Source organism: Bufo bufo, chromosome 6 (assembly GCF_905171765.1).
Source record: "Bufo bufo chromosome 6, aBufBuf1.1, whole genome shotgun sequence".
Classification (NCBI taxonomy): domain Eukaryota; kingdom Metazoa; phylum Chordata; class Amphibia; order Anura; family Bufonidae; genus Bufo; species Bufo bufo.
In genome coordinates, this window is record NC_053394.1 from 30,210,727 (window position 1) to 30,499,084 (window position 288,358).

At 46.0% G+C, this 288,358-nt stretch overlaps 4 protein-coding genes and 1 long non-coding RNA gene across 18 annotated transcripts in view; 1 reads left to right on the top strand and 4 right to left on the bottom strand.

Annotated features, from left to right (window-relative positions):
* Positions 1-1,643: 1,643 nt before the first annotated feature.
* Positions 1,644-58,887, bottom strand: ARMH3 (armadillo like helical domain containing 3). 2 transcript variants are annotated; one of them, XM_040435862.1, is made up of 26 exons: positions 58,759-58,887; positions 51,252-51,367; positions 37,521-37,577; positions 37,283-37,429; positions 35,778-35,885; positions 34,179-34,271; positions 33,570-33,644; positions 33,178-33,264; positions 28,960-29,016; positions 28,487-28,530; positions 27,600-27,660; positions 25,046-25,092; positions 24,869-24,944; positions 24,162-24,255; positions 23,970-24,071; positions 19,879-19,937; positions 18,662-18,727; positions 16,096-16,165; positions 15,882-15,942; positions 8,815-8,903; positions 8,357-8,439; positions 8,123-8,249; positions 4,692-4,767; positions 4,487-4,565; positions 2,695-2,811; positions 1,644-2,204 (listed from the first exon to the last, which is right to left on the bottom strand). In XM_040435862.1, exons 2-26 carry the CDS (start codon positions 51,351-51,353, stop codon positions 2,112-2,114), a joined length of 2,070 nt encoding a protein of 689 aa, XP_040291796.1. In that variant the 5' UTR covers positions 51,354-51,367; positions 58,759-58,887; the 3' UTR covers positions 1,644-2,111. The 2 variants fall into 2 exon arrangements, with proteins under 2 accessions (XP_040291796.1, XP_040291795.1); XM_040435861.1 differs by lacking the exon at positions 58,759-58,887 and adding an exon at positions 58,060-58,185.
* On the top strand, positions 58,459-63,018 carry HPS6 (HPS6 biogenesis of lysosomal organelles complex 2 subunit 3). 2 transcript variants are annotated; one of them, XM_040435859.1, is made up of 3 exons: positions 58,459-59,064; positions 59,709-61,617; positions 61,870-63,018. In XM_040435859.1, exons 1-2 carry the CDS (start codon positions 58,549-58,551, stop codon positions 61,554-61,556), a joined length of 2,364 nt encoding a protein of 787 aa, XP_040291793.1. In that variant the 5' UTR covers positions 58,459-58,548; the 3' UTR covers positions 61,557-61,617; positions 61,870-63,018. The 2 variants fall into 2 exon arrangements, with proteins under 2 accessions (XP_040291793.1, XP_040291794.1); XM_040435860.1 differs by having other exon boundaries at positions 59,709-61,614; positions 61,867-63,018.
* Positions 63,019-72,070: 9,052 nt separating this feature from the next.
* On the bottom strand, positions 72,071-164,414 carry LOC121004418 (prominin-1-A-like). The gene is made up of 25 exons (XM_040436622.1): positions 164,294-164,414; positions 123,318-123,899; positions 116,340-116,395; positions 112,983-113,188; positions 109,040-109,160; positions 107,975-108,038; positions 105,905-105,994; positions 99,189-99,382; positions 95,271-95,345; positions 92,059-92,122; positions 90,943-91,102; positions 89,689-89,841; positions 87,304-87,427; positions 86,945-87,018; positions 86,432-86,516; positions 85,449-85,595; positions 84,606-84,671; positions 81,920-82,012; positions 81,659-81,712; positions 81,258-81,338; positions 80,997-81,065; positions 80,720-80,809; positions 75,486-75,598; positions 74,284-74,307; positions 72,071-72,815 (listed from the first exon to the last, which is right to left on the bottom strand). Exons 2-25 carry the CDS (start codon positions 123,445-123,447, stop codon positions 72,764-72,766), a joined length of 2,385 nt encoding a protein of 794 aa, XP_040292556.1. The 5' UTR covers positions 123,448-123,899; positions 164,294-164,414; the 3' UTR covers positions 72,071-72,763.
* Positions 164,415-199,461: 35,047 nt separating this feature from the next.
* Positions 199,462-288,358, bottom strand: part of LDB1 (LIM domain binding 1) — a 145,468-nt gene continuing 56,571 nt past the window's right edge. Inside the window, exons 1-11 of one of the 12 annotated variants that reach the window (XM_040437834.1) lie at positions 264,532-264,746; positions 221,437-221,539; positions 217,693-217,737; positions 210,703-210,793; positions 210,503-210,605; positions 208,221-208,393; positions 206,820-206,942; positions 206,534-206,617; positions 205,875-205,998; positions 205,638-205,786; positions 199,462-199,878 (exon numbers count right to left, since the gene is read on the bottom strand). In XM_040437834.1, coding sequence (XP_040293768.1) covers positions 199,648-199,878; positions 205,638-205,786; positions 205,875-205,998; positions 206,534-206,617; positions 206,820-206,942; positions 208,221-208,393; positions 210,503-210,605; positions 210,703-210,793; positions 217,693-217,737; positions 221,437-221,539; positions 264,532-264,556 — 1,251 coding nt within the window. In that variant the 5' untranslated portion in view covers positions 264,557-264,746 and the 3' untranslated portion in view covers positions 199,462-199,647. Of the gene's footprint in view, positions 199,989-205,637; positions 205,787-205,874; positions 205,999-206,533; positions 206,618-206,819; positions 206,943-208,220; positions 208,394-210,502; positions 210,606-210,702; positions 210,794-217,692; positions 217,738-221,436; positions 221,540-246,445; positions 246,949-264,531; positions 264,748-288,358 lie in introns of those variants that run through there. The other 11 variants (XM_040437842.1, XM_040437837.1, XM_040437835.1 and 8 more) reach the window with 11 other exon arrangements.
* LOC121005231 lies at positions 223,385-233,136 on the bottom strand. Its single transcript, XR_005779893.1, has 3 exons — positions 233,063-233,136; positions 229,577-229,578; positions 223,385-223,461 (listed from the first exon to the last, which is right to left on the bottom strand). It is a non-coding gene; the product is annotated as an uncharacterized LOC121005231 (long non-coding RNA).

The following is a 288,358-nucleotide window of genomic DNA, read 5'->3' on the forward strand; positions in this document are numbered from 1 at the left end:
CAGTCGCAGTGTGTGGCTGGTGACTGAAGATCTATTCCTTCTTGCTGCCTTCAGGTAATAGGGATGATCCCTACACTAGATTGCACGGCGCCATGCTATGTTATTCCTAGCTCAGGACCGTAGGGGGCGGTGCATGACACTAAGTTTAGGTCTTTGGTGTTTTTTCTTTGTATCAAGCACCACCCTCCTCGGCTCTGCTGAACAGCACGATATAATCCAGCGTAGGGATCATCCCTATTACTTGCCCGAGGGCAGCAGGAAATGGCTGAAAGTATCTGATTGACATGCTGTATCATTTTCTCCTGGGTGCACTGATTTCATGCAGATTGGAGCTGCTACAACCTACCGGCCATCCACTGTAAAATGGCTAGGGCAGCGCTAAAGCCCGCCTATCAGTGCCGGTGATGTCACCGAACACACTGCCGGGCGGAAGCGTCCGCCCGGCAGTGTGTTATGATAAACAAAAGAGCCCGTGCCCTGCTCGATGTAGCGCAGGGCAAAGGAGCGCATCGGACTATGAGATGCTCCGATGCTAGCCTCAGGGAGTCCTCCTGGGTGTAAATAAGGGTATGTCCAGGTTCAGCTCTGAACCCAGACAACCCCTTTAATAGGGTACATGAAAATGGATTTTCTAAACTGGACAAATCCTTTAAAAAAAAACCTCAACCTGCCACCTTCTCACCTGCAACGTCCCCAGTTTCTAAAGATTTGGAGGGTCGATGTCCCTTGCCGTAGTGCAGTAAGAAGGAGTAAAGAGGCCGACCACCTCTCGTGTGAAGTGATGGCCTGACTCTGCTGCCCTGACAGTTTGACTGTAACATGCCAAATCCTTTTGTTTTCAAGGAAGATAAGCCAGAGATGTCGGGCAGGAGAGAGTAGACAATGGTCAAGCACAAATGTGTATGGAGGAGAAGATGAAGATCAAATAAGCATTCAGCCAGGTGCGTATCTACCACTATACCAGCCATAGCCGCAGCTACAGGGCCCACAATCTTCAGGGGCCCCACTTGGCACACAATCAATCAAAACAGTGGAGGACGTGCAGCATCACTTACTTTGTATGCAGCCAGTCCTCCAGACTCCTCTTCTTCCTAAGCTGCCTGGAACTGTCAGGTCAGACAGAGCTGCTTTCTAAAACTCCTTTAACCAATTTAGGCTTCATGCACACAGTAGTGCGCATTTTGGTATGCAATGTTAATGCTCCATGGAGGGGGGCCAATTCAAACGTTTGCAAGGAGGCCCAGGCTTTCCTAGTTACCCCCCTGCTTTCGGCCAACACATATCTAGAGAGTGTATAGCCGGCCTATGGACGCACAGTACTGTATTATTCTGGGATGACGTCTAAGAATTCAGCCTTAAAGGGGGGGACACAGTTTTGGGGCTTTTTAGCTGGAGGCAGCAGCTTGTTATGCTCATGCTCACCTGCTCCCTGCCGCTCTGTTCCGTCCCCCTTTAGCTGTTTTCCGGTCTCTGTCATGTAAATTCCAGATGGACGGGGTCACACATCGCTTGGAGAGTCATTGGCTGCAGTGGCACACGTGACCCAATCTGTCTGGAAGATTAAAGCATGGGGGGTGGAAGACCTCTTAAAGGAGGCAGGGCGCTGGAGCGACAGGAGCATGTATAATTTTCTTCAACAGGTACAACGGGCTGATGCCACCAACCTGGACAATCCCGTTAATATGTTAAACGAAACTTAAAATTCTTAGGTTGCTATGCATATTAGTTGTACAGAAACAACAGCAAAAAAAATATTTTTACCCTATGATTGGATCTTCACAGAATCACAGAAAATACAGATGTGTTAGAAGAACATTTTATTTCTCACTATACAAAAGGGAACAACCTTTCCCAATCTGCTGTGGAGTCCTCCGGCCTTTCCCTCTTTTGGGGGGGGTCAGCATTTATTGTAAAAAAAATCAAAAACAAACATGGGGGAAAAAAAGTTTTTCTTAGGGCGACTCCCCACCGTTCTTCACCTCCTCTTCAGGGCTGACACATTGCCCGTCCATAATAATCAGGTATTGTGTATAAAGGAGCGATGAACAGGTGTCGTCCCCTAGTGCATGGTGATGGGGACTAGTCCTGATGGCTGAACGTTACGGAGGGTCTCAGGAGATGGTGGAGAATTCTTTCAGAAGTGCCTCTTGGCTCAGGGTGCTGAAGGCAAGGTTTTTCCGTACATTGATACTAATGGATCGAGCCTGAAAAATTAAATGAAAGATCTGCGTAGGAAAAGCAGCAATGACTTCCAGCCATTTTGGACTCTTTCCTGTATAAGATATATTGGCATCTGGGCACTATTTTGTGACTGCAGGGTTCCCTCCACAGTGAGGGCCCTTGCAGACGAGTCCGCAGCGCAGCTCCCAGCACTGACGGGGTCACAAAGCATTATATCGATTTATGATGCTATGTAACCCTTACAGTTCTGGAATGTATTGGATAACACTGGCATAATGCTGTCCGTTATATACAATACATTCCAGAACTGTAAGGGTTACATAGCATCATAAATCAATATAATGCTATGTGACCCCCGGCAGAGACGGGAGTTCAGGCCGGGAGCTACGCTGCAGACTCGCAGCGTGACCAACGCTCGTCTGCAAGGGCCCTAAGGACCGGACCAAAAAGCATCTTGTATCTCAGATTCCTGTACTCTTACACATTAGGGACAAACCAGGCATCCTAACTCACCAGCTCCTTAAAGAAAGTGGCTTCCTTGTGCTGCTCAGAATATCGTTCGTACTGGTCAAGGCCATCTTGAAGTTTTAAAGTCAGAGTGTCATAGTTGGAGCGTACAACTTCTAATACCTGTCAATCACAGAGAGTTCAGAGAAAACAACATACATTATATAGTTATAATTAACCAACAGGAAAACCCCTCTGCAATTTTCCTGACATTATATTTTACAGTTTTCCTGGCATTCGATATATTCTACAGTTTTCCTAGCATTCAATATATTCTACAGTTTTCCTAGCATTCAATATATTCTACAGTTTTCCTGGAATTCGATATATTCTACAGTTTTCCTGACATATATACACTCACCTAAAGAATTATTAGTGCCACCATACTAATACGGTGTTGGACCCCCTTTTGCCTTCATTCTACGTGGCATTGATTCCACAAGGTGCTGATAGCATTCTTTAGAAATGTTGGCCCATATTGATAGGATAGCATCTTGCAGTTGATGGAGATTTGAGGGATGCACATCCAGGGCACGAAGCTCCCGTTCCACCACATCCCAAAGATGCTCTATTGGGTTGAGATCTGGTGACTGTGGGGCCATTTTAGTACAGTGAACTCATTGTCATGTTCAAGAAACCAATGTGAAATGATTGGAGCTTTGTGACATGGTGCATTATCCTGCTGGAAGTAGCCATCAGAGGATGGATACATGTTCTCATTCTGTTTACGCCAAATTCGGACTCTATCATTTGAATGTCTCAACAGAAATCGAGACTCATCAGACCAGGCAACATTTTTCCAGTCTTCAACAGTCTAATTTTGGTGAGCTCGTGCAAATTGTAGCCTCTTTTTCCTATTTGTAGTGGAGATGAGTGGTACCCGGTGGGGTCTTCTGCTGTTGTAGCCCATCCGCCTCAAGGTTGTGCGTGTTGTGGCTTCACAAATGCTTTGCTGCATACCTCGGTTGTAACGAGTGGTTATTTCAGTTAACGTTGCTCTTCTATCAGCTTGAATCAGTCGGCCCATTCTCCTCTGACCTCTAGCATCCACAAGGCATTTTCGCCCACAGGACTGCCGCATACTGGATGTTTTTCCCTTTTCACACCATTCTTTGTAAACCCTAGAAATGGTTGTGCGTGAAAATCCCAGTAACTGAGCAGATTGTGAAATACTCAGACCGGCCCGTCTGGCACCAACAACCATGCCACGCTCAAAATTTCTTAAATCACCTTTCTTTCCCATTCTGACATTCAGTTTGGAGTTCAGGAGATTGTCTTGACCAGGACCACACCCCTAAATGCATTGAAGCAACTGCCATGTGATTGGTTAACTAGATAATTGCATTAATGAGAAATAGAACAGGTGTTCCTAATAATTCTTTAGGTGAGTGTATGTAAAGAATAACTTTTACATGCAGAAAATGTAATACCCCTTTAGGGTTTTACACAACACATATCTATACCCCTGAGCAAGAACTCTAGTTTTCCTGGCATTCGATATATTCTACAGTTTTCCTGGCATTAGATATAGTCTACAGTTTTCCTGGCATTAGATATAGTCTACAGTTTTCCTGGCATTAGATATAGTCTACAGTTTTCCTGGCATTAGATATAGTCTACAGTTTTCCTGGCATTAGATATAGTCTACAGTTTTCCTGACCTATATATGCAAAGAATAACCTTTACATGCAGAAAGTGTAATAGGGTTTTAGGGTTTTACACAACACATATCTACACCCCTGAGCAAGAACTCTCGATTCGCTCCGCTTAAAGAATTATAAAAAAAAAAGCAGCCTACCTGTTCCTCTGATAATTGCGAGATGTGATTTACAGCGGCATAGGACTCTATTTTAGGGTTAAAGTGATTTATGATGGCCCTGGATAAAAAGTAGCACATAAATTAATATTAAACAGACATGACAATATTTTCAACTCTCAAAAAGTCAGCTATAGAATATCATCCATGGATCATTACATGAGCAAATGCTGGTTAGCTGCCCTACCTGACATTGACCAACGCATGGGTCACTTTGCTAGCTGGTTCCTTCCACTGCCCTGCATTGGTAGAAAGTCGAAGCACTGCAACAGTAAATACATACATACCTAAGTATCATTTATTTAATATTGATATATGCAAAAACATTTTTAATTTTTTTTTGTTGGATGGTACTTAATGGCTGTGGACACCTGTCCTGGGAAAAAAATTCTGCATGAGTTCTGTATGTGTTAGGCTACTTTCACATTAGCAATTTGCTGGATCCAGCAGGGTTCAGCAAAAACGCTTCCATTACTGATAATACAACCATCTGCATCCATTATGAACAGATCCGGTTGTATTATTTTTAAAATACCCAAGACGGATCCGTCATGAACTCCATTGAAAGTCAATGGGGGACGGATCAGTTTTCTATTGTCAGATTGTGTCAGATAAAATGGATCCATCCCCATTGTCTTACATTGTGGGTCATGATGGATCCGTCTTGCTCCGCATCCCAGGACAGAAAGAAAACTGCAGGATGCTGCGGTTTGCTCTCCGGTATGAGAACGGAACTGAATGCATTTTGGAGCCTTCCGTTCAGTTACGTTTTGTCCCCATTGACAATGAATGGGCACAAAACTGAAACTTTTTTTTCCGGTATTGAGACCCTATCACGGATCTCAATACCGGAAAATAGAAACGCTAGTGTGAAAGCAGCCTAAGTGGATACCACAGTAAAAAAGTTTCAGGCTTTACTCCATTTATTTTCAGCCCCCTGATATTCAGTTCAGAACCTGCTCCTAGTTTCAGACCTTTCTCACGGGGGTATGACCCTCCCAGTAATACATGCTGTAGGTGAGATCTGTGTGTCCGGGATGCTGCTTTCTTTACTAACTCTCATGTTTCAAAACTGCTTAAAGGGGTTATCCGAGACCTAAAACATTGCTTAGTTAGCGTTAATCTAGTCCCCCATACAACTTTTCAATTTACTAGCGTTTTCAATTTTGCCCTGTTCGCCCGCTCCGACTTGCGGTCACGTGATACTCCAGCCGGCTTCACTACACAACATCCGCTACGGAGGGTCGTCGGGACCCATAACTGGTTTGAGAAGATTGGGAGTGTTCAGCTTGAGAAGAGTGGGAGTAAACATAGGGAGGACGAAAGGGAGGGGCCGTCCGTAAGGGCGGACGTTGTTTCAGCGTTGATGACGTTCCGTCAACGTCAGCGCTGTGGATTATGGGACCCGACTACTCTCTGCATTGTATAGTGAAGCCGACTGTCGCATCCCGTGACTGCAATTCAGAGGGGACGAACAGGGCAAAATTGGAAATGCAAGTTGTCTGGGGGACTAGATTAAGGATAACTAAGCAATGTTATAGGTCTCAAATAACCCGTTTGATTCCTGGATGGATTTCTCCTTCTACTGCTCATGAGGGGGCTCCCTTGTACAGACACTGATGCTCTCTACACTTGTACACAGCCTATGTCCTTCTCCCCCTGCAGACTGCCTTCTGTGTGCGTTCTGCCCCATCTACAGCCTGTGTGATCTACCATCCCTGATAACTTGGCGGCCCCCCTCCACTCTGATATGCCTTGTACAACCTCATAGATAACAGCAGGGAGGGGATAACATTTAGAGTAGACGGGACGGGAGAGCAAAGAGAGCAGTCAGAGACAGCGGCAGAGCTCTGGTACATTGATGTCAGATTCAGCAGCACTGGCAGCTAGGTGAAGGATGTGTACACACTCTGCAGAAGCCCAATGGTAGGACATTGCTCTCCTCCTCCATTCACAGTGTCAGGTTCCTACATAGTCATCTCACTTCTGTCAGTCACTAAGGAGAGGGAGGGGCTGGAAGAGGAAGCAGGAGCAATGGTGCACCGAGTGACTTGGGCCCGCCCTCAGTGCACTTAACTGCTTAACTGCATTTGGAGTACTTTTCTCTTGCACAACATAGATAGACATAACAATAGATGCTCCAAAATTGTTAATACATTGGGAATGCAAGTAGTCACTAAAACAGACATGTCAGGAGAGGGGATAGGTGCTTTTTAAAAGTGATGCAAAAATGTCTAGGTGTCGCTCCGGCCTAACACAATGCCACGTACGGGTGCGGCCGGGCAATTAATGGCGATCCACAGCTGCCAGGCTCCATCGTGTATGGGCAGTCTTAAGGGCTGCTCATATCAAGTTTTTGGCCCACGTTTAAGATTGCTTTCACACTGGCCTTTTGTCTTTCCGTTTGTAAGATCCGTTCAGGGCTCTCACACGCGGTCCAAAACGGATCAGTTTTGCCCTAATGCATTCTGAATGGATAAGGATCCGCTCAGACTGCATCAGTTTGCCTCGTATCAGTCTCCATTCCGCTTTGGAGGCTGCTTACAGCATTTTGGTGTCCGTCTGACGAAACAGAGCCAAACGGGTCCGTCCTGACACACAATGTAAGTCAATAGGGATGGATCCGTTTTCTATGACACAATCTGGCACAACAGAAAACGGATCCGTCCTCCATTGACTTTCAATGGTGTTCAAGACGGATCCGTCTTGCTAATTTAAAGATAATACAAACGGATCCGTTCTGAACGGATGTAGACGTTTGTATTATCTGAACGGACCTGTCTGTGCAGATCAATGACGGATCCGCACCAAACGCGAGTGTGAGAGTAGCCTTGCACATACGGTTGTGGAAAAAAGGATACAAAAGCGTAGTACACTGCGCTCTAACCTGCTGCAGAGCCCAGCCCCCAAAAAAAAGCATGTTTTTTTTTTTTTTTTAACAAAGGAAGTCTATGGTGACGGATGGCACTGTATGGCATCACAGGATGTGACCCAGCCTTAGAAAACATTGTACACTGACACACTGTGCAGCTGCTGCTGCTGATGTTTTTAGCTCACAGGATTGTCCAGACTGGATACTTTCCCATCTGCTAGGAAGGTCTATAAGGGGATAGTCTGTCTCTAATATAAAACAGCAGAGAGGAAGAGATGGCCACACAGTATTAAAACAGGGTCCCCAACAATCCAGACTTTTCCCTTTTCCATTACAGGACTGGAGTCTCACGGTGCAAAGGACGACAACATCGCCCCAGTCACCGACAACTTGTAAGAGACTCCATTCTCATATTTAAAAGGTATGTACCAATTCACAGGCTCAGTGGGGGTCCAATCAATGCGATCCTCACCATTACAAGCCCATTCTTGGTCCCCAGTCGAGCATGCACCTGCCCCTCCATTCATTAACTATGGGATTTCCAGAAACAGCCCTGCTCACCGCTCGGCTATCTGTTGCCCATAGAGAATGAATGGAGAGGCCACACACATACCTGACTACCGGAGGAAACCGGACCCCTGTTCTCAGGATCAACGTGGTTCCCAGAGGCCGGACCCCCACCAATCAGAAGCTTATCCTCCTTTAATTCTTGGTTAGGACCATGTCACCTCAAGGTCAGTTCTTACCCATAGAGTAAAGGTTGTCAAATATCTGATGCATGCGAATGATTTCGTAGTACAACTCATCGTAGCTGCTGGGGGTCGGAAGGAAAGTGTCTCCATAGGTGATAAACATATTGAACAGATTCACCACCTGCAAAGGAGAGGAATCACAGCAATTAGCTTGTACAGTCAGATTACAATTACAGAGACATGGGGCGGATGTGAACGGCACAGCTCAGTGCACACACAGACGCTTACCATCAAAGTCAAAGTGAAAATATTGTGTTTAGCCAGGAGAACAGTCTCGTAAGACAAGAGAAACTTCAGCAAGTTTATCAGAGCTGCAAACAAAAGGAATGAGAATGTAAGAGAGCGACACGATTCATCAGCAAGACCCTGGGGGACTACAGGTACCAGGAATCTCTAAGAACCAAACTGCTGTCCAGTAGCAACAGCTTCACTCTACACGTATAAAGGGAAATTGTAGCAAGGTTTGAAATGTCTTATTCTCCTTAGACCCGGCAATATTCAGGCCTATGCTTTGAGGAGGACACAACTGGAGCCACACTTTCCTGTCCGGAGGATATACACCAATAGCATTCCTGACCCCACCAAAGAAAAGAGGGAGAATGCTTAACTGGGAGGTTCCAGAAAAGCACATGGGGGTCCACGCTCTCAGGTACTAGATTAGATGTAGCAGAGCTACTGCAACGCACCTGCCCACAGCTCCCTCCAGGTATAATGCAGCCGCACTCGGCACTTCTTCTGATAACACAGGAGCTTGTGGACAATCTGTATACAGCGTCTACGATGACAGGACAGAGCGCGTTATTAAGTGTACCTTACATATGTCTGTATATATATATATCAGTACAGATCACTGACGTCTGGTCAGCCACAGGAAAACTGCGTTACAGAGCGCCTTAATGAAAATCCGGAAAAGTCAACTTATGCCAGTATTTGTGCCATGTACTAAACGTCTACCATAAGCCGCTCAGGAACGTGTATAACTTTCTACAGGTTAGTATTGACATGTAGTGCAGCGAAGCACGCTAATCACCAGATACAGACTCCCGCCACGGCAGCAGGGCATGGGATCTTACGATTCATGGCAACACGGTAAGCGGACCTTTTGTCCAGAGCGGCTATTTAAATGAAATCTAAAAACGGTCAGTGTGACGGTGCCATCACCCCAATGGTTCATTCACACGACCATATCCATTTTTAAAGGATCTGCAAAAAGGAGACTTTTGTATTACTTACCAGTAAAGTCTCTTTCTCGCTCTTCCTTGGGGGACACAGGAAACCATGGGTATAGCTCTGCTCCCTAGGAGGCGTGACACTAAGCGAAAGCTGTAAGCCCCTCCTCCATCAGCTATACCCTTCAGCCTGGAGAAGAGACTGCCAGTTGCGTGTCCAAGTAGTGAAAGATAACCACCAACCGGAAAAAGAACTGTCGAGCCCCAACGGGGGCAACCAAGCCGGAACCACAACTGTAACCCAATGAAGGGCGGGTGCTGTGTCCCCCAAGGAAGAGCGAGAAAGAGACTTTACTGGTAAGTAATACAAAAGTCTCCTTTTCTCGCCCATATTCCTTGGGGGACACAGGAAACCATGGGACGTTCCAGAGCAGTCCCAGAAGGGAGGGACCAGAACAAACTCAACCAACGCCAGAGGCATCAATCAACTGCCGCCTGCAACACCAGACGGCCTAAAGCAGCGTCAGCCGACGCATGAGTATGCACCCTGTAGAACTTGGTGAAGGTGTGCAAGGAGGACCAAGTGGCCGCCTTGCAAATCTGCTCCGAAGAAGCCCGATTTCTCTGAGCCCAGGAAGCCCCGACCGCTCTAGTGGAGTGAGCGGTAACACCAAGGGGAGGAACCCTGCCCTTGGCGAGATAAGCCTCAGTAACAGCCATCTTGACAAAACGAGCGATAGCAACTTTGGATGCCGCCATCCCTCTGCGCGACCCTTCCGGGACCACAAAGAGCGAGTCAGTATGCCTGAAAGATCTGGTTACTTCCAGGTAAATCTTGAGCGCCCTGACAACGTCCAGGCGATGAAGCTTCCTCTCCCGCGGATGGGAAGGGGAAGGACACAAAGAGGGGAGAACGATGTCCTCGTTCAGATGAAAGGCGGAGACCACCTTAGGAAGGAAGGAAGGGACCGGACGAAGAACCACCTTGTCCTGGTGGAACACTAGGAAAGGTTCCAGACAGGAGAGTGCAGCCAATTCGGACACCCTCCGAAGAGAGGTGATGGCTACAAGGAAAATAACCTTGCAGGACAGAAGTCGCAAGGAAACCGTCCGCAGAGGCTCGAAAGGAGAAGCCTGGAGCGCTGAGAGAACCAGGTTCAGGTCCCAGGGCGGTACCGGAGGGCGATACGGGGGAACCGCGTGAGCCACGCCCTGAAGGAAGGTCTTGACAGGACCAAGGGGGGCCAGTGGGCGCTGAAACAAAATGGACAGCGCAGATACCTGACCCTTCAAAGAACTAAGGCCTAGACCTTGGGCCAGTCCGCTCTGCAGGAAGGACAAAACGGTGGGGAGAGAAAAGCGGAGCGGAGGAATCCCCAGATCGGTACAGAACCCCAAAAAAGTCCTCCAGGTCCTATAATAGATCCTAGAAGAGGACGGCTTACGGGCGCGGATCATGGTGCGGACGACATCCGCAGAAAAACCCCTACGTGTCAGGACGGTGGTCTCAACAACCACGCCGTCAAACGTAGGGACCCTAAACGCGGGTGGAAGATCGGTCCCTGAGAGAGAAGATCTTCCCTGGCGGGCAGTGGCCAGGGCGCGTCTGCCAGGAGCAGCATGAGGTCGGCATACCAAGACCGGCGGGGCCAGTCCGGAGCGACCAGAATCACCGAGACGCCTTCCGCCGCGATCTTCCGAAGGACCTTGGGCAGGAGAGGGATGGGAGGGAATATGTATGGGCGCGCGAAGCCTCGCCAAGGAAGAACGAGGGCGTCGGCTCCGCAAGCTCCCGGATCCCTGGCCCTGGACAGATAGGCGGGGACCTTGTGATTGAATTTTGAGGCCATGAGGTCCACGTCCGGAATGCCCCAACGAAGGCAAATGGCCTCGAATACCTCCGGGTGAAGAGACCACTCGCCGGGGTCGACGGTGGTGCGACTGAGGAAGTCCGCCGCCCAATTGTCCACCCCTGGAATAAAAATTGCAGATAGGGCCGGGACGTGGGCTTCCGCCCAACGGAGAATGCTGGTGACCTCCCGCATCGCTGCAGCGCTGCGAGTGCCCCCCTGGTGGTTTATGTACGCCACGGCCGTGGCGTTGTCTGATTGTACACGAACTGGATGACCCTTCAGCAGATGAGTCCAGTGTCGTAGAGACAGAAGGGCCGCTCTCAGTTCCAGGACATTGATCGAGAGTTTGGACTCCGATGGAGACCAAATGCCCTGGACGGATCGGGGAGGAAACACGCCTCCCCAGCCCGAGAGACTGGCATCGGTTGTAACCACCAACCAGTTGAGTGGCAGAAAGGACCTGCCCAGAAGAGGGGACTGTAACCACCAGCGGAGAGATGACCGCACCGGAGGCGACAGATGGAAGGGATGATCCAGAGACTGCGGCGATTTGTCCCAGGAGGAGAGGATCGCCCGTTGGAGAGGGCGGGAGTGAAACTGCGCAAATGGGATCGCCTCGAAGCAGGCAACCATCTGCCCCAATACCCGCATGCAGAAGCGGAAGGACGGTCGACGGTGGAGAAGGAGACCCCGAACCGCCCCACGGAGGATCAGACGTTTTTCCGAGGGAAGACGTACCTCCGCCGTTCCCGTGTCTAAAAGCATTCCCAGGAAGACGAGTTGTCTGGAGGGGGGAAGGGAGGACTTGGGGAAGTTGATGACCCAACCAAACCTCGCCAGAGTCTCTAGAGTGAGATCCACGCTGGCAACCGCTTGAGAAAGGGACGGAGCCTTGATGAGGATATCGTCCAAGTACGGTAGCAGAAAAACACCCCTGGAACGGAGTAAGGCTAAAACCGGGGCCAGGACCTTGGTGAACACCCGGGGGGCTGTTGCCAGTCCAAAGGGAAGGGCGACAAATTGGAAGTGGAGATCCCCCACGGCGAATCGAAGGAAGCGATGGTGACACTGGGCTACCGGAACATGGAGGTAGGCATCCTGTATATCGATGGAAGACATGAAATCTCCCTGCTCCAGGGAAGCCACCGCGGAGCGGAGGGACTCCATCCGAAACCGTCGAAGGAGGAGAAAACGGTTGAGCTTTTTGAGGTCCAAAATGGGCCGCACCGAACCTCCCTTCTTGGGAACTACAAAGAGGTTCGAGTAGAACCCTTGGAATCTTTCCTCTAGAGGAACGGGGGTAATCACCCCCCTGTCCAGTAAAGCTTGAACGGCCGCGGAGAACGCGGCCGCGTCTTTCGGGTCTCGCGTGGGGCGGGAGCGAAAGAACCGATCCGGAGGGAAGGATGCAAATTCGATTTTGTATCCGGAGGACACAATTTCGAGGGCCCAGGCGTCGGAGACGTGAGCCATCCAGACGTCCTTGAAAAGGAGGAGCCGGCCCCCCACCCGGGTGGGTGGGGGCGCGCCTTCAGGCAGAGGACTGTTTTGCTGCGGGTGTGCGGGCAGCCTGCGGCTTGCGCCAGGAGGGCTGCGCCCGAAAAAACGGCTTCCTACGCTTGTCCTGGGGAGGAGCCGAAGCGGCAGCTGTGGTGGGAGCCCCAGAGGCCCTGCGGGAGGACCGAAAACGAGACGCACCAGGGCGTCCGCGGGGGGCGCCCCTGGCTTGGGGTTGAGGAAGATGGGTGCTTTTACCACCCGTGGCCTCTGAAATAAGTTCGTCTAAGCGGACCCCGAAAAGGCGGGAACCCGCAAACGGTAGCCCCGCCAAGGAACGTTTGGAGGCAGCGTCCGCTTTCCAGACCTTCAGCCAGAGCTCCCTCCTGACGGCAACTGCCAGGGCGGAGGAGCGCGCAATAAGGGCTCCCGCATCAAGGGAGGCCTCACAGACAAAATTCCCGGCCCGAATAATAAGCTGGGCCAAGGAACGTAGGTCCTGGATGGGGATGTCCGAGTCCAACTCCTGTTCCAGCTGCGTACCCCAAGCAGAGATTGCTTTCCCTGCCCAAGCAGAGGCAAAAACCGGTCTGAGGGCAGAACCGGAGGCAGCAAAAATGCCCTTGGACAGGGTCTCCATGCGACGGTCCTCCGCTGACTGAAGAGAGGACCCGTCGGGAACAGGGATGGCCGTGTTCTTTGACAGCCGGGCCACAGGGGGGTCTACCTTGGGTGGGGAAGACCAGGTGGCCACGACATCGGCTGGAAAAGGATAGCAAATGTCCAGCTTCTTTGGGTTGACAAAACGGGCGTCCGGGCGAGCCCAAGCCTTAGACACCACGGAGGAGAAATCAGAGTGGATTGGAAAGACTTTTGAGGCCTGCCTGGGTCTGATAAAGGAGACGCTAGCTGCGTCCGAGCTAGGGGGGTCATCCTGCACCTTAAAGGTGTCACGTATATCAGAGATGAGTTGAGCCATCGCTGAGGCTAGCTTGGACGGCAGGGCCGAGTCCATTTCCAAATCTGAAGCCGCCAATTCACCTTCAGAGAGCGAATCCTTTGGAGAGGAGAGGCTCGTCTGGGTGCGCACGCGTGGCGGGGAGAGGGAGGCATCCGAGGAGGAGGCTCGCTCTACTCTAATACGCTTCTGAGAGTGCCTAGCTCGGGAGGGGTCACTAGGAGAGGATGAACCCGCTGCAGCGGCAGAAGCAGTGGACCCGGAGGGCGCGACAGTCAGAGTGGCGTCCTGCGGGGTAGGTGGCCTGTCTATTAGGCGGCCCACGACATGAGTGAGGCTTTCCACGGCCTGGGACAGGGATCTAGCCCAGTCAGGCGGGTCAGAGGAAGCAGGGAGCGACACAGCGGGCGACTGAGGCTGCGGTGGAGCTCGGCATGCAGTACAGTGCGGATCAGACTGCCCCCGGGGAAAGGGTTCCCTACAAGCGGTACAGGCATGGTACCATGGCTTGGCGGCTGCAGAAGGGTCTGACATGGTGGAAAGATGTTGCACTTTAAAGCAACAGTACTGTGGCACGGAGGGGGTTAAACAGTCCTACCAGACCCGATGATACAAGCGGCAGCTGTAAGGGGAACAGACTGAGGAGGCTGTGGAGGAGAGGCAGCAGCACGGAGCTGAAAGGCATCAGGATCGCACGGCAGAGAGATGAACCCGGAAGTAGCGGAGCGCAGCAGCACGGAGCTGAATGTGTAAGGAAGCTCCGCCCCCCCTCTGCCGCGCTGAAGCCGAAGCAGAGCCGCGCGCGCGCGGCAAAATGATTTTAACCCCCAAGGATGTTGAAGTGCCGGCCATGACATGGCGCCGTTCATGCCAGGAGAACGGCTCCCACCGCGCCTAGATGTAGCAGACGGCTTGCAAGTCTGCAGCCGTCCCCTGTAAGGCAGCGTTCTAGGACTTGCCCAGATAGACTGCCCTCCAACTATGCCCGGTAACGTCCCGATATGCGGGGGGGGGGGGGGGGGGGCGGGGGGGGGGGGGCGGGGGGGGGGTTTGCAGTGGCCATGTTGGTAGCAGCGGTGGGAGGGAGGAAGGGGAGGCTGGAGCAGCCACTCTCACCATACGCTGTCTTCGCCCTCAGTCCATCCAGCGGGGTCGCCCCTTCAGCTCCTGGCACCGCGGTGGCAGGAAGCCGGGGGAGGGACTTGGCGTGCGGGCGACCCTGAGCTGGCGGGACGCAGGGGAGCGAGGCTGCCCTGGTCCACCTTGTCTTCTGTGGGGGAGGCGGCAGTGCGGAATTACCGGCACTGGCGCAACTCAACCCCGGGAGAAACAGAGGGGTCTAATGCGCCTCTGTTGTCCCTGTAGGTAGAAAAAAACCGAGTTAAAAACAACAAATACGTAAAAAATAAAAATCATAGGATAACAACCCTGCATAAGCAGGGGGTGTCTTGCCTCCTTGGACACTAAGCAAAAACTGGCAGTCTCTTCTCCAGGCTGAAGGGTATAGCTGATGGAGGAGGGGCTTACAGCTTTCGCTTAGTGTCACGCCTCCTAGGGAGCAGAGCTATACCCATGGTTTCCTGTGTCCCCCAAGGAATATGGGCGAGAAACACGGATACCAGCCATGTGCCTTCCACATTTTGCAGAATGGAACATCTTTCTCCATGATAGAAATGCCTATTCTTGTCCGCAAATACAGGCAAGAATAGGACAAGTTCTATCTTTTTTGCATGGCCACGGAACAGACATACGGATGCGGACAGCACACGTTGTGCTGTCGGCATCTTTTGCGGTCCCTTTAAAATGAATGGGTCCACATTCAATCCGCAAAATTCCAGAACGGATGTGGACAGAAATATATATGGGCCCCCAAGTGTCAGTATTACAGTTTTCCAGGAAACAGCTCTGGGTTCACAGGACCCAATAATCAGGGTTACATTACTCTAGGACCCCAAATGTCAGGGTTACTATTTACAGGAACCCCAAATGTCAGGGTTATATTGTTCCAGTACCCAAGTGGCAGGGTTACATTGTACAGGGACACCAAATGTCGGGGTTACATTGTACAAAGACCCCAATGTCAGAGGTACATTTTACAGGGACCCCAAATGTCAGGGTTACGTTGCACAGAAACCCCAAATGTCAGTTTGTCATTATTCTGGACATAAAGCAAAATCTATACCAACAAGGTGTCTGCTATTCACAGACTTCATCCACTCCCGGCCTCCCTCGTAATAAAGCTCCTGTGCAAAATCCATTGTGAACGTGCAACTTACATATACAAGTCCATGGGAAACTCCTTCATCATGTGGGTGACTATGAATTCCACCATCAGATCTGTAAGAAAAGAAAGGAGAATGGGCAGAGTGTATGACCCCAAATACCCCCCTTACATACAGAAACGGCCTCTATTCTCCTTCATTGTGATTATTGTAAACTCCCACACGTTGAGGGTTTGGACAGCAGAAGTCTGGAAATGAAGGCGCTCACCTAACACCGCGCACACCAGCGGCCGGCAGGGTATGTTCTTGTCGGCTGCTTTTTTTCGGTGCCTCATAGGCTGCAGAGATGTGGAGAACAAGAATTAGGAAAGTAGAACCCAAAAAAAAAAAAAAGTCTGTGATGAGAAATGTGCAGTCAATGAAGCAGACACCACCTCTGGCTGAGAAAAACCTTATAAATCTACTTGAAAATTCAGCTTCAGCAACGTAGAATATACGTAGAGAAGCTGCTGGAAATTACCTTAAAGGCTACACTCAGTTTCCAATTTTTTTCTATTGTTTCAATGCATCTAAAGAAAATTACTACCGTACAAAGTTTTCAATAAAAACATCCTATGATTTTGTGTATACAGCTTCTATGCATACATTGTGTATCCATGGTTACAGACTACAAACAAACCCTGCGTAGTCTGATTCTGCAGTTATACTCCCCTTCCATCTGCCTCCTTCTTCGTTCTAACTTACATTAGGCAGTGTGACGTTAAATACTTTTGCGCTAATAAATACTAAAGTATTAAGGGAGTGATACCTTTATAGGAGAAAGGCTCCTTCTTCAGGGCAGATTACAAATGAAAGACTGAGAAATAGGAACAACACTTATAGGATGTTACAGCAAAACATGTACATGGAGGGGACGCATAATAAAGATAAGGCTGATCCACAAGTGGACGTGGTCAGCGGAAACCATGTAGATTAGGGATCGGGAGGAGAACTGAGGGAGGTGTGAATTTTGTCTAACTAGTAGGTCATAGACCAGGGGTGAGATTCCGTCCATCACTTAATGACTAGAATGTAGTCTAAATTTTAAATTCTCAAGTTTTTCTGTCTCTATCATTCTTAAAGTTCCCTTTGAGAATTAAAACCTTTAAGTCATTCATGGAGTGTCCTGGTCCAGAGAAATGGATTCCTACAGTTGTTTATCTTCAATCTGTGCAGGTTCATTCTGGATCGCAGTTTCTGTACAGTCTCCCCAATATAAATACCTCCATTGGGACGCCTAGTACGGAGTATCATGGACACCACATTGGAGGATTCACATGAGAAGGTGTCCGTGATCTTATAGGTCTGTTGGGTATACGGACTGTATTTGTGGATAAGACACGTTTTTGTGGTTGCACGGAAAAGTGCCTGTCTGTGATGGTGATGAGAGGGCACTCCTGCCAAGGAGATTCCTCAAGTTTGATGGTTGTTTAAATGCCAGAAGAGGTTAGAGAGAGTCTTTTGTCTGTGTTGAATATGGGGTGGAGGTCTGCTGCAATTTTCTTTAGGGTCCATTCACACATCTGTATGTGTTTTGGATCCACAAAACACAGACACCGGCATTGCGGACAAGAATAGGACATGTTCTATTTTTTTCGGGAACGGAATTGCGGACCCGGAAGTGCGGATCCGGACAGCACATAGTGTGGCCTCATAGAAATGAATGGGTCCGCAATTCCGTTCCACAAAATGTGGACAGAATTGCGGACATGTGAATGGACCCTATTTATCCCCAGCACTGTGACTGTGACGAGGGGACATCCTCTGCGTCTGGAGGAAAGAAGGTTTGTACACAAACATAGAAGAGGATTCTTTACGGTAAGAGCAGTGAGACTATGGAACTCTCTGCCTAAGGAGGTGGTGATGGTGAGTACAATAAAGGAATTCAAGAGGGGCCTGGATGTGTTTCTGGAGTGTAATAATATTACAGGCTATAGCTACTAGAGAGGGGTCGTTGATCCAGGGAGTTATTCTGATGTCTGATTGGAGTCCGGAAGGAATTTTTTATTCCCCTAAAGTGAGGAAAATTGGCTTCTACCTCACAGGGTTTTTTTTGCCTTCCTCTGGATCAACTTGCAGGATAACAGGCCGAACTGGATGGACAAATGTCTTTTTTCGGCCTTATATACTATGTTACTAAGGATGTTCATTTGGGGGTTGTACGTTGTGACCACTAAAGGCACCCTGTCGGTGACCTCCTTTTGTCTGTAATCCAAGAGGCTGTTTCTCGGAGTCCTCCTGGCTCTATGTATTTGTTCTTTATACCTTAGCGTCAGCAGATGTTTTCTGTCCTCATCGTCTGAACAGATATGGATGTATGGTAGGGCCTGACTGTGTTTTGGATGAAAGCTGTCCCATCTTAGATATGCTGGACGGCCTGTGGGTTCATGATAGATAGATGTTTGTATGGTATTGTTCCCTGAAAGCTTGCAATATTTTTTTTTCTGGTTAGCCTATAAAAGGTATCACTTAATACTTTTGTATTTATTACCGTAAAAGTATTCCACATCAGATTGTTTTTGCAGGCCGACACGGTGCTATGCAGTCCTTGCCACATTACATTAGGCAGGTAAGTAAGGAGGAAGAGGCAGATGTTTTGCCATAGACTGCAGGTCAGACTACGCAGGAGCTGTTTGTAGTCTGTTGACATGCAGACACATAGAAATACACAGGCGCTGAATACACAAAATGACAGGAGATTTTGAACAGAAATTACGACTTTAGTAAATGCAGAATGGAAGTACATTCGCTCATACAGCCGTTCTACATATTGCCCGTTTAGAGACCGCACTCACCATTCTGTGGAGGTTTACACGGAAGTTCATGTTGTCGTCATGTAGGAAGGCATTGGCGTACTGGTCCTGTGCAGACACAAACGTGCAGCCTCTCAGTGCATACAGCATTACAAAATGTATAATGAAGGGGACTGTCAGAAAGTCAAATAAGACCCTCAAATAGGACAGACCTATGAAAAAAACTAATATTTACGGTCTAAATTCTGTTCCCGACTTGATTACAGCCTCTGTTGGACCCCTGTATGAACTATGCCTTGTCCAAACACTGCTGTGGGATGTTATGGGACTATGGATGAAATCTTGCTGAGGTCAACAGAGTTGGGTCATCATAGACTAGGACGTTACGTCACTTTAGACACAATGGTACTGCCGACTAGTGCAGGGCTGACTAAGTACCAAAATAGTGCAACCAAAAACCATTGTATTATAAGAGGTTAAAGTCCATCTGTCAGCAGGTTTGTCCCTATGACACTGGGCGACCTGCTACATGTGCACTTGGCAGCTGAAGACATCTGTGTTGGTCCCATGTTTTATGCCAATATATGCCAATCAGCCTCTAGGAGCAACAGGGGCGTTACCATTACACCTAGAGGCTCTGCTGTCTCTGCAACTGCCACACCCTCTGCATTTTGATTGACAGGGGAAAGCAGAGAAAACATCATAGCACCTTGCCCTGTCAATCAAAGTGCAGAGGGCGTGGCAGTCGCAGGGAGAGCAAAGCCTCTAGGTGTAATGGCAACGCCCCTGTTGCTCCTAGAGGCTCATTTGCATATATTTAAAAAATCATTTCTCTCAGCAATGCGGGCACATATGAACAGGGGACCAGCACAGATGCCTTCAGCTGCCAAGGACACATGTAACAGGTCGCCCAGTGTCATAGGTACAAATCCGCTGACAGGTGCCCTTTAAAGCGGTATTCCGGTCGTTACAAGTTATCCTCTTATCCACAGGATGGGAGATAACATTTAGATCAGTGGGAAGCCTGTACCCCTTGACGCCCCAAAAATGAAGGCCAGGTGGGCAAACTAATGGTCTGTTCATTGGGCAAACTAATGGTCTGTTCATCTCTACAGGAGTTCCAGAGACAGCCGGAGTCGGACCCCCACCAATCTGATATTGATAAACTATACTTTAGATGGGTCATCAAAAGTTAATTCCTGGAAAACCCCTTTAATGTCAGCCAAATACAGTAAGTGACTCTCAGAAATGTGACTTACCTCAGCAATACAGGTGAGGATGATGAGACAGAGCTTCCCGCTATTAAGCCGATGCTCATCTACAAACACATAATAAATGAGAGTGTGTACAGGAACCCGTATACTGCTCTATGAGAGCGCGCTGTCTCTGTACACCGAAGCAGACGATACTGTGGGATCTCCTAATAGGAATCCCCTCTGTATACGTATCAACCGGTGCTCCGCAGTCCACCAATAATTCCATGCACTCTGCTATGTGTGCATGCACCTCCCATACAGATCCATGCGTATTTATCTGTAGATTAAGGCCTCATGCGCACAATTGTACGTATTTTGCAGTCCATAAATTGCGGATCTGCAAAATACGGATACCGTCTGTGTTGCATCCGCAGTTTTTGACGACCCATTGACTTCAATGGGTCAGTGGTCCGCGTTTTGTGGCCAAGTAAAGGGAATGTTCTTTTTTGCGGAATGGGCAAACAGATGCGGAAAGCACACCAATCATTTGTGTGCTTTCCACGTCCGTACTTCTGTTCCGCAAAAAGACAGAATATGTCCGCAAAATGTGGACCGCCGACCCATTGAAGTCAATGGGTCTGAGAGAGAAACGCGGATGGCACTCGGACCGCATCCGTATTCTCTGGATCTTCAATTTGTAGATTGCAAAACTGATATGGCCGTGTGCATGTGGCCTAACCCAAAGAAGAGAAAGAGAGTGGGATAACACATGACTGAAGGATCCAACTTCATAGGGTTTGTAGTCTGTTACCAATGAGACATACTGCTCTGCACTGGAGCTGTAAACACTATATATACAGTATATGTGCACAGCCCCTCCACCCACAGTATACAGTATATGCACAGCTCCTCCACCCACAGTATACAGTATATGCACCGCTCCTCCACCCACAGTATACAGTATATACAGTTGCAAGAAAAAGTATGTGAACCCTTTGGAATTATATGGATTTCTGCACAAATTGGTCATAAAATGTGATCTGATCTTCATCTAAGTCACAACAATAGACAATCACAGTCTGCTTAAACTAATAACACACAAATAATTAAATGTTACCATGTTTTTATTGAACACACCATGTAAACATTCACAGTGCAGGTGGAAAAAGTATGTGAACCCCTAGACTAATGACATCTCCAAGAGCTAATTGGTGTGAGGTGTCAGCCAACTGGAGTCCAATCAATGAGATGAGATTGGAGGTGTTGGTTACAGCTGCCCTGCCCTATAAAAAACAACACCAGTTCTGGGTTTGCTTTTCACAAGAAGCATTGCCTGATGTGAATGATGCCTCGCACAAAAGAGCTCTCAGAAGACCTACGATTAAGAATTGTTGACTTGCATAAAGCTGGAAAGGGTTATAAAAGTATCTCCAAAAGCCTTGCTGTTCATCAGTCCACGGTAAGACAAATTGTCTATAAATGGAGAAAGTTCAGCACTGCTGCTACTCTCCCTAGGAGTGGCCGTCCTGTAAAGATGACTGCAAGAGCACAGCGCAGACTGCTCAATGAGGTGAAGAAGAATCCTAGAGTGTCAGCTAAAGACTTACAAAAGTCTCTGGCATATGCTAACATCCCTGTTAGCGAATCTACGATACGTAAAACACTAAACAAGAATGGATTTCATGGGAGGGTACCACAGAGAAAGCCACTGCTGTCCAAAAAAAGCATTGCTGCACGTTTACAGTTTGCACAAGAGCACCTGGATGTTCCACAGCAGTACTGGCAAAATATTCTGTGGACAGATGAAACCAAAGTTGAGTTGTTTGGAAGAAACACACAACACTATGTGTGGAGAAAAAGAGGCACAGCACACCAACATCAAAACCTAATCCCAACTGTGAACTATGGTGGTGGGGGCATCATGGTTTGGGGCTGCTTTGCTGCGTCAGGGCCTGGACGGATTGCTATCATCGAAGGAAAAATGAATTCCCAAGTTTATCAAGACATTTTGCAGGAGAACTTAAGGCCATCTGTCCACCAGCTGAAGCTCAACAGAAGATGGGTGTTGCAACAGGAGAACGACCAAGAGCATAGAAGTAAATCAACAACAGAATGGCTTAAACAGAAGAAAATACGCCTTCTGGAGTGGCCCAGTCAGAGTCCTGACCTCAACCCGATTGAGATGCTGTGGCATGACCTCAAGAAAGCGATTCACACCAGACATCCCAAGAATATTACTGAACTGAAACAGTTCTGTAAAGAGGAATGGTCAAGAATTACTCCCGACCGTTGTGCACGTCTGATCTGCAACTACAGGAAACGTTTGGTTGAAGTTATTGCTGCCAAAGGAGGTTCAACCAGTTATTAAATCCAAGGGTTCACATACTTTTTCCACCTGCACTGTGAATGTTTACATGGTTTGTGTCACGACCGCTATCCCAGCAGCAGTCGTGTCGCACCAGACAGAGGGGAAGGGGGACCCTTATCTACGGATGGGAAATAGAATGGCCACCCCTGAGTAACCCTAAGCTGGCACCTGTCTGCCCTGATACCCTAGACGGGGTGTGAACCCGTGCGGCGAGCAGGATGCCTAAACCCTCAGTCGCCCTAACACTGGACTGGGGAAAGGCCGATGGGAGCACTAGTCACCATCACTCACGTCTAGGAAAACAACAGGGGAAGACAATAACAAACAAACAGCAGAGATAGACTTATCCAGTCACGAGCAGAGAAGGCGATCCCAAACACGACAGTCCACGCCGGACAAGAGCTTCACAGCAACACCATCAAACGATCTCCTTCCAAGGTCAGAGTAGCACTGGAAGTAAGGACTATATCTGGCAATGACTGCAAGTGAAACTGAAACTAATATAGTAGCTGGGAGTGGCAGACAGGACTCACCTGAGGAGGATGCCTACAAACTCACAGTCAGGACAAAAAGGTTCACAAGGCAAAACCCAGATGACATACCCTGAACCACGGAGCAAACTCACAAGCTATCGCGAGTAGCAAGTCGCTGCGACCTTCTCCTCCCAGACCTGTCTGGATCAGTCACAGTCGTGACAGTGTGTTCAATAAAAACATGGTAACATGTAATTCTTTGTGTGTTATTAGGTTAAGCAGACTGTGATTGTCTATTGTTGTGACTTAGATGAAGATCAGATCACATTTTATGACCAATTTGTGCAGAAATCCATATCATTCCAAAGGGTTCACATACTTTTTTCTTGCAACTGTATATATTTGTGTGTGTTGTTTTTTTGAGTTAAAAGTATTTGCAAAGTTGCTTTAGTTTTCTTTTAGCAGGCTGAAAACTGCTAAAAATCCTATACTGATGTGTACTGTTCTTGTTGTTTGGAACTGTATATGTACCGTATACTCATACAATGACTTTGATGTATTCTTGAAAATCTTTAATAAAAATGATTGGATTATTATTTTTTTTTAATCTTACACCAAGGATACTTTAGGTTACTTGAGTCCTAGTATAAAAGGAATATAAAGAAGAGCAAAAATATAGAGAACAAAGCAAGCGATCAGAACAGGAGATGGCACAACCGCTTGAAATAGGGGCTGCCAAATTCTCCTATGTTTAAAGGCTATGGGCACCTACCGGGGCATTTATTTATGATTGCATTTGACTCATTTTGGGCAAAAAAATTTTTGTTTTCAGTTGGTCTTCAGTCATTTCTGAGATACACTGGTTAAAAATCAGTCTGTTTGCAAGCTGTCATAACTTGTTTTCTTTGATTCCCATCATCTGACCTCTTATTTCTGAACTCATAAACACTCATTATAGATTAATATTCTAATCAAATGAATTAGAACATGACTTAAATAAGTGATTATGAGGTCAAGGGATCAGATTTAAGAGCTACACATGAGCCATCAGATGATGTGAATCAAAGAAATGCAAACAGAATGGTTTTTAAACCTTGTATCTCAGAAACAGCTGAACCTTTTTTTTAAAAAAAAGGGCAATTAAAAAAATTATTATTTTTTAGCCCAAAATTGAGTAAAATGCAATCATGAAAAAAATTGCCTTTAATGTTGGGGAAAAGCATGGATTGGACTGGATGCATTTTTCCCTTCTGATTATATTTTATCTCCTTTCTAGAGATCAGCGGCATCAGATGTAAACCCCCAGCACTTACCTTTTGTGTCTTGCATAACAATGGAGCTGTATTTCAGGAAGGTAATGAGCAGGTTACTCGTCTGTACGTCAGCATCGAGCGGCAGCTCCACCGGACTGATGACTGCGGAGACAATTACACCGTATTTTCATCCGCGCGGACTTACAATTATCATATGTAATAAGCAGGACGGGGTTTGAAAGTATACTCTACCATCTGAAGAAGGAGGTGTTGTACCCAGCGGGGTGGTGGGAGTAGTTGGGAGAGGGGTGGTTGGGACTGTCACTAACCCCATCTCAGGATGACTCTAAAAATCAAAAAGAGAAAATGGATAAAATAAATACCAAAAATATGACATTTCAATAGAACATGCTGCATATGTACTGGAGCAAGTGAACCACTAGGGGGCGCTGAGGAGTTTACTGCAGACAGATTTACTACTGCATTCAATGGGAGTGGTGTAAATCCACGTGTGCCCGCTGCTCTATGGGAAATGTGGGAACATAAGCCCCCGTTCTAGTGATTAGGGGGGGCCCCACCAACTGGACACTTATCCCCCGTACTGTGAGACAACCTCTTTTGCCAGCCACAGCCCTGCTGATCCCAGATGCAACCACTTCCCTCTGCTGCCAGCCATGTTGGATTCCCTATTTTAGGCACTCCCATTGAAATGAATGGCAGTGCGCTCTCCTTTACTATGGACGCTTCCGTCGAGAGATAGAACTGCATACACCAAATGGTAGGAGATTCTTAATAAAAACTATTCTCAAATGGCTGCAAAGTTGAACGTGCCCTTTAAATATTTTTGGGTGATACTGCCCCTTTAAAGGCTTGGACTGTAACACACTGCAAATACAAACCAGATGCCTCCCTGTTATCATGTTCCTTCTATTCCTATAAAGCACATGTAGTAAACCAACCTGTGCCAGGACAGTGATGAAGTTCCTATTGAGATGCACGGCTTCATAAAGTGCTAGTAAGATGGCTTCATTAGTTCTGATCAGGATAAAGCAGTTACAGAGAGGAAAATGAAACGGGTGACATGAGATCGGCTCCGCCGCTGGATGGCGATGTCATAGGAAGTAACATAAACTTACTGCACTGAGATTTTCTCATCTGCATCTGCAATGAACATACTGCCCACCTGTGGAAAGAGAGAGAACTGCAGCTGATCAGATATGTAACTGTATCATATGGAAATGACTGGGTTCGCTGCTTCTAAACACCGGTCAGCCCGATACAGTTATAGCGGCTCTCATCCCAGGAAAAGCCATTCAGTCTTTCACATTAATAAATTTGACGCATCTTCAGTGCATGCACCAGAACAGCAAATCTATGCCAGCTGTGAGCAGGCCTCGACTTGTGATATAATTAATGCCAGTTTCTGGCATATATTAAATTAAAGCCGCTCTGTCACCAAGATCAACCCTATTAAACGAGACGTACTGCCTGGTAGGGCTCATCATGCCGATTAAAACTACACCTTTCTTTTGTCTGTGTGCTAAACAGCTACACAGACATCTGCGTTTGTATTCATAAGCAAATGAGCAATGGAGCAGCACGGTGGCTCAGTGGTTAGCGCTGGTGGCTCAGTGGTTAGCGCTGGTGGCTCAGTGGTTAGCGCTGGTGGCTCAGTGGTTAGTGCTGGGGTCCTAGGATCGAATCCGACCAAGGACAACATCTGCTTGGAGTTTGTATGTTCTCCCCGTGTTTGTGTGGGTTTCCTCCGGTTTCCTCCCACACTCCAAAGACATACTGATAGGGAACATAGATTGTGAGCCCCATAGGGACAGTTGGATGCTAACATCTGTAAAGCGCTGCGGAATATAGTAGCGCTATATAAGTGCATAAAATAAATAAATAAATAAATAAACTGGAGCACCAGGAGGCGGGACCGAATCTTTTGAGCACTGCTATGTAATACCCCCTGTGCTCTCCCCCTCCCCTAGATTGACAGGGCTAACAATGCTGAGGTCTACATATCATATACTATGTACTGTAGCTTCACCACACTCATCAGAAAGCTAATCTACATATTACTGCTTCATCCACAAGAACAGTATATGATTAGAAAGACGCCAGTAATAAGTATTAGCTTCTAAGCATAGAAAAATATGAGTTTCTATGTGATAATGCTATAGCATGTCCCAGGAGAGACATAAACTTTTTTCTGTTATTTTTTCCTCTCTCTCACTTGACCCATAATAAAAGGCTACACTATAATAAATAAAAAACCTGGAAGTCTTTCCCAGGATTCAGACCTGGGATCTCTACATGCAAAACCATGCACTTACTACCAAGCTATAGCATTACCACATAGAGATGCATGTTTTTTCTATGCTTAGAAGCTATCACATATTACTGGTGTCTTTCTAATCATGTACTATGCTTGTGAATAAAGCAGTGATATGTAGATTAGCTTTCTGAGCAGATCTCAGTGTGGCGAAGCTATAGTACATAGTGTATATGATAGGTAGATGCTAGGACACAGCTTTGGTCTCAGTTCTGTCAATCAAGGGGAGGGGGAGTGTGCAGAGCACAGGGTGTTTCAAAGCAGTGCTCAAAGCATTCAGCCTGACCTCCTGGTGCTCCAGTTTCTCATTTGTATATGACTAAAAACACAGATATCTTTGCAGCTATTTATTGTACAGACAAAAGAAAAGTATAGTTTTAATCAGCATAATGAGCCCTACCAGGTAGTATCTGGTTTAATAGGGTTGATCCTGGTGACAGAGCGGCTTTAAATCTGCGGGGATCAGTGGGAGGCCATTTCCCCCCTTCTAAGCCCCACCCACTGTGAGAAGGAAAAAAAACACAAATGTCCCAAATTCTTTGTGCAAATAAAGGCCACGCACAAAATCTGCAACTTTCTGATAATTATCATGTTTTACTTTCGAGGGGCATAAATGTAACAAGACACAGCTGTGATGACTGTAAGGAGCCATGCACATGTCGTGTCTATCACATCACCAGCACAGAAGTAAACAATGATGGTTTACATTAAATGACTGCAAGCAGAGATCTTGAAAGTGAATAAAAATGGCCACAGGAAGCACAGTAGGCAGGAGGTGTAATTACACAAAGCACAAGATTTCTCTGCTGCAGGAAGCCTCCGTGTAAGGGCTCATGCACAAGAACATTTTTTTTTTTTTTGCTGCATCCGATCTGCATTTTTTGTGGGTTGGATGCGGACCCGTTCACTTCAATGGGGCCACAAAAGATGTGGGCAGCACACCGCGTGCTCTCCTAAACCGTAAGTCCGTTCCGCGGCCCTGAAAAAATACAGAACATGTCCTATTCTTGTCTCTTTTACGGACAAGGATAGGACTGTTCTATAGAGGGCAGGATGTTCCATTCCGCAAAATGCGGAACACGCACGGCTGGTATCCGTGTTTTGTGAATCCGCAGTTTGCAGACCGCAAAAAAACCAACGTTCGTGTGCATGAGCCCTAAGAGAAAGCTTTTGTCTACATGCTCGCCTTGTTATTAGACCAGGCTGAAGCGAGGTACCCCATACTGTCAGGCCTCCGGAGCAGAGCCATGGTCACCACAGTGCAGGACATGGCGGCACAGCTCCCGGCAGCTCTTCTCCTCAGTGATGCTTTGTAGCTGCTCCTGCCCAGTGCGGTGCATTTACATTATGTCACTCACCATACTTGTCAGGGCTGAGAAGAAGCCGGTCTGGTTCTCCTCCTCCTTGTCCCGGTATTGCCTGAGAGAAATCAAACAAAAGTGTATGACAATAAGATCGCTATACGACATGGAGCACACAACGGCTCAGTCAGGCCGGAATGACATGTCAAAGCCAGGAGTGGACTTATGCCATGATTGATTGCGGAGTTATGTCATGTACACATCAATCTCTGACAAAGCTACAACCGGCCCTGGACCTCACATGGATCCAGAGGTCTCCCCATTCATTGCTCCAGTTGTTCTGCTAGATTTATTTCAGTCTGGCAGCTCGGGGGGGGGGGGGGGGGGGGGTGCCCTTTCTCAGAGGGCGTTTCCTTGAACGCGCTGTAAAACGCTCAAGTGTGAACCCAGCCTAAGGGTCCATTCACACGTCCGTAGAATGGGTCTGGATCCGTTCCGCAACGTTGCGAAACGAATCCGGACCCATTCATTATCTATGGGGCCGGAAGAGATGCGGACAGACGATTTTCCGGTCCGTGGCTCCTGAAAAAAATAGAACATGTTCTATTCTTGTCCGCAATTGCTGTCCGGGTGTATTGCGGATCCGGACGTGTGAATGGACCCTAAATTGAAGATTTATACTGACTGCCTGTGATCTAATATGTGCAGAAGCTGCTCCAGTTTCCTCCTGCCTTCAGACTCTGACACTATTTCCTGTCAGCCATATTTCCTCCGTCACCAGAAAACTTCTTCCCCCTCTCCTCCCTCTTTCTGCTTGGCCTCAGGGACCCTTCCCTTCCCAATGCAGGAACACAACGGATTGTCCCATCAATGTGCACAGACGTCCTACACAGATAACAACACAATATGGGGCAATAAAAATTGGCGCACTTCTGCGTACATACGTGTTATATTCAAATAATGCCCGGGCGATCACCAGTCCCATCCCCTAGAACAAGAACACAAAAGGTATGACTACAATATAAGGGCCCTATTACACGGGCAGATAGAGCAGACGATTCCCTCCTGTCAATCGCCTGCTCGCTGGAGGAGGAGACCGCTGCCATTACGTGCAGTTATCTCCTCCTCGTTATAGGAATGAGCGATTGCTAATGCATCGCTCGTCTCTATACGGTCTCCTTGTTTGCCGGCAGCAGAGCGCCTATTACACGGCACAATCTGCCGCTGACAAACCAGGATTTTTTTAACATGTTAAAAGATCCTAATTACCGGCAGCCGTATTACACTGCCAGATGATCACTAACGAGTGCTACTGCGAACGCTCGTTAGCGATCATCTTAACAATAACCTGCCCGTGTAATAAGGCCTTAAGCCAGGAAGAGTAAATCCGATTTAAAAGAAGTGAACAATAACTCACGTTCAGAGTCCCCTCATCGTCCACGATGGACAACTTCACGATGTACGGGTTCACAGACTGGAGGGGACAGGAGCATTAAAACGGATTATTACAGAGCATGGCGACACTAGAGTCGGGATGAGCTGAACTAGAACTTAAATGGTACTCCCAGTCTGATAAAGGGATGGTATGTCATTAGGAAAGGACATCACTTCATGATCGATGGGTGTCCAACCTATTGAGAACGAAGGGACCAGCTCCCCTGCGCCTCTATACGGTTTTTCCTTGCACAGCAGCGCTCCTGCGACCCGCCTGTGCAGCAAAATACAGCTCAGACCTATTGACTTCTATGGGATCTCCACAATCGGTGTACCACAGACCACTCGGCTGTTTCCGTCACCCTGGGTCGTGGAATACGAGCGTTATTCCAATCTCATCTATGATTGGGTGAGATGGGAGTAACCCTTTAACCCCTTAAGGACCGGGCTCATTTTCACCTTAAGGACCAGGCCATTTTTTGGAAATCTGACCAGTGTCACTTTAAGTGCTAATAACTTTAAAACGCTTTGACTTATCCAGGCCATTCTGAGATTGTTTTTTCGTCACATATTGTACTTCATGACACTGGTAAAATGAAGTCAAAAAAATTATTTTTTTTGCACAAAAAAATACCTAATTTACCAAAAATTTGGAAAAATTTGCAAATTTCAAAGTTTCAGTTTCTCTACTTCTGTAATACATAGTAATACCCCAAAAAATTGTGATGACTTTACATTCCCCATATGTCTACTTCATGCTTGAATTGTTTTGGGAATGATATTTTATTTTTTGGGGATGTTATAAGGCTTAGAAGTTTAGAAGCAAATCTTGAAATTTTTCCGAAATTTACAAAAACTCAATTTTTAGGGACCAGTTCAGGTTTGAAGTCACTTTGCGAGGCTTACATAATAGAAACCACCCAAAAATGACCCCATCTAAGAAACTACACCCCTCAAGGTATTCAAAACTGATTTTGCATACATTGTTAACCCTTTAGGTGTTGCACAAGAGTTATTGGCAAATGGGGAGGAAATTTGAGAATTTGATTTTTTTGTCTAATTTTTCATTTTAACCCATTTTTTCCACTAACAAAGCAAGGGTTAACAGCCAAACAAGACAGTATCTTTATTGCCCTGACTCTGCTGTTTACAGAAACACCCAATATGTGGCCGTAAACTACTGTACGGCCTCACAGCGGGGCGTAGAGTGAAAGGTGCGCTGTTTGGTTTTTGGTAGGCTGATTTTTATGGACCGGTTTATTTACACCATGTCCCATTTGAAGCCCCCTGATGCACCCCTAGAGGAGAAACTCCCTAAAAGTGACCCCATCTAAGAAACTACACCCCTCAAGGTATTCAAAACTGATTTTACATACGTCGTTAACACTTTAGGTGTTGCACAAGAGTTATTGGCAAATGGAGATGAAATTTGAGAATTTCATTTTTTTGCCTAATTTTCAATTTTAACCCATTTTTTTCACTAACAAAGCAAGGGTTAACAGCCAAACATGACTGTATCTTTATTGCCCTGACTCTGCCATTTACAGAAACACCCAATATGTGGCCGTAAACTACTGTACGGTCACACAGCGGGGCGTAGAGTGAAAGGTGCGCCGACTGTTTTTTTGACACCATGTCCCATTTGAAGCCCCCCTGATGCACCCCTAGAGTAGAAACTCCATAAAAGTGACCCCATCTAAGAAACTACACCCCTCAAGGTATTCAAAACTGATTTTACAAACTTTGTTTACCCTTTAGGTGTTGCACAAGATTTAATGGAAAATAGAGACACAATTTCAAAATTTCACATTTTTGGCAGATTTTCCATTTTAATATTTTTTTTCCAGTTACAAAGCAAGGGTTAACAGCCAAACAAAACTCATTATTTATGGCCCTGATTCTGTAGTTTACAGAAACACCCCATATGTGGTCGTAAACCGCTGTACGGGCACACGGCAGGGCGCAGAAGGAAAGAAACGCCATACGGTTTTTGGAAGGCAGGTTTTGCTGGACTGTTTTTTTGACACCATGTCCCATTTGAAGCCCCCCCTGATGCACCCCTAGAGTAGAAACTCCAGAAAAGTGACCCCATTTTAGAAACTACGGGATAGGGTGGCAGTATTGTTGGTACTAGTTTAGGGTACATATGATTTTTGGTTGCTCTATATTACACTTTTTGTGCGGCAAGGTAACAAGAATTAGCTTTTTTGGCACCGTTTTTTTTTTTTTGTTATTTACAACATTCATCTGACAGGTTAGATCATGTGGTAATTTCATAGAGCAGGTTGTCACGGACGCGGCGATACCTAATATGTATTACATTTTTTTAATTTATGTAAGTTTTACCCAATGATTTCATTTTTAAAACAAAAAAAAGTTTTAGTGTCTCCATAGTCTAAGAGTCATAGTTTTTCAGTTTTTGGGCGATTATCTTAAGTAGGGTCTCATTTTTTGCGGGAGGAGATGACGGTTTGATTGGCACTATTTTGGGGTGCATATGACTTTTTGATCGCTTGCTATTACACTTTTTGTGATGTAAGATGACAAAAAATTGCTTTTTTTACACAGTTTTTTTTTTTTTTTTTTTACGGTGGTCACCTGAGAGGTTAGGTCATGTGATATTTTTATAGAGTCGGTCGATACGGACGCGGCAATACCTAATATGTATACTTTTTTTTTATTTATGTAAGTTTTACACAATGATTTCATTTTTGAAACAAAAAAAATTATGTTTTAGTGTCTCCATAGTCTAAGAGCCATAGTTTTTTCAGTTTTTGGGTGATTATCTTAAGTAGGGTCTCATTTTTTGCGGGATGAGATGACGGTTTGATTGCTACAATTTTGGCGTACATGCGACTTTTTTGATCACTTTTATTACCTTTTTTTGGGAAGTAAGGTGAGCAAAATTTCAATTTCATCATAGTTTTTTATTTTTTATTTTTATGGCGTTCACCGTTCGGGTAAAGTAACATGACCGTTTTATAGATCAGGTCGTTACGGACGCGGCGATACCAAACATGTGTAGGGAATGTTATTTTTTTAATTTTTAATCAGTGATAAATGTGTTTTTGGATTTTTACTTTTTTTTCACTTTTTTTTTTACCCAGATCCACTTGGTTCTTGAAGATCCAGTGGGTCTGATGTCTGTATAATACAGTACAGTACAATATATATTGTTCTGTACTGTATTTTACTTACACTGAACAGATCTATGCTTTCAGCACAGATCTGTTCAGCACCATGGACAGCAGGACGCCTGAGAGGCGTCCTGTTGCCATGGGAACCTTCCCCGTCTGCTCAGAACTTCGCAGACGGGGAAGGGTAAGGATGGGATCTGGCGGGGGGCTGTCTGGGAGCTCTCTCCCTCTCCATCGGGGGGCTGCAAAGGCACAGCAGCCCCCCGATCGGAGAGGGAGGGAGCTCCCTCTTACTGTTAACTTTTTCCATACAGCGGTCCGTACGGACCGCTGTATGGAAAGGGTTAAACGGCTGACATCGCATCACCGATGTCAGCCGTTTATACCAGGGTGCCAGCAATGTGCTGGCACCCTGGTATACCCACTCTACACCAACGATTATTCAATGGGAGGCGGGCGGGGGATCGCGATCCCGCCTGCCGCACCGCCCGCCTCCCGCACCGCCCCCACCGCCCGCAACACCCCCCCTGCACCTCCCACCGGGCTAAAATCATTCAGAGGTGCAGGGGGGGGTGATAAAAATATATTTTCGGCACACTAAAGTTTCTGATCGCCGCGGTCAGGGACCGCAGCGATCAGAAACAGCAGAAAGCGCAACAAACCGCAGGTCTGAATTGACCTGCGGTTTGTTGCGATCGCGGACATGGGGGGGTCACGGGACCCCCCCGCGCATTTAGCCGAGGTGCCTGCTCAATGATTTGAGCAGGCACCTTGTTCCGATCACAGCCGGCCGGGCGGCAGTGATCGGAACAACACATGACGTACCGGTACGTCATGTGTCCTTAAGGACTCGGGAAACATGCCGTACCCATACGTCATGTGTCCTTAAGGGGTTAAACAGGGCCTAGAGAGTCTAAATACAGGAGACTGATCCCTTTTGTGGACTTGGCCTAATACCAAGTAGCGTAATGCGTTGGTTCTGTATAGATACAAATAAAGCACAATTACAACCACTTTAGTATTAGAAAAGATACGCTACTCTCTAAAGTCGTAAGAACACTCACTTCATATTTTCTGTAGTTCACTAGAAGTGCCAGCAAGACCACAGCATCGTGGCCGTGTTCCCTGCGGCTGGGAGGATGGGACAAAATCTGAAAAACAAGGAGAGCAAACATCATAAAATAAAAAAGCACAACAATAATAATAATACACATAAAAAACTGGACGGCTTACAATAGATTTGATCAGTATCAGAGGCAAACCCGCTGATGCCGCTTATCTCCCAAATGCAACCTGTCTGAGTCTAGTTCCTCCTAACCCCTGGTCACATATAAGTGTGAGGATCCATACCTACAGGTTATTACAAGGTGTGCAGCCATGCTCGCCACAATCTATGAAAAAATGGTCACAGATGGAGGACAAATAGGCAAACAATGAAGGGAAAAGGGAACAATACCTGTAAAATGGCTTCAAATATGCTATTGATCATGACATATTCCAAAATGGTGTTCTGGCTGATGTTATCCGTCACCTGAAACAAAAGGGAACAAATCAAAACCATAAATCAGCTGAGAGGATTGTTCAGGAGAGCAGAGAGAGGGGCTTCAGAGCGAGCTGTCCGAGAGCTGGTCCGATGGATGTCACTCAGCCTGCGGTGTCCGTGATAACATGTGGGCGACAGACAGAGCAAAACGGTGAAAATGCGCATGCGCAACCACCCTATGGGGCCATCGAAAATGCAATGGCTCAGCTATTTCCGTCGAGCCCATAGAAGTGAATGGGAGCGGTGGCCGGTCATTGTCAGTGCGCTCCCATTCACTTCTATGGGGAGAGCGCTTGGTGGTGGCCGGTCCGGAGTCCTCCAGCCACCACTCTGTGGGGCTCCGTTCCCGATATAGGTGCGGGTCCCAGCGGTGGGACCCGCACCTATTAGACAATGGGGGCCTATACTGGCGATATGCCCCCATTGTCTGAGATGAGACAACCCCTTGAAGTGTATAGCAATATCTGTCTGGAGACAACTTCTTGACTGGCAGCAGTAGTTTGCATCCATCAATGTACTCACGGTGACTAAGCAGAGGAGCAGCTTCAGGCAGAGACTCTTCAGGCTTTCCGAGCCCTCCCCACACAGCAGAATATCCAGGCTCTCCATCAGATTCTGCAGGAAAACATCAGTCACACATTATCATCAGACCATCATTAAAGTGCAGGAAGTCAGGAAACATGTCATTTTTCTACAGTGCAAAAAATAAATAAAAAAAGAACTACGATATAGTAAGTTTTCTATTTGATATAACTGGACTCATACTTCAGACAGAAACTCGTCTGTGGGTATAATATTATGGCAGGTGGTATATATAATTATCAGCAGTCACAGACTACCACCCCTAAAACATAGCCTTTATCATATATCATTAAAATAAAAAACTAATAACCCTAGTGAGAACATAAAGAAAACAATGAAAGAAAATATTGATTTAAATGTATAACAGTATCATCCGATCTTTACCTCGTGGACATGCAAGTAGCCGATTGGTTCATTTTCATTTCGAATAGTTCCCCGTCATTGGGAGAATATACCATATTAGTGATCTGCTATTGACATCTGCTAGATTTACTCTTTTGAGACTTACCATTTCCAGTTTTGTTCTATAAACTGGAAATATCCTACTGGTTTACTTTCTGTGTTTTCAGATCTAAGTCTTGACCTGATCCAACGGGTCCCCTGATGAGCCCAACTATGTATGGGTGAAACGCGTCGGGTTGGCATGTTTTTGCTATAATATCAATTTTACAGCTATCTATAATCAGGATCGGTTTACGGTAGTGATATACAAACTTTGACTCTTATTTATTTCATCAATTATTTTCTGTGTATTTATTTTATTTATTCTTTTGAGAGTATATGGAGCTACTAATCGTGGTAGTGACATTTTTTCAGTTCGTATATACTAGCTGTTAGCTTTTCCCCTATTCAGGGCCATCCTAGGGCGCTCAGGAGGTTCCTGATACAGGATCGCCCCTATCGGGGCGGCCATTCCGTTCTTAGGCAGGGCATTATAGAGATGGGGCCAGTTTGAGGGTCAGAGCCCATAGGATATTATATTTGCCCCGCACCTGCCTATCCGTGTCCCTAAGTGCAGAGGATTGACTCATTTAAATCAATATTTTCTTTATGTTATCACTAGGGTTATTTGTTTTTATTTTAATGATATAAACCTTAATAAAGGCTATGTTTTAGGGGTGGTAGTCTGTGACTGCTATTTGATATAATTACAGTGTAAATCCTTTAATCCAGCATTCAGTAATCTGAAGAATTCTGATAGTCCGGCATGTTTCCAACACAAAACTACATTACAATGTGGAAGTTTACAAGACCAGAAGCAGAAGACAAATAGAGCGGCAGCTTTTGAGTTACCAGGGTCGTACAGGAGTAAAAAAATAAAATTAAAATAAAAAGGAGAAAAAAAAAAAGCAAAAGCAAAAAAAAAGTACTGTTTATGCCAAACCATCACCACCCCATTCACCCAAGATATATAGTTAATAAAAAATAAAAAAAGAGAAAAAATAAAGGTGAAAAAAAAAATGTTTTTTTGCTACTAGAAAAAAGGTCCTATGTGTGAAATAAGAAATTATGCCATAAACTGTTATTTTCCCTTCTCACCTTCATACGAAGTTCTGCCTTGTCAAAGCCCATCAGCATGTTAATAATATCGAAGCCGGACGTCGGCTTGTTCTTCTGATGAACTCCACGAATGAGGGCGCATAGCGTCTACAGAGATAATGGAAACAAAGTCTGTGAATCCTGCATCCTCTGCACACTCCTAGAGAAAGCCTGTGAGTCCTGCATCATCCACCCCTCATAGAGAAAGCCTGTGAGTCCTGCATCCTCCACCTCCTCATAGAGAAAGCCTGTGAGTCCTGCATCCTCCACCTCCTCATAGAGAAAGTCTGTGAGTCCTGCATCCACCACCCCCCATAGAGAAAGGCTGAGTCCTGCATCATCCACCCCTCATAGAGAAAGCCTGTGAGTCCTGCATCCTCCACCCCTCATAGAGAAAGCCTGCGAGTCCTGCATCCTCCACCTCCTCATAGAGAAAGCCTGTGAGTCCTGCATCATCCACCTCCTCATAGAGAAAGCCTGTGAGTCCTGCATCATCCACCCCTCATAGAGAAAGCCTGTGAGTCCTGCATCCTCCACCTCCTCATAGAGAAAGCCTGCGAGTCCTGCATCCTCCACCTCCTCATAGAGAAAGCCTGTGAGTCCTGCATCCTCCACCTCCTCATAGAGAAAGCCTGCGAGTCCTGCATCCTCCACCTCCTCATAGAGAAAGCCTGCGAGTCCTGCATCCTCCACCTCCTCATAGAGAAAGCCTGTGAGTCCTGCATCCTCCACCTCCTCATAGAGAAAGCCTGTGAGTCTTGCATCCACCACCTCCTCATAGAGAAAGCCTGTGAGTCCTGCATCCTCCACCTCCTCATAGAGAAAGCCTGTGAGTCCTGCATCCTCCACCTCCTCATAGAGAAAGCCTGAGTCCTGCATCCTCCACCTCCTCATAGAGAAAGTCTGTGAGTCCTGCATCCACCACCCCCCATAGAGAAAGCCTGTGAGTCCTGCATCATCCACCCCTCATAGAGAAAGCCTGTGAGTCCTGCATCCTCCACCTCCTCATAGAGAAAGCCTGTGAGTCCTGCATCCTCCACCTCCTCATAGAGAAAGCCTGTGAGTCCTGCATCCACCACCCCCCATAGAGAAAAGCTGTAAGTTCTGCATCCTCCACCCTTCATAAAGCCTGTGAGTTCTGCATCCTCCACCCTTCATAAAGCCTGTGAGTCCTGCATCCTCCACCCTTCATAAAGCCTGTGAGTCCTGCATCCTCCACCCTTCATAAAGCCTGTGAGTCCTGCATCCTCCACCCTTCATAAAGCCTGTGAGTCCTGCATCCTCCACCCTTCATAAAGCCTGTGAGTCCTGCATCCTCCACCCTTTATAAAGCCTGTGAGTCCTGCATCCTCCACCCTTCATAAAGCCTGTGAGTCCTGCATCCTCTACCACTCATAGAAAGTCTGTGAGTCCTGCATCCTCTACCACTCATAGAAAGCCTGTGAGTCCTGGATCCTCCACCCCTCACAGAGTAAGCTTGCTTTGTAGCACCATGGCTGTATTACCTGTAATGAGTTGACCACTCGGATCTGGTGCTCTGCCTTCAGGGCCTGGATGCAGTGCTGGAACAGGCGATTAATGTTATCCTTTATCTTCATTAACTCCTCTCCATCTAGCGATTCTAACTTGGCCTCCAGATATTCCAGATTGACCTGGTCAGTGCAAAGGTACAAAGGGCTAATGATGCTAAAAGTTTAAGGCAAGCATTTTACAGTTACAGACAGTGACACTATATACCATTACCTTCATAAGAAAAAGCTCATCCCAAAATCGGGGGTTGGATTTGGTCGGATCCTCTTTCTGTAAAACAGGCAATAAACAAAACTGTTCAACGTATCCTAATGGTGACGGTACACGATGGCTGCCTCTTTACAGTCCAGATCTTTATTCAATATTCTGCTTGCAGCTATTGGAAACAGTCAGCAAGGTTGTCGACAAAGGCCCCCTAACAGCAAAGCTAATGTACGTTTTTTTCCGTGCAGAAAGACAGCAGCGTAACACAGCACTGGCAAAGTAGGTTAGACAAATCTCATGTACACTTTGCTTTTTTATTCCATACCATGTGGATTTTGAAATCTGCAGCATGTCAATTGTTTGTGCAATGCAAGAGGTGAGATCTGCCGAAAAAACGCATAAAATCTGCACCAAAACCTGCAAGTAACACATATTTTAAGTAACTCGGATTTTGGTGTTTGTTTGTTTTTTGCAAATGCACAGAGAACCGCACAGAAATCTGTGCCGATTTTCTGTTGGCAAACCTGTTCCCTAACTCTGTCCATACACATTAACGGGGTTTTCTCATCTCAGACAATGGGAGCATATCGCTAGGATATGCCCCCATTGTTTGATAGGTGCGGGTCCCATCTCTGGGACCCACACTTATCTCTAAAACGAGGTCTAAAATTAAGCCAGTAAAGTGGCATTTTTCGGAATCCCCATAGAAAGGGCTAACATGACAGGCAATGGGGGCTGTTGGGGGCCAATATGAGAGGCAATGCGGGCTACTGAAGACTGATATGAGGCAATGGGGATGTCACGCTCGTGTGTGGGAAGAAAACACCACACCGAGCATAGGAGGGAAAGGGGATACTGGAAAAAGGCATGGAAACTAGGGAAGGAAGATGACACCTTCTAGAGAAAACCCAAACTCCAGTCCTGACAGACTTCTAGTATGAACAGGCCCCAAAGGTAGGCAAGGTCCTACACCGGATACCTAGAATCCTATCTCACCCTCTAGGACCCTGGAACTAATGTCAGGACTCAGTCTACCTGTTCCTCCAAAGGGAAGGACGAACAGGAGTCTCCCTCAGGCTGAATGACAAACAACAGGGAGGCAACACACATTATATATATATATATATACACTGCTCAAAAAAATAAAGGGAACACAAAAATAACACATCCTAGATCTGAGTTAATTAAATATTCTTCTGAAATACTTTGTTCTTTACATAGTTGAATGTGCTGACAACAAAATCACACAAAAATTAAAAAATGGAAATCAAATTTTTCAACCCATGGAGGTCTGGATTTGGAGTCACACTCAAAATTAAAGTGGAAACACACACTACAGGCTGATCCAACTTTGATGTAATGTCCTTAAAACAAGTCAAAATGAGGCTCAGTAGTGTGTGTGGCCTCCACGTGCCTGTATGACCTCCCTACAATGCCTGTGCATGCTCCTGATGAGGTGGCGGACGGTCTCCTGAGGGATCTCCTCCCAGACCTGGACTAAAGCATCTGCCAACTCCTGGACAGTCTTTGGTGCAACGTGACGTTGGTGGATAGAGCGAGACATGATGTCCCAGATGTGCTCAATTGGATTCAGGTCTGGGGAACGGGCGGGCCAGTCCATAGCATCAATGCTTTCGTCTTGCAGGAACTGCTGACACACTCCAGCCACATGAGGTCTAGCATTGTCTTGCATTTGGAGGAACCCAAGGCCAACCGCACCAGCATATGGTCTCACAAGGGGTCTGAGGATCTCATCTCGGTACCTAATGGCAGTCAGGCTACTTCTGGCGAGCACATGGAGGGCTGTGCGGACCTCCAAAGAAATGCCACCCCACACCATTACTGACCCAATGCCAAACCGGTCATGCTGGAGGATGTTGCAGGCAGCAGAACGTTCTCCACGGCGTCTCCAGACTCTGTCACGTCTGTCACATGTGCTCAGTGTGAACCTGCTTTCATCTGTGAAGAGCACAGGGCGCCAGTGGCGAGTTTGCCAATCTTGGTGTTCTCTGGCAAATGCCAAACGTCCTGCACGGTGTTGGGCTGTAAGCACAACCCCCACCTGTGGACGTCGGGCCCTCATATCACCCTCATGGAGTCTGTTTATGACCGTTTGAGCAGACACATGCACATTTCTGGCCTGCTGGAGGTCATTTTGCAGGGCTCTGCCAGTGCTCCTCCTGTTCCTCCTTGCACAAAGGCGGAGGTAGTGGCCCTGCTGCTGGGTTGTTGCCCTCCTACGGCCTCCTCCACGTCTCCTGATGTACTGGCCTGTCTCCTGGTAGCGCCTCCATGCTCTGGACACTACGCTGACAGACACAGCAAACCTTCTTGCCACAGCTCGCATTGATGTGCCATCCTGGATAAGCTGCACTACCTGAGCCACTTGTGTGGGTTGTAGACTCCGTCTCATGCTACCACTAGAGTGAAAGCACCGCCAGCATTCAAAAGTGACCAAAACATCAGCCAGGAAGCATAGGAACTGAGAAATAATCTGTGGTCACCACCTGCAGAACCACTCCTTTATTGGGGGTGTCTTGCTAATTGCCTATAATTTCCACCTGTTGTCTATCCCATTTGCACAACAGCATGTGAAATTGATGTGGAAAATATAGGGAGACTGAGCACTCACCACCTGGACCAAATAGAGACTTGAAACAGATGATATATAACAATAATATAAATTTATTAGCCCTATTTATAATCTAAACAAGTTAAAAATCTATAGTAAAACAATAAAGTGAAAATACTAGACGAATAATAAAACAATCATGTGTGTTGAAATGTAAAAGGACACAAAGTACATCAATATATCTAATATATAAATAATTGCAAAAAACCTAATTGCAAAAAATCTAAAATGTTGCAAGGGCAATTATTATCGGTCATGAAAAATAAAATTTTGTAAAAACAATCGATAAATTAATCGGTGATAGATTCAATGAGAAATTCGCCAGATAAAATATTCGATAATTTAAGCAGATAAATTATATTCGGATAGAGTCAGTTCAATTATTCAGGATCAGTTCGATCATATAGACCGGATCAGCATAGAGAATTGCACCTGTTTAATATAGTTCAATTGCCGTCTGATGTGAGTATACCGTGGCGTCCCACGTGGCTCACAATATCAGATTTGGCGGTACTTGGTTCCAGTCGCTTGTTTGGAGTGGTTCGGGCAATCGTATGGCCCCCAAAAATAAGCAGTCTCCTTATGATATTCACCAATGTTACAAGTCTGGACCTGGTTTGAAGTTAGCAAGGTGTTCCCTCCACATTGGAAAACGTAATTTCGACAAAGTTAAAGTCCAATTATCGGAGTGTTGGGGTCTCGTAGATATTCATCAGTTGATGTCCGAGGTTTACAGTAACCAAACGCGTTTCGGGGTCCTTTCCTGGCCCCTTCCTCACTGAACTCAGCCGAGAACCAAACATAAGCTAACCACAAGTCCAACAGAAGCCATAAACCGCACAGCATAGTGGGAGAAACAACAATAAATAGAGAAGGTTAAATGGCCACAATAGCCACACCTGGGGAAAGAAGGTGTGACAAGCACCAGAAACAACACAGACGCAATTTGATCCAAAAGGAAAACATGTCAGATTACACCACGTGTTGCCAGTCTCACGGATCTCCTGCCACCTGAGTAACGTCCGGTAACGTCCATCGCGGTAACGTCCATATGTCTCGGTACGTCTGTGACAGTACCCCCCTCCTTCTACAGGTCACCTCCAGGTACCCAGGACCAACCTTATCCGGATGAGACCCGTGAAAGGCTTTCACCAAACGACTGGCATTCACGTCAGATGCCGCTACCCACATCCTCTCCTCTGGTCCATAACCCTTCCAGTGAACAAGATACTGGAGAGATCTACAGAGAAATCGAGGGTCAATAATCTTGGCAAACTGGAATTCCAAACTGCTGTCCACCATGACAGTGTTTATCGACAGTGGGGCAGGGGTGAACCTGATTGATGCTCAGTTCGTCCGTTTGCACAGGTTGTCTCCAAGTGCATTAGAGAAAAACAATTCAATTTTTTGTGATCTATGAACATGGTGATCGGATGAATCGCCCCTTCCAACCAATGACGCCACTCCTCAAAAGCCAACTTAATGGCCAGCAGCTCTCGGTTACCCCCATCGTAATTTCTCTCTGTGGCAGAGTTTTTTAGAGAAAAATGCACCTGGGCGCCATTTACCAGGCAACGGGCCCTGCGTCCACTTCCACAATTAAAGGTTGTGATACATCCGCCTGCACCAATATGGGGGCAGAAGAGGGGCGTACCTGAAAGATTTGAGAAAATCTGGGATATTTGGCTGAGTGCAAACTCGGTCACTGTGTAATGGGGCTGGAGAGGTTTTTTTTTTGTTTTTGTTTTTAGATGACCAGGTCACTGCCAGTATGAATGTGTGTGTGGATGGTGACAGGTCCTAATGGAACAATTCGGCTTCATGACAATGATGCTGTTTTATGACTGATGTGAATTACATTATAATCTTTGCATTTGTAGACATGTTCGTTTATATGTAATCCTATCATTTTGCCTGTCAATTGAATGTGATGTTCAAGGTTGTACCTTGTTGAGGGGGTTGTTCCCCTATTTAATTTTTTTAATTTTTTTTTATGGAAATTGAAAAATAAAGCCTTTTAAAAAAAATATATAGGGGCAGAAGAGAAGCATTCCTTTAACGGCAGAAAAGGCTCACAACGCCGAATCAGACCACACTGAGACATCAGTCCCTTTCTTACTGATGTCAGTTAAGGGTTTCACCACTGTAGTTCTGAATACATTTTCGGTAATAGTTGGTGAACCCCAAAAACCACATAAGAGCCTTCAGATTTTCAGGTCAATCCCAGTCCAATACAGCACGGACTTTCTCTGGATCCATTCTAAAACCTGAAGATGACAGCAGGTAGCCTAAGAATTGCACCTTGTGTACAGCAAAAACACACAATTTTGCGAACAATTTATTATCTCTTAGGATCTGTAACACCATTCTAACGTGATCCTGATGTGTCTCCATGTCTGGAGAATAAATTAGTATGTCATCCAAATACACGACAACAAACCTCCCCACAAGGTGATGAAAAATGTCATTCACAAAATGCTGGAAAACCGCAGGAGCATTGGTCATCCCCAAAGGCAAGACCAGGTTCTCAAAGCGACCCTCTGGGGTATTAAAACCAGTCTTCCATTCATCCCCTTCCTTGATCCTGACCAGATTATATGCCCCCCTTAAGTCCAACTTGGAGAACACCTTGGCACCAACAATCTGGTTAAACAAATCGTGAATCAAAGGAAGAGAAGTGGGTAAGTACAGTATGGACAGTAATCCGATTGAGCTCACGGAAATCCAGACATGGCCGAAGACCTGCGTCCTTTTTTTTAACAAAGAAAAACCCTGCTGCCACTGGAGACTCGGAAGGTCTTATGTGTCCTTTAGCCAAATTCTCGGTAATATTCTCTCTCATGGCCATTCTTTGCGGTCCAGAAAGGTTATACAACCTAGATTTGGGCAACTTAGCTCTGGGAATAAGGTTGATAGGACAATCATATTCCCGATGCGGAGGTAAATCCTGGCATCCACTATCAGAAAATACATCGGCGAAATCAGATATAAAAGAGGGTAATGTCTTCGTGGTTAAAGTAGAAAAAGCTGTATTCAGACAATTGTCAACGCAATAATCACCCCAATCCAGAATCTGCCTAGTTGGCCAATCGATGGTTGGATTGTGCCTGCTTAACCACGGTAAACCCAGAACCAACGGAGCAGGGAGACCCCCCAACAAAAAACACGAGATGAATTCCTGATGAAGGTCACCCACTCTTAATCTGATATCATGCACCATCTGAGATAAACACTTCTGAGTTAGAGGGGCAGAATCAATAGCAAAAAGGGAAATGTTTTTCTCTAATGCACTTGGAGACAACCCGTGCATACGGACGAACTGAGCATCAATCAGGTTCACCCCTGCCCCACTGTCGATAAACACCTCAATCCCCACAGTCTTGGACTCTAGCGCCACCTCAGCAGTCAGGAGAAATAGCGTACTACCAGACAAAGACAAATGCACGTTCTCTGACTCTCCTCTCACCCCTCCAAGAGTCAGATGGGAATTAAACGTCCCCTTTTTTTTTTCTTTTTGAGGCTGAATGCATGGACATACATCGATAAAATGTCCTTTCTGTCCGCAGAAAAAACACACTCCTTTCCTACGACCAGAATGCCTAAAATCAGATCCAGGAGTAGCTCCCCCTAACTGCATGGGTTCGTCTCCAGACATAAACCCAGGAGTATCTTCACCCAAAGTGAAGATTCATTTTGTGAGTGTGGACGTAGCCTAAAATACAATTTGCACGCCTCCCTAAACAAAAGGAAATTATCACTTCCCCCAGAGAATCTGTTCGGGAGGGCAACTTTAGGCTCGAGACAGGCCTGGTAACCACCACCACCACTAGGACCAGCAGCCTGTGGTCTAAGGATCTCCGAGACAATCGTGCGGAGGTGAGCTACCTCCAAAGATGGCGCCTGCAGCTGTCCGGCCAGTGCAGCGATAGGATCCATGGCTGTACTGAAACAAGCATAAAAACTACGGTTTTGGAGGTTTATAATGTCACGCTCGTGTGTGGGAGGAAAACACAGAGAATAGGAGGGAGAGGGGTGAGGGAATAAGGCCTGGAAACTAGGGAAGGAAGATGGACACCTCCTAGAGAAAACCCTAACTCCAGTCCTGACAGACTACTAGTATGAACAGGCCCCAAAGGTAATAAGCTCACATTACATAATAACCCAGGGCTTGACAAATTTCCTTGGAATCTAGGAGCCAGCTAAAAAAGTTAGGAGCCAGGCGGAGCCGCGTCATAAAATCTATATTGCGATATAATTTTAAGCATGTATATCGCAATATATCGTTTTCTATATTTGGTGGGGGGGGGGGGGGGTGTTTAAACTTTTTTTTTTTTTTTTCTTTTACTTTTTATTTAATAACTATTTGCCTCCTTAAGGGCTGGAACCCTTGTCATATTCACCCTAATAGAGCTCTATTAGGGTGAATAGGACTTTACACTCTCCCTGCTGCCCTGTGCTTTGTGCACACAACAGCAGGGAGCTGACCATGGCAGCCAGCCTCTCATGTGCCCCCCAGCCTCTGATCAGCCCCCCCCCCCAGCCTCTGATCAGCCCCCCCAGCCTCTGATCAGCCCCTCCAGCCTCTGATCAGCCCCTCCAGCCTCTTATCAGCCCCTCCAGCCTCTTATCAGCCCCTCCAGCCTCTTATCAGCCCCTCCAGCCTCTTATCAGCCCCTCCAGCCTCTTATCAGCCCCCCCAGCCTCTTATCAGCCCCTCCAGCCTCTTATCAGCCCCTCCAGCCTCTGATCAGCCCCCCCAGCCTCTGATCAGCCCCCCCAGCCTCTGATCAGCCCCTCCAGCCTCTGATCAGCCCCTCCAGCCTCTGATCAGCCCCTCCAGCCTCTTATCAGCCCCTCCAGCCTCTTATCAGCCCCTCCAGCCTCTGATCAGCCCCCCCAGCCTCTTATCAGCCCCTCCAGCCTCTTATCAGCCCCTCCAGCCTCTGATCAGCCCCCCCAGCCTCTGATCAGCCCCTCCAGCCTCTGATCAGCCCCTCCAGCCTCTGATCAGCCCCTCCAGCCTCTGATCAGCCCCCCTCCAGCCTCTGATCAGCCCCCCCCAGCCTCTGATCAGCCCCTCCAGCCTCTGATCAGCCCCTCCAGCCTCTGATCAGCCCCTCCAGCCTCTGATCAGCCCCCCCAGCCTCTGATCAGCCCCCCCAGCCTCTGATCAGCCCCCCCAGCCTCTGATCAGCCCCCCTCCAGCCTCCCTCTTATCAGCCCCTCCAGCCTCCCTCTTATCAGCCCCTCCAGCCTCCCTCTTATCAGCCCCTCCAGCCTCCCTCTTATCAGCCCCTCCAGCCTCCCTCTTATCAGCCCCTCCAGCCTCCCTCTTATCAGCCCCTCCAGCCTCCCTCTTATCAGCCCCTCCAGCCTCCCTCTTATCAGCCCCTCCAGCCTCCCTCTTATCAGCCCCTCCAGCCTCCCTCTTATCAGCCCCTCCAGCCTCCCTCTTATCAGCCCCTCCAGCCTCCCTCTTATCAGCCCCTCCAGCCTCCCTCTTATCAGCCCCTCCAGCCTCCCTCTTATCAGCCCCTCCAGCCTCCCTCTTATCAGCCCCTCCAGCCTCCCTCTTATCAGCCCCTCCAGCCTCCCTCTTATCAGCCCCTCCAGCCTCCCTCTCATCAGCCCCTCCAGCCTCCCTCTTATCAGCCCCTCCCCCCCCTCTTATCAGCCCCCTCTGGTAACAAACCCACCCTGCCTCCCTCCCCAGTATTAATCATTGGTGGCAGTGGCCACAGGGTCCCCCTCCTCCTCCTCCCCCCATCATTGGTGGCACTGGCAGTGGGCAGTTCCGATCGGAGTCCCAGCAGTGTAATGCTGGGGCTCCGATCGGTTACCATGGCAGCCAGGAGTCACGCTACTGAAGTCCTGGCTGCGATGGTATGTTAGTGAGTAGCATTATACTCACGTGCGCCGTGATCGCCGGGCGCTCCTTCTTCTCATAGGTCTGTGCGGCGCATTGCTAATGCTATAAGCATTAGCAATGCGCCGCACAGACAGAAGAAAGAGCGCCCGGTGGCCACGGCGCACGTGAGTATAATGCTGCTCACTAACATACCATCGCAGCCAGGACTTCAGTAGCGTGACTCCTGGCTGCCATGGTAACCGATCGGAGCCCCAGCATTACACTGCTGGGACTCCGATCGGAACTGCCCACTGCCACCAATGCAGAGAGTCGAGACTGAAGAACCCGGCACCCGACCTCTGACAGGACGCTGTGATCCGCGCGAATAACCCCTCAACTGAGGGGTTAATCGCGCGGATCACAGCGTGCAGTCATAGGGGCCAGGATATGGCCGGCACATTCATTGGTGGCGCAGTGGCCACAGTCCCTCCCCTCCTCCTCCTACCCTGTTCTTAGTGGCCAGCGGCAGCCGCGCACAGTGGGGAGGGAGGGACTCCTCTCCTCCACTGTGCCGCTCAGGAAACCATGGTGCGCGCCGAGAGCGCATCTTTGAAAACGGGCTGACAAATACCCAAGCGCCAGGACCAAATTCCTGGTCGCCATGGCGACCTGGCGCCCGGGATTTGTCGAGCCCTGTAATAACCCCTTAAAATATAACTTTTAATACTACATTATAAAAGATAGAAATAACCCCCACAGAATGTATTGTTCTTCAGTAAAATATATATGCCCACCAACAAAAATAGTGTGACTAGATATACTATAGTGGATACATAGGCCAATTTATAAACGGATAATAATATAACAAAGGCCTCATGCACACGACAGTTGTTTTTTGCGTCCGCAAATTGTGCGTTCGCTAAAAAAAAGGGATGCGGCATCCGTTTTATTTGGAGGATCCGTTTTTTTCCCACAGATCCCTTGTAATAAATGCCTATCCTTGTCCGCAAATGTGAAAAAAGTAGGACATGCACTATTTTTTTTTGCTGACGGGAAACACGGACAACGGACGCGGAACACAAACGGATGAACTATCAGCATTTTTTTGCTGACGCATTGAAATTAATGGGTCCCCATCCTATCCGCAAAAAAAGGAATGGAGGCCGAGAAAAACAACTGTCGTGTGCATGAGGCCAAAACAAAGACAGGTGCACACTGCGGTCTTACTAACCCTCGTACTGGTGTACAATTGAGAGATTAGCCAACATATCCTGCTGGGAGGACATGTCTGAGCCCGAGCACCGCGCTAGTCTCGCAAACTACTGATCTTCCCCCGACATCTTATGTTCCATCTTGGGTGCACTACACTTCATGACCTCCACCATCCGCAAGCCCCGGGGGCCATCACATCTCCTGCCAATGCTGAGATTTAATAAGAGCGCTCGCTGGTCCAGTAAACAAGACGGTAATTATCAGCAGGACGACGTACAGGACAACAGCTCTCATCATTGTAGCTGCACAGGTCAGTGCTCAGGTCGGCAGAACAATGCCGCTACTGAAGAGCGAAACAATCCGTCAAACTCAACATTACTAGTTATAATGAAGGAAACCATGGTAACACCAAGATCTTAACCGTTTAGTCACCATGGATACCTTTGAAAAATATGAATTTGCATATATACATAAATCAATTCAGAGGAGGCTAAATAATGGCAGCGGGGGGAGGGGGGGGTCTATCAGCAACTCAGTATCAGCCTCAGACTGGTCCTTAAAGGGGTCGTCTCTCACTTCATCAAATGGCATTTATCACGTAGAGAAAGTTAATACAAGACACTTACTAATGTATTGTGATTGACCATATTGCCTCCTTTGCTGGCTGGATCCATTTTTCCATCACATTATACGCTGCTCGTTTCCATGGTTATGACCACCCTGCAATCCATCAGTGGTGGCCGTGCTTGCACACTATAGAAAAAAGCACCGGCCTCTCTGGTGGCCGAGACCGTGGGAGTGCACATAGGCCAGTGCTTTTTCCTATAGTGTGCAAGCACGGCGACCACTGGTGGATTGCAGGGTGGTCGTAACCATGGAAACGAGCAGTGTATAATGTGATGGAAAAATGAATCCAGCCAGCAAAGGAAGCAATATGGACAATAACAATACATTAGTAAGTGCTTTGTATTAACTTTCTTAAATGCCACTTGCTGAAGTGAGACAACCCCTGACGCAGCGGGTTTTTATTTTTCCACTCCCGGCATTCCCAGAGCCGTAAGTTTTTTATTTCTCCCTTCACATAGCTGTATCAGGGTTTGTTGCACTTTCTAATGGCAGCATTTAACAGTGCATACAAGGTAGTGGGAAGCTCGATTGCATACAATACATTGCATTATTTACATACAATAGATTGCATTATTTGCATACAATACATACAATAGATTGCATTATTTGCATACAATACAGTGGGAAGCTTGAAAAAAATTCCAAATGGGGCGAAATTGAGGAGAAAAAAAAAAGCAATTCCTTGGGTTTTGTTTTCACTGCATCCCCTATGCGGTAAGCCTGACCTGTTACCTCTATTCTAGAGGTCAGTACAATCACAGCACTACCACATTTATATCGCTTTTCTCGTATTTTAATGGCCAGTCCTGACCTCACAGTCCTGACCTCAGTATCTGAGGAAAGGGATTTAGGAGTAATTATTTCAGAAGACTTAAAGGTGGGAAGACAATGTAATAGAGCAGCACGAAATGCCAGCAGAATGCTTGGATGTATAGGGAGAGGTATAAGCAGTAGAAAGAGTGAAGTGCTTATGCCGCTGTACAGAACACTGGTGAGACCTCACTTGGAGTATTGTGCGCAGTACTGGAGGCCATATCTCCAGAAGGATATAGATACTCTAGAGAGAGTTCAGAGAAGAGCTACTAAACTAGTACATGGATTGCAGGATAAAACTTACCAGGAAAGGTTAAAGGACCTTAATATGTATAGCTTGGAAGAAAGACGAGACAGAGGGGATATGAGAGAAACTGCTAAATACATAAAGGGAATCAACAAGGCAAAAGAGGAAAGAATATTTAAAAGAAGAAAAACTGCTACAAGAGGACATCGTTTTAAATTAGAGGGGCAAAGTTTTAAAAGTAATATCAGGAAGTATTACTTTACTGAGAGAGTAGTGGATGCATGGAATAGCCTTCCTGCAGAAGTGGTAGCTGCAAATACAGTGAAGGAGTTTAAGCATGCATGGGATAGGCATAAGGCCATCCTTCATATAAGATAGGGCCGGGGGCTATCCATAGTATTCAGTATATTGGGCAGACTAGATGGGCCAAATGGTTCTTATCTGCCGACACATTCTATGTTTCTATGTTAATACTGATAAAAAATAAAAACTTTGGAAAAAGTTGTTTCTTTCGATCGCCCTATTCTGACTCCCGTAACTTTTTATATTTACATCTACGGAGACGTGTGAGGGCTCCCTTTTTGCTGGATAATCTTATATTTTAAATAGTGCAGGCGTCTTGGGATGCAGCCGTACGAATGATTTTTATTTTATTTCTTTATTGCAGGAAGTTCTGGCGAGAATCGCTCCGGATGTCTACACGCTCATTCTCCCTGGCTAAGAGCGGGGAGCTCTGATTGGATGCGTTCACAGCCAGGGAGAATACAAGTCTCCGCCTAGTATAACCGAGTCGCCTCATTATAATATAAGGCGCCAAAATATACAGGGCCAAAAGCGGGGGCGAACGGGGGGTTCTTTAGAAAAAAAAATTAAAAAAAGTGCCATGGCCTCAGTGGGGGCCGCACTATAAGGTAGGATACTAATTAGACTAGAGCTAGCCTGATGAAAGGCCCTCTTTAATACAGTAATGAATGGAAAATTCACTATATTCCTATAACTGGAGGCCTCCAAAAGAATATGCCTGTGATAGGCCTGGCAGCCTTGTACAGGCACTGGCCTATCACAACCAATGAACAGCTTCCCCGATATCAGCGCGGGGGAAGCCGTTCTGGCACTGGGAGCACAGCAATCCCAAATGTCTGAGATCAGCGCCAATTAGGGTGCCTGCTGTGTAAAACTATGGCGCTTTAAAGAGACAACATGTGCCGTACGTGTATGGTGCATGTCATCATGGGGCTCTCCTGATGACCTCTACTATACATGATCTCTGGTGCATGGGCAGCCGGGCCGAGATCTGACACAACTATTAAGAGGAGTGTGCCTCTAAACAACCGTGCGCATATCACTCCAACACAGCACAGATCAAGACAGGCGACACGCTGGTCTTAAAGGGGTTATCCAATTTTCCATCCCCCCCACTCCCCCCCCACATGTGCCGGGCCCCTCACAGGTAATATACCTACTAAATATACTCCCGCGCTGCTTCTGGTCCCCACACCGCCGCTGCTGCTTCTCCCATGAAAACATCCGGTGTCGGGGGGAAGCAGCCAATGGCAGGACGGGGACGAGCCTCCCTAGTGTCACCCGCTATGCTAGGGAGGCTTGGCCCCGTCTGCCATTGGCTGCTCCCCTCTACACCGGATGTTTTCATGGGAGAAGCAGCAGCAGCGCTGCGGGGAGCGGGGTAAGTATATTACCGGTGAGGGGCCCGGCACATGGGGGGGGGGGGGGGGGGGAATTAAGAAATTGGATAACCCCTTTAGTAAGTCTTCACCTTTACCAGGTGCCCAGCTGCCATGGAAACCTACTGGCACCCCCACAATCACATGGCAGGGTGCCAGTGGGCTGACAGAGGGAGGTCCCTACCTCCTTACATGCTGGGCTTACTGCTGATGGAGGCCTCCTTTATAAGCTCAGGATGAAGCGTCACGCTGATCCTGGACATTGCGGCGGGACGTCAACTGTATGCCCCTGCTGCTGGGGACGTTTGCAAGGCTTCGGTGCCCGTGGAGCCCACTTGACAACGCCAGGGGTAAGACCGTTTGCAAAAAGGAGTTTAAGCGTCCGTCTCACAGAGACAACCTCCGTCCAAATGTCCTATTAGAGATCACGGATATAATAGAAGGGACCCTCAGGACCGGAGCGGACACCAGCTAACAAGCCGGGGCTCTTGCTTTGGTGGCCCCCGACAGTGTATTACAATGCCACGTATTCATTTGAATGGCCCCCTATACCACATTTCTCCTGTAGCGGCCCCTGTAAAGGAAATGAATAGCCGAGGGCCACTTCCCTGCCAGTGGCAGCTATGGGAGACAAGATAAAAAGAAATATACATATATATATATATAAGGGAAGACGTACCGCAAAGATCTCATCGTACATCAACACCACCTTCTCTTTTAAGGGCTTCTTGGAGGCGGAGGACTTTCGGAGGAGCCCCGCTTTCTTCTCTACTTGCGCCATGGTTTCAGCATAATCTGGTGAAGGAGATCGAAATTAATCTAAAAGAAAAACTTTGACTAAACCTAAAACCGGGAGACCTGACATTTGAATCTTTCGCTTTGCTCCTAGAACGGGCAGATGTCTCACCCATACGGGAGAGGTCCATGGGCCGGTCTATACGGCTAGAGTTAATATACGTGATTACTGCCACATCACGGGGAATCACTGCATGACCCCGGCTCTGATCAGCGAGGCGGCTTCTCTGGGCTCAGGCAGGATTAATGTCCTGTCATTTCTGTCATTAACCCTTCACTTAGTCTGAAAAGGAGCCAAGACAGACCTGTTCACAGCAGGCTGTAAAATGAGAGGCTTCTGTAGTGACGTCCCTGTGGTGCTGACATCTAGTGGTGAATGTGAAAAATAATTCAGGCACAATTTCAAGGGGTTGTCCCCCAAAAAATATTCTACAGTTTTCAAACCAACACCTGGATCTGAATTATTTTGTAACTGCATGTAATTAAAAAGTTGGTACAGTCTGTATTAGTTTTTTTTCTTATTTCTTTGTCCGGCTCACTAATATGGCCGCACGTGCTCAGTTTCAACTTCAACTTCCTTGTGAGCTGTGATAGGGAGAGAGCTCCAGGAACAAGGACACGCCCCCTGAGCTGCAGGGACACGCCCCCCTGAGCTTCAGGAACAGGGGCACGCCCCCCTGAGCTGCAGGAACAGGGGCACGCCCCCCTGAGCTGCAGGAACAGGGGCACGCCCCCCTGAGCTTCAAACTTGACATAAATCTAGCAGAACAATTAGAGAAATGATTATGGAGATCTCTGGATCCATGTGAGGTCCAGGACTGGTTCTAGCTTTATTAGAAAGAGATTGTCATGTTCTATATGATGTCTGAAACCCCTTTACGAATTCTGCCCTCGTTTCTAACAACCTCATTCAGACCTTCAGGTCGGCGTGCGGGGGCGCTCTACCACATAGGGCTTTTCTAGCTGAACGTATCAGTTCAGTAATATGTCAGGGTGGGGAAGGGGCTGCCGTACGGTTCTCAGAGACGGCACCACAAAAGATAAGCTTAGATACATGGGCTCAGCCACCAGCATCACACACAGTGGGGCTTAGATACATGAGCTCAGCAGATAGTATCACACACAGAGGGGGCTTAGATACATGGGCTCAGGCACCAGCATCACACACAGTGGAGCTTAGATACATGGGCTCGGGCACCAGCATCACACACAGTGGGGCTTAGATACATGGGCTCAGCAGATAGTATCACACACAGAGGGGGCTTAGATACATGGGCTCAGGCACCAGCATCACACACAGTGGAGCTTAGATACATGGGCTCAGCCACCAGCATCACACACAGTGGGGCTTAGATACATGGGCTCAGCAGATAGTATCACACACAGAGGGGGCTTAGATACATGGGCTCAGGCACCAGCATCACACACAGTGGAGCTTAGATACATGGGCTCGGGCACCAGCATCACACACAGTGGAGCTTAGATACATGGGCTCAGGCACCAGCATCACACACAGAGGGGGCTTAGATACATGGGCTCGGGCACCAGCATCACACACAGTGGAGCTTAGATACATGGGCTCAGCCACCAGCATCACACACAGTGGGGCTTAGATACATGGGCTCAGCCACCAGCATCACACACAGTGGGGCTTAGATACATGGGCTCAGCAACCAGCATCACACACAGTGGGGCTTAGATACATGGGCTCAGGCACCAGCATCACACACAGAGGGGGCTTAGATACATGGGCTCAGGCACCAGCATCACACACAGTGGAGCTTAGATACATGGGCTCGGGCACCAGCATCACACACAGAGGGGCTTAGATACATGGGCTCGGGCACCAGCATCACACACAGTGGGGCTTAGATACATGGGCTCAGCCACCAGCATCACACACAGTGGGGCTTAGATACATGGGCTCAGGCACCAGCATCACACACAGTGGAGCTTAGATACATGGGCTCGGGCACCAGCATCACACACAGTGGGGCTTAGATACATGGGCTCAGCCACCAGCATCACACACAGTGGGGCTTAGATACATGGGCTCAGGCACCAGCATCACACACAGAGGGGGCTTAGATACATGGGCTCAGCCACCAGCATCACACACAGTGGGGCTTAGATACATGGGCTCAGCCACCAGCATCACACACAGTGGGGCTTAGATACATGGGCTCAGCCACCAGCATCACACACAGTGGGGCTTAGATACATGGGCTCAGGCACCAGCATCACACACAGAGGGGGCTTAGATACATGGGCTCAGGCACCAGCATCACACACAGTGGAGCTTAGATACATGGGCTCAGCCACCAGCATCACACACAGTGGAGCTTAGATACATGGGCTCGGGCACCAGCATCACACACAGTGGGGCTTAGATACATGGGCTCAGCCACCAGCATCACACACAGTGGAGCTTAGATACATGGGCTCAGCCACCAGCATCACACACAGTGGAGCTTAGACACATGGGCTCGGGCACCAGCATCACACACAGTGGGGCTTAGATACATGGGCTCGGGCACCAGCATCACACACAGAGGGGCTTAGATACATGGGCTCAGCCACCAGCATCACACACAGTGGGGCTTAGATACATGGGCTCAGCCACCAGCATCACACACAGTGGGGCTTAGATACATGGGCTCAGGCACCAGCATCACACACAGAGGGGGCTTAGATACATGGGCTCAGGCACCAGCATCACACACAGTGGAGCTTAGATACATGGGCTCGGGCACCAGCATCACACACAGTGGGGCTTAGATACATGGGCTCAGCCACCAGCATCACACACAGTGGGGCTTAGATACATGGGCTCAGGCACCAGCATCACACACAGAGGGGGCTTAGATACATGGGCTCAGCCACCAGCATCACACACAGTGGGGCTTAGATACATGGGCTCAGCCACCAGCATCACACACAGTGGGGCTTAGATACATGGGCTCAGCCACCAGCATCACACACAGTGGGGCTTAGATACATGGGCTCAGGCACCAGCATCACACACAGAGGGGGCTTAGATACATGGGCTCAGGCACCAGCATCACACACAGTGGAGCTTAGATACATGGGCTCGGGCACCAGCATCACACACAGTGGAGCTTAGATACATGGGCTCAGCCACCAGCATCACACACAGTGGAGCTTAGATACATGGGCTCGGGCACCAGCATCACACACAGTGGAGCTTAGATACATGGGCTCAGCCACCAGCATCACACACAGTGGAGCTTAGATACATGGGCTCAGCCACCAGCATCACACACAGAGGGGGCTTAGATACATGGGCTCGAGCACCAGCATCACACACAGTGGAGCTTAGATACATGGGCTCAGCCACCAGCATCACACACAGTGGAGCTTAGATACATGGGCTCAGCCACCAGCATCACACACAGTGGGGCTTAGATACATGAGCTCGGGCACAAGCATCACACACAGAGGGGCTTAGATACATGGGCTCGGGCACAAGCATCACACACAGAGGGGCTTAGATACATGGGCTCGGGCACAAGCATCACACACAGAGGGGCTTAGATACATGGGCTCAGCTACCAGCATCACACACAGAGGGGCTTAGATACATGGGCTCAGCTACCAGCATCACACACAGTGGGGCTTAGATACATGGGCTCAGCTACCAGCATCACACACAGTGGGGCTTAGATACATGGGCTCAGCAACCAGCATCATTTCACACAGAGGGGCTTAGATACATGGGCTCGGGCACCAGCATCACACACAGTGGGGCTTAGATACATGGGCTCAGCCACCAGCATCACACACAGAGGGGCTTAGATACCTGGGCTCAGCAGACACTATTACACATGGCAGACGCTTAGCAAACAGTATCACACAATAGACTTGGATACTCTCGTTCAGCAGACAGTATCACACTTTACAGGCTTAGATACAGAGGCTTAGCAAACAGCGTCAAACATTACAGGCTTGGATACGAAGCTTTGGCTCATTAGCCAATATTGAACCTGATAGGCTCGGCTGCGCAATCTCAGCAGGCTGCAGCACGCATGATAGGCTTAGATACGCTGGCTCAGCAGACAGTATCGCACAGTCATTTCCAGCTAAACCCCCCGTTTTTGGCAGGACCAGCCGACAATCTAATGGGTATGGGGAGCTGTTGAGTCTCCCTCGCCAAATGTCTGGAGAAAGAAGAATCCGATCACTCCTATTAAACTTGCATGCTCGGTTGAGTGAAGTATGCATGTGCACAGAGGAGTGGGGAGAGACAGCTGACGGATGAAGAACCAAGGTGGCCGTACCCAGTAATGTCAGCAGGATGGTGGACCCCCGAATGTGTATGGGGTTGTCCCGACTCCTGGCAGATGCTGGAGAAAGAGAAGGGTCAGACATGTTCCATCCTTTGTACTGAAGGGAGATAAGACACCGCCTTAGTCCCATCTCCCTACGGAGAAAACATGCATGCTTGGCTGTGAGTAGCCCGGAGGAGCAATTGTCAGCCAAACAAGGGTGACAGCTATCAAAAGTGTACGCCCAGTTTTAGATACGGCATCTCCGCAGGACAGTATCCCACATGATGGGCTTAGATACACCGGCTCAGCGGCACATGGAGATTACAGGCTGCAATACTTTTGCTCGCCAGAAATGCCCTTATATCTTTTGGGAGCTGCCGCTCCCTGATAACACGAGATCCACATTTTGGAAGAATAACCTGATGACACAATTCTGGGTTTTCGACAACAAAGGGTGATCTGTGCGGAGATTGAATTACACATAACGAGATCAGATAATCCCATTACAGAAATGTAATCAAGGAGGAAGCCGTCCATGGGAGCGTGACCAAGAAAAGTCCCCGGAGGTGCTCTGCATGTGACATCAGATGGCGGATAACGGAGAACAGGCAATCGTATTCACCAGTACCAACAATGCACTTAAAGGGCATCTGTCAGCAGTTTTGTACCTATGACACCGGCTGACCTGTTACATGTGCGCTCGGGAGCTGAAGGCATCTGTGTTGGCCCCATGTTCCTATGTGTCCACATTGCTGAGAAAAAGGATGTTTTAATATATGCAAATGAGCCTCTAGGAGCAACGGGGGTGTTACCATTACACCTAGAGGCTCTGCTCTCTCTGCAACTGCCGCGCCCTCTGCACTTTGACTTTAGGAGAAGTCACTGCTTGGTCCCGTCAATCAAAGTGCAGAGGGCGCAGCAGTTGCAGAGAGAGCAGAGCCTCTAAGAGTCCGTTATCAGCGACTGACAGCACCGTGTGTACCAATAGCTCTTCACAGGTGAAAAAAGCAAAGCTAAATATGTAGAAATTACATATTCTTGGGTTTTGCAAGGCAAATTATTGTTATTTATTGACAACATATAAAAAATCCATTTTGGGGTTGGGGGGGGGGTCTGATGCCATTTGTTGCACTGCATAAATCATTTCAATTGCCGCCGTGTGCAGCGTGGACAGCAGGTAGACGGGCCTGGAGTGACTCCATAAGGTCCTGGTAAGTTGTCATGGGTATCTGGAGCCAGGCTGACTGCAGAGCATCCCACAGCTGCTGGAGGGGATCCACGGCCATTGAGGTGGTCCCACAGATACTCAGTTGGGTTCAAGTCTGGGGGAATTCTTGAAGTCTTGGTCATGGCTCTTCCAACCAATGTGGGACAATTCTAGGCGTGTGACATGTCGCATCGTCTTACTGGAAGATCCCATCCGCCCCAGGGAAGACAATCAGCATGTAGGGGGTGTACGTGATCTGCAAGGATCGGCTGAGAGAGACTTCCACTAGAACCTTCCCCGGACAATAGGGCTAGGTCTACAGGACGACATGTGTCACGTGACACAAAGTGCACAACTACACTGCGACATTTTGTCGCACCAATGTCGCGCAATTTTTTTTAGAATAGTCTATGGTGTTGCACTGCTCCATTCGAGATGGATTTTTCTGTGACTGTCGCACCATGTCGCATTGCGACGCCATAGACCATTATAAAAATTGGCGCGACAAATGTGGTCGTGTAGACCTACCCTAAAGCTGCCCCCACAGCTTGTGTCCTTCCAGCAATGGCTGCAGGGTGTTCCCTCTCTGATGTTTCTCTCCTGACACGCCATCCGTTCAATGAAAGGGCATCATAGTGTTTGGGGACCAGATAAGGGGGCGTCATTGAGGTACTGGGCCCCATCTCATGTGAATGAGGCCGATCTGCAATACCGAGCACAGCCACTAGACAATGGACAGCGCTGTTCTTGATAAGCTGTCACCTCACTCCCAGACAACCCCTTTAATAACGGCGGTGTATCCAACGCCTGCGGGGATAGATTAAGACCACCGCGTGGACTGTCAGCGCTGATACAAAGTAACCAACCCTCAGCTGTGAGAAGTATTACGTCTGGATGAGTTTTCTGCCTCAGAATGTGGTCAGTCACTGACAGCAAGCAGACATCTTGAAAATGGTAACCAATAGAAGCACAGAGCCTATGGGAACGTTGCAGGACTTTTCATTATACGGACATAACGTGGAGGTGATTCTCCAGGGATGCGCTGCTGGGACTTGTGGTTCTCCCAGCCCTTCCCTTCTCAGCATGGCTTCCTGTGCCCACATGCGGCCTGCACCTGCCAGTACACGGCTCCTGCCCCTACCCCCAGCCCCTCCACAGGGTACAGAGCACATCCAGGGGGCTCACACACTACTCACCAGCCACACATAACCCCCCTCACTGGCGGCGGCCCCGCAGCAGATCCAACCGGGCATCAGCCAGGATGCAGGACTGGAACCCAGCAAGTCAAGGAAGAGGGGTGATCCGCGTCACTGCGCCTCTACTTCAAACGTCTGTTTACACGCTGTTCCCCCTGTTTACGATTCTTAATGGTACATTCCAAAAACCCAAGCCCCTCCTCCCTGCTGTCATCCTGCAGCCGCTCCCCTGAAGTGACGAAGACAAATATTTTTTTAAGCCACGCCTCCCAATAGATAAAACCACACGCGTCATTGGTCAGTTTTCTCCCCCCCAGACTGTCACGTGCTTCGAAGGCGATTGGCCCGAGCCGGGCAATCAGCTTAAGCTCCTCCCACCTTCCCTACAGGTGACTCGGAAGTCAGGAGGAGGAGGGGGTCGGTCTTGTGATGAGGAGAGGGCGCTGACCGGAGCAGTCATGTTGCCGGGATAAGCGGCCGGCGAGCGGGATGACGCATTTCAGGCCTCCGCAGCTGGTTTCGGATTACAGTGACTTCGGGCGGCAGCAGGTCCTGCGGGATGCGCTCCACTCCGGGCCCGGTGACTGCCGGCTCTTCAGCAGCCCGGACCGGCGCCACCTCTTCATCTGGCTGCTGCGGCAGAGGAGGCTGCTGTCCTTCCCGCGGCTCACGGCTGACGTCGCGCTCCCGGGGGCTTACCTGGAGCAGAGCTGGCGGGACTCCCCTCAGCTGTGCGGGCTCCTCTTCCCGCGCTACCCGCAGGACTGGCTGCTGTGCCTGGTCTGGGAGAACGGGCGGGCGGACGTGTGGAGCCCTCCCCGGGGACCCTCCGCCAAGAGCTGGCTTCTGCTGCAGTCGCTGGAGCTGTGTAACAGTCCCCGGGCCCGGGTGGTGTCGGTGTGCGGCGGGGGCGCGGAGCTGGTGTGGTGCGAGCAGAGGGCCCCCTCCAGCCCCTACATGTACTGCATCTGCCGGCGGCCACTGCGCCTGTGCGGCGGACAGCAGGTAAGTGTGAAGCGTCTCTATGGCAACCGACTACAGGGCTAGGCAGGTCTGCAGTCGCAGCATGGTGGATCCCTGGTGTAGACCGATCCTTCAGCTGTCTCTTGGGCTCTGTGCACACTTGGGGAGTTACCTTGTAGAGATGCGGAGATTTCGGGTATCCTGTCCACCAGGTCTCAGCTGTACGCCCCCGCACCTTTTAAAGGGGTTCTTCGGGCTTTTACTATTGATGACCTAGCCTCAGGATTGGTCATCAATATCTGATCGGCGGGAGTGCAGGCCGTCGGACCCCCGCCAATCTGATATCCTGAGGATTGGTCATCAATATCTGATCGGTGGGATGTCGGACCCCCGCTAATCTGATATCCTGAGGATTGGTCATCAATATCTGATCGGTGGGATGTCGGACCTCCGCCAATCTGATATCCTGAGGATTGGTCATCAATATTTGATCGGCGGGACGTCGGACCCCCGCTAATCATATCCTGAGGATTGGTCTTCAATAGTAAATGCCTGGAGAACCCCTTTAAGCAGACCCATGTTTGGCAGTAGCAACTTGTGATGTGATTTAGTTTTTGCGTTTTGCTCCGGTCGGTCTCCTCGTGTGAATTTTGACCAGTTTTCTCTTCTCCTTTCGCTCCGGACAGCAGGTGACCCTGGGCAGCATGAAGATCGTCCTCCATCACAGCCCTTTGTACTCCATGCTCTCCTCCCCTCATCACATCTTCATGATCCCAGATGCTGGCTCTCATCCCCTTCTCATATACTCCCTCCTGGAAAACAAGATGACCATGACCACCCCAACCACCGGGCTCCTCCACAGCAAAGCTCTGACCGAGGGCGACTTTAAGAAGATGGTTCAGGAATACACCGGCTTCCTTTCTTCTCAGATGCCCACAGCAATTCTGCAATCGGAGGTTACCGAGGATGGTCATCTGCTTCTTATGACTACTTCTGGTCAGATATATCTGGTCTATCAGAACGGGGGCGTCAGGCATATCTTTGATATTGAGATAGTGGCTGAAGCTCAGATCAAGATTCAGATGTTTGAGAAGATCTTGGCTTGTGCTGTAGATACATCCGTGTTCCTCATAGATATCAACACCGGGAGGCTTCTGGCCACGCAGCTCCTCCAGGCTGAAGAACTGTTTTTCGCAAGAGTATCGGATACAGAGGAGGTCCAGGTTCTCACGAGGAATGGCGTCTATAGAATTAGCTCTTCTATCAGTACCGAAGATGAGGGGAAGTCTGAGCCTTCCTTGCTGGACATGGTTTATGAAGAGGCCTGTAAGTACTATCAAAGAAGAAGCCTTAGCAGCGCGAAGCTGACTGTGCCTGAGATCAAGAAAGGTGGGATGTTCCAAGCCCCCATCACCTTGTCCGCCATCCTCAACAACTACCAGAAAAATGGCAAATCCAAGGACCAAACGCAGTACGCAGATCTGCTGAGCAACATAAACAATGAGCTCCAGAGCTTCGTAAGTCTGGAACTCCTCAAGACCTGCATCCTCAGCGCATCCGAAGAAGATATTGAGAAGTGCTGTGAGGAGCTAGTGGATCATGAGGTCACAAGACTCCTTCAGATGGACATAGACCGGGACTGTCTAATATATATTAACTCCTTGTTCAGCACGTTCCCCAAGGCGGCCTGGATGTCTGTAAGAAATAACTTTCAGTTTCTTCAGAATGGAGACGGGAAACTCGTCATCAGAGCCACCGCCGAGCTGTGGAAGAAAGTGTTGAGCCCGCTCCCGGTGGGCTCTAAGGACAGTCCCCATAATGGGGTGTATCCGCTGTTTGAGGTCCTCTGTCAGTCGCTATGCACCTTTAAACCCATGTGGCTTCCTACTTTTGTCCAGCATGCCCAGGACTGCTCGGGGCTCTCCTGGAACTTTTCCACCAAAGATAACTTTGAAGGTGCCCCCCTTTATAAAAGGGCTTTATCTGTCCTGGGGAAGCGGAAGGAAAACACTACTGTGGACCTGGAGGTGGAGATCCTGCTGTGCAGCGGGAGGCCGCAGGCCATCATACAAGCCATACATAAACTGATCTATCAACAGCACTGGGCAAGGGTCATCGAAGAGACACGGAAGTTCTCGCAGCTCAGTCCCCTCATCACTAAGAACATCTTCATCACCCTCTTAATAGAATTCGTCAAGCACAGACATTTGGACTCCTACGTCAACCAGCTGTGCGAGATCTGCCCTGAGGATATGACCGCCACTGAGATCTTGCGGATTGTCCTCCAGAACATGCCCAAAAGCGAGGCTGAGCCGCCGCCGTTCTCCTGCAGTGGAGGGGCACATCTTACTGTAGGGTTACTCAAACCCCTCCTAAATAAGGTATTGCAGAACCAGGTCAGGAACGAAAAGTTCCCGGTGCAAACCTTTCCTCCGACCACTCCGCAGCGGACAAACAAATCTGTCTCTCACAGCCCCGTCCTGAATGGGGACGACCTGTCGCCCACCGACTTCTACTCCACTAAGGCTTTATAAATTATTGCAGTATTCATGTAGGAATGGTGGGGGGGTCTTATTAACTAAGCACTTTCTGCCGCACACCTCGAGGACTTGTCTGTACCAGTGGTGTTGAACTAAAACTGACAGCCTGTGGCCGTCAGAGCATGCTGAGAGTTGTAGTTTTGCCACAGATTGGAGCACACTGGTCTATCGCATGATGTTTCTCTCATCAGGGCGGTTAAACCCATGTCTTATTGTCCGGATTATCGATGTGGCACCTGGAAACTGAACTGAATTTGGATCACTCTCCTTTATAGTGTTGCATGTTCTGTCCAGTACCGCTGCACCGGGCCCATGTCATACAGACCCAAACATGCGTCAGTATTCGTGCTAGCTGGCACTCCTCTCCAGCACCAGGGGTCCTGTCACATTGCCTCTAGTTCCCTGTGGACTAGAAGTGTGATGTTGCATGCACTGCTGCAGCCAGGCCTCGGCTGTCAAGTGCCATGGAGGCCAGGGAATAGTTGCAGCAGTGTATCACCTAACCACGGATGGGATGTCACTCCTCCTGTATGCAGCGTGGACGGGACCTTTGGCTGTGGAATGGAGTGTCGATGTGGCTATTTTTTTTATGCTTAACACTTTCAGAGCCATCATGAAAATTTTTGGGATCAGAGAACTACTTGGGAAAGAACTACTTTATTTTTTATTTTTAAATAAACTGCCTGTAGCCACCACTAGGGGGAGCTTAAGAGCATTCAGTAGATCGGCTGTATGCTGCTCCCTCTAGTGGTGTCTATTGGCGACCATTTTATCATTTAAGTATATCGGAAAAGCTGAGCTCCGACTGTTGTAAAGATGTATTGCTGAACGTTGTTCCTCTGGTACTGCTCCAAAAATGTAGGCAGAGAACCTCTAGATCAGTATTAAAGGGGTATTCCAGTTAGGGAAAGTTATCCCCTATCCTGTGGATGTTAGATCAGTGGGGGCCCTGTTGAGCCCCCCTGAAATGGACTGAGTAGCTGATTGAAAATGCCGTCTGCCGCTCCATTCATTTTTATGGGAGCGCTGGAGATGGCAGAGTACAGCCTTCACCTATCTCCTGCACTCGCATAGAAACCAATGGAGCAGCGGCAAGCATATGCGACCGTCCATTCCATCCATTTCATGGGGGTCCGCGCGTTACAGGGATGCCGTTCTCGTGATGGGAGCTGTAGGATCCCCACCGATCTAATAGTTATCCCCTATCCTGTAAGTAAGGGATAACTTTCTCTAATCGGAATAGCCTTTTAAGTTACCGTATTTTTCGCCCCATAAGACGCACTTTTTTTTTTTTTTTGTACTGGAGTTTCATAGTGAGTACTAGGTGGATTACCGCAGAGATTTCTACACTTTTTTACATATGGCATGCATACACTTTACATATGAATACTGCTGTGTGCGGGGCCCGGTGTAATAGAGTACAGTGACTGCACCGGGCCCCACCGCGATTCCAGCAGTTGCCGGCCTCCAGCCCCTGTATTGGGGGTCACTACACAGGAACCATGTTTTGGGGAGGGATCTGTGGATGACAAATATATAGCATCTTATGCTATATATGTGTCATCCACAGATCGACCACCCCCATAACAGTGTCATCCACAGATCAACCCCCCATAACAGTGTCATCCACAGACCACCATTAGTTCAATACCCACCAAAAGCACACCTTTTGGTTAAAAAAAATAATAATTTATCTTCCGCCTCAAACCTGGGTGCATCTTATCAGGTGCGTTTCATAAGGCGAAAAATACGGTACTTTATTGCATTTTTTTTATTTAAAGCGGTTTCTGTAAATCAAGCTTAATCTTCGTAATATAACAGTTCTATGTCTTCCTAATCTACTTTCTCTCTCAATTCCCCTCCATTTTCAGGATCTTTGCTTGCTGTAAGTGAATGTTAATACTCCTGAGGCTGAATTTTTGCTGACCTAATACTCCTCACAGCTTAAGGTGTGTTGCAGCATAAACCTCATGGTTTCAGGGGAGTTCACATCCCCGTTAGTTATGCGTCAGAAGAACAGAAATAAAACCGGATCCGGTGCATCAGCTAGGTGCACTCGCCATCCGTTTGAGCTGTTATTTGCCTGCAGTACTTGTTTCCATCCTGTGTTTGTTTTTTTTATGTTCTTCTGACTGATCAGAAGAATGGAAAAATAACGGTGATGTGAGCTCTCCCTTACAGAGGATTGTCCAGACAGCGTATCATTGCAGCAAGCCTTCCCCTGTGTTAGGTCTGCACAGATTTTCAAGAATGTTTCCACTCACTGATGGCAAGCAGAGCTCTTGAGATGATTGAATTGAAACACAAAATATATTCGAGAGTTGAAGGATCTTTTTTTATTATATAAGGATTGAGTCTTTCTTTACAGAGAACCAGTAAGCCCCAGTTCACTCCCAGCTGGTTCGCAGCCACTTGTTCGACACTTACCTGAGGTCTGAAATATCCGCAATACATAAGACTGCGCCAAACGACATAGATTCCTATAGACGTAATGAAGCCTTCCACTTTTATTAAAGGTGTTGTCTGGCGGGATAAAGTTTTCAGAGTAGGGCCAGAGTGTGTTAAAATAAAATTGGTCACCTATAACCAAACCCCCCACCCAACTTCTTCCCCGGCTCGACACACAGGAAATGGCAGTAAAAGCTGCTCGGCCAATCACTGGCCCGCCTCAACCAGTGACTGGATAACACCGGGCCCCTTACAGGTAATATACTTGCCCTGCTCCCCGCACCGCCGCGGCTTTTCCCTGTACATGGATGCAGCCAATGGCAGACGGGGATGAGCCTTCCTAGCACAGCGGGTGACGCTCGGGAGGCTCGTCCCTTCCTGCCATTGGCTGCTCCCCCCCCCCCCGACACTGGATGTTTTAATCTGTGTACAGGGAGAAGCGGGGACCAGGAGCGGCACAGGAAGCGGGCCAAGTATATTCCCATGGAGGGGCCCGGCACAGTTGTAGATACTGGATAACCCCTTTAAGCTTTACTCCGCCAGACCATCCCTTTAAGGTGCGACAGGAGGACTTTTGGTTGTATAGTTGGCAGCACCCAGTATAGCGGCAGATATCGGCTGTGGTCTAGATGCACCTTTTTAACATTGCAGTGTTTTATGGTATTAAGAGAAATAAATTCTTTTATTGTACGTCATGAAGCTGGTGTTTGTCCGTGCAGCCTGCCCATTCTAGACTAGTGACTACAACACCCAGCATGAGCAGGAAGGAGTCGTTTTTGCAGTTGCTGGTGAGCTACGGTGTGGAGACTGTTGCAGTAATAATCCGGGAGCCTGATATTCAGTGCAGATGGTTTATTGCGAGGGCCAACGTGACAAAGAACTGGTTAGGAGGCCTCCCGGGCACACGGTGCTTAGTCATAGGCTGGGCAGCTGCTTATCGCTGACGTCATGTATGGAGAGCAGCTCTGCAGTACAAACCGCTGCTCCAGTAACTATGTGAACAGGAGGGTGTTTTATAATGCAGGCAGAGGAGCGCCCGCTCACGACCTGGGCTTAGTACTGGTGCATTTCTGCCTTTGCTCAGGTTCTGTATGCAGTGATTTTCTAGGCGGTATTAGCACGGATTGGCGGCACGTTAGGATGCACTTAGCAGAGAGGTAATGTGACCTTCAGCAAGGAGATGATAATGGTTATGGATCTGGTTTTCCAGGAAACGTGACCTGAAATCAATGGATGAGAGAGGAGCGGCTCTGCCTATTGGCGGATGATGAAGCATGGCTCCGGTACTATGTCTGTATAGCGGTCACAGCCCCCGCTGCGGCTATCTCCTGTCTTCTCACATAACAAACATGTCACACTACCCTATAACATTCCTCCATAAATTCTTCACAGCACTGCTACATCACAGATGGCACGTCACTGACCTGGAGCTTCTGCAACCGACTCCAGTACCAACCCCCCATGAAATAAGGATCCGGGAAGCTGAGATATGAGGAGCTGTTTGATGGGGTTCTTGCACTGTGGGGACATGGAGGGTATACTGAGATCAGACTGCCTGGTACCCCCCCCCCCCCCCCCCCCCCCCACACACACACATCACAGGCAGCACAATGACGGGATGCCACCACTCCACGTATCTCGGCTTCCTTTTCAATGTAATCCCACACGGCTGCTAAGGACAGATCTAGACCTGTGTAATGCAAGGGCTTAAAAGTGGATTTAGACGTCCAGATATTTGGACAGATGATCGGGAACGAACGTTCCTGACAATCTGCCGGTCGAAATGTGCTGCAGATCCCCCAATCATCGGGTGATCTGCGGCACATTTAGGCTACTTTCACGCTTGCGTAGTTAATTCCGGTATTGCGATGATGTTGTTGATTTTGCACATCAGGAGGCATCTGTTCTGTTAGGATGCGGTTGTGTGACATCAAAATGGATCCATCACTTAATACATTGAAAGTCAATGGGTGACCTCAAAACGGATCCGTCGCCATTGACCTATTGTTTTCAGTGACGGAGATATATATATATATATATACAATTTTTTTTTTTTTTTTTTTTTTTTTTTTCCCTGTTTTTATGACTGGGCACAAAACAGAATGCTGCCGGGACGGAAGACGTCCTGAACAGATCTCTTTACATTCAGAATGTATGAGGACTAAACTGAATATTTTTTTCCGGTATAGAGATCCTCTGCCCGACCTCAATACCGGAAGACAACACAAGTGTGACCGTAGCCTCAGACCGGCAGATTGTCAGGAACGTTTGCATTAGCGACCACTCTTCATACTGTGGAGGTGATCGCTGCATGTACATGCAGCAGTCTCCTCCGCTGAACAAGCAGCCGACTGTCGGGGAGGAACGCTTCCATCTCCTGACAATCTGCTGCTCCTCGGCAGGTGTAAATGCGCCTTTATTGTACGTGTTCTAACGCGTCAGATTCCTTTGGGCTATTAGACCCTTCTGACACCCCCCCTCCCTAAAGGGCGTAAAAAGAAAGCACATCTAGGTTTCGGTCTTGCATGATTTTCGGAGCCACTGACTAGCTGAGAGAGACCCCGTTACCCCACAGAACCAGGATTAGCCCCTAGTTTCGCACACTGGGGGGGACGGACTATTTAATGTTTGCAGAGTAGAACTCTATTAGGGTGTCACACGGATGTCTTTGTTTTAATAGGTGACGTGTTCCCTTTAAAGGGCTTTTCCCATTATACCAGCTCCCTTCAGGCTGGCGACGTTCTCAGTAGCGGCCTGATATTTCTGTGTGTATATCACATGATCGGAGCGAGGGCCGTCTTCACTGTGTCCTGTGATGTGATTGGGCCTCTAGCGTCATGTGGGGGGGGGGGGGGGGGGGGACCATTAGATTCTCTTGACTGAAAACAAACGGAAACAAACAACGTTCGTGTGCATGTATGTGTTTTGTTTTTTGCGGATAGGATGCGGACCCATTCATTTCACACCATGTGCTGTCCGCATCAGTATGTCCGTTCTGTAGCCCCGAGGAAAAAAAAATATAACATGTCCTATTCTTGTCCGTTTTAGGCATTGTTACAATGGATCCGCCCAAAAAAAAACGTATGGCATACTGATGTAATCTGTTTTTTTTTTTGCGGATCCGCAATTTGCAGACTGCAAAACACACATGGTCATGTGCATGTGGCCTTAACTGGTGACTTGTCGGATATAATTGGGTATTAGCATAAAAACATTCTTAAAATTCCTAGAGCTGCGGGACAAGAGGGGATGTGTGCGGACAGACCGCACCTCAGGGTCTGCATAGTGATCCGTCTTCCATGGGAGGCGTATAATGTGCGAGCGGGAACTCCGTGCAGGGATACCAGCGTATGTGTACCATTACGCCCTAAGGCTACCTGCACACTGTGTGGAAAAACCTCAATGCGAGGCCTCATGCACACGAATGTATTTTCTTCCCGTGTCCATTCCATTATTTTTGCAGACCGTATGCGGAACCATTTCAATGGGCCCGCAAAAAAAATGGAAGTTACTACGTGTGCATTCCATTTCCGTGTTTCCGTTCCGCAAAAAAAAAAAGAAAATGTCTTATTGTCTGCATTACGGACAAGGATAGGACTGTTCTATTAGGGGCCAGCTGTTCCGTTCCGCAAAATACAGAATGCACGTAGACGTCATCCGTATTTTTTGCGGACTGCAAAATACATCCGGTCGTGTGCATCAGCCCTAAGGAGCACAAAACGCAGATCCGCAAAAATATGGATGACGTCTGTGTGACATCTGTATTGCATTTATTTATTTTTTTGTGCGGATCTATTTTACCTGCCTATCTTTATCCGCAAAACGGACAGAACAAGTCCTATTCTTATCTTTTTTGAGGGACTACAGAACGGATGCGGACAGCACACTGTCCTGTCTGCATTTATTGCGGACCCATTGAAACTAATGGCATGGCTTCCTATCCGCAAAAAAAAAAAGACAGCCATGGTAACAAAATACGTCTGTGTGCCTGAGCCCTAATACACTGAGATTAGACAGATGTACACACCTTTTTGTTCCATGTGGAAATTGACCCGCATTGCAAATTTAGAAATCTGCAGCAGGTCAACTCTTTGTATGGATTTCGCCCTTTTAAATGCAGGGGTGAAATCTGCGCCAAAAACCACAAATTACACATGCGCTTTTTGGTGCAGAAACGTATGGACAGCTGACGCCGTGTGCTGGTAGCCTAAAGGAGTACAGCGTTGATTACCTATCCTCAGGATAGTTCATCAATATCAGATCGGTGGGGGCCTCCACCAATTGGCTGCTTGAAGAGGCCCCAGCACCCCGGTCAGCGCCACAGGCTCCTCAGCTTACGAAGCACAGCGCCGTCCATTGTATAGTGGCTGTGCTTGGTATTGCACCTCATAGGCCATGTGACGGAAGAGATCGCAGCGCTTACTGGAGAGTCGCAGTCTCTTCAGACAGCTGATCAGTGGTGGTGCCGGAAGTCGGTCAGCCTCTGAGCAGGTAGCAATGGACGCCCCATGTACAACCTGTGTATAGGAGGCTCAGGCCCTTTCTCCCAGAACCAGCGCCACCCCCGACTGTGTGTTGTATCTGGTATTGCAGCTCAGAAGACTCTGAAAACATTCTGGTTATGTAAGTATTAAAGCGCAGCTCCATCCAAAAACTAAACGGTGAGCAATGACCGCACTGACCAGGAAGCTGAGAGATGGGGTGCTGTTTGGCACGTTGTGGAGCTGCTTTTGCTGTCCTTTTGACATGGAAGGAGGGGCAGACAAAATTAAAGTCTATAGGCAGCTGTATAGGGGACTAAACTGGAAGGGGGCACTACTCAGTCCTTTCTTCCTGCTTTTTAACAATAATGGGGGCTGTGGTGGTTTCATTCACACCTATAGACCACCCTGCCAGGAATGGCATATAAGGGGGGGGGGGGGGGGGTTACAGATATTACATTGAGCCCCCGTTTGTGATGACTCCAGTCCTTCCTCTGTGGCAGATGGATGATGGGGGTTAAGCAGGCACTTTGTAGTCATGATGCCGTCCGGTACAAGGTTTAGGAAAGCACCTACAACTCCAAACCTGCAAGTGGTCAAAGAGCAAATCCAGCCTGACGTGAAGGATCCCTCCCCGTTCTGTTCCATGTGTCTTCTCCACGGGAGACACCATTTTAGATGGGCTTTCTGCAGCCCCCTGCATGGATGTGAGACCAGACCGGAGCGTCCCTTATGGCCAAATGTTAGGACTCGACTGGAGGGTCACGTACTCTAATTTATGGCTAATCATTGGGACAAGCAGTAACTTCATGATGCTGGGGGTCCGGGTCCTGGGATCCTACAGCTAAAGGGGTTGAGACCCCTTTGGATATGTCTCTGTACATCACCACTCTTGACCAGCATTATGGCTGGGTAGAGGTCAGGAGGACACGCTCACATGGGCCCCTAGGAGACTATAGACCTGCTCATACACCAATATGAACCTTATAGGACAGGGGTCAGCAACCTTCGGCACTCCAGCTGTTCTGAAACTACAACTCCCAGAATGCTCCATTCACTTCTATAGGAGTTGCAAGAGCAGTTGAGCCTGTGAATGCTGGGAATTGTATTTTCACAGCAGCTGGAGGGCCGGGGGGTGCTGACCCCTCTGTTATAGGGTTTTGACATGAAATCGTACCCTTAAAGGGGTATTCCCATATTACAGTGTACTGTGGTAGGTCTGCTGTAATATCCTGATCAGTGGGGGTGCCTTCAGCTTTCCTCCTAGTGATCTGCCACCACATGCAGGGAGGACCCGAGAAGTGTCTTAGTTTGCAGGGATTTCTGATCCGAGGATGAGGATCACATGAGACATCGTGGACGGGGGCTGCCTCACATAATCGGCCTTTTATTACTACAAGACAGTAAGACTCTGACAGCAAAGTGCCCCTGGCGCCATCGTCTATTGGTTGCATTCTTCCAGTAATGCACAAACCTTTAGAATTAGGGCTCGGATATTTCCAAAAATGAACCTTGTGACATAACCTGCAGCAAAAACACTCATGTCACAATGATTAAAGGCAGGTTTGTTGCAGGAATCGTCCCATGAGGCTTGCAGAAATCCGTGCACTTGCTGAGGAAATCTCCCCTTCACATGCATGGAATGGATGTTCGGGCACGGAAATTTCTGCAATGAATCTGCCGCCCGTGAACGTCCCCTTCACACATGGCGGAAAAATCTTACATAGGGGTGCAGGGCGTCATTCCCTGCCCTGCATTCTGCAGCATAATTGCCAGAATTATATTGCGGTGCGGCTTTTCTGAAGCAGAATGTTTCCATTTGTTTTAATAGGGGATGTAATCCGCACGGAAATCCACATCGAAATTCTCTGCATGCTATACCGTGCGTAAAAGTGCACGTCTGCATTTTCTCTGCCACTTGTGAAGGCGCCCTAACATACGTTATTTAGATACTTAGGAGGAGATTTACCATCTCCTAGTGACAGGCTTTGCTCAGTGCTCATTGTAAATGATGGCCGACATAGATCTTCAGTTTGCCGGAGGAGGCATGTAATTAAGTCAGGGCCTGACCCTTCTCGTAAATACCTCCTCAAGGGCACAGGGCCCACCAAGACCAGCGTAGTACACGCCAATCTTGATTTATCAAGGCCTTAATGTCCCAGTCTCTTCTTACTACACAATGGCTGCCTGGAGTTTTAGGCCACCTGCACACACGGAGTACGTGTGGTTTTTCCACGTGGATTACCTTGTGGAAAAAACGCAGCGTATCACAGTACCAGCAAAGTGTATGAGATTATGCAAATCTCATGTACACTTTGCCCATATTGTGGCCCGCAAACAGCGGGTCCGTAATATGCAGGCACTGGCCATGTGCACCTCACATCACGGACCCGTTCACTTGAATGGGTCTGCAATCTGGAACTGAGGGGTTTTTCTCTGTAACTCCCCACCGAAAAAAATAGTTCTATTTTTTTTGTAGTGCGGATGACCACACAGATGATGTCCATGCATTGGGGACCACAAATTGAAAACAAGATACTTCCAGGAGAGCAATGTAATTAGGAACTGCCCTCCATTAGGGCTGCAGGATGGGACCGTATTAGTAAGATGATAATATCCCCTTAAAAGAGACTATCGTCCAGCATAATTAAAAGGGAACCTGCTGACGGCAGGATAAAATAGTGACCGAAACGCCGATTTCAGCGATGTGTCACACATGAGCTAAAAGTAAGTGGTTGCCGAGAACCAGCATCATAATCATTGCAGCCCAGGCCTCGAGAAGAGTCAAATCTACCTGAGAAGAGTCCTGGTTATTACAATCTCCTGCTCTCTCACCATCTGCTGATGATTGGCAGTTCTCCTAGAGAGAAAGGGAGAAAACTAGGTAGAAGACTGTCAGGAAGTCATCAGCAGGAGATCAGGAAGTCATGAATAACCAGGACTCTTCTCAGGTGGCCGTGACTCTTTTCAAGGCCTGGGCTGCAACGATTATGATGCTGGTTCTCGGCGACCACTTACTTTTAGCTGATGTGTGACACAGCGCTGACATCAGCATTTCTGTCACTACTTTATACTGCTCTCAGCACGGTCAGCAAAAAGTTGATGACAGGTTCCCTTTAAACAAAAAAATAGGCAGCGGTGTGTTAAAAATATATATATAAAAAAAAAACACCTTTCCAAACACCCTCCACTGCAGCTCCCAGAGTTCCCTGCTGGAACTGGAGTAATGGGGAGCGTTTTTGGTGATGAGACTGCTGCAGCTACTGTCACGTGTGCAAGAACGGGGTCGGCAGTAACATGGCATTCTTGCATGCATGACCAATGAAGCCACTTAAAAAGAGGTGTTTTAAAAGGTGAGGGAAATTTATTAATTTTTTTACACTGCTGCCAGCCATTTACTTTTTAATTGCGCTAAACAACCCCTTTAACTAATACTACTTAAAAGGAAAATTCTGGTTTTGTCTAGTGCGGAGTATGAAGGGACGGAGCAGAGAACACCAGAGACTTCCTGTGTCATGCTCCGCCCACTTTCTCCCTGCATTAGTTATAACACAGTGAATCCGTTTTGCCCGGACTGGGCCTTTTAAAGGGTTTATTTTTTTTCATAAAGACAACACATTTTTATAAGAAATCCTGACGAAGCGATCAACTGACCAGCACTTCTCATCTGACTGTCTGTCTACTGCGCCATTAGATCTGCTTGCTGGCCATTCGTTAAAAGGGACGTGTTGGGCCTGCCAGAGTAGGGCGATAGGGTATGGAAGCTGGGATGTTCCTGCCACCTGTACAGACATTATACACCATGCATCAAGAAGGGGCACACACTGTTTTTGCGCAAAAGGTGGGCTTTATCTGAACCACTTTTGCAAACGACTAAAAAAAAAAATCACATAAATCGTCTAAGAAAAAAAATGATAAAAATAGAAAACAAATCTATTTTACATTTCGGTATAAAAATTCCGATCCACAGGTCACGTTGAGAAGCCGAGGTGCCGTCAGCAGAGTATACGTTCACTGGCGCCTCGAACAGCACTGCCCTGTATTCTGTACATCTATACAGAGGAACCCTCCACCCCACAACCAAATCAGAAGTCTCCAGCAGACCCTGAACCGTCTGCAGGGTCATCTCTCCCACAATGCAATTCTTCACAGTCCAGGTATCAAAGTAATAGGATTGGAAAATAAATAAATATGTCCTAAGGGTCTCCGGGAGGACGCCAAACAACATGGGGGTCAGACGCCATTAGTGTCGTGTTCATTGCCAATGGCTCCTCATGATTTTACAGTGACGCGAGGGATTAGGAACTGCTGGGATGTGGACGTCCTGAGGGGAAAAATACATATTGGTAATTAAAGAGTCACTGAACTTTAACATTGCATACAGCACTGGCAAAAAGAAGACACCCCTTGCTTCTGAGAGAAATGCATCTAGTCGTGCAGCTGAAACAGGAAATAATATGCCCTGAAAGAGACTTTAGGGAAGCCCAAACAACATCAGTTCACAGTAATGATTGTACAAAGGAGAACACCCATTATGCAAACGTATTTTGAAAACTCAGGTATGCTTTACGTTTCTGGGCTAGCCTTCGGTCTCCTGCACATGACTGTGCTTGGTCTGGGAAACAACGCTCGTGTGTCAACCGCGGCTCTCATAGTGATTTATGATGCAGTCACAGTTTGGGTCAGGGGAGCCGCCGTTGGTCCAGGATTCCCATACTAAGCACAGTTGTATGCATGACCCCTTAAAGGAACACTTCAGACAACAACTTGCTATGCATAGTGCAGGGGGTGGAGCATGACACAGGTGTTTGATTTTAAAGCTCCACCCGCTTAGACCCAGCACTTTTCCTGCATCTGGCCCATAAAACATTAGATTTGTATTGTGTTCTAATCCTACACGGGCATTCAGACAGTTTCTGTGTTTTGGGGATCAATGGGTATAGGGTACCCCTTTAAAAAAAAATTGATGTGTTATTTTATGTAGGTTACATGAGTAAAACATAAAGTGCTGTCAAAAATCAGTCCAGAGCTCATGTCCTGGGATATAGTAAGTACCGGCCGGGCATACGGCCAGGGTAAGCCGGCGGCTTGATACATCTAATAATATTACAGAACAGCAGGGGATTTCAGACTGAATGGAGGGGGCCGGCCGTGGAATTTCCCATGTGGCTTCTATCCACTTCTGTTATAGGTCATCCTGCCCCCTTGTGGTGGTAATGAGTGTCAGCAGATGGGAATATGTACAATACCGTATGCTGATGGTGTGTTATACGGTGTAAGAGTGCATCCATGCGGGATGAAAAAAGCTGCCAGATTCCGTGGCGAATCTGCAGCAAAATAGTGTCCTGAATTCTCCTCCTGCTAAATTGAAAGGGGGGCAGGGCAATCCACAGCAGAAATTGACATGCTGTTAATTCTAAAACTGCACCGCAAGTCAATATCCGCTGCAGCGTGCATGTGATATGTTCCCCACATGGGATATGCTGCAGGATTACTGTTCACCAGTCTGCACAGAAAATGCATCCCTATGACTTCCCAAGGGGCTGCGGCTGCCAATGGCCTTATGCAAGGCGGCACCCGAGACTGATCACTGGGTGTCCTACTGCCTAAACCCACAGTGATCGGCTATAAATTGCAAAAGAATCCGACCGCAAGTGTTCAGTTCTCCTGCAGCGCCCCCCACAGGATAAATGACCATAAATGAGACAGGACAAGCAGTGTCAATGTGAACAAGCTCCAACAATGGTATGAACCTTTTATACGGCAGTATATGATATGTACGTAGCACTTACATCTCCATGTGATCACTGGGGCTGCTGTGGGAAAAAAGACAAAGATAGGGATTAAAACCACAATAATCAGCCGTACCCCATCATCGGACTCCCCCATCACCATGATTGTTCATCTCGTGCTTACATGCATGTTATTTCAGTAGGGGAGTAATTGCCTGGTACCTTGGGAATCACAAGGGTTAATGGCTAATACATTATACCCTTGGTGGTTCCCCCGGAGATATCGAGGACTGGACCTCGTTCACATACGTAGACAAATACAGCAGAATACAAATGTCTATTATATAGGACATTGTTCAGGAGCAAAAGGGATCATAGGTCAATTTGTGATCATTTTATACATACAGCCCTGGGGGGGGTACTATATCTCCTTATGGGGAGAGCCTAATCGGCTTGAGGAGACTTATAGGCCATACACGCTCCTCTGGATTTCTGGGAAGAAGGTATGCAAATGAGCGCTTAGTAAGCTTTACCTCTACCACCACCTGATGTAAAGTAATCTTATAAATCAGTCTTGAGACATGACTTAGCTAATAACTAAGCCAGCACCTCATCTGCAGACAGCTGATGAGGGGCAGCAATCACCCAGCTCTCTGCAGATGAGGTGCTGGCTTAGTTATTAGCCAAGTCATGTCTCAAGGCCTGTTTAAAAGGTCAAACACCAACTTATAGGTTAGCTACCTTACATATGTATCGCTTCTTCCATGTATACAGCCCCATTACAGACCTGTGAGTCTCCATGGTTACAGACTACAAACCTACTGTAGTCTGATTCTATAATCGCTTATTACTCGGTTCCCTCTTCTTGCCCCGGCATACAGACAGTAGAATATAGGGCAGGTATAAAAGGGTGACACATGCCATAGGGCATGTAACCATGGAGACACATAGGTTTGCATAAAAGCTGCATACAGAAAACGGTAATACATTTTTTGTCAAGTCCATTTTAAAGCTCCTTTTATCGGAGCAATAAAAATGGTTGCAAAACTGTACACACCCTGTACGTTCATGCCACCAATACAAGAATCTGGATTCTTATCAAGACGTAAAAGGGGCGTTTTATGAGGAGCTGTTGAAGAGCAAGGGGCCCATATACCGCTCTTAGGGGCCCTCTGATATCTGTGTCCTCCCTTGTGTCTACAGGTTAAAGAATTGAAAAACCTCACAATCCCAGAACCTGGACGTACGGCGCCAACACTTACTCAAAAGTGTCCGAGTATTTCATCCTCCTGTAATATTTCGCCAGTTTCACTGACAGGATGATGCTGGGGATGAAGAAGAGCGTGCACCAGCCCAGGCTGAACCAGAAGGCGTTCTGGGGGGAGAACAGAGAGATTGATGATCACCGCAGACAGCAACAAAGTCCAACAACCCAAACACTTAGCAGTGAAAGGGTTAAATTGTTATCCCCCATCTTCTAGTGATGGTATATAGCTAGGTGGGGACTTGACCTCTGGGCCTGACCATTCCTGAGAGTAAACCGAGCACATGGAGCACTGACCCCTGTACACGGGCACTATACTGCAGCACACGGAGCACTGACCCCTGTACACGGGCACTATACTGCAGCACACGGAGCACTGACCCCTGTACACGGGCACTATACTGCAGCACATGGAGCACTGACCCCTGTACACAGGCACTATACTGCAGCACATGGAGCACTGACCCCTGTACACGGGCACTATACTGCAGCACACGGAGCACTGACCCCTGTACACGGGCACTATACTGCAGCACATGGAGCACTGACCCCTGTACACGGGCACTATACTGCAGCACACGGAGCACTGACCCCTGTACACGGGCACTATACTGCAGCATATGGAGCACTGACCCCTGTACGCGGGCACTATACTGCAGCACACGGAGCACTGACCCCTGTACACGGGCACTATACTGCAGCACATGGAGCACTGACCCCTGTACACGGGCACTATACTGCAGCACATGGAGCACTGACCCCTGTACACGGGCACTATACTGCAGCACATGGAGCACTGACCCCTGTACACGGGCACTATACTGCAGCACACGGAGCACTGACCCCTGTACACGGGCACTATACTGCAGCACACGGAGCACTGACCCCTGTACACGGGCACTATACTGCAGCATATGGAGCACTGACCCCTGTACGCGGGCACTATACTGCAGCACACGGAGCACTGACCCCTGTACACGGGCACTATACTGCAGCACTGACCCCTGTACACGGGCACTATACTGCAGCACATGGAGCACTGACCCCTGTACGCGGGCACTATACTGCAGCACATGGAGCACTGACCCCTGTACACGGGCACTATACTGCAGCACACGGAGCACTGACCCCTGTACACGGGCACTATACTGCAGCACATGGAGCACTGACCCCTGTACACGGGCACTATACTGCAGCACACGGAGCACTGACCCCTGTACACGGGCACTATACTGCAGCACACGGAGCACTGACCCCTGTACACGGGCACTATACTGCAGCACATGGAGCACTGACCCCTGTACACGGGCACTATACTGCAGCACACGGAGCACTGACCCCTGTACGCGGGCACTATACTGCAGCACATGGAGCACTGACCCCTGTACACGGGCACTATACTGCAGCACACGGAGCACTGACCCCTGTACACGGGCACTATACTGCAACACACGGAGCACTGACCCCTGTACACGGGCACTATACTGCAGCACACGGAGGACTGAGCCCTGTACGCGGGCACTATACTGCAGCACTGACCCCTGTACACGGGCACTATACTGCAGCACACGGAGCACTGACCCCTGTACACGGGCACTATACTGCAGCACATGGAGCACTGACCCCTGTACACGGGCACTATACTGCAGCACACGGAGCACTGACCCCTGTACACGGGCACTATACTGCAGCACATGGAGCACTGACCCCTGTATACGGGCACTATACTGCAGCACATGGAGCACTGACCCCCTGTACACGGGCACTATACTGGAGCACTGACCCCTGTACACGGGCACTATACTGCAGCACTGACCCCTGTACACGGGCACTATACTGCAGCACATGGAGCACTGACCCCTGTACGCGGGCACTATACTGCAGCACTGACCCCTGTACACGGGCACTATACTGCAGCACATGGAGGACTGACCCCTGTACGCGGGCACTATACTGCAGCACTGACCCCTGTACACGGGCACTATACTGCAGCACATGGAGCACTGACCCCTGTACACGGGCACTATACTGCAGCACATGGAGCACTGACCCCTGTACACGGGCACTATACTGGAGCACTGACCCCTGTACACGGGCACTATACTGCAGCACTGACCCCTGTACACGGGCACTATACTGCAGCACATGGAGCACTGACCCCTGTACACGGGCACTATACTGCAGCACATGGAGCACTGACCCCTGTACACGGGCACTATACTGCAGCACATGGAGCACTGACCCCTGTACACGGGCACTATACTGCAGCACATGGAGCACTGACCCCTGTACGCGGGCACTATACTGCAGCACTGACCCCTGTACACGGGCACTATACTGCAGCACATGGAGCACTGACCCCTGTACACGGGCACTATACTGCAGCACATGGAGCATTGACCCCTGTACACGGGCACTATACTGCAGCACATGTAGCACTGACCCCTGTACAGGGCACTATACTGCAGCACTGACCCCTGTGCACGGGCACTATACTGCAGCACACGGAGCACTGACCCCTGTACACGGGCACTATACTGCAGCACATGGAGCACTGACCCCTGTACACGGGCACTATACTGCAGCACACGGAGCACTGACCCCTGTACACGGGCACTATACTGCAGCACACGGAGCACTGACCCCTGTACACGGGCACTATACTGCAGCACACGGAGCACTGACCCCTGTACACGGGCACTATACTGCAGCATATGGAGCACTGACCCCTGTACGCGGGCACTATACTGCAGCACATGGAGCACTGACCCCCTGTACACGGGCACTATACTGGAGCACTGACCCCTGTACACGGGCACTATACTGCAGCACATGGAGCACTGACCCCTGTACACGGGCACTATACTGCAGCACACGGAGCACTGACCCCTGTACACGGGCACTATACTGCAGCACACGGAGCACTGACCCCTGTACACGGGCACTATACTGCAGCACATGGAGCACTGACCCCTGTACACGGGCACTATACTGCAGCACACGGAGCACTGACCTCTGTACACGGGCACTATAATGGAGCACTGACCCCTGTACACGGGCACTATACTGCAGCACACGGAGCACTGACCTCTGTACACGGGCACTATAATGGAGCACTGACCCCTGTACACGGGCACTATACTGCAGCACATGGAGCACTGACCCCTGTACACGGGCACTATACTGCAGCACACGGAGCACTGACCCCTGTACACGGGCACTATACTGCAGCACACGGGCACTATACTGCAGCATATGGAGCACTGACCCCTGTACACGGGCACTATACTGCAGCACACGGAGCACTGACCCCTGTACACGGGCACTATACTGCAGCACATGGAGCACTGACCCCTGTACACGGGCACTATACTGCAGCACACGGAGCACTGACCCCTGTACACGGGCACTATACTGCAGCACACGGAGCACTGACCCCTGTACACGGGCACTATACTGCAGCACACGGAGCACTGACCCCTGTACACGGGCACTATACTGCAGCACATGGAGCACTGACCCCTGTACACGGGCACTATACTGCAGCACACGGAGCACTGACCCCTGTACACGGGCACTATACTGCAGCACTGCCAATCCCAAGTATTAGGCTAGGGCTAGTGACATGTGTCGCGCGTAATTCATGTTGCGCAACATATTTTATAATGCTAGTCTATGGTGTCGCACTGTCGTCTCACAGTCGCAGCATGTCGCAGTGCGACCCCATCGACTAGCATTATAAAATATGTTGCGTGACATTACTGCAACAAATGTCTTCGTGTAGCCCTAGCCTAAAACCCCTTAGAAGCCACAGTGAATAGCGACTGCGGCATCTAAGTGGTTTAGAGGCAGGGGGCCAGGTCTGTCAGCTATCAGCACCTTGGGTGCTGATGTCTGTATACAGCAGCCGGGGGACCAATGAAGGACCCCAGGTCTGCCTCCCCCCGTATAGGCCCTATTAGGCATGGCCTAATAGAGTGCCTCTCAGCATGGTATTGACAGCATAGTACACTGCACTACATATGTAGTACAGTGTACTATGTGAGCGATCAGAGGATCACAAGACAAAGTGACTAAAAAAAAAAAACACACATTTTCGATGGAAAAAATAAAATCCCATCCACATATTTGGAATTATTTATGAAATTTATCCCACACGGTAAACGCTAAAAAAAAATTGCCAGAATTACATTTTTTTTGTGCACCAAAAAAATTTAATAAAAGCGATCAAAGAGGGTTATGAACCCCAAAATGATACCAGTGAAAACTAAAATCAAGCCCTCACACAGCAAAGAAAAATAAAAAAAAGTGATGGGTCTTGGAATGCAAAAACTTTTTTTTTTTTTTTAAGAAGGGATTTTATTGTGTAAAAGTATTAAAACTTTAAAAAATGCTGTAATCATATTAACCCAGAGAGTAAAGTTATGTTATTTATGCCGAAAAATGAACGCCACAAAACGTACAATGTGAACCAGCAATTACGGTATTGCGGTTTTGTTTTTTTATTCCTCCCCAGACAGAGTTAATAAAAGTCAATGATTACATGAACCCCAAAATGGTGCTGTTAAAAACTACAATTTGTCCCTCAAAAACAAGCCCTCATACGGCTACACCGATGGAAAAATAAAAAAGTTAGAGCTCTTGGAAGGCAATGAAGAAAAAAAAGAAAAAAATTGCTTGGTCCCTAAGGTCAATCGGACTTCCACTTTAAGGAGTTGGTTATTGGATGAAGACAACCCCCTTATAAGCATAAGTTGAGGATCTGGCCTCCCAAGCCCCAAAAGTGGTCAGTAAATACCCACTTCTGGGCGGGGTTTATGTAGGCCCCACCCATTTCCAAGTCGGGACGAGCTAAATTTGCCAGGATCATCTCGGAATATTTAGGAAAACGACGGCGAATTCTCCACTTGTCGGTGAGGGCTCATACACACGGCCTTTCCGTGCATTGGGGACCGTAATTTGTGGTCCCCAATGCACGGGCAACATCCGGGCGGTTTCCGCAGACGAATCCAGACCCATTCAACTTGCCTTTTTTTCTCCGTGCCTTGCGGTGCGGAGAGAAACCCCACGGAAGCACTCCGTAGTGCTTCTGTGGGGTTCCGTTCCACACCAGCACCCTCCATACAGTGCGGATCCGCCGTTTTCGGGCCGCCGTGTGCAGGAGCTCCAAGTCTGCACCAATCGGAGCAATTCTCCTTGTGGAAGGTTCCTTTATTATATCCGTATTCTTACCAGGGTGTCCACAACGTACTGACACGCGATGACCTCGGCAGAATCCAGAGCAGCGGCGAGGGGTCTGCACCGAGCTAAATCCTGGGTCAGCTAATAAAAGGGAGCACAAGAGAATACCGTATATCAGGTGCACTCCGGCACTGGAGAATTATACAAGAAATTGATGAATTTGCAGATTTTTTTTTTTTCTATTATTTTATTCATTTTTAGATTTGTTATAAACTTTGGAAATCATTCGAATGAGGCGAAACAAAGGAATAAAAGACTCAGCGCTCACCATCTTCCGTGTCCAATCGATGTACGACCCAAAATATCCGATTATTGTATCTAGATATTTTCTGGTCTCCTAAATGTACAGAGAAGAAAATATTAGAATGTAAGGCGGTATGGTTCCAGGGGGTGGGGGGGGGGCATGGTAGTCATCCCAGTATAGCCTTATTATGGCTCTTACAATGAGAGTGCTGCTGCTAATGACTACATATTGGGAATTGCACCTTCAAACTAATCGGACCACATATATTATACCATTTGAACTTACATTCTTTACAATGCCAACCACTTGGGTGTCCACGAAGGTCTGAGCGTCTTCAGTGCTTTTAAGGGTTGCATTTAAAGATGTCTGCATTCAAAGACAAAAAAAAACCACATGGGTAACGTATTCCATATTACGCGGTGGGAAGGCTAGGTTCCTGCAGTACCACATTTCACCACTACTGGAGGCAACCTTTTTCCATAGGCACCAATGCAACAGCGCCCCCAATTTATCTCTTTATGGAAGATTATCAACCACAACAACAACAAAAAGCAACACTTTCACATTGGATTTCTTGTAATATGTAATCTAGGTGATGGAGCCGGAAGGGGTTAATAAATCCAACTATTACATTTCTACCATTAGTATCCAGACGTTATCCCGTTAGATCCGCAGCTAGAACTCACCGGTAACTGTTTTCCTTTGGTTTGCAGGCTGACGATACTTGTACTGAGGCTTTTCTGGAAGGTAGAAATTCCAGGTTTAGGAAATGCAGTATGGAAGATAAAACAGTCACTCGGGTCTGAGCGTACACCGTCACGGCAGTATGTCGCCATATATAATATTCTTTACACAAGAGAAGCAGAATGATATATATATTCTATATGATGAATACAGATACATGCAGAATATATAGTGCAGCTCTGTATATAGGGAGATGTACTAACAATTTGTGGGACCATGACGCTGTCGATTGAATTTTGGAGAGTCCGGAGAGCGTTGACCTCATTCCTCAGTTCAGTCTGAAAGGCCGGACTTTTCTGTTGAGGAAAAATCCAGACAATTACTAAAACTACTACACCCAGCAGAGCTAAGGCCGTGCTGCGGTAATGATAGGAAGCTCAAAGGTGACAACAACTATAGCCTGGCAGTAATTAATGTACCGGAGTACTGTCAGAGGCGAGTACGGTCATCAGGTTACAGGGAATGTACCAGAGTACTGTCAGCAGGTCATAGGGGATGTACCGGAGTACTGTCAGAGGATCATAGGTGAGTACTGTCAGCAGGTTACAGGGAATGTACCAGAGTACTGTCAGCAGGTCATAGGGGATGTACCGGAGTACTGTCAGAGGATCATAGGTGAGTACTGTCAGCAGGTTACAGGGAATGTACCGGAGTACTATCAGAGGATCATAGGTGAGTACTGTCAGCAGGTCATGGGGGATGTACCAGAGTACTGTCAGCAGGTCATGGGGGATGTACCGGAGTACTGTCAGAGGATCATAGGTGAGTACTGACAGCAGGTTACAGGGAATGTACTGGAGTACTGTCAGAGGATCATAGGTGAATACCGTCATAAGGTTACAGGGAAAGTACCAGAGTACTGTCAGAGGATCATAGGTGAGTACTGTCAGCAGGTTACAGGGAATGTACCGGAGTACTGTCAGCAGGTCATGGGGGATGTACCGGAGTACTGTCAGCAGGTCATGGGGGGATGTACGAGTGTACTGTCAGCAGGTCATGGGGGATGTACCGGAATACAGTTAGCAGGTCATGGGGGATGTACCAGAGTACTGTTAGCAGGTCATGGGGGATGTACCAGAGTACTGTCAGCCGTCATGGAGGATGTACCGGAGTACTGTCAGCAGGTCATGGGGGATGTACCGGAGTACTGTCAGCAGGTTACAGGGAATGTACCGGAGTACTGTCAGGGGATCAGAGGTGAGTACTGTCAGCAGGTTACAGGGAATGTACCAGAGTACTGTCAGAGGATCATAGGTGAGTACTGTCAGCAGGTTACAGGGAATGTACCAGAGTACTGTCAGCAGGTCATAGGGGATGTACCGGAGTACTGTCAGAGGATCATAGGTGAGTACTGTCATCAGGTTACAGGGAATGTACCGGAGTACTGTCAGAGGATCATAGGTGAGTACTGTCAGCAGGTTACAGGGAATGTACTGGAGTACTGTCAGAGGATCATAGGTGAGTACCGTCATAAGGTTACAGGGAAAGTACCAGAGTACTGTCAGAGGATCATAGGTGAGTACTGTCAGCAGGTTACAGGGAATGTACCGGAGTACTGTCAGCAGGTCATGGGGGATGTACCGGAGTACTGTCAGCAGGTCATGGGGGATGTACCAGAGTACTGTTAGCAGGTCATGGGGGATGTACCAGAGTACTGTCAGCCGTCATGGAGGATGTACCGGAGTACTGTCAGCAGGTCATGGGGGATGTACCGGAGTACTGTCAGCAGGTTACAGGGAATGTACCGGAGTACTGTCAGGGGATCAGAGGTGAGTACTGTCAGCAGGTTACAGGGAATGTACCAGAGTACTGTCAGAGGATCATAGGTGAGTACTGTCAGCAGGTCATGGGGGATGTACCGGAGTACTGTCAGAGGATCATAGGTGAGTACTGTCAGCAGGTCATGGGGGATGTACCAGAGTACTGTCAGCAGGTCATGGGGGATGTACCGGAGTACTGTCAGAGGATCATAGGTGAGTACTGTCAGCCGGTCATGGAGGATGTACCAGAGTACTGTCAGCAGGTTACAGGGAATGTATCGGAGTACTGTCAGGGGATCAGGGGTGAGTACTGTCAGCAGGTTACAGGGAATGTACCAGAGTACTGTCAGCAGGTCATGGGGGATGTACCGGAGTACTGTCAGCAGGTTACAGGGAATGTATTGGAGAACTGTCAGCAGGTCATGGGGGATATACTGGAGTACCATCATGGGATCATGGGTGAAGTACTGGAGTACTAGCAGCAGGTAATGGGTGATATACTGGAGAACTGTCAGCAGGTCATGGGGGATGTACCGGAAAACTGTCAGCAGGTCATTGCGGATTTACCGGAGTACTAGCACCAGGTCATGGGGGATATACTGGAGTATCATCAGGGGATCATGGGTGAAGTACTAAAGTACTATCAGCAGGTAATGGGTGATATACTGGAGTACTGTCAGAGGGAGATGCAACAGATGAATGAAGTCACCTCCCGCTCCAGCATACTCAGACTTTCAGCTATGGAGTGTAATGAAGGAACGAAGGGAGCAAAGAAATGTGAAAAATATGTGGAAACCAGAGAGGTTTATATTGCATCTGGTTTTCCTAGACTGGAGGCTAATGGCGGTTCTCCTGGATTAGACTCATATAGAACCAGACAGCCCATGGATAGGTTTAGTACATTGCCTCGGTTCTGAGCCTAGCATTGTTCTGGTCTTATAGTTTTAGAAGAATATACTTTGGGGTTATAGGTATTTTATACGACACCTAAAGGGGTTGTCTCCCTCTCATGCCCATTGGATGGGCTATTGCAGCTCATCCCCATTGACCTGAATGCTGCAGTACCAGTCACGGCCAGAGGAGGGCAGTGGCACTGTCGGGAACTTCCCCTGCCGGATTCGTAACTCACCCCCGCTAGAGTTTCCAACTCTGCTGCAAATAAATTCAGATTCGTTTTGGTGATGTTCTTGGTCGACTGAAATAAAAAGAACACGTTAATCATTTATGGCACGTAATGACGACGCTGTACCCAACAAGAAGCCAGTCTGTACGGTGCCCACCGCAGCCAGACTGGGGGGTATAACTAACTCAGTATTACTATGGCACTGTACAGTGGGTATGCCAGGGGGGCTGGATCCCTTTAAGTGCCACAGTGCCAAAAGGCATATACCAGTACTTGTATTCCCCATGAAATAATTCTGCAGGATCTTTTTCTATAACTCTTCCTTGTGTCGGCCTCTTTTATTCCTCCTAGGAATGTATTAATAAATTGACAACTGGCTGTTATCCGTTGGGGAGGGGGGTTCTCTAAGCCGTCTGAGACTGACCAATCAGTGTTGACATTGTCAAACTGAAGGGAAGGGGAATGGTATCACCCAGGGGTGCACCACCAATGAGGTGAGGCGATCGCCTCGGGCAGCACCAGGTAGGGGCAAGAGGGGGGCAGCGGAAGGGCCATGGGCTGAAGGGAAGGGCTTAGGTTAAATAAATTGGCATTGGGGAGTGGTGGCGCCCTCTCAGTTTTCGGCTCAGGCAGCAGAAAGGCTAGGTGCACCCCTGGTATCACCCAGTTGTCAATTTATTCCTCAACCTTCAGGAGGAATAACAGAGGAACAGCAGAGTTATAAGAAAAGATGGTTCAGAAGTGTCATCTCATGTTGAAGCCAAGTATTGACTAAACCAGACGGGTCAGGAGAGGGGACCGTTCAGCGGCCATTCATGATGGTGGGTCCAGGCCGAGGGGTTTCCGTACCTGCTGGTTGAAGTCAGAGAAGTTTAAATTGTCTATTCCGGATGTGGCCACACTCGTGACTTTGTTTTTCTGACTTGCGCTCAGGAACGTGATGTTGGCGATATTGATATTGGTGTTCTGCAGTGTGGAGTTCACATCCCCTGTGTACTGGAGAGAAGGAGGAGAAGGACCACGTCAGTCATGTGCAGGTAAGAGGGTCCGCAGGGACCGAACACCACTTCAGGTCAGCTAGTAGACCCAAAACGCAGCTTAAAAGGGGTATTCCAGAATTTTACTATCAATGACCTATCCTCAGGATAGCCCGCCAATATATGAATGGGGAGGGGTCCATTGAGTAGTGAACTGAACTGGTTCCTGCATTCACTTCAAAGAGAGCAGCACTGCAGTAACCAGCTCCGTCCACTACACAATGGATGGCGCTGTGTCCTGCAGAACAGCTGATCGGCATGGGTGCGGGTTGTCAGACCCCCACAGATCTGATACTGATAGACCATCAATATCAAAATCCTGGAGTAAACCTATAATGAACAAAGGGAGTAATACGGCTCAGTGCACATTATGCCAGAACCTAGTGTTTAGTGCACACTGCCGGCAGTCTGCACGCCTGGAGTAAAACCTAGTCCAGGTCCTGACTTTACACCTGTTTTCCGGCGCAAAAGTAAGTAAATTTGTCAGGGCGGCATAAAATCACCCCTGCATTTAAAAAAAATACATAAAAATTGCGAGTTTTGCCATTTTTTAATGCTAAATGGCCCCCAATGTCCCTATGATAACGCTGAAGAAGACCAGGGCAGGTAAAACAGAGGGGTCCCAGCAGCAGGACAACTTGAGACCAGCTTCTTTGGTAAAAACAACTTGGACTATCAAATTCAGACGTTCCCGTAAACGCTGCATCGGGTCTACGCCCAGCCGTCTCACCAGTAGCGTGTGTGGCGCTCTGCTGATTTGGAAGGGGTATATGAGCGGCCTGGCACCGTACTCACCTGGCTGATGTCCAGATAGCTGTCCAGACTGTACATGGAGCTCAGATTCAGTGTGCTCCACAGGCCATCATTGTTCTGACAGTCACTGCAAGACAAGAACAGAGGAAAAGCAGGGTGGTGAGACTGTCCGTACAGGATCAGGGTGCACTAGCTGGCGTAGATTTCAGTTTGGGGTGCATGGGCAGCCTGTAATGTGCCCAAATGATTAACTTCGCTGGCGCAGCATCTGACACACGCGTAAAAGGCTCCCACTGTTTCCAAATCTAAGCTTATTAAATGATGAACCTGTAGCCACCACTAGGGGGAGCTCAATGCATACACATTGATACCAGCAAGTACATAGCTGGCTGTATAAATCTATTTGCAGAGAGCTCCCCTAGTGGTTACTGCAGAGAAAAACAGCATGATTTGAACCAGAACAAAAATTTTAGACCTAAAAAGGAATAATGATGAATAATATTAATAACGGCAAAGTGGAGAGAAGCAGTGTGAATGTCCCTGTGGTCTACATACCGATACACAGTGGTCAGTTTCAGGTCATTGAGGTTGATATTCAGCAAATTGCTTAAATTGAAGTTGTCAGCAACCTGGAAATAAAGAGAAGTATGAGAGCTCGAACAAATGTGAGCAAAAACGGATGCGAACTTGACAGATGAGGGTGGCCCAAGGGCAAATCATAGTGGGGAATAATGTAATGGCACAAGAGCAATACACCATGACGTGAATATTAGACGACATCTCATGATGACGTAAGGGTGGTCCTCATGCTAGATGGGAGTCCGCTCACCCAAGTATCGGAAAAGGCTGAGCAACTTTACAAGAACTTTGTTCAATGAGTGAGCTCAGCCCTGGCGGCAGAACGTAGAAGTCACCTTGTACAGCTGCTGACTGCTCCATGGTTTACAGACGGACGTGTAGACGTTTCCTCCAACGACAAACAGCACGGCCGTCACCAACATGAGAAGCCAAGCAAAAAGAAAGCTGAATCCAGTCCCTCTGCAAGGAGACCAGAGTCAATGCACATACTGAACAGCTAAAATCTGTCCTATACTGCCACCTAGTGGCGGCTGCAGGGAGCTGCTCCCCAAATGATTCAAAGGATTATTTATGTCTAGTAAGGGTCAACTTGGTGGTAATATTGCAAAGGAAAGGGGGGTTCTCAAGGATTTACCTATTGATGACCTATCCTCATATAGATTGGTGGCGGTCTGACTCCTGGGAACCCTGTCAGTCAGCTGTAGGAAGAGGCTGTGGAGCTCCTTGAGCCTCTTCCTAGGCCAAGTGATGTCACAGTCATCGATCACATGGCCTAGACAAGTAAATAGGGCTGAGCTGCAATACCAAACACAACCACTTATACAATGGATGGCGCTGTGCTTGGTAAGCTGTTGAGGATAGGTTATCAATAGGTAAATCCTGGAGAACCCCTAGATGGCTTTCCTGAATTACCAGATTCATCAAATGTTCATTATCCTACATTTTAATATAGGTTTTGCAGAAGATTCTTGTTCGGACACCCCAGCAGAGATTATGAAAGTCTAGTGACCCTTTTTCGGACCGAAAAATCCAATGGTGCTGACTTTTCTGCGATTGTCATGTCACTAGGATTTGGACCTGGGCTACAGTCGGGACATCACTTCTGCTGTGGATGGAACCAAACTATTCCCCCTCCTGCTGATTCCACCTCCTCTACGCATGCACAAGGAAGAGAAATAGTTGTGTCCCCAGTCTGTAATAGTGACTAGTGATGGCCTTGTGGTTCGCCCGTCGGTCGGTTCGCGGCGAACTTTGAGCGTTCGCGATCTGCCGAATATGCGAATATATGGCCATGTTCGTGCGCGCCATATTGTTTTGCATTACGCCGAACTTTGACCCATGACACATCCATCAGGTGGGACAGGACAGCCAATTGAGACGTTTCAGCACATGGACACCCCCCCCCACCTTCCTTATAACAGAACCCGATCTGGCCTCCATTTTACATTCTGTGTTTTGCCAGTGTCGGGAGAGGTTGCTGTGTGGAGCAGGGACAGGCGGTTAGGGACACCAAACACTAGCTAATAGGGCCACAAAAGTCCTTTTAAGGACTAGTATAGGTGTGCTATCGATAGGTGTGACTTATTGAGGAGTGTGATATACTTATAATATACTTTCTAACATAGAAAGTATATTATAGTGCATTTGTATTGTGCAGCAGTTGTGTGCGGTTCTGCTGCGATACCGCAGCTATACAGAGGGGCAAACGCTATTGGAATAACTAATTGCAACTGGTGTAATATAACCATTCCCCCCCCCCAAAAAAAAACTGATTGAGGGCTCTGATATACTTATAATATACCTTCAAACATAGAAAGTATATTATAGTGCATTTGTATTGTGCAGCAGTTGTGTGCGGTTCTGCTGCGATACTGCAGCTATACAGGAGGGACAAACGCTCCAGCCACAGAATCACAAATTCTTTTCTGTCAGGAGAATGCCTAATTTTTGGGGCCCGTACTCCCGTGGCCTAAAATAAAAAATTTCTAGGCTCCAGCCTAGACGCATTAAAAATGGTCCCTGATTAAAATACATATGTCCCCCTCTGGTATGTCACTGTTCATGTTGTGTATGTCACTGTCCAAGTGTTTGCTGGCTGCAAATATGACCTGAAGGTTTTTCAGGCTCGCCGGCTAGTAAAGTGAATGGGGCCCACCGCGAACGCACAGTTCGCGAACATTTGATAGCGAATGCGCGTTCGCGAATCGTCCCGCTCGATGTTCGTCCATCACTAATAGTGACACTGCCCAGGAGGGGGACCTGGTAAGGACATAACTTTGGCAGTGGCAGGATTTTCACAAGAAGCCGATCCATACATCTTCTAAACGATAAGTATATTACAAACTTATTTGTACAGGCAAGTAATTATGGTGGGTTTGGTGGGTTTGAAGGACCCCATAATAAAGCTATATACAGTAAGCTCCTCAGCTCCCCCTAGTGGTGGCTGCAGGCAGATAGATTTTCTCATTTAGCTCTTTGGCTTTGCAGGTGATTCGGAGCTTTGTATCATAAAAAAAACTCCAACCACTATAAATATATATTAAGAAATTAATCAGTACAGGACGCCAGCCCTAAAATGGGGATAAAAGGTGGAGATTCATTTGAAGACTGTGGATGTACACGTAACGAGTGGACAGACTAGATGGTCCTTCACGTCTCCTCTATCCTCACTATTGACTAGGTAAAGACGGCTGGTTCTTGGGATCGCCACGTTTACTTACGCCATAAAGAAGTCTCCCCCTGAATTTGATGCACAGCTCCGTTCTGTGGGATCCAATTTTTCTTTGTGGCCGCAGGGTCCGAACAGCAAACCGAGCAGGTTACATACAACTACCAGGAGAATGATGCAGGAGAGACAGATCCCAACTATCCACCTGCAGAGGACATAAGCAGTGTACGGGTTACGTGCAGAGATTTCTTATAGATCATCGCAGTTGCAGGTCTGACTTGGAGAACATTACTGCTACCACATAATACTGTCCCCAGTAAATGATGGGAGTATTACTAACATGCACATATCCAGCTGAGCTGGAATCCTCCTCTTCTTCCAAGTTCAGTTCTGCTACTTTTTACGTGGTGCAGTGGGACAGCTATGGGGTGGCGGTAGCAACTGGTGCCTGGTGGGCTTATAACCCCCAACCACGACATCATGGCTGTCCCAGGCCACAATGCATCGACAGATGATGCCGGGGAGAAAAAGGACTGAGCATTTTGAATCTATCAGGCTTCCATCAGAGGTGCTTGGCAGCCACTTACTACCTTAAAGTCTATGTGCACCTTTGGGGGAATTTTTTCAGTTGGTCTAAAAAAATGTTGAACCCCTTTCTCTGTACAGCCTTGAGATTCTCTAGTAGCAGGCTCTGTATTTTTACTGCTTCCTGTCAGGCAGCTCAGCTGACTGCTCCTTATCTCTGATCTCCTAAACACTCGTTATAGCTCAGTTCTTATCCTACTGATTAGAACGTGGCTTAAATAGGTGCTTATGAGATAAGGTTTATTAGATGACCGCCACAAAGTGAAAGTGAAAGTGAAAGTATGATTCACACAGCTAGTCAGTTAACCCTTTGTGACAAAAAGGCTGAATATTTTTCAATAAAGACCAATTGAACCAATCATTTTGAGCCCAAAATGAGTAAAATGCAATCATAAAAAAATAATAATTTCCCCAAAAGGTGTATATAGCCTTTAATGCTAAGCTGAGGATTCATGTGTATGGGCGGGAGGGGGTGACCGCTATTGAAGGTGTATGGACACCTTCAGATTTTAGATAGGAACTCTTGTTAGGACCAGGACGTGCCAACGTTTGAAGCCTAGCCCGTTCCATCCAGGAACATCCCCTCAAACACCCAGGATTGGCAAACTATTTTACATAACGCCCCCCCCCCCCCCCACCCCCCTTACCCCTTTTGGGGACTGGTTTGCATAATTTTCCTGGACTTTTGGCAGTTATGCTGAATGACAGGTCCACGTCTTACCTGTAATACTCGTATTTCACCGCGTCCGACTTGTAATTATTCACATTGCTAGTTACTTTATCGAAAAAATCGTTTACTGTATTCAGTTTATCCACAATGGAGAGGTTTCTGCGGACATCCTGGATTTTATTTTGTATGTTGACCAGCTGATCTTGCACCTCTGCAAAATAAAACACATGATACATTATAGCATTGCAGTCTATTGTCCTGTTATAACCCATTTCAGGCTGAGAACCTTAATGTGATTGGTTTAGTAGCTCCAGATTAGATTTAGGACATAGTTACCTACACTCCTGCATTGCCGACCAGGAAATTATTCTGCAAGGACTTCTTGCAGCTTCCACTAGGAGGAGCCAACTGCGTATAATACTGCTCCTGACATCCGTGGGAGTTGCATGAATATTTATTCAGTGAGCTCCCTCTAGTGGTGGATGCAGACAACCAGAATTGTGAAGAGCAGCAGCATCATCCTGCACCTCATTATTTCAACTGGTCAAATAAACTTTGATATCAGATGGCAGGCATGTTAATCTGGGTGCTAAGACCCCCACCCAGACAATTATAAGATGCATAAAGCCTCTGCTGCACACATAGTAATAACTAAGTCCATCAAGTTCAACCAAGGGATGAGTGGGCACCTCCTCTAATTAATAGGAGCTTTGCAGATGAGGCTTTAGGTGGCTACCCAACAGCAGAAGGAAATTCTAGTCCGCTCTGTAATTCTGGCTACCACCACTAGATGGAGCTATCTGCATAAATTTATGGATTGAACTCAATAATAAAACAGTATATCGCCAGCGCCCTCTAGTGGTGGCTGCGGACAGCTAGATTTTATCATTTTGATGCAGAGGGATTTTATCAAGTCTATGCAGGAGATTTAGAACTGTGCATCAGAAAAACAAACATAACCCTTATAAAGATATTATTAAATTAAAAAGCTTTTACAGCATTTAAAGATATTATTAAATTAAAAATAATTTACAATAAAGCTTTACAATGTGCAGGTCAAATGGAAGCTAAATTTAAAAACAAAAAAACACTATAGATTAAACAATAAGATTTATGCTGTTCTAGACAAAATGGGCATTTACAGAATTGGGAGGGTGATTGTCTTACTTTGTACAGATCCCTTGGTCTGATTGGCTACGGACTGGGGGATGTCATAAAGTGTCTGACGAGCCTGGAGTCAAAGAACAGCAATTAATGTTACAAAGGCACAAAAGATACAATCCATACTTACAACATATTACAAGGCTGGCTAGGACTCTGCGCAAGAAACAAAATATTATCAAAAAAATAATGTGAATACTTTTTAGGGTAAATGCACACACGTTCAGGATTCATGTGCGGAGAATCCGCACTGAAATCCGCAGGTGTTCGCAGGCAAATCTGTGCGGTCAATCCGAATCAATTGGTGCCGATTTTACTAAGTGAATGAAGAAAATCCGGTCAAAATCCGCCCCCGGAAAAAATGTGCATCGTGCACATTGAGAATTTCAAATTCTCATAGCATACAATGTACATGACCTACGGTGCAGATTTTTTGCACGCAATCCTGATCGTGTGCCTTTAGCTTTAAGGTAAGAATCCTCTGGCCCCGGGGTGACTACCTTTGCAGCCATTTGATCTTTAAGATCTGTGGAAAGTGCATTTGTGTAACATCTGCCAGTCCATGCATGTTGAGAACTGTATCTGATGTAAAGAACTGTTCTATCGCAAAAATACCTCATCTTTGTCCCCTTCTATGTTGCACGCGACCCTGCCTGCACCTCACAATTCATCACCGTCAAGTGCACCCCGAACCACCATCAGATCAGGCAGGAGAACCCCAAGATCCGGGTCTTCCCCGAAGGGAAGAAAAGGTGCTCCCTTCCTATCACTCGCACAGCCAACCATGAGTAACTACTACCCCCATGATTGCTATAACCACTCCTATCCTCACCACCCTCCACCTGGGTTGTTGCATCTTGAACTTTCCCTATGATTTTTTTTTTATCATCAATTCCGAATGTTTTTCTTGGCATGGAACCACCAGGAACTGAATAGAAGTAAATCGATAAGACTCCTGGAACCCGTTCAAGACAGGAAGGCTCTGCCCAAAATCCGGCACTACGTACGATACATTCAGCTAAAGTAAAAGTAAACCTAGAGATCAAACATTAGATAAGGAAGTCAAACAGCCTTGTAAGAATCTTATGGAGAACACAGGGGTTCACTTCTTCCTGATCTTTTCCATATTTTGATGGCTTTGCTAAGCGGGCAGGTTAGAGCGCTTCTCCAGGGCAGTGGGGGAGGGCTCCTGCTCTAGTAAGTCGCCTCACAGACACAATCAGGTCAGATCTGAGTAGTAAATGGTATTGGTATATTTGTTTTTTACAGTAAAGTTGGAATAATATATTCAAAACATAGGAAAGGGCCAACAACAACATCAAGCAGACTTTTGTTTTGCACATTACGCCAATTTTTATCTTTTTGTACCACAGAGTGATGGTTCTACCCTGTGCTATTCAACATAGGCATTAACTCCATACCACGGTCAATAGTGACTGCGGCATCTAAGCGTTAGGCAAAGGTAGGGGCTCACTACGTCCCCCAATCTGAGCCCCCGCCGCAAAAACACAGGATGTTATGACAGACTGGAGCCTTGTGAAAGCTCCACAGCCTGTCATAGCAAGCTGCCTGCTAAGCCCTGCCAATAAAATATCTCATAGACTGCAATATTATAGTAGACAATCACATGTATAAGTTCCCTAATGGAACTGAAAATGACAGTAAATTAACATAAGTTTTTTTAAGAAATGTATAAAAACACAAAAATATAAAAAAAAAATAGAAATAATCCCCTTTCCTATTTTTAAATATAAAAATAAACAAACAATAAATAAACAAACAAACGTGCACCATCCAAAATGTCCAAACTATTAAGATATAGAAATTTTATGCCGTAGCAGAAAAAAAATAAACATTTTTGTTTGGCCTGTCCCCCCCCAAAAAAAAACATTTTATAAGGATTGGTCAAATAAAGTTGCATTAACCCCCAAAAGGTGTTACTAAAAACTACAGCTCACCCTGCAAAAAGAAGCCCTCACACAGCCTTAGGGCTCAAGCACACGACCGTCGTTTGGGTCCGAATCCAAGCTGCATTTTTCGCCGCTCAGACGCAGACCCATTCACTCGCTCCGTTAAAATAAAAAATACAACATGTCCTATTCGTGTCCGTATCATGGACAAGAATAGGCATTTTTTATCATGGGCCGCCCGTTCCATTCCGCAAATTGCAGAACGCACACGGCCGACATCCGTGTTTTGCAGATCCGCAATTTGCGGGGCCACAAAACACGGTGGGGTCATGTGTATAAGCCCTTATACTGTAGATGGAAAGAATATGATCAAATTATTATATATTTTTTTCCAACTGCTTTTATTTTTTTTAAGGGTACTTTCACACTTGCGTTGTTGGATTCCGGCAGGCAGTTCCGTCGCAAACGGATACCATTTGCATTGCAATACCGGATCCGTTTCTCCGGTTGTCATCTGGAAAAACCGATCTGTTATTTATCTTTTTCACATTTTTGAAGGCTTGCGCATGCGCAGATCGCAAAACCGGATCCGTTTTTTCGGAACACACTTGGGCATTAATGCATTTCAATAGAAAATATTGCTGGATCAGGCATTCCGGCAAGTGTTCCGGAATTCTGGACGGAGAAAATACCGCAGCATGCTGCAGTATTTTCTCCGTCCAAAAACCAGACAGTGACTGAACTGAAGACATCCTGATGCATCCTGAACGGATTCCTCTCCATTCAGAATGCATGGGGATAAAACTGATCAGTTATTTTCCGGTATTGAGCCCCTAGGACGGAACTCAGCGCCGGAAAAGAAAAACCTGAGTGTGAAAGTAGCCTAAGTAGTAAAACATGATATGGTAAAGTAAATGGTGCCAGTAAAAAGTACATGTCCCGCAAAAATATAAGCTCTGATATGGTTATGTGAACAGAAAATATACTTACCTGGCTCCCCGTACCGCCGCCGCTACTTTCCGGTGTTGGCGGGGGAGCGGCAATGGCAGGAGGTGACGGGGACGAGCCTCCCTAGCATTGAGGGTGATGCTAGAGAAGCTTGTCCCCATCACCACGTGCCATTGGCTGGATGTTTTCATCTGCGCACGGGGAGAAGCGGCGGCGGCGGCGGTGCGGGGACCAGGAGTGGCACAGGGAGCAGGGACCCAGGTAAGGGTAAGTAGAATCAGTGTGAGGGGCCCGGCATGTGGGGGAGCTTTTTATACTCTCTGATAACCCCTTTAAGGGGTTAAGCAACGTCAAACTTACGCTCTGGATATTGTCTTCTACTCCTGAGTTCAAGAAATCATCAATGGTTTTCAGCTGGTCGGTAAAGTCTGGTATCTGTAAATACACAATCAAACGGAGTTAGCAATCAGTAGGGGGCGCCCTAACCTAGCACTATAAGTCTCATTTACCGTCTGATTTAGCTCCTGCTTTTGAGGCATTTGTGCTTATTTTGAGTTTTAAGACAAATTCTGAAGTTTTCTAATTTTGGCACCTATTTTCCGCCCTACTGAGGGGCGCCCTTTTTTGTCGTAAAAAAACAAATTTAATTTCTACTCCACTCCAGGGCCGGCGTACTTTTCTGTCTGTTTTGAGTGGCCAGTTGCACCACAATTTGCCTACTTTTTATGGAGATATGCGCCAAAATTCAGCTCACTTGCGCCACATTTTCACGCGTATACTATTTAAACCAGTTTAGTGAATTTTGAATCTGTCTTAGGGCCCACGCCCCTGAACGTGTGTGTGGCCCGTGCAGGCTGCAAACAGCGGGTCCGCAATATACGGGCACATGACTGTGTGCGTTCTGTTTCACGGATGTGGGCCCATTCACTTGAACGCAAGATATGGAGCGGAAGCCCACGGAAGCACCACAGAGAGCGTGGGATTTCTCGCCGTGCCTCCCGGACGGATCCCGGACCCATGTTTGTGGTCCTCAGCATGGGCACGGGGCGCACATGTTTGGGCAAGAAAACAACCAGCAGATGTCAGGCTTAAACCAAAAAAGACAAAGAAGATTTAGGAGAGGATCATAAATGAGGCGCGATTAGAAAATGTGCCCCAATGTGGGAGAATGGGGCTTCTAAAAGCAGACAGACCCTCTGCAGACAAATCATTGGGACACATTTGCTATAGTGTCTGCGCCAGTTTATCGTCTTATACAGTCTTATTTTTTTAGTTGCATTCATTACTGAAATTGCGCCTGTTTCAGAGGCTTTTGCGTCTCATTCGACTATTTAGATTTTTTAGACTAATTGACTAACCGACTTTTGCTACTTTTTTCTCACCTATTTATGTAGGCGCGCCTTTTTTGTGCCTGAATCTGTCACAAAAACAGTCTAAGGGCTCGTTTACACGACCGTGCCGTTTTTTGCGGTCCGCAAATTGCGGATGCCGCCCCCGTGTGCCTTCCGCAATTTGCGGAACGGAACAGGAGGCCCATCATAGAAATGCCTATTCTTGTCCGCAAAACGGACAAGAATAGGACAGGACTCGTCATTTTTGCGGGGCCACGGAACGGATCAACGGATGCGGACAACACACAGAGTGCTGTCCACATCTTTTGCGGACCCATAGAGATGAATGGTTTCGTAAACGGCCCATATACGGAACGCAAAATACGTTCGTGTGAACGAGCCCTAAGGCCTCTTGCACACAAATGTTTTTTTCTTCCGTTTACGTTCCGTTTTTTGCATTCCATATACGGAACCATTTATTTCAATGGATCCGCAAAAAAAACAGAAGGTACTCCGTATGCTTTCTGTTTCCGTATATCTGTTCCGTTCAAAGATAGAACATGTCCTATTATTGTCCGCATAACGGACAAGGATAGTACTGTTCTATCAGGATGCAGCTGTTCTGTTCCGCAAAAAATGGAATGCACACGGATGTCATCCGTATTTTTTGCGGATCCGTTTTTTGCGGATCGCAAAATACTGAAAAAGCCATACGGTCGTGTGCAAGAGGCCTATTCCACCCCAGGATTTGCGTACTTTTCTTCGTCTGTTTTGGGTAGTGATGTACGACTCGCATTAAAAGTCGCACTTCCCTAGAGAAATTGGACTCTGCAAAGATATGACTTTTTTTCCTGCACAAGTAAATTGGACCAGACTACGCGAATATGAACCCGTCATACTGAAAAACAACCACCAGAGGTCAGACTAATAGCATTACACCTAGTCTCATTCACACGTCGGTGATTCACGGACTGCCACGTTCCTGTTCATTTTAATGTTTGTATTCACTCATCAGTATTTTAGCACGGATGAATGCTTCGTGCTCATGGATCCATCACACCCATTATAGGCCTCATGCGCACGACCGTTGTTTTGGTCCGCATACGAGCCGCACTATTTGAGGCTTGGATGCGGACCCATTCCCATCAATGTGCTGTCCGCATCCGTTGCTCCGTTCCGTGGTCCGCAAAAAAAATATAACCTGTCCTATTCTTATCCATTTTGCGGACAAGAATAGGCAGTTATATTAATGGCTGTCCGCGCTGTTCCGCAAATTATGGAACGCACACAGACGCAATCTCTGTTTTGCGGATCCGCAATTTGCAGACCGCAAAACACACAACGGTGGCGTGCATGAGGCCATAGTCTGTAGGTCCGTGAAAAACACGGACGCAACGTGCATGCAATCCATGTTTCGTCCGTGTTTCACAGACCATTAAGAGGAGATTCTATGAAAATTTGTCGCTGAAACACGGATGGCACACAGACGGCAAAAAAAAATGACACGGACCAAACACAGATCCTTCACGGAGGAATCCCTGACCACCCTATCATGGATTTCATCACGGACAAGGACGTGTGAACGAGGCTTAATTCGCCAATGGCTGTGCGACTTTTAATAAATGCTCTGCAAAAAAAAGACAGATGAATGAAATCCAAAATGGCCAAAATCAGGCGCGTTTGATAAACGTGCCCACTGGCGTTTTTGGCCGTTTGCAGCCTTACAACCTGAGTCCTGACCAATGCAAGACAAGAAGGGTTATTACCATCCTATGAGACTCTCCTGTGGGGCCCCTGCCCGATCCCAAGAACAAAGGGGTTCAGGTGAATGGGACTGAATGGCAGGTCCTTGCAGTGTGTGGACAGGAACTGAGGACTGAGCCTGCATACGTCGTCAGTAGTAAGAGGATAGGAAAACACTGACATACACTTCTGGCCTGACATCTGCTGCAGGTTCAGCTGTTCGGTTTTCAATAGGAGGCAGTGCTGTAGTTAGCGGGCTGGAGGTCTGAAGCCGCGACCACCCCAAGAAGGGACAGGCATGGTGTCCAGACGGACGCGGGTGTCCGCTTGTGGTTTAGCTCTATGCAATGGAACTAAGCTGTGAGCAGGTCCGCAGCATAACAAAGTGAACAACAGAGGAAGAAACCTCCACGGACTATGCAGCTGATTGAAACTACCCATAAAGGCTGCAGCAGAAAGGACACACACCCAGAGAAAGGACACACACCCAGAGAAAGGACACAACCCTTGAGTTGTGATAGGGAAACCACTGCAATAGAAAAAACACACCCCTTTTGCTGTGGCAGGGAGAGAGCTGCAGATGAAGGGACATGATCCCTGAGCTGTGATAGGGAGAAATCTTCAGCAGAAAGGGCACATCCCCTGAACTGTGATAGGGAGAGAGCTGCAGCAGAAAGGGCACATCCCCTGAACTGTGATAGGGAGAGAGCTGCAGCAGAAAGGGCACATCCCCTGAACTGTGATAGGGAGAGAGCTGCAGCAGAAAGGGCACCCATCCTGAACTGTGATAGGCAGAGAGCTGCAGCAGAAAGGGCACATCCCCTGAACTGTGATAGGCAGAGAGCTGCAGCAGAAAGGGCACACCCCCAGAGAAAGGACACACCCCTTGAGTTGTGATAGGGAAACAGCTGCAATAGAAAAAAACACATCCCTTTTGCTGTGGCAGGGAGAGAGCTGCAGATGAAGGGACATGATCCCTGAGCTGTGATAGGGAGAAATCTTCAGCAGAAAGGGCACATCCCTGAGCTGTGACAGGGAGACAGCCGCAGCACTCGTGGAATTTTCTGCCACAAAATCTGCCACGTGTGAAGGCGCCCTGACAGGACGATTTGAGGATTTGCATTTCTTGGCCACCGTGTTTTATCTCAGTGAGAAGTGATTAAGTCTGTTACATAGGAAGAGGATGTGGTGAAACGTCACTTACACTCTGGAAGTTGGCGTCTATGTTCAGGTCGCTGACTGGCGGGGCAGGGGTACAGGCAGCGCCGCACGAAATCAGCGTCTGATTAATCCGATCTCTGATCGCGGTGAGATTCTGGACCAGCTGCCGCTGAGCGTCTTGTAGGGCGTTGAAGGAATCATTCACAGATCTCATGGCTTTTGCAGTGGAATTTAGGTCTGTAGGAAAAGAAGAAGGGAAATCAATGTCCAACCCTCAAAAAGTTAATAAAAATAATAATGCCACATAGCTCGCTAATTAAAAAAAAAAATATTTTTTATTAGGATTTAATATATTGGCTTGTGTTTGCCCCACTTTCCCCATTCACTCATTGCAGGTGTGAAAGCCAATTTAAAGGGGTAATCTGGCATATCCTACTAGTGCAGGGATCAGCAACCTCCGGCGCTGCTCTCAAACTACAACTCCCAATGTGCACTCTTGCTCAGCCGTTCCCGGAACTCCAGTAGAAGTGAAAGGAGCATGCTAGGAGTTGTAGTTTCACAACAGCTGGAGTGCCGAAGAGCATACCCTCCCTTTGAACAATAGATGGCACGAGTTCAAGAATGATTATTGGTCATATAGCAGCAAGGTCTCTTGGCAGGAGGAGCGACGCTGTATAAGGCCCCTTTCACACAAGCGAGTTTTCCGCACGGGTGCGATGTGAACCCATTGCGCCCGCACTGAATCCTGACCCATTTAATTCAATGGGTCTGTGTACATGAGCGTTGGTTTTCACGCATCACTTGTGCGTTGCGTGAAAATCGCAGCATGTTCTATATTCTGAGATTTTTAAGTAACGCAGGACCCACACAGAAGTGAATGGGGCTGCGTGAAAATCGCATCTACAAGCAGATGCGGATGCGATACGTTTTTCACGGATGGTTGCTAAAAGATGTTGTTAGTAAACCTTCAGTCTTTTATCACGCACGTGCAAAACGCATTAAGGCTACATGCACACGACTGTTGTGTGTTTTGCAGTCCGCAAATCGCAGATCCGCAAAACACGGATGGCGTCCGTGTGCGTTCCGCAATTTGCGGAACGGCACGGACAGCCTTTAATATAACTGCCTATTCTTGTCCACAAAGCGCGGACAAGAATGGGACAGGTTATAATTTTTTTACGGATGCGGACAGCACACGGAGTGCTGTCTGCATCTTTTGCGGCCCCATTGAAGTGAATAGGTCCACATCTGAGCCGCCAAAAGTGCGGCTCGGGAGCGGACCAAAATAAGGGCCGTGTGCATGAGGCCTAAATCGCATTGCACCCGCGAGTCTTGCCATTCCCTCCCCACTCCAGTACACCACATTCCCTTAGCCCAAGGTAATCCAGTCCAGGTTTAGTTGCTGGCCTTATTACTGGGGGGGAATAAATACAGGGTTGAGAGGCTCATTCAGTGCCAGAGCCTGAAAGTTGCATGGCCGTGTAAAGGCTGATGTCCCGTGCATAGCTAAGGAAAACCGTTGTTTAGTTAGCAGGTGCTTTAATTTTTCAACTTTGATTTTGCCACTATGGTGTTTTTGGAAGACTATAAACCTTGTTTTGGACTTTTAAACTGTCAACGCCTGCAAAGCCAGTCATTGCCAACCGTGCCCACACGTGCAGATCCCAACAGGTGGCATCAAGTAGGACCTGGAAAGGTCTGAGCTTTGTGGGGGGGGTTTGGTATTCCAAATTCTGGTTGGAAACTAAGCGGTCCATTCATGGTTCTTGCACAAGGGCCCATCCCTAGCTAATTGAGTTATGTGTCTCTTTCATAGGAGTATGCAAATGAGCTCTCCTCCAGAAGGAAGACAATGCGCAGTCCGTAACGCGTGGTCTGGTAACTATATTCACGTCGTCACGGAACATAAACCCCGATCCTACTTATCAAACTGCTGTTTAACTTGATCAAACAAGCAGATTTGCCGTTGTATAAAATGATGGAGACCAGCACTACAACGCCGCGTCAGATCTGTTTCCAGCCTACGCTCCAGGAACGAGAACGCCTCTATTACACATGACTGCCTAGGTTTTTCCCAGTATTTACTTCCTGATAACAGATCCTTCACTTAACCCCTTCATACGATGGCCGTACCTCCAGCAACAACCTGTATACTGGTTCCATTCACTTCCACCTTAATCTCCAGCAGAGATTTTTTCAAACCGGCTTCTTTTGACCTACTACCTATTGTCCACTCCACAGCATTCGATTATAATTTCAGGGGGTTAAGGTGGACATAAGCAATGGATGTTGGGTAAACCCTGCTGATTTCAGCAGGACCGGCCAATCTTTAACATTTGCATGACAGCAGACGTTGGGGGAAAGAAGCATTGCACTGTTGGATTTCAACATGCCCAATAGCATTTAAAAGATGTCTGGTTTCGGCTTTTTCCCCTCTCTCTATTGAGGGCACCTGCAGGTGCGTGGGGACTGGGGGCAATAGATGTCAGCTGTACGGGCATTTACAGTAAAGGTGACAAGAACTGTGATATTGAAAAGCTGTTGAAACTATCCATAGGATGCTTGTTCGTCTGACAACCAACTCCACCATGAATACATGCATGCCTAGCCAGGCGTGCATGTGTTTTTCAATGGGAATAGGGAAATAAGCCATTGCCAGGCAGTTATGATGGTTCCTTATCTCCTGGGGGAACAAAGCATTGTATATGTTGAAATCCAGAATGCCTGATATCGCCTTTCCCAACATCTTCCACTTTGGAGAGAGTTGACAGTCTACCATACACATCAATCCCATCTAGATCGGCGGGTTCAATGAAATGATATTTATTTGTAGGACAAGCTTAAGCTGACCATCAGAGTTTAATCAAATTTGTTAGACAACTAAAGGCCCATTAACACTGACAGGCAATTGGGGCAATTATCGGGAAGGAGCATTCCTTGCAACTCTGGTTCCCGATAATTGCCCGGTGATCACCTAATGAACTAGCAAAAGCATCATTGATGCTGACACCTAAGTGATCATCTCTGGGCAGAAGATCGTCCTTTGCAAACAGGGATCTGCCGCCTAGAAACAATGAATTTGCATAGGAACAAGTGATCGCAGGCGTGATCATTCATTCCCATACAGAGGAAATGAATGCTGCGTGTGAATACAGCTCTCACCTCCACTCACGATCAGGCAATTATTGGGAATGAATGTTTAAGAACAGCTGCAATGTGTCGGACTTAGTCTGATCTGATATTGATCACGCATCCTAACCAGGATTAGGTGATCAATATCTAGAGTCCAGACAACCCCTTTAAGAAGGGTAGAGGAAGTTTTCACTTGGCCAGTTCAGCAGGGTTGTCTTACCTCAATGTACTTTCAGTAGAAACTCTTTTGTCCAGATAAGATCAAAGGATCAAACCAGGATCAGGCAGCCGTATTACCGTAATCTCAGCTAATGATATATATGCACCATGGGGCACAGTGTCTTTGATAAGAGTGTTTGCTCACGGATTAATTTACAGTAGATCAATATTAGTATTATATGGAGACTAATCAATAAAAACGGACTTGGAAAAAGAATCCATGAGCCTTCCAAAATATAACCAGCCAGAACCGGACCATGTGACTGAGCGTAGATTAGGGCCCTTCTACCTGGATCAATACTATACCGCATAAACATGGTGCCATTCACCGAGCAAACGCGGCACCAAAAGTCATTGTTTGACGGCAGCACATCGTCCTGTGTAAACCAGGAATGTGCTGCTGACAACGTGCAAAGTGAATGGGGGATAAATGATCGTAGTAGCGATCATTCATCCTCCACTCAAATTGAATTGGGCTATGTGAAAGGCAATTTAGTCAAGCAGCACAGATCAACACCAGTTCAGGGCTTAAAGGTGGTTGTACAAGCAATATATATTGATGACCTATACTCGGGATAGGTCATCAATATCTGATTGACGGGGGTCCGACACCCGGCATCCCTGCCGATCAGCTGTTTGAAGAGGAGGCAGTGCTCCATGCCAGTGCTGCTTCCTCTTCATTACACTGCGCGTCATCTCCGCTGTAGTGGTGGCGCAGTGTAATTACAAGTACTCGCTCCATACAAGTGAATTACACAACGAGGATAGGTCATCAATATATATGGCCTGTGCAACCCCTTTAAATTGCCCCATAAAATGACCTTAAAAGGCTGTGTCTATCTTTTAATGACTTCAATGCATTTTAATGAAAAATGAATCAACTTTAAAAATTGTGTGGATTAAAAATCTGCTTCTCTTTTGTTTATACAGCTATTATTGAAAACAACCTGTGTGTCTCCATGGTAACAGACTACAAACAAAACCTGTGTAGTCTGATCCTACAGTCATCCGTTTCCTACTTCTGGCTAACCCACCAATTGTCTTCTGGTATTACTGTTTGGCTTGATAGGTGGTAGTCACAGGACGGGAGCTACGAGAGGATGGCTACAGTAAATAGACCATTGGGCTTTGTACACAACTGCAGAAAGAAACTAGATTATAGTCTAGAGGCCCCCCATACACATTAGTGTATTGTCAGCCAAACCCACCGAGAACGACGGCTTAGTTGACGTCAGGGTACAGAAGGATCAGGCGAAGTGAATGATCGCCTGATCCTTTTGTTCTCCTGGGAGATAACACGAAATAACCCTCAATTTGCGTAATCTAAACGCTTCCGTAATATGAAGATTAAGGCAGCATGAATGAATCACTCGGATCTGGGGTCATGAGAGACTTCAGTAACAAAATTTCAATAGGTCCAGCGCCTTAGAATTTAAAATAAAATATAACTTTTATTTACATAATAAATAAAAAACTCCATGGAGTTTTTTTATTTATGTAAATAAAAGTTACGTTTTATTTTAAATTCCAGGGCGCTTGACCTATTGAAAATTTGTTAGTGAAGACTCCTGGGAGATAAGCCACCACCAAAGGTGTCTGGCATCAGCTTTCTCCCATCCTCCCATTGAAATCACATACATGTTAGGCCAAGCCAAACTTGCATGTGTATGACCTAGCTAGGAGGGAGTTGGGAGAGATATCCATCAGGGGTTGTCCCACAAAAAATATTCTGCAGTTTTTAAACCAGCACCCAGATCTGAAAACTTTTATAATTGCATGCAATTAAAAATTTGCTATAGCAACTGAGTTATTCAATAAAATGTAACTGTATAGCGCCACCTGCTGTTTGTTCTTTTTGTTATTTCTCTGTCCACATCGCTGAGGTGGCCGCACATGCTCAGTTCCATCCTTCAACTGCCTACTGAGCTGTGATAGGGAGAGAGCGGCAGCAGAAAAGACACGCCCCCTGAGCTGCAGCAGATGGGACACATCCCCTCAACCGCCAGCTTGATGTGAATCTAGCAGAACAATTGGAGTGATGAATGAGGAGATCTCTGGATCCATGTGAGGTACAGGTACCAGCCCTGGTTCCGGGTTTGTTAAAAAGAGATTGTCGTGTACTATATGATGTCTGATTTTCATTTTTTATATTAATCATTGGATAACCCCTTTAAAGGAGGCAGCCAAGCGTAAGGAGGTCCTGAAGATCTTGTATGTTCCTTGTCAGATTGGACAACTGCCACTCAGTTCTTGGAAGAAGAGGCAATATCTGACCTCGCATGGTGGGGTGGTTGACCACACAAGACCAAATCTTCAGTGCAAAGCCTGGATTTACATTATAGTGGAAGCAGGAAACGCGAGTCTAACCTCTCCCTGAAATAGAAAGGATTTAATTCTGCATTCTATAAAAACGCCACTATTTTTACTCTGTGTCATATAACCGCCACATAGAGACGATAGTTTTTTTTTTAGGACTTCAGGTTTGTGTCCACCATCGGCGTGGCATTTTATGACTTTTAATATAAATCTATGGTACTTAAATACTCTCAGGGTTAAACATCGGAGATAGGGATTAGGCTGGTCATAAAAGTGAGTTGTTTTTTTTTAGACAAAATGTCAAAAGACATGTGCACAATTCTAGATTTCTGCTCCTGCTGCAACCTCCCTACGCGGTGCAGCAATGTACACGGTCAAACAATGGACCATCCGCTCCAGGGCGGCAACGGAAAGTTGGTTCATCAGCAGTTACAGGGTTAATTGGGGGACTTATTGCTTCATATAGTTCACAGCTCTGCTGCCAAGTTAAACTTAGTAAGGAAGAAGGAAGTAAAAAAATAAAAAATACGAAATCTTAATGGATAACCTACGGTAATGGCACCCGGGCTAGGGTGAGCCTAGGGTCAAATACTGGTTTTTAGATCCACATGATGATCTCATTACGGTTTTGTAACTTTTATTAATATAAAGGAGGATGAAATTTGATGAACTGTATGAGAGTGTCAAACTGTGCAGGGACACACAGCCAACTGGTAACACCTTCATTGCCAACTGCCCTTCATTCAGCACTTTTAGCAGGAATAACAGAGGAATGGTTCAACATAGAGACACAAAAAAAAACGTCGGCGTATCCACCACCTGTCTAAATCTACGCCAGCAAGGGAGATTTAGACCATTTTCTACGCCTAAAATAGGCGTAAAAAATGATAAATGGCCGACCCACACCATGTCCCCTTTTTATATAACTGGCGTGAGCAGGGAAAATTCCCATATTGCTATGCAAAAAACCTTTGCGCCGCAATCTGCGACAGATATATGCCAAAAAAATGGCGTGCATCTGTAAATGACCCTCTAACTGTATACGTCACATTGTGTACATAAGATTTGTCCGCTAAACGCTTGAATTGTTACCATTTATCGTTGTTTGAATCGTATCCAGCGTTTTATTTGCCTCCATCTCGATACTTCTTTTAATCATTCCTCCAAGAACCGGTCCGATCTCTGTACAACACCCAATGCAAAGAGAAGGTCAAATTATAACTTGCAGCAAGATAAGTCATTTTCTTTTTTGGGGCAGGACTTTCTAGATCAGGAAAGCTCGACCTGCGGCCCTCAAGATGTTGTAAAACTACAACTCCCACCATGCCCTGCTGTTGGCTGATAGCTGTAGGCTATGCTGGGAGTTGTAGTTTTGCAACAGCTGGAGGGCCACAGGTTGGGCATCCCTGTTCTAGATCATCAGTATATAGAAGTATTCACACACACACACACCGAATTTGTTATATTCAATTCCAGGGGGAGGAGTGAAGCTGGAGAAGCACAGCCTAATAGAAACAATGTTGCAGTTCAAAGCTGCCATAGACTTGTATTGTGCCTCAATACAAGTCAATGGGAATGACTAAGCAGTTTCCAGATGTAAACAACCATCTGGCAGGGCTAAACCAAATGTTCATTGTGTCTTCTTTTCTGCAAAACTTAGCTCTGCATAGTCCCTTATGGTAAGGGCTCATGCAGTTTTTTGGTCTGCATCTGATCCACATTTTTGGCTGGTCGGATGTGGACCCATTCACTTTGATGGGGCCGCAAAAGATGCAGACAGAACACGAGTATGTCCACAAAAAAATAGAACATGTCCTATTTTTGTCCGTTTTACGGACAAGGATAGGACAGTTCTATAGAGAGCACGGAACACGCACGGCCGGTATCTGTGTTTTAAGGGTCCGCAAAAGCGGATACGGTCATGTGCATGAGGCCTAACTGTGAAAAATTAAGGGCTTCTCAGTGAACAGGCTGGAAAGTCCCAAAGTCTTTCAGAATTAGCTGGCTGTGCATTAACCCTTTCCACAGTGCAGTGCGAATACAGTGCAAGTGAACAACACAATATAGTACAATAAATATATAAAATGCAGCTCCACAATATAAAACAGTATAAGTGTAAGCAACGGCATAAATCACAGCGCAAGTTAACCCTTCAAAGTTCAGTAAAGTAGTGAGTTGATGGCTTTGCGCATAGCAGCAATAGGCGCCAATGTCCACAAACATCCAGACTCTAAAAGTACCCTCGCTCCAGGGCACCACATTTATTCACCCGTCCGTTAGAGTATGCATAATGTGAAATTGTACTGCTTTTACGAAACCTCATCCCTTCTGGAAGACCTTGGATGGGATCAGCTGCAATACCAGATACAGCCCATGGACAAGGGTGGCGCTGTTTTAATAAGGAGGAGACCTTTTTTTGTAAACTTGGATACCCTTTTAAAGGGCGGTTCCAGCTGTTTAAAAAGGATTTAACTTGGGCTGCAAATCATTATAAATCACCTTACCGATCGCCGGCCGCTGCCATTGTGACAGTGCTCGGGTCACATCCCGACACAGCAGGAAATGGCTGACAATTCCCGAGCAGGAGGTGGCTTGCAGCTTCGACCCAGGCATTGTCAATGGCAGTGGAGTGAGGCGAGTAGAAGCTATATATATATATATATTTTTTTTTTTTTAATCATTTGCAGCCCGTGGAAAATCTTTTTTATATGTTTTGAAAATCCTTTTAAGATTTTCCTATACCACATCTAAGAATGTGCCTAACATGTTAGATTTCCAGGAGTTCGATATTGATGGACATCAGTATCTGGATTGGTGGGGGTCCAACTCCCGGCTGATCTGCTGTTTGAAGAAGTTGTGGTGCTGTGACTTCCTTCCGGTCCAATGACGCCCCGTTCATCGGTCACATGGCCTAGGGTGAATGGGCCTGTCCTGCAATACCAAGCACAGCCACTATACAATATACGGCGCTGTGCTTGGTAACCTGTGAGGAGGCTGCAGCACTCATGGGAGCACTGCAGCCTCCTTCAAACAGATGATCGGCGGTGGTGCTGGGAGTCGGCCCCCACCAATAAGATATTGATGACCCATCCTGAGGCTAGGCCATCAATATTAAACCCTTTTAAGACCCAGGGACCAAGCTGATTCTGCCCATGGACTTACCGATAATGCTGCTGTTGGCCCAAGCAACGGGGATCCTACTTGCATTGAAAATAATGTTAACGTCCTGAAAAACAAAAAGCATTCTTAGTCACCCCTAATAATACTGGAGTTTATACTGCAACAGTTTTCTTACTTCAGCAAATGGCATTTATCATGTAGAGAAAGTTAATACAAGGCACTTACTAATGTATTGTGATTCTCCATATTGCCTCCTTTGCTGTCTGGATTCATTTTTCCATCACATTATACACTGCTGGTTTCCAGGGATTATGACCACCCTGCAATGCATCAGCGGTGGCCGTGCTTGCAAACTGTAGGAAAACGCACCAACCTATGTGAGCTCCCATGTTCCCGGCCACCAGAGAAGCTGACGCTTTTTCCTATAGTGTGCAGGCACGACCACCACTGCTGGATTTTAGGGTGGTCGTAATCCCTGGAAACGAGCAGTGTATAATGTGATGGAAAAGTGAATCCAGTCAGCAAAGGCGGCAATATGGTCAATCACAATACATTAGTAGGTGCCTTGTATTGACTTCCTCTACATGATAAATGCCATTTGCTGAAGCGAGAGGCAACCCCTTTAACCTTATAGTATGGCAGTATTCATGCCGGACCTCCACGCTATACTAAGGCCTCCTCACTGCGGCTGTGCCAGTCCCCTGTTTTGGTGATCGGTGGGGTACAGGGTGGTTATACGGTGCCAGAGTCCACCAGTGGTTCCTGTGGTTGTGTAGCATACATTTATAGGTGGACGGTCCCTCCTTCCCCTTATTACACGCTGCTGTTTGCTTTCTATCTGTAGTATCAGGTCTTTGTCTCATGTCCCCCGTAAATCTTTACAGCCTATTCCGCCATTCTTCTGGTAATTGGTCATAAACCCATGTTCCCGGGGAGCCGGGAAATCCTCCCATTGACTCAGCAGATGGTAGAGTTCAATAAAGGACGCTCTCCGGAAAAGTGATTTGATTCACTAGGCAAACACCGCCTAGTTAGTTGGCTACCAGGATATGCTGGGAGTTGTAGTGCTTGCTCCGCCTTACAATGGCTGGGCGGTGGGTACTGTACCTGGGGCACTGAATGGACATAGGTCTTCAGGTTGTCCACCGTATTATTGAAGGACGTGAAACTTCTGTCGACCGCGTTGTTCATTTTGCTGTTGCTATAAAACGCGCAGATGTCACCGGCCCTGAGGAGGAGATAAGCGGCGCAAAAATAAATAAAAAAACGCCATCAATTCAGATCACACAGCTCTTACCAGTTGTGGGGGTTCATACGCTTAAAAGGGGTAAACACAAAAAAATAGGTTATTTCATGTGTAACGAAGAGGTATACAATGTTCCAATATACTTTTTGGATCAATTCCTGAATGATTTCAAGACCTCTACTTGAGGTCATTGAATGGAAACCCTAATTGGATATAAATCTGTCATGAGATGGACACACAGGAGAAGAGTTTGTTACAGTTAAAGGGGACTTATGAAGGGGACCCCTGCTCATATCTCTATTAGGATATATGGGGTCCGCTGCCCTGGGGCCCCTCCGGGATCCGGTCTGTTCATGCGCTGACTTCTATTACAAGGACAGCAATTCATCTGAATGGCCACCATGTAATACTATAGTTCAGTGGGCGCTGTCAGGCCTGACTGACTATGGCTTCCCATGGCACAAAATCAGGTGGTTATCACTGTTCAGACCTCGTGCTTGCTAAGGATAATTCATGGAGGCCAGGTCCGAGGGCTGTTTGCGCCAAAGTTTGGGAACCGAATGGTGCACCTAAATCTAATTTCTCAGTACAGTCAATGCAAATTCAGGCTGTCCCAGGGTGAGCCATGTGTAGGCCCTCTCCATGAGTGGGCAGTCTAACACTGTGAGGGCATGCTCAGGTGGGATCTATTTGTCCTAAATTTACAAACTGCACAGAGGGTATGTATGGGATTAGAGGACTGGTATGGTTAGATTTGGGGAGGTACCTATTCTACATGCATTAGGTGCAAGTCATTCGAAACGTGGCCAACCATGTAATATCTAGAAGGACCTGATCAGGGGCGTAGCTAAAGGCTCACGGGCCCTGGTGCAAGAGTTCAGCTTGGGCCCCCATTCCCTTAGTGCTTGTTGGCAAGGGGCAGGGGAGCAGATAGCCTTCCTGCTGCCAGAGGCAAACATTGAAAGGGCACCCCCTCATGCCAAATTCTTGACCTCCAGCCAGAGGTGTAAATTGACCAGCATGCACTTTCTATAATGCCAGTGTCTTATGTGGCACAAGGGTTTTTGGGCCCCCCTTAGGCTCCTGGGCCCGGTAGCGACTGCTACCTCTGCACCCCCTATAGCTACGTCCCTGGACCTGATCTGTTAGCAGCTGTCTGCTCTGGTTTATAGAGAGGGTCCTGATCCCTCTTGGAGCTTCTGACTGGCCAAGTGACCATTAACTGGGTTCACTCGACTTTCTACTATAATTGGATCTTCCTGGCTCTTCAGGATATAGAAGAGAATAACCCAGATACTGCCACCTAGACCTCTAGCTCAAAATATGGTCCTGAAGCCACCATAGAAGCATTGGCGGATCCCCCCCCCCCTCCCGAGAATCCGACAATATCGTTTTGCCGATTCCCCTGCCCCAACGCTGGCCGCGCCCGTCCCGTCCCGCACTGTGCCGCGGGTGCCGGCTAAATTCACTGTACATAGGGGGATGGAGCTGGAGAGGAAGCAGAGGACCCAGCCAGGACAGGAGAGGGAGTGGTCCCGTCTGGGCGGCAGAGGAATGAAGACGAGCCTGCCTGAAGCTACTGCGTGCCGGCCTGCGCGCCTGCTAAGTGAGGTGAGGGTGGCGCGGCGTCATGGTGGCCAACTGCTGCTCCCTTAAATGTAAAGTACAAGAACTGTCTCTGCCCTGAGTGAGACGTTGCAGGAATATTGTAGGGAAGGAAGATCATCCCAATAAATAACCTTCCACAAATGAGGCCTGGCTTCAGAGCAGACATTGTGACAAGATGATACGGAGGTTGTCTGATTGCCAGCAATTTTCCCTCTAAGCCTTTGTAGCCAGAGAACAGAGCAGTTAGATAATAATATCTGGTGCTTCAATAATAAGCTCTAAAGTAGCCAGATACAAAGGGCTACAGAAGATCCAGGCAAAGTGCATTAAACAGCGTACAGGTCTAACCAAGTGAAGCTTATTGTCTGCATCCCTGGTGGAGTAAGGCAGTCACGGGGTTAATATATATTAACTAGAGGAATGGTCAAAAATCTGGCAACTAAAATGTAATGTTGATAAGTGGAAGATAATGCACCTGGGGCGTAAAAACCCAAGAGCAGAATATACAATCAGTGATACAGTCCTAACCTCAGTATCTGAGGAAAGGGATTTAGGGGTCATTATTTCAGAAGACTTAAATGTAGACAGACAATGTCATAGAGCAGCAGGAAATGCTAGCAGAATGCTTGGGTGTATAGGGAGAGGCATTACCAGTAGAAGAGGGAGGTGCTCATGCCGCTCTACAGAGCACTAGTGAGACCTCATGTGGAGTATTGTGTGCAGTACTGGAGACCATATCTCCAGAAGGATATTGATACTTTGGTGAGAGTTCAGAGAAGAGCTACTAAACTGGTACATGGATTGCAGGATAAAACTTACCAGGAAAGATTAAAGGACCTTAACATGTATAGCTTGGAAGAAAGACGAGACAGAGGGGATATGAGAGAAACGTTTAAATACATAAAGGGAATCAACAAGGTAAAAGAGGAGAGAATATTTAAAAGAAGAAAAACTGCTACAAGAGGACATAGTTTTAAATTAGAGGGGCAAAGGGTTAAAAGTAATATCAGGAAGTATTACTTTACTGAGAGAGTAGTGGATGAATGGAATAGCCTTCCTGCAGAAGTGGTAGCTGCAAATACAGTGAAGGAGTTTAAGCATGCATGGGATAGGCATAAGGCTATCCTTCATATAAGATAGGGCCGGGGGCTATCCATAGTATTCAGTATATTGGGCAGACTAGATGGGCCAAATGGTTCTTATCTGCCGACACATTCTATGTTTCTATGTAATATGTGAGAGGACGTCCCTGACCAGAGTGAATCAGCAGGACCTTCATGTGAGCAGCTACAACATCTGGGCTGGCAGAACGGTGCCAGAAAACCAGCAATAGTCCTTCAAAATCCGTGACTCCAGGTGCCCGGCTGAGACCCTATAAGTTATATACAGTGCGCACTACGCAAATAAAGCATGTACCCTGCACCCCTCCTCAGCTCAGTTATTTTACCCCTGTATAATGTCCCCTGATACCCCCTCCATTATATTACTCCCTGTATAATGTACCCCGATACCCTCAGTTATATAACTGAGGGATATCAGGGGACATTATACAGGGGTAATATAACTTATATTACCACTGCATAATGTCCCCTGCTTCTCCTCAGTTATATTACCCCTGTATAATGTCCCCTGATACCCCTCCTCAGTTATATTACCCCTGTATAATGTCCCCTGATACCCCTCCTCAGTTATATTACCCCTGTATAATGTCCCCTGATACCCCTCCTCAGTTATATTACCCCTGTATAATGTCCCCTGATACCCCTCCTCAGTTATATTACCCCTGTATAATGTCCCCTGATACCCCTCCTCAGTTATATTACCCCCTGTATAATGTCCCCTGATACCCCTCCTCAGTTATATTACCCCTGTATAATGTCCCCTGATATTCCTTAGTTATAGACAGAGCATTTCTTCTGCTCACACAGGGTAAATAAAATAGTCTGTTCTATAAGCACCACATTATTTTCTGTCCGCCGCCACAAAACAATCTGGAAGTGCCCCCCCCCCCTTCCCCCCGAGACCAGGCTCTGGATCCGCCACTGCATAGAGGCCTTACCCCCAGTCATCCTTACATGCAACAGGACCTGAGAAAAGCGTAATTTTGTAAAATATACTATGGCCACCCGAGGGGATCTGCCTACAAAATGTCTGTCTCCAAAGTGTGTAAGTATAAAGAATGGTGTCTATACTCACAGAATGATGAGAGTGATAATGAACAGGAAGAAGTACAGAAACCTCCTCTTGCAGTTGATGTTCTTTGTCTGTTTCTGGTACATTTTTCCACCACAATTTCCACAGCAGCGACAGCAACAGAAAAAAAGGCCCACCAGCGTCATCACTATGATGAAGAGGAGGCCGATGGCTAGAGCCACGAGGTAGCCCATCTCATACGTCAGCACCTAAAGACAAGTACTATATTAATACTTATACACAGTGGCAGGCTAACACGTGAAAATAACAGGCTGCTACTAATAAAAGAGGACAAATATTTTTTACAAAATATATACTTATCTCAGACACATAGACTACAATGGACGAGTGGAGAAGGTTGGGAGGACCCATGGTCGGTGGGCCCAGTCTCTCCTTCCCATGGTGACCCAAAGTCCACCTTCCTTCGTAGGCAATGGGAACCAACCAAGGTGCATCACTTTGCAATCAATCTGAACCCAACCCATGTGGTGTCATAGACCAGGTTCCTGGAGGGCACTGTGAGGCCTGGTGTTCTTAATGGAAGCCTCCAAGTGCTTCAACATTATCATAACACAAGACACAACTAAAACTGGATTTATGAAAGAAAATATTCTTATAGTGATAACAAGGGGATGACGGAGGAAAGACTAAAGACTAGGATATTTAAGGCCAGAGTCTAACTGATGCTCCACTCGGCCAACACCATGCTTGGTCTACATGGCCCATAAGACAATCATTCTGGTCAACAAATAGGTCATTGTGTTCACAAGGATGGTGGCATCATCTGGCCAAATCTGCTTGTGGGCATTGAAGCTTATCTGTACAGTCACGTTTCGTACTACCAGCAAAGTCAAGTACTTTGAACACAGAAGGAATAAGCGTCAAGTATTACAGCGATGAGGAGGACCATGGCTAGACGCTGGTTTATTTACACAGTGACTTCTGAAGAAAACACGCTCTTATCAGACAATACAAGTGACGTCGTGTTATGGACTGAACCCTGATGAGGGTGAAATAGTCACACAGCCAATGCAAATATGAAAAAGTCTACACCCATGAGCATAGGGACCACTGAGACAAAGACTGGAAGCCGGTCAATGAAAGCACGTCACAAGCAAAATAAATGACAGCTCCCATTGTGCTGGTTATCCTGGCCTCTGGGAACACTGCTCAAAGCATTTACTGCTCTGCGAGTCCTCTGGAGATTCTACGTATGGGCGGGATGAATTAAAACTGGTGCCAATGCAGTGACCCATCTGATTTAGTGCTAAAAGAGTTAATGTCCTGTTTTATGCTTTGTATGTTAGTACTATGTACATAGGTGGCATAGCTTAGATATTGTGCCCTACTCAGAAGGAAGAAGGCTTGTCCTTCCAACTCAGATGGAGGAGCTGTGTACTCTGATTGCATCATCCAGTGATTCCGCACCTCAACTCCACCATCAGCAAGGGCACCTCAACCATCTTCAGGCAAGAGAGCCCCAAAGCCAGAGTGTGCCACGAAAGGAGTGAAAGGTACGTCCTTCCCCATATCTGCAGGTAGCGTTAGAAATGTGAGTATTACTATTCCCATATAGCTGCAGTGAGAAGGTGTTTGTGCAGTGGCCGGGTATAAGGTGGCATTGAGGTGTGACCACATCCTACAGCTCTGCGGAGGGGGATGGTAAAGCATGGTGCACCCCTTTTGGAAATAAGTCCAGAGAGTCAGGGTCTGCAGTAAACCAGTGTGCTTCTTTACTGGAGGAACTCAAGTGCAAAACAATATGTGGCAATGCACTGAGCTGTCTTCTCCAGTCTTCCCCCTGGCAGAAGAAGGTTCTGTGCTGAGGAAAGGCCTGAGCTAGCTGCCCCTCTCTCTCCTAGAAGGCTGGTTCCCTGGCCAAAGGGCTGGTGGATCATGAGCTCTGGCTCAGTCATGGGGCAGGGTATCCCCATCTCACTGTCTTCTTCTGGTCACTCCTGCAGTCTGGCAGAGTCTCTCCTACTAAACCCTGGTCCCTATCTGCAGCCAACTAGCAGCTCTGACTGATCTAGTTTTATACAGTTCCCAACTAATCCAGAACCTTCTAGTGGGAGGGGTGAAGCTACAGAAGCACAGCCTAATAGAAACCATGTTGCAGGTCACAGCTGCCATAGACTTGTATTGTGACTCAATACAAGTCAATGGGAATGACTAAGCAGTTTCCAGACGTAAACAACAGTTTAACAGAGCCAAACCAGTCAAAAGTTTATTGTTTTCTTTTTTTTGTCCCTCCAAAACTTTGCTCTGCATAGTCCCTTATGGTAACTGTGGAAAATTACTAGCTTCTCAGTGCACAGACTGGAAATTCCCAAAGTCTCTTAGTGTGAACTGGCTGTGTATTAACCCTTGTCAACATTCAGTGTAAATACAGTGCAAACGGACAGGACATACCATATATAAAATACAATTCTTCAGTATAAACAGTATAACTGCAAACAACGGCATAAATCACTGTGCAAGTTAACCCTTCAAAGGGCAATAAAGTAGGGAGCTCATGGCTTAGGGGAAAATGTCCACAAACATCCAAACTCCAAAGTACCCTTGCTCCAGGGCAGTACATTTGTATTAGGTGAGCTCTATACAAACTGTATGAGAGATGAACAGCAGAATGTATACTGTAGGATGATAAATATTAGAAAGAATGAGGGGTAATAGAGAAAAAATATTAAATTAGTAGTTAAATTCCTTCAATTGTTTTTCTAATTCCCAATTACACATGTGAGGAAACTGAAGCCGAAGTGCATTTCCCAGAATGCACCATGTGCTTCGTAGCCCTCTTGCACCTGATAGAGGTGACGGCCATTGTTTGAGGGGCAGGGGAAACCAGCACTTCCGGTGACCAACAATGGATCCCCGGGCAGAAGATGCAGATTTCCTCTTCCCTGTGGGTCAGGGTATTGTGTGGACTGCTCGCTGCGGGAAGCCATGGTGCAGCTGGACATTCTGCTGCAGTGTCCAGGGAAAGGAAGCTGCTCCGAGACCACAACTAATCTGCAAGTGACACTAGAAATGTCTAAGATCTCCAGGCTTCCACCTTCTTGAGATGTACTTGGCTTAGCGTATGTGGTGGATTGCACTTTATAATCATTCATTTCGTCCGTGCTGTAATAATACAATATTGCACTGACGAGCATGTGGCGGGCCTAAACATTCTACCTATAAAGCAGTGCTGCAGTTTAAACCATAGAAGTTTGAAGTCATGCATCTCATTTAATAGGCCAGGGCTCGGAGGTGAATTTTCATCGTGTCCACGTTGATCACAACCCTGCGTTTAAATTCTTACGATGATTGTGCTGCCTCGCGACTACCACGGGTCATTAAGAAAAGAGGAGCACTTACCTGATTAGGAGTGATACTATTAAAACTCTGCTTTTTAAGCGCCTGTTCAAGAAAGTCTGGAAGAAAAGAAAAAAAAAAGACAATCATTTAAGGTTTACAGTGAATTCCATTGATCCATCACTGACATAGACTATGTCTCTGTTCACATCTGCATCGTGTCTCCCACTTGTAACGGAAGCCACGTATCACTGCCGGATCGGTCATAAAACAGATATAAACCAGCGCTCATCTTTAGAAACCAATAGGTATTCAAATTACAGTGAGCAGGGCTGCAATGGACATTTAATCAGTTCACCCTTGTGCACTCAAAGTACTAGGTATTAGATCTGCAACTTGTTGATCAAGGTAGATCTTCACTTGAACCTTTTAGATGAAAACACCGCACACAACATTTTGTGGTTCTTTGTTATTTTCCGACACTTTTTGATGTCCTCCTTTTGTAGCCACTGTTTCCTGTACATTTGGTATCTTACAGGAAGTAGAGGATAGATGGAAAGCAGCATCAGTAGTCTGTAAACATCTGCTTATGGTTTGGCAGTGGGCCCTTTTACCTACTGGGCACCTAGACATTGGAACCATACAGGCACGGGCATATACAGATGCCAAAGGAGCAAAGGTCCAGACTCCTTTGGAGGTATGGTGGCTAGAAATTCATGAAGGTGTCTTATTTTCCCACAAGAAGGGGCGTTGTAAGTGCTATTTCAGTGCATCACACAGCCGATGTTTGCCTTGCAGTTTGTACATTTACATGTGACTTACGCCACCTCTGTGTAGCTGCATTGTTGTAGTGTTTGCTTTCAGCGATACAGCGAGGACTCTTTTATAACCGAAACCCAAGGAACACGTCAGCCATGGAACTGCAGAAAAGGCTTATCAGGGTATCTTATCAAAAAACGGTCACCCAGCAAACAGTCATTTGTCACATTACAGAGACAGTGTGTACGCCACCTTTATATGAAGCTTTGTAATATGATACTAGAGGACATTGGCCCCTTCCTCGCCTTCCAGCAACTGGAGTTCTACAGGACTTCAGTAAATGCTCTAAAACCTCCTCAGTCACCAAATAATCCATAAATAGTAGACAAGAGGGAGGGAGGAGGGGGATGCAGCTGCAGATTGTCTGCCTCCATTACTGAAAAGGAAAAGGCTAGGGGGGCGTTGCACAGGAGAGACATCTGATTGGCTCAGAGTGCAAACAAACCTCTGACATCACACCAGGAAAACCACACCTACTCTTCAGGGAAAGAGAAAAAAAAAATAAAAGTGTGCATTCACAGAACCTAAAATATACAGATTCTTGCAAATACACATCTACAGTTGGAGGGATCGTTTCTTTTGTTTTGTGGAGGGTGCCATTATAGGGCATCTGTCAGCAGATTTGTTCCTATGGCACTTTCTGACCCATTATATGTGCACTTGGCAGCTGAAGGCATCTGTGTTGGTTCCATTTTCATATGTGCCCGCATTGCTGGGAAAAAATGAGGTTTTGTGATATGCAAATGAGCCTCTAAGAGCAACGGGGGCGTGGCCATTACACCAAAAGGCTCTGCTCTCTTTGCAACTGCTGCGCCCTCTGCACTTTGACAGGACCAGGCAGTGAAAACATCATCACGCTTGGCCCTGACTTCAGAGTGCAGAGGGCGCGGCAGTTGCAGAGAGAGCTGAGCCTCTAGGTGTAATGACAACGCCCCCGTTGCTCCTAGAGGCTCATTTGCATATAATCAAACTTCATTTTTCTCGGCAATGCGGGCACATAGGAACATGGGACCAACACAGATGCCTTCAGCTGCCAAGCGCACATGTAACAGGTCAGCCAGTGTCATGGGTACAAAACTGCTGTCAGATGCCCTTTAAAGGGGTACTCCGGATGGCACTGTGATTGGTATCATAGGGAAATGATCAGTATATCAGGGAGGTTATGAGCAAAAATGCAAGTCATATTTGAATTCAGAAGCTACGTATGGACTATTTGCCTAAACTGGCAGCAGTTGTCACTTGTGTTGCAGTAATATCTCTTAAAAGGGGTGTCCCAGCCTTAAACCCCCCTTTTTTAATTAAGCCCAGGACATTGTTGTAGAAAAACAAACAAAAAAACAATGCAGTAGTCCTTCGCTGCTCCATTCCGTGACCCTTCCACACGAACGCTGCTGCAGCCATTCACTGGTCTCAGTGGTGATATGTCTCCAAGCAACAAGTCACTGCTGGCTTACATGCCTCAATGTGCACGCTGGGGACTGAAAGGATCGTGTAATGAACCTGCAGAGAGCAGCTAAGTGCATTTTTTAATGGTTCTTGTCTAATTATAAGGGATTAAAGCTGGAAAAGCTCTGTAAGGGAAGATTACATTATTTTCACCTTCCAGCAGCATGAAGTCCCATTCCCTGCATGCTTTCTAGAAATGTTCAGAAACCTCCTCGCCCCCTCAAAAAAAAAAGATCCATAGAGTGTAAAACAGTACTAGACAGGGAGGAGGGGGATGCAGCTGCAGTATCCGGACAGAGGAGGAGTATTGTGGGCGAGGCTCCACCCCAGGAAGAAGCTGTGCACAGTTATAGAAAGAAAGATTTTTCATTTTCAGAAAATGTATATATATTTATACAGTCACATAAGGACAGACTAGGATTTTGTTCTGTGCAATCATGAAACAATAGCGGAGGCGCCTATAAGATGCCCCCAAAGGGTTAAAGGGGATCTAGCACCTCTCCTCGCATGCATGCTTTAATAAATACTTGAATTTTTTATAAAAGTAACAAGTGTGCACGTGCACCCTCTTCATTCACTGATATGGGACTAGGCTTATTTTCGGAACCTCCCATAGTGGTAAATGGAGGATGCAGTGCATGCACGACTTGCTCTCCCTTCACTTTGGAGGGCTCGTTCTGGAGATAGGAGCGGGTTCCAGAGGTGGGACCTGCTCCTATCAGACATGTATGGCGTATCCTAGCGATATGCCATAAATGTCCCAGATGTGAATACCCCTTTAAAGAAGAGAACAGCATGAAAAATATTTCTAGTCATTTACATATGTGTGCACCAAAGATGGTGGGTGACACCAGGGCTAGCTTTATGGTGGTCTATGGTGGTGAAAGGGGTCAATTTCCATTTTGTCTAAAAGCTGGGTAATTTCCCATTCCCCGGTGGTCTAGGGCAATCAAGGGGTCAATGATTGTTCCTGGGGGCCCATTAGAGGAAACGTGGGTCCTAGGCAATGGTACAGTTTGCCACCTCCCAAAACTAGAGTCTCCACAAGATCTAGCAATCATTCGAGTCACTTACAAAAGAGGAGACAGGAGGGAGCGAGGGTACGGTGCAAAAACGTAGAACATGTGGCTGAGGATGGAACAAATGGGGAAACTTGAGCCCTGATCAAGCACCGATTAACAATATATAAGTCGATAAGTTACTACATTGTCCAGTGCAGGCTAAACGATCATTACCACGATCATTCATCTCCCATTCGGTTTGCATATTATTGGCAGCATTATTGTGGGCCCCAAAAACAAGGATTTTATCTGGGTGTTCGGAGGCACCATTGCACGGGCCAATTGTCTGGAATGAGTGTTTTTTGTTCCCGATCATTGATTCTTGTTTAAAGGGCCCCTTGTACATCATGTCCAGTACATAGAGAGTTATGTGACTCAGAGTAGTAATCATGGGGGTCAGGTTTTTTTTCCTCTAAATTTCAATGAATAAAACCTATAGCCAGCCTTTTCCTGCACTGCAAACGACGGGCATTAGGGTTAGTGTCCCTTTTAGTAAAACCTGGCTGCGTCTACGCGGTTTTAATTTGTTCCAAATAAATCTCCTTTTTATGTCAGGCTCGTCATATTTGCATGCCAAACAAGAACACCAAGAAGATATGAAAATGTGGAATGGAAATTGGACACAAATGTGAAGAGTTCTGCAGCCGTGCCAAAGTAGTAACCAAATATTTCCAAGCTGCAGAAGTGGCCCTGAGGCTGGATAAGAGTAAGCCGGGGTGGAGTAACAGGGCGGTCACAGGGTCGTACACCGGTGTCCACTTCTGTCCTAGGGGCATCTTGACCAGAGAAGACAATGGAAGTGAAGAGACGGTGACACGTGAGAATTATGCATCTAGAAACTGATACCAGGGGGTTAACCGTGGTCACAAGGGCAGTCACCCTGCAGGGCCACGACTGGAGCAAACAGTCTAAAAATACCATTCTATGCAGTCCTCTTAAAGGGGTTGTCCTATTACGGCAATATACCCTATGCACAGGATAGGGCATAAGTATCTGACCAGCACGGTCCAACCATTGATGCAGCCTACTGATCACGGAAATGGGGGCCAGTGTTCCCCCATTTGAATGGAGTTTGGACTTGCATGCACGCGCATGCGCAGCTTTCTCTGCTCACTTTAATAGCGCTTCCGAGTTGGTGCAAATAGCTATATATTTTGGAAGTGCTATTGAAGTGAATGGAGATGCACATCCGCCTCTGCATTCCCGCCTCCGATGGGGGAACATTATGGGGATGGGACGAGCCCCAGATGTGAGAAGCGCACCTCATGGACGTTTATGGCATATCCCATGGATATGCCATAAATGGCTCAGATGAGAACACCCTTTAAACTTAATTATGAGACTCCACTGGTTAAAACTAATAGAAAATCCAGACCACCTAAATAAATATGGACCCCAGACTATACTCTCCCCTGTTTATAGACCCTGGGCCAGCCGACAACCTACTCCTTTACTTCCCTCAGACCAAGCACTCAGCTAGTCACCTCTCCTCGTTCTTGTACCTGCCTCCAGTTCAGGTGCCCCCCTCCGACATCGTCCTGACACCTCTTGGCACCAGGACGTGGGAAGTGCAGGAATGTGGGGGGAGAACCTGTAAGGCATCTGGGAGATCTATAGCCTGTTGTAGAAGCCCAGAAGTTCTTCCCTTTTTCTCGAAGGGCTTTACCAACATTTGGCTCATTTTTAGTCAATTTATAAAACAAACGTGGCAAAAATGAATAATCCGCCGCACCTTACTCTCCGTTTTCTAGTTTGGCAAGGGGACGAGGCTTAACGTTTGGCAAAATTTTGCCGCAAAGTAAGAGAGCCGATAGGTGGTGTAGAAAACTCCCTACAGACATAATACTGAGTTTGCTACATATATTATATATATATATATATATATTGGCCCTGAATGGCCAAGTGGGATATGTATATGTGTATATATATATATATATATATATATATATATATATATGCATATTGGGAAATATTCCCTAGATTCAATTCCTTATCAACTCTTCATCCCACTAGTGTTGATGGCCCGTAGGCCGTGGCTTGCACATCTGTTACAAGGCCAGCAGCCATGTTGGGGGTAATTGATTTAAGGCTGCATAGATAGTCGAGCTGTCTGGCTAGAAACCAAACGGAGCAGGTAGTTCGCACAGAGATGTTAACGAGGATGGGCCCAGTTTCTGGTCACCTCAGGACAGGAGATTGCAGACTATCTGCCACCTTTTGTCAGACCCCAAACAAGACATGCTAAACCTGTTTTTATAGCTTGGGTTATCCACACCTCTGCCCCATGGCCAAAACACCTCCGCCCCTACTTATGATGGATAAATAGTCCAGCATTGGGGAATAGTGGGGGCTCTCTTTCTTGGGACTGGACGACCAACACATGGAAGAGTGGCCTGCAGTTAAGGCCCTGCAGCCCCAATGAAGAGAGGATCATCCCCTACAACGAGAGATGAGCAGTTGGCTGAGTATCACATTATTCCCTGCAGCAGTAACCCCTTTTTTCCCTAACCCTTGTTTCCCTGCCATAGACCGCAGCCCCACGTGCCCCTGGAGATGGCTGAGTAACCCTTTACCCCCCTAGACCCTATAAACCCGTGCAGACCCCAGCCTATACCCCCTGCACTGCATTGCCCTGATCCTTGCAGTGCCAACTCTCTGTTAACCCTTCACTGCTCCCTGTACTCCTTGCAGCAGTAGCCCCTTTACTGCTGCACTGCTGATTGTGTTTAACCCCTTGATTCTCATAGGGACAGTGTGGGTGGGTTGCTGCTATGTGTAAGTGTAATGTATAGCTGGTTTGTGGGGTGGAATAGGAATGGTGTATTGTGTAGTGTAGTGAGGTGTAATATTATATTGCTGTGTTGTAGTGTGTTTATTATATTTACAGTGTGCGACTATAAGTATATACATTTGATATGTCCTTAGATATAAATGTATATAATTATAGCAATAAGTAGACTGTATAGCTTGTAATTGTTTTAATAAATTCCTTTTATTATTCATAGTGCAGCTCGGGGTCATTTATTGTCGTAGTGTTCGCCGCCGTAGTATATCGTAGTAGCAGTAGTGAGTCGCATATAGTTTAGGCCTCGTGCACACGACCGTTGTTTCATTCCGTGTCCGTTGTGCCGTTTTTCGTGATTTTCTGCGGACCCATTGACTCTCAATGGGTCCGTTGAAAACTCGGCTAATGCACTGTTTGCCATCCGCGTCCGTGATTCGTGGTTCCAGTCCGTCAAAAAAATATAACCTGTCCTATTATTTTCGCGGAAAACGGTTCGCGGACCCATTCAAGTCAATGGGACCGCTAAAAAACACGGAGGCACACAAGATTGTCATCCGCGTCCGTGTCCGTTTTTCTTTTCCTATTATTTGCATGGCAAACCTGTCTTAGATTTTTTTTTACTTTCCTTCATGTCTGGTGATCCTCCAAAAATAAAGGAAGACACACGGAAACAAAACGGAAACGGATCACGGAACAACGGAACCCCATTTTGCGGAACGGAACACAACAACGGTCGTGTGCATGAGGCCTAAGGGAAAGTGTAAGTGCAACAGAGTTAGTTTCATTTAAAGTATCACTAGACAACTCACGCCTATTTATGAATATTAATTATTGAGATTACCCAAAATATCAATAATTAATATCCCCTTTAACAACCCTATAGGAAATGTTCTGGCATTGCCAATACTGAATAAATATCAGTCTACGTACCAGGGGGGAAGGTGTTTCTCTGAACCAGATCCAGGTAGGAATGGACCATGCTGCTAAAGACTTTCATGGGCCCATCTTCGGGGAGAGCTCCTGGACCGTACTTTGGGTTAGTCAGGTTCCCGTATTCCATTTTCGTATCTCTTGGAAGCAGAGGTAGGTACACTGAGGTAGGTAGAAGTAACAAAAATCTTCTTTTTTAAACGGAAATAGATCCTGCAATAATCGTACAGAGCCTGTTCTCCAGAAACTTGAAGTCAACAAACCAGTTTTTTGGGGTTTAGACACAGTTTTGGTCGGAGATCACACAAAGTCTCACAATTGTAAACCTGTTGTGGCTGAACAAATCCCTGAGCAAACAAATCCTTAGTCCTTCAGGCTGAAGACCATCTCACGTGAAAAATCTAAGTTTCCAATGAATATGGATCCATAACAAAGAAAATAAAGCTGTAAACTTCAGAAGAACTTTTTGAAAATTTTCTAAAGGACTTGTGGAGATGATATCAAGCGAGAGTTCTACAACTTGCAAGAAGCTTTCGGTTCCTCGAGCAGGTGGGGTCTCCTTCCACAGAGCACTAAGATTTCCTGTAAAATATAAAACATAAAAACTAGTAAAATAAAAAACAATAAAAGCCAAGTGTCTCTTTCACTGGTTTCTCCAGGTCTCTGCAGGAGCAGAAGACGCTCAAACCTCTAGTATCTGCAAAATGCAAGGACTGAGAATTTAACAGATAAAATAAAGTTGATCGCCTCCACCCCCTACTCCCGCATTCCACACTCACAGCCAGAGGACTTCACACAGGGTCTGGTAGGACAATTAGCAAAACAACAACATCATCCAATTTGCATAAGGCTGTGTTCACACATAGGTTTTTAGTGGCATTTTCTGTGCACTTTTGTAGTTTTAGTAGTGTTTTTTGTCACCTTTTTTTGTGGTAAACACACCAGATGTTAGCTTAAGGTCTATGGAAATAAAAAATGCAGGACAGGACATGCAAACGTCTTCTTGCTCCTGGAATTTTTGTTAATTTTGTGGCTGACTTTTTGAAACAAAAAAAAAAAAAAAAACTCAGCATGTCGAATCTTTTTACGGTTTTCTTCTTCTCAGTAGTAAAACAAAAAGTAGTTCAAATAGTTTAGAAAAATGCAGCTAAAACTAAGAACATCATAAAATAACACACATGTGGCTGAGCCATATACAGAGCTCATAGGGCCCCATAGCAAGCTTAGTAGGGGCCCTCCTGCACCACCAGCTTCCCAATACGAATGCGTCAAACACTTCCCGGCAGAATGCAAACCGCATCCCGCAACAATCTTTTTTTTATTAAAGGGGTTGCCTGAGATTATGGTATTGATGACCTCAGGATAGGTGATCAGCTTCAGATCAGTGGTGGTCTGGTCTGACTCTTGTAACCCCTGCAGATCCACTGTTTGAAGAGGCGGTGAGGCTCACCAGGCCAGGGATCAGCAAAATTCGGCCCTCCAGCGGCTGGGAAACTATAGCTCGTGCACACTTACTTGTCTGTTCTTGTAACTCCCATAGAAATGAAAGGAGAATTCTGGGAGTTGTAGTTTCAGGTTCAGAACCTCTGAAGGTTGCTGATCCCTGGAGTAGGTGCAGCTCAGTCACATTTAAATGAAAGGGGCTGAGAGGCAATACCAAGCACAGCCTCTGTCAGATGGATGGCGCTGTGCTTGCTAAGCTGCCTCCTCAAACAGCTGATCAGTGGACCCCCACCGATCTGATGTTGATGTCCTATCCTAAGGAAAGGATAATCAATACCAGAATCTCAGAAAGACCCTTTAAGGCGCCATGCACGCGACTGTAGCAGGTCCTTCCCTGTGCTGCGGACCCCAAACAGTAGGTCTGCAATATACAAGCACCGGACGTGTGCGCACCGTATCACAGACGCGGACCCATTCACTTTCATGGGTCCGCAATCCGGAAGATACGGTGCAGAACTGAGGCTCGGATTGGAAACCCATGGAGGCACTACGGAGTGCTTTCATGGGTTTTCTGTTGGTGCCTTCGCACCGTAAAAAAATTGTGCATGCACTACTTTTTTGTGGTGCGGACCGTCGGATGTGGATCGTGGACCCCATTCAAGTGAATGGGTCCGCAGATGGCAGGCACACGGCGGGAGCGCAATTTGCAGTCCGCAGCACAGGCACAGCCGGCACACAGTTGTGGGCATGAGGTCTAAAGCAGGAGAAATTTTTGTTTAAAAAAATTGTAATAAGAAAAAAGTCGCCTTCCACTTCTATGCCGGAAAAAGTGGAACAGGTGCTTCATAATTATGGCATTCATTCTGACAACCATATTTGTGAAAGTATTTACATCAGACAACTGTTATACATACACAGATGAATCTCCTGCTTGACTTCACATTTTACAAAGCTGTCTGCCTGCAGCCACCACTAGTGGGAGCTTAGTGCATAGCCCACCAGGGTTGACTTTGAGCAAGTCCTGAGGGCATTATCCTGGCGGTCTCCTGGTTTTCACACTTTTACCCGTACACAGGGATCTGGCCTTCGCTGCAGGGGAACCACCAGGACCACCAAGGTCAGAGACAGTGGTTTAAAGCAACAGGGAATCAGGCAATACCCATAGTCAGGAAGTAGGCAGAAGTCAGGGCAGGCAGAGTACGTGAGAATCAAAAAAAACAGTCCAGAGATCAGGACAAGGCAGCACAGGATCAGTACAGTGAACAGGCATGGGTCAGGTCAGGCGGCAGGAAACAAGCAGAAGACAATTAGATGATGGCACTTTTGCAGAGTCAAGTAAGCAAAATAAATCTATGGCTCAGGTCGGGGGTGGAACAAACAGCCGAGCAGATATAGAAAGGCTGATGAGCTCATTAATCAACCAGCTGAACGCAGAGCAAAAATGGGAATTAACCCTTGCAGCGCTGCAGAGAAAGATTCGATGAATAATCTCTAATAGACCTACAGAAAAATATCCAGCAGCCAGGACATACTGTAGGTGAGTGATGTGGTGCTCGTGCCTGCCCCGGATAGAGATGGTGGTGGCAACAGAGCGTTGCCACGACTTTTACACTGAGCTCCCCCTAGTGGTTGCTGCATGAAAAGGCAGTGTTTTCACATTGGGACGAGAAGTAGTAGTTCAGTGCCGCGCCCTTCCTCCCCCTTGGGGCCCCATAGCAGATGCATTTTCTTCCTCCATTGAAGGTACACCACTGGCATGCGGTATGAGAAAAATTTAGTTAATTAAAAAAATACCTATGTGTAGGGACTGTGATGAAGACTATTGACAGTACGGCTAGTTTCACACCAGCAGGTTGCTCCGGTAGAGTAACAGCCTGCTGGAGTTCATTGCATCCGGTGTAGCCAGATGCTACATTTCCCCACCGGAGCCCATGTACTATAATGGGACCCGGACTGTTTCTGGCATTAGTGCCGGGATTTGGCCAGACAAAAACTGCTACTTGCAGCCGTATTTGTCCAGCCGAATCTTGGCACTATTGCCGGAAGCAGGCAGGTTTCCCCGCCGGGCCCCATTATATTGGGATGGGGGCCTGGGGGTGCTCCAGCAGTTTTCAGAGTTTATCGCATGCTGAATGCGATAAAATCCGACAGGCTGTTCCTCTACAGCAACAGTTTAGTGCTAGAAATCACTTTTTAAGATGGGAATTCCCCTTTAAGAGCCTGCGGTTATGCAGATAAACAAGAGAACGGCTCTGACAGCTTTCTGGAACACATCTGATGGATGAAACCTGTAGGTACAAGGTACGACTGTGTCCAACAACAACAATCCTGCTATCTAAATATAGGGAGGATGACAGGTACTGAAATAGAGCTCGAGATGCAGAGATACTTAAAGGCTATGGACACCTTCAGGGCAATTTTTTTTATTATAGCATTTTACTCATTTTAAGTAAAAAAAAATATTTTTTCCGTTGGTCCTTATTAAAAATATTCAGCTGCTTCTAAGAGAGTCTGTTTGCCAGCTGTGACTGTTTTCTTTGAATCCCCTCATCTGACAGCTCATGTGTAGCTCTTAGATCTCCTGACATCATAAACTCTCTTTATAACTCAATTAAAATATCAAAATGATAAGAATACGGTTTAAATAAGTATTTATGTGGTTGTCTGGTGTAAATATCTTGAGAAATATGGTGGAGTCATTTATTAAGAATGGTGTTTTAGATGCCAGTCTTAATATACCCCTGCACTGGTGGTTTTGTAGAGGTGCCGGCCTCTGCATAACTTTGGCGTATCCAGGGCCGCTCTAAATGCAATGTTTTACATCTCTTATGGAATAGAATGGACACTTGCTTGTCACTTACAAAATGGTGTCTGTCCGAGAGACAACCCCCAGTATGCATTCTATGATTGAAACTATTTGCAGCAAAAACTTGAAACTGTCAGGAATTCCTCTGAGTCTATCATACATATTTGTTTGAAGGATATGGTGGCTCACCCTGTCAGTAACTATGAAATGGGTGCTGCAAAGCCTGAAAGACTCACCCAGTCACAAAAAGTGTATAAAAAGTATTGATTAAGGCTGAGCACTCGCCACCTGGGCTATAGAAGACAAAATTTGCTAAAAAATCGCCTGGGTAGTTTATTAATTAAAAAAGGCACAAAATGTATACCATTGGATGATGCATAAAAAATAAACAATAATGAACAGCCTTCCCTTCAGGCTGTATGTCATGGAACGTCAAGGTCACCCTACTGGAAGTCTTACCCAAACTCATGGTGGACGCAGTAGACCGCTGGGCTACTACTCTAAGTGCCTTGACCCTGTAGCCAGAGCTGCCCCTTCCTGTGTCAGAGCTGTCCATGCTGCCAGCTCTTTTCTGGACGTCACATCTGACGTTGTGCTTCGGCGCCCCCTCACTATTTTGGCTCCGTATGACATCTAGTGAGCATGAAGTGCTGTGTGCAAGACAATTGCGCCCAGACCAGTCAGCACAGGAGGCTGAACTCATTGCCCTCACTGAAGCCTGCCTCATGGCAAAAGATTCCACCGCTAATCTCTACACGGATTCCAGATATGCCTTTGGAGTGGTTCATGACTTTGGACTAATATGGAAGGCACGGGATTACATCACAGCCGCAGGAACCCCGATCAAAAATGCCTCAGCAGTAGCGGCTCTAATGGCAGCAGTACTCCTGCCCACTCAAGTGGCAGTGATCAAGGTAAAGGCCCATACACGAACTGACACTTCTGAGGCCAGAGGAAATGCCCTAGCTGATCAAACCGCAAAGAGAGCAGCAATGGAAGAGGAAGGAGCCCAGACAGAACAGATCCTGACAGTACAAGAAGATCTGGAGCAAGAGGAAGTCACATGGGACCTACTGAAACAAATGCAGAAACAGGCCACTCCCAGGGAAAAGGAAACCTGGTTAAGGGAGTCACCCCCCGAAGAAGAATCCGGACTCTGGACACAGGGAAAGAGTATGCCTACCCAGAACTCCTCTATCCCTTAATAGCCTCAGTGGCTCATGGACCCACCCACCAATCCAAAACCATCATGAAAGAGCTAATTGCTAAAATATGGGTGGCCCCAGGGATCACCCCCATCCTGGTGAGACATACTCAAGCGTGCCTCATCTGCGCAGAGTGTAATCCAGGTAGAACCGAGCCCACGCCCCGGAAATGTCTCCCAAAGGCCTTATATCCCTTTCAGAGGATACAAATCGATCACATCCAGATGCCAATGTGCCAAGGGTTTCAATATGTGCTGGTAGTGATAGACTTGTTCTCTGGGTGGCCGAAATCAGACAGCAACTGCTACTGATAAAAAAACTGATGCAGGAGCTTGTCTGTAGGTTCGGAGTACCTGAGGTCATTGAGAGTGATCAGGGCCCAGCATTCACTGCCAGATTAACCCAATAAGTCTGGGAAATGGTAGGATCGCACCTGGCGTATCACACCCCCTACGGGCCCCAAAGCAGCGGCAAAGTTGAAAGATTGAACGGGGTGTTAAAGTCAAAAATGTTGAAGATGACCAGGGAGACAGGGCTCAATTGGGTTCAGTGCTTGACTATAGCACTCTTTTCAGTTAGGCACACACCAAGGCCTCCACACAAACTTACACCATACGAGATCCTATTTGGGACAGGGCCAAGAATGGGACAGTATTTCTCGCAACAGTTGCAAATGCATTATGAATCTGTTGCCAAATATGTGATAGCTCTGAGTAAACAATTGTCTAACATACATGCAAAAGTTTTCTCTTCCATTCCAGATCCCAACTCCCTAGAAGGAAGCCACACTCTGAAACCCGGAGAGTGGGTGGTGGTCAAAAAGCATATCAGAAGCACCCTCGAACCACGATACGAGGGACCTTACCAGGTGCTGCTGACCACCCCAACTTCTGTAAAACTCGAGGGGAGACCTAACTGGATCCACGCATCACACTGCAAAATAATACAAGTGCCAGCTCCAGATATCGATGGAACCACTGCTGAATCTGCATGATGCCTGTTGTAACAGTTATCGCTCTGCTACTTTTTGTCTACACCTACACGGTCACATATACACAGAATCTTCCAAAAAGACAGGAGGACAAGTGGCCATCATCCAACAAAAAGAGAAGGATGGCTACATATTGACCACTTTCTGGTTTAATTCCTCCAGCACTCACGTGGCTACCTTCAAATTCGATTACTGCAGTCTAGTATTGTGCCCAATGCCAGCATGGCAATGTAGCATGTACCAAACGGGAAGCCATAGATCCACATACATCTGTGTCACTGATGGGGTGCAGTTGGGTGGAACACGGGTGACCCATGGGGATACAGACCTCAGAGTGCCCGAGACAAAAAAGACAAAATGGGTAAATCCTTGCTTACCCGCATGACACTGTTTAAGAGTGGAAGATGCCACCCAAGTGGACAGACAGGCTCCAACATACCACTTACCCTCACAATAGAAAACCCCAGCCCCAATGATGCAGGGACATACCTTATAGGCACCTGGATGGGGGTAACTGCTGGGGACATGGGCATGTTCCACCTGAAAGACCTACATAATCTCACAAAGATAGAGAAGGCTCCGTCCAAACCCTACACTACCTCCCTTAGGCAGATGACAGCCATAGCAGCCCCCACCCTTGAAGATACTATGGCCGCCGGGACAGGATTTTCTGACACCAACCTGTGGTTAGAATGGATAAAATACAATGCTGACACACACAATAAGACAAACTGTTACATATGCGGAGGGATTCCTGGGCAACTTCACAGAGGCGTAATGCTCATCCTACAGCAACCTGTCCACTGAAACACAGAATCAGAGGGTATCTTTGGTGGACATCTATTAGATCTGTGGAGACGGAAAAATAAGAACTAGATTAGAAGCCAACTGGTCCGGTGAATGCGCCCCTAGCAAAAGCCATAATGCCCCTTCACATACTAGAAGATGACCCCACAGTTAAAGGGTATACTCAAAAAACCTATTTAGGGAGGTCAAAAAGGGAGGCCTCCCCACAGGGAAGCTTTGACCCACATGTGTATATAGACGCAATAGGAGTCCCAAGGGGGGTCCCCAACGAGTTTAAGGCCAGAGATCAGGTGGCAGCTGGATTTGAATTCCTACTCCCAATTGTGACAATCAAAAAGAACGTCGACTGGACAAACGACATATATTATAATCAGCAAAGATTTGTAAAGTACACCCGCGATGCCCTAAAAGGAATTGCAGAACAGTTAGAGGCTACTTCTGCTGTGGCCTTTCAGAACAGGATGGCCCTAGATATGATCCTAGCTGAGACTGGGGGAGTTTGGGGAAACTTGCTGCACCTACATCCCAAATAACACTGGCCTCAAAGGGAAGGTAACTGAAGCAATAAACAAGCTTACTAACCTCTCAGTGGAATTAAAACGCAACTCAGGGATAACAGACCCATGGGATGAGTACTTTGGATGGTTCAAAAATTGGAAATCCTTCCTCACCCAGATAGGTATGGTGATAGTCTTGATTTTTAGTATTAATGTCAGTAGTGTTAGGTTGCATTGTACCCTGTGTCCGAAAAAAATACGTGAAAAAATTGTGACCTCAACAACTAAACAGCCCATCATGCTGCTATATGGTGAAGAAGAAATGGAAACCAAAAGAATTCAACACAAGTTCCCCCACCAATTACGATGTCGTACCGAGATAGTACCCTGGGATTCATCTTTCCGATTAACCGGGAGTCTACCGGTTAATAAGTTATAAGTCCGATTAACCGGGAGTCTACCCAAAAGGGGTAGGTTGTCGCCACTGTGGGTGAAGAGGATTGTGAATGGTATTCCCAGGGGTTCACTAGGTAGGGAAAGTTCTACAATCAAGAATCCAAGGGAGGACTGTTATGGAATAGAATGGACACTTGCTTGTCACTTACTAAATGGTGTCTGTCTGAGAGACAACCCCCAATATGCATTCTATGATTGAAACTATTTGCAGCAAAGACGTGAAACTGTCAGGAATTCCTCCGAGTCTATCATACATATGCCTTAAACTTATTTCCAGTTTACATTCCTTCTTGCTAAAAGACCAATCATGTGAGCCCACTCCTCCCACTAATATGGAGGGTCTATAATGTGAAGCCCCCACCTAATAAATTAGAGTTATGCTTTGACCTTATCTAGTGTCAGTGTTATTTCTCTCGCCGTGCATGCACGTATCTATCTATCTAATTTGGAGCAGTGTATCAACCTACCTGACCATTGATCAGAACCAGAACACATTTACACAATTTTCTACCCCTAAAACGGATGTAGAAGATGGTAAATCAGACGGGCCTTCCCTGCCCACACCATACCCACTTTTTTAGACCTGACGTGAGCAGGGAAAGGTCGCAGATTGTGGTGTACCACCATAAGCCCGAGTGCCGACCAAATCTACTTGTTAGCCAAAGCATGGTGCGTAAAGGGGTTTCCCATTACTTATGTAGATATTATTGGCCATCAATAACCCGATGCTGTTTCGGGCAACCACTGGCGCCCGTGACTAATGTATAGTTTCCAAACGCTGGCGTGGTGCAGCTCTCCTCCCATTCACTTGAACAGCAGCTGGCATGACCACTATACAGAACCTTCTGCTTCCAGCTCCATCCGCGGTCAGGTTTCCGTCATCGATGGCTGCCCAAAACAGCTGATCGGTGGAGGTGCAGGGTATTGGACCCCCACAGATTTTATATTGGTGGCCTATCCTGTGGATAGACCAGTAATATTTATGTACTGGACACCCCCTTTAACAATCTTAGTGACCTATTGCAGGAGGTTCCTGCTGCAGACAGTTATCTTACAGCCAGAAGGGGAACATGGCTGATATTCCCACCATTGTGGCAAAATGAAATACTTCCCTTCCGCAGGGTAAATGGTTGCTCTGATGTGTGGCCTCCCGTGGATAATAGCTAATCATATAGTTTCCCAAAAGGGGGACATATGCAACCAGAACAAGGTTCATATTTGTAGAACCCCACAGGAGAAATGTATAGCCGGCACTCAGCCATTAGCTTTGGACTGTCTTCATGAGAAAATACTTTTATGAGGAATGTATGTGCGTGTAAGTCCTTGAGATGTCCTCCCTTATCAAGCTGGGTCATTGCTTAGATTTTTCTGGTAAATACCGGGAAGGCTCCTGCAAGGCTTCTCGATGCCGGCTAGTCAGGAGACACTGGTTAGGTTTGACAGAAGACGAGGCTAGTCATGTATGTTATATATACACATACACACACACACACACACACACACACACTATTCCTTCTGACAAGCAATGGAGAAAGTAGAGTAAAGGCCCCTTTAGACTTGCCAGATGATTGTCGGGAAGGACGGGTTCCTTACTGCCAATCGTCTGCTCATCATATAAGGAGACCGCTGTATTAACATGGAACGATCTCCTCCACAGTAAGGGTAGGAGCAATCACTATTGCCATTACTCGTCCCCATACAGGATCGTTGCTTGCCAGCAGTCCTGTTTAGATGGCAAATGATGACTTAAGTGCCCACACCGACTATCCTACTACCCAATGAGCGAGCAAAACGCTTGTTTGTCGGGTAATTCGTGGTACCTTTACACAAGCAGATTATTGCTAACTAGCATTCGTATGAGCACTAGTTGACTAATCTGCCCAACCACCAGGCAGTGTAAAGGGGCCTTAATTTTCCATTACACGGACAGAACACCAATTACAAGTGAGAAGAGTGTGATGCTGGAAGAAGAAAGGACTTGTGATGACATCATCGTCATGTGACCAGTAACATGTTATAACACCCCACAGTATACCGCATACTGTGGGGTGTTATACTGTATATTGCATACTGTACGGTACTGCATATTGTGGGGGTGTTATACTATATACCATATACTGTGGGGTGTTATACTGTATACTGAAGGGTACTGCATACTGTGGGGTGTTATACTATATACTTCATACTGTACGGTACTGCATATAATTGGGGGTTTTATATTATATACTGTATACTGTGGGTGTTTACTGTATAGTTATACTGTAAACTGTGGGGTGTTATACTGTATACTGCATACTGTAGGGTACTGCATACTGTGGGGTGTTATACTATATACTGCATACTGTACGGTACTGCATATAATGGGGGTGCTATATTATATACTGTATGCTGTGGGGTGTTATACTGTACACTGCATACTGTACTGTACTGCATATTGTGGGGGTGTTCTACTGTATACTGTGGGGTGTTATACTGCATACTGTACGGTACTGCATATTATGGGGGTGTTATACTGTATACTGCAGAGTGTTGTAAAATATATACGATGAGGGACTGGGGGTGTTATACTATAATATATATACACATATACATATATACATACACACACACACACAGTACAGACCAAAAGTTTGGACACACCTTCTCATTCAAAGAGTTTTCTTTATTTTTATGACTATGAAGGCATCAAAAACTATGAATTAACACATGTGGAATTATATACATAACAAACAAGTGTGAAACAACTGAAAATATGTCATATTCTAGGTTCTTCAAAGTAGCCACCTTTTGCTTTGATTACTGCTTTGCACACTCTTGGCATTCTCTTGATGAGCTTCAAGAGGCAGTCCCCTGAAATAGTCTTCCAACAGTCTTGAAGGAGTTCCCAGAGATGCTTAGAACTTGTTGGCCCTTTTGCCTTCACTCTGCGGTCCAGCTCACCCCAAAGTTTTCCCAATTTTTCGGCTGACTGACTGACCTTCTTCATTTCTTAAAGTTATATTGGCCACTCGTTTTTCTTTACTTAGCTGCTTTTTTCTTGCCATAATACAAATTCTAACAGTCTAATCAGTAGGACTATCAGCTGTGTATCCACCTGACTTCTCCTCAACGCAACTGATGGTCCCAACCCCATTTATAAGGCAAGAAATCCCACTTATTAAACCTGACAGGGCACACCTGTGAAGTGAAAACCATTTCAGGGGTCTACCTCTTGAAGCTCATCAAGAGAATGCCAAGAGTGTGCAAAGCAGTAATCCAAGCAAAAGGTGGCTACTTTGAAGAACCTAGAATATGACATATTTTCAGTTGTTTCACACTTGTTTGTTATGTATATAACTCCACATGTGTTAATTCATAGTTTTGATGCCTTCATAGTCATGAAAATAAAGAAAACTCTTTGAATGAGAAGGTGTGTCCAAACTTTTGGTCTGTACAGTATATATATAGTATAGTTTTCTTTAATATTTACCAGAAAAAAATAAAAATGAGGTGGAAGCGAAAGGTCTATGATACACTTAATCCACCGCTGTCACCCAGTCCCATCAAAACCAGCAGGTTCAGCTGACATTGATCTAATACATGGGGACATCTTTTGAGTTTCTTATGTAAATTCCAGAGAAGTTTTAACACATTCAAAATTCACAGTAAACAAAAGAGAGAAGCTTGTTTCCTGCTCTGAAGGACATGTCACCTTTGGATATGTAAACCAACCTCCCTATGACAACCTGGCACCTCCAGCACCTGTCAGGGACAACAGACCTGGTATAATGCACCCAAATCAGGATGATTATATGTTCTCTCTTACCGGACGGCTTTTACCCACTTGCTGACGGGATTGTGACTCAGGTTCCCGTATCACTTTCACTCGCTCAATCAGAAATAATCCGCCGAGCAGTATAGGGGTGTGCGTTCTGTTTTCCTTGTATTTAGCGTTACCAGGATCTAGTCTTAAAGGGGTCTGTCACCAGGAAATTCACCGATAAACCAGGCACAATGCCTCGTAGGATTAGCTCAACTTAGGTTACTTTCACACTGGAGTTTTGGCTTTCCATTTGTGAGATCTGTTTCAGGGCTCGCACAAGCGGTCCAAAACGGATCAGTTTGCATTTTAATGCATTCTGAATGGAAAAGGATCCGCTCAGAATGCATCAGTTTGCCTCCGTTCAGTCTCCATTCCGCTCTGGAGGCGGACACCAAAACGGTGCCTGCCTGACGAAGCGGAGCCAAACGGATCCGTCCTGGCACACAATGTAAGTCAATGGGGACGGATCCGTTTTCTCTGACACAATCTGGCACAATAGAAAACGGATCCGTCCCCGTGTTCAAGACGGATCCGTCCTGGCTATAGAAGACATAATACAACCGGATCCATTCATGACGGATGCATGCGGCTGTATTATTGTAACGGAAGTGTTTTTGCACATCCATGATGTATCCGCAAAAAACGCTAGTGTGAAAGTAGCCTTAAGGGTCCATTCACATGTCCACAAGTGTTTTGCGGCCCGCAAATTGCGGACCTACAAAAGACGGACACGGGCCCTGTGCATTCCGCATTTTGCAGATCGCACATGGCCAGCACTATAACAGAAATGCCTTTTCTTGTCCGTGCCTGCGGACAAGAATAGGACATGCTCTATTTTTTTGCGAGGCCGTAGAACGGAAGTGCGGATGCGGACAGCACAAATTGCGAAACGGATGCGGACCCATTATGCAGACATGTGAATGGACCCTAATGCAATGAGACCTTTCACATTGCTTCATTCTGGTGAAAAAACTTTTTTAATCATATGCAAATGAGCAGTTAAGTGCACTGAGGGCGGACCCAAGCCACTCTGTGCACCTTTGCTCCTCCTGCTTCCTCTGCACAATCCCTCAGCCATCTTTATATTTCATGTAGGGTAAGTTGCGAATTACCAGTCAAGGCCACTGACCAAATGATCTCTCAACAGAACATATTTCAGAGCAGCTTAGGTGAGGGCCCCAAGACTTGAGAGGCACGAAGACACCTTTGGTAGGCCTAAATAGGGGGGAGTGGAAGGGGTTACATTTTTAGAAGTAAAATGGTGGGCTCTGAGTCCCAAGGTTGTGGGAGGCCTTAGGTTAGGGGGGGAATGTGAGGTTTCCCTTACCTGATATGTACAACACAGGTGGGTCCTAAGAAGGTAGGAGGGGAGGTGAGCAGCGTCCTACCCGCCTATAATATTTTCTCTCCTTTTTTTTCAGGCAGGAGCTGTCATGGTAGCTAGCGTTAGGACTGAGAGGGCCAGGTATGGTGGGACCTCCTGGTTGTACATGGATATGGTGAATTACTGGGAATGTATCCTTACTAGGCTGAGATCTCAATGGGATGTTAAGAGGTTGTCTCACAAAAATATCCTACCTTTTTCAAATCAGCATCTGAATCTCAATACTTTTGTAATTTAATATAATTATTATTATTCAATAAAATGTAACTATATAGCCCCACCTGCTTTCTTTCTTATTTCTCTGTCCACCTCTCTGAGGTGGTCGCACATGCTCAGTTCTATCCTTCAACGGCCACTTGTCATATCTGAAAGGACAGACCTCCTGAGCTGCAGCAGAAAGGACAGACCTCCTGAGCTGCAGCAGAAAGGACATACCTCCTGAGCTGCAGCAGAAAGGACATACCTCCTGAGCTGCAGCAGAAAGGACATACCTCCTGAGCTGCAGCAGAAAGGACATACCTCCTGAGCTGCAGCAGAAAGGACATACCTCCTGAGCTGCAGCAGAAAGGACATACCTCCTGAGCTGCAGCAGAAAGGACATACCTCCTGAGCTGCAGCAGAAAGGACAGACCTCCTGAGCTGCAGCAGAAAGGACACACCTCCTGAGCTGCAGCAGAAAGGACACACCTCCTGAGCTGCAGCAGAAAGGACACACCTCCTGAGCTGCAGCAGAAAGGACACACCTCCTGAGCTGCAGCAAAAAGGACACACCTCCTGAGCTGCAGCAGAAAGGACACACCTCCTGAGCCGCAGCAGAAAGGACACACCTCCTGAGCCGCAGCAGAAAGGACACACCTCCTGAGCCGCAGCAGAAAGGACATACCTCCTGAGCTGCAGCAGAAAGGACATACCTCCTACAGCAGAAAGGACACACTCTCTGTATAAGGATAGGACACACCCACTGAGCTACCAGCCTGAAGGGAATCTAGCAGAACAATTGGAGCAGTGAATGTGGAGATCTCTGGACCCATGTGAGGTACAGGGCTGGTTCTAGCTTTGTTAGAAAGAGTTTGTCATGTTCTATATGATGTCTGATTCTCATTTTATAACCCCTTTAATTTTGGGAAGCATTTCGTAGGAGGTGCCATTGAATTGGGAGATGATGATGTTGTAAGTTCATTGATGAAGGACCTTCACAGACCACTTCTTACTGATAATGCGTTTGCTTATACTGTGTGAGTGTATACGGTTGTTTATACTGTTCTTTTATACATACCGGTAGATGTTGAGTATATTGTGAATTTATAGATTTGCTAATAAAGAGGCAGCTGTGACCATTTATACCCAAGTCACATGCTTTCTCCCATTACCGAGGAAGTTTGGGCCATGGTGTGAATATGGTCATTGGGCTGGAGTTGTCATACATTCCCAAGTAATTTCTAATTTCATCCGACTACCGGCCACAAAACTTCCCCCAATTTGCATTTTTCCATAGTCTTTGATAGGGCACAGCCCTGCCATCTTTCCGCTCAGTATTAAATGACATTGTGACAGCACGCTGCGGGTATCAGAAACATATGAATGGAAAATGTAAAGTGCAGCTGAAGGTGGGAAAACCCCCGATCATAAGATCACCACAAGATAAAATGCAAAAACGACCTTGCTTAAACTGGTGCCACGTGAAAAAGAGTTGCAAAAAATAGATTCTCCACTTCTTCAGAACAGAGAAAGAGATATGTGGTAACTGAACTATGGTGAGATTCCCAGGGGCAGGTGGAGACATAGTAAAAATAAAAGTTAGAGGGCTATTCCCACAATGGACATCCTATCGACAGGACGAGGTGTTAGCGACATAGTCCAGTATTCAGAGTTGGTGCCTATTGTTTAGTGGACGTCCACTACGATCAGGAGTAGTGAAAGTTGGAGGCTATCGATGGGGGCGTTATCAAAATGGGTCTTTTTGAAGTCAGTTTTGCTTTAGACTGCTTTGCAGGCCTGCAATGGTGGAGGGGGGGGGGGGAGAGCTTAGGATCTCCATTCTAGTGACTGTTGGGGTCTTCAGAGATCAGTGATCTTTAATCTATCCTGTGGATTGGTCAATGTCTATTGTCAAAAAAAACATTTAAATCCCACTTCTTGTTGGTTTATGTAATTGCCCCACCATCTTCAGCCAGGGAGCGTTTGATGGTTGTTTGTCCTTTGTGTGAAATTTGTTTCCCCATTCCTTTGATTTGTAGGGGTGTCTGTAGAAGGAGCCTTTAGGAGGTTCACATTGCCCATTGGGCAAGATGGTCAAGGCCAAACTGGGTTCAGTTTTTGCCCCAAACCAATATCAGCTATTTGCGAGCTACATACTTTCCAACATTATTGTAGGGCAATTCGGGGAATTTAACCCCTATGTCAGGAATGCCCCAAGTATGACTGGGACTACCCACTTCTGGGCAGAGCTCACAGAAACGTTGTTTTCGTTGTTGGACAGCCCGTATTTGCAGAGATTGTCCTTGAAAATTAAGGACAGTCCTTGCAAATTCTGGACTGTTGGCAACTATAGGAAGGATCATAGCTACAGGGAGTGCAGAATTATTAGGCAAATGAGTATTTTGACCACATCATCCTCTTTATGCATGTTGTCTTACTCCAAGCTGTATAGGCTCGAAAGCCTACTACCAATTAAGCATATTAGGTGATGTGCATCTCTGTAATGAGAAGGGGTGTGGTCTAATGACATCAACACCCTATATCAGGTGTGCATAATTATTAGGCAACTTCCTTTCCTTTGGCAAAATGGGTCAAAAGAAGGACTTGACAGGCTCAGAAAAGTCAAAAATAGTGAGATATCTTGCAGAGGGATGCAGCACTCTTAAAATTGCAAAGCTTCTGAAGCGTGATCATCGAACAATCAAGCGTTTCATTCAAAATAGTCAACAGGGTCGCAAGAAGCGTGTGGAAAAACTAAGGCGCAAAATAACTGCCCATGAACTGAGAAAAGTCAAGCGTGCAGCTGCCAAGTTGCCACTTGCCACCAGTTTGGCCATATTTCAGAGCTGCAACATCACTGGAGTGCCCAAAAGCACAAGGTGTGCAATACTCAGAGACATGGCCAAGGTAAGAAAGGCTGAAAGACGACCACCACTGAACAAGACACACAAGCTGAAACGTCAAGACTGGGCCAAGAAATATCTCAAGACTGATTTTTCTAAGGTTTTATGGACTGATGAAATGAGAGTGAGTCTTGATGGGCCAGATGGATGGGCCCGTGGCTGGATTGGTAAAGGGCAGAGAGCTCCAGTCCGACTCAGACGCCAGCAAGGTGGAGGTGGAGTACTGGTTTGGGCTGGTATCATCAAAGATGAGCTTGTGGGGCCTTTTCGGGTTGAGGATGGAGTCAAGCTCAACTCCCAGTCCTACTGCCAGTTCTTCAAGCAGTGATGCAGGAAGAAGTCTGCATCCTTCAAGAAAAACATGATTTTCATGCAGGACAATGCTCCATCACACGAGTCCAAGTACTTCACAGCGTGGCTGGCAAGAAAGGGTATAAAAGAAGAAAATCTAATGACATGGCCTCCTTGTTCACCTGATCTGAACCCCATTGAGAACCTGTGGTCCATCATCAAATGTGAGATTTACAAGGAGGGAAAACAGTACACCTCTCTGAACAGTGTCTGGGAGGCTGTGGTTGCTGCTGCACGCAATGTTGATGGTGAACAGATCAAAACACTGACAGAATCCATGGATGGCAGGCTTTTGAGTGTCCTTGCAAAGAAAGGTGGCTATATTGGTCACGGATTTGTTTTTGTTTTGTTTTTGAATGTCAGAAATGTATATTTGTGAATGTTGAGATGTTATATTGGTTTCACTGGTAAAAATAAATAATTGAAATGGGTATATATTTGTTTTTTGTTAAGTTGCCTAATAATTATGCACAGTAATAGTCACCTGCACACACAGATATCCCCCTAAAATAGCTAAAACTAAAAACAAACTAAAAACTACTTCCAAAAATATTCAGCTTTGATATTAATGAGTTTTTTGGGTTCATTGAGAACATGGTTGTTGTTCAATAATAAAATTAAACCTCAAAAATACAACTTGCCTAATAATTCTGCACTCCCTGTATACTCCATAGACCTATTGAAGAGGCTGGAAGGTGATAAATATCTGATAGCCAGAATGGGAGGAATATCAGCCATGTTTGCAGCAGGAGCTGTAGCTGACCAGCTAAGACCTGTCCTATGTTGCTAATATAGTTTTTATGTTTATACAGCTAAACCTGCCAATAACCTTAATACAGTTCCTATGTTTGTGTGTTAAAGACAAAAGCAGAGTTATTTACTGTGACTTACTGTTTGGATGTCACATAACTGTTATATATATTGTGTTCATAGGAGCAGAAAAGATAGTATGCCTTTAATATTCATTATATGGATGTGAGGTAAGCTCAATGACACAGCAGAAACAACAGAAAGCATAGAGTTAAACTGTTGTTGCTGGGCAGGAGTCTAGACCAATCACAGCCAGCCTCACACACAGCTTGTGTGGGAAATTCCCCTAGCAGGAGCTGCTGGAATCATTACACCAGAGGAGAGAAGCTGGACAGACATTCACTCCACTAAGAGCTGTGTTTTATTGAAGCAGAGAGGCCAAAATAGGTATTAAAAACAGTTATACAATGTTCCTACAGTTAATAGAGTGATTAGAACTGTATACTGAGCCAGTTATGTGTGTGTTTACTTACAGTTCCACCAATTGCAAACTACAAATACCATACAAACAATTGCAACCATTCAAATTCCATATTGCATACAACCATACCAGATCATACTCAACCAATCTGCAAATAGTTACTGCTAACTGCATATTGCAAATTGAAACCAAATTCAGCAAGTGAACTATTAGTTAGACCTCAGATATACCTCTCAGAGAGATCATAAAGTGCTTAAATAACTTAAAGTGAGAGTACAGATACTCAAGAGAAAAATATATCCACCATTTTATGTTGAATGACAAGATTGAACAGTTGAACCACCATCTTATGCATACCGCCATCTTGTGATATCTTTTCAACACGTGTTTTGTACATGGACTATCTGCAGCGGAGGCGGCAGTATTATATATGAAGAAAAGTTGAAGTTAATAAAGAAGTTATTTCAAGCATTTGATGTGCTCTTTAAACCTACTGTTTCCATAGAACAGCGCTAGAGGAATTACAGAGTAATAGACAGTCTGGTTAGACTAAAAAGTCAGAGATATCAAAATTCTTATAATGCTGCGCCTGCCACAGGAGCCTCCTCCCCCTGCCCAATCTGCATTAGGTCATAAAGATTGGTAAAGGGCTTCTGTCGCCAGTTTCATAGCATTAGAACAGGCTGACCTTAGACCTATGTGCTGGTCAGCAGAATTGATCTGTCTTGGTCCCATCCCTATATGTGGCTGCATTTTGATGAAAAAAAAGAAGCTTTCGTACAGGCAAATGAGCCTCTAGGAGCAACAGGGGCATTGCCGTTACTCCTAGAAGCTCTGTTCTCCCTGCTTCTGCCGCACCTCCTGCACTTTGATTGACAGGACCAGACGTTGTGAATGTCATCACACATGGCCCTGACTTGTCATAAAGTCTTGAGCTGCTACGTGCGGTTCAGTAACAGATGCAGGCGTGGTACAGGGAAGAGGTTCGCCGGCAGTTTTCTCCTGTACTGCGCCTGTGTTGGTTACTGAACCGCATGGAGTGAGACTTTATGAGAAGTCAAGGCCAGGCCAAGGAGAACAGATCCTCTAGGAGAAGGCAACGATCGCCTTTGCTCCTAGAGGCTCATTGTCATATTTTAAAACTTATTTTTTCACCGAAATCAGCCTATATATCGGGATGGGACCAAGACAGATCAATTCTGCTGACCAGAGCACAGGTCTAAGGTTAGCCTGTTCTAATGTATGAAAGCTCTTTAAAGGATGTTTCCGGTATTTAGATATTGATGGTCTATCATCAGGCTAGATTACCAATAACAAATCTGTGGGTGTCCGATACCCCGCACCCCCACGCATCAGCTGTTTTGGACAGCAACCAATGACGGAAACCACGCGGAGGATGGAGCTGGAAGCAGAAGATTCTGCCTACTGTGTAGTGGCCGGGGGAGCTGGGCTGCTCTACGTCAGCATCGGAAACTACACATTGGTCAGAGGCTTCTCCCAACTGAATAGTTTCCAGCGCCAATGGTTGCCCGAAACGGCGTCTGTTATTGATTACCTATCCTAAGGACAGGCCAATAATATCTACGTAAGTAATGGAAAACCCCTTTAAGCCCCATGCTATGCTTAAGCCCAACACCACCACGGTCATTCGCCAGCAGATTATTTTCCTTTGTGTGCCAAGTGCACTTAGTTATTCTACCCTATAAACAATGCTTCTAGGGGAGAATAGTTCTACAATATGACACTTCATGGAACACACCAACATTTTTTGACAGATTTGTACAGAATTTGACAGAAGAAGAAGATCTCACAACCCACTGTGTGAAATGCAGATATACAGTCAGGCCTCACAAATATGGCCCTTTTCCTAAGCACCGTATTTCTCAATGTAGTTACACCAGACAACTGGCATACATATATTGATCTACCATTCCCGTACAACCTCAAAGTCATTGCTTGCCCTCACAAAGTACAGTATATCAAAAATTTGGCCGCCTGCAGCCACCACTAGGGGGAGCTCAGCGCATAGAAATGTATACAGTTACTATTGAACTCAACAGAAGCTGTAAGAATCTCTATGCACTGAGCTCCCCCCTAGTGGTGGCTGCTGGAAAATGCATTTTGATGTCATGAAGCAGAAGGAGTTTAGCTCTGGGCTGTGGACAGTGGTAACTATTACGAGATCGGTCAAGATCAGGAATACAGAATAGTTTTATCATTGATCTTTTTCTTCACTCCCAATGTCTGACACAGTGCACCTGGAGTGTTCCTTCAAAGGCTATAGACACTTTCAGGGGCATTTTTTTTAAATCTTTATTTTTTTTCAATTGGTCTTTCTGTTCAGCTGTTTCTGAGTTACAAGGGTTAAAAATCTGTCTGTTTGCACGTTGTCACAGATTGTTTCCTTTGAAAAGTGTCATCTGTATAGCTCTCATCGCTGATCTCGTGTCCTCATAAATACTTTTTTTAAGCCATATTCTTATCAGTTTGATAAGAATTGAGCTATATCGAGAGTTTATGAGGTCAGAAGATCCAAAATAAGATGACAGGATTCAAATAAAACAGACTGAGACAACTTGCAAACAGACTGAGGTTTAACCCTTGTATCTCAGAAATAGCTGAGCATTTTTAATAAGGACCAATTGAAAAAAAAAAAAGATTTTTAGCCCAAAATGAGTATAATGCAATTATAAAAAAATTGCCCTGAAGGTGTCTGCTGCTCAGGCGCTGTTATTTCAGTACCTGTCATCCTCCCTATGTTTAGACTTATTGTTATTGTTGGACACAGTCTGCGCAGTACCTCGTACCTACAGGTTTAATCCATCAGATGTGTTTCGGTAAGCTGTCAGCTTGGCACAGAGCTATTCTCTTGTTCATCTGCATAACCGCAGGCTAAATTCTTAGGCCCCTTTTACACGAGCGAGTTTTCCGCGCGGGTGCAATGCGTTTCAATGGGTCTGTGTACATGAGCGTTTCTTTTTCACGCATCAGTTCTGCGCTGCGTGAAAATCGCAGCATGTTCTATATTCTGCGTTTTTCACGCAGCCCTGGCCCCATAGAAGTGAATGGGGCTTCAGTGAAAAACGCATCGCATCCTGAAGCAAGTGCGGGTGCGAAGCGTTTTTCACTGATGGTTGCTAAGAGATGTTGTTTGTAAACCTTCCGTTTTTTTATCACGTGTGTGAAAAACGCATCAAAACGCATTGCATCCACGCAGAAAAAACTGAACAACTGAATGCAATCGCAGACAAAACTGACTGAACTTGCTAGCAAAATAGTGCGAGTTTCACTGAACGCACCCTGAACGCATTCCGGAGCCAATCTGTCACGCTCGTGTGAAAGAGGCTTAAGGAGCCAGGGCTGCGTGAAAAACGCAGAATATAGAACATGCTGCGATTCTCACGCAACACAGAACTGATGCGTGAAAAAAACCGCTCATGTACACAGACCCATTGAAATGAATGGGTCAGGATTCAGTGCGGGTGTTATGCGTTCATGTCATGCATTGCACCTGCGCGGAAAACTCGCTCGTGTGAAAGGGGCCTTAAAGGGGTTTTCCCGTCGTATAAAGTGATGTCATGTTTCTATGACATCACTTTAGGATTTGTGAGGGACCTTTGGGGCCACCACTAATTATGAAAATGAAGGGGTGGCAGAAACTCTGAGGTGAGACAACCCCTTTAATAGACCAAAGTAAGTTTAACATTATACTCAAGACTTGTTGCCTTGTGATCTAGTCAAAAGCCAATGCAAAACTGAGACTTAGAGAGAACGTGCGCTGAGGTTGGAGGAACAAGGGGGCACATCTACAGGCGGCTTTCTATCCTTCTTCCTACAGAGAAGGGACTGAGGGACTGAACTCCTACTTCTCTTCCCAATGTGCAAACACTTCATTCAGGGGGTCATCACAGGTCCTTCAGCTCTTGCACTGTAGTAGAGTCTGCTACAGTGCAAAAGCTGAGGGACCTGTGATGAGGTCACCGTTATGTGATTGGTGCAGGATGGGGCGGAGCTCAGCACTGAAGAGAAGTGTAAGGACCTGTGATGAGGTCACCGTTATGCGATTGGTGCAGGATGGGGCGGAGCTCAGCAGTGAAGAGGAGAAGTGTAAGGACCTGTGATGATGTCATCCTTATGCGATTGCTGTAGGATGGGGTAGAGCTCAGCACTGAAGAGAAGTGTAAGGACCTGTGATGATGTCGCCGCCTTGTCATCAGTTCAGGAGGGTGCGAAGTTCAGCAGTGGAGAAGTGGCGAGCCTGAGAAAACTTGGAAGCAATAGTCCTCTCCTCTTATACTCCCTCACTGAAATTTCCTCTTGTACCAAACTTTGTGGCTATTCTGCTAATTGCTGCTGTAGATAGGGTTCCCAACCCCGTAGTCATCAAGAGCATAAATCACAGCAATGGTTTCTTTCAAGGGTGTTTATTTTTCAATGGGTATGCGGCAGAAGATTTTTATATTGTGCAAACGTTTTCGGCCGTATCTGGCCTTCGTCAGGCACTATGAAGATCACAATAAGGTAATTTCAGTAACATTTCATTTCCAGTCAATTTACATCATTGATTATAGGAACATCTTCATAATATACATATGTATGTCAAAAGGAAAAAGAAAAACAGTAAAATAAATAAATAAAAGTTTTGCCGTCCTTAGATTATACAGTTACTGGTCATGTAAATCACAATGGTGTAGGATCTCTGTTTTTCGGTTAAGGGAATTATATCACCGTTTATGTATTTTATATACACCTGGTCAAATTATCAGGGCATTATTATTGCTGATATTCTAGTTCAATATCTTTGTACACATTTCTACATTCAGGTACATCATCTGTCATTTCTCATTTTTCATTCTGATCCTCTACTAATCTGATCACTACATATTGCATCTCTCAATCTGATAGTAGTGTTCTAATGCATGTTGCATAAACCACAACACTTAAACCATGATCCTGATAGTAATATTATTTCGCATGATGTATAAAACATAACATAAAAAAACAAGAAAACACATAGGTAAACTTATAAGCAGGGTTATCCTTTAGCTAATCGCTACTTACCTGTGCCGCTGGAGGTAAACAGGGGAAGATGCTGTTATATGAGGAGCCTATGGCCGCCGAAATGTGCATATAGACGCATGTAGATGTGGTCAGGCTATGCTCTTTTATAAGAGCCTTGTGGTCGTCATAATAGGCTGAATCTATGCCAATTCGCGCTCAAATATCTGGTGGAACGCACCGATTGTATCCCGGTGCGTTCCACCGACCGGAAGTGATGTCAAAGGAAGGAGCGCACAGCTGGTATAGCCGTGCGTTCCACTAGCCGGAAGTGACGTGGATGGGTGAAGCGCATCGTTGGTGTCACGGTGCGCTTCAGAGGCCGGAAGAAGGTGTAGCAGTTGCGTTCCACCAGGTTCAGGATGGTATTACGTCACAGTGGGAATGACCAGCGAATTGGTTATAGATATATGCCTATAAGATAATATATATAAAAGAGAATATCTAAATGGCTCTATAGATACATGGCTAAAGTTATAACACAGTGTAATTACTCTATAGATATAAAAGAAAAAAGGATACCCCCTGCGGCACTGGGTGTAGTGTAGTATTCATGGAACCTGAGGAATTAAGGAAAGAATAAATTAGAATGAATTAGAATAAAAATGGAATGTTATAGGGTATCATCAATTATTTAGGTCCTTATGGTAATGTGACATCCTTATATCCTGGTAGAGGAGACTCTCCAGTATAATATTGTCAGTAGATTGAGGTATGTTCCTGATCCAATGGTCCGGAGCGGAGACACACAAAAAAAAGGGGGGAATAAAGGATCCATGTAATTGTTGTCCAAATATAGAAGTACATTAAGTGAAGGATTGTATCTCGTATTCCCTATTAAGTCCTTTTGGCGTCATGGTCTGTAGGGTATGGATCCAAAATGCCTCCCTATGTTTCAGCGTCTTGGATCGATCGCCGCCTCTTCTTGATATTGGAATATGTTCGATTATTTGGAATTTTAATTGGGAAATACTGTGCTGTGCCTCATTGAAGTGATATGGAAGTGGTAACAGTAGATTTTGGCGGCGTATTGTGGATTTGTGTTGGCAAATCCTATCCCTTATAGTTTGTGTTGTTTCCCCTACGTACATAAGACCGCAGGGACATCTGATGGTGTATACAACGAAATCGGTCTCACATGTGAAGTAACCTTGGATTTTAAAAGGTTTACCTGTATGGGGATGGGATATAGATGGTCCTCTTTGTACATTTGTGCACTGTGCACAATGTAGACATGGGAAAGTGCCTGTTTTTCGTGTATGTAGAAGTATTTGTTTTTGTGGGAGTCTTGATGGTCCTATATCTGCCCTAACAAGGAGGTCTCTGAGGTTTTTAGGCCTTTGATTACAGGGAAGTATCGGGTTCTTGAATTCATCTACTTCGGGGTACGCTTTATGTAGGAGGGGCCAATGAGATTTGATTATATTTACTACCTTCCTAGTGCTGGGGTGAAATTTATGAACAAAGGGGATACGTTTGCCTAGTGGGGCACGTTTGTCTTTGGGATCTGGTATTTTAAGTAATTTTTGTGGGTAGCCTCTTTCCCGGAATCTCTTTTTCATTTCTGATTCACGTTCGTTTCTTGTGGTGGGGTCTGTCACTATGGATTGTACCCGTCTAAGTTGGGAGCCTGGAAGTGCTTTCATGGTGGTGGAAGGATGTACCTAAGAGACTGTGATGATTACAGGAACAATAACGTGTATAACTGGACAGAGAGAAACCAACCGACAAGGAGATCCTCATCAATTGATTCCCAGCGATCCACATCTAGTGGAGAACACCGTCAACACCAAAACCGTAACCAACGCAGAACCAGAGGCATCAACCAAGGACATCGAGGCGGGGAGGCTACTGGCCATCAGACGTCTACTATGACAACTCGTTCCCAGGTAGATATATCCAGCACAACAACACACTCACTTGTGATTAACATCTCCTCAGAATCATTAAGCCCAGCTGAAATGGAACTATTGCAGAAAGGGCTATCCTTTTGTCCTTCATACCATTTGGACACCTTTCAGCTGGACTTAGACTTACAACGATTCTTTAGAAACATCCGCTTGAGAGCACATTTTTCTAAAGAGACCCTCAGAACCACACAAGCAACACCATCCAAAATATCAATCACTGAGTTAGGCCTACGTAATAAAAGTACTTTCTCTCCACCCAAAACACATCCAGCCATTGAAACGTTCATAGAACTAATCCAACGAGACATCGAGCGATTCAGACAGGAGACACGTAGAGGCAAATATAAATACAAGAACAACCTTACCAACACTGAAAGACAGGCACTCCAAACATTAAAAGAATACAAACACCTTATATTGAAACCAGCCGACAAAGGAGGGGCACTAGTAGTAATGGACAAGTCCAAATATATAGCCGAGATTCAAAGACAACTACAGGACACATCAGTCTACAAAGAACTCAAAAGCAACCCCTCCCTATCTATCACCAAAACCATACAGGAAACCCTCCTACATTACCAAACTCATAACATCATAGACACCAAAACCGCTGACTTCCTTATGAAGTCACATCCAATCACGCCAGTATTCTATATTCTGCCCAAAATTCATAAAAATCTGACCAACCCTCCAGGACGCCCCATAGTAGCCTCTACAGACTCACTACTATCACCATTGGCTATATTTGTAGAAAAAATCTTAACCCCACTAGTTAAACAGACCAGATCCTTTCTACTAGACACTGGGTCCTTCCTCAAAATCATTCAGAATTTCAAACCACCCTCTACAGAAATCTTTCTGGTCACATGGGACGTCACGAGCCTTTATACATCCATCGAACATCAAAAAGGGATCACAGCAGTACACAAGTTACTACACCAGCATAAACAAGACAACGAGATCATTTCCCTCTGCATCGACTTACTCAGAATCATCCTACAGAACAATTTTTTCCTATTCCAAGACACATTTTATATGCAGACACAAGGGACAGCGATGGGGTCCAATGTGGCCCCTCCCTACGCCAATTGCTATATGTCAGACGTCGAGGAAACATACATTTACAATAACTCCCTTTTCTTACAATATAGTCGCCTATGGAAACGATACATAGACGACATATTTTGCATCTGGCAGGGCCCCCTCGAAACACTCACTCAGTTTCATGAATACATCAGCAACATCTACCCGGAATTAGACTTCACCATACATTATGACAAGAAATCAATTAGTTTTCTGGACACCATGGTACATGTAGATTCCTTGGGATACCTCACCACTGATCTGTTCCGCAAATCAACTGACCGTAACAACCTATTACATTTTACTAGCTTCCATCCTTCCACCACCATGAAAGCACTTCCAGGCTCCCAACTTAGACGGGTACAATCCATAGTGACAGACCCCACCACAAGAAACGAACGTGAATCAGAAATGAAAAAGAGATTCCGGGAAAGAGGCTACCCACAAAAATTACTTAAAATACCAGATCCCAAAGACAAACGTGCCCCACTAGGCAAACGTATCCCCTTTGTTCATAAATTTCACCCCAGCACTAGGAAGGTAGTAAATATAATCAAATCTCATTGGCCCCTCCTACATAAAGCGTACCCCGAAGTAGATGAATTCAAGAACCCGATACTTCCCTGTAATCAAAGGCCTAAAAACCTCAGAGACCTCCTTGTTAGGGCAGATATAGGACCATCAAGACTCCCACAAAAACAAATACTTCTACATACACGAAAAACAGGCACTTTCCCATGTCTACATTGTGCACAGTGCACAAATGTACAAAGAGGACCATCTATATCCCATCCCCATACAGGTAAACCTTTTAAAATCCAAGGTTACTTCACATGTGAGACCGATTTCGTTGTATACACCATCAGATGTCCCTGCGGTCTTATGTACGTAGGGGAAACAACACAAACTATAAGGGATAGGATTTGCCAACACAAATCCACAATACGCCGCCAAAATCTACTGTTACCACTTCCATATCACTTCAATGAGGCACAGCACAGTATTTCCCAATTAAAATTCCAAATAATCGAACATATTCCAATATCAAGAAGAGGCGGCGATCGATCCAAGACGCTGAAACATAGGGAGGCATTTTGGATCCATACCCTACAGACCATGACGCCAAAAGGACTTAATAGGGAATACGAGATACAATCCTTCACTTAATGTACTTCTATATTTGGACAACAATTACATGGATCCTTTATTCCCCCCTTTTTTTTGTGTGTCTCCGCTCCGGACCATTGGATCAGGAACATACCTCAATCTACTGACAATATTATACTGGAGAGTCTCCTCTACCAGGATATAAGGATGTCACATTACCATAAGGACCTAAATAATTGATGATACCCTATAACATTCCATTTTTATTCTAATTCATTCTAATTTATTCTTTCCTTAATTCCTCAGGTTCCATGAATACTACACTACACCCAGTGCCGCAGGGGGTATCCTTTTTTCTTTTATATCTATAGAGTAATTACACTGTGTTATAACTTTAGCCATGTATCTATAGAGCCATTTAGATATTCTCTTTTATATATATTATCTTATAGGCATATATCTATAACCAATTCGCTGGTCATTCCCACTGTGACGTAATACCATCCTGAACCTGGTGGAACGCAACTGCTACACCTTCTTCCGGCCTCTGAAGCGCACCGTGACACCAACGATGCGCTTCACCCATCCACGTCACTTCCGGCTAGTGGAACGCACGGCTATACCAGCTGTGCGCTCCTTCCTTTGACATCACTTCCGGTCGGTGGAACGCACCGGGATACAATCGGTGCGTTCCACCAGATATTTGAGCGCGAATTGGCATAGATTCAGCCTATTATGACGACCACAAGGCTCTTATAAAAGAGCATAGCCTGACCACATCTACATGCGTCTATATGCACATTTCGGCGGCCATAGGCTCCTCATATAACAGCATCTTCCCCTGTTTACCTCCAGCGGCACAGGTAAGTAGCGATTAGCTAAAGGATAACCCTGCTTATAAGTTTACCTATGTGTTTTCTTGTTTTTTTATGTTATGTTTTATACATCATGCGAAATAATATTACTATCAGGATCATGGTTTAAGTGTTGTGGTTTATGCAACATGCATTAGAACACTACTATCAGATTGAGAGATGCAATATGTAGTGATCAGATTAGTAGAGGATCAGAATGAAAAATGAGAAATGACAGATGATGTACCTGAATGTAGAAATGTGTACAAAGATATTGAACTAGAATATCAGCAATAATAATGCCCTGATAATTTGACCAGGTGTATATAAAATACATAAACGGTGATATAATTCCCTTAACCGAAAAACAGAGATCCTACACCATTGTGATTTACATGACCAGTAACTGTATAATCTAAGGACGGCAAAACTTTTATTTATTTATTTTACTGTTTTTCTTTTTCCTTTTGACATACATATGTATATTATGAAGATGTTCCTATAATCAATGATGTAAATTGACTGGAAATGAAATGTTACTGAAATTACCTTATTGTGATCTTCATAGTGCCTGACGAAGGCCAGATACGGCCGAAAACGTTTGCACAATATAAAAATCTTCTGCCGCATACCCATTGAAAAATAAACACCCTTGAAAGAAACCATTGCTGTGATTTATGCTCTTGATGAAATTTCCTCTGATATCCCTTAATAACGGGTGGACATGCTGGCAGTTGTAGTCCTATCATCTTATACTCCCTCTGTGAATTGCAAACTGCAAATTCTGGACTGTTGGCAACTAAGGGAAGGATGAGAGCTCTACTCTATGGACCTATTGAAGAGGCTGGTAGGTGATAAATGTCTCATAGCTTGGGGACACACCATTGGGACCCTCAGAAGTCACTAAGGTGGGGCTGTTTTAGCTGTTTTAGTTGGATGCATGCATGACCATCATTGCCTTCAAGCTTTTCCACACAGACAGTGAGGAGCAACAGGTTCTTCAGGACCCCCATTCCAGGGATTGACGGGGATCCCAGTGCTGTGGCCCACTGCTATCAATTGAGGATAGGTGATCAAATGTTCCCCAGAGTGGCATTACCACTTCTCCACCCCGCTACTGTCTCCTATGGGCTAATATAGTATAATCTTATGCATTTATTTCAGGTCCTGTACACTGTGCATATTTATTTCTTGTAACTGTTCTTGTTCATGTAATTTACCTGTTTCACCAGAAGGTGGCAGCAAGCATGGCAGAGCTACATTTATAGAGAATGGAACCCTTCTTTCCATTCTAACTCTCCCTCTAAGGAGGGGAGGGGACTAGTAAGTTGGAGTTAGTTGCAGTTTACCCCCTGCTAAGGGAGGGTGTGCAGCAGGTGCATGTCCCTGCTGGACGTGCCTTACCTAAGCCAGCCAGAGCACCTTAAGCTCTGCTGCATGTGGAGGCCACAGCTTGGAGCCTCTGAAGCCAGGAGGAAAAGTTCCCTGGATTAAGCCAGAGTCAGACTACAAAGAGAGAAGTTGCAGCAGACAGCTAAAGCGAAGTTATTCAGTCAGCCTGTCAGCACAGCAGAGCCAGAGAGCAACTGATGTAGCAGAGTTGAGTTTGTTTGCCTGCCAGAGTTAATGCTAAAGCCTGCTGGGAACAAGACATAGCCTGAAACTGTTGGAGAAACGTTTATTCAAGTAAAGCTGTTATTGAACTTCATCACAAGGTCTGGACTCAATCATTTCTTCATCCCCTACTACCCCTTATTCTGATTTCGGAAGGCAACGCAGCGTATCCAGGTAGGAGCACCATGACACATGCACAAGTACACTTAAAGGGACATTGTAGGCCACCCTACACCTGGATACCGCCAACACCATTTCTTTGAGGGACTCTGTCCCATTGTTGCTCCATTGCAAATGGTGTCACAAAAACATTTACTTTAAAGACCCCTTGCTGTACCCCGCCTGACGACTGCATATGTGTGAACCCAACTGAATCACTTCACGTTTCCAGACCCTAAATACCCTTGTATGTCTTACATGTGTTGGCTTATAGTCACATATCTGTGGTTCTACGGTAATGTTCTGCCATTTTAACTCAGGAGAGCGACCAAACTGGTTCCACAGATCACTCATGGCGTCTATGAAACGATGGCCTCCTACAAGCTACAAAGTCCATCCACGGCTCTGCTTATGTACATTAGGGTAAGGCCTCTTTCACACGACCGTATGGCTTTTTCAGTGTTTTGCGGTCTGTTTTAAACGGATCCGTTGTTCCGTTTTTTGTTTCCGTTGTGTTTCCTTTTCTGTTCCGTTTTTCCGTATGGCATATACAGTATACAGTAATTTCATAGAAAAAATTGGGCTGGGCATAACATTTTCAATAGATGGTTCCGCAAAAAACGGAACGGATACGGAAGACATACGGATGCATTTCCATATGCATTCCGTTTTTTTGCGGACCCATAGACTTTAATGGAGCCACGGAACGTGATTTGCGGCCAAATATAGGACATGTTCTATCTTTCAACGGAACGGAAAAACTGAAATACGGAAACGGAATGCATACGGAGTACATTCAGTTTTTTTTGCGGAACCATTGAAATGAATGGTTCCGTATACGGACCGTATACGGAACGCAAAAAAAAAACGGTCGTGTGAAAGAGGCCTTAGTATAAACAGAACTTTTCTGGAATTTCTAGTTTGCGCTGACAAAGGATGAGAAAATTCCAGGAAATTAGAGTAAAATTGTCAAATACAACATGTGGCTATCTAATATATAAAGCTGAGTGTATGTATGTGTGCATGTCCGCTGAAGGAATCTGCACCATTGCATTTACAATCACGAAATTTGGCACACAGGTACATCAGGTGTCCAGGAACGTTTTAGGTCTCAGCTCTCTAGCACGTACCGTTCCTGAGATATTCCCAAAAAAATGCAAATATGGCACATCACATGACCTACATTAGCCAATAGAAGCCTGCAGGTCTTTCTCTTCACATCCCAACTGCCATACGCATGGTCACATGTCACTTATCAGCCAATAGAAGCTCGCAGGCCCTTAGTCTCCACATACACACAGTTTTACACCAGGTTTCCATAACAACCCAGCCATTTTTCTTCACTGCTGTAGGTCAGCTTTAAAGGGGCAGGGCGCTGTGGATGACACTGTTAAGGGAGCGGAGTGCTGTGGAGGTCACAGTTAATGGCCATTCAGGCCACCATCAAAAGACGGACTTAACAACCCCTCCCCCAGGTCCCGCTAAGTCACGCTCCTCCCACTCCGCAGCTGACAGGGATTGAAAAAATGAAGGTAAAAATCAAGTTCTGTCAGCTGCAGGGGTGGGAGGGAGGGAGGGAGGGTGACTTTCTCCCTGCAGCTCACACTTAGACAGCACAGTGCTGCTATCTGAGAGTGAGCTGTTTAAAAGGACATCCCTGTGTCCGTCCAGGCCCTGCGCCGGACGGAGGACAGGGAGTCTGAAAGCTGAACTGTCTGGCCTAAAACCAGACCTCTGACCACCCTAGGGGCAGGCTGCTATGGAGGTCACAGTTAAGGGGACGGTCCTCTATGGAGGTCAGTGTTAAGGGGCAAATTGCTGTAGAGGCCACTGTTAAGGGGGAGAGTGCTGTGGATGTTACTGTTAAGTGGCCAGGCCGCTGTGGAGGTCACACTATTTAAGGGGCAGCAGGGTACTGTGAGGTCACTTTTAAGGGATCGGGGTACAGTGGAGGTCACTGTTAAGGGAGCGGGGTACAGTGGAGGTCACTGTTAAGGGAGCGGGGTACAGTGGAGGTCACTGTTAAGGGAGCGGGGTACTGTGGCAGTCACTGTTAAAGGGGTAGTCTCTGTGGAGGTCTCAGTTAAGGGGGCCTCGAATGGTGGTCAGTGTTAAGGGGCGGGTGATGTAGAGGTCACTGTTAATGGGGCAGCCCCTGTGGAGATCACTGTCAAGGGGGTGGGGTGCTGTGGAGTTCACTGTTAAAGGGGCAGGCTGCTGTAAAGTTCAAAGTTAAGGGGGTGGGCTTCTGTGGAGGTCCCATTTTAAGGGACGGGGCACTGTGGGGGGTCAATGTTAAGAGGTAGGGGGCTGTGGGGGTCACTGTTAAGGGGGATACTGTCGATATCTTTTAATGACACACAGAAACATTAAATGAAATAGATGAAATATACCCGTGTGAAGCCGGGTCCTTGTGCTAGTATAGGATAAATAACAGAAAAAAACTGTCCCAGCAATTGTCTATGAGTTTTGCATAATCTAACAATTTAATACGACATTGGCATTCCATAGAACTCAATGGAAGATATTTTTATTGGTAGAAAATACTTTCTAGATATGAAAGCTGCAGGGGTGTACATATCATACAAGCAAGCCCTGGTTATTCCAGAACCTCTTGTAGAACTCTCCTCTCATGAGAAACTTCACTGTTGGCAAAGACAGGGTGAGAATTGGCCATAGGGTCATGGAGGGGGGAGAACAAAGATTGGGCCCAATGTAAAGTGAACGGCAAAAAATCCATCAATACAGTTATATGTGGACGCCGGAGTATTTGTGGGCTTTCAGAGGCTTTCTGCCATTAAAGGGGGTAGAACGGGCCATGAATGTCAGATTGGGGAAGGTCTCACCTCTGGCTCCTGCACCTGTGTTAAGAAGTGGGGTCCCTGGACCCCTGTCCTGGGACGAAGAGGATTACTACAACTGGATATATGATGGCTATCCTCCGTGTAGTTCTAGATTTAGGGCTCATGCACATGGATATTCTATGGCTCTGTTCTGTACAGGGAGATAACAGGGCTGACAGGAGGAGCAGCCGGAGGGTTAACTAAACCCAGCTAATAAAACCACACCTTTCAGGTACAGCCATAAAATACAACCCTGAAAACGAGGCGGCAAATGACACAAAGTAATTACAGGAAACATGCTAAGATAAGATAAAAGATATGAGGTATGAGATAGATAGAGAGATAGAGAGATATGAGACAGATAGCTTGTATGTTCTCCCCGTGTTTGTGGGGGTTTCCTCCGGGTTCTCCGGTTTCCTCCCACCCTCCATACTGATAGAGACCTTAGATTTTGAGCCCCATTGGGGACAGCTTGATGCTAATGTCTGATAAGCGCTGAGGAATATGTCAAGAATAAAATAGATATTAGATAAAGATCTTTACACGTTTTATTCGGTAGATATACACTGCTCAAAACAATAAAGGGAACACTTAAACAACACAATGTAACTCCAAGTCAATCACACTTCTGTGAAATCAAACTGTCCACTTAGGAAGCAACACTGAGTGACAATCAATTTCACATGCTGTTGTGCAAATGGGATAGACAACAGGTGGAAATTATAGGCAATTAGCAAGACACCCCCAATAAAGGAGTGGTTCTGCAGGTGGTGACAACAGAACACTTCTCAGTTCCTATGCTTCCTGGCTGATGTTTTGGTCACTTTTGAATGCTGGCGGTGCTTTCACTCTAGTGGTAGCATGAGACGGAGTCTACAACCCACACAAGTGGCTCAGGTAGTGCAGCTTATCCAGGATGGCACATCAATGCGAGCTGTGGCAAGAAGGTTTGCTGTGTCTGTCAGCGTAGTGTCCAGAGCATGGAGGCGCTACCAGGAGACAGGCCAGTACATCAGGAGACGTGGAGGAGGCCGTAGGAGGGCAACAACCCAGCAGCAGGACCGCTACCTCCGCCTTTGTGCAAGGAGGAACAGGAGGAGCACTGCCAGAGCCCTGCAAAATGACCTCCAGCATGCCACAAATGTGCATGTGTCTGCTCAAATGGTCAGAAACAGACTCCATGAGGGTGATATGAGGGCCCGACGTCCACAGGTGGGGGTTGTGCTTACAGCCCAACACCGTGCAGGACGTTTGGCATTTGCCAGAGAACACCAAGATTGGCAAATTCGCCACTGGCGCCCTGTGCTCTTCACAGATGAAAGCAGGTTCACACTGAGCACATGTGACAGATGTGACAGAGTCTGGAGACGCCGTGGAGAACGTTCTGCTGCCTGCAACATCCTCCAGCATGACCAGTTTGGCATTGGGTCAGTAATGGTGTGGGGTGGCATTTCTTTGGAGGGCCGCACAGCCCTCCATGTCCTCGCCAGAGGTAGCCTGACTGCCATTAGGTACCGAGATGAGATCCTCAGACCCCTTGTGAGACCATATGCTGGTGCGGTTGGCCCTTGGTTCCTCCTAATGCAAGACAATGCTAGACCTCATGTGGCTGGAGTGTGTCAGCAGTTCCTGCAAGACGAAGGCATTGATGCTATGGACTGGCCCGCCCGTTCCCCAGACCTGAATCCAATTGAGCACATCTGGGACATCATGTCTCGCTCTATCCACCAACGTCACGTTGCACCACAGACTGTCCAGGAGTTGGCAGATGCTTAAGTCCAGGTCTGGGAGGAGATCCCTCAGGAGACCGTCCGCCACCTCATCAGGAGCATGCACAGGCGTTGTAGGGAGGTCATACAGGCACGTGGAGGCCACACACACTACTGAGCCTCATTTTGACGTGTTTTAAGGACATTACATCAAAGTTGGATCAGCCTGTAGTGTGTTTTTCCACTTTAATTTTTGTGTGATTTTGTTGTCAGCACATTCAACTATGTAAAGAACAAAGTATTTCAGAAGAATATTTAATTAATTCAGATCTAGGATGTGTTATTTTTGTGTTCCCTTTATTTTTTGGAGCAGTGTATTAGTCTGGATAGTGAAGGATCACTGAATGTTACGGCCAAAACGAGCCAACAAGACATTCTGTAGTAACATTTACAAATTTCCACTAACAGATGACAGCAAACAGGATGTGTACATTTTGCTTTCACTACAATACGCCCCCCCTCCCCCCCTTCTCCTGAAGCCGCGGTCAAACCCTGTTATTTTCTATACATCCGAGCTGTGGGGCTCTGACATCACCTCACAGAAACATCAGCCAACAGTTGTCAGAAAAATGGTCTAAACGTTGTCAGGAGACCATAGACTATATGGGGGTATATATATATATATATTTATATTCAGTGCATTTCAGTTTCAGAAAACAGAGCTTTCCTGTATGAATTCATCAGGATTCTCTTAAGATCTCCGATTGCTGTCATTCAGTGGAAACTTTTATTATTTACTTCTAGGGGATGGTGGTGTGACGCACACACTGGGGAGTGTCTGTAATAAGACATATACCGGCCTGTGGTTATTTCTGAAGCTGGGGGGCAGTTATGGCCCCGCTGCTCACAGTAGTAGTGAATCGCACACAGATATTATATCTCTGTCCAAAAATATTCAGCTAAATTATCCAGAGAGAAGGGAGCTCGGGAACCCTGGTGCTTGGATTGTCCCTACTCATTGGCTTCCTCCTAAATTACCCTAGAGAAAGCTTTTAGGAAACTGTGAGGCCACAAAGGACAGGAACCGACGGGCAATAAATTCATAGTCATAAACCCCCCCCCTCCCCCTCCACCCAGGCAATGCAGTTGTCAGGAATTATTCCTCTGACAGTAGGAGTAATATTAGGGTCGCAGCACTCTCAATATAGCAGCAACAATGTGTCTCCACCTCATCCATTCACCTTCCCACCATTCTGTGTCCGTTATACAAGTAGGTTATTCAGCAATAATAGCTAAATTAGAGTGCAAGCTCCTATGGCAAAGGGTCTAATGTATCTAAAGGCCTTTTCACATGTATCAATTTTCAATAATGTATCACCAACTTGAAATATTGCTACAAGACGGCTCCTCACGGCAAGCGCGCCATCCACCCGAGCGAGAGCGCGGCTGCTCTCTCTTCATTATGGTGTTCATAATGTCACTGTATGTACTGTCACTGCATGTACTGTCACTGTATATACTGTCACTGTATATACTGTCACTGTATATACTGTCACTGCATGTACTGTCACTGTATATGTCACTGTATATACTGTCACTGTATGTACTGTCACTGTATGTACTGTCACTGCATGTACTGTCACTATGTAATGTCACTGTATATAATGTCACTGTATATGTCACTGTATATAATGTCACTGTATATACTGTCACTGTATATGTCACTGTATATAATGTCACTGTATGTACTGTCACTGTATGTACTGTCACTGCATGTACTGTCACTGCATATACTGTCACTGTATGTAATGTCACTGTATGTACTGTCACTATGTAATGTCACTGTATATAATGTCACTGCATGTACTGTCACTGTATATAATGTCACTGTATATACTGTCACTGTATATACTGTCACTGCATGTACTGTCACTGCATGTACTGTCACTGTATATGTCACTGTATATACTGTCACTGCATGTACTGTCACTGTATATAATGTCACTGTATATACTGTCACTGCATGTACTGTCACTGCATGTAATGTCACTGTATGTACTGTCACTGTATATAATGTCACTGTATATACTGTCACTGCATGTACTGTCACTGTATGTAATGTCACTGTATGTACTGTCACTGTATGTACTGTCACTGTATGTACTGTCACTGTATGTACTGTCACTGCATGTAATGTCACTGCATGTAATGTCACTGTATGTAATGTCACTGTATATACTGTCACTATGTAATGTCACTGTATATAATGTCACTGTATATAATGTCACTGTATATACTGTCACTGTATGTACTGTCACTGTATGTACTGTCACTGTATGTACTGTCACTGCATGTAATGTCACTGCATGTAATGTCACTGTATGTAATGTCACTGTATATACTGTCACTATGTAATGTCACTGTATATAATGTCACTGTATATACTGTCACTATGTAATGTCACTGTATATACTGTCACTGTATATACTGTCACTGTATATACTGTCACTGTATATACTGTCACTGTATGTCACGTCACTGTATGTCACGTCACTGTATGTCACGTCACTGTATATACTGCCACTGTATATAATGTCACTGTATATACTGTCACTGTATGTCACGTCACTGTATGTCACGTCACTGTATGTCACGTCACTGTATGTCACGTCACTGTATGTCACGTCACTGTATGTCACGTCACTGTATGTCACGTCACTGTATATACTGCCACTGTATATAATGTCACTGTATATACTGTCACTGTATATACTGTCACTGTATATACTGTCACTGTATATACTGTCACTGTATATACTGTCACTGTATGTCACGTCACTGTATATACTGCCACTGTATGTCACGTCACTGTATGTTACGTCACTGTATATACTGTCACTGTATGTCACGTCACTGTATGTCACGTCACTGTATGTCACGTCACTGTATGTCACGTCACTGTATGTCACGTCACTGTATGTCACATCACTGTATGTCACGTCACTGTATGTCACATCACTGTTAATAATGTCACTGTTAATAATGTCACTATATACACACTACTGTTGAGGGGGCCCTGACAATAAAATCTTTTAGTCTTCCTCCTGGGTGGGCCCCTTCCGAGTTTGGTCCCCAAAGCAGCTGCTCCCCTTATAGCTACGCCCCTGTATCTGACATTGGTGGCACAACTAGCCATAGACATTACATTAATATTGGCCGATTTCAGTGGGACAAGCCAACCATGTAATGAGTATGGAGGCCTCATGACTCTTCCCAAAAGGACATGTCAGAGAACAGAAGGATCAGGCTGTTTGATTTAAGCATGCCCAATCCTTTTGCTTTCAGTGAAGATAATGGTGGTATTACATGGGGTAAGGAGCGTTCCTTCCTGACAACTGGCTGCTCGTTCAGTGGAGGTGAAGCTCTGTATTTACATGCAGCGATCACCTCCACAGTATTAGGAGGAGGGATCGCTGCTTCTATCGCTCGTCCCCATACAGCTGCATTGTTTTTGGGCAGCAGATCGCTGCTTAGACCACACAATCTGCTGCCTAGAAATGATAACTTACTCGTTCGCAGGAACTTGCATCCCCAATAATTTGCCTGACTGTTGGGCCATGTAAACCCACCATAAGCCACTGCCAGAAGAGTCTTATTCCCCTATCGCTACTGCGAACACATGCATGCTTGGCTAAGCAAAGCATGCATGTGTGTAAACATGTATGACCCCTTCTTCATGATGTCCTAGGCAGACACCAACTCTGCCCACCCGTTGTCCCACCCTCGATGTAAACATTGAAGGGATTTTTCAAGATCCTACGGGCCCTGCAAAACCCACCTTACTACACATGACATATCTGCAGAAGAAAGTGTGTAATATAGTTAATGTCCGGAAGTTTCATGGATCGTCCACTCAGGAACCCGGTCACATGGCGCTTCTCCTCCGAAAATTCTACATCCGTCAATGTACTTTACCGGGTTTCCAGCCTGGGCTATGGACAGGGCGTCAATTCTGCTGTGGACAAGGACAGGACTATGCCTCTCCCTGGCGCATGTGCAGATGAAGTGGATTCAGGGGTTTGCGCATGCACCAGAGAAAGGAATAGTTTTGAGCCCATCCAACAGAAGTGACGTCCCGTCCATAGCTCGTGCTGGAAACCTGGCAAAGGACAGGACGTCGGCTGAAGTCGGATTTTCAGAAGAGGATTGTCATGTGACAAAGCCGATCCACGCAACTTTGGGACATTAAGTATATTACAAACTTTCTCCTGCAGGTCAGGTATAGATAAGTAAGATGGGTTTGCAGGATCCACTCGGTCACAAAAAACTCCTTTAAAAAGATACGGCGGCACGCAGCGGAATTTCCGCAGCAGGTTTTACTGCATTTCAAGATTTGCTGTGGGTTTCGCAATCTGTATCGCAAAGGGAGAAATCAGCGGTGGAAATCTGCAGCATGAATTGACATACTGTGGACTTAATATCCACCCTGCGGAGTCACTTTACACTGTGGAATTTTTTGCATGGAGATGTTTTGTTTTGTTTTTTTGCCATTTTTCAACTGTGATAAAGATCTATAAGAGAAAAATACCAAAAAGAAAAGACACAACTCAAGCATGCTGCATTTTGAAAAAAAATACCTGGCTAAAACCGTGAAAAGACCCAAACGCCAGGGGGAACATTTTTTTTATTTTTAGTGCATTTTAAAATAAAGCAACATCTGGATATAAAAAATATAAAAAAATGTAAAAAAAGTTGTGAAAAGTGCAGCAAAAAGTTGTAACAAAGTAAAAACAACAAAAAGTCCAAAAAAATAAAAAAACACCCAGAGGCTGGTGTCTTTTTTGTTTTTTGTGTTTTTTTGTTACTGCATTATTTTACTGCTATATTCTGCAGCTTCTTTTTTTACTCAAAATAATGTCGGCTGTAGATGTAACACCTATCAGAAATATCAAACACAATAAAAAAAAACAGGCGTTTTACAGTTTTCTCACCCCTAAGCTTTTGGAAATCAGAGCATGCTCTGCGTCTGGCTTTTTTCCTCATTTGTCCCATGGACCTTCATTTATTTTTATTATTTTTAATTGTTTGCCCTGCTAGAAAACTGGCAATTTGTGTTGCATTTTTAGTGAATTTTTTTAACAATGATTTTTTATTTTTTTTTGTACTGCTCTACAGAGGAAGTGACATTATGGGGTGGGGGGTTATATACCTATATATATAGAAAAGCAACACATGCATCTTGCTCAAACACACTGTTTGGCCAAAAATGGCACAAAAACACCAAATAAATGCTGCATAAGGCCTCTTTCACACTACCAGTTTTTCACTGATCTGTTGTTCCGTTTTTTGGTTTCCGTTGTGTTTCCGTTCGGCATTTACAGTATACAGTAATTACATAGAAAAAATTGGGCTGGGCATAACATTTTCAATAGATGGTTCCGCAAAAACGGAACAGATGCGGAAGACATACAGATGCATTTCCATATGTGTTCAGTTTTTTTTGCGGATCCATTGACCTGAATGGAGCCACGGAACGTGATTTGCGGGCAATAATAGGACATGTTCTATCTTTCAACGGAACGGAGAAAATGGAAATACAGAAACGGAATGCATACGGAGTACATTCAGTTTTTTTTGCGGAACTATTGAAATGAATGGTTCCGTATACGGAATGTAAAAAACGGCCAGTAAACGGGGGGGTAAAAACGGTCATGTGCAGGAGGCCTAAGGCTCCATTCACACGTCCGTGGTGTGTTGCGGATCCGCAACACACCCGCCCGGCACCCTTATAGAAATGCCTATTCTTGTCCGCAGCTGCGGACAAGAATAGGACATGTTCTATCTTTTGCGGAGCTGCGGACCCGAAGATCGGGGCCGCACTCCGCAAATGCGGATGCTGACAGCACACTGTGTGCTGTCCGCATCCATTCCTTCCCCATAGAAAATGAATGGGTCCGCACCCGTTCGGCAAAATTGCGGAACGGGTGCGGACCCATTTGCGGATGTGTGAATGTAGCTTAAGTCAGGCGTTTTTGGGGAAAAAAATGCCATGACAAAAACCTAGTGGGCAGCCCCCGTAAACTGCAATTATCTCAGATCTCTCACTATGACAGACTCATCAATGGATGCATGAAATCCAGCCAGAAAAGAAGGTCTGTGGTTATGAATCAAAATTTAAGAAAAAAAGTTTGCACGTCACATTTGAAACTACAAAAATATTTGTCTCAGCCGCCAAAATGTCTCACAATACAGAAGGGCTGGGACAAATGAAAAATAAACAAAAAATGTAAATATTGACTTAAATTAAAGCAGATTTTTAGGCTAAATTGTTACTATTCCTGTCATTTCTAGGAAAGGAATTCACTCTCCAGCCACTAGAGGAGAAGGAGCAGCTCAGATCTCACATCCCCAAGCTACAGAAAGTCCAAGGAGTTGAGCGGAGCCTCCCTGGGTATTGTGTTCAGATTTTAAGAGGGAAATTAAGGCACAAAAGGCGACAAATAAAATGCAAGAGCAGAGGGAGAACAATGGGAGAGGAGATGGGAGCTGAGCACTAGGTACTTACCCTGCTGCCTGCAGGAACATGGGTGACAGCGTGTGTGTGACGGCTGCTGCGCCCTGGGCAGAGGTAAACAGGCACCGTGTGAGTCAGCCACCGCACAGGTCTGCTGAGGAGGAAGCCTCGCAGCTCCTCTCATTAGCAGTGCCCTGGTGAAGGCTCCCCCCCTCCATACTGTGCAGGAGGCAGGACCTTTTTTTTCCTGATTTTAAGGGATGTGACTGTGAACTGAGCCTTAGGGAGATGTAAAAGTTTGGCCAAGACTGCCCCTTCCCCTGCAGTTAATCAGCGCTGGCACGTTTGCAGCTTGGACGGTTTCCTTGGCCTTTTGTTTTCACCCTGGCGTTTCACATAGGATTCTCTAGCAAATGCTGCGGCATAGCAAATAATGGAGGGAGCCCAGGGGCGGACTGGGAACTTAAAGTGGCACTGGGAAAAAATACTAAAAGTGGCCCCATTTTGTAATCGGTTCCAAATTCATGGAAAGCAGGGCCAGCAATACCATATTGTGGCAGATTATACTGCCCCAACAGAGCCAAATACTGCCAGCAGCACAAGATACATCCCCAAAAACTTCCACTGGCGGCTGTGAGGAGGGCCCTGGCAGCCCCTTGGGCAGCAGCCAACTAGGAAATTTCCCTGTAAGGTCTATGGCCAATCCGCCCCTGAGAGCACCACTTATAAAAAGAACCCCGCCGCTGGTGGCAACTGCCACTTCATATGTACGGAGCAGATTTCCAGTTGCGAACAAGTGGCATCATGGTGCAGTCCCCTCTCCTGACACGTCTGTTCTAGTAACTACTTGCATCCCCCATGTAATAACCATTCTGGACCATCTATTCCTATGACTCTGTGTTGTGCCGTTCCTCTATTATTCCTGCTAGATATGAATGAATTGCCAGCAGTTTGCTATGATGGTCCAGCAGGGTGTAACCAGTTGGGTCTGACATTATCCAATCTGTGCTCCTAGGGTCAGACTGTGCACGGAGACCCCCGCCCGATTGGTAATACCCAGTTGGACCAGAGTGGCTAGCACTGGAAAGCTGAAGTGCACTGACGGGCTAGGCTCTACCCCTTGGTGCAACAAAGCCCTCATTTGCATAAACAATAAAAGTCTTTTTTTTCTCTTGGGAATACTACAGCCCGATTTGTACAAGACAGGTATCATTTTAATCAACAGGATCCACCTTGTTTATGCCTGGTTTAATTGGGTTGATCCTGCTGACAGGTGCTCTTTAAAGGCATCCCTTTTAAATTAAGCAACTTGCCTGTCATTCACTTTTCCTGATTAAATTTGCTGTGCAGCCCGGGTCTAAGGTAGGTAGCCTGCAAGCGGCGGGGGCAATATCAAGGTTGCAAAGTCTAGAACAGTAGACATGGCATTCATGTAGGAAGATGTATTTGAAACTTACCTTCCATTGCTGATTAGAGGAGGGGGAGATATTTTCTCACCGTTGGACGTGGTGGCCTTTCACTAGGATGGTCCATCATGTCAGGATTTTTACATTCCAGGGCTTAATGGCCTGTACGGTGGATTACGTATTACTGTTAATAATAAACCATTGGTCTCGATGGAGAAGTTTACAAGTTTGCTTCGCTTTACAGTCATAGAGCTCAAAAAAGGGTTGTACAGGAATAGAAAAATGCCTTCTTCCATATTCTGAACCACACGTAACCACAAAGTATGTGTGGTATTGCAACTCAGCACCCGTTCACAGCAATCCTGTACAACCCCTTTAAATGACAGCATTCTGGCTAGCTGTGACCACCACTAGAGGGAGCTAATTGCATATAGGTTTAGTCCCCTAGTGTAATGCAGGCAGCCAGAACTGTATTATTCCATAGCCTCAATAGCTTGTGTAGCTAAGGGGGCACATAATCTGACATAACTATTGTGAGGGGGAACATACCTGGCATATCTACTGTGATGGGGCACATACCTGGCATATCTACTGTGATGGGGCACATACCTGGCATAACTAATGTGAGGGGGCACATATCTGGCATAACTAATGTGAGGGGGCACATATCTGGGCATATCTACTGTGAGGGGGCATATATCTGGGCATATCTACTGTGAGGGGGAACATATCTGAGCATAACTGCTGTGAGGGGGCACATATCTGGCATAACTAATGTGAGGGGGCACATATCTGGCATAACTAATGTGAGGGGGCACATATCTTGGCATAACCACTGTGAGGGGGCACAGATCTTGACATAACTACTGTGAGGGGGCACATATCTGGGCATAACTACTGTGAGGGGGGAACATATCTTGTATAACTACAGTGAGGCGGCACAAAAGTGGGCATAACTACTGTGACAGGAACAAAGGTGGGCATAACTGCTGTGAGGGGCCACAAGGAGGACATAACTATTGTGAAGGGGCCACAAGGTGGGCTTAATTTCTGTGAGGGGCCACAATGTGGGCATTAGTACTGTGTGTTAGCACTTAGGGGAAATGTCCTAGATTACCCTGCTATACATTGGCATGGCTCAGTCTTCCAGGACCAGCACAGCGCCCCCTGCTGGTGATTTCACAGGGGCAGTCACCATCCCTTCCTTATGTGATTATTCTTTTTCTCCATCACCGCAGGGACCTTGTTCTGGATCCAGTGGACATCACGCCAACGCCAGCGACACCCTGGATGAGATAGGACCAGATTGTATTACTTAGGACTGGGTGAGTGTAGCCATGCATTGGGCTTAGTGTAAAAAAAAATTGCCACCTCTTTGTATAAATTGGGGGGGGGGGGGGGGGGGGGGGGGGGGGCTCCAATCCAAAGTTTGCACTGGGGCCCATAACCCTCTAGTTACGCCACTGGCCACTACCACCGCCGTCCTCTACTCTGCTCCTCTTGCGGCAGATGACTATTACTATCTAGATTACATTCAGCGCTATCACACAGGAGAACAGAGCACCACATATTTTTACATCCAGTAATGTCTCCTCAGATACAGGTGTTCTCTTTCCTCATTTTCACTTTTCGGACCAGGCTGCTCCCGCTATCGCCGGATGTTTTCATCCACTTGACTAGGAGATGCAGCAGCCACGCAGGGATCCAGAGCAACGCCGGTATCGGGGATGAGGTAAGTATAATGTATACGAGGGGCCCGGGCATTGAGGGGTAATTATGGGGGTTGGATTTTTGGGCAGTATATTGCTCTACACTGTGTTATTTGGTTCTGCCGGGATGGTATTCTGCACGGTAGTATTGTTGACCCTGCCTACTAGTGTTGCACCGCCTTCTGTTAATTTGGACCTGCCTACAAAATGGGGCCACTTTTAGTTTTTTTTCCAGGGCCACTTTAAGTTCCCAGTTCGCCCCTGCCCCTTAAAGTGCCCACAGTAGTAATGAAACCCAACATAGAACCCACAATAGTAATAAAATACCCTTATAATGTGCGCAGTAAAAAAAAAAAGCACTCTTATAGTGCCCCCAGTAGTACCAATGTCCCGATATAGTGCTCCTCCAGTTGAATATGGACCAGCAACCAGCAATAAAAACATACATTGCTGGCTGCTAGTGCAGACCTGTGCACCCCCTCAACCTGTGGCGTATACCTCTTGTGTTAATCTCAATATTCCTGGTGGTCTTGGGTAGTGAAGAGGTTAGTGTCAGAACCCCTGGTGGTGGAGGTCAGTGAAGGGATTAATGTCAGTATCTTTAGTGGTGTAGGGCAGTGAAGGTGTTAAAGGGGTTTTCCTGGAGTTTTATATTGATAGTCTATCTTCAGGCGGGGTTCCGACTCCAGTTCCACTATGTGCATCCTTGCCCCTCCTGCTTCCTCTGTCAGCCCCTCCCTCTCCTTCCTGATTGACAGGACAAGGCTAGATGACTATTGGTTCTATCTTCTGTTCTGGGCTGTCCATGCAGCTCTTCCTTATTTCCTGTGATGGACTCATGTCCATGGGCGGGGCAGTAATAGGGGAGTGTCTATGTAACTAGCTGGGTGGGAGGAGCTATAAACTAGCTGGGGGTTATTAGGGGCGGGGCTGGAGCTGTGGCAGGGGAAGGAGAAGTGCATCATGGGTTTGGTTGGATGTAGCAACAGGAAGTACTACATACAGGATGGAAACAGACCAGAGGGATTGGTTTACAAGGTGAAAAACGGGCCAGGAGCGTCCAAACTGAAAAAGAAAAGCATGGGGAAGATGTACACGAGGCAAGCAGCTACGTGAGCAGATCTTTTAAAAACCATAGTAATCCCAGAAACCCCTTTAAGACGGGATTCAGACAGCCGTATTAAAAGTCGTCCATTTGTTGCGGCCACAACAACACAGTGAGATCCGGAGGTCCGCGTAGGACATGTATCTGTCGACCACCAGGGACAGTTGTCTACAATGGTCTCCAGGTCTGTGTTCTACGAGACACGGAACAAAGTAGTGCATGCCCTAATGGTCCATACGGAAAAATGGAAGTGTGAATGGCACCATTATCTTCTATGGGTGGCACATGGTTAAAAATACAACAATCTGAATTAGGCCTAAGGTGTGTATCAACGAAGAGTGTCAGATCTAGACAAGATCTTTCCTCAGGTTAGAACAAAATAACCTGCATAGTCATAATGAGGTATTTAAACAGAAAAAGAATCGCCAAAAGGATCAGTCAAAGTGCACATGTTCCATGTAGGTTTCCATAAAACTGCTGGAGCTCCTACACTATATATTCTGAGAAATGCCCGTTTATACTGTTCGTCTGTTTTCATAAACTCTCTAAATTAAAGAGGAACTAAAGACTAATTCCTAAAACAAAATAAAGAACAACTAACAAAACGTTACATAATATCCCTATGTGCCTTTGTTATCTGTTCTTGTTTCATCAAATATCACAATAGCAGACCATGAAGAATACAATGGAGAAGCAGTGCGATGTTCTCTCAGGCTGCAGCCATGACTTCTCCCCCTTCTCTCCCCCCTTCTGATGCTAGTGCATGTGGATATTTGTCTACAACAGGGAGTGTGGCCATGTTGGCTGGAAGGAATCTCCTAGGTCTTCTGCGCCAATGTCTTTTGCGCCAGTCACATCGAGAGCTGCAGTCAAAATTCTGCTATTAAATAATTTCTCAGGTTCCAATCGCATCCCAACATGCTGCTACTACATCATTTCTTATACTCCAGTTATATGCAGAGTTGTAATCAAAATCCTACTGTTACATCATGTCTTTTGCTGTAGTCACAGCCAGAGCTGAGGCACAGCACTGCTGTTGCATCATATCTTATACTCCAGTCACATCCATAGCTACAATCAAAATCCTGGTGTTACATCATGTCTTTTGCTACAGTCACATCCAGAGCTGAGGCACAACACCGCTGATGCATCATGTCTTATACTCCAGTCACATCCACAGCTGCAGGCACCATTCTGCTGTTACATCATGTCTTATGCTCCAGTCACATCCAGAGCTGCAGGCACCATTCTGCTGTTACATCATGTTTTATGCTCCAGTCACACACAGAGCTGCAGGCACCATTCTGCTGTTACATCATGTTTTATGCTCCAGTCACACACAGAGCTGCAGGCACCATTCTAATGTTGAGTCTGTTGAATACTAAATCTACCAAGATAAATCCCCCTCCTCACTCCTAAATAGTGCCCTAGCTAGGCAGATTTGCCTTTCAGTGTCCTGGGAAATCTGGGTAGCACAGTATGTGCAGCTGAAATAGAGATCTGCTGAATACTAAAGCAAACTAGATAAATCCATCTACTCACTACCCAGTTGGTCTACTCTATATCTTGCTACCCATCTTTCCTGGGACTCTGAAATGCAAATCTAGCACGTTATGGCACAATATGGTAGTGAGTGAGAGATTTCTCTAGGTAGTTACAGTATTAATCAGATCTCTATTACAGCTCTATATGGTTTGCTACCAAGCTGGAATGGAGGCCACAGCTTGGAGCCTCTGAAGCCAGGAGGAGAAAGTTTTCCCTGGACAAATCTAGAGTCAGTCTACAGAGAGAAATTGCAGCATACAGCTAAAGCAAAGTTATTCAGTCAGCCTGTCAGCACAGCAGAGCCAGAGAGCAACTGATGTAGAAGGGTTGAGTGCGTTTGCCTGCCAGAGTTAATGCTAAAGCCTGCTGGGAACCAAGACAAAGCCTAAAAATGTTGGAGAAACGTTTATTCAAGTAAAGCTGTTATTGAACTTCATCACAAGGTCTGGACTCAATTTCTTTCTTCAAATCCCTCAATTGTTCACCCTATTTGCTCTGCTTCCGACGACAACGCCTGGGATCCAGCGTATCCAGGTAGGAGCACCGTGACACGTGCACCAACATTAAGGGACATTTAGGCCACCCTACACCACTCTGGCATTCCTACACCTGGGTACCATCTACCACACTAAAAAGATGCCCTGTGCCCTTGTTGCTTAACTGCAACTGGCGTCACGAAAAACATTTACTTAAAGGCCATTGTGGTGCGTCACACATTTACGGCAGATGTCGGCAAGGGGGTTACACATCTTATGGCCTAATGCTGGGGTGAGGAATGAGGTATTTGATGGTTTCCTGGGCCAGTACACATCAGTTTATGGCATTTCAGAAATTTCATCAGAAAGCGTCCAACAGATTTAACCTCTTTAGTAATGCAAACCTCCCACTCCCGTCTCGCATGCATTCTCTGGAAAGCGCACCCCAGACCATCCACGGCACGTCTAAGAAATGATATTTTTTGGCAGACATCACATTCCATACATCTCCTGTCCTCCTATCACCATTAATCCTCAGAACTCGGCCCCTCATCCTGCGGTGTCCCCAACGGTACATATACAGGCTGGCGGCCGGCTCACGCAGTTCTATGTGCACTCCTTTATTTAGTATAAAATATGGCACTTTTACCTCTTGTGTGTCCCCCCTATAGCCTTAGATTGTAAGCTCTTGTGAGCAGGGACTTCATGCCTCTTGTTTGAATTGTAATGTAGTTTGGGCAGGTTATCAAAGCTGAATGTTCCCGCAAACGCTCGTTCCTGACAATCTGCCCGTCTAAAGGTGCAGCCAATCAACTGATGAACGAGCGAAACACTCATTCATCGGGTGAAACCGTTGTTTGTGCAGGCAGCTAAATTATCGTTTCTGGGCAGCAGATCGTGCGGTTTAAACAGCAATCTGCCGCCCAGAAACAATGATTCTGTATGGGGACGAGCGATCGCAATAGCGACTGCTCGTCCTCATACTGTGGAGATGATCGCTGCATGTAACTGCAGTGCTCCATCCCCAGTGAACGAGCAGCTGACACTTCCTGAACGCTTCCTTCCCGACAATCGGCTTCTCCTCGTCCTGTCTAAACCCACCTTAAGTGTTTATATACTTCCTCTTTGGGGTCTGCAACCCCCCCCCCCCCCGGGTGTACCAGGTGTTTTCTCCATTGCTTCCAGTCTCTCTGATAAAATAATGGGATCTCAATACCACAGGGTCCCAAAGGTCCTGTAGGGGGCAACCCCATTTAGAGGCGACTTTGGAGCTGCTCTCTTACCACTAAGGCTAGGTCTACACGACGACATTTGTCGCGCGACAACCCACACTGCAACATTTGTCGCGCAACATTTTGTAATAATTTTGTATAATGGCAGTCTATGGTGTCGCACTGCAACATGCGACATGCTGCGACTGCGACGTGACAGTCGCGTCGCAGTCGAAACATGTCGCATGTTGCAGTGCGACACCATAGACTGCCACTATAAAAAATTTGCGCAACATTGGTGCAAAAAAATGACGCGCGACAACTGTCGTCGTGTAGACCTAGCTAAGGGTCTTTTTCTTATGGCACAAATCACAAATAACCCATTATATCTTATTAATGAGAGTTATAAATTGATTCTAATTAATTAATTTGATCTGTGCCCATGTTGTGTATGGATTGTCCAGCGGTACAATATAGCTGTTAATCAAAAAATCGCACATGCTCTAAAGATAGTGAGATGCCTCTGCTGACTCTGTCCCAGTATACAAAGCAAAGCTGACATGTGAGCTGCAGAAAACAGGAAATAGCCTCCAATCTGCTCTATTGGCCATATAATTTTTTTAGATTTTTTTTTAGGCTAGGGCTACACGACATGTGTCACGCGACTTATTGTCGCTGAAAAGTCACGCAACAATTTTTATAATGATAGTCGAAGTTGGATTTGTGTGTGACTGTCGCGTCACAGTCACAGCATGTCGCATGTCACAGTGCAACACCATTGACCATCATTATAAAAAAAATTATGCGACATTGATGCAACATGAATGTCGCACAACACGTCGCATGCAGCCCTACCTTTATAATCACATAAAAATCATAAAAAAAAAAAAGCAAAACCTAATAAAAACATTATTTTAATACATTTCTTTCCTTAAAGGGCTACCTGGCCGAGATTTTGGGATACTGAACTCACTGATCTCACGTACCAAGACTTACTGGACCTGTGCTGGTCTCTGCTCCCTGGTCCACCTTGGCGGGGGTAGGCGGGCACAGATGTGTTTTGATCAAAATATATTGGCTCACATTTTATTACATCAGAGTGAGGGCTTAGTCCATATATAATGCTTGCATCTATTTTTTTTTCATAAATGTAGCCAGGGACATCCGCATATTTATTTATCATATCGTGCAGGATGTTTTTATCTTTGTTTTTTCTCTTTTCTGTGATTTCTGCTCCCTGGTCCCTCTCATCAGCAGTGACCTACCTCAACCAGTGCTTGGCTAAGTGGACATTCCCTGCATGTTGATAGGGCCCAGCACGGATTCAGTAAGTTTTCTTCCGTGAGCATCAGGCATGGGTGTGTATACTGTGTTTCAGCCGCACAACCCCTTTAAGATTACATTTCTTAGTAAGAGAAAACCCTCTTGTACATTTTTGAAGGTATACTAAATTAGGTCAAGAACTGGATGTATAGAGCTGCCTACCAGTAGATTCAAATTGCAAGTCATGCTGCAGGTCGCTAAAGTAAACATGAAACTATGTTAGAAGTTGGAATTTTCTGCACATGGATGGAGTACCAAAAACATCCAATGAGCATTAGTTCTGTGAACGGACACGGTTGGTGAGAGTGGTTGAACAGGTTTGGCCCAATCCATCATGGTACCAGAAGATGCTTGGTCGGGCCCAGTCTCTGATTGCCCTTCTATGCTACAATGGGTGGGCAGCCAGTTGGGGCGACAACTGCCAACAAAAGCTTGGCCTTTTTTTGTTTTCTATTTTGTGCTATACTTATTTTGAAGTTTGTGCTGTTTTGGTGGCAGAGTTTTTGGTGTTCTAGATAGAACTAGGATAGGCATTGGGTATTTAGATGCAAGGCTGGGGCAGCAAAATTAATCTTTGTCCTAAATCTTACTGCTAGGATACGCCACTCGTGAAATACTGGGTCAAAATCCACAGAGGCACCACAATGCTCTGGACGAGCCACAGATTTCACTCTTTGCATTGGAAACCCCTTGACCTTGATAACTATCCCCATCATCACTAGAAAGTAATGGTTATGGAAGTAAGAAAGAGAATGCCATGCTCCACCGTGTCTCTGCATGGTCCAGGCCGGGCAGAGTCACAACGCAATGAGGTGGGGCCCAGTGATGGTGACTGGTTGTCACTCAGCTTTGCCAAAATCGGTTGCAATTAAGAAACAGTTATATATAATTGTAGCCATTCGCAGCATTATGTTTAGTGCATGTTTTTATAATAATAATCTTTATATGGCACCAACATATTCCCCAGCGCACAACGGCTCGGTACCGTGGAGCTGTGGGCACTCGGCGTGCCTCTACAAGCCGTATTACCTACCGTTACTTAGATATGATCAGCATCTCCATTAGATCAGGACTTTGCAACGCAGAAGATGAGGAAGTAAATCAGTAAATCAGTGTTGAGAAACAGGTCAGTTGTGGTAAGCAGCATTGCACAAGGAGCATCAGACAATATGTCTTAGAACATTTCTGGCAAAACAACCACAATATACATTCCCCGACTCCTTATCTCATACCTATCAGTTAGTGACCCTTTTGTTATTTTTACGTCTTTTGTGGCCCCCGGTTGGTATTTACTAATCCTTCGCCTTCTGACATTTCCAATGCTTATTATCTACGTGCACGAACGTATGTCAAGTTTAAAACTTAAAAAAAAAAATACAAAATTTACAAAAGGACGTTGCACCTTTTTAGGGCGGCCATACACATTCAATAGCGGTCGCCAAACGATCGTTCAGCCGACAGATATCTCTCCCGACTTCCTCTTGGTTCCTTCACACATGTATGTATATTCAATGGGGAGAGGGGAGAAAGCCGCTGCCAAACTCTTCTTATCTCCCAGGAGAACAAAAGGATCAGGCGAAAGCCCCGAAAGAATTCAATTCGCCTGAGCCTTCTCATTTCCGACATCATAATGTAATGACCCAGATTGCCATTACCACTCCTTTTGACACCTTGCTACCATTTCCTATGTGCTAATACCTGTCATCTAATGTATTTCATGTCCTCTTCTAATAATGTGCATATTTATTCCATGTAATAGTTGTGTTTCATGTAATATGCCTGGTTACCACAAGGTGGCAGCAACACTTGGCAGTGATAGTAGCTGGGAATGGACTGGATTGTCCATTCTCTCTCACCCTATAAAGGGAGAAGGAGAGGAGGAGTTTTGTGTTAGTCAGTCAGTCAGTCTAGTCTACCCTCCTAAGATAGAGGTCGAGTCTAGCCTACCCCCTCCTGGAGAGAGGTTGTATGTTGGCTAGCAGAGCTCTGCTTGCTCTGCTAGGCCCAGAGGCTCTGCCTCTAAAGTGCATTTTGGCTGCATGTCCCCTCCTGGGCTTGCATTGCCTTCACCCAAGCTGAGCCGAAGCTTGAGGTACTAAATACCAGGACAAGAAGTTCCTAGGATTACCTACAGTAAGAGACAGACTACTATTGCTAACATAGCAGAGCTGAGGAAGCTACAGCATAGGAAAACTGAGTTTGTTGCAGAGAAAGTATTTGCCTGCTGAAACCTATTGGAAACCAAGATAAAGTCTGGAAACTGTATGGATTACCGTTTATGCCAAGTAAAAGCAACTGTTCAACGTTTACCAAGTCTGGACTCAACTTTATTTCTACACTATCCAAGTTCAACTACCCTTTCGCACTGCCTCGGTCGACCACGTCTGGGGTCCACCCGTATTCAGGTAGGACCACCGTGACAAAAGTGCTCCAGGGATATTGTGGCCTATTTAACACCACTCTGGCCTTCCTACACTGGGTACCAACACTTCCATCTACAAAGGGGACTCCAAGTTCCCGTTGCTTAACTGCAACTGGCGTCACGTCTACTTGCTTTATAAGAGGGACATATTTCGTAGAAACCGATCAAGGGGCAAGGGATCCCCCAGGCGCTGGGCCCGGCCATGGGCACCACAATATGTGAGGAAGAGTCAGGAGCTTCACATACACTTTAAGGCCGGGTTCACATCCGCGCTGTGAACTCCGGCGGATTTCACCATATCCGGCATATCCGGATACCATGATGCACTGCCAGATCCACAGTGACCATGCCGGAGTTCACAATGCAGATGTGAACCCGGCTTAAACTGTCAGCCAAATCGCTGTTCTCGGTGTGTACACACAGCATTTTTTGTGAAGCGACCAGATCCCCATCGGATCCCATTGCACTGAATGGGAATCCGGCGGTGCACAGTGTTTTCCCGGCTATGCCGGATACAGTGAATTCCGGCCGTCTGTTCCTCCGCCGGAATAGACTGCTGGAGTTCCCAATGCAGATGTGAACCCGGCCTAAGGGAAGCCTTTCACAGGTTCACATCACCAATTTCAAAGAGGAAACGAACATCGTCTCCATGAGTTGAGCTTCCAAAATGCAACCGTCGTCGTTTGCAAAATTACCTCAACCCCTTCCCGACCAGCGCCGTGCTAGTACGGCGCTGGCCAGGTTTTTAAAGATGGCACCCGCTCCACTGAGTTCCAGACAGCAGACACCTGCGGCTCATGTCCGCGACCGGCGATAATGCCGTTCATGGACATTTAACACTTTATATGCAGTGGTCAATCCTGACCATGGCATCTGACCGCGTGCCAACCCGGAAGCATGTGCTTCTGGGTATGCTTCGGCTCCCTCCAGTGGCGATTGGAGGAGCCGGAGCTTGAATGCAGCAGCCTCTGTCATAGAGAATGACAGGAGGCTGCTGCACAGTGTTTCCTATGGAGCCCCCGTCTGTAGCTCCATAAGAAACTAGAACATTTCTCATAGACTCCAATGCTAATGCATTGAAACCTATGATAATAGTAATCTAATGCCTGCTTGTTATAGTTCCCTATGGGAACTATAAAAAAAGAAAAAAGAAAAAAGAAAAAAAAAGTGTAAAAAAAATAAAATATAAAAATTCAAATCACCCCCCTTTCTCCCAAAAAAATAAAATAAAAAATACACATCATGGGTATGGCCACATGTGAAAACGGCCATACTATAAATATAAAAATATTTTCCCCGTAAGGCGAAATGAAAAAATTATTTTTGGCAAAAAATGAAATAAAAAGTGATTAAAAAGTCATACACACCCCAGAATGGTATCAATAAAAAGTACAGATCGCCCCGAAAAAAATGAATGCTCTCACAGCTCCGTACACATAACTTCAAAAAAGTTATAGGGGTCAGAATATGGTGATGAAAAAAATAAAACAGATTTTTTTTTCCAAGGTTTTTATTATTTTATCAGTATCAAAATGCAAGACAAACTATACATATAAGGTATCACCGGATTCGTACTGACCTGTGGAATGAAAGCAACTGGTCAGTTTTATCACGTATCGAATGTCATAAATACAAAACCCGTAAAACTGTGGCGGAGTTCCTTTTTTTTTTTTCAATTCCACCCCATTTGGAATTTTTTTCCTATTTCCCGTATGCAATATTAAATAGTGGAAAGTACAACTTGTCCCGCAAAAAAACAAGCCCTCGTACGGCTATGTGAATGGAAAATTTAAAAAGTTATGGCTCTGGGAAGGCAGGGAGCGCAAAACAATAACGTAAAAACCTCCGGGGTAGAAAGGGTTAAATCTGCTCCAAGATCCTGACATGTTACATGAGCCACAATTCAGTGGCTCGCAGACATCTCTCTTGCCTTCCTACTGACGTTATTCTTATAATCATCAGCCAATCTGAGCAATCAGAACTGCAGTGTAAAGCATGGAAGAGGGCCAAAGCAGTAGCCTGGGTCTCTGATGCGAGATATCAGACTACTACGACTCCAGCAGACAACACAGCTTTGGGCCTCTTGCACACGACCGTGTGTTCCCTGTGGCCGTATTGCATACAGCGGGTCTGCAATACACAGGACACCGGCCGCGTGCAATCCGCATCACGGATGCGGACCCATTCACTTGCATGGTTCCGCAAATCCGGAGATTCGGTGTGGAACGGAACCACGGAACGAAAGCACTATGGAGTGCTTCTGTGGTGTTCCGTTCAGGGGAGGACACAGGCAGCAAAGGCCCCTGTGCAAAGGATGTACCTGGGCCCCCTCCCCCCCCCAAACCACACATACAAATATAAACATATATGTGCAAATAAAAAACATCTTGTGAATATGTTTACAATATATATATACACTCACCTAAAGAATTATTAGGAACACCTGTTCTATTTCTCATTAATGCAATTATCTAGTCAACCAATCACATGGCAGTTGCTTCAATGCATTTAGGGGTGTGGTCCTGGTCAAGACAATCTCCTGAACTCCAAACTGAATGTCAGAATGGGAAAGAAAGGGGATTTAAGCAATTTTGAGCGTGGCATGGTTGTTGGTGCCAGACGGGCCGGTCTGAGTATTTCACAATCTGCTCAGTTACTGGGATTTTCACGCACAACCATTTCTAGGGTTTACAAAGAATGGTGTGAAAAGGGAAAAACATCCAGTATGCGGCAGTCCTGTGGGCAAAAATGCCTTGTGGATGCTAGAGGTCAGAGGAGAATGGGCCGACTGATTCAAGCTGATAGAAGAGCAACGTTGACTGAAATAACCACTCGTTACAACCGAGGTCTGCAGCAAAGCATTTGTGAAGCCACAACACGCACAACCTTGAGGCGGATGGGCTACAACAGCAGAAGACCCCACCGGGTACCACTCATCTCCACTACAAATAGGAGAAAGAGGCTACAATTTGCACGAGCTCACCAAAATTGGACTGTTGAAGACTGGAGAAATGTTGCCCGGTCTGATGAGTCTCGATTTCTGTTGAGACATTCAAATGGTAGAGTCCGAATTTGGCGTAAACAGAATGAGAACATGTATCCATCCTCTGATGGCTACTTCCAGCAGGATAATGCACCATGTCACAAAGCTCCAATCATTTCAAATTGGTTTCTTGAACATGACAATGAGTTCACTGTACTAAAATGGCCCCACAGTCACCAGATCTCAACCCAATAGAGCATCTTTGGGATGTGGTGGAACGGGAGCTTCGTGCCCTGGATGTGCATCCCTCAAATCTCCATCAACTGCAAGATGCTATCCTATCAATATGGGCCAACATTTCTAAAGAATGTTATCAGCACCTTGTGGAATCAATGCCACGTAGAATTAAGGCAGTTCTGAAGGCAAAAGGGGGTCCAACACTGTATTAGTATGGGGGCACTAATAATTCTTTAGGCGAGTGTATATCTTTTCATACTAGGTCACGCCTCTAACTTTGCCCAAAGCATAACTATACACACCCAGTCCCCTTAATGCCCCCACATAGTAATTATTCCCCCTTTGTGCCAGTACATAGTAGTTATGTCCAGATATGTGCCCCCTCACAGTAGTAATAGTCAGATATGTGCCCCCTTCACAGGAACTTAAAAAATATATACTCACCTAGTTCCTCATGATCACAGTTCAGCCGCTGGCGCTCCACAGCAGTAGCAGGATGTAGTGTCACACATAGGAGGAGGAGCACAGCAGATTCCCGGCCGCACCGCACCTCCTCATTAGTAATGGCCAGTTCGCATTGTTCGCCCGCGAACATATGCGGGCTGCCATCTTTTTTCACAAATCCGGCGATGCACAGGTAAGCCCTTACCTGTGCCTGTGCGCGAACTGGTCTGAAAACAAGTGCGGTCAGTGGGAGCAGGCAGTTCCGAGAACAGCCACCAAGGGCCTTCATCGGGCTGTTCTCAGAACTGCCTGCTCCCGCTGACCGCACTTGTTTTCAGACCGGCTCGCGCACAGGCACAGGTAAGGGCTTACCTGTGCATCGCCGGACTTGTGAAAAAAGATGGCAGCCCGCATATGTTCGCGGGCGAACAATGCGAACTGGCCATCACTGATCCTCATACACAGACCAGCAGTGTGATGTGTGACACTACATCCCGCTGCTGCTGTGGAGCCAGGGCCATGTTTAGATTTGATGCTGCCCTAGGCACTTTAGTGCCAGCTTTCTCCCCCCAATGAAGTCCATAGCTGATGGTAAAATGCTCCCTAGGCCTTCAGCTATCCCTCAGGACTCCCTCATACACTTGGACAATTAAAGGACTGACCTGCTACGTGTGCGCTCGGCAGCTGAAGACATCTGTGTTGGTCCCATGTTCTTATGTTCCTGCATTGCTTAGAAAAATGATGTTTTATTATATACAAACGGGGGCGTTACCCTAGAGGCTCCGCCCTCTCTGTAACTGCCGCGCCCTCTGCACTTTAACATGGCCCGGCTGGATGACATTTTCACTGCCAGGCCCTGTCAAAGTAGAGACAGCAGAGCCTCTAGGTGTAATGGTAACGCCCCCGTTGCTCCCAGAGGATCATTTGCATATACAGTACAGACCAAAAGTTTGGACACACCTTCTCATTCAAAGAGTTTTCTTTATTTTCATGACTATAGTAACATAGTACATAAGGCCGAAAAAATACATTTGTCCATCCAGTTCGGCCTGTTATCCTGCAAGTTGATCCAGAGGAAGGCAAAAAAACCTGTGAGGTAGAAGCCAATTTTCCTCACTTTAGGGGAATAAAAAATTCCTTCCCGACTCCAATCAGGCATCAGAATAACTCCCTGGACCAACGACCCCTCTCTAGTAGCTATAGCCTGTAATATTATTACACTCCAGAAATACATCCAGGCCCCTCTTGAATTCCTTTATTGTACTCACCATCACCACCTCCTCAGGCAGAGAGCTCCATAGTCTCACTGCTCTTACCGTAAAGAATCCTCTTCTATGTTTGTGTACAAACCTTCTTTCCTCCAGACGCAGAGGATGTCCCCTCGTCACAGTCCTGGGGATAAATAGATGATGGGAGAGATCTCTGTACTGACCCCGGATATATTTATACATAGTAATTAGATCTCCCCTCAGTCGTCTTTTTTCTAACGTGAATAACCCTAATTTTGATAATCTTTCAGGGTACTGTAGTTGCCCCATTCCAGTTATTACTTTAGTTGCCCTCCTCTGGACCCTCTCCAGCTCTGCTATGTCTGCCTTGTTCACAGGAGCCCAGAACTGTACACAGTACTCCATGTGTGGTCTGACCAGTGATTTGTAAAGTGTTAGGACTATGTTCTTATCATGGGCATCTATGCCTCTTCTGATGCAACCCATTATCTTATTGGCCTTGGCAGCAGCTGCCTGACACTGGTTTTTGCAGCTTAGTTTGCTGTTTATTAAAATTCCTAGGTCCTTTTCCATGTCAGTGTTACCGAGTGTTTTACCATTTAGTATGTACGGGTGACTTGCATTATTCCTTCCCATGTGCATAACTTTACATTTGTCAGTGTTAAACCTCATCTGCCACTTATCTGCCCAAGCCTCCAATCTATCCAGATCCCTCTGTAGTAGTATACTGTCCTCTTCAGTGTTAATTACTTTACACAGTTTAGTGTCATCTGCGAAAATTGATATTTTACTATGCAAGCCTTCTACAAGATCATTAATCAATATATTGAAGAGAATATGAAGGCATTAAAACTATGAATTAACACATGTGGAATTATATACATAACAAACAAGTGTGAAACAACTGAAAATATGTCATATTCTAGGTTCTTCAAAGTAGCCACCTTTTGCTTTGATTACTGCTTTGCACACTCTTGGCATTCTCTTGATGAGCTTCAAGAGGTAGTCCCCTGAAATGGTCTTCCAACAGTCTTGAAGGAGTTCCCAGAGATGCTTAGCACTTGTTGGCCCTTTTGCCTTCACTCTGTGGTCCAGCTCACCCCAAACCATCTCGATTGGGTTCAGGTCCGGTGACTGTGGAGGCCAGGTCATCTGGCGCAGCAAGCCATCACTCTCCTTCATGGTCAAATAGCCCTTACTTTCAAAGTTTTCCCAATTTTTCGGCTGACTGACTGACCTTCATTTCTTAAAGTAATGATGGCCACTCGTTTTTCTTTACTTAGCTGCTTTTTTTCTTGCCATAATACAAATTCTAACAGTCTATTCAGTAGGACTATCAGCTGTGTATCCACCTGACTTCTCCTCAACGTAACTGATGGTCCCAACCCCATTTATAAGGCAAGAAATACCACTTATTAAACCTGACAGGGCACACCTCTGAAGTGAAAACCATTTCAGGGGACTACCTCTTGAAGCTCATCAAGAGAATGCCAAGAGTGTGCAAAGCAGTAATCAAAGCAAAAGGTGGCTACTTTGAAGAACCTAGAATATGACATATTTTCAGTTGTTTCACACTTGTTTGTTATGTATATAATTCCACATGTGTTAATTCATAGTTTTGATGCCTTCATAGTCATGAAAATAAAGAAAACTCTTTGAATGAGAAGGTGTGTCCAAACTTTTGGTCTGTACTGTATAATGCAGGCATATATGAACATGGGCCCAACACAGACCGGCACTGATGGGTGGCTTTAGCGCTGCCCTAGCCATTTTACAGGCTAAGGCAGCGCTAAAGCATGTCCATTAGTGCCAGTGACGTCACTGGGCTCACTGCCAGGCGGAAGCCACCCCCAAATAGTATCCCCAGTGGTAATAAGGCTCCCTACAGTGCCCTCAGTACTAATAAGGCCTCCCTATAGGGCACCTCTTATAATCTATAAGGCACTTCTATAGAGCCCTCAGTAGTAGTAATGCCCTCCACCACTGCCCACAGTATTTATAATGTTCCCTGCAGTGCCCCCTGTAATTATAATACCTCCTGCCGCATCCCCCGGAGTTATAATCATCTCTGCAGTGCCCACATAAATTATAATGCCTGTCCTCTCCCTCCAGTCTTCTATACCATGCAGTCCCATGTAAATAATACCAGTCGCCTCCCACCAGTCTTCCATATGATGCAGTTTTATGTAAATAACCTATCTTCCTTACAGTTTTCTATACCATGCAGTCCCATGTAAATAACTTCACTCCTCTCCCTTCAGTCTTCTATACTATGCAGTCCCATGTAAATAACATCAGTTCTCTCCCTCCAGTCCCATGTAAATAACTTATCTTCCTTACAGTTCTCTATAACATACAGTCCCATGTAAATAACTTAAATCCCCTCCTTCACCCCCCTCCAACACATAGTCCCATATAAATAACATCACTCCTTACCCTCCAGTCTTCTAAAATATCCAGTCCCATGTAAATAACACCAGTCATCTCCCTCCAATCTTCTATAACATACAGTCCCATGTAAAAAACATATCTTTCTTATAGTCTTCTATAACATACAGTCCTATGTAAATGACAACCCTCCCTTCAGCCCCTCCCACATACAGTCCCAGTTTTTTTATTTTTTTTATTTTTTTTATTTATTCATTCACTTTTTTCCATTACTATTATAAAGAATTCACAAACTCCCTGTTCAGTTCCCTATTGCATTGGACTCAGATCTCCCACTGTCCATCCGAACTTATCAACCATCCCCCCCCCCCCCATGATGGTCATCTCAGTGGACGTCGCCAATGATAGCTCCAGTCTCTCCCCCCCCCCTTCCCTCTTCCTCGGGCGGCAACGGCACTCATACAGCGCCCGCCGCGTATATCTCATATCTCTCAATCTTGCCAGAAGGTTTTTCCATTCCCTAATACTAGGTGCTCCATTTACTCCCCACTCTCTTGCAATGATAACTTTTGACGCCCTTTTTATCTCTTTTTCCCTAATTGATGATGGAAAACACCCTAGGACGGCAACTTCCGGTTTATATGGAAGGGACCTCTCGCCAGTAGGTTTGAATATTTGGACAAGTCCATATCATATGGATATAGTCAGCGGACTCTTCACGACATTTCCAACATTTTGATTCTCGTTCTTTGTAGATCTTACTAAGCAACAATGGATAATCACAGCTAAGACGATATCCCGTCAGAGGGAGGGATAACCACAGGTGGTGTATATGTATAATTAATGTAAACGCAGAAATCACCTGTGATTACATAAGCAACAATGGAGTCAGGTGTATTCTATGGATAATATAAAAATAAATGATCCTAAAATTGCTAGATATCGTTGTCTTTTTTATATTTTTATATATATTACCCCATTCTATTGTGTTTACTCCTATATCCTTTGCCCATTTTTCCTCACTATTAAACGTTAGTGTTTTCCCCAATCCCTTCCTTATTATCCTATACACCTGAGATATGGTCACCCTTGTTATCGTGTGTTTGTGACAGAAATCTATAAATTCATGTTTTGTTGTAGTAAAATATTCCCTTCAAATGCATGTTTTAATTGGTGATAACGATATTGACTAAATCTATGTTTATTCCAGGGCATAATTCTTTTAGTGGTCTAATTATTCCATTTTTTATTAACTGTGATACATAAATAATACCCAATATTTATAATCAGTGATTAACTGAAATTCTACTATATTACTATTACACCACAAAGGTGAAAAGTTTACAGTGTTCGAAATTCCCATAATTTTTTTTATCTTTACCCAAGTCAAATCCACCATTCGACATATTGGGCATTTTTTCCCTTTATTTTTAATAAATCCCGTCTCCAGTATGCTAAATATGCCGTATTTTGGACCATTAAAGCCCCGCTCCAGAAATTCTTTTATCTTATTTATATTATAGTCCCAGTTAAATAACATATTTCCCTCCCACTAAGCAGGGAGGAGGTATAATTGGGAAGAACCACATCTCCCAGCATTTCTCTGGCACTTACATTCATTCCATGGCATCACAGGTCTCCACTGCTGAGCTGTCTCTTTCTGCACTGGTCACATGACGGTGACCTTATCACAGGTCCTACCTCCACTTTCCACTGCTGAAAAGATCACATGACTATGTCATCGAAGGTCCTTCAGCTATGTAGTGTAGACACAAACGGGCAGCAGATTTGAAGTAAGTGATAATCTCATGTATTGTACGTACACTAGCAGATGTTGTATTGTTGGCAGGGACAGGGTTAACCACCCTGTTCCTCCCCTCTTGGTAGCAATGGGCTGGTCCTGCTTCCTGCCAGGAGAGGTGGTTCTAGCTAGGACACTGAGGAGGAAAGAAGCACGTCCAATTGCTCCTACTCCATTTGTCTTGGAGGGGTTAGACACCTTCTGGTTATTGTTGACAAAGGTGTTTGTAAGACGGGTATATGGCACTTACTAATAATAAAGCCTTTGTACAAATTCTGTTACAAAGTGTTACAAAGTGATTTGTGCTGTCCACACAGAGGTCCTGTCCATAACATGGCCGCTGATGGAGGGTCATGTGACCAAGCAAATCACCTCCATGTGATGTCTCCTCCATTCGAATATACTGTACTTGCCATCTGTACTTGTTCTGTTGGGTGCTTAGTGCAGGTGACATATAATCATCAAAAACAGTGATCAACAATAACCAGAAGTATCCAACCCCTTTAAGGACAAGCAGGACATCCCATTCTCCTGTAAGACCACTACTCCAGAGAGACTGCAAGAACACCAGGAAACCTAAAAAGGTACAGCATGATACTGACAGCAGCGTCACCAGCAAGTCTCAGCTTTACAGACCCTGCTGCAGGTGATGGATTACAATTCAGACACTCATCATCTAGATAACATCCAGGTCAGACCAAATTAAAAGCCTGCATTACACAGTGGGCACCTATATCCACAAGTGCCAGGTTATAGCTGTTAGCCAGAAGTGTAAGGGACAGTTTTTTTTTAGCAAGATAGCATATCTGAGATGCCATAAATTGCTGATTCTTCTAACCAAACCAGCTTTCCACTGCACCGATCCCCAGGGAGCAATGGCCTGAGGGAGTACAGTGTGACACAACATCTCCCACTCCCATCCTCTGCACCGGCTCCTCAATGAGTAGGGCTTGTGGAAATGACACAGGAAATCTCTCCCGTTGCTCTAATACAAAAAGTTTGTGTATCGTGCTCCGCTCGTGCCCTGTACAGATTTACTTTTTTTTTAAATTGACGATCTATTAAAAAACTTTGCCTGCACCAAATAATTTAACATACTTTCTACTAATAGTGTCCCCTACTGTTGCTGGTCATATCCTCCCTCTGTGGCCTTCAGTAGTGGACAAGTATGCCGATCAGCATGCTGTCTAATATTTGTTGGTTTCTTCTTTGCTTGTTATAAATAGAAGAACAAACAGAGAACATAAGAAACCAATGAATACTGGATAGCCTGCTCAGCAGTAGGGAGCCAGGCTCCGCCCATGAGGACCCTGTTAGCTACATTAAATAAAGCTTATAACTAGTAAAAAGCACAGAACACACTAAAATGAGGTTAGCCAGCACCAGTAAGGGGCACTACATGGAGAAATGTATTTCAATAACTTTATGCAGCAAACATTTTTTTAATGAAGTGTCAAATAAATAAATAAAATGTTAATCATTGCATGTTCTAACATCCTGATTACAAATTTAGGTCCTATATTAAATGACACTTAATGAGTTTCCATGGCATCTCCAGGCAGTTGCTTGGTAATACAGCCGGGGTTTCTCTTTGTGTCCTGTTGTACATAACATCTGCCTGCCAGAGATTAGACCCGTGTGATGTTGTCAGGGTCGGCCTGTATGCGTCTGGATTTGTTTGCCCATTATTGATCGGCTGCTGCTTGAGATCTATTCTATTCGGGGACGTGACCTGATTTTATTTTTTTTTAAAGCAATGAGCCCTGTGTAAGTTCACGGAGAAACGAAAGGCCGAGAGATGCCCCTTAGAACACCCCAGCCTTTCTATAGTTCTTTGTTTGATTTATTACCCCAGCCATTATTACCATATAAAAAATACTACTTGGGGAGGGGGGTACTATCACTCCTTACGGAGAGCGCTGCTACTCTGGAAGAAATACAGGGTGCCACAGAATATATAAATAAAAATTAGGCATTAAAAGAGCATGTCCCTTTAACCAGTTCTATTTCGGTGTATTTTGTGTTGTCAGGACAGTTTTTTTTTGTTTTTTTTTGTGGGGTTAGAAACTGTTCACATTACTTTTACTACTACAACACTGCATTCCATATTTGAAGCAGTTGAACCATTGAATTCAATGTAGTGCGTGCAGTTCTCTCTGTTAAAGTCTAAGGGAGTTACGGAAAGAACGCCGTCTTGCTTACAGCTTGTATTCTGCGCTGCTATCCGATAGACATCCATGGGTAACATTCCCTCTTTAGGCCTTAAAGGGGAACTCCTATAGAAGGGAATAGAGAGAGCTACAAGGGCAATGGCTAAATCTCCACTCCATTCACAATGCACGGGGGGGGGGGGGGGGGGGTGTACATGGAAACATGTACGCTATAAGGTGCTTGGAGGGTCTTATGCATACTCGCTGACTTTCAGCAGTTGGTCTCCGACTGTAAATTGCCCAATTTTTGCAGGGCATGGATACATCCCTTTCTCAGAAGGTCACGCCGATGCTGAATGTGAGGATGCAACATCCTAGCGCCACATACAGTTGGAGCTAATGGAGGGCTGCTTTCTGGGAGAGATTTGCATGCTCCTCCAGGAGTCCGGGGGAGGACTGTCCTTCTTCTAGGAGTCTCCTGGACATTCTGGGAGAGTGGACAAGTGGTTTCTGGCGCACATTGAATGTCGTTCCTGTGCAATATACGAACTGTGCAGAGTGCAATATGGCTGCCTACTGCTCACTGAAGATCCTCTGGCCGTGGTGGGTCACTGTCTCGGCCTTAAAGGTGTCTATGACTCAGGAGACGCATGGACTAGCAGCCTCGTTAAACATTGAAAAGCATGAACAGCTCCTTTAAGTAAACACGGCAGGAGATTTATCTGGTTTCCATAGACACTTTTCCTGCGTGCAGATGGAAGGCTAATTACAGACTCACCGTGGCAATGCTGCGGCCTCTGGGGATGAAATGTTCCCTATAGCACCCTGGCATCAACATCTTCCAGGAAATATAGATCTTCATAGTAAAAATTGAAAAAAAAATCCAGATATAGCTAACACATTCAAACAGCAATATCATATCCATATCGCGATATATACACCTACATACGTACCAGCGTCATCGCTACTATAGACTGGACACATAGCTGCTAACCCCATTATAAAATGGACTGTGCAGCTCCAAGATGGCAGACATAGTACACATCAGCGTCGCGGTCATATCACTTTCCTTTTTTCAAAAATCGCTTAAAAAAATTCAATATTACCATAGGTATTACGGCACACAGACCTTTTTGGGTCAAAAGGAACTGCAAATACCCATTAAATGGAAATATTATTCAAGGTGCCACCAAGGTGTAATCTGTGAGGAACCGGGCACTAAGGCCTCATGCACACGACAGTATTTTTTCACGGTCCGCAAAACGGGGTTCCGTTTCCGTTTTTGTTTCCGTGGGTCTTCCTTGATTTCTGGAGGATCACCAGACATGAAAAGTGAAAAAAAAATCTAAGTCAAGTTTGCCTTGCAAATGATAGGAAAAAAACTGACACGGATCACGGACGCGAAGCGTTGTCCGTGAAAAAAATAGGACAGGTCTTATTTTTTTGACGGACTGGAAACACGGATCACGGACGCGGATGACAAACGGTGCATTATCTGAGTTTTCAACTGACCCATTGAAAGTCAATGGGTCCGCAGAAAATGATGGAAAACGGAACAACGGACACGGAACCCAACAACGGTCGTGTGCATGAGGCCTAAGTGTTCGGTTTCCTGCAGTGCCACCACAGGTGAAATGAAGCATTACACAGCATCCACTGAAATCAATGGAATACCTGTGTAATAGAGGACAGGATGAGTCCTCCAGAGCGAGGGACGCTCTTTGGAACTGCTCACCCCCCCCCCCCCCCCCCCCCCCCGGGCCAAGAGATGAGCATCCTGAACAGAGGACCCTTCTCTATTAACTCCCTGAATACTGTATATGAAAATGGATTTGCTAAATTGGACAACCGCTCTATAAGCAATTTCCTGATACAATTGAATTAGGCTGGGGGTCCACGGCAACTTATCTTATGCAGATTTAGGGCATGCTATGTCACGATTTTATGCAATTTTGTGAATATGGGGAGCAGCCTCCACAGGTCAGTTTGATAGAACCCAAAGGGAAAAAAAAAAACGAATGACACCTCAATGAAAGAATCGAGAGCAATTGTCCGTCTGGTCGCAAGTGCGTTATCACCAGGGCTGTTTGAGCACTAGCCTTAAAAGGGTTGCCATGGAAGTCTATGGGTTTTTAATGGATGCAACTGGACTGTGTAGAATACTGAAGATAGGCCATCAGCATCAGATTGGTGGGGGAGTGACACCTGGTGCTAGCACCGATCAGCTGTTTGAAGAGGCCAGAGAGCTCCAGCCTCCTCACAGCGCCATATATTGTATAGTGGCTATACTTGGTATTGAAGCTCAGTCCCATTCACTTGAATGGGACTGAGCTGCTCCTAGGCCACGTAATGAACATGACGTCACTGTCTGAGGACGAGGTTGCAGGGGTCACAGGGGCGCCACAGCCTCTTAAAACAGCAGATCAGTGGGCGTGCCAGTAGTTGAACTCCGCAAGTCTGATATATTGATGACCTATCATGAGAGGGACTGTCACAATGCAGGCATTAACAGCCACATCTTTCTCCCCCAGTTATTTTCCATTAAAAGTAGAGTCTAAGGCAGGGTCTACACGGGCGTCGCATTTTGGCTCAGGATGCGTCCTGGGTGCATTGCGGCAAACCCTCGCGAGTAGGTACCCAATTGCAGTAAGTTTTGACTGCGATTGCGTTCCGTTGTTCAGTTTTTATCGTGCGGGTGCAATGCGTTTTGCACGCGCGTGATAAAAAACTGAATGTGGTACCCAGACCCGAACTTCTTCACTGAAGTTCAGGTTTGGGTTCGGTGTTGTGTAGATGTAATTATTTTCCCTTATAACATTTCCCTTATAACATGGTTATAAGGGAAAATAATAGCATTCTTTAATACAGAATGCTTAGTACAAGGTCAATTGAGGGTTAAAAAATAAAGAAACAATTAACTCACCTCCTCCAATTGATCGCGTAGCGGCCGGTCTCCTGTTCTTTCTTCAGGACCTGTCAAAGGACCCGTGGTGACGTCACTGAGCTCGTCACATGGTCCATCACCACGGTGATGGACCATGTGATGTGACATCACCACAGGTCTTTTAGCTGGCAGCTCATGATTAAAGACGTAAGAAGAGGAGATCGGCAACTACTCGATCAAGAGGAGGAGGTGAGTTCATTTTTTTTAATTTTTTTTTTAACCCTCAATAGACCTTCTACTAAGCATTCTGTATTCATATACCATGTTATAAGGGAAAATAATACAGTGAAAAGACTTTCATCTTAGCAACAATGCACTTGCTTGCGATTTTCACGCAGCCCCATTCACTTCTACGTGATAAACGCACAATATAGAGCATCACTGCTCATGTGCACAGCCCCATAGAAGTGAATGGGTCCGGATGCAATGCGTTCACCTCACGCATTGCACCCGCGCGGAAATCTCGCCCGTGTGAACCCAGCTTAAAAGGAGCAGTTCCTCATCTGACAGCTGCTCAAACCATGTTCCAGGAGGTTATGTATTATCACTGTATGGTTCCCACTCCCCTAAAATAGTCTCGGACTTATGCAGTTATCTACACAGTACAGACCAAAAGTTTGGACACACCTTCTCATTCAAAGAGTTTTCTTTATTTTCATGACTATGAAGGCATCAAAACTATAAATTAACACATGTGGAATTATATACATAACAAACAAGTGTGAAACAACTGAAAATATGTCATATTCTAGGTTCTTCAAAGTAGCCACCTTTTGCTTTGATTACTGCTTTGCACACTCTTGGCGTTCTCTTGATGAGCTTCAAGAGGTAGTCCCCTGAAATGGTCTTATAACAGTCTTGAAGGAGTTCCCAGAGATGCTTAGCACTTGTTGGCCCTTTTGCCTTCACTCTGCGGTCCAGCTCACCCCAAACCATCTCGATTGGGTTCAGGTCCGGTGACTGTGGAGGCCAGGTCATCTGGCGCAGCACCCCATCACTCTCCTTCATGGTCAAATAGACCTTACTTTCAAAGTTTTCCCAATTTTTCGGCTGACTGACTGACCTTCATTTCTTAAAGTAATGATGGCCACTCGTTTTTCTTTACTTAGCTGCTTTTTTCTTGCCATAATACAAATTCTAACAGTCTATTCAGTAGGACTATCAGCTGTGTATCCACCTGACTTCTCCTCAACGCAACTGATGGTCCCAACCCCATTTATAAGGCAAGAAATACCACTTATTAAACCTGACAGGGCACACCTATGAAGTGAAAACCATTTCAGGGGACAACCTCTTGAAGCTCATCAAGAGAATGCCAAGAGTGTGCAAAGCAGTAATCAAAGCAAAAGGTGGCTACTTTGAAGAACCTAGAATATGACATATTTTCAGTTGTTTCACACTTGTTTGTTATGTATATAATTCCACATGTGTTAATTCATAGTTTTGATGCCTTCAGTGTGAATCTACAATTTTCATAGTCATGAAAATAAAGAAAACTCTTTGAATGAGAAGGTGTGTCCAAACTTTTGGTCTGTACTGTATATGTAGAGCGCCATCACCTTCCTTAAAGGCGAGCAAAACCACGGGCATTATTCATTATGATCAGATTCAGTGGTCGGGTCACGTTGGGGGTTGTAGTGATCTATGTATAGGGTAGAGATGAGCGAATTTCAGGTTATGAAATTTGTTCATGCTTCGTTTACTGGTAAAAGGTGAATTTCGTTATGGATTCCGTTACCATGGACCATAACGCAATTCTATAACGGAATGCCTTTAGAGGCATTCCGTCATAATAGAAGTCTATGGGCTGCAAAACGGATCCGTCCCATTTCCATTATGCAGGAGAGGAGTCCCCTGCATAATGGAAACGGGACGGATCCGTTTTGCAGCCCATAGACTTCTATTATGACGGAATGAATAACGGAATGCCTCCAAAGGCATTCAGTCATAGAATTGTGTTATGGTCCGTGGTAACGAAATCCATAACGCAATTCACCTTTTACCACCAAAGCGTGAACGAATTTCAAAATATGAAATTCGCTCATCTCTAGTATAGAGTATAATAGAACTGTATTATGTTCAGGTCATGTTGGGGGTTGCGGTTTGTATATTGTATAATAGACTTGTATTATTGTCATGTTGGTCAGTCATGCTGGGGGTTGTAGTGTTCTAGGTATAGAGTATAATACAATTGTTTTATGGTCCTATCCAGCGGCCGAGTCATGTTGGGGCTTGTAATGTTCTATAGCTTTGTATTCTGGTCAGGTCCTGTGGTTGGTTATGTTGAGAGGTGTAGTGTTCCACATCTATAGGTTGTAATATAATATACTGTGATCGGGTGCACTCATCCAGTCACGGCAGACACAACGATTCAGTAATAAAAGAGGAAACCAGAGTGGAAACGTTCACACATAGAAACCCAGGTAGAGTTTATTATACAATATATATATATAAAGAAACCAGAGAAGAAGAACCACCTCTGATCCAGAGGCCCAAAAAAATGAAAGGGGGGAGGGGGGGGGGGGGGGGGTTACAATGATTCAAATGAACAGTATGAAAATGGATTTGTTTTTTATTGGTACCATACAGGACTCAATGGCACAAACTACGCATTGTCATGTGAGTGCGCTGATCGTTGGCAAAGTCTACAGGGCGATGGGCGGCGAAGGGGAAAAGATGTCACCATTTCACAACATAAAAATCCTAAACAGGAGTTCATGGCATTTTCTGACCTCAATGTACATTGTATGAACTCAAAAAATATATATAATGAAGCACGCACATACATTTATATATATACATATATATATTCTACAGGTCTCCTCCATTACCGCCCCGGGCGAGCTATACATAAAAATAGGACAGGGGTTTACAATGAATGTATTGCTGTAGATTACAAATTGGGAAGACAGAACTTAAAAAAATAAAAAAAAGTTAGAAGCAAAAGAGTGAATGGAGGTAGTAACCTAAAAGCCATATAATAAATAGTAATAGATTCTACTGAACACAATATACAGAGAATTGTAGGCAGATGTCAGGTACAAAAAAGACCTTATGGTCCAGCACCTCTTCACAGGCAAATGCAGCCAATCAAAACACAAGAAGCTAATCTCCAGGACTCTCCGGACTCGGATTTCAGACCTCTTGACTTTACCCACACATCTCCGAAACTCTGGACCCTGGTCCCGGTCATTGGCAGCCCGTAGAGAGGAACATTCTGTTATTAAAGACATTTGCTTCATGCCAGTCTTAATTTTAAAGGGGATGTTCAAGATTAGAAAAACATGACACTCCTCCCCCCCGTCCACAGGTCGTATCTAATGTTACTGCTCAGCTCAATTGAAGCGCATGGGGCAGAGCTGCAATACCACGGACAGGTATGGCGTTGTTTGTGGACGATGTCGTCCATTTTTCTCTAATTCTGGACAACCCCTTCAAATTGTCTTAAGCCAAGCACCACCTATTGTCTCAGGTTATGGTTGCAGCTCAATCAGGTCACATGCCTAAAAATGTGGGCGTCTGTTGCCACCAGGATAGGGTCATAAAAATGTATCACAATTTAAAAAGGTAAACTTTTATCAGATTTTAATTTTTTTATATATTGAGCAATATATGACTATATGGAAATGGACAGCTCTCTTCCCGATATAATTGAAGACCTGGTGCAATTGGGATTGTTGGGGGGGAGGCTATTGGATAGCTTTCCAGAGAGAACTGCCTTCTGCTGTAGGGACTGAGAAAAGTCACCTAACACTTAAAAAAGCTGTATTTACAAGTGGAGGAGATTGATACGTTTTCTTTAAAAGAAAGTTTAGTCCGTAAACACATTGTGACAATTGAGCCCCCTAGTGGCCAACTACAAGATTACAAAATCATAAGAATTGTAGAAAGATGTTTACCTTGAGTTCGCTATTACTTTTAGTGCTCGTTCACACAACTGTATTTTTCACCCATGGGCTATCTGCATTCAGTGTCAGACTGGGATTACTGGGGCCCACCAGAGGAAATTTTTCTTGAGGCCCAACCTTCACATCATCCATAAAGTTTAATAGGTTTTGAATCACAGCAATAGACCTTCGTGTCAAGTGACTGGCTCCAAAGGCTCTCTTTTGGATCATTAAGGCCGATTATGGTATCAGAGTCTGGCGGATCCTCTGGTGGGCCAGCATAACCTTGTTTGCATTTCTATGGGGTCGCACACAAACCCATATTTTTTTGCAGATGGCCATTCTGCAAATTATAGAACACATCCTATTTATGATTCGAATTGCGGACGAGAATAGCCATTTCTGTTTATGGGAGTGAGAAAAATGCAGAATGCACGCGGAAGTTATCCGCACTTTGCTTGACCGATATGCAGGAGGCCTTATGGTGCCAGACTAAAGTGATCGCTTACTGGTAACGCCCAATAAATCAGGATTTGTGTAGGGCCTTATACAGATGGCGGTAACATGAATGCATTTTAGCATCTAGTGACTAGAACCGCATCATGAGGATCTACAGTGCGCCAAGTTCAGATAATGGGATTGCGGCTGTAAGGGGTTATTGACACAAATTTTTCTTCACCATTTTTTTGTTTTTAAACAATCGCACACTGACCCATACAAGTCAATGCCATTATTCACATGTATTTGTGAAGGGGTATTCCCATCTGAAATCGTTATGGCACACATCCACAGGGAGCACCATAAATGTCCAATTGGTGTAGGTCCCATAATAGAGCTTTGTCGCACCCCGGATGGGGATGTGGCTGCGCACGCCCGGCTCTCTTCAATAGCACATCTGAAAGTAGCCGAGCATGCTGACTTGGGCTACATTCACGTCTCCGGTAACCCGATCAGAGTTCACCGGATGAGGCATTGCCGGATACTGCCATTCACCGCCAGCGCACATGGTATCGGCCGCTTTCCAGCACGAGCGTCGGGTTTCACCCAGACAAAGACCATTGTACAGTTTTTGTCTAACCGATACCCGACACTCATACTACCTGCTACCAGAAACATAAAATGTAGCCTTAGCCATTTTCAGAATGGAAAAAGCCATGCAAGCATGACCACATTGCCATTCAAGCGCGACTAGACTCCATTTTTGAAATAGGTGTGGGTTCCACCTCTTGGACATTTATGGCATATCCTGTGGATATGCTATAGGTGTCCCAGTTGGGAATATCCTTTTAATGAATCTGTGAAACTCCCCGCTAGTCCTATTCCAGGCCAGTTTTTTGGCACCTACCCACTCAGTGGAGGGGGAAGAGAGAAATGGAGCAACCTATGTTGAAAACTTGAAAAACAGACCCAGTTGTGAGGATGAGCTCTTTAGGTGCAACCCCCCCCATGGTGTGGTTGGCTGTATGTGACCAGAATACACCCACCCGTGGCAACGAATGGCTGGACGTGGCTTGCCACATGCAAGATGCTAAAATGCACCATCATTACAGCTGGCTGATTCAGGCCTAACTTTGCTCTTACACCCATGATTTCAGGATCTCTTCAGGGTAATATGGGCCCCAGAATGGATATCAGTATTTTAATTCAGACTTAAAGGGGTTCTGCACTTTGTTTAAACTGATGATCTATCCTCTGGATAGCATCTGATCGGCGGGATAACCTGTAACCTGTGCAGAAATCCCACAACAAGTGTTCAATTTCTCTCTGCAGCACCACCGCAGGGCAAATTAAGTATTACACAGTGCCAATGAGCTCTGAGTGTAATTCTCAGACCTGCTGGGTCCTCCAAAGCAAGAGACACTCTTTGTGGCCAACACTAATTATTTAAATTTTTAATTTTCTAAAACAGGACTTTTGAGACAGTCAGACATTAGATGTCAAACATTTACAATTTGGATAAAAGGCTGCAAGTTAAAAAGGCCAAACAATGTGTTTTTGGGAAAACCATAAAATTGTGTCCGATCGTCACTTCCTTCCAACAACAGATGAATTTTACTCGTTATAGATTTTAGTAAACTTAGCAGGAATTTTTAAAATGGTGAACGACCAATGGATTCCTAATAGTGTTCAGCGAACTTGTGTTTTAAGTTCGGCGTCTAAAGTTCGGGTTATCGAAGAATCACGTTATGGATTCTAAATTCCGTTATGGTCCGTGGTAGAGGAATCCATAACGCGATTCTTCGATAACCTGAACTTTAGACGCCGAACTTAAAACACAAGTTCGTTCAACACTAATTCCTAACACTAATATTATAGCTCATCAGTAGTGTTGAGCGAACTTCTGTTTTAAGTTCGGCGTCTAAAGTTCGGCTTCCGGTTAGCGGAGAATCCCGATATGGATTCCGTTGTGGTCCATGGTAGCGGAATCAATAATGGCGGATTATTGATTCCGCTACCACGGACCACAACGGAATTCGGAATCTATATCGGGATTCTCCGCTAACCGGAAGCCGAACTTAAAACAGAAGTTCGCTCAACACTACTCATCAGTAGTAATAAGTTAGAGCAACTGGACTTTATGTATTTTTATTCTTGAAGATGCTTTGTCAGCAGACTGGCTCTTAGAATAACTTCTACGAAGAATCTCTGGCATTAAATACTGGTGACTCATGCTTCAGTCAGCCTAATTGGTTTATCATGATCAACACGAGTTAAAGGACCTCATGGAGGTAAGACATTGATTGCATTTGTATGATTGTAGCCATGAGGTGTAATAAAACTGCGTTAGAACGGCAAACAGGCCCAGTTGCTTTGCCTTATTACAACTGACATCTTAACTCCCCAAGGTTCTTGACCTCATGTTAAGATAAGGCCGGTTTCACACTACCATTTCATTTTCGAAATCCATTATAAAATGGTAAAAACAGGAAAAAATAAAAATTGATTCGAAAAACTGAACACTTTTCAAGACCATCCGTTTTAATCCATCATATACTTCAATAGAAATAAAAAACGGAAACCAGCATTTCATCATGGTTCCGTTATACCATTGGGTTGTATATTAAAATAAAATAATTAGGAAAAATCAATTGAAACTGCTTTTACAATAAAACATTCTTAAAATGTAAAGGAACAATTCACACTTGCTGCTCTCTATGAGGTCTACAGATCTGGCAGGAAAGCCAGCCATGCATCAAGAAGCAGCAAGCCGTACAGCACCTTTAAATTTAAAGCTACCCCAATCATTCTTTTGCTTTCAAGGAAACTGCTTTCGACTCAAAACCCTAAAAATAAAATAAAAAAAATTTAAAAAAAATTTGGCCCAGAGACACATACAAATGAAAACCAGACCATTGAACATTACATGGGTACAGAGAACTGGTGACCAAAAATAAACCCCCATTTATTACAGTCCTCGTTATGGAGACACAAGAAAATCCGCCCCGCCCGCCCCAAATATCATATAACCTATACATATAAAAAATAAAATAATAATGAATAATCTTTTCTAAAGTGATAATACATTAAGACTAGAATTACACACGGCTTCTACTGAGCAGAAATGTACAGGCACAAGATACAGAAACCCAAGCGAGAGAACAGGTTGGTAAGGAGAAAGGAGGGGGAGGGGTGTTATCACACAATTTTACATAGAAGGGAAGAGCGGGAGCCTTAATCGCTCTCTCGTCTCTTCCACTTGGAGGGATTACAAAGGAATTCGGCAAAGTCTTTCCTTGGTTTGAAGCTTTTGGAACTGTAGAAAACAAGATTCCCCAGAGATATAGAATGAGCCAGTACAAAATCAGGACAGCATTTTTTTAACTTACTTTTTTTTTTTAATAATATTATTTAAAAATAAAATTAAAAAAATAAAAACAATAATAATAAAAAAAAAAATTAGAAAAGCAAGAAAGAACGAGGCACTGTGGATACCGCAACTGCTAGGGATAAAAGGATCATGTACAATTTTTTTTTAAGAAATGGATGAATGCCTTACACAATACAATAAATAATGCCCACGTCATGCCAAGCTACCGGGCAGAGGATGCATGTGTGGTCCTAGTCTTCCATCTGCATATCTTTGCTCAACCAGTCCAATGCAAAGGGCCCTTTCCTGGAGGTGTAACCTTACTAGGACTCATCGAATACGTCTATAGGCCTATACCTACATAGGGAACAGTGGCATTTCCACATATTGTATGTGCCCAAAGCTGCACATCAGGAAGCAGCACCCCAGTAAAGTGAATTTCGAGCTTTGAACACCATTTTCAAGCTAAATTTGTAAAAAAAAAAATCTGTGTCAATTTCTTTATATATTTTTTCAAACAGCCAAGGTTCCTTTTTTTTTTTAATAATAAAAGCTATAACAATAAAGTTAATTGGTAACACTTCTGCTACCGGTTGGAACCACTAGGGGGAGCTTAAGCACTTGCTGCGGACAGTTTATACATTGACCTCAATAGTACAACAGTGTGTAGTAAGCTCCCTCTACTGGTGGCTGAAGGCAGCAAAAATGTATTATTATTTTGCTCTTGGTCTATTCAGGGGATTTGGAGCTCTGTATCAGAAAAACTAAGCTCCAATCGCCATCAAGATCAATTAATGAATAAGCACAGAATATTAGACCTGGAACCATCATGATCATAGAAGATAAAAAAAATTCACTTTAAAGTTGTGTTCCATCAAAAGCTACTTTAAAGAGTCTTTGAGAAAGTCAGACCTGCGAGCTAGGATACCCATTCACCGATTTCTAAAATAGGGAGGGGGGGTGACTAAAAACGGAATATTCCTTAAAATGCCATTAATATTTACAGATGAGATGCCAACAAGATTTTTTTCTGCCATTACAAATTCTACAAATGCTGCCACCAGATAAATCCAGCGATATGGTGGAAGTGCAACTATATGCGCTAGTGACTAGAAAAGGCTTCACATCTGAAAGGGGCCATACACATCATGTGGTCATCTTTGAGGTGGGGGGGTTAACTAATTCAGCTGTGTATGGAGGCAATGCAACAAGGGAAAAAAACATGGAAATTACCTCTCCTTCAGAAGGAAGAAACTTCTCAAAAGTAGCCAAATCAGTGTCTCTTCCTTCTGGAGGAGAAATCTCCCTCAGCATGCAGAGCCTGCCATCTCCTAGCCTTTTCTGGATCCACGGCGCCATCTGTGGCTAATTTAGTATGCAATAATACGCCATTCGTTAGTCTCTGTTTGGATGTCAATACAGACGTGGGAAATAGAAAGCCTTCATTTTCTTAATTACGCCAAAAATTGGCATTTATACGAATGATGTGTGGCTGGTTTCTGTGGGACTGGTTGATGTGTATGGGCCTCAGGACTCGCGTCAGGGGAGGTTATGAATGGGCTGTTGGACTACAACATGCCCAATCCTATTGTTCTCGGGGGAGATAAGCTGTCACCAGAGGTCCCTGGCAGCAGCTTCCTCTCCACCCGGTGGGAAAGTTCGAGCTCATTTGGGTAGGTCCACATGGAGCTTTTTTTTTTTTGGAGGAACATTTTCCTGCAGGTTTTTCAGCCAAAGCCAGACGTGGATTCGAAAGGAATCGGAAATATAAAGGATGGATTTATACTTCTCCTTCCTGCTGGAGCCACTTCTGGCTTTGGCTGAAAAACTTAAAGAAAAATCTGCTCCAAAAAACTCCATGTGGACCTACCCATTGACCAACAGGTCGTCATGCGTATGGCCAGCCTTAGAGTGGACACAACTGAGGCCAGACTAGTAATCTGACTTGTTCATACGCCCCATAAGTCAGGCCTCAACATGACAGCCTAACGGCATTTTAGTGAGCCCATCCTACCCTATGACTTCCCTACAAAGCCCACCACCGCAATTCCCCTCCCCCCACTTTGTTCATTCGCAGTTACTGGTCCACAGTACCTCGGTTCCTCTCGCAGTAACCCCTTTCCTATGAAGGTAGGTCCTGCAGAAAAGGGGTTCATTTTAAAATGTCATTTTTATTTCAATTTACAGGTAGATAAGTTTCAACTTTTTTTTTTTTCTCTTTTTCTCGACTTTTATTTTAAAACAAACATTTTTGTTCCTCCACATCGGCCTGGTATACACATATATATATTTTATTCTCTTTTTTTTTTTTTTTTTCCTTTTTTTTTTTTTAAATCTTTACTGTGAAGCCTGTGAGGTTGGGTTCTCCGATTTGCTTTCTTGGCTTGAAGGTGGTTTGCTGTTCCAGGGGCTGTTGGCGCCCAGTGCGGGGGAGTTATTGAAGCTATCCTCGTCATCAATTCCATTGGCAGCATCAAACTGAGTGTTCTCCAGGCGGGTTATCAGTCGCTCATCTTCATCCCCGAATTCTCCTCCCATAAGGGTTGGTTCGCCCACCACCATTACATCCTGAAAGGGAAGAGTTCCAGAAACATAATCAAGGCAGAGGCGTGTCCCTTCCTTCCACTACTAGGCGTGGTCAGAAGCGGCTTCTTGGGAGGTCAGGGGAAAGCTGAGGCCTGCAAAAATGCATGTAACGTAAGGGATGTAGGATTAAAGCCCTACAGTCATTACAAAGAAGCATGAGTTACGCATTACCCATATCTATTCCCGGTAAGAACCTTGCACGGGTCTCGTCACATGGATGCAAGTCCTGCTTGAGCTTTATTTCCCCCCCCCCCCCACCAATACTGTCCGCAAGTCCCAAACAGGACTATTAATATACTAATTATATCTAGCCACACCTCCTACAGAATGAGGCTCCACCTCCTACAGAGTTTAGGACTGCGGCCAGATATAACCTAGGGCAGGGGTCAGCAACCTTCAACAATCCAGCTGTTGAGAAACTACATCTCCCAGCATGCTCCATTCACTTTTGTGGGAGTTCTCAGAACAGCCAAGGAAGTGTACTTGCTGGGGGTCGTAGTTTCGCCATAGCCGGAGTGTCAGAGATTGCAGATTCCTGACCTAGGGCATGGAGTCAAATGCAGGTAGCAAAGAGGTAATTAATAAAGAGAAATATGGTGAAGTTTGTAAAAGCTTTTGCACAGGGAATTTAAACCAGTAGCTAAAATTCATTCAAGGGCACCTCAACAGTAGCCAGCTGGAAAGCTGTTAGGGACGTGTCTGACTACCTTTATTGACCGTTTCTAATAGCAACAAGCAGAATTATAAATGCAGCTCTGGAGTACAATACTATAATTTAGGATTAGTATGAAACAAGTAAATGTATTAATGGTTACTCAAGTTTTAATGTAGATTAGGTCTCAGTGTATAAACTATAACATCAAAGGTGGACATATACTGTAAGACCGGTTGCATTTAAAAGGGGTGGTCCCACAAAAAATATTCTACAGTTCTGATCACTTTTGTAATTGCACGTAATTAAAAATGTTGTATTGCCACTGAGTTATTCAATAAAATGTGTCTGTATAGCACCACCCGTTTCCTATTTCTATGTCCTGCTCACTGAGATGGCCGCACATGCTCAGTTTCATCCTCCAACTGCCTTCTGAGCTGAGATAGGCAGAGCATGGACACACCCCCTTAACTGCAGCAGAAAAGACACGCCCCCTGAGCTGTCAGTCTGATATAAATCTAGCAGAGCAATGAATGGAGAGATCTCTGGACCCATGTGAGTTACAGGGCCGGTTCTAGCTTTGTTAGAAAGACTGTCTTTTCATTTTTAACATTAATCATGGGATAACCCCTTTAATAGAGGGACACCCCCCAATTTAATCCAATGATTAAATGGGCACCAGGTAATGCTTATTTCTCCTGGTGCCACAGGGGAATTTTATACTTAAAGCATCCCTGTAAAACTGTTCATGTCATAGCGACATATCAAAGGTTTTGTCTGAGCGCTAGAATGGGGGGAAAGAAGCACTCGCATATCTCACGCTCTACTCACTGCAGGAGACAGGCCCATAGACTTTATATTGAGTCCATCTCCTTCAGTGACGAGAGGGGGAGCGCGATAGGCGCATGATTCTCTCCCCTCGTTCTAGTGATTGGGGGGGGGGGGGGGATGTCTCACCATTCATACCCCTACAAATCAAAATCTTTGATATATATATCCCCATGACATATCAAAATATTTTTATTTTTATTCATTCTCTATGGGACCCCCAGAATTAGCAGAGCACTATACTCCGACATCTCCAGAGAATGACTGAAGCTGCACGGCGCATATGCAGCCTGTTGTTCCGCCAGGACGGGGGAACGGGACCTCCATTCTCAGGACTGCTGTGGGTCTCAGCAGTCAGATCCCCACTGATCAGTTAGTTATCATCTATTCTATGCATAGGGGATAACTTGAAAAAAAAGAATCCTTTAACACTAGATTCCCCCACAAATTACAGCAAGGGGGCCCAACAGGGGGAGACCCCACAATCAGCTTACTGTCAGCAGACATAACGTGTAGCTGGTCTAATCTGCAGGCTAGGGATCCTAGAATAATCACCTGTGCAATAGTCTTCACATACAGCGCCATAACATATAGAAGGTGATGGTTCTCATGTCTCAGATTTCCTGCATTCCGCTCCATGTCACCGTATATTGTGATATCAGATACGTATAGAACTTGCTCAGAAGCAGTAAATGCACAGATTATGTGACTTTACATCTCATATTCTGCTGCCGTTTGTGCTTATTTGGGTGACTTGTGCTCCCCATCATAGAGCTCTGCTGAACCTCAGTACATACAAATATGTAGAGATCATAGTCAACTCCATAATACAGTTAAATACCTAGACGGAATTCTCCAGAACTAATACTCCCAGCAGGCGACTGGTGCTTAAAATGCATAATACACTACAAACCAACTGCACTTCATTGTGCCTCCAGCAGTCAGGACATGCTGGGAGTAGTAGTTTTCCAACAGCTGCAGAGACCATGCTTGCAGATTTGCAAAACTGAATGTAGGCCGTCTCTCCACTGCCCCTGCAAGTCAATGTAGGACCCTTAAAAAGGGGGTGTCCGGCATAATAAATACAGGGCTGCTTCCTCCCAAAAACAGCTCCACACCTGTCCGCAGTTTGTATGTGGCATTGCAAGTTCCCTTCTATAGAGCCAAGCTGCAATACCAGACACCAACCGTAGACAGGTGGGGCGCTGTTTTTCTAAGGCTTCGTTCACACTTCAGTGAATCGTGGATGTGTGCAGATACGCGAGTGGTCCGTGGTCTCCACGGACCTGCTCACGTATCCATTGGCTTTCATGTGTATATTCACACAGTGGTTTCCCGTGGACCGTAGTTCTGTGGCAACACCACGGAAGCATGCCCTATTTTTGCTCATGATCACGAATCCCTCACACCCACTGAAGTTTATTTGGTCCAAGAAATCCAGACACGTTATGGATGGCCTAACACGGATCAACCACGGACCATGTGAATGAGGCATAAGAAAGTAATTTCTTTAAAAGGCCTCGAAACATTATTCAAGTTATCAGAGAAATCAGAGACAACCCTCTGGACAGAGCCTCGTCTTTCGGATGGGGGGGGGGAGAGCTACTCTGCATAATTCTCCCGGGGAGCATTGCAGTAATGACTCCTTTTACCCGGATCTCTGCAAGGTGAGTCAGTACCTTCTAAGATCGGGCAGATTTATAAAAGAGAGCGCAAAACTTTCCATTTACAAAATCAATGCTGCAGACCAATCAATGAACTAGGGGCAGTTCTGCCACTTTCCACAACATTTTTTTTTTTGTGTTTAAATAAATCTCCCCTCCTAAATGAGAACTTTCAAAAGGTACGTTCACCTCTGGACACCATTTTACAGCTGAAGTATAAATATAATGCACATTTTTTATTTTATTTTTTTTAACAGATCGCTTCACAGCCTGGATTATTCTCCACAGCTGCATTTATAATTCTGCTGCTTGTTACTGGAAACAATCACCAAGCTAGTGAATCCTCACACCCTTAGGGTCCATTCACACGTCCGTAGTGTATTGAGGATCCGCAATACACCCGGCCGGCACCCCCATAGAACTGCGTCAGAAGATGATTTTGAAGCGGAGACAAAAGTCCTGCGCGCACAACTTTTGTCTCCGCTTCCAAAAATCATCTTCTGAGCAGAAACAGAACGGACCCCATTATAGTCTATGGGGTCCTTAGGCTCCGTTTGGCTCAGTTATGTGCCTTCTCCGTCCTTTCCGCTCTCCTGCTCCTAAACTGAACAGGAGAATGGAAAGGCTGAACGGTGAGGTGAACGAAGCCTTAGGGCTCATGCACACGAACATAAAGGTCACTTGGTGTGCTTTCCGTTTCGAAAAAAAAAAATAGAACATGTCCTATTATTGTCCGCATTACGGACAAGGACAGGACTGTTCTATGAAGGGTCGGCTGTTCCGTTCCACAAAATACGGAATGCACACAGACGTCATCCGTATTTTTTGCGGATCGGTTTTTGCAGACCGCCAATACTTACAGTCGTGTGCATGAGCCCTTAGCAGATTAGCTGTGCCACTCTAAGGGCGCCTTCACTTTAATGGAGCTTGCAGAAATCAGTGCGCTTGCTGCCCCCATTCAAATGAATGAAACCGATTTACAGTAGCGGAATTTTCTGCCACAAGATCTGCAATGTGTGAAGGCGTCCTAATGCAGTAGAGGCAGCTTGTTTTATTTCAACTGCACATTGGAGTACGCGGCCCGGTGCAAAGAGGACGCTTCCCAGAATGCAAATCACCAAAGCAGGCTCTGAAATGATGCCGATCCAGCAGGGAATGCTGGACAGTTGGCACAGAGAACTTTACAGAATTTTGAATGCAGCTGTGAATGCACGATCACGACAAGATAGGCCACGTGAAGCAAAGTCATCTGAAAATCGGGTCCAATGGTGACCCCAGACAAGAATATATACATTATTACATGCTGCAAAACAGAAGATGTTCCAAGCGGAGAACAAAGCATCGAGGTTGAACCTGACCACAAGTTTCCAGGAATTGTGAACCAGTTTCCTACAATATGGGGAATGTCGAGCTGGACGCCGATATCGGCTCCCAAGAGCATTACACTAATTTGCAGGCAGGAGCTCGGGGCAAAATAAAGCTCATCTTCCTCCTCCTCCATACTAATGTAAAAAAAAAATCTAAGCATCGCACTGAAATTACAGCAGTAATCAGACCAAGGTAACTTAAAGAGACAGTGCCACTTTTGAGAAGACTGGGCCACACGTGATGCATAATGAAGTGGCCATCTGGAAGGGGGCCAATTATACGATACTTCCAAGCACGCAAAAGTCATCACAACACAGTGAGATCTTGGAGTTTAGTCTATAACAGAGGTCATCAAAAGGGGTTTCCAGGATTACAGAAACAAGAACAGCACCACACCTGTTGCTCAGGTGGTCGGTGGCATTGCACTTCATCCCTACTCACTTAAATGGCGTGGAGTGGCAATACCAGACACAACCTATGGACGGATATGGAGCTGTTACTGGAAGAACACAGGACTGTATTTTTATTTTTTTTCGAATCCTGGACAACACCTCTAAATTGCTGGTTGCTGATTAACACTTTGCTTCAAGCGGGTACAAACTATTTAGGAAGCTGCCATCCCTTAGGTAGACCTGCCAGTGCTGCCCAGCCCCTCTAAGAGGCGCTAGAGGTGACAGGCCATCACTAGCTGAATTGGTGAGGGTCCGACACCCTGCACCCCCCTCACCCCAACGGTCAGCTGAGTGTAGTCAATGAGGCCAGCCCTGCAGTGATTAGTACTGTCCACTACAAGGTGGCGACTTACAGCGGTGGAGCTACACCCCAACAGCTGATGGTTGGGGGTGCAGGGTATCAGTCACCCGCCAATCAGTGATCGCCTACCTTGAGAGTAGCCCAGACGACCCCTTTAAATTTGCCTGGCAAATAATTTCTCAAGATCAGAGACATAAGGATGGAGAAGGAGGTAAAAGAGTGCGAGTTCCCGTACCTCGGGACCACCAGGGCTGCAGATTATAAATGACTTACACCCCTAGCATAAACAAGGGTCTCTGTTCGCATTATGTTTTTGGCGTACGTGTCCATAGGACTCCATTCACCCAAAGCACGCCAAAAGTGTGCATATGGTATGTCCGATATCTTGGGATATTATTTTATTTTTTTTCGCGGTAGGAGGAGAACATATCAGGTACTTAGGGTAGGAAGAAAAAAAATTAAAAGGTGATGCTTACAGGTACCTGGCTGGAGAGGGCGAAGGTACTGGCCGGACTTTTCTTCTTACTATTACTGTTGTTTGTGTTGCCCCCTCCAGAGCTCATTGTGCTCCCTCCAGACATCTTTCTTTTCCTCCTCTTATTAGGAGCCTGTCGGGCAGGTTCAGCTGCAGGAAGGACACGATAGGGGTCAGAGTGGGCAGGCTTCACAAAAAGGCAAAAAGAACAAGAAGTGTAGTTCTTAGGAGTGCTCACCAGGTGGCGCTACCATTCTCTGCCATTTCTGAAATAGACAAGTCTTCAAGCAGTCCCTGGGGCTTAAACTGTATGTCTTGTGCCGGGACATGAGCTCCTGCATAGGCTCTAGAATTACACACAGCTGGGGAGGAGAAAAAAGACGTAAAACCAAGGTTAAAACCCCCAAAAAACATAGATCTGTTTATTGCTGAGCTAAGCCGTGTGGGGTATGACCAGGAGATTGCCCATGTTATGTGTGACATGTTCCTTTATTTGCTCGACACTGTCCCTTTAAGAGACAAATACTAGTAATGACAATCAGCACTGTGTATTCAACATGTGTTTGCTGTGAAATGTGCCCCATCATGTAAGTTAATGTGTACTGCAGTATTTACTCCTGACACTAGATGTCACTGTTTTATATCGTATAAGGACTTGCAGCAGGGAACAGGCAGTAGAGCGTAGCTGAAGCCACATGGTGTGAGAGGGGAGGCTGCAATGAGCTTCAGGACCTTGCTAAGGAGACGGTTAAGATTAATTAGCCAGACAAGGTGCAAGTTGTAAAACATAGGCCGGAGGACGGATGTGTGATGCTGGAGTGGCCATATGATTAACATTAATAACGCCCTGCATGTCTGATGCTGGACCTAATGGCCATAAACTATAAATTTGCTCACCCGGAGGTAGTTGAGCGTAGAGTTTGAAAGTCCACATCTTGTGATGTTCTTTGACAACTGGTCCAACATTTGGGGGTCCTGGGCCTGAGAAAAATTCAAATATAGAAAATTAAATTTAAGACAAAAACTGTGGGCTCATCTTCGAAAGTTGGTGGTGGTCAGATAGTGAGCACCAAATCTATTCAATAGGCACATGGGACCTCAGTGAGCCATGAAGAGTTCTGATGATGCCATTCAGCTCACCAAACATTAGTACTGTATTTGGATGACCGTGTTCTGTACTTACATGCATGGCGAGGATACTGCGGGGAATGAGCTCTCGATGTTGCCGGATACTGAAGTGCCACGTTTTTATCCTCATCATGTCATCAAACATGAACTCCAGGTATAACCTCCCCTCTACGCACACCTACAGAGATAACGTGAACAAATCTGTTTTACGAACTTTTAAGAAAAAAAGGATATGCAAAAATACCAGCTATACTCCTAGATGACCACTAGATGGCATTACGCCTATTAGTTCTTCCCTATATTAGTAGATACAGCACATCTTATTTCGCCAAATTTAAAGCCTCTTTGTGCCCAGATACTACAAAGCCTACGTGCTGCCTGTATGGCAGACACTTGTGCTCCAGAGCTGATCTTCACGGTCAGTCTTCTTAGACGGAGAGTCCATGTTGCACATCAGCATATGAACATTTCTTGTTTGCTCATCCTACCATGTGCGTCAATACTACAGAGTTGTTCAGGATTAGAAAAACATGGCTGCCTGCTTTCAAATACAGCTCCACCCCTGTTCGCAGGTTGTGTGTGGTACTGCAGCTCAGCCCCATTCACATCAATGTAGTTGAGCTGCAATACCAGACACAACCAAGGAGAGGTGCTCGTTTCTGAAAGATAGCGGCCACGTTTGTCCATAGTTATTACTGATAGGGCATCAATAACTGATCGGCGGGTACTCCGCACCCTTAGCTGTTCTGCAGTAGCTCCGGAGCCGCGGAAGTTGGCACCAGAACTACACAGATCCATTCATTGTGTAGTGGACGGAGCTGGTTACTGCTGCGCTGCTCCCGCTGAAGTGAATACTGCAGTAAGCGGCTCCGTCCACCACACAACGGACAGAGCTATGAAATATATCCGGAGTCCTAATTTAGGACGAGTGCAGGTTTTAGCTGACGGACCAAATGACACACTCAGCTCTGCTACATACACCTATATATCTTATCTTAATTTGTAAATTCTGACGTGTTCTTATAGTCAGACTTTAGAAAGACGTGTCATTTTCTGGTTGAGGGTATTATACTTTGCATTTGTCCCCATTTTCAAGAACTCTGCTGGCAGTCAGTGAACGGGAACAATCTCATTTGCATCCATAGTGGGAAAACCCCAAAAAAGATCTGATCAACTCTATCCAGTCTTGACAACCCCGTGAGCTAAACACATATGCAACCCAAAATCTCTCTCCTGTCCTAAGGGTTTGTTACAATGTTTTAGCCTTAAGAACCAGGCTGGATACTGTAATACAAACCCTCAGCTGTGAGGCTTTAGGTCCCTACCATTTTCAGTCTCCGTTTCCATTCACAGACCTCAAGCTGAGATCTTAAAAAAAAATCGTGCATCATGTTTCATTTCATCAGGTTTACATGGGGACCGTGCACCCCTTTAAATCCGGCCTTGGCGATTGTACCTGTGTAAACATGGGTTTGCCGTGCTGTGTGACCATCGTGCACTGATCGCAGTCGAGCGAGACAAAGTTATTGTGGAATGACTCCTTGGGGTGCTTCAAGATGTAGTACAGCTCTGTGGCGCCACCTTCAAATATACTGCGGAAATACCGGGGAATAAGCGTCCGTCCAATGGCTGAAGGGACAGGAAACAAAAGCAGGTTATTCCAGTTCTTACGAGAGTAGTCACGCTCCACGCACAAAGAAAGGACATAGTGTCATGGCGGCAGCCACGACAGTCCCCGAGGGGGGCCCAAAGGTTCCTCTTCCACATAAGACAACACCCCGATACAGATCTTGTATCGGGGCCCAGGAACCTTGGGTTACAACCCTTCCATAGGCATTAATGTGAATGGCATCGGTATGTCAGGTCCAAGTGCGGCAGATAATTACCACTGCAGATTTTGGTGCAAAACCCCAGATTGTTTTCCCCCTATTCGCTGGAAAAGGTGAAATTCATGTTGAAAATCTGCTGCATTTCTGGAATTGAATGAGCACGTCTGCCAAAGTTTTCACACATGGGTTTCGGACCCCATACACTTGCATCAGAGAGTAAATTGATGTGGATTTGCAGCATGGTATCGGCCACATCTGGACCCAGCCTTATTCTTCAGCCCTCCCAACTACTGTCCGGTATATCCCTCGTGAACGAGAGCAATTCCAACATATATTACAGTACTGGGAATACCAGTCAACATTGCAATCCCTATTCATGGAAGAGGTTTTCTGACATATCCTCAGAATAGGTCATCAAGATCAGATCAGTGGGGGTCCAACAGCCTGCACCCCCACAGATAAACTGTTTTGGGCAGCCGCTAGCACCACAAACCATACAGTGGACGATATCTGAAGCATAAGGTTCTAGTCCACTGTTTAGTGGTTGTGCCGGGATCCTCAGCTCAGATCCCATACAAGTGAATAGGAGCTGAGCTGTGGTACTCCGGCAACTATACAGTGGACAAAGCCTCCCGTCGGCTGTACAGTCTCCAGAGCCAATAGCTGCCAAAAAAACTAAAAAAAAAAAAAAAAAACTGGACCCCCACCGAACTGATACTGGTGACCTATCGAGAGGACAGGCCATCAAGATACAAGTCCAGGAAAACTCCTTTAGGCTACTTTCACACTTGCGTTCGGAGCGGATCCGTCTGATGTTTCATCAGACGGATCCGCTCCGATAATGCAGACGTTCGCATCCGTTCAGAATGGATCCGTCTGCATTATAACTTAGAAAAATTTCTAAGTGTGAAAGTAGCCTGAGCGGATCCGTTCAGACTTTACATTGAAAGTCAATGGGGAACGGATCCGCTTGAAGATTGAGCCATATAGTGTCATCTTCAAACGGATCCGTCCCCATTGACTTACCTTATAAGTCTGGACGGATCCGCTCGCCTCCGCACGGCCAGGCGGACACCCGAACGCTGCAAGCAGCGTTCAGGTGTCCGCTCACTGAGCGGAGCGGAGGCTGAACGCTGGCAGACGGAGGCATTCTCAGTGGATCCGCCTCCACTGAGAATGCATTGGGGCCAGACGGATGCGTTCGGGGCTGCTCGTGAGCCCCTTCAAACGGTGCGCACGAGCGGACACCCGAACGCTAGTGTGAAAGTAGCCTAATAAGCTACACTAACAAAAGACCCACAAAACTTCCCAAAAATGCCCACTTTGGAGCATATCTGCATCCCCCCCCCCCCCACCTCCCCCTGTGATGAGGTCCATTTTGCAAGACCATCTAATGAAAAACAGAAGAGTTGTAAGATCCATATTGGGGTAGGTTCGTGTAGGTAAACCCTTTTGCTTTAGGCGCCCCCTTCCCATATGCCCCTTTTAAGACATACCAAGGCAACAAGGGTCAATAAGGGGCAGATGTTCACCAGTCATGAACTTGACCCCCCCCCCCTCCAAATTACCCAGAGAGTCCTGACCAGGTTACACGAGAAGCCCAATGTTTTAAATGGATGGTTTGTAATGAGAAGGAAGAACCATGTAGTCGCAGGATGATTTCCCCCATTAAGAAGGGGTTCTCCAAAGCAGACGACTACTTTAAGTACGCTCACGTAGTTCCCGATACCCAGACAAGATCATGTCTGCTTTCTTGAAGAAACTGTGCTAGTGACTAGTACTGTAGCATGTAAGACCATTAAGCTGCAATACCGTACACAGCCTGCGGACATGAGTAGCAACCATCTCATACGACATGGGTGACCGCGCTTCACTGACTGCACCCGGACAACTACTTTACAAGACTCACTATATCTCTTTGGTCCGTCTTCCAAGCAAAACGTGATGGTCAGCATGGCGTCATCTTCAAAGAACTCTGTGGTGAAGGCGTCCCACCAGAGATTGTCACATTCCTGGAAACGGAAGCAGCGCCGGTTACTTAATACAACTTCTCAACACACGAGAATTTCTATAGGTACTGGATTATCTAAAGGCAGGAGGACGACCTACCTCTGGATGACCTACCTCTGTCCAATTCTGAAGACGTTTGTTCAGCTCAAATATTCTGTAGTCTGTCTGGTTCCCATACGGCGTATGTCTCCTGCACAACAAAACAGGAGTCAGGACGCGTTTCCTGGAACCAGAGTAAATTCTCAGCCATCACGATAGCGATCAGGCCCCTTTCACACGAGCGAGTTTTCCGTGCAGGTGCAATGAGCGACGTGAAAACGCATAGCACCCGCACTGAATCCTGACCCATTCATTTCAATGGGTCTGTGTACATGAGAGTTTGTTTCACGCATCACTTCTGCGTTGCGTGAAAAAACGCAGCATGTTCTATATTCTGCGCTTTTCACGCAGCCCTGGCCCCATAGAAGTGAATGGGGCTTCGGTGAAAAACGCAAGCAAGTGCGGGTGCGATGTGTTTTTCACTGATGGTTGCTAAGAGATGTTGTTTGTAAACCTTCCGATTTTTATCACGCAGGTGAAAAACACATCAAAACGCATTGCACCCGCGCGGAAAAAACTGAACAACTGAACGCAACCGCAGACAAAACGGACTGAACTTGCCTGTAAAATGCTGCGAGCTTCACTGAACGCATCCGGACCTAATCCGTCACTCTCGTGTGAAAGGGGCCTTCATCATCTTTATGCCTACAAGCTTTAAGGGGTTCTCCGATTTCGTATTTTTCTTTTTCTGCCCAGAGTACCCCAAACATTGCATGTTCTTGCCCCCTATACCTGTTTTTTAGCACTTTTCTTCCCCTGTACTCGACATCACTGCATCCTGGCAGGATGTCTACCTGCAGAACTTCCTGCAGGTTTATCTAACCAATCCCAGCATGCTTTGCCCTGTAATGCTTCTCAGGGCTTGCTCCGCCTGCCACACGGTCCCATCTCCATGTTAGTTTAGGTGGAGCCAGCCGTGAGAAACATTACAGACCATGTTGGGTTCCCAGAGGTGGGACCTGCCATTGATGGCATCATGCCCGAGGTGACAACCTCATTTAATATATGTAGATAACCGGTCGGCACTGCGGTGTAGTAGCGTGGCGGTGCACGTGTCCGTGGGTTGGCGTCCCAGGAAACAGCAATATAGAAAGGACCGGCACTCGCACAAGGTAGCTTTTAGGATGCTAGATTTATTGGTCACTCATCAATGGTTAGTGACGCGTTTTCGGCACAATGTGCCTTCATCAGACTGTACAAACATATAAAGAAATCACTTCTTTAAATAGACCGCCATAATACAAAGAAACTGAGGTCATCACAATAACCACCACCAAGTGCAACAATGTAGCGAAAAGCATATATACAAATACATGAGTGAACATCAAATCGGCAGCGCGAACCATAACGTGGAAGTTCATAGATGTGCGATGGAAAACTTAGTAGCATTATGTTTCAATTCCGCTAAAATAAAATGACATTAAAGTAACAAATGATAGGAAGCCATACACATTGTAATCACGGTTGAGGCCTCTTGGTTCCAACGTTTGAAACCGGTGGATCGAATAAGCCTCCCTTTTTAATAGTAACTTGTTCCCGTCTCCACCGCGACGAGGTAATGAGACCCCTCAGTGATTGGGTAACGTACCTGTGCTACCGTATGTTTCTGCTGGTGAACCTGGTATGTTATGGGGAGCAACAAATTGCCCTTTCTGATTGTGGACTTGTGTTTGCTCAGCCGGTCCTTCATCCTCATTGAAGTCTCCCCTACGTATATTAAACCACAAGGGCATTTGAGGATATAGATCACATATCGACTATCACATGTAAACCTGCCCCGTACCGCTATACTTTCACCTGAATGTGGGTGGGAAAAATGTCTACCTTTTATTACACTTGAGCAATTTATACAGTTTAAACAAGGGAAAGTGCCATATTTAGGGGAGGATAGTGCACTCTGTCTCAATGCGGTCTTATTGCCCCCGATGTCCGCCCTAACTATTCTATCCCTAATATTATTGGCTCTTTTGTAACACATCATAGTTGGCTGTTGGAATTCCATTATCTGTGGATACGACCTGGAAATAACATGCCAGTGTTTATTAACAATTCCCCTCAATTTCTGGGTCCAGGGATGATATTTGACAATTAATGGAATACGTGGTTCTTTTTTAGGTTTAACCCCCTGTGTCATCTCTATCCTATTTCTCTGTTCCTGCAATAGGTGTATGGGATAACCTCTCTCCTTAAACTTTGTGGTCATTTCATCCAATCTTATCTCACAAGTCTCTGCATTACTCACAATGCGTTCAACCCTTTGATATTGGGAATAGGGTAGAGACTTTTTAGTGGCCGCTGAATGATTACTGGTGAAGGTAAGTAAAACTATCACGATCCGTGGTCTTTGTAAATAAATCTGTGTATATTTTACCATCATCCCCTTTTATGACCCATGTATCCAGGAAAGAGATTTTCTGATCATCATAATGCAGGGTAAACTGTAGCTCAGTCCAAACAGAATTGAGGTATTCAGTAAACTGCCCCAGGGACCGAACGTCGCCGCGCAATACACAAGAAATATAGTCGATAAAACGACGCCAAAAGATACAGTGATGGATATATAAAGAGTTGGATTAGACAACTTCACTCTCAAAATGCGCCATATAGTAATTTGCATATGGTGGTGCGACATTCGATCCCATCGTGGTCCCACGGCGCTGTTGGTAAAAGGAATCTTATAAAAGGAAATAATTCTGTTCCAACACCACCTTCAGAAGTGAGAGAAAACACTTTTTTTCTGTCTCATTGTATGTAGTCGAGATCAGGAGGTTTTCGACCGCATTAATGCCCTTCTCGTGTGCGATACCAGTATGGGAGTATGAAAGTAACCAGTATGCAGATGGGATCGAACGTCGCACCGCCATACGCAAATTGCTATATGGCGCTGTAACGGAACGCCTAGCACCCCGACCGGGTACCTCCGTTGATAGATGCTCCTAGTGCTTTCCGGGGACTCCAAGCACTCCACTTGACACCGTACGCACTGCAGACCCCACGAACCGCCGAAGCTTGGTTGAGGTCTCACCGTCTCCTACCCACCCTGGACCTATGACAAGGCTCCAGTGGGTGAACCTCTCCTAAAACCAGAGAGCAGGAACAGCTCTTAAAAGAGCTAGTAGTTATAGCCAGGGGAGTATAGCAAATCTCCCAGCGTATAGCAATCCCCCAGTGTTGATCAGTTACCCAAACACCAGCCTCAACATGAAGGATAAAACAGGCACACTTTATTGAGGGCTACCCGCCCGTATTTATGCAGGTCCCCATCTGGTGGACACGCCTCTAGGGGACCAGAATGAAGACTGTGACACAGGACAGATACGTAGCACTCAGGATACACAGACACAACACATCCCCACAATGCATCATGGTTTCCTCCTCTCTGCCCTGGAGACACCCGAGGAGAAATTCAATTATCTCTCAGGACAAAGGGAAATCGCCAATACACATGTGGGGACAACAGGACAGAAATCACCACCCAAACACACAATGTCACAACCCCACAGCAAACACAGACATTTAATATAGCCCCAGATAGCTCAAGTCTGAGTGCATATCATTAGGTGAATGGCACTCAGAATACACGAATACCATAAAATTAGCTATCTGGGTAACCTCACATAACAAAATACAATTCCAAAGACAGATTTAAGCTGTGCGGCCGGTCTGTCTTCTCCTTTAAAGTTAGTATGGGCCATAATCCTAAAGCAAGAGGCTGGTAAACAGGCCTCTCCAAAACCCAGTGGCGAGGTTGGTTTCGCCACAGGCGCATTATGAGAGTGAATTTGTCTAATCCAACTCTTTACAGGATATATATCCATCACTGTATCTTTTGGCGTAGTTTTATCGACTATATTTTTTGCATATGGCGCGACGACGTTCGGTCCCTGGGGCAGTTTACTGAATACCTCAATTCGGTTTGGACTGAGCTACAGTTTACCCTGCATTATGATGATCAGAAAATCTCTTTCCTGGATACATGGGTCATAAAAGGGGATGATGGTAAAATATACACAGATTTATTTACAAAGACCACGGATCGTGATGGTTTACTTACCTTCACTAGTAACCATCCAGCGGCCACTAAAAAGTCTCTACCCTATTCCCAATATCAAAGGGTTGAACGTATTGTGAGCAATGCAGAGACTTGAGATAAGATTGGATGAAATGTCCACAAAGTTTAAGGAGAGAGGTTATCCCATACACCTAATGCATGAACAGTGAAAAAGGATAGAGATGACACAGGGGGTTAAACCTAAAAAAGAACCACGTATTCCATTAATTGTCAAATATCATCCCTGGACCCAGAAATTGAGGGGAATTGTTAATAAACACTGGCATGTTATTTCCAGGTCGTATCCACAGATAATGGAATTCCAACAGCCACCTATGATGTGTTACAAAAGAGCCAATAATATTAGGGATAGAATAGTTAGGGCATCGGGAGCAATAAGACCGCGTTGAGACAGAGTGCACTATCCTCCCCTAAATATGGCACTTTCCCTTGTTTAAACTGTATAAATTGCTCAGTGTAATAAAAGGTAGACATTTTTCCCACCCACATTCAGGTGAAAGTATAGCGGTACGGGGCAGGTTTACATGTGATAGTCGATATGTGATCTATATCCTCAAATGCCCTTGTGGTTTAATATACGTAGGGGAGACTTCAATGAGGATGAAGGACCGGCTGAGCAAACAAGTCCACAATCAGAAAGGGCAATTTGTTGCTCCCCATAACATACCATGTTCACCGGCAGCACAGGTACGTTACCCAATCACTGAGGGGTCTCATTACCTCGTCGCGGTGGTGACAGGAACAAGTTACTATTAAAAAGGGAGGCTTATTCGATCCACCGGTTACAAACGTTGGAACCAAGAGGCCTCAACCGTGATTACAATGTGTATGGCTTCCTATCATTTGTTACTTTGTCATTTTATTTTATTTTTCTCTTAGCGGAATTGAAACATAATGCTACTAAGGGTACTTTCACACTTGTGGCAGGACGGATCGACATGCTGTTCACCATGTCGGATCCGTCCTGCGGCTATTTCGCCGTGCCGCCGCTCCGTCCCCATTGACTATAATGGGGACGGGGGCGGAGCGCCGGCGCAGCACGGCGAAAGGCCGCCGGACTAAAATTACTGCATGTCAGGCTTTTTAGTCCGGCGGCTTTCGCCGTGCACCGCCGTGCTACGCCGGAGCTCCGCCCCCGTCCCTATTATAGTCAATGGGGACGGAGAGGCGGTCCGGCGGTGCGGCGAAATAGCCGCAGGACGGATCGGACATGGTGAACAGCATGTCGGATCAGTCCTGCCGCTACTGTGAAAGTAGCCCAAGTTTTCTATTGCACATCTATGAACTTCCACGTTATGGTTCGTGCTGCCGATTTGATGTTCACTTATGTATTTGTATATATGTTACTCGCTACATTGTTGCACTTGGGGGTGGAGTTATTGTGATGACGTCGGTTTCTTTGTATTCTGGCGGTCTATTTAAAGAAGTGATTTCTTTATACGTGTGTACAGTCTGATGAAGGAAGGGATGCAAATGAGCTCTTAACAAGCTCTGCCTCTAATGCCACCAGATGTAAGGCAGCTATCCTATAAGTCAATGTTCAGCTCTTAAAATAAGCCTTGAGACATGACTTGGATATTAAATAAGCCAGCACCTCATCTGCAGACAGCTGTTTCGGGGTGATTGCCCCTCATCAGTGCAGAGCAGAGAGTACTGGCTTAACTGGGTAGGAGGCCTGTGTCTGGGTCAGGGGGGGGAACTATTTCTCCTTAGGGAGCGAGCACCTTAATCAGTGTGAGGAGACCTATAGGCCATACATGCTCCTCTCTCCCGAAGAAGAGTTAGTTCCCCCCTTGCTCGGACACAAGCCTCCTACCCAGTTAAGCCAGTACTCTCTGCTCTGCACTGATGAGGGGCAATCACCCCAAAACAGCTGTCTGCAGATGGGGTGCTGGCTTATTTAATATCCAAGTCATGTCTCAAGGCTTATTTTAAGAGCTGAACATTGACTTATAGGATAGCCTCCTTACATCTGGTGGCATTAGAGGTGGAGCTTGTTAAGAGCTCATTTGCATCTCTTCCCTCCCAGAATTCCAGAGGAGCATGTATGGCCTATAAGTCTCCTCACACTGATTAAGGTGCTATCTCCCTAAGGAGAGCTAGTTCCTCCCCCTAGCCTGATGAAGGCACATGGTGCCGAAACGCGTCACTAACCATTGATATGTGACCAATAAATCTAGCATTCTGAAAGCTACCTTGTGCGAGTGTCGGTCCTTTCTATATTGCTACAACCCCATTTAAGTCATGTTCATTTGTCAAGCCGAGAACCCATAACAGGGGATATAGGGGCAGTGGAAAGAGCATTTTCTCATGAATAGGTCTAAACCTTGAAGTAACAGTATGCGCAATCACACTGCCAAATCTGCCCCAAGGTATGTGTTCCTTTAAAGGGGTTGTCCCAAGATTTAAACATCACCAATTGAATACTGATGGCCTATCCTAAAGATGGGCCATGAATTTTAAAAAGCTGGATAACCCCTTCGACATTAAAAAGACAAAATTAAATTCTTTTCAAACCGATTTTATAAAAAAAAAAGATTTTATTTTTGTACTGCACTGCTCTCATCTCGGGGCTAATTTAGCGTGCAACGTACGTCAGATTATTCTACTGGCTGAACGGCCCGGCTGATGAACATGGCTTTGCCTAAAGACAAAAGCAGATTGGACTGAAGCCCCGCCCTCATTCGTTTTTCAAAAATATAATATTTGGGCCAATGTAAATACATTGCTATGGTTACACTGGGACGGATTTATCAACCAATCACCCGTTTGGCCGCATTCTTTTGTATTTTTAAATCAGATTGGTGTATTTTATTTTAGTTTTATTTTACTAAATGGCAAAAATTTCCAAATCTTTAAAATTCAATCCATATTCTGCATATATAATTAATATAAGCAAAAGATCTCAGAGTACATACCCTATCCCAGGCTCCAGATATGTGGGAGGATACATCGGAGTCGGTCTGAAGGGACAATAAACAGAATTTTTTCAGACGCGGCAATAGCATTTTTTAAAGGGGGTTTTAATTGAACTCGGAAGAGACAATGAACTGGAGGACTGACAACCTGTAGCTAAAAGGCTGTGTAGGGCGACTTGTGTCACGCGACAAGCTCAATGTCACATTGTGATATCGCATCAATGGAGAACATGCTGGTACTGCGGTGCGTGACGGTCGCAAAAAAAATAAATAATCAAGATCTATGCTGGCAAACCTACACGACTTTGCCAGCATAGACCACAACGCAAGACACGTGCCACTCTGACCTACCTGCAAGTAACTGCTCAAAAATAGTCGCAGAAAAATCGCACAGATGATTTTGGTCAGGCAACTTTTCTGCCATGTAGCCCCAGGTCTAATGTCATGGCCAAATCACAGGCAGGTTGCAGTTATCGCGCGACTTGCATTGCGGTCTATGATGGCAGAGATACATGCAACTTGCAACCGAAAAAAATCCAACAGTGTAGTGTAGTGCCCTGGAGCAAGCGTACTTTAGAATCTGGATGTTTGGAGACATTATTTTGTCCTTATTGCTACTATGCAAAGTCATCAACTCACTACATTATTACACTGTGATTTATGCCATTGTTTGCACTTATACCGTTTTATATTGCAGAATTGCATTTTTTATGTTTATTGTAATATGTCTTGTTCATTTGCACTTTATTTTTGCATTATAGCTGCACGGCACGGTGGTTAATGCACAGCCAGCTAAGGGCTCGTTCACATCACTGCTCCGTTATAGGAATAGAACGGAAATAACGGATTTGGCCATAACTGACATGAACAGAACCAGTTTACTATAATGAGATCCATTCGGTTTCCGTTCTGGAGAACATTTTATTAGCAGAGAAAAAAAATTCCTGCATGCAGGACTTTTCTCTCCAATATCTTTGACAATTTCAGTGACCGAAGCTCTGAATGAAGTCTCCAACTCAGATGAAAGACTTTGGGGCTTTCCAGCCTGTGCACTGAGAAGCTAGTAATATTCCACTGCTGTCTTAAAGGGGTTGTCCGGGTTCAGCGCTGAACCCGGACATGCCTCCATTTTCACCCAGGCAGCCCCCCTGACTTGAGCATCGGAGCAGCTCATGCTGCGATGCTCTCCCTTGCCCTGCGCTACATCGCACATGGCAAGGGCTCTTTTGTTTACAATAACACACTGCCGTTTTACAGGCTAGGGCATCGCTAAAGCCCGCCCATCAGTGCCGGTGACGTCACCGGACTTCCTGGCAGCCCCATGGAGAGCCCGGTACGTCACCGGAACTCTGGAAAATGCCTTTGCCTTGCGCGATTTAGCGCAGGGCAAAGGAGAGCATCGGAGCATGAACTGCTCTGATGCTCAAGTCAGGGGGGCTGCCTGGGTGAAAACGGAGGTATGTCCGGGTTCAGCGCTGAACCCAAACAACCCCTTTAAGGGACTATGCAGAGCTATGCTTTAGAGGAAAAAAGCCAGAGAACTTATGACTGTCTGGTTTAGCTCTGTAAGGCCTCTTGCACATGGCCGCTGTGGGTCCGTTCCGTGCATTGGGGACTGCAATTTGCAGTCCCCAATGCACGGGCAACTTCCTTGCGGCAGCCAGGACAGATCGAGACCCATTCAACTTGAATGGGTCCGTGATTCACCGCAAAAATGGGTGATGCGGAGTGCACACGGGCCGGTGCCCATGTATTGTGGACCCGCCGTATGCGGGCCGCAATACGGCCACGGGCACACAACGTTCGTGTGCAAGACGCCTTATCCTGTTTAAAGGCTGAAAACTGCTTAGTCATTCCCATGTACTTGCACTGAGGCTCAATACAAGTCTATGGCAACCTTGAACTACAACATTGTTTCGGTTAGGCTTTGCTTCTCCACCTTCACCCCTCCCACTAGAAGGTTCTGGACCAGTTGAAAACTGCATAAAGGTAGAACAATCAGAGCCTCTAGTGGTCTCCTCCGGAGAGCAGCAACATGTGGCGACACTTGGAAGTTCTCCCGGGGACCCAGTGTAGCATTGGGGGCCACCTCAAAATCAGCCACTGTATTAGATATTTTAGTGACAGTTGCATCAGTCGTTACATGTCGCATCTCCACCCTATTGACAGATCGCGATTAGACCCTGCACATGTTGCCATGTAGCCCCAGCGTAAGGTAAAACGGAAGCACACAAACTAACATAACTTAGAGGAGAACCATATTTGCCAGTATTATTTTTGTCATGACTATAAACTACAAGAGCCACAGACTTCTACAATGTAGAAACCATACTGTAACACCCTACAGGAAGCACACCGCCTTCACAATACTGTTCTGTAGCCTTTATGATCCAGTAACCATAAATGAACCACAAGGTTGACAAAATCAGTCATCAGATGTATAAGGAATCCTTCATACAACTTACAAAAATAAAAAATAAAATTAAAAAAGAATAAATCTCCTCTAGCCAAAAAACCTCCAAATGAGACCTTCATAAACTTCAGTTGTCAACTGGAGTCAATCTGAATAAAGGGGAAGCAGCACAACCATAGACATAGCACCATATATAACAGTGTGGCTGTGCGCGGTACTGCAGCTGACTGAAAGAGCCGGATCTCCACCATTCAAACACTGATGACCTAACGTAAGGATAAGCCATCAATGCTTTACCTCTGTAAAGACCCTTTAATATAGAAACAGGAAGGAAATTAAAGGGATACTTCCTTCCAAAAACACCCTGTGGATTTTTTTTTTTTTACAAACACAGGTAGATGATTTTCTGTCTGTAATTTTTGCAGACCCTCCATGTATTCTACTTTCTGTCCTGACTAACTTCATCTTTGTGTGGACTTTTAGCACGGCAGACCGACTTGCTTAAAAACAGTATTCTGGTTATATCAAGTTAGTAGATTAGTGAGAGTCTGGGACGCCCACTGATCATGAGAACGGGGGCCTTGTACACCGTGGAGCCCCCTTGAAATGAACAGAGGGCCAGTCGAGGATACACGCAGTCGCTCCCTTCATTTCTATGGGAGATAGTAGAGAACAGCACTCCGCAATCTCCGGAACTCCCTTAGAAATGTATGGAGCGCCCACGTGCATGCCTGACCGGCTGCTCTGTTCAGTTTGGTGGGCATTCTCATAACCAGAGAGGGTCCTAGCGGTAGGACCTCCACTAATCTAATAGTCATCTCTTATCCTGTGGGTAGAGCATAACTTTATATAACCAGAATGCCCCTTTAACTCTCTCAGTCAGAGCGCCCCCCCCACCTTAGTAATGACTCCATTAGAGCATCACTCATTACACTAATCAATGCAATGCTCTTCTGTGGACTTCTCTTTCTCTAGGTCTCTCAAGAGGACAAGAGAGCGGTCATACTCTTACCCCAATTGTACAACTACTATTATCATGAGGATTACCCTTCAGATAACATCTTTCCCTCACAGCAGTAAACTAAATAATAGATTGGCTATCTATATAGGAATTTTATCTCTCTGTGCCGACTGCGGGGACAAGATTTTGTATTTACGGTATTTTCAATCGGTATAGTACTTCCAAAATAAAAAAATAAAAAAAGGCAAAAACAGCCAAAAATATATTTAAAAAAATAATAATGTTGTCCTGTGAATACAGAGTTTATGAAAATACCCCTTTCTGACAGACATGTCACTTTAATCCCAGAATTGTAAAGGAGGGCACTTACCCCACATCTCGATCCAGCATTGTTCCTGGGTGGAAGGGGGGAAAGGCGTTGCCGTTGGGGGGCTCCTTTGGCGAGTACAGCTTGAAGGACTTGGAGGAACAGCCTGTAAAAAAATAAAACATGAAGTCAAGGATAAATATAAAAAAATATAAAAAATAAATAAATAAAAATACATTTTACATGGATTAAAAAATAAATATAAAAAAAAAAAAAAAAAAACACCCTTTGCTGGAGTTCTAGGAAAGGTGACTCAGAATTATTAACATACAGATCTATTGCTTAGCATGGCGCAGTACAAGATCTAAGAGCAGAAAACAGCGGTCACCGATCCAAACCTCCAAAAATCACCCGTCTGGCCTCAAGCAGATGACTATATTATGGATCCACGTTGTACAGATCTAAATGCACCGCCTATAGATTGCTACGGGCCTATATAGTTCTCAGTGTGAATACATGAGGGATAAAGTGTGTAAGAATTCCATTAAATACCATATTGCTGAGGCAGGTTTACTACTGTAATCACATTTTTCTAGATTTAGTAAAAAAAATAAAATAAAAAATACAAATGTGCTGTCTATAGCACCTTTCAGGGATGCCATATGGCGTGCATTATGGCTCTGCAATCTGGGCTTAAAGGGGCTCTGCACGTGGTCCCATAGTGTCGTTTGCATGAGGTCTTCATCACTATGCAATCATTAAAAAAAAGAACACAATTTAAATATCAAACATTCAGAGCGAGCCACACACCCTTGAGCCGTTGTATCAGCCATGTTTTATTTTAGGTGACCACCACCTTTTTTATTCCTCGCCCCTGTCCCTAGCACATCTCCTCCAGTAACCGTTGGTAGGTTTCTAAAAATGGTTGAAAATCAGATCCTATCAGAACAGAAACATAAGAGGCCGATGCAGCCTAGATCTCTTATACAACAATGAATGTCCATTTGCAGTGGAACTCCCCTTTAAGGCATCTCTGCTTGCAAAGTAACAACTACATTACAGCTGTGACTGGTCTGCGTCCATTAAGAATGCCATTTTTGCTACCTAAGACACCCAAATAGCATCAATATACACACGTAATGATGCGTTAATATAGGCCACGCCCACAGTGAGATGACATCGTGATGGTGACATAAGGCCTCTGGAATGAGAATATAAACACAGGCCACTGGCATTAGGATTTTTGGAATTTAAAGGGCATCTGTCAGCAGATTTGTCCCTATGACACTGGCTGACCTATTACATGTGCATTTGGCAGCTGAAGACATCCGTGTTGGTTCCATGTTCATATGTGCCCGCATTGATGAGAAAAAGGATGTTTAATATATGCAAATGAGACTTTAGGAGCAACGGGGGCGTTGCCGTTACACCTAGAGGCTCCTCTCTCTCTGCAACTGTCACACCCTCTGCACTTTGATTACCAGGTCCAGGTGTGTGGATATTTGCACTGCTTGATGAAAGTGTAGAGGGCGCGGCCAGTTGCACGGACACGGAGCCTAGGAGTAAAAGGGTCCATTCACACGTCCGTATGTGTTTTGCGGACGGCACATCGCCAGCACTCTCATAGAAAATGCCTTTTCTTGTCCGCAATTGCGGACAAGAATAGGACATGTTCAGTTTTTTTTGCGGAACGGAAGTGCGGATCCGGAAGTGTGGATCCTCAAATGTGGATGCGGACAGCACATTCCGGCCCCATTGAAAATGAATAACGGATGCGGATCCATTTTGCGGGCGTGTGAATGGACCCTAATGGTAACGCCCCTGTTGCTCCTAGAGGCTCATTTGCATACATTAAAACATCATTTTTCTCAGCAATGCGGGCACATAGGAACATGGGACCAACACAGATGTCAACCTGCCAAGGGCACATTTAAAACCCGCATTACACTGCCTGATTTTTTGGCAGATAATCGCAGTATTCACATGAATACTCGTTAGCGATCTGGCAGTGTAACGCTCCTTTCACATGAGTGAGTTTTCCACGTGGGTACGATGCGTGACGTGAACGCATAGCACCCGCACTGAATCCTAACCCATTCATTTTTTGTGGGTCTGTGGACACACAGTTCTGCGTTGCGTGAAAAACGCAGCATGTTCTATATTCTGCATTTTTCACGCAGCCCTGGCCCCATAGAAGTGAATGGGGCTTCAGTGAAAAATGCATAGCGTCCAGGTGTAGTCCGGATAAAGTCCTGGTGCAATGTGTTTTTCACGGATTTCTAAGAGATGTTGTTTGTAAACCTTCAGGGTTTTTTTTTCACGTGCTTGAAATACGCATCAAAACTGAAAATCTGAACGCAAATGCAGACAAAACGGACTGAACTTGCTTGCGAAATGGTGCGAGTTTCACTGAACGCATCTTGAGCCAATCTGTATGGTTCGTGTAAAAGAGGCCTAATGCTGCCACTGATTGCCTGATGAATGAGCAGAAAATGGTTTGCTGGCGGCAGATGGTGGTGTACAATAACGATCTGCCGCCAGTAAGCCACTATACAGCATGGGGACAAGCGATGGCACAACGATCGCTCCTCTGGGTCCTCCCCATGTTGCAGAGGAGATCGCTGCATGTAATAACAGGGGTCTCCTCCACTAGGGAGCAGGCGATTGCCAGAAGGGAAAGCTTCCCTCTCGACAATCATCTGCCACATCAGGCTGTATAATACCGCCTTAACAGGTCAGCCAGATACAAGTCTGCTGACAGATGCCTATTAAGCAGATAATTAAGAAGTTGGTTGAAACACAAGTTGGACAAGTTCACCAACCGGATCATATCATAACCTCAGAGGACCTTAGAACTCCACAGATGACCTACTGCAGAGTATAGGGACCTATAACTGCATCCAATAATGGTGTCATTACGGTTCTGTACAAGTACTGCATTGTGCGGAGCTATAATACAGTCCATCTACCGCTGCGTGCCTCTGATGTTATACTCAGGTTTTCTCCCAGAGTCATATGAAACCAGAAGGGATAATGTTTAAATACAGCACAACCCCTGTAAAGAGAACCCATCCCCTCTCCTGACATGTCTGTTTTAGCAACTGCCTGCATTCCCCTTTAATTCAATTTCTGCATCTGTTCTTATGACTCTATGATGTGCGATTCCTCTATTATTCCCACTAAAGTTATGAATGAATTGCCAGTAGTCTGCAATAAAAGGTCCATCTGGGTGTTACCAGTTGGGAGGGTGTCCCTGCACAGTCTGATCCTGGCAGCACTGATTACATAGTGTCAGAACACATAGTGCAGGAACACCCCCGCCCAGCTAGTAACACCCATCTGGACCTTTATTGCAAACTGCCGGCAATTCATTTATAACTTCTAGTGGGCATAATACAGGAACCTGACAACATAGAGTCTAAGAATAGCGGGTCCAGAATTGTTATTACATGGGGAATGCAGTCAGATACAAAAACAGACTTGTCCGGAGAGGTGACCGGTCCTCTTTAAGGCCTCATGCACACAACTGTATATGTTTTGCAGTCCGTGCAGCTTCCGTTTTTTTTTTTTTTGCAGCCCCATTAACTTCAATGGGTCCGTGGTCCGTATTTAGAGGCCGAGAATAGGACATGTTCTATCCTTTTGTAGAATGGACACACAGATCTGGAAAGAACACGGATGACATCCGTGTACAGTCCATTCTGGATTTTGCAGACCTATAGAAATGAATGGGTCTGTGTGCAATCCGCGGAAAAAATGTGGATGGGACAGACACGGATACAAAATAAGATTGTGTGCATGAGGCCTAAGGCCAGATTTACATGTCCGTATTCCGGACGTACTATACATCCCTATCATTCGGATTTGTCACGGCCCAAACGTGGATTTAACGGACCCGAAATCACAGCATCATAGATCCTTAAGGTGCTGCGAGTTTGGGTCAGTTAAACCTGCGGTTGGGCCAGCCCGTGACACATCCAAATAATACAGACGTATAGTACATAGGGGACACGGACGTTGTAAGTATGGCCTAAAGGGGCATTTCCCCATAGGATAGGTCATAAATGTCTGACAGATGTGGATTACCATACACATTTTTCTCCAAAATAGGGAACCTAAACCCAAAACCCCTGCACTATATGGCGAGGCGACTATGCGGCTATCTTTACACACACACAGGCCCAACCTTGTTGCCTATAGCGCCCAACCAAAACTCTGCTTTTATTTCTGTTCTGCCAAAGCAACCAATCACAGCACAGCTTTCATTTTACCAGAGCAGTTCAGGAAATAAAAGCTGAGCTCCGATAGGCCTCATTGCCCATAGCAACTAGTTTTCCTGTGTGCAGATCACTCCATTCACTCCTATGGCAGTCATGGAATCAGACGTTCTAGTGTGCCTGGCCGTCCATAACTCCCACAGAAGTGAATGGAGGGATCCGCACACAGGAAAACTAGTTGTTATGGGCAATGAGGCCTATCAGAGCTCAGCTTTCATTTCCTGAACTGCTCTGGTAAAATGAAAGCTGCGCTGTGATTGCTTGCTTTAGGCAGAACAGAAATAAAAGCAGAGTTTTGATTGGTTGGCCCTGTGTGCATGTAAAGTATACTGACACTTACACACAAGAAGAGTCTGAAGAGTCATATTTCACTGACACCAGTGTATACATTCACACAAAAATATACTATAGCAATGTCATCTATGGAAATACCAGAAACCAAAAATATATTCATCTGTCCAAAAGGAAAAAAAATCCCTAGTCCACGACACATCTTCATGGCATGTGACAGACCAAGGTTACCCCCTCCCCCAGTGGGGTGACCTACATCCTTTGTTCCCTGGCAGGGTGGCTTATGCACATGTCCGTGTTCCGCGGCCGAGAGCGGTCCATGGTATGCCGGGCTGGATTCCTGTTCAGAGCGGGAGCGCACGGCATCATTGGTTGCTATGACGCCGTGCGCTTCATGCCGCCGCTGCTGTACAGTAATACACTGGTATGATCTATACGAGTGTATTACTGTACAGCAGCGGCGGCATGAAGCGCACGGCGTCATAGCAACCAATGACGCCGTGCGCTCCTGCTCTCAGCAGGAATCCAGGCCGGGTTACCACGGACCACTCACGGCCGCGGAACACGGCCGTGTGCATTCGGCCCGAGGGCTGAAGCATGCATTTACACCAACAGATTATCTGACCAATTTCTGCCCAATCGGACCAATAGTTGGTGTGTATAATAAAAGATCTGTTTGGTCAGAAAATCTGTCAGATAATGTGTTGGTGTAAATGCACCTTAAGAAAATGCGGCAGACGCCGGTAAACATCTACCATATTGCCATGTGTATTTTGTTGAAAATACTTTCACTTTACAAAATGCATTTTGCAAAATAAATGAAGTAACGATAAATCTATCACAGAAATCATGAAAATTCTTAGTTTTCTATTAAAGCAATAATAAAAAGTTAATATAAACGCGATTATGATGTAAACTACACGGAAAGGCGATCAAACACCACGAGTGGCCCATGTGGCGTCGACCGCACTACACAACTATAGTCGTACATGTGGGTACGGCCATGTGTGGGGTAAATGCTTCCGAAAATACAGCAATGAAGTGGTTGAAATTTACAAGAAATCAGCAGCAGAAGAGAACTTTTAAACATTCAGCTCGTGAAATTCACAGTTGTTAACTGTCCCTAATTTGCCAGGACAGTCCCTGATTTTCAGAGACAAACGTGGCAAATTTGTGCTGTCCAGGGCCGAAAATGATTGGGTGTTTCTGGACAGGTTCAGCGGGATTTATATGCCCCAATTTTGCAATGAAATGTTGGCAAGTATTAAATTTACGCCGCAGATTTCCAGATGGGATTTCATCCTTTGCAATGCATAGGGTGAAATCTGTAGCAAAATCCATCCTGTGATTGAATCCGAATGGGGTTTTTTAGGGACAAAAACGCTGGGGTCCTTTTACACACCCGATTCCAGTCAATTGACACTTAAAAGGCCTTTACAAAGGCGATGGAAAGAGCGTTAGGATCAATGGAGGTCTGAGCCCAAGGCCTAATGCACACGACCGTATGTATTTTGCGGTCCGCAAAAAACACATACGGTCGTGTGCATGTAGCCTTAATGGAACATTCACACTGGAAAATACTCGGAAAAATCCAATGAGTGTTTTGTCTGGCAGAAAGCTGAGACTGAGCCTCAGAACAACACGGATTAGTCCTATTCAGTGTATGGCCGCCGCCACAATCTCAGCATGGAAACCATGGCGCGTTAAAAAATAAAAAAAAGCGCTGATCACTGCATCCCCTTGAAAACAGAATTTGCAGAATTTTCTAAAGACTGTGTGAACTAACCCTAAGGTTTCCTTCACACTTTTTTTGTGACAGTTTTTTGGGGAATGTGAAAATGCCATGAAATTCATGTTTTTTCTTTTACACAAGCCTTTCATCAGGTGGCTTTTTGGGTCACATTTCTGACATGCAATTTTTGAGGCTACTGTTTCCTCCTACAAATACGGGCTCATGCACACAGCCGTTGATCGGCCATTGCGGTCCCCAATGCACGGGCAACAAACAACATGTTCTATTTTTATTGTATTTTTTTTGGTGCAGAGGCACAGAGAGAGAAACCTCACGGAAGCACTCTGTAGTGGTTCTGTGGGGTTCCATGCCTCCGTTCCGGACCTTCCGGATTGCAGACCCATTCAATTGATGCGAGGTGCACACGGCCGGTGCCCGCATATTGCAGACCCACTGTTTGCGGGCCGCAATACGGGCACGGCAGGACAACGGCTGTGTGCATGTGCCCCATGTCTATGACACAAAAAAACTATTTCTATTGCATGTCATAATTAACATATCAATAATCTGTCCATGGCAGGGTTTTTTTTTGCAGTAAAACAACTATAAACTATGGGGGACATTTACTAATGAAAATGCGCCACTCTTCTGGTTCTCTGCAGCGTGCCATGTTAAAACTGCAGCAATTAATGGCTTTCCCTCACACTCCATAATAGACAATTTTCTTCAAACAGTTTATTTTTGCGGACCGTATGTGTAACCATTCATTTCAAAGGGTCCGCAAAAAAAAACGGAAGGTACTCCGTGTGCATTCCGTTTCCGTATGTCCGTATTTCCGTTAAGCAAAAAAAAATAGAACATGTCCTATTATTGTCCGCATTACGGACAAGTATAGGACTGTTCTTTTAGGGGCCAGCTGTTCCGTTCTGCAAAATACGGAATGCACACGGACGTCATCTGTATTTTTTGCGGACCGCAAAATACATACGGTTGTGTGCATGAGGCCTAAAACTGCACGGCCAATAACCGCGCAGCGCATGAACCCAGCCCAAAACCAATTTACATTAATTAAAGCAGAGGATTCTTCGGAATGAGAACTAAAACGGTTCTTCAATCTGGATCTGAATGAAAATAAAGTATTTCAAATAAATAAATAAAATAAAATAAAAACACAATCTATTCTTACACTGCAGATTGCTGAAGTACCAGGCATACATCAGGGTTCGCACATCCCCCTGCTCCTCGGGGAGCTGCATCTCATTAGCTGCTTGTCCATTTCCTTACTACTGGAAACCTTTAGAAAATTTAACTCTGTGCGGTTTTCTGCAAACATCAACCAAACACTCCATGGGAAAACAGGAAAGCCATTCTGATGTATGTTGCCGGAAACATTTACTATGCCAGAGTCCTTTGCTAAACATCACATGGAGTAATTATAGGCTGGGGTTTTTTTTTGGCATCTTTGAGGCAGTTTTCAATTTTTGGTGCATTTATTTTTATTTATTATTATTTTTTTTAACTAACAAAGAAAACAAATCAAAACACCAGTTCCAGATGTTACGTGAAAGTATAAGGGAAATATTAAAGGGGTTTTCCGAGATCTTTTCTGTGTTTTACGGGACACAAACACCAGACCCAGAGTATCATGTAATTTAAAAAAATAAAATAAAATGTGACTTTAAAAACGCAACTACAAAAAAAGCCTGCGAGTACTGCACTTTAAAAAAGGGTTTCCAAGACTTTTCTACTGATGACTAGAGATGGCCTTGCGGTTCGCCCGGCGGTCGTTTCACGGTGAACTTTGCTCGAACTTTTCTGGGATCCCTGGTGTTGTCCGTGGCTGGGGCAAGGAGACCGAGGATGACATTCTCCTGGGCGATGAGCAGGAGCCAGGCTGCTCCACCGCTTCCAATTTAGTGCAAATGGGGGCTTTCATGCTCCAGTGTTTGAAGAGGGACCCCCGTATAAAAAGCATAAAGGGAAAGGACCAGTACTGGGTGGCAACGTACTTGGACCCCCGATACAAACACAAAATGGCGGACATGTTACCAGCATCACAGAGGGCTGTCAGAATGTAGCATTTCTAGGCCTTGCTGCGAGAGATGCTGCATTCTGCTGTTGCGGGCACTGGCAGAGGAATTTCCAACCACAGAGAAACAGTTGCGAGTACCAATCCTACAGCGCATGCAAGAAGAGGGCGGTTTGAAGATGTGTTGGTCACTTCGGATATGAGATCATTCTTGCAAACAACCCATCGACAGCCGCCCTCCGGATCCAGCTTCAGGGAACGCCTAGAACGACTACATCGGGTTAACGGCCGATGTGGACACTCTGAGAAGCGAGGAACCCCTGGACTACTGGGTGTGCAGGCTTGACCTGTGGCCAGAGCTCGCACAATAATTTGCCATGGAACTCTTGGCTTCCCCCTCGTCGAGTGTCCTGTCCAAAAAGACGTTCAGCGCAGCAGGGGGGGGGGGGGGGGAATAGTGGCCGATAAGCGCACTGGCCTAGATCACGACAGTGTGGACTACCTAACATTTCTAAAAATGAATGGAGGCATGGATCTCGGAGGATTTCAACACATGTGACGAGTTGACGACCACGTTTAATTGAATTTCCTCATGACAGCCCACAAATATCCGCCACCACCCAGAACAATTAATGGTCCCAGTCTTCGGCAAATACAGCGGTATAAAAGGCATTTTCTGTCTGGTGAATGCCTAATGCCTAATGTTTGGAACCTCGGAGGAATTCAACACCTGTTTACGACGACCACGTGTTATCGAATTTCAACTATCATTTGTTTGTTTTTTCAAGAGGGGGGGGGGGAATTCGTTAGCCATGGTTTTAATCCAATTTTATATTTTTGGTTCTTTTAAACATATGTATTTGACATCTATTTGTAATGGTCTGCAGTAAAATTGATATGCAATGACAGTCTAATATACCTCCAGCCACATAGTCACAATTTATGTCAGGTGAATGCCTAATTTTTAAGGACCGTACTCCCGTGGCCTAAAATAAAAATTTTCTAGGCTCCAACAGGGCACATTTCTAAAAATTTCCCTTTAAGACGCATAAAAATGGCCCCTGATTAAAATACCTATTTTTTGGGGGAATTTTTGCCATTGATCCCCCTCTGGTATGTCACTGTCCATGTTGTGGGACGATTTGTGCACTTCTAGTAAGTATTTGGTGGCTGCAAATATGACCTGAAGGTTTTTCAGTTTCGCCTGCCATTAAAGTGAATAGTGCCCGCCGCGAACATTTGATCACGTTCGCGAATAGTCCCGGCCGATGTTCGTCCATCACTACTGATGACCCATCCTCTGGATAGGTCATCAGTATCTGATAGGTTGTGGGGTCCAACACCCAGGACCCCTGCCGACCAGCTGTTTGAGAAGGCACTGGCACTAGCTCTGTGGCCTTCTCACAGCTTTCCCAAGGCCATGTGAAGTCATGTTCATCTGAGACATGGCCTAGGTGCAGCTCAGCCAAGCACAGCCACTATCAAATGGACGGCGCTGTACTTGGTGAGCAGGCAGAAGGCCGTGGTGATCACAGAAGTGCTGGTGCCTTCTCAAATAGCTGATTAGCGAGGATCCCTGGTGTCGGACCCACACCGATCAGATACTGATAACCGATCAGAGGATGGGCCATCTGTAGAAAAGTCTCAGAAAACCCTTTTAAGTGCAGTGCACACAGGGTTTTTTGTAGTGGCGTTTTTTGACACTTTAGGTGTGTTTTTTATCACATCACACTCTGGGTCTGGTGCTTTTGTGCCATAGAACTAGTGTGCAACTAGTTTTTAAAGGCATTTTTGCATGGTGCTTTTTGTGCCAACATATTTGCTTCTACTTCCCTATTGAAAAGATGCAAGACATACAAAAAATGCCAGGTGGTAAGCTTCCTTCGGGAGGAGTCCTCCCACGCTTTCTCCTCTCTTTCCAATGAAAAACACATGCAAGTTCTGTTAGAGCTACGTCCACGTATTTGAGGGAAGGACTGGGCTGTCAGATAAAGAAGTAATGAAGGCATACGGCCAACTTTAGCCAACAATGGGTCTACAAACTTTTTGGGTCGATTTCTGTTGATGTCAGAGAGGCTTCTGCTTGTCAGGATACAACAAAAACAATCTGGCTGCTGAAAAATCGTACAAGCTCCTATAACTGGGTGTAACTGGACCTACCACTCAACCAGAACCCTCAAACAAGAAAACAATGTGGGTTCACGAAGAGCAGTCTCACCAATAACGTTCTCTTTTGTGTCTGGTATGAATGGAGCTCCAAGAGGAAACAGGCTGTCTCAGTTTCAAGAAGTGATGTTCAAAATGGCAAGTTATTCCTGGGAACCCAACATAAAAAAAACAGTCCTTTAATGCATCTTCTTAAAAATAGAAAAATACCTGCGCGTTTCAGATGAAATGTATTAACCTTAGCTATGGCACATAACTAAGAATGATGCGTTTTATACGAAAAGCGTAGGATATTTTTCCACCGTCTTGTATGTGTATTTTCAGGAAGATACAATAAAAGGATAGTTTTTTTTAAAGATGGGTGCTGAGGAACAACTTATAATTTTGGATGTAATTGGACCGACCGCAGGTCTAATGATCAGAAATAACAGAGCCATAGATTCCTACGAGGCTCTTAGTTTGGGTCATTAGATATGTGGTCAATCAGAATCTGTTCCTGAAAATCGGCCTAAAAAAACCCTTAAGGGTACGTCCACACATGAGGTTGCTGTACATGGATGGACATACCTCCCTACACTTCATTAGCAATCCATCCCTGGATCTGCCCAATAACATCCATGAACACCCATATTAGGGTACTTCTGCCACCCTTGGTAGTGGGTACAATGGCTCACATCTGGGTTTTCCCAAATATCTTCTTGAAACCTAGGCTCCTGATGGCCATTCAGCTATTTCATCCAGCCGAAAAAAAATTGAAAGGTGGCTCGAAAGTGGCTTTCTCCAAGTCTAAGGCCTCTTGCACACGACCGTATGCCCTCCGACACACACGGTCCGTGAGCGGGCCATATGTCCCAGAGCGTCATTGATCGTGCGCACACAGCATCATAGAATACAATGATGCTGTGCACATCTGGTCGTCCCGCGGTGGTATCGGCCTGTACTCCTAAGATCATATGAGTGTGGTATAAGAGCCCCGCGGGCGGCCCGACGTGCACAGCATCATTGTATTCTAGGATGCTGTGTGCTCCCGTGCGCACGATCAATGCCGCTCCAGGACATATAGCCCACTCACGGATCGTGTATCTCGGAGGGCATACGGTCGTGTGCAAGAGGCCTAAGGCCCCTTTCACACGGGCGAGTATTCCGCGCGGATGCGATGCGTGAGGTGAATGCATTGCACCCGCACTGAATAACGACCCATTCATTTATATGGGGCTGTTCACATGAGCGGTGATTTTCACGCATCACTTCTGCGTTGCATGAAAATCGCAGCATGCTCTATATTCTGCGTTTTTCACGCAACGCAGGCCCCATAGAAGTGAATGGGGTTGCGTGAAAATCGCAAGCAAGTGCGGATGCGGTGCGATTTTCACGCATGGTTGATAGGAGACGATCGGGATGGAGACCCGATCATTATTATTTTCCCTTATAACATGGTTATAAGGGAAAATAATAGCATTCTGAATACAGAATGCATAGTAAACTAGCGCTGGAGGGGTTAAAAAAATAATAATAATAATTTAACTCACCTTAGTCCACTTGATCGCGTAGCCCGTCATCTCCTTCTGTCTCCTTTGCTGAACAGGACCTGTGGTGAGCATTAATTACAGGAACAGGACCTTTGATGACGTCACTCCGGTCATCACATGGTACGTCACATGATCTTTTCCATGGTGATGGATCATGTGATGACCAGAGTGACGTCATCAAAGGTCCTTTACCTGTAATTAATGCTCACCACAGGTCCTGTTCAGCAAAGGAGACAGAAGGAGATGCCAGGCAGCGCGATCAAGTGGACTAAGGGGAGTTAAAATTATTATTTATTTTTTTTAACCCCTCCAGCCCTATTGTACTTTGCATTCTGTATTCAGAATGCTATTATTTTCCCTTATAACCATGGTTATAAGGGAAAATCATACAATCTACAGAACACCGATCCCAAGCCCGAACTTCTGTGAAGTTCGGGCTTGGGTACCAAACATGCGCGATTTTTCTCACGCGAGTGCAAAACGCATTACAATGTTTTGCACCCGCACATTTTCCCGCAACGCCCGTGTGAAAGAGGCCTAAGGGAGATGCTGCCTTGGCCGTCTCCATAATCCCAACATACGTCAGTGGAGGGAGCCTGGGGTCTGGGTGCCTCACCAAATTTGTTTGCCTGGAGGACTCCACCAACCTTCCAAGGACTTTTATACTGGTGACCTATCCTCAGGATAGGTCATCGGTATCTGATCGGTGCGGTCCGACACCTGAGACCCCCGCCGATCAGCTGTTTAAGAAGGCGCGCAGTCTTCTATTAGCTTTCCAAGCACAGCGCCGTACGTTGTATAGCGGCTGTGCTGGGTATCAGCCCCATTCACTTCAACGGAGCTGAGCTGCGCCTCTGCCATGTGACCGATGAATGTGACATCACATGGACTAAGCTAAGCTGCGAGAAGGCTGCGGCACTGCTGCAAGCTCCACTGCTTTCTCAAACAGCTGATTGGAAGGGATTCTGGGTGTCGGACCCCTACTGATCAGATAATGACGACCTGTCCAGGGGAGCAAGAGAGCTGGGAGCCAGTGCTGGGAAGCAGGCGAGTAAGATTCCCTTCGCAGGTCTGCCAAGGGAGGCCAAAACCCCTCTCCCCAAGGTACACAATACTTTTGAGGTGCCCACAGACAAAAAGTAATGACAACCAAACCCGCCGCTAGACCGGCCAGTCTTATATGTATGAGTGTGTGTAGATTTTGGGGAAAAGGATCGATCAGGCATGTTGAATTGTAAAGACAGATCCTTTTATTCTCAAGGGAGCCAAGCCACTGCCAGAGAGGTCTACCTGTGGCTTACCTCCGCTCCCCATGGACACATGCCGAACCGAATATTTGAATGGGAGAGTCAGAAAGAAAAGTTATATGCACACTTTTACAGGGTTGTAAATGAGATTTTATGACTAAGCAGTCACAAACATCGGTCACCATAGTCTTCCCTGTTAACTTTGTGGAAAACCACAGACTGAAACCACAAGCTACTTTATACTAGTTTCTTTTTATAAAATGTCAGTTTTCGCACCTTTTGTGTTGTTCTCATTGCAATACTGCTGCACCTTTTGCCACCCTACGAGGAAGCTTTAGGCTCCCAAGTTCAGCCCCATCTACAATTACTGTGGAGTCTTCTCATACGGGTCCGGTCACGGTCAAGTTCTCACCAGATGGGAGATGTTGCTGCCAGCAATGAGTGAAAGAGAGGGCAGCTGTCATAAATGGAAGGATTCGTAGTCTGAAAATAAATATGACCAAGACCACAGGAGTCCTGGGAGGGAGGGATGGGGTCTTCCTTATTGAGAGCAGCAATGCACAAAACAATAAGGAGCCCATGTGATTTATTTATTTTTTAAATCACCCTGCAAGACAAAAAAAAAAAACTCAAAAAGTTTAGGAGGTGTTCCCATCTGAGACATCTATGGCACACTGGTAGAATATGCCATAAATATGGGTCAAACCTCTGGGACCTGCTTCTATTTCAAGAATGGGACCCAGCAGTGAATGGATGGGTGACTGCCCATGTGCGGTGTCCTCTCCATTCACTGCTATGGGACTTCCAAAACTAGTCGTTCAAGTTAGTGCAAAGCTACTTCCAGAAGTCTCATAGCTCTCCACTCACTTCGGGGCCCCGTTCTTAAGATGGGATCTGCACCTATCGGACACTTATGGCAGCTGAACAAAAATCTAATGTACATGGGGAACTTCTGGCTCTCCCCTGATAGGCGATTTGGAAACATACAATAATGTTTAAACAGTAAGTACATTAAAAAAAATTGGGCTGGGCATAAAATTTTCAATAGATGGTTCCGCAAAAACGGAACAGATACGGAAGACATACGGATGTATTCATTATTTTTTTGGCGGAACCACGGATCATTATTTGTGGGCAATAATAGGACAAGTTCTAGCTTTCAGCGGAATGGAAATACGGAATGCATACAGAGTATATTCAGTTTTTTTTTGCGGAACCATTGAAATGAATGGTTCCGCATATGGAGCGCAAAAGGAACCCGCAAAAATGGAACGAAAAAAAAACAAGAGGCCAACCACTGGCCTAAAAAGGTAGAATCAGACACTTTAAATGCCTGAGACCAGCACACAGTATGGTTCCCACAGTGTAACAACCAGCAGCCATTACATCTGCACCAAATTTCTATAATATATATATATATTTTTATAATCAGACTCCACCATCCAGCCACCAACTTATATCCAGTCACGTAACAAAACGTACGGGAGAAGAGAGCTTCTGAATGCAGTCTACTGATCATACCGCAAACCCATATGAGGCTGCTGGATTAAAAAATCACTGTTTCATTTTCTGTTCTTCTGATCCAACAGAAGAACAGAGTAAAAAAAACAGGATCCTGTAAAAAAAAAAGTTAGGGCTCGTGCACACAACCGCACCGTGTTTTGCGGTCTTCCAAAAAAAATAAAAAAATAAAAATAAAAGTGTCTGATGCAGACCCAAACAACAGTCGTGTGCAAGGGCCCTTATGCACATTTGGCATCCGTTTGAGACACTTCTGTCCGAGATCTGTTTTTTGGGACATAAAAAATAAAAAATACTGCATGCAGGACTTTGTCCATCTAAAAAAAATTGATCTCAGATGGAAATGGCTCGAACGGATGCCAAATGTGCATAACTGATGGACAGAACCAGTTTTTATTTTATAGGATCACGTTTTTTGGATTTTTTTTTTCTGTTCTTCTGAAGGATCAGAAGAACGGAAAATTAAACAGTGATATGAATCCAGCCTTAGGGTCCATTCACACGTCCGTTATTTCTTTCCTGATCTGTTCCGTTTTTTGCTGAACAGATCTGGACCAGATCTGGACCCATTCATTTTCAATGGGTCCTGAAAAAAAAAAATCAGACATTGAGCTGTCAGTTTTTTTCCAGGACCCATTGAAAATGAATGGGTCCAGATCTGTTCAGCAAAAAACGGAACAGATCAGGAAAGAAAAAACGGACGTGTGAATGGACCCTTAGTTGGCTATTTAAAAACAGTAGCCACCCAAAGGTGATAGGTCCACTGTCATCAGAGGAACTGGTTCCTCAGAGTAGAAGACACCATAACTATATTCATTTTTCATTACATAACTTTTTTTTAAATTAGTTCCCGATTCAGTTTGCAGAGAAACAAGACATAATAAATTAATCATAAAAAAAAGGTACAAGGATGTGAACATAAAAAAAAAAAAAAATCATTAGTGGAGTGGAGATTCAAAAAAATATGTTCTCCCACTCCAGGTTCTGAGAACAGCCAAGCAAGTGTGCATTTTTGGGGTTGTAGTTTTACCACAGCTGGAGTGCCGGAGGTTAGCCATCACATGGCCTAGATCAGGCATGCTCAACCTGCGGCCCTCCAGCTGTTGCAAGACTACAACTCCCAGCATGCCCGAACAGCCTACAGCTATCAGCCTACAGCGGGGCATTGTGGGAGTTGTAGTTTTACAACAGCTGGAGGGCCGCAGGTTGAGCATGCCTGGCCTAGATGATATAACAAGTCAAATCGGGGCTTGTCTAAAGTGGCCTTTACATGGGCCTATGCCGACTGTATGGGGTAACAATCATTAGAACGATCTTTCGCTCCCCATACAGTTTCATTGCTGTCGGCCACTAGTCCAGTTTACATGATGGGCTGCCGGCAATGATGTTTGTAGCCATAAAATTTGCAATCAATGACTGGGAAAGGCCAAATATGATTCAGTGTAAAGGGCTCTTGAGGTAGTGTTGATGTACTATGCCTCCATGTGGTGCTGAGAATACCTCCGTTATATGGCATTTAATGAAGCACGCCGCATCGGTGATATATGGTGGTACAATACGGTTTCATACACCTCCATGAGTCCTTACTTCTCTGCACAACCCAAAATCTGAAGGCGTAATATGGTCATGCGTGAGGAATTTTTGGCATCAAGTGTATAGGGACAGGTAGCTTCTACAAGGTCTCTTTAAGAAGGTCAGCTTAAGCCACTCTCGGTCACAGACAAGGGTCCCCCTCTCTACAGAATCCACAACATGAGAAGTGACTGGAGAAGACACACAAGGGTCCCCCTCTCTACAGAATCCACAACATGAGAAGTGACTGGAGAAGACACACAAGGGTCCCCCTCTCTACAGAATCCACAACATGAGAAGTGACTGGAGAAGACACACAAGGGTCCCCCTCTCTACAGAATCCACAACATGAGAAGTGACTGGAGAAGACACACAAGGGTCCCCCTCTCTACAGAATCCACAACATGAGAAGTGACTGGAGAAGACACACAAGGGTCCCCCTCTCTACAGAATCCACAACATGAGAAGTGACTGGAGAAGACACACAAGGGTCCCCCTCTCTACAGAATCCACAACATGAGAAGTGACTGGAGAAGACACACAAGGGTCCCCCCTCTCTACAGAATCCACAACATGAGAAGTGACTGGAGAAGACACACAAGGGTCCCTCTCTACAGAATCCACAACATGAGAAGTGACTGGAGAAGATGACATACAAGGGTCCCCCTCTCTACAGAATCCACAACATGAGAAGAAGTGACTGGAGAAGACGACATACAAGGGTCCCCCTCTACAGAATCCACAACATGAGAAGAAGTGACTGAAGAAGACAACACACAAGGATCACCCTAGCCTTCTTATCTACTCACAGTTCCACCTTCAGTAGTCCCCTAGTATCAATAAAATAATCTCGCCTAATACCATGGGAGCTTAGAGGCTGAAGAAATAAGTATTTCCATGGTACACAAGACCGCGCAGAGTGTGGGAGGGTCTGGTACGATTAGCAGATCTATTCCTGGCATCATAACTTCCCTGCTCTCCAGGAAGACGCCTGGAAACAGCTAGACGAGGAAGAGGAAATCTGGGAATCTCCGGTGGTTCGGAGGCATGTACAGGCGCTCCTGTAGGGAACAAAACATGGCCGCAGCAGCATAATAAACCCTAAGGCCTCTGTCACATGAGCATTACGGATTGGCTCAGGATGCGTTCAGTGAAACTCGCACCATTTCGCAAGCAAGTTCAGTCAGTTTTGTCTGCGATTTCGTTCGCCGTTTCAGTTTTTCCATGTGATTTTTACATAACAAACAACACTTATGTGCACAGATCCATTGAAATGAATGGGTCAGGATTCAGTGCGGGTGGTATGTGTTAACATCACGCATTGCACCCGCACAGAAAACTCGCTTGTATGAAAGGGGCCTAAAACTTGTAGAACCCACAGTATGGACAAGGGCGTAACTACCATAGCGGCAGACCATGCAACTATGGGGCCCAGTGCAAGAGGGGGCCCAGTTGGGATCATCCCCTCTTCTACTGGGGTGAAAACCTGGTCAGGACTCTATCCTCTAAAGGAACAACTTTTAGCAAATGAGGCAGTGGAGAAATGGCCCAAGGGTCATTGAAAAGGGTTTAAAAGGAAACCCTTCTGTCCTGTGTGGGGGGGCCTGGTTTGATCCTTTACTTCTCTATGTACGCCACTGAGTATGGACCAGTTCTCACTAGGGCCAACTTAAAGGGGTTTTCCGAGATTTTCTTACCAACGACCTCTCCTTAGGATAGGTCATCAGTATCTGATTGGTGGGGGTCCAACACTCAGGACCCCCCGCCGATCAGCTGTGTGAGAAGGCCGCAGCCTTCTCTCATCTTTTCCTAGGCCAGTGATGTCACGTTCAGCGATCACATGGCCTAGCAGCAGCTCAGCCCCATTGATGTGAATGGGGCTTAGTGTGATACCAAGCACAGCGAAGGTTGCAGCACTCACAGGAGAGCCACTGCCTTCTCAAACAGCTGACCGGCAGTGGTCCCGGATGTCGAACCCCAACCGATCAAATACCGATGACCTATCCAGATGATAGGTAATCAATAAAACAAAATCCTGGAAAACCCTTTTAAGAATTGTCTCAGATTTCGAGGCGGATCTACAGTATTTTATCCGCTATGTTGTTTTGGGAACCCCAGCTACTGTAAACTGCTGCAAAATGTGCCATGTTTGAAGGTGGCTAAAAACACACACCATCAGCCCTGGCATGATCCACCTGCAATCTACTGCAAATGCCAGGATCCTGTGGTTATAGAACAAAAGCTTGAAGCTTCTGAACTCCAAGGGATTCACCAGGATTTGGCAACTTTCACTTCAAACTTAGGGCCCTTGCACACGACCGTATGCCCTCCGAGACACACAGTCCGTGAGCGGGCCATATGTCTCAGGGCGGCATTGATCGTGCGCACGGGAGCGCACCACATCATAGATTACCATGATGCTGTACACGTCGGGTCGCCCTGCACTGATAAGATCATATCCCGCTGGGGGCTGACGTGCACAGCATCATGGTAATCTATGATGCTGTGTGCTCCCGTGCGCACGATCAATGCCGCTACGGGACATATGGCCCGCTCACGGACTGTGTGTCTCGGAGGGCATACGGTCGTGTGCAAGGGCCCTAAGTTTGGAGTGAAAGTTGACAAATCCTGGTGAATCCCTTGGAGTTCAGAAGCTTCAAGCTTTTGTTCTGTAACCACAGGATGACATTCGTGTGCATTCCGTATTTTACGTTACAGCTGGCCCCAAATAGAACAGTACTATCCTTGTCCGTAATAGGACATGTTCTATTTTTTTGCGGAACGGAAATACAAACATACGGAATGTACACAAAGTACCTTTTTTGCGGACCCATTGAAATGAATGGTACGGTATATGGTCCGCAAAAAAATAAAACAAATAACGGAACGGACACAGAATGAAAATACTTAGTGTGCTATGAGGCCTTATAGTCATACTTCCTCCTATGTGGCAAAGTGACCAACGTCACTGTACCACTGTTTCTGTGTCAGTTCTCAAGGACACTTAGATCAGCCATATTTTCCTGTTATGACCAATTTCCCACCATCCAGCTGAACATGGATGTTCATGTAGATGGGGTGATAATTACCGGCCAAAAATAGTTTTTATCCTAAAAAAAAAAACTGCTTAAAAACAAGGTGTCCTCCATAGCAGTCATCAGGATTCTTTACTTCACTTAAAAGCAGTATTTACGTATTTCCAAAAATCTTATGCCAGTGTCGGGCAATTCCACCCTAGCAGTGTCGGACTGGGGTACCTAGGGCCCACCAGTAAAATGTATTTTGGGGGGCCACCATACAGATACATTCGAATATCCTAAATAGTTTAACAAGTTTTTTTTATATAAACACCGGCTGGTTGAGGGGCTGTACATTGAATATATGTATGTAGTGCAGTAAGTCTACTGTGTTATGTGCCACTTGTGCAGAGAGTGGGAGACTAGGGGCCCACCTTGCTCAGGGGCCCACCGGGGGATTCACCTGTAACCCTGTGGGCCAGTCCGAGCCTGCACCCTAGTATCAGGTACTGCTAGAAATCAGATACTGCCAACGTTTTGGGTAATCCGAGGTCTATGAAAGTTCTTAACTAGACATCTACAAAAGTCAGATTAGCTTCTCAAGTGGTCTACTTGCCTCCTAAAGTCTACAATAATGTTGACCATTTTTGCCTTATGTGCCCCCCTACGAAAGCTCCAAGAAACTTCCACAAAGTATTCCGAAATTCTTTCACATCGGGGGAAAAAAAAAAAAAAGGTTTCTACACAAAATGAAATGTCTCACCAGTAACAACCAAGAATACTACAAAAGCGTGCCCAAAACCCTGGCAATCTTTGGCAAGTCCTGCCAAAATCTTACGGTCTACAAAATCTGCCACTGAAGGAAACGGGGATCAGACAAGTTGGATTGCAAACCATCCAATCCTATTGATTAGCTCAATCACAAGCATGGGTTAGTGAATTTCATGCCGATTTAAGCATGGAAACCGTGCCTAAATGCAACAAGTGCGAGCATGGCCTATGGTTCCTTTAGGGCTTGTTCACACGGCCGTTGCCCCTCCGTTGCCATATTGCGGCCTGCATACGGCGGGTCAGGGCACCGGCCGCGTGCATTTCACATCACGGATGCAGACCCATTTACTTGAACGGGTCCGCAAATCTGGAGATGCGGTACGGAAGCATGGAAGGGAACCCCACGAAAGCACTACGGAGTGCTTCCATAGGGTTCCGTTCCTTCGCACCACAAAAAGATAGAACTTGCTCTATCTTTTTGCGGAACAGACGGATCGCGGACCCATTTAAGTGAATGGGTCTGCGATTTGCGGTCCACAGCACGGGCAGCACACGGTCATGTGAACAAGCCCTTAATTTGTGATGACATGGAGGCATAATGAGCGCCCATGAAACGAGTCGATCAACACTCTAGGCCTCACTCACACCAGTGAATCAAGGACATGTGCTCTCCATGTTCTCCAAAGGCAGCACACGTATCCATTGATTTTACTGTATCTGTTCGCACATCAGTGGTTTAAAATCGCTGGGACATGCACTACTTCGGTCCATGATGCGAACCAAACACACCCATTGAAGTCTACGGGTCTGTGAAAAACCACTGACACTACATGGATGGCATTGGTTTTTCATGGACCTTTGTAGGACATATGCTGGAAATTAATTTACAGCCTAGCAGTGTCCGTACAGAGGAACTGACATGACCAGGGGAAGGGTGGGTTTAGATGGTACATACTTTCCTATAAAACAACATGCAATGCATGTAAAAAAAAACTGCACTATATGGCCAAAAGCAGTCAGGCGGTTTGAGTTTTTTTCCCTTTGTCTCCACAAAAAACACCCAAAACTGCCCCTAAGAAGGCTTTTATATGGGACAATAGAAACTGCATGTGAGTTGAATGATCACTCGTACATAGCCGATTGTGGGGGTCCAACTCCCAGCGCCTTCTGCCAACCAACTGTTGGAAGAGGCTGTGATGCTCCGTTAGTGCTGCGGCCTCTTCCTAGTCCAGCGACGTCACGTTCATATGGTCTACAAGCAGCCTAGACTGAATGGGCCTGGACTGCAATATTAAGCACAGCCGCCATACAATGTACGGCGTGGTACTTGGTTAGCAGTGAGGAGGCCGCAGCATTTACTGAAACACCTCATACATATCCGATTGTGGGGGTCCAACTCCCAGAGCCTTCTTATGATCAACTGTTGGAAGAGGCTGTGATGCTCTGGTAAGTGCTATGGCCTCTTCCTAGTCCAGTGACGTCACGTTCATTGGTCACATGGCTACGTGCAGCATAGTCCGGTTTAAGTTGAATGAGCCTGGACTGCAATACCACGCACAGCCGCTATATAGTGTACGGTGCAGTACTTGGTTAGCAGTGAGGAGGCCACAGCACTCACTAAGGCACCTTAGCCTCTTCAAACAGCTGATCAGTGGTGGTGCCGGGAGTCAGGTCCCCACTAATCAGATATTGATGACCTACCCTACGGACAGGTCACCCATAGTCTAGTCCTGGAAAACCCCTTGATGCACCTATATACTATTCAGCATGTTTGAACACTACAGTTAGCCGACGTCTTACAGAAGATTTTCAAGGACTTAAGTCTTGTTTCAGGAAATGAAGTCTTGATGCTTCTGTAAAGTACGCGCCGGCGCAAATTTGTCCCCGAGCCATTTCTAAATCCCAGAGAATCCTTTAAAAGGTTCATTATGACCAGCAATACAAAGGAAAGACAGCCATACATTGCCAAATCTCTCCCCAACTCCCATGGATGGTGACTCATCTCCTGCTCACACACTCCCTCGCTTTTCTCAACAGCAAAACGTACCCAAATCCTTTCCCAAAAAACATTTTCCAAATTCTTGAGTCACAGAGAGCACTTCTCAGAAGCTCAACTACCTCCTCATAGGTGAACCAACCATTAAATGAAATGGTCCAACCATGACCGAACCCAACATGGAGGCTTTGTAACTAGGCTTTGGGTATGGATTTTGGAAAGGACGTGTTACCGAACTGAAAAATGATTGCTGCTGCCATCATGCCCAGGTTCACACATCACATAAATGTTACACAGCCATGTAAGCATTCGATGAAGTCTGCATAAAAAAATAAAAAAAATCGGTGGCATTTTTGGCAACGATCAGGGCCTCCAACCATTGACACTTGATTGTACTTTGCCGCGGAGCAGATTCTGCAGCCAATAGGAGAGGTGTGAACCTGGCTTACAGCCAGCCATACAGAATGCATCCTAGAGACAGGCCACGTTCAGACGTGGCAGATTTCACACCGCAAATCCATCACAGTGCAATACATTTGGATGGGGTTTTTAAAAACGCATTGAGAAACGTACATACTGCGGATGTCCAAACCAAAGACACGCTCACTTGTAGAAACGGTGGAGGTTTTCACCATGGATTTCACTCTATAGAGAAACATGAGGTGGATCGCCACGGATAGGAGGAGGGATCCACATCCAAAAAATTCCATCTTATCCTTATGAGGCCTCAGGCGGACAGCGCTCACATGGCCACATTTTGCCACCCATATTATGCAGTCGGGTCAGACCTCGCGGCCATAATGCAGACATTAAAATGTGACCATTAGTGTTGAGCGAACTTCCGTTTCCAAGTTCGGCATACAAGGCTCGGGAGATCTAAGAATTCCGTTATGGATTCCGCTACCACGCGGTCCATGGCAGAAAAATCCATAGCAGAATTCTTAGATATTCCGCACCCTGTACGCCGAACTTGAAAATAGAAGTTCGCTCATCCCTAGTGACCACATATCGCATAGCCATCCGAGGACTTCGGATACATTCCTACATAGTGGATGTTGCTGCACTCACGACCGCATACTGTATTACCAAAAAGTGGGACCTGTGCTATCTGCAGAACTGCGGCAATTCATGGTAAATCCACATGTGAAAGCGTCCACCGCATCCGGTAAAAATAAATAGTTATATATTGTGCGTTGTATATTATATTTACAGTCCACTTTGCTATCCCATGCAGATTAAAAATGGAAACCCTGCAGGATGGTCCCGAACAGAGGCCAAAAGGGACACTCTTGGCATCCGTTGGCGTAATGGGGGCCTATAGGCATATTCAAGAGATATATTGGAGCTTTTTTTTTCCCCTCGGTTAAACAGACAGTCGGAAAAGACCCTAATTTTGGGCGCGACAAGTCCTACAACCATGTAGCACCCAAGTATCACAGTGTGGTAGGGCAGCCCTAGGAATAAATGGGGTCGCAGTGCGACTCACATGATTGCTGCAACCGCGACCCGCAAAACATCCACCACCGTTGGATTTTTTTAGCGATTCGCATGTCGCGGCCCGAGTTGCACTGTGATCCCATTCATTCCTATGATTGCCCAGCTTCACTGCAATACTTCGGCATGACATTTGCGCACAATGGATTTCGCCACTTATCCGCCCCATAGATAAATCGAATAAAATAATAGTAGTTACTAGTACAGTAAAATAAACCAAACATAAAGAGCTATCAATATTTACGGTAATTGGAATTAGCTTCTTAAAAATCAAAATAAAAAGTGATTAAAAATACAAAAACAGCTACAAAATAATGAAAAAAAAATGTATATAATATATATATATATATATATATATATATATATATATAAATAAATAATCAAACCAAAATATAATAGGGAAACAGACCAAATCAAGCAGTTTCCATTATGTGGTTTACAATATTAGAAAGGGGACAAAATAGCAAATCGAGAGATCCACCAGCGACACCCCCGCTACAATACGCAGGTGTATATATTACAATACGACCATTTTCTCCATGATCTGTCCCTGTTCTCATGCAGGATGAAACTGTTTATTTTCTTTGAAGCAATCATTTGTTTTAGCAAGCTGAGATTATCAAAGCTGTAAAGCAACAGTAAAGGAAGGGGGATGGGGAAAAAAAAAAAGGGGGGGGGGGCACTATCATCAGCTTCCTCTGAGCTCTCTCTTTAACTCCTTCGTGCCTGGACTACTCCTAGTAGACAATATGCACATGGTTTGTCATTCACATGGACATATGGCTGCGCCAGTCGATGGGCAGACACAATACAAAAAGCAAATATGGAATGTAAAAGGGAACAGGGGGGGGTCAACTTTATCAGTGTCAGCAAAGTTAGTGCCCGGACTAATCCTATATTCGTGGCTCATGAAATGGCCAACAGAAGGAGAACTCTGGGCAGGGCACGACAGAGAGAAAATAAACTAAACAAAAGTACATGAATCAAGCCATAACTAGTTAGGCATGGTCTATACAATTGCAACGTATTATCAGTGAAGATGGATTGCAACATTGTATATACACAAAAGAAGTAAAGTAAAAGATTAGAATTATAAAGTGTGTAAAAGAGGGGGGAAAAAGGCAAAAATGAATAAGAACAAAAGCATAAAACGCATAAAAGAAGCAATAGCATAAAATATATATGGCGGTCTCCAACTGACCCCCAGTGCCACTTCTTGTGAGCTCTGTCCCTTTAAATAAGATGAGAACACCTCCTTCATTGTAAGAGAGGCCTGGAAGACATTACATACCAAGCAATGTGCTGCAGGCCTCTGTCACCAATGGGAGCTGTAATAATCTAACAAACAACAAACACACACCAACAATACTCCACAATCTAAAGTATCAAACACCCCCCCTGTATATAGATACACGCATGCAGGCACTTACCTGAAGAAATAAAACAGCAAAATAAGGTAAAAAAAAAAAAAAAAAAAGAACCCAAGATACTCCACAAACTAAAAAAAAGCTAAAACATGTCTGTATGGGGATCCAGGCCAAAAGGAAATGTCATAAAACACTGCAGGCAAGAGCTGGAGGCCTAGTTGGAGCTATGATAATGGCAGCCTAAGGGGAACAGGAAGGCTGAGGTGGAGGAAGGTTGCCTGCTTGCTTTTTTTTCCCTTTCTTTTTTTTTTTTTTTTCTTCCCCCCTCTTTGTTTGCAGTGCAACAATGGCTGCTCCTGCCAACGCCAGCCCTGCTGCTGGCTGGTGGGCCCTCTGATGGGTTGTTGCAGAAGTCTGGAGTGCAGGAGCTTGCAGGGTGCTTGCTTGCCAGCTTGCTTGCTCTCACTCACTCCCACATTAAACACCCCCCCTCCTTTCTGTGTCTCCCACAAAGAGGCCCAGGAGGTGGCCTGTCCTGCACCCTTCCCCCCTCCTCCTTCTCCTTCTTGCTACTTGCTCTCTAGGGCTACTCCTCTCTCTGACTCTCATGAATACAGGAGGGGGAGGAGGAGGAGGAGGAGGAGGAAGAAGAGGCTGGGAGGGAGCTGGAGCAGTCATAGGCTGGGAGGACAACAAAAGACAAGAGAGAGAGAGGGGTTATTCCTCTGCTTTATCATTGTGTACACAGAGGAGCGGATGGGGGGGGTGGTAGTGCCGAAGAAATGTTACTATACGATCACCGATCAATATTTGCAGAACCCCAATTCTGTGAACCCTACGTAGCGGTTATTAATAAGTCCCTGAATTGACCCAACGATCCTACTCGCTCGGAAATATTCCCAGTGCAATCGCCATTAACAGTGTGATAGTAAAGGAAGGGAACACCCCCCACCCCCACAATGTTGATGAAGAAATAGACCAATTTATTTTCCCAGGATTTTTTTCATCCGGTAATTAACGGTGTAGTATGTAAAATACTACTGCGCCATACAGCGTTCTGTACGGACACGCTAAACCCACCACTGAAGTTCCGTATGAGTTCTATACGGAATCTGATCCTTCCTCCTGCATCATCTGATGGACCAGAAAGGGATTGTTCGAAGGGGCGATCAAATTGCGGTTTATTGCCACAATAATCAAGAAATTGCTGCAGCATTTATTTTTTATTGTGTGCACTTATATTTGGCGCTGACATATTGCAGACGTTATCATCACGCTGTCCCCAGTGGGGCTCACAATTTAAGTTCCCTATTAGCGTTGAGCGAACTTGTGTTTTAAGTTTGGCGTCGGGTTATCGAAGAATCGTGTTATGGATTCTAAATGGTAACGGAATCCATAACGCGATTCTTCGATAACCCGAACCCGAAGTTTAGATGCCGAACGTAAAACACAAGTTCGCTCAACACTATTCCCTATCAGTATGGAGTGTGGGTGGAAACTGGAGAACCCGGAGAAAGCCCCCGCAAACACGGGGAGAACATACAAACTCCATGCAGATGTTGTCTTTGGTTATATTTCAACCCAGGACCCCAGCGAAGCAGTGCTAACCATTGAGCCGCCGTGCTGCCAAGAGTTGTGCCGAGATTTTGCGGTAAACACGGCAATAAATGTCGTACCATGTGAATAGACCCATAGGAACCATGTGAACAGAACTTTTCCTCAAAGAGAGCCATTCTTCCTCATGGGCTATGTCACTTAAATGGAATTGAGCTGCAATACCAGACACAGCCTATGGGCAAAGATGGTGCTGTTTCTAGAAGAAGAAAAAAACGGATTCAGCATATTGTAATCAGACAATGGATCCAATATTTTTCTGTGATCGAATAGAGATTTAGAGCAGTGGGCGTGTAGCTACTGTGTCAGCCCAGAATTGACTTAGGGCTAATTCTAAGGGTGCTATCCCGGTAGTCCTCTGGTATTCACAATAAAACCCCTGAACAGGGATCTGAACTATGCTGCAGGGGAAACACCAAGCTGCTGCCTCCTGGAGTAGTCTCTGCGTGATTGACAGCTGACCCTCGGGGGGGTCAGAGACACCAGTACAGGACACCGAGGGGTCAGGCAACATCATAGTCAGAGACAGGCTGAGGTCAAGGCTGGCAGAATGCATGTAATATGGAAACCAATCCTAGGCCAGGGCAGACAGAGTAGGATCAATACGGGGGTCAGGCACAGGTCAGGTCAGGCAGTAGAGGGTCAGAATACAGTAAATAGGCAGAAGATCAGTACTCAGGCAGACAACAGAATACAGCACACCTTTACAGAAACTTAGTAAGCTAAGGAACCTATTGCTGAGGCAACCTCCTATAGGAGGAAGGTGCCTTAAAGAGGACCTTTCACCAGGATACATGTATTGAAATAGTTAGATTACCTTACAGTGCGGCCCCCAGTGATGTCTTTCCGCTTATTTTTTTTTCAAAGACCCCCCCTTTCGTCCGCTGTGGTCCCCGTTTGTTTTGGCGCCTCATATGCTAATGAGGCGATTCGGTTCAACTAGGCAAGGACTTGAATTTGTCCTGGGCACGGTTATCTTCTCCCTGGCTGTGAGCGCATCCAATCCAGGGAGAAGGAGCTCAAGTTCTCGCGAGATTCGTGAGAACTTGAGCTTTTACACATCCTGAGCCATGCGCCATCTTGGAGTTCTGCTGCCGCTACCGCTGCAATGCTCTCAGCCGGGGACTCCAAGATGGCTCACGGCTCAGGATGTGTAAAAGCTCAAGTTCTCGCGAATCTCCCTGGCTAAGAGCGGGGCGCTCTGATTGGATGCACTCGCAGCCAGGGAGAAGATAACCGCACCCAGGACAAATTCAACAAATTCAAGTCCCCGCCTAGTTGAACCGAATCGCCTCATTAGCATATGAGGCGCCAAAACAAACGGGGACCACAGCGGACGGTCCTCTTTAAGTACCCCAGAGTTGGCAGCAATTGGCTGGTGAAGATTAGAGTGTGTGAGCTCTTTAAAAGCCAAAGGGATCATGTGCGTTCTACAGACAGAAGAGGAGAGGCTTTGCTGCACTGTGGTATTATTGTGGTGCTGCTGGTGAGGTATATTGTGCTGCGCTGTGGTATTATTGTGGTGCTGCTAGTGAGGTATATTGTGCTGCACTGTGGTATTATTGTGGTGCTGCTGGTGAGGTATATTGTGCTGCGCTGTGGTATTATTGTGGTGCTGCTAGTGAGGTATATTGTGCTGCACTGTGGTATTATTGTGGCGCTGCTGGTGAGGTATATTGTGCTGCGCTGTGGTATTATTGTGGTGCTGCTAGTGAGGTATATTGTGCTGCACTGTGATATTATTGTGGCGCTGCTGGTGAGGTATATTGTGCTGCACTGTGGTATTATTGTGGCGCTGCTGGGGGAAGTATATTGTGCTGCACTGTGGTATTATTGTGGCGCTGCTGGTGAGGTATATTGTGCTGCACTGTGGTATTATTGTGACGCTGCTGGTGAGGTATATTGTGCTGCGCTGTGGTATTATTGTGGCGCTGCTGGTGAGGTATATTGTGCTGCACTGTGGTATTATTGTGACGCTGCTGGTGAGGTATATTGTGCTGCGCTGTGGTATTATTGTGGTGCTGCTGGTGAGGTATATTGTGCTGCACTGTGGTATTATTGTGGCGCTGCTGGTGAGGTATATTGTGCTGCACTGTGGTATTATTGTAGTGCTGCTGGTGAGGTATATTGTGCTGCACTGTGGTATTATTGTGGCGCTGCTGGTGAGGTATATTGTGCTGCACTGTGGTATTATTGTGACGCTGCTGGTGAGGTATATTGTGCTGCGCTGTGGTATTATTGTGGTGCTGCTAGTGAGGTATATTGTGCTGCACTGTGGTATTATTGTGGTGCTGCTGGTGAGGTATATTGTGCTGCGCTGTGGTATTATTGTGGCGCTGCTGGTGAGGTATATTGTGCTGCACTGTGGTATTATTGTGGCGCTGCTGGTGAGGTATATTGTGCTGCACTGTGATATTATTGTGACGCTGCTGGTGAGGTATATTGTGCTGCACTGTGATATTATTGTGACGCTGCTGGTGAGGTATATTGTGCTGCGCTGTGGTATTATTGTGGTGCTGCTAGTGAGGTATATTGTGCTGCACTGTGGTATTATTGTGGTGCTGCTGGTGAGGTATATTGTGCTGCGCTGTGGTATTATTGTGGTGCTGCTAGTGAGGTATATTGTGCTGCACTGTGGTATTATTGTGGCGCTGCTGGTGAGGTATATTGTGCTGCGCTGTGGTATTATTGTGGTGCTGCTAGTGAGGTATATTGTGCTGCACTGTGATATTATTGTGGCGCTGCTGGTGAGGTATATTGTGCTGCACTGTGGTATTATTGTGGCGCTGCTGGGGGAAGTATATTGTGCTGCACTGTGGTATTATTGTGGCGCTGCTGGTGAGGTATATTGTGCTGCACTGTGGTATTATTGTGGTGCTGCTGGTGAGGTATATTGTGCTGCACTGTGGTATTATTGTGGCGCTGCTGGTGAGGTATATTGTGCTGCACTGTGGTATTATTGTGGCGCTGCTGGGGGAAGTATATTGTGCTGCACTGTGGTATTATTGTGGCGCTGCTGGTGAGGTATATTGTGCTGCACTGTGGTATTATTGTGGCGCTGCTGGTGAGGTATATTGTGCTGCACTGTGGTATTATTGTGGCGCTGCTGGGGGAAGCATATTGTGCTGCACTGTGGTATTTGTATGGCACTACCATGCATGTGCCAATGATGTCATCCTCCAACCAAACAAAGCCAAGCATCTCCTCCTCTTGGCTCAGCTGAGCATGCATGTGTCCTGAATGGGGAGAAGGTCACTGCCAGACACCTCCCTGCCATCGGGGGACATTAGACGACCCGCCGGTCCTGTTGAAATCAGCAAATTTGCCTAATATTTATCTAACGTGTTGGGAGGAATAGCTGTCGGCCATAAGTGTTAGGCCCCTGTTGGCCGGCAGAATTTGGCATGGATTCTGCACCAAAAAGCCGCCGGCAGCCACATCGGATCTGCCTCCCATTGTTTTCAATGGGACACTGCAGTTTTAGAAAGAACATGTCCTTTCATGACATGGTGTCCACATGAACGCTGCTGCGCGTCCGCTCATAGATAAGCTCCTTGAAAAACCACAGCAGGGGTTTCTGCCGCAGAATACACAAAATCTGCGGTGTGAACTAGCTCTTAGGATGGACATGCACGTAACAGGTGGGTGGTCACATGTAGCAGTGGTATTGATCACAAACCTACTCCAAGATACCAAGGTGCCCACTATGCCCCTCTGCTGGTCGTGTCCTCCAATGGCTATATCTATAACCATCTCTGGGATGCAATCAAAGGGCCGCCGCAGCTAATGTGGCGGTGTCCTGCAGGAGGCTGCACCAAGGGTCCATGCGCATTTCCAAAGAGTGCAAAGAATAATCCATCCGTATGTGGATCACCCTCTTACATAATAGCGGGCGCACTTTAAATAGTCTCTTTAGATTTTAGACATGTTATAAACCCGCTGTCATCCATAAATGTGAGTCATAGCATGCACAAGTAGTCCTCCATACTCTTCCCCGCACCGCTTGCTGATTTCCCTCTCCACGGAGTTCTGTGCCAGTTCCTTAGTTGATGCAAATCACTGTAGTTACCATGGCAACACGCCGGGACTCCTGTCAATGTAAATAGTGTGATTTGGTGCCATGATGTTTTCTATGGCCAAAATACCAAATATATGCAGCATATCGCCTTATTTATAGCCGAGACTATTAGGATCGCTGTAATTCAGGGTTCTGTCCTCTCTACCTTGTCACCAGCATAGCTTATATAGTGTCCGGTACAGTTAGAATATCTATTTTCGTGCACCCCATTAAAAGGGTTGTGCCACGGAAAATATTCTACATTATTTAAACCAGCTCCTGGATCTGAATGCTTTTCTAATTGCATGTCATTAAAAATTTAGTATAGCCATTGAGTTATTTGCTGAAATCTATCTGAACAGCGCCACCTGCTGTTTGCTTTTTTTCTTTATTTCTTGTTCACCTCACTGACGTGGTCGCACACGCTCAGTTTAAATCTTCACCATTTGTTAGAAGCTGTGGCAGTTACAGAGAAAGAGCTACAGCAGAAAGGACACCCCCCCCCTTGAGAAAGGACACCCCCAGCCTGACATAAATCTAAAGCAGAGCAACCGGAGCAATAAATGGGGAGATCTCTGCACCCATGTGAGCCACAGGGCTGGTTCTGATTTTCATTTTTTGCATCGGGTCATGGCAGAATTCATTTAATAGAGAAGGCCCCTCTGTTCAGGAGTTCATCTCTGGGTTAAAGTGGGCGTCTCCTGTTCTGGAGGGCGTGTCCTATCTTGCATTACACAGACAACCCATTGATTTGAATGGGAAAAGTGTAGTACTTAATCCTCCCCCCCTGCGGAGGCGCTGCAGGGAAACTGAGCGCTTAATGCCAGGTTTCCCTACAGATTACAGCCGATGGCTGGGGGAGACTTTGTGATCAGTCCTCTCTAACAAGTAAGGATTGTCCAAGGTGGAGAGCCCCTTTAAGGCTCAGTGGTTCACAACCCGGATTTAGTGATGTGCACTAGTTGTAGCATGCAGGACCCACAAACGCCCCCTCTGCTCCACACAGAGCGTGGGCTCCAGCAGTTAACCTCTTTCTGAAGTTGTCAACATAAGGTCTGATGGTCAACCATTTGCAAGGGCATACATACCATAGAGGCAAACCATCCAAATGCTATGGGGCCCACTTTGATCTCTACTATGTGGCCCCCCAATGACCACAACATCTGCTAAATGACATCATAATATAAGTCTCCGCCTGGGAACACAATTACAGTAGGGCACATAGGAACAGAAGAGCAGGACGGGCAGTGTGGTGGGTACGTGGTTGGCATGGCTGCCTGCAGCGCTGAGGTCCTGAATATGAATATAAGGGGTACCATCTCATGGGGTCTGCATGTTCTTCCCGTATTTGATTAGGGTTCCTCCCACACTCCAGGACGATGCCCATACAGCAGCTTCACTGGTGTCCTTACAAACTGGCCCGAGCGTGTGTATGAGGCATTGATATTAGGCTTTAGTTGGGGGGGGGGGGGCTTGTGATACAAGAAAACATGAAATAAGAGCAGAGAAGTCACATCTTTGGCGCATTGCAGAGAAGTAGTAATATGTGCCTGTTTATGTCTCATATCCTGACAGTAGGGGGCACTGTAACTGTGATCGGCACGGGGGGGGGGGGGGGGTCTGTGGCTATAATGGAGGCACTATGGCTATAATGGAGGCACTATGGCTATAATGGAGGCACTATGGCTATACCATGGGTGCTGTGACTATAATGGAGGCACTATGGCTATACCATGGGTGATGTGGCTATAATGGAGGTACTATGACTATACCATGGGTGCTGTGGCTATAATGGAGGTACTATGGCTATACCATGGGTGCTGTGGCTATAATGGAGGTACTATGGCTATACCATGGGTGCTGTGGCTATAATGGAGGTACTATGGCTATACCATGGGTGCTGTGGCTATAATGGAGGCACTATGGCTATAATGGAGGCACTATGGCTATAATGGAGGCACTATGGCTATACCATGGGTGCTGTGGCTATAATGGAGGCACTATGGCTATAATGGAGGCACTATGGCTATAATGGAGGCACTATGGCTATACCATGGGTGCTGTGACTATAATGGAGGCACTATGGCTATACCATGGGTGATGTGGCTATAATGGAGGTACTATGGCTATACCATGGGTGCTGTGGCTATAATGGAGGTACTATGGCTATACCATGGGTGCTGTGGCTATAATGGAGGTACTATGACTATACCATGGGTGCTGTGGCTATAATGGAGGCACTATGACTATACCATGGGTGCTGTGGCTATAATGGAGGCACTATGGTTGTACTGTGGGTGAACAGGCACAGGTACTATGGCTGCAGTGTACTGCATGTACTGTGGCTGTGATTTGGATACTATAGATGTACTCTGGCTATTAAGGGGGCACTATGGCTGTACTGTGGGTATAACTGAGGTACCATGACCATGAAGAGGGCATTATGGCTGTACTGTGGGTATAATGAAAGCACTATGTCTATGATGGAGGGACTATGGCTGTGAAGTACTATGGGGGTACCGCATGTACTGAAGGAATGGGCTGTGGAGGGGAATCAATGGCTGGGTTGATGGTACTGTGGCTGTGACTGGGGCGTCATGAGGTTAAGGTGTCTGTGGTGGATCCTTTGTACATTGCTGCTGCTGATATAAAATAGGATGATGATGGGAAGCAATGAGATACATAGATATACCACAGGCACAGAGGACACATGATAGATGCAGATGAGGACGTCCTATAGACTTGATAGCAGTAGCCATAGAGAGGAGCCCCCGGGTAGTGGCCCTGTGCACGCGGAGGAGGATGTGACACACTTTTATCCTTTGTTATTCAGCCTGTCTCATCCCAACCCCTGCAACAGATTTGCCTTTAGGTCATCAGTAATCCGTGTTCACAGGCAGAGGAGAGAAACTGATCTGGTGACAAAAAAAGGGACAGATGGCCGCGTCCCAAATAATTACATAAGAAAACTCTCTGCCCTCCTCATCCTCTGGACGGGGGTCATAAAGGTGTAAATACAAGGGCAGAGGGAGGAAACGGCCGAATGCCCACCATGGAATCATCCAGTGTAAAAATAACCCTATCCTTTATTCCGGTGCCACTCCGAAAATGAATATGGGAGTCGGGGTAATCAAGGGGGGAACAGCACAACGCAGAGGTATGATAATCCAGGATTGTTACTACATGCGGGACACAAATATTTACTAGGAGAGGTGACAGTTCCTCTGTAAATAATAAATATTTTTGCCACCACTAGGGGGAGCTCTGTAGCATGAAAAGATCTTTGACCCCTATAAAGAATTTTATTCCTATTTAAAGGGGTATTCCAGTTATATCGAGTTATCCCCTATCCACTGAGTCCAGAGGCTGGACCCCCACCAATCACAAGCATGCACACAGCCGCTCCATTCATGCTCTATAGGACTGCCTTAGATAGCGCTCGGTTATTTCCATCAGTCCCATTGAGATGAATGGAGTGACAGTGTGCATGCTCTACCTGCTACTCCATTCATTTAAGGGAACGGGCCCCGTTCTGATGATTGGTGGGGGTCCCAGGGGTCACTGTCACTCCAGTCATCTCAATGGGACTGGTGGAAATAGCCAAGCGTTGTCCTCCGCTATCTACGGCAGTCCAATAGAGAATGAATGGAGCAGTACTGTGCATGCTCGACCAGCCCTATTCATTTGGAAGGGGAGGGGGGGGGTCTCTACGAGGTATGGGGCTCCCCTTCTCATGATCGGTGGGGTTTCCAGTAGCTGAATTCTCTCTGATGTAACAGTTATTCCCTATCCTGCGAACAGGGGATAACTTTTTAGAACTGGAATACCACTTTAAATTAAAAACGGTTCTCCGTGATTTACATATTGATGACCTGTCCTCAGGATAGGTCATCAATATGAGATCGGCGGGGGTCCCGCGCCCAGCACCTCCGCCAAGCAGCTGTTTGAGACGGCTGCAGTGCTCCCGTGAGCGCCGCGGCCTCCTCGCAGCTTACCAAGCAAAGCGCCGTACCTTGTATAGCAACTGTGCTTGGTATTGCTGCTCTGCTCCATTCACTTGAATGGGGCTGGACTGCACCTGGGCGACGTGACTGATATACGTGACGTCACATGGCCTAGGAGCACTGCGGCCTCTTCAGACAGCTGATCGGCAGGGATCCCGGGAGTCAGACCCCCGCCAATCTCATAATCTTGAGGGTGTCTGCCGTACGGGGCACTTTGGGACCACCGCCAATATGGGTATTGATATATTTTACTGATTAGCTATTTATGGTATATTCTGGTACCAAGTGTTCCGGAAAATGCCGCATCGGACATAGGAGAAGCTACTTTTGCTTTTGATCTTTAAATACCGGATCCGGGATTCCGGATAATACCGGATGAGACAGATCCGGTAAAAAAGGCTTTCCGTTTGTACACGGCTTACCGGATCCGGCAGGCAGTTCCGTATTTCGCACCGTATTTGCGGATCCTCAATACACGGGTGCCGTTCCGTGGGCATTCCGCATCACGGATCCCTCACTTCAATGGGTCTGCAAATCTGGAGATGCGGAATGGTGCGGGACGGAAGCACGGAACGTAACCCTACGGAAGCACTACGGAGTGCTTCCGTGGGGTTTCGTCCCGTACTTCCATTCCGCAAAAAGATAGAACATGTCCTATCTTTTTGCGGAACGGCCAGATCGCGGACCCATTAAAATAAATGGGTCCGCGATCCGCTGCGGCTGCCCCACGGACGGTGTTCGTGCATTGCGGCCCGCAATTTGCGGGCCACAGCACGACCACGGGGCGCACACGTTCGTGTGCAGGAGGCCTAAGTTGGATTTTCCCAGCCTTTTGTATAACCAGAGATAAGAGGCCTCAGAGGTTTCAGCGGCCGCTGATAACATGCATGCTTAAAGGGGTTTTCTGAGATCATCAGTATCTGATCGTGGGGGTCCAACACCCGGGACCCCTGCCGATCAGCTGTTTGAGAAGGCAGCGGGGGTCCTGTGAGCACCGAGGCCTTCTCTTAGCTTTTCTTAGGCCAGTGACGAGACGTTCATTGGTCACGTGGACTAGGTGCAGCTCATCGACCTTTATGCGGATGAGCGCGATACCAAGCACATCAGCTATACAATGTACAGCGCTGTACTTGGTGAGCTGCGAGAAGGCAGCGGCGCTCACAGGAACGCCATTGCCTTCTCAAACGGCTGATTGTCAGGGGAATCAATTTTGCAACAATAAAAATGATTCAATAATCTGTAACTGTTTTCTGTCTACATCTCTCATCTGTCTCCATGGTTACAGACTACAAACACACCCTGTGTAGTCGGATCCTGCTGTCCTATGCTACTATCTTCTATCCACCTCCTCTTCTATCCCCTTCTTTATGGACAGCCGTTTTTCACTTTCTGTTCCATTGCGTTTTGATGGCAAGAATACCACAGCCTGCTGCGCCTTGTCAAAAATCCCAGAACCAGCCAGTAATCCTTCAGGAGCTATCTTGGCTATGTTAATGCATGGACGCCATGGCCCTAGTGTGAATAGAGACTTACACATGACTGCAGGATGAAATTATGAACTTGGTTTGTTAGGCCCCTTTCACACGAGCGAGTTTTCCGCCGCGGGTGCAATGCGTGACGTGAACGCATAGCACCCGCACCGAATCCTGACCCATTCATTTCAATGGGGCTGTGTACATGTGCGTTGTTTTTCAGGCATCAGTTCTGCGTTGCGTGAAAATCGCAGCATGTTCTATATTCTGCGTTTTTCATGCAGCCCTGGCCCCATAGAAGTGAATGGAGCTGCGTGAAAAAACGCATTGCATCCGCAAGCAAGAATCCGCATTTCTATAATGGGCCGCCCATTCCGTAAATTGCTGAACGCACACGGGCAGCATCCTTGTTTTGCAGATCCGCAATTTGTGGACCGCAAAACACGGCACGTTCGTGTGCATGAGTCCTAAAGCAGTAAGCTCACACGTTTGTTCCCTAAACCACATCACCGTTTTACCTACAATGCATTTCTTCCTTTCTGGGAGAAGTTCATCCCTTTAAATGAACTCCAGCCGGTAAGTCGGCCTGTGCTGTGTAGAGCATGGCGGTTGTACATAGGCGAACATAAATGAGCTCATCTGTGTGACTAATGTCATATGGTAAGAAAAACACAATTAGGCCTCCTGCACACGGCCGTAGGGCGGCCGTGGAAGTATTGCAGCCCGCAAACGGTGGGTCGGCAATCCACGGCCGCTGGCCGTGTGCATCACGGATGTGGACCCATTCACTTGAATGGGTCCGCAATTCCGGAGATGCAGAACGGAGTCACGAAACGGAACACCGGAAGCACTACAGAGTTCTTCTCTGGTGTTTCTTTCCGTTGTTCCGCAACCGCAAATAAATATGACATGTCATATTCTTTTGTGGTGCGGACAGACCACGGAACCCATTCAAGTTGAATGGGTCCGGCCCGCTGCAGGGATGTTGCCCGTGCATTGGGGACCGCAATTGGCCGTGTGCATGAGGCCTTAATGTGATATACGGTTATATCTCCATCCATAGTGAAAAACATTGCCTTGATCCTTTCATGAACCTGCTCTCTTATGTCCATTACTTTCAATCAGTAGAGTGTGGTCGTCTGCTGAAGACCTCCAAATTTAGCAATCTGCTGGAAAGAGCGTCTCCTATTCTGGAGGACTCAGCTGGGTTATATATTATATGGTCTCCATGTAATTTGAATGAGAGCCATGTAATACCACATTCCTCCTAGCGGGGGCACTGCAGAAGAAATGTGCGGCTGTCTGCAGCATCCCTTTCATGGTAATACGGTAAGAGCGGATTTCTTTGTGGGGTTCTTAACCATTTTTTTTTATCTCCCAGAGTACCCCAAACATTGCATTTTTTTGCCCTATAGACCTGTTTTTCATGTCAGCACTTTCCTTCCCCTGTTCTCGGCATCACTGCATCCTGGCAGGATGTTTACCTGCAGAACTTCCTGTTTTCATCAACTTCCTGCTGGGTTTTCTAACTAAACCCAGACGGCTTTGCACTGTAATGTTTCTCAAGCTGCTCCATCTGCCACACTGTTTCCTCTGCAGCAGTCACGCCACCTTCACCTCCCCCCTCCCTGTTAGCTAGGAGGAGCAAGCCCTGTCAAGCATTACAAAGCAGAGCATGCTGGGCTTAGAAAGCGTTCCTCCTCTGTCTCTGAGGTCGCGGATGTCCCACTTCCAGGTGGAATGATGTGGTCGGTGCCTGCGCAATCTGAATCTGCGTTGCTCAGCAAGAAGCAGCCAATGGAATGCGCAGGCGCCAAGTCTATGCACAACAGAGCAGGCGCGCTAAGATAGAGCTAGACATGAGGACAAGTGCAGTCAATGCAAGGGGAGGGGGTGTGTAGTGAGCACTAGGGGCGTAGCTGTAGCGGTGCTTAAAGCGCTACAGCCAGCCCCTTGGTGCTCCAAATGGCTCATTTGAAGACTGATAAAAGTACAAATAAATTAAAGGGGTTATCCCATCTTAGACAATGGGGGCATATCGCTAGGATATGCCTCCATTGTCTGATAGGTGCGGATCCCACCTCTAAGACCCGCACCTACAAGGAGAACGGAGCGGAGAAACTTGACGAGGGCACACTGCGCATGCGCAGCTGCCCTCCATTTATTTCTATGGAGCCGCCGAAAATAGCCGAGCGCTGGCTCGGCTATTTCCGTCGGCCCCATAGACATGAATGGGAGCGGGGGCCGCGCATACGCAGTGCGCTCCTATTCAATGGGAGAGGCAGGGAGCTGCGCCTGGTGGTGGACGGACCCCGGGAAACCCAGGGGTCCTCCAGCCACAACTCTCCCCGGCTCCGTTTTCCTTGTAGGTGCGGGTCCCACCAGAGGTGGGACCCACATATATATCAGACAATGGGGGCATATCCTAGTGATATGCCCCCATTGTCTAAGATGGGATAACTTCTTTAACAACGTTGCAAGCTATAAAATAAAGAAATATAAAATAAGCATGAACGACCCTACCAAGCACTATGGTATTTGAGAAATTATCATGGAAATCCAGATTTTTTTCCATAATTTACGGGAAAACATTTCTTTCCTGACCCATAACATCATCCAAATAAAACTGCCTAAGTAATACTACCTTACAGTGCTCGCATACCGCCATACCGAGAACACATAACAGTGCCGTACACTAACTAAATAATGTCACGGTGCAAATTACAGCACAAACTCCATGCCATACAGTGCCAAAATGTTACCACACAGAGAGTAAGCTGAGGGCAGGCCACACAAGATGGATTGTTGGAAACCCCATGGAACAACACGACAACACGTGCCATAAATCCAAAGTGAGCACTTTCTGAAATGGGATGGGGGGGGGGGGGGGGTTGGAAACGGGGATATGGGCCCCTGGTGCCATGGGGTGCCAACAAGCTACACATTACATTGGCCAGGGTATTTAGGCTAGGGCTACACAGCAACATGTGTCGCGCGACTTCTTGACGCTGAAGAGTCACGCAACCTTTTTTATGATGATAGTCAATGGGTTTGCACTGGGACATGCAACATGTGAAACGACAGTCGCAAAAAAATCCATTGCAGTCGCAGCATGTGGCTGTGTGACACCACTGACTGGTGGAGTGTAGACACATGGAGTGTAGATGTTCCCTTTTTGGCGCCCTGTAGGCCATAAAACACAGTGCCTCACCTGTCCACAGGTTGCGTGCGGTATTTGAGCTCAGTCCCATTAACTTCAATCGAGCTCAGATGTAATACCAGACACAAGCCATGGACAGGTGTGGCGCTGTTGCTGGAAGAAAGCAGCCATGTTATTCTAATCCTTGGCTACCCCTTTAATTTCTAGGATCCACAAGTTCAACTCCGCTCCTGGCTGGGGGGGGCTACCAATGTACATTATATGCCTTGTAAAGTATCCAGAGGCGTAACTACCATAGCGGCAGACCATGCGACTGCTATGGGGCCCAGGGCAAGAGGGGGCCCAGTCTTAGTTGGGATCATCTCCTCTACTACTGGGGGTGAAAACGTGGTCAGGACTATCCTCTAAAAGGAACAACTTTTAGCAAATGAAATGGCCCATGGGTCACTGAAAGGGGTTTCGGCAGTAACCCCTTCTGTCCTGTGTGGGGGGCCTGGTTTGATCCTTGCTATGGGGCCCTTACTTCTCTATGTACCCCGCTGAATGCATCCTTTATTACAACATTGCTGGGAAAAATACTGAACAAAAAATCCAAAATGTAAAACCAAAAGATAAAACGTAAAGAACAGGCTATCACCCCCTAACCAAAGGAGATCAGCAGCTGCTGAAAACACGATTACGCCTATCTTCCTGCAGCACGTGTGTTAGGATGCCATGCGTGTAACATAGATAGACCCAACAGGACATCGGGGTGTAATACGTGGCAAAGAGGTATATGCTGTACTACATTACACTTCCACGTAATCAGCCCCGGACATGATTCTGGGTGTTAGTTCATGCTGGGGCCGGTGGTTCTACATGATATTTGGAGCCATACACCACATAAGATTCGTATATATGTCACATAATATGTGAACATGGGGTCTATGAAGAAGGCAGAACTCTAGTCTCTACCAGGCATGCTCAACCTGCGGCCCTCCAGCTGTTGCAAAACTACAACTCCCAGCATGCCTGAACAGCCTACAGCTATCTGCCTACAGCAGGGCATTGTGGGAGTTGTAGTTTTACAACAGCTGGAGGGCCGCAGGTTGAGCATGCCTGCTCGATACCATTCAGTGCCCAAATAATACCTCTATATAGAATCCAAATCATTTTACCAGATAGTGCACACATAATACTGCCGTTTATTTCCAATACAATGCTTTCAATTATTGCCCAAATAATACCGCAATACAATGTCCAAATAATACTGCCACAGAATGACCAAATAATAACACCATGTATTTATAACCCGGTACTGTCATTCAAAGGCCAAATAATACTGCCTTACAATGTCCAAAAAATACCGCAATTCTAAATAATATATTTACTACATAAAGGATACCCCCATATATTTCTAACAATACTTTCTTTCCATGCCCAAATAATACCACCATCTATTTCAACACAGAACTGTCATTCAATGCCCAAATAATACTGTCCTGCAATGTCCAAAAAATACCACAGTGCCCAAATAATACTGTCCTGCAATGTCCAAAAAATACCACAGTGCCCAAATAATACACAACTAATACCACCATATATTTCCAACCCAATGTTTTCATTCAATTCACAAATAATGAACCATTCAATGCCCAAATGATACCGCCATATAATACGCAAATAATACCGCCTTATGTTTCAAACACAATACTTTCATTCCAAGTTCAAATAATGCCACCATACAGTGCCCAACTTATGCCGCCATATATACGGCCAAGTAGTAAAAGGGATAATGATAAAGCACTCGGTGGTCCAGGGCGGAAATAAAAAAGGCTTCCGTGCTCTTGGTGAATCAGACCTTGGCGGCCCCCTAGGACGTGGGGGCCCTGGGCAATCTGATACCCCCTAAAACTATCTCTGTATATAGTCCGGACAGAATGTACAATCTCGGCAGATTCTGCTGATGTCAGTGGGATTCTAAACAAGCTGATTTCAGCAAGATGTGTATGTACGTCTAATGTGTATGGGGGCATGCCGAATCCCCCGTCAGCAGGTGTCCGGGGAGATAAGGATCGGACTATTTGGATTTCAACAGCCTGATCCATTTATTCTCCAGGAGATTAGTCACTGCCGGACAAGCCTGACGACCCCCCCCCCCGCCCTTCCCTTGGGATCGGGAGTGATGGCGGGTAGCCAAATTGGTTATTCGCTATTGGCTATTCACTGTCTTTCCAGAACCCTCCGTATACACGCACACTTGGCTCAGCCGAGCATGTATGTTTCCTGAATCGGGAGTGGGGAATAAGCCTCTGCCAAAGAAGTCTGGGAGAAGCTTATCTCCCCAAGAACGTAAGGATCAGGCAGTTGAAATCCAACATGCCCGATCCTTACAGAGGTTGTGCAAAAATTGGGGGGCGTGATTTGCCAAAAGGTTTTTTAACAAGGTAAGGTTTTTTGATAGAACACCGGACCTGCAAAGGGAAGATGACACATGGTCGCAAGGCAAGCCTGACACCGTCACGGCCTGTGATTGGCGGCGGCGGCAATGTCAAACCGGATGTTGAGCTGACCATTGCAGGTTGGGACAACAAGGAGCAGGGAGCCAGCGCTGGGAAGCAGGTCAGTCATCTTCCCTTTAAAAAGTCCCGCAGAATGGGGGTGGGAGGGGGGTTTCCAAAAACCACCTCATTCTTGCACAAACCCTTTAAATCCCCAGTATCTGCCATTGGAGGAGCCCAACCTTTTCTTGATCTTTAAATCCTGCAACATCTGCTATCAGGGGTAGAGACAGGGGGTCTCCATACAGATTAGTCTATCACTTCAGGAGCCAAATGTCCCAGTACTTCAGCGGAAAATTTCCTAAAAAGCAGTTCCAAAAAGACGTTGCCACCAACCGGTAGACAATCATAGCCCATCTGTATGTATTGGGTCACTTTTTTAGGTGCAGAACAAACAAAGCTCTCACCACAAGTCAGAACTGTCTACAAGTCCTAACGAAAGGACTATGACAGAGGGGACTACGCTTAATGTAGCCAGAGAGGGAGTATTGGTCCAGGAACCCTGGTGGTTAGCACACAGTCGTGGCCCATCTGCATGTATTACCTGAGTCTGGGTCACTATTTTAGGTGCAGAACCAGCTAAGCTCTCACTACAAGTCAGAATTGTTTACAAGTCCTAACCATAGGACTACGACAGAGGGGACTACGCTGAATGTAGCCAGAGAAGTAGTATTGGTCCAGGAACCCTGGTGGTTAGCACACAGTCGTGGCCCATCTGCATGTATTACCTGAGTCTGGGTCACTATTTTAGGTGCAGAACCAGCTAAGCTCTCACTACAAGTCAGAATTGTTTACAAGTCCTAAAGATAGGACTACGCTGAATATAGCCAGAGAGGCAGCATTGGTCCGGAAACCCTGGTGGTTAGCAACGAGGCACCAGATAGTCCAGTGGCAGCCGTTCGCACAACTGCGCTTTACGACATTGTCCGGTATCATCTCAGAGCGGTGATACAGCAGAATCCAAACTTTTGTAGTCTTAGGGATCGGAACATAATATTGCGATGGCAACGTGCTCGCCCCATCCACCAGGCGTATAACTATAGGGCGGTACAATTTTATAATGTCCTGCTATAACTTACAGGTCCAGAGCCCCGTGGAAAATGCCCCACTCAGCCACAAAAAAAAAAAGCCTGATATTAACCCTTTCCTTGAGCAAATATAGGCTATTGCAACGCCTTTCACATCCACCCTGGACCAAATACCCCATATCCATCTTTCAGTGACATACGGTTAACAGTTTCGAAACCGCAGAGGTCTCCCAATTCTTGGCCGTAACTCTGGGACCGCCGCCATATTTCTTACCTGCGATGTCAAAGTCTTCAGCCATTTTTTTAAAGGGTCCTGTGCTTTCCGTCTCATCAATGACAAAAATAGAAGCCTGAGGAAGGAGGAATCCCTCTCGTCAGACACCGGGGGGTCCCCTCGCTGTCATGCACAAGTGTCCGTCATCACACAGGATGGGTCCAGGCTGCTGTGACAGCTCCTGCGGAGGCTGCCTTGTGTGCTGTGGGTTGCATGCACACCCCGCCCTCTACCACAGGAAACCATCTCTTCAACCTGAGGGAGAGCTGATAGCAGCCCAGCCTGCAGAAGAGGTGGGGGGGGGGGAGGGAGATGGCTCCCCAGGGACTAAGTCAGCAATCCGCATTAGCAACATTGATAAGAACTACTGAAACCCCCCCCCCATCCTTGGTACAAAGCCTAGATGTGTTCGCAGATCATGGGGGTCATTCTCCAAAGACAAAGCATTCAATGCTGTAACAAGGCCAAGTCTATTGTGCAATGCTCTGCACGTAGATCCTGAGGCCTAAAGCAAGCCAGCAAGGCTTTGTAAGCGGGCCTCTCATCTATCTGTCATAGCCGCCGCCCGGAGGACACCCACACAAATACAAACTCAATGCAGATGTTGCCCTTAGTCGGATTCAAACCCAGGACCCCAATGCTGCAAGGAATGAAAGAAGCACCGTCCAACCCGGGGGTCCATGGGCACAGATCTACCCCTGCTGCCTGGAGGCAGACCACCCACTGCTATAGGGCGTATGGAGAGGGGGAAACACTATGTTGTAGCCCTTCTTCTGCTTCTTGACATGAAGCCATGGCATTTTCCAGCAGCCACCACTAGAGGGAGTTCAGTGGAAAGAGACTTTTACAGCTTTCAATGTAACGATATGCAGTAAATTCTTAGCTTCTGAGCTCCCCCTAGTGGTGGCTGCAGGCAGACAGTTTTATAATATGTGTGCTAGGAAGCAAATGATTTAGAGCTGTATGGGGGGGAAATTTATCGGTGTATGTAGAACATAAGGGTACATTCACAAGACCGTATTGCGGAACGGAATGCGGTCCCATTCATTTCAATAGGATGCGAACAGCACATTGCGTGCTGTGCGCATCCGTACTTCCCTTTCGCGGGCCCCGCAAAAATTATAGACCATGTCCTGTTCTTGTCTGCAATTGCGGACAAAAATAGGCATTTCTATCATAGGGCTGGCTGTGCGCATTCGGCAAAAGGCGGAACGCACGCGGACGGTATCTGTGTTTTGTAGATCGGCAATTTGCAGATCGCAAAACCTATATGGTCGATTGAATGTACCCTAAGGGCTCATGCACATGGCCGTGCCCGTATTGCGGCTCGGAAACACTTGAATGGGTCCGCAATCCGGAAGGTGCAGTGCGGAACGGAGGCACAGAACCCCATGGAAGCACTACGGAGTGCTTCCGTGGGGTTTCTCTCTGCGCCTCCGCACCGCAAAAAAGTAGAACATGGCCTATGAATCATGGACCACCTGTATCCATCTGCGGAATCCGTACGGATGTTGCCTGTGCATTGTGGAACGCAATTTGCAGTCCCCAATGCACAGAACGGCCAACCTACGGCCATGTGCACGAGCCCTAAGGCTCCATCCAGACGTCCGTAGTGCATTGCGGATCCGCAAATTTCGGATCCACAATACACCCGGCCGGCACCTCTATAGAAATGCCTTTTCTTGTCCGCAATTGCGGACAAGAATAGGACATGCTCTGTTTTTTTCCAGAGCTGCGGACTGGAAGATCGGGGGCGCACTCCGGAAATCTCTTCCGGCTCCATAGAGAATGAATGGGTCTGCACCCGTTCTGCATAATTGCGGAACGGATGCGGACCCATTCTATGGACGTCCGCATCTGTTCCGCAATTATATTTTTGCGGAACGGACGGATCGCGGACCCCATTCAAGTGAATGGGGTCACGATCTGCATGCTGCTGGCTGGCAATAGATTGGTGAAGTCCTATCTTCAGTCGTATCTGGCGAATCACGGACCCATTCAAGTCAATGAGTCAACACGGAGTGTACATGGCCGATGCCCGTGTATTGCGGACCCGCTGTTTGCAGTCCGCAATACAGGCACGGAGGCTTACGGTCATGTGCAGGAGTCCTTATTGTGCGCCAAAACCAGTAGTGAAGCCTACACAGATATAATGGAAAAATTATTAACGTTAGCAGCGGATTCCGGTAAATAAAATCTGGATCGTACACGGTTTGGAAATACGCTCGTGTGAAAGCGGCCAAAAAGGTGAAATCTCACGTACGCTTTGCCCTTTTTTTCAGTGCAGAAATTTACCTGCTGTGCAGATTCCGAAATTCGTAGCATGTCGATTGATGCGATTGTGCGATTTTTGTTGCGGATTTCAAAATCTGCACAGCAGGTCAATTTCCACACGGAGCAAAAAAAAGCAAAGTGTACATGAAATTTCTGCGATCAGCAACCTCTGGCGCTCCAGCTGTTCTGAAACTACAACTCCCAGAATCCTCCTTTCACTTCCATGGGAGTTAGGCCTAGTACACACGAACGTTTTTTTTGCGAGTGTACGGGCCGTTTGTTTGTGTTCCGTATACGGTCTGTATACGGAACTATTCATTTCAATGGTTCCGCAAAAAAAACGGAATGTGTTCCGTATGCATTCCGTTTCCGTATTTCCGTTTTTCCATTCCGTTGAAAGATAGAACATGTCCTATTATTGCCCGCAAATCACGTTCCGTGGCTTTATTCAAGTCAATGGGTACGCAAAAAAACTGAACACATACGGAAATACATCCGTATGTCTTCCGTATCCGTTCCGTTTTTGCGGAACCATCTATTGAAAAGGTTATGCCCAGCCGAATTTTTTCTATGTAATTACTGTATATGCCATACGGAAAAACAGAACAGAAACGGAAACAAAAAACGGAACAACGGATCCGTGAAAAACGGACCGCAAAAAACTATAAAAGCCATACGTTTGTGTGAACTAGGCCTTACAAGAACAGCCAAGAAAGTGTGCATGCTGGGAGTGGTAGTTTCACAGCAGCTGGAGTGCTAAAGGTTGCTGATCCCTGTCATAGGGTGACTGCCCACGATGCGGATTACATGCGTTTTTTTCTGCACAGATTTCGTGAGGGGAAAAAAGCAGCGTAATAAAGTTCCCGCAAAGTGAATGAGATTTGACAAATTGACCCGTTGTGTGGATTTTGAAAAGCTGCAGCATTTCGATTGTTAAAGTGATTCTGCACCTTATGTAGATGGTTCTCTCCACAGACTTCAATGGAGGCGTTAACATAAACACAAAAACCACACGAAAAATGCACCAAAAACACACCAAATCTGCGATAAATAGTGCGGATTTAGGTTTCTTTTTTTGTGTGTGGTTTTGGTGCAGGTACCCATACACTTTGCCGGTACTGTAATTTGCTGCAATTTTGGTGCAGAAAAAAAACACGTCTTTCGCAACGTGCATAGGTAGCCCGTGACTGATTTGCTGTCGCGGATTTTCATGCTGCAAATCTGCAGAGCTGTACAGTAGCAGTAAAGTGAATGCGTCTTCAGCAATTCTCATCCACATGTGGCAGAAAAAAAATCGGCAGCAGAAACTGCGCTGTGGTGCGGATTTTAAATCTGCAGCATGTCAAGTTATACTGCGGATTTCATCCTTTCCAATGCAAAGAATGAGAGCTTTTCTGCAACAAAATCCGCAGCTTATCAGTCACGTGTGAACCCAGCCTAAGGCCTCTTTCACGCGAGGGTATTGAAACCTGTCAGTATTCCGGCTCTGGATTACGCACAGATTCCTGATGATATACCATCAGTATTGCTTCAGCATTTCATCAGGATTTACATGCGGATTCTTTCCTCCCTGCATTTTTGATGCCGTCCCATAGACTGTAATGTGCGCACTTGGAAACAAATCCGTACAAAACTCGGACATGCTGCGGATTTCAAATACTGATGGAAATTATACGCCCATGTGAATAGCACTATTCATTAACAATAGCAGCGGACTGTGGTACATAAAATCCGGTCCATATACGGATTGCAAATAATCTTGTGTGAAAGGCCTAAGGGTGTAAATGCTATGGATTTGCTGTGAGGAAACAAGAATATAAGAAATCTCCCACATTCTTCAGAAAGAATCCAAAGCGGAATTTGAGCGGCAGTTCGAATTTGAAATCTGCTGAGGATCTCCACCACGAATTTCACTCTTTGGAGTTGAGAGGGTTAAATCCGTAACCATCTCTGTGGCAAAAAAAATAAAAAAATCACACCTAAGGTTACTTTCACATCTGCGGCAGTGATTCCAGAAGAGAACAGCCTGACGGAATTCTCTGGATACGGCACTGTAAGTGGCGCCAGTAAGTATAATGGGGTCCAACGAAGATCCGGCCACATTCCGGCAAAAATGCTAAGAATTGGGTGGGGCAGAAGTTCTAGTCAGTCTAGCTTACCCCCTGCTAAGGGAAGGGTGTGCAGGGGCACGTCTCTGCTGGACGTGCCCACGCCAGCCAGAGCACCCTAAGCTCTGCTGGCCATGGAGGCCAAACCTTAAAGCCTCAGGAGCCAGGAGGAAAGTTCCCTGGTATAACCTAGAGTCAGACTACAAAGTGAAGTGCGGCATACAGAAGAAGCTGAGTTATACGGCCAGCCTGTCAATACAGCAGAGTCAGAGAGAAACAGATATAGCAGAGTTGAGTTTGCCTGCCAGTTTAATGCTAAAGCCTGCTGGAACCAAGACAAAGCCTGAAATCTGTTTTGGAAAAACGTTTACTCAAGAAAAGCTGCCATTGAACTTCATCTCAAGGTCTGGACTCAAGTTCTTCCTTAATCTCTCAATAATTATTCCCATTATTTATTGTTTCGGAGACAAAACCTGGGGTCCAGCGGTATCCAGGTAGGAGCACCGTGACACACATAAAGAGACATTTGGGCCGCACCATTACATCACTCGGCATTTACTACACCTGGGACGCGACATAGAGGGCCCTAGGGGGGGGCGCCCGTTGCATTTGCATCGTCATATTGACCCTCATACCTTATTCATATTTATTTCTACAGAGCTGTATGGGGGCTCATTTCTTGCAAGGTTTTTTTAAGAGTATGTTTAGGACAGGCACTCTACATCTGAAACCATCCAGAGAGTATATTTACTTAAATCAACCATTTAATATTCAAAATAGATAAATATATACATCTGCACATAAAAATAACAATAAAATATAATAAAAGCAATCAGTGGCAATACCAAGAGAAGTGTATGTATGATAGATCTGCTATCAACGTGGTGACGGATAATAACCATCATCCATACAATTATCAAAACCCTGCCGCACTAGGTACCATAATTGTGTAATGGTCCTATAAGTGTGATTATATTAATAACTCGATTTGTTACTCCCACATAATTCGATATAAAGATGCAGTATCCTTCAAATCTAATGACACATTCATATATGTTGGTACATAATTTGTCACATCCGCAGAAGGTTTATCTCCTTAAAGGGATAATTGTCTCCTTCAAAGAAGGTTTGATGTTAGTGATAGCTGCGAGTCTGTTAGTTAGTTTGCCACATTAGAGATACAAATGTTGCTACCAAATGTCACTTGATTAATATTGGGTCCGTTATATCTGCAGTTTGCTCAGTCGTAATAGTGGAGGTGCTGTGTCTCATTAAACAGTGTGAGCTGTCAATTAATGATGGCAACCGCCGACCGTGGCGTCCCATGTGGCGGTCAATGCCGGTCCTTGTTACCTCCTTCCCACAGCCTACTCGCCTCGTGTCACCTCCACTCCCAGCAGCGTTCTCCAAGGACGGTACCTGGCGTCCCACGTGACTCCGTAGGTTGGTGTGTAGCGTCCCACGCGTTTCGATGTATCGGCTCCAGGCTTCTCAAGCCTATGGTGTATTAAGGGATTGTGGGAGGAGGATTAAGTCGTCCTTGAAGCGCTCCACTTATTCAAAGATGAAGCGATATTTTACAGATATCCATGGATATTAGTAGTGGGTCTTAGGGCTTGCAGGTCTATCAAGACCAGACGCGTTTCGGAGTATTAGCTTACTCCTTCTTCAGTGGCTATCTGCATTGAGACGCCATACCCGCTTTTATAGCCATCTGATTGATCATCCGAAAAGTCCGAACTGGATTTCTTGCTTTCCTTTCTTTTTTCTTTTTTAAGAAGCAACTTGGTTTCTCCCAGTGATCTTATATGTTAACTGTCTTTTTATATATATTCCAGTTTTCTTCATTACTACCATATTATACCGGTTCAAAAAAACGCATCGCATTTATGTTGCATTTTCAATGCGTTTTTGTGTGTATTAGTGCGTTTTTTTTATGGACAATTGCTTTTTGTCCTAAATAACAGTTGCCCATAGTTATTTTTTTAATTTTAGGGTTATGTAACCATCTCCCCTTGGCGGAAGGCCCCCATCCTACCATTACACAATTATGGTACCTAGTGCGGCAGGGTTTTGATAATTGTATGGATGATGGTTATTATCCGATACCACGTTGATAGCAGATCTATCATACATACACTTCTCTTGGTATTGCCACGGTTTGCTTTTAATATATTTTATTGTTATTTTAAATTTTTTGTTTTTATGTGCAGATGTATATATTTATCTATTTTGAATATTAAATGGTTGATTTAAGTAAATATAATCTCCGCATGGTTTCAGATGTAGAGTGCCTGTCCTAAACATACTCTTATATTTTATACATTGACAGGGTGAGTCAAGTCCACAAGAGCACCATATCTATAGCAACAAGGGGGTGAGCCCCTATAATTTTCTCTATAGATCAATAGTTTTTATTGATACCATTCTGATGTGTGTCTGATAGCTTCTCCCATAGACTGCAATGAGTTTACCATTGCAGCCTATGGGAAATTCATTACAGCTATATATTATATCGGTAGGTTGTTAAATTGCTTCGGATGGCCACACTAATAATGTAATGTATGTTCACAGTGACTCTTCCAGCAGAATAGTGAGTGCAGCTCTGGAGTATAATACAGGATATAACTCAGGATCAGTACAGGATAAGTAATGTAATGTTTGTACACAGTGACTCCACCAGCAGAATAGTGAGTGCAGCTCTGGAGTATAATACAGGATATAACTCAGGATCAGTACAGGATAAGTAATGTATGTACACAGTGACTCCACCAACAGAATAGTGAGTGCAGCTCTGGAGTATAATACAGGATGTAACTCAGGATCAGTACAGGATAAGTAATATATGTACACAGCGACTCCACCAACAGAATAGTGAGTGCAGCTCAGGAGTATAATACAGGATATAACTCAGGATCAGTACTCTGTAGTGCCTCTGTTCCGCATCTCAACGGCAGTGTGCATGAGCCCTAAGTAATGTATGTACACAGTGACTGCACCAGCAGAATAGTGAATGCAGCTGTGGAGTAAAATAATGGATGAAATGTAATCAGTACAGGGCAAGTAATGTATATACACAGTGACTCAACCAGTAGAATAGTGAGTGCAGCTCTGGAATATAATGCAGGATGTAACTCAGGATCAGTACAGGATAAGTAATGTAATGTACACAGTGACTGTACCAACAGAATAGTGAGTGCAGCTCTGGAGTATAATACAGGAAGTAACTCAGGATCAGTACAGGATAAGTAATGTATGTACACAGTGACTCCACCAACAGAATAGTGAGTGCAGCTCTGGAGTATAATACAGGATATAACTCAGGATCAGTACAGGATAAGTAATGTATGTACACAGTGACTGTACCAACAGAATAGTGAGTGCAGCTCTGGAGTATAATACAGGAAGTAACTCAGGATCAGTACAGGATAAGTAATGTATGTACACAGTGACTCCACCAACAGAATAGTGAGTGCAGCTCTGGAGTATAATACAGGATGTAACTCAGGATCAGTACAGGATAAGTAATATATGTACACAGCGACTCCACCAACATAGTGAGTGCAGCTCTGGAGTATAATACAGGATATAACTCAGGATCAGTACTCTGTAGTGCCTCTGTTCCGCATCTCAACGGCAGTGTGCATGAGCCCTAAGTAATGTATGTACACAGTGACTGCACCAGCAGAATAGTGAATGCAGCTGTGGAGTAAAATAATGGATGAAATGTAATCAGTACAGGGCAAGTAATGTATATACACAGTGACTCAACCAGTAGAATAGTGAGTGCAGCTCTGGAGTATAATACAGAGTGTAACTCAGGATCAGTACAGGATAAGTAATGTATGTACACAGTGACTGCACCAGCCGAATAGTGAGTGCAGCTCTGGAGTGTAATGCAGGATGAAACTCAGGATCAGTACAGGATAAGTAATGTAATGTACACTCACCTAAAGAATTATTAGGAACATCTGTTCTATTTCTCATTAATGCAATTATCTAGTCAACCAATCACATGGCAGTTGCTTCAATGCATTTAGGGGTGTGCTCCTGGTCAAGACAATCTCCTGAACTCCAAACTGAATGTCAGAATGGGAAAGAAAGGTGATTTAAGCAATTTTGAGCGTGGCATGGTCGTTGGTGCCAGACGGGCCGGTCTGAGTATTTCACAATCTGCTCAGTTACTGGGATTTTCACGCACAACCATTTCTAGGGTTTACAAAGAATGGTGTGAAAAGGGAAAAACATCCAGTATGCGGCCGTCCTGTGGGCGAAAATGCCTTGTGGATGCTAGAGGTCAGAGGAGAATGGGCCGACTGATTCAAGCTGATAGAAGAGCAACGTTGACTGAAATAACCACTCGTTACAACCGAGGTATGCAGCAAAGCATTTGTGAAGCCACAACACGCACAACCTTGAGGCGGATGGGCTACAACAGCAGAAGACCCCACCGGGTACCACTCATCTCCACTACAAATAGGAGAAAGAGGCTACAATTTGCACGAGCTCACCAAAATTGGACTGTTGAAGACTGGAAAAATGTTGCTTGGTCTGATGAGTCTCGATTTCTGTTGAGACATTCAAATGGTAGAGTCCGAATTTGGCGTAAACAGAATGAGAACATGTATCCATCCTCTGATGGCTACTTCCAGCAGGATAATGCACCATGTCACAAAGCTCGAATCATTTCAAATTGGTTTCTTGAACATGACAATGAGTTCACTGTACTAAAATGGCCCCCACAGTAACCAGATCTCAACCCAATAGAGCATCTTTGGGATGTGGTGGAACGGGAGCTTCGTGCCCTGGATGTGCATCCCTCAAATCTCCATCAACTGCAAGATGCTATCCTATCAATATGGGCCGACATTTCTAAAGAATGCTATCAGCACCTTGTGGAATCAATGTCACGTAGAATTAAGGCAGTTCTGAAGGCAAAAGGGGGTCCAACACCGTATTAGTATGGTGTTCCTAATAATTCTTTAGGTGAGTGTATGTACACAGTGACTGCACCAGCAGAATAGTGAGTGCAGCTCTGGAGTGTAATGCAGGATGAAACTTAGGATCAGTACAGGATAAGTAATGTAATGTTTGTACACAGTGACTGCACCAGCAGAATAGTGATTGCAGCTCTGGAGTATAATACAGGATGTAACTCAGGATCAGCACAAGTGATACAATGTATCAGATTTTAGTTTGATCTGCTAAAGAAGAAAATGGAAACACCAACTGGGTGATGCGTAGTTCTGAAATGGCATTCCAGTCCAATTAGGTCTATGGAGTTGGACGCTTTACGAATCAGATTGTAATACACAATAACATGTCGACCTGTGTGGCCAGTGTTCGCAGTGATTAAAAGGTGTTTAATTACACTGAAGTGAAACACATAAGAACCCTTCATTAATAGATCCGTTTTCTGTTATGTGATTAAATTACTTGTCGAGTATGGTATAATTGGGGCACGTCTGTTCAATTCAACAGAACAAATGGAGGCTGGAAAGACAACTGATTGTTTGAAGGTCGTTAATTAATTAAGGCTAAATGATTCCGATGGCGTATAATTTCACTTTAAAGGAAAACTATTCAGCGCCCTCGGAAACTATCCATATGACTCCTACGTGATTGCAGAGCTTTCCACTGATTATTCTTTCTACTGGATCACATACAATGAAATATTATTATTTCCCATCACAAAGAATGCCTCACGTGAGCTTCACAAAAACACGACAGAGCCAGCAAGTCATTTATGAGATGCAGGGAAACGTGGACCAAATTTAGATACCGTAAATGGCAAATGGTCTAGCAAGCAGAAAAATATACTGGTGCACCTAGACCCTCTAAGTGGCCCTACAGTCTAGGGGTTTTGGCTCCTCTTTCCAGAGGTGGTTCCATGCCCTTTTCTTCTAGGTGTTAGGAACCTGTGGACTCCCCCCCCCCCCCCCCTCCAGAGGTGCTGCCTAGCCCTGGTGGTCCCATGCCCTTTACTTCTAGGTATTGGGAACCAGTGGGGTTCCTCCTTCAGAGATGCTGCTCAACCCTGGTGGTCCCATGCCCTTTGCTTCTAGGTTTTAGGAACCTACAAGTTCCCCCTCAAGAGGTGCTGCCAAGCCCTGGTGGTCCCATGCCCTTTGCTTGTAGGTATTGGGAACCTACGGGCTCCCCCCTCCAGAAATGCACTCCAGCCCTGGTGGTCCCATGCTCTTTGTCTCTAGGTGTTGGGAACCTGTGGACAACCCCCTCCAAAGGTGTGGTGGTCCCATGCTCTTTGTCTCTAGGTGTTGGGAACCTGTGGACAACCCCCTCCAAAGGTGTGGTGGTCCCATGCCCTTTTCTTCTAGGTGTTGGGAACCTACGAGCTCCCCCTCAAGAGGTGCTGCCCAGCCCTGGTGGTCCCATGCTCTTTGCTTGTAGGTATTGGGAACCTACGGGCTCCCCCCTCCAGAGATGCTCTCCAGCCCTGGTGGTCCCATGCTCTTTGTCTCTAGGTGTTGGGAACCTGTGGACAACCCCCTCCAGAGGTGCTGCCCAGCCATGGTGGTTCCATGCCCTTTGCTTCTAGGTATTGGGAACCTGTGGGGTTTCTCCTCCAGAGGTGCTACCCAGCCCTGGTGGTCCCATGTCCTTTACTTCTAGGTGTTGAGAACCTACAGGTTCTCCCCTTTCAGAAGTGCTGCATTTTTAGCAAACAAAGAGAGTAGGAAATTGACATAAGGGTCATCAGCCTCCTCTGTCCTGGGTGACAAAACACCTACTGGAAATGGTAATGAATGATGAGGAGGTGGTTGACTATGGGTCCATGCACACAGCAAAGCTGCATATACAGACCATGGGCTGTACACACAGAATCCATATGGGTCTCTATATTAGCATCACTTTTGTACTTTTATATCTATGCTACCTTCCCTTTTGTGTTATAGATATAATACACAAGTGATGGAAATGTAGATATGCACTCATTGACAAAAAAAATACTGCACCCAGATAAAAATGTCGGATTGCTTCAAAACTCAGCATACAGTTATGTCTCAGGCAGATATGTAAATGATTACAGGTTCGGTCTGATTAGACACTGGGTTCTGCCACAAGAGGGCACAAAAGTGATTCTCCTGCTGGCCGATAAAACGGCTCTCAAGGTCTACTTTTGGGTAGTGTACCTCATGGCGAGAAATCATTGACTGCAACACATGCCTCTACTCAAAGACATTTTTCCCGGTTGACAGACTTTGACATGGGGCGCATCATTGCTCTGAAATAAGCAGTATGGTAGTTTTGATGAATTGCCCGCCATCTAGTCCGTTCTGACCGAGCTGTTAGAAGGCGTTGGGAGCAGTGATTAAGTAAGGGCACACATATGGTAAACAGGCTCCGGACATCCCACACACACACTGTTATGTATTTATATCTATGTCACCATCACTCATGTATTACATCTATATCATCATCACTTGTGCAATATATCCTTATCATCACTCGTATTATATCTATATCATCATCACTCATGTATTATATCTATCTGTAGTCTAGCAGAGGGGGCCACAGCACTCATCAATCGTATGGCTTTTTCTGGGTGCACGTCCCTTTACGATCCCTTCTCCACCTTCAGGATCAGACTTCTTCAAAGTATATCACATATTCTGACAGCTCCAGTGATGATTGCAAAGTGAAATATTTATTCAGCCAGACAGGTTAGTGCCCATCGTTGTAGCATAGCCACGTTTCGGGCCTATAACATTTGAAGGCATTTATCAAGCAATGTTGTTGCACTCCCAAACACTGGCCGTGCAACTACACTCATTGCTTGATAAAGGGCTTCAAATGTTATAGGCCTGAAACGTCGCTATGCTATAACGATGGGCACTAACCTGTCTGGTTGAATAAATATTTCACTTTGCAATCATCACTGGAGCTGTCAGAATATGTGATATGTATTATATCTATCACCATCACCCGTGTGTTATATCTATATCATCATCAATGATGTATTATATCTACAATCAGGTCCATAAATATTGGGACATCGACACAATTCTAGCATTTTTGGCTCCATACACCACCACAATGGATTTGAAATGAAGCGAACAAGATGTGCTTTACCTACAGACTGTCAGCTTTAATTTGAGGGTATTTACATCCAAATCAGGTGAACGGTGCAGGAATTACAACAGTTTGCATATGTGCCTCCAACTTGTTAAGGGACCAAAAGTAATGGGACAATTGCCTTCTCAGCTGTTCCATGGCCAGGTGTGTGTTATTCCCTCATGATCCCAATTACAATGAGCAGATAAAAGGTCCAGAGTTCATCTCCAGTCTGCTATCTGCATTTGGAATCTGTTGCTGTCAACTCTCAAGATGAGATCCAAAGAGCTGTCACTATCAGTGAAGCAAGCCATCATTAGGCTGAAAAAACACAACAAACCCATCAGAGAGATAGCAAAAACATTAGGCCTGGCCAAAACAACTGTTCGGAACATTCTTAAAAAGAAGGAACGCACCGGTGAGCTCAGCAACACCAAAAAGACCCGGAAGACCACGGAAAACAACTGTGGTGGATGACAGAAGAATTCTTTCCCTGGTGAAGAAAACACCCTTCACAACAGTTGGCCAGATCAAGAACACTCTCCAGGAGGTAGGTGTATGTGTGTCAAAGTCAACAATCAGGAGAAGACTTCACCAGAGTGAATACAGAGGGTTCACCACAAGATGTAAACCATTGGTGAGCCTCAAAAACAGGAAGGCCAGATTAGAGTTTGCCAAACAACATCTAAAAAAGCCTTCACAGTTCTGGAACAACATCCTATGAACAGATGAGACCAAGATCAACTTGTACCAGAGTGATGGGTAGAGAAGAGTATGGAGAAGGAAAGGCACTGCTCATGATCCTAAGCATACCACCTCATCAGTGAAGCATGGTGGTGGTAGTGTCATGGCGTGGGCATGTATGGCTGCCAATGGAACTGGTTCTCTTGTATTTATTGATGATGTGACTGCTGACAAAAGCAGCAGGATGAATTCTGAAGTGTTTCGGGCAATATTATCTGCTCATATTCAGCCAAATGCTTCAGAACTCATTGGATGGCGCTTCACAGTGCAGATGGACAATGACCCAAAGCATACTGAAAAAGCAACCAAAGAGTTTTTTAAGGTAAAGAAGTGGAATGTTATGCAATGGCCAAGTCAATCACCGGACCTGAATCCGATTGAGCATGCATTTCACTTGCTGAAGACAAAACTGAAGGGAAAATGCCCCAAGAACAAGCAGGAACTGAAGACAGTTGCAGTAGAGGCCTGGCAGAGCATCACCAGGGATGAAACCCAGCGTCTGGTGATGTCTATGTGTTCCAGACTTCAGACTGTAATTGACTGCAAAGGATTTGCAACCAAGTATTAAAAAGTGAAAGTTTGATTTATGATTATTATTCTGTCCCATTACTTTTGGTCCCTTAACAAGTGGGAGGCACATATGCAAACTGTTGTAATTCCTGCACCGTTCACCTGATTTGGATGTAAATACCCTCAAATTAAAGCTGACAGTCTGCAGGTAAAGCACATCTTGTTCGTTTCATTTCAAATCCATTGTGGTGGTGTATAGAGCCAAAAATGTTAGAATTGTGTCGGTGTCCCAATATTTATGGACCTGACTGTATATCATTACTCATGTATTATATTTATATCACTCTGATGTCAGGGTAGGATTCATGTTGTATTCCTCTATATTACCATCACTTGTGTATTATATTGTGTATCACCTTCGCCACCCGTGTATTACATCTATATCACCACTCATGTATTATATCTATATCACCACTCATGTATTACATCTATATGATTATTACTTGTGTATTACATCTATATCACCACTCATGTATTACATCTATATCACCACTCATGTATTACATCTATATCACCACTCATGTATTACATCTATATCACTCATGCACTAGACTGATATCAGCGTAGGATTTATGTTGTATTCCTCTCTCGCCGTCTCTTGTGTTCGGTAACATATAATTACAGATTGTACCCTACATCAGAAACAATACTGTAATGATTTCCACTGCGTTTACACCAATGCTACAGACGGGTGCGGGATGCTGACAAGGAGATAATAATAATAACAGTATAATAAAGAACATTCTAATGTACAATCCTTAATGAGTGACAGCGGAGCGCACGCCGGGCTGTCATGTTACCGTTATACACGGTACAGCAGCTTTTTATTGCATTACATTGCATTTTCATAGCTATTTAGTGCAGATTGAGGAGTTTTTGTGATGTAGCCGCTTCTCGCCATGTGCTGCATTACGAGATAAATACGCGGAATGGAAAATACGGTGAAGGAGAAATGGCGACATAAAATAAGAAATTGGTTTCCTTAAATGGCTCTGAAGAATCCATAATAACAAATCTCATAAAGAGGAAAGAAAGGGGAATGTAAAAGGAAGAAGATATGTCATAATAATAATAATAATGGTCATTGTAAGAATGACGCTTAAAGATGGAGTTTTATGGTGTTATGCTTAGGGCAGGACCTGGGGGCGGAGCATGACACACTCAGGCCCTCCATTATCCATCAGATGCCACATGACGGTCCTATTCTGTAACTGAGAAGCCTGAATGCCAGGCAACAAAGAGACAGACAATGCTGCTGCTTTGGGGCCCCAGGTGACAGGGGTCCGTCCCTGATTAGTCTCATCCCCTTTGCTACTGCGTGCTGAGAACCTGTGCAGGACAATGACTGGAAATAGGGGTAAGAGGAGCAGGCTGTAGCCTAGGGCAGCATTAAAAGTGGGGTGCAATTACGCTGCTGATAATGCTTTCGGCGCTGCAGCGCCACCGCAGGAGAAATAAAGTATTACTCATGGCCGTGTGCTATTTTGCATACTTTTATTTTCCCTCCAGAGAGCATTGCACTTAAAACTTCCTACCTGCTTGATCTCTGCATGGAAAATCTATACCTTGTGAAAGTATAGGAAACCCTACAGGGGGTATTAATCTCTGCACTATATTTTATGGTGTTATTCCGTTTCAGTCATGGTCAGAAACAGAAGTGAAACAAAAATAATGTCCCTTGATCCATCCACCCTACTTTACACTGCAGATCCACTTGTGTATATCAGCAGCACAAACGCACATATCTGTGTGTGCACAGAGCTATAAACAATGGGGGTCATTTACCAAACTGGTGTAAAGTAGAACAGATTCCACCATTCATTTTCCGAAATAGCTGTCCTAAATGAAAGGTGGAATCTGATTGGTTGCTATGGGCAACTAGGCCAGTTCTACTTTACACCAGTTTGATAAATGATCCCCAAAGTGCATAAGACCGCCTGCACACAGATGCGTGTGAATGCACATAAGATCTGCAAGAATTTCTGTGCGGATTTAAATGCATTTCTGCATCATATCCGCACCAAAATCCGCAATGTCTAAGGCCTCTTGCAGTCCGCAAGCATGGGCACTGACCGTAGGCCAGCAACATGCGGATTGCGACCCCATTCACTTGAATGGTGTCCGCGATCCGTCCGTTCCGCAAAAAGATGGGACAAGTTCTATCTTTTTGCGGAAGAGAAGCACGGAACGGAACACCACAGAAGCACTCCGTAGTGCTCCCGTTCCGTATCAAGTGAATGGGTCCACATCCGTGATGCGGAATGCACGCGGCCGATGTCCCGTATATTGCGGACCACGGGAGACACACGGTCATGTGCATGAGGCCTAGCAGCGTTTTTTGCCGCAGATCTCACCCTTCCCTTCACCAAAATCTGCAACTAAAACCGCAAACATAATGGACCTGCTGCAGATTTGGAAATCCGCACGGCAGGTCAATTTCCGCACAGAAAAAATCTGCAAATTGTACATGAGATTTGTGCGATCTCATACTTTTCTGGTACTGTAATACGCTGCGGCTTTTATGAACGTGAATCTGCAAGGAAAAAAACGCACGTATTCCGCGACATGTGCAGGTGGCCTAAGGGCGCACTCACATGCTGCGGATTTTGTTGCAGAAATTTCACCTGAATGGGGCTTGCAGAAATCCATGTGCTTTCTGCCTGGGAACGAAACGATCACGGTCGCAGAGGGTGCGACCGCTACCGGGCCAGGCGGGGGGAGGGGGCCCGCTGTACTCCCATGTAATGGGACCGCTCTGACGGGGCCCGGCATGCAGTACAGTGACAATGCTGGGCCCATCAGAGCATACTTCAACATGTGTAATATGCGCCCCAGTCACTGCCGGGCTGTTTGTCTCCAGAGTGAAGCAGGGAGTCCTCTCCGCTTCCTGCTTCACTTTTCTTCTGAGCTCCGGCGCTCCCCCTGCTGGCTGCACATCACGCTGCAGCGCGATGTGAGTGTGGGAGCGCGTCATCAGGGAAGAGGGAAGTATGTGCGGTTTTTGTTTAGTCTTTTTTTCCCTATAAAGCTGCAGACTGGAGGCAAAAGGGTTGGGGGCGGGGGTTTGAACAAAAGTGGGAATTTTTTTTACTAAGGGGGCACATAAGCTGACATAACTACTGTGAGGGGCATGTATCAGGGCATTACTACTGTGAGGGGGCACATATCTGGGCATAACTACTGTGAGGGGGCACGTATCTGGGCATAACCACTGTGAGGGGGCACGTATCTGGGCATAACCACTGTGAGGGGACTTGTATCTGGCCATTACTACTGTGAGGGGGCATATATCTGGCATAACTACTGTGAGGGGGCACATATCTGGCCATAACTACTGTGAGGGGGCACAAGGAGGACATAACTATTGTGAAGGGGCCACAAGGTGGTCTTAATTACTGTGAGGGGCCACAATGTGGGCATTAGTACTGTGTGGTAGCACTTAGGGGAAATGTCCTAGATTACCCTGCTATACATTGGGATGGCTCAGTCTTCCAGGGCAGCACAGCGCCCCCTGCTGGTGATTTCACAGGGGCAGTCACCATCCCTTCCTTATGTGATTATTCTCTTTTTCTCTATCACCGCAGGGACCTTGTTCTGGATCCAGTGGACATTACGCCAACGCCAGCGACACCCTGGATGAGGTAGGACCAGATTGTATTACCTAGGACTGGGTGAGTGTAGCCATGCATTGGGCTTAGTGTAAAAGAAAAAACCCCATCACAACAAAGACAGATTCGGTATAAACTGCAAGCAACTAAATCCCTGCTGTGTCAATGTTTCCCACCACATAGAAGAATTTCCACTCCTGGATAAACGAGTACATCCTAGATTACCACTGTAATTTGTACCGGTCAAAGGGCAACAACGTAACTTGACGTATTTGGAAAGTAAGGGGTTATTGTATCGGCTATCAACAAAAACTTTGCAACATGCAGTACCCAATATCCGCCACTAGAGGGCAGCCATTCATTAACAAACAGGTTCCTTTTCCAGTACTCGTGCACAGGAAGCTTTGTGCTATGATGATTGCGTCTCATCTCTAGAGCTTTTCAGTACATGACACAGATTTGGACGCGCTCATTGTCTCCCTCCACTTATTTCTTACAACGGTCCTAAAATTCGCAGCTAAAACCACCCCAAAAATATGACAAAAACCTAAATACATGGTTACTTTATGTTTTATGTTATCCTGAATTAGGATGCTCAGGAGATCCGCCATAGATGCCCAAGGAAGGTATAATACCTTTCTGTGGCGGAGGAATTATAATCAGCTGCCAGGCCTCTTCAGGCGCCGCTTATCTTAGGCTAATTTCACACTAGTGTTTCTATTCTCCGGTATTGAGATCCGTCATAGGGTCTCAATACCGGAAAAAAGCGCTTCCGTCTTGTGTCCATTCATTGTCAATGGGGAAAAAAGCCTAACTGAACAGAACGGAAGGCTCCAAAATGCGTTCCGTTCTCATACCGGAGAGCAGCAGGCTGCGTTTCTTTTTTTTTCCATCCTGGGATGCGGAGCAAAACAGATCCTTCGTGACCCACAATGCAAGTCAATGGGACGGATCTGTTTAACTCTGACACTATCTGGCAAAATAGAAAACGGTTCCATCCCCCATTGACTTTCAATGGAGTTCATGACGGATCCGTCTTGGCTATGTTACAGATAATACAACCGGATCCTTTCATAACGGACGCAGACGGTTGTATTATCAGTAACGGAAGCGTTTTTGCTGACCCCTGCCGGATCCAGTAAAAGCGCTAGTGTGAAAGTAGCCTTAGAAAGAAAACACAAAGTAGCCCAATACAAGAAATCCCCTGCCATGGGTAATACAAGAGTGCACAGCATTAGGCTACAGCTGCCAGTGTGCTGGTTGAGTGCAGCTCTGGTAGTGAATGGAGGAGAGAGCGGGATCTTACTCCAGATCAGTACCAAATATGCAAAGCAAAGACTCGACTTGTTATATCTGATGGGAAGATTCAGTGTAGAAAGTTTTATCCTTGTGTAATGAAAAGCTCCGTAACTTTACCGTTCTACGTTGGGGAGCATTTTCTGTGTTTGTGGTCTGGTCCAAAAAAGCCAAAGAAATAGATGTCATTCTGCCGGAGGGTTTGGCTACACGGCGATCTCGGTCTTGCCACTGCTGTCACGTCCAAGGATCACAATGTAGCAGTCCTATGCAAAATAACTGTGGAGCCCCATTTATGAATCTTCAACACAGTGAAAACCAGAAATCCCTCCAGGGGAGGAAAACCAAGCAAAGGGGTCTCCCCGCTTTAGAGATCACCATGTTAAGTGGTCTCTGTGTCAAGACCCCGCTCTGTTAGGGCGCATTCACACGTGGCAGGAAATTCTGCAACTGAAAATCAGTTCCGTTCATTTGAGAGGGGCAGAATGCACATGGATCCCTGCGAGCCCCATGAAGGTGAATGGAACTGATTGTAGCCTCACACGTCAGCGTTCTCCGCGGACCGCACGCGTCCCCATTGTGTATTCAGACATCAGTGTTTTAGCACGGTCCGCGGGTCCGTTTTTTTTTTAGCACGGACGCACGCTCTATTTTGTCTGTGTTCACGGATCCATCACACCCATTATAGTCTATGGGTCCGTGAAAACCACGGATGCCACACGGACGCCCTCTGTGTTTCAGGGATCATTAACAAGAGATGATTTAAAAATTAATTTTCAGCTGTTCAGTGTCAGTGAAACACGGATCCTTCACGGATGCATCGCTGACCACTTTCTCACGGATTTGAAAATGGACACGGACGTGTGAATGAGGCTTTTCAGTCGCAGAATTTTCTGCCCCAAAATCTGCCGCATGTGAAGGCGCCCTGACAAGTCTAAGGCTGGGTTCACACTTGAGCGTATTTAATATGCGCGTTTTTGTCGCGCGTTTTTGTGCGTGTTTTTGTCCATAGTCAACGCGCGTATTGTGTCCTATGGCCACAAACGCGCGACAAAACGCCCCAAAGAAGCTCAAGAACTTTTTTGAGCGTAGGCGTTTTTCAGCGCGTTCAAACGCGCTGTAAAACGCTCAAGTGAGAACCAGGGCCATAGGGAAGCATTGGTTTTCATGAGTTGAGCGTTTTACAGCGCGTTTGAACGCGCTGTAAAACGCTCAAGTGTAAACCCAGCCTAAGGGTACTTTCACACTTGCGGCAGAGGTTTCACTGCTGGCCGGATCCGTCAAAATGTATGCAAACAGGAACATACAGGATCCTGATCCGTAGGACAAATGCATTGAAATGCTGGATCCGTCTCTCCGGTGTCATCTGGAAAAAAAACGGATCCGGCATTTTTCTTTTTTTTTTTTTTGCGGTCTGAGCATGCGCAGACCGCAATGCCAGATCCGTTTTGTGCCGTTTTGGATCCGGCATTAAGGCATTCCAGGAAGTGTTCCGAAATTTTGGACGGAGATAAAACCGCAGCACCGTTTCCCAGGGACCTTTGCACTTTGGATTGCTGCATTGAGACTCTTAAAGGGAACCTGTCACCGGGATTTTGTGTATAGAGCTGAGGACATGGGTTGCTAGATGGCCGCTAGCACATCCGCAATACCCAGTCCCCATAGCTCTGTGTGCTTTTATTGTGTAAAAAAACAATTTGTTACATATGAAAATTAACCTGAGATGAGTCCTGTCCCTGATCCATCTCACATACAGGACTCATCTCAGGTTAATTTGCATATGTATCAAATCGTTTTTTTTACACAATAAAAGCACACAGAGCTATGGGGACTGGGTATTGCGGATGTGCTAGTGGCCATCTAGCAGCCCATGTCCTCAGGTCTATACCCAAAATCCCGGTGACAGGTTCCCTTTAATTGAGGCTCCGCAGTAGTTTTTGTAGCTGGTTTCCCCAAGATCTGCTATTGTTTTGTTTGAATGTAGCAGTGCTAGCCAGGGGTGCTCCTAGCCTTTCTGGTGCCGGAGGCGAAAACTGAAACGGCGCCCCCCCCCCATGCCAATTTCTCAACCTAACCCCTTTGCCACAATGAAAGCGCTCATTGCCCACAGCCCTTCCGCTGCCCCCCTCCTGCCCCTACCTGGTGTTGCCTCACCTGGCCTCATTGGTGGTGCGCCCCTGGTGCTGGCATAGAAATGATTGCGGTCAACGTGAACCGCGACCACGGAGTTGCAAGAAATCCAACCCTGCATCACACGTATCACAACCTGCGCAGGTAGTGAGTGCAATTTTGGGGTCAGTTGAGTTTTTCTAAGATCACGCCAGTCTCGGCGTCTGGCATTTTTTTCCCCTTGCTGCCTCGTGTTTTTCTACCATAGATCTCCGTTTTTTTGTTCTCTGCTTAAAAAAAAAAATAGTCATTTGACCTTGTCAAGTCAGGCATTATTTTTAATCCTTTTTATTTGGCGCAAAAAAAACATGTGCGTGAAGGAGAGAACAGCAGCCTTTCCTTGCTTTCTGAATCAGCTTACTTTCATGATGTCAGCTTGCTGTCATTGAATGGAAACATTGCTTTTAGAGTAGGGAGCTGCTGAGGAAAATATGACAAAAATGTGAGATGACCCCCTCGGGTGGATCCAGACAAGGCAGATTCCACACATCTGAACCCGCCCCTAGGGTACCTGCACACATTGCGGATTATGCGTGGTTTATCCCATGTGGATTTTCATGAAAAGAAACAGCCTAATAATACACTTTTTTTATTCCGTGCGGAAACTGACCTGCCGTGCGCATTTTGAAACTTTTTTGTGTTGTTCTTTGGTGCACCCTTTTCAATGAAAAATTGCGATCTGCATTAAACTGTGTCAAATCCGCGCCAAAAACTGAAAGTAAAGCCTCGTTCACACGTCATTGTTCCACGTACACGCGCCGCACGCGTTCTCCACGGAGAACACAAGGACCCATTCATTTTAATGTGTGTATTCACATATCAGTTTTTTTTACCAGGGTCCGTGTTTTTAGCATGGATGAATGCTCTATTATGTCCGTGTTCACGGATCCATCACGCCCATTATAGTCTATGGGTCTGTGTTTCACGGCTCATTAGGAAGAGATGCTTGGAAAATTGTGCAGGGTCAGTGAAACACGGCTGACACACGGACAGCAAAAAACGGACACATCGACCATACACGGACAGCTTCACAGAGGCATCGCTGACCACCTTTTCACAGATTTAAGCGCGGACACGCACAGAAATCGACATGGAAATTTGTGCAGAAATTCTGCAAGACAGCTGGCCCCCGTGTGCAGGTAGCTTCGGGTATGTTCAGACGGAGAATTTTCAGCGCAGGTTTCAGCATGGATTCAGTGAGTGGTGAAAACTGGGCCGAATCTCTGCTGAACCTAGAGTGGGTCCACATGGAAACTGGCGGCAGGACCCGCAGCACAGCGCAGCGCTTTCTGCCGTGGGATATGCGGCTGAACATAGACTTAGGCCAGTTTCACACCTCCGGCACGCTGTTCCTGCAGACAGACGGAGAACCGTCCGGACACAAACTGTAGCATGCAGCGGTTTGTGTCCGGCTGGATCAGCGTACAGATCTCTGTCAGACCCCATTATACTTATTGGGGCCGGCAGCGCCGGCTCTGGAACAGCCTGCCGGACTTCACAACGGAGATCTAGAAGTAGCCTTAGGCCTCTTTCACATGAGCGTTACGGATTCTCTCAGGGTGCGTTCGGTGAAACTCGCACCATTTCACAAGCAAGTTCAGTCAGTTTTGTCTTTAACTGCGTTCAGTGTTTCCGTTTTTTCCGTGCGGGTGCAATCCATGTTGATGTGTTTTTCACGTTCGTGAAAAAAAAACCCTGAAGAATTACAAACAACATCTCTTAGCAACCGTCGGTGAAAAACGTATTGCACCCAAACTGCATCCAGGTTACATCCGGATGCGATGCGTTTTTTAACTGAAGCCCCATTCAATTCTATGGGACCAGGGCTGCGTGAAAAAAGCAGAATACAGAACATGCTGCGATTCTCACGCAACGCAGAACTGATGCGTAAAAAAACATTGCTCATGTGCACAGACCCATTGAAATGAATGGGTCCGGATTCAGTGCGGGTGCAGTGCGTTCACTTCACGCATGCAGAAAACCCACTCGTGTGAAAGGGGCCTTAGGCTGCTAGGTTTGATACATTGTAGCGAACTGCAGTCAGATTTGTTTATCAGCCTCTGAGTAAGGCCTCACGCACACGACCGTTGTGTGCATCCGCGGCCGTTGTTCCGTTTTCCGTTTTTTTTCACGGACCCATTGACTTTCAATGGGTCCGTGGAAAAATCGGAAAATGCACCGTTTGGCTTCCGTATCCGTGATCCGTTTTTCCAGTCCGTGAAAAAAATATGACCTGTCCTATTTTTTTCACGGACAATGGTTCACGGACCCATTCAAGTCAATGGGTCCGTGAAAAATCACGGATGCACACAAGATAATCATCCGCGTCCGTGATCCGTGTCCGTTTTTCCTATCATTTTCAATGCAAACTTGACTTAGTTTTTTTTCACTTTTCATGTCCGTGGATCCTCCAAAAATCAAGGAAGACCCACGGATGAAAAAACGGACACGGATAACGGAACAACGGAAACTGATGTTGCGGACCGCAAAAAAAACACGTCTGTGTGCATGAGGCCTAAGGCTACTTTCACACTAGCGTTTTTCTTTTCCGGCGCTGAGTTCCGTCCTAGGGGCTCAATACCGGAAACTAACTGATCAGTTTTATCCCCGTGCATTCTGAATGGAGAGTAATCCGTTCAGGATGCATCAGGATGTCTTCAGGCGAAAGATAAAACCGCAGCATGCTACGGTTTTATCTCCGGCAAAAAAAAACGAAAGACTTGCCTGAATGCCGGATCCGGCATTTTTCCCCAAAGGAATGTATTCAAAATACCGGAATGTCGGATCCGGCCTGCGCATGCGCAGACCGGTAAAAATGTGAAAAATACAAGACGGATCCGTCTGTCCGCATGACAAGAGACGGATCTGTTCTTGCAATGCATTTGTGAGACGGATCCGCATCCGGATCCGTCTCACAAATGCTTTCGGTCACATCCAAATCGGCGGATCCAGCGGGCAGTTCCGACGACAGAACTTCCCGCC

Bases quoted from the DNA above. Each gene is read 5' to 3' on its own strand.
- HPS6 (XM_040435859.1), top strand. From the start codon at position 58,549: ATGACGCATTTCAGGCCTCCGCAGCTGGTTTCGGATTACAGTGACTTC. The intron at 59,065-59,708 runs GTAAGTGTGAAG...CGCTCCGGACAG, and splicing joins GCCTGTGCGGCGGACAGCAG to CAGGTGACCCTGGGCAGCAT.
- LOC121004418 (XM_040436622.1), bottom strand. From the start codon at position 123,447: ATGGAATACGGGAACCTGACTAACCCAAAGTACGGTCCAGGAGCTCTC. The intron at 81,713-81,919 runs GTTAGTACATCT...TCTACCTTCCAG, and splicing joins GCGTCATGGTCCCACAAATT to AAAAGCCTCAGTACAAGTAT. The intron at 75,599-80,719 runs GTAAGAATACGG...TTCTCCCCCCAG, and splicing joins AGTACGTTGTGGACACCCTG to AACGCCTTCTGGTTCAGCCT.
- ARMH3 (XM_040435862.1), bottom strand. From the start codon at position 51,353: ATGGCGCAAGTAGAGAAGAAAGCGGGGCTCCTCCGAAAGTCCTCCGCC. The intron at 19,938-23,969 runs GTAAGTGCTGGG...ATGTGTTTGTAG, and splicing joins TGTTATGCAAGACACAAAAG to ATGAGCATCGGCTTAATAGC. The intron at 8,250-8,356 runs GTAAGCGTCTGT...TCTCCTTTGCAG, and splicing joins TTTTCACTTTGACTTTGATG to GTGGTGAATCTGTTCAATAT.